This window comes from Mastacembelus armatus, chromosome 19 (genome assembly GCF_900324485.2).
Source record: "Mastacembelus armatus chromosome 19, fMasArm1.2, whole genome shotgun sequence".
NCBI classification, from domain to species: domain Eukaryota; kingdom Metazoa; phylum Chordata; class Actinopteri; order Synbranchiformes; family Mastacembelidae; genus Mastacembelus; species Mastacembelus armatus.
The window spans coordinates 12,690,460-12,934,252 of record NC_046651.1 but is presented as its reverse complement, the minus strand read 5'-3'; the positions used below and the strand labels follow the sequence as shown (position 1 = coordinate 12,934,252).

The 243,793-nt window shown below is 40.9% G+C and overlaps 5 protein-coding genes and 1 long non-coding RNA gene across 36 annotated transcripts; 3 read left to right on the top strand and 3 right to left on the bottom strand.

Annotated features, from left to right (window-relative positions):
* The first annotated feature begins 334 nt into the window (after positions 1 to 334).
* LOC113135974 (myosin light chain kinase, smooth muscle-like) lies at positions 335 to 9,450 on the top strand. 2 transcript variants are annotated; one of them, XM_026316377.1, is made up of 15 exons: positions 335 to 489; positions 648 to 1,112; positions 2,620 to 2,760; positions 3,342 to 3,472; positions 3,570 to 3,726; positions 3,840 to 4,145; positions 4,269 to 4,365; positions 4,519 to 4,722; positions 5,028 to 5,245; positions 5,925 to 6,048; positions 6,560 to 6,712; positions 7,066 to 7,195; positions 7,333 to 7,414; positions 7,587 to 7,727; positions 8,193 to 9,450. In XM_026316377.1, the coding sequence occupies exons 2-15, from the start codon at positions 944 to 946 to the stop codon at positions 8,396 to 8,398; spliced, it is 2,259 nt and encodes a 752-aa protein (XP_026172162.1). In that variant the 5' UTR covers positions 335 to 489; positions 648 to 943; the 3' UTR covers positions 8,399 to 9,450. The 2 variants fall into 2 exon arrangements, with proteins under 2 accessions (XP_026172162.1, XP_026172163.1); XM_026316378.1 differs by having other exon boundaries at positions 344 to 489; positions 653 to 1,112.
* On the bottom strand, positions 9,296 to 14,119 carry coasy (CoA synthase). 2 transcript variants are annotated; one of them, XM_026316380.1, is made up of 11 exons: positions 13,954 to 14,119; positions 13,518 to 13,591; positions 12,491 to 13,218; positions 12,141 to 12,355; positions 11,871 to 12,002; positions 11,215 to 11,404; positions 10,855 to 10,919; positions 10,660 to 10,744; positions 10,275 to 10,372; positions 9,800 to 9,946; positions 9,296 to 9,714 (listed from the first exon to the last, which is right to left on the bottom strand). In XM_026316380.1, exons 3-11 carry the CDS (start codon positions 13,173 to 13,175, stop codon positions 9,655 to 9,657), a joined length of 1,677 nt encoding a protein of 558 aa, XP_026172165.1. In that variant the 5' UTR covers positions 13,176 to 13,218; positions 13,518 to 13,591; positions 13,954 to 14,119; the 3' UTR covers positions 9,296 to 9,654. The 2 variants fall into 2 exon arrangements, with proteins under 2 accessions (XP_026172165.1, XP_026172164.1); XM_026316379.1 differs by lacking the exon at positions 13,518 to 13,591.
* Positions 14,120 to 14,556: 437 nt separating this feature from the next.
* Positions 14,557 to 19,766, bottom strand: zdhhc6 (zDHHC palmitoyltransferase 6). 2 transcript variants are annotated; one of them, XM_026316374.2, is made up of 11 exons: positions 19,526 to 19,766; positions 17,967 to 18,512; positions 17,730 to 17,821; positions 17,215 to 17,374; positions 16,907 to 17,065; positions 16,453 to 16,506; positions 16,113 to 16,280; positions 15,848 to 15,889; positions 15,475 to 15,620; positions 15,313 to 15,359; positions 14,557 to 15,210 (listed from the first exon to the last, which is right to left on the bottom strand). In XM_026316374.2, the coding sequence occupies exons 2-11, from the start codon at positions 18,231 to 18,233 to the stop codon at positions 15,116 to 15,118; spliced, it is 1,230 nt and encodes a 409-aa protein (XP_026172159.1). In that variant the 5' UTR covers positions 18,234 to 18,512; positions 19,526 to 19,766; the 3' UTR covers positions 14,557 to 15,115. The 2 variants fall into 2 exon arrangements, with proteins under 2 accessions (XP_026172159.1, XP_026172158.1); XM_026316373.2 differs by having other exon boundaries at positions 15,475 to 15,623; positions 19,526 to 19,764.
* Positions 19,767 to 19,801: 35 nt separating this feature from the next.
* Positions 19,802 to 124,963, top strand: vti1a (vesicle transport through interaction with t-SNAREs 1A). 2 transcript variants are annotated; one of them, XM_026316375.1, is made up of 8 exons: positions 19,802 to 19,987; positions 24,237 to 24,295; positions 25,283 to 25,393; positions 41,637 to 41,714; positions 52,041 to 52,125; positions 87,478 to 87,548; positions 90,518 to 90,579; positions 120,973 to 124,963. In XM_026316375.1, the coding sequence occupies exons 1-8, from the start codon at positions 19,894 to 19,896 to the stop codon at positions 121,064 to 121,066; spliced, it is 654 nt and encodes a 217-aa protein (XP_026172160.1). In that variant the 5' UTR covers positions 19,802 to 19,893; the 3' UTR covers positions 121,067 to 124,963. The 2 variants fall into 2 exon arrangements, with proteins under 2 accessions (XP_026172160.1, XP_026172161.1); XM_026316376.1 differs by having other exon boundaries at positions 90,518 to 90,590; positions 120,973 to 121,083.
* Positions 124,964 to 147,478: 22,515 nt separating this feature from the next.
* Positions 147,479 to 232,689, top strand: tcf7l2 (transcription factor 7 like 2). Of its 27 annotated transcripts, none has more exons than XM_026314943.2 (15): positions 147,482 to 148,027; positions 148,190 to 148,256; positions 148,434 to 148,558; positions 177,212 to 177,313; positions 184,065 to 184,124; positions 217,214 to 217,346; positions 220,003 to 220,105; positions 221,102 to 221,188; positions 225,011 to 225,136; positions 225,237 to 225,399; positions 225,593 to 225,700; positions 226,376 to 226,424; positions 227,198 to 227,248; positions 228,397 to 228,469; positions 231,608 to 232,689. In XM_026314943.2, the coding sequence occupies exons 1-15, from the start codon at positions 147,839 to 147,841 to the stop codon at positions 232,062 to 232,064; spliced, it is 1,893 nt and encodes a 630-aa protein (XP_026170728.1). In that variant the 5' UTR covers positions 147,482 to 147,838; the 3' UTR covers positions 232,065 to 232,689. The 27 variants fall into 27 exon arrangements, with proteins under 27 accessions (XP_026170745.1, XP_026170744.1, XP_026170742.1 ...); XM_026314942.2 differs by lacking the exon at positions 228,397 to 228,469 and adding an exon at positions 229,047 to 229,119 and having other exon boundaries at positions 226,361 to 226,424; XM_026314939.2 differs by lacking the exon at positions 228,397 to 228,469 and adding an exon at positions 229,047 to 229,119 and having other exon boundaries at positions 224,996 to 225,136; positions 226,361 to 226,424.
* Positions 218,129 to 224,048, bottom strand: LOC117152776 (uncharacterized). The gene is made up of 3 exons (XR_004463328.1): positions 223,291 to 224,048; positions 219,738 to 222,896; positions 218,129 to 219,273 (listed from the first exon to the last, which is right to left on the bottom strand). It is a non-coding gene; the product is annotated as an uncharacterized LOC117152776 (long non-coding RNA).
* Positions 232,690 to 243,793: the final 11,104 nt, after the last annotated feature.

The window sequence follows — 243,793 nt, the reverse complement described above, 5'->3', positions numbered from 1 at the left end:
CATAAATTACAGCAAAATGAAAATGATGTGAATGAGGCTAATGCAGACTTTTAGTTAAACTCCTTTCCATAATGAGAGAAAAGGAAAAAGCCTAAAAGCCAATCAACTGTAATGTATAAGAGGTAACCACTGGCAATCATTAATCAATAGGTGAATGAGATTATTCTTGGAGACACACTAAAACAGTAACTATAGCCATTCTTTTATCTGTAAGAAATAAAGCTGCCTCACTGACACTGTGACCAGAAATCCCAGTCTTTTGTTTTTTTTTTCATTGCAGGTTTCCCTGTAGAGTAAATGCTCACAGAAAGCCGTCCTACTGGCTCTTCTTGATTCCTGTGATCACTCTGGCAGTGTGGCTCAACCTACAGTTTGCTAAGTGTTTACAGGTAATAGGTGTTTACTGGCGGTAAAATGACGAAACGGAGCAATAGGAATAAATGATTTTGTTCTGAGAAGAGAAGCAACCTTTATGAAAAGTGCCGTCAGGTAAATGTGCTTTTTTAGCCTTTTCTGTTTGTTTCTTTTATCATTACCCACCTTATGCTCCCTGGTTCTCTTCAGTGTTTTCTCTCACCCACACATTTTCCACTCCTGCTTAGTATCACTTTTGTTTTCTAATACATGTGGTTTGTCTTTCTTCACAGCGCAGAGGGACAAAGGGGTGGAATATGTGAGTTTTTAAGTGGTCTTTAGACAAAACTGACCATTTCCTTTGTACCCTGGGGCTGAGAGTGGGTTGTGATTTCAGAGGCAGTCTGAAAGCAGAGGCTCCTCCTGTTAGTTTTTCAGGATGCATGAATAGAGACAGGGCAAGTATGCAATTCATCAGCCAAACACTATACATATGAACTAGTAAATCAAACCACAATCAAGAGAAGAAGAGGAGGCCTGACTGAGGTGTGACTGTCAGCCACTGCCTGATCAACATTTCTACTCAACGATGGACAAAGATGGTAAGAAGGCAAACACCTTCGTGTCCACTTTCCGGTTGGCCCTCAAGCCTCAACCCAAATCTTATGGCATGGAGAGGAAAGAAAAACAGAATGGATTGGATGCCACTAAGAGGATGACCGTGGGAAACACCAATCAGGAAGTCTTATCTTCAACAGGTAAACATTTGTTTTCTTAGAAACCAGCTGCAGTTTTAACTCTCACCCTGGAATCACTGTTTAATAGTGTAATATAACGTGAAAGCCTTCATAATATTTGTTACAAATATACCACATCTCATCTCTTAGCCCACTACAGACCCTGGATGTGCTTCATGTTTGAATTCAAATTTGTTTACCCCTCTGCATAACAGCATTGCAATGGTCTATCAGGGGAACTACGAATACTGGAAACAGTTATGTGCATGATGAGGTTAGCTCCCCTGAGGCTAAATCACAGCTTGTCAAAATAATACATAGGGTGCAGCTTTAAGAGTAACAAGCCTATTATGAGTTGTGTTGTTTTTGTAGCTGTTGTGATAGTGTGATGGTTAGTGGTGCCTGTAGCCAAATGAACTCTGAATTTATAGGGGAGACATGCAAACCCCCATGTCTGCCTCAAATGCACACACACACACACACACACACACACACACACAGACACACACACAGAAACCCACACACCCACTGATGGCATTCCACCATCCACTGGTGACCACCCCGCAGGACATTCTTACACCATAATACACATGTACAAGAATGCATGCAGTGGGGAAATCTTATAAACATCATTTTAAATTCCCAGGCACAAGGAGATGATGAACTCAAACTTAACACTGATCTTTCAGGAGACAAACAGATGAATATCATATATCAGTCTACAGTTTTCTCTTTTGTGTGTCTCTGGTGAAAATGAGTGTAAAAATTTGTTTGGCAAGCCATAATGACGCCGAAAGATTCGGTATAGGTTTTTGTTTTGGATGAGGTGGCTCATAGTAATTGGTCAGTGGTAGAAGACACAGTGGTGCATTCTCTTTGTAGCCTAGCGAACTACGTCTGAACATGCAATCCATTGTCTTCTAATCTGTGTTAAGATAGCAAACAGACTGAAGACCAGGCACTGGAGCCACCCTACTTCAAAGAACCACAAAGAGACTATACAGTCGGTGAAAGAAGGGGTGCAACTTTTCGAGGTGTTATCATAGGAAGCCAGCCTCTGAGCCTTTCCTGGCTATACAAAACATAATTTGAAAATGCCATTGTGGACAAGGAAATGATGCTAAAATATGTCAGGCACAGCTCTTACCTAACTTATCTTAAATCACAATGTCCGATTTTAGAAGATAATAATTTTAATAATTATCAGCTACAGTAAAAATATGCGTTACAGTAAAAATATGTGTTTCTCCATTCTTACATTAGAATAATACTTCCTTCAACAATGGTGTTGCCAGTGTGGCTGTGACTCAGTGTTCACCTGGAAATGCTGGGATGTTTACCTTCATAGTTGAAAATACTGCAGTCAAACAGTGCTGTGTTACATGTAACAGGTACAGCAGGAGTAAATTGTCCTGTTAATAATACCGTAAGTCCTCGTAAACATCAAGTATTGTATAACTTGTCCTTAGGTGAACCATGTTTAATTGACCTCTGTATCGTAAACTTGTTCACATGTGTCTTTGCAAAGGAACAATGACAAAGGAATTCCCCAGGCTACCCAACCATGAGCTGTGCAGTGAGGTCACATCAAAGGTTGCGCCACCTGAAAACGCTCAGTTGTCCTCAGGTGCTAAAGCCAAAAGTCAGCCCATTGAAAGAAAGAACAGAGGTACAGTAGATTACTAACTTTGGTTGCTCTTAATAAAAAACCTTTGAATTGTTCCACACCCACACACTCTCCATTCTTCTTTCTTTACTTCTTGCAATGACTTCTGTAATTCTGGTCTAGAAAAAATGAAAATTCACAGTAAATACGCCAACCATTGGGGAGCAGAAACAAACATGCTTAGTGGCAAGCAAATTGTAAATTGTAAAACTAACACTATGTGTTGCATGGTTAATAAAATGTATTGATTTTTCTTTGGAAGTTAACTTATTTTGTTTTTGTTGCACAGACATGTCTGGAAAAAGCTATTGAGTCTGTTCAAAAGTACAGTTCATTGATCAATTGATTGTCTATTGGTTGCCGATAACCACTGCAACCAAACGTGACTGCTCACATGTGATTGGTTACCCAACCCTCCCATCCTCACTGTAGCACACACCTACAGTATAAGTCTTCTTTAGTTTCAGTCACATACGTACATATATTAATCTTAAAAGTCTCCTCTAGCAAAGGTGAACAGAATCAAGTTAATGCTAAACTTTATATGAGAAACTTTTGAAAACAAAAGACCTCTTCTCCCCCAGGACCTGTTGTGGAGTTTCTACACCCACCTGAGCAGGTGGAGGTTCGAGTGGGAGAGCAGGCCCGGCTCCACTGTGAGTTCAGGAGCAGCTCTGTCCCTGTGGCCTGTTGCTGGATTTACAACAGAGACAAAGTAAGAACATTAGATTCCCAGTGGTTGTGCGTATGGATCCATAAGTTTATAGTCTATTTTTTTAAACCTCTTGTCTTTCACCCATCTTCCTCCTCAGGTGGTGGCGGCAGGGCAGAGGATTTCTATCAGGAGCAGTGAGACCCAGAGCACCGTTAAGATCTCTCAGGCCTGTCCACATGACACAGGCTCGTATACTATCGTAGTACGAAATCGAAAAGGCTCTGCCCACCATACCATCTCCCTAGGTGTCATAGGTGAGACTCAACAGCTGTGAAGTTTTGCATTTGCAGTAGTAAATGATAACGGTTGCTGTTTCACATTCACCATTAGTATATAAATAAAATTATTTTATTGAATTTCTCACCAGACAGGCCTGATCCTCCAGCATGCCAACCTGTCATTTCCAAGCTATCCACTCAGTCTCTGGTCCTGTCCTGGATGGGTCCCAGCTATGATGGAGGCACAGCTGTGTTAGGTTACACTGTGGAGCTGAGACAAGAGGGCAAGACTGGGAGCTGGACTGAAATATCAAGCTGCTGTAAGAACACATGCTACCATGTCCGCTCAGGCCTGGAGCCTCTGGGGCAGTACCGCTTCCGTGTCAGAGCTTACAATTCAGCAGGGATCAGCGAACCTAGCCGGGAGTCTGAGTGTGTCAAGATGGTGACCAGGGGTGAGTAATATCTTCTGTAAAATGTTTGAAATGAGGATTTGTCATTTCAGTTTTTAGATAAAACTTTGTGATACCTGTCATGGGAAATAAAACTATTTATCACTTTTTATGTTGTGTCTCAAGAGGAAAAGAAGGAAGTGTCCGAGTCATATGTCACAGTGACCGTTGACACCAAAAACAAGGTCAAGGACCACTACAATGTGCATGAGAAGCTGGGAGTGTAAGCATGGATTCTCTGTAATTAAAACAAACTTTCAACATACTTGCACTTTAAACCTGCCAGATGGATGAGACTGATAGTACAGTTCAGATTATGTAAATCACTGAAGTCATTTTAATGTCACCTTATTTGTTCTGGTTGAAAAATGTCCAGTGGAAGGTTTGGTAAGGTGTTCCGGTTGTCCCATAAAGAGACGGGTCAGGTGTGTGCGGGAAAGTTCTACCAAGCCCGGGCACTCAAGGATAAGTCAGCAGCCCGCAAGGAAATCGAACTGATGAACTGTCTTCACCACCCAAAACTGGTCCAGTGTCTGGCAGCCTACGACTCCAGCTCAGAGATAGTTATGGTCATGGAGTAGTAAGTAACAAGTGGTGTGGAAAAGCTATTTTACTGTAGTAAAATGTGAGACTTTAGTTAGTTAAGCTTTGTTTGACTGGGAAATCTCAGTGACATGATGGCATTTGGATAGTTGGGATTACAGTGTTTTACGACTACAGTTTAGAACAATTATTGGCAGATGTGCCTCTAACATCCAACGCTTCAAAAATTCTACATAGTTAATACTTTAAAAAATAATAATCACAACTAATAACTACTGCTAAACAAAAGTAGTTAAAGGTTACTTTTGACACATGGACTTGAACAGTGGTATGTTTTTAAAGCATTGCAGGTGGAGAGCTCTTTCAACGCATTGTGGATGAGAACTTTGAGCACACAGAGCTTACCAGTGCCCGCTACATGCAACAGATCCTGGAAGGGATGCAGTACGTCCACAAGCAGAACATCATACACCTGGACCTAAAGCCAGAGAACATTGTCTGTGTGGACACCACTGGTACACAGATCAAGATCATTGACTTTGGTTTGGCTACTAAACTGGGTGAGTTAGTAGGATTTGAGGAAACAGTCTCATAATGAACTCGGAGGAAACTCTTGTCCTTTTATGGTAAAAATGAAACAAGAATCACAAACTGAAAAGGACTATTTTGAGTGGGCAGCTCTCTGGAACACCACAGATTTCCTTTTTACTTTATTTTTTGCATTGCAGTTGTTCACTGGGGATGGTTAATAAATCACCCTGTATGTATTCTAATGAAGGACATATCCTGTGTATATTCTACTAAAAGAAACAATACAGGAAAAGACAAAGGTCTGTACAAGGGCCTATTCAAATACAAATGGGTTGGCAGTGGTCAGTGTTGTGCACCCAAACCTGTTGTAACGGCATGTTGCAACATTTCGTATGACGTTTGATTAATATAGATACATTTTGGGGTCTTTTTATTACATGCCCACAATGACAAAAAATAAGATTTCTAAAACTGAACTGATTTAAATTCTTGTATGGCCAGTACATGATAAAAACTTCTTAAATAGGCACTCAGGCCACTGAGATGCAAATTCAGGCAGAATTTTTGTGATGTTCCAGATGCTGCAGCGCCACACTGGGTGGTCTATTTAGTGATCACTAGAATCGTCTGTAAATAGTCTAATACAAACAAAGAAATACAAAACATTCAAGCTGATATTGCGATGATGTGTTTGTTTCTGTTCTTTAGAGAAAGGAAAACATGTGATGGTGATGCATGGTACGCCAGAGTTTGTGGCCCCCGAGGTGATCAACTATGAGCCTGTGGGTCTGGAGACTGACATGTGGAGCCTTGGAGTTATCTGCTTCATCTTGTAAGTTAGACTGTTGTGATAGAGGTTACACATAGAGCCCCATTAACATAGAACTCGAACTTCGTAAATAGTGATTTGTTCTTGTGTACAAGCCTATTTGTTTGTTCTTTATTTTTCCTTTATGATAAAATTTAAACCGTGGCAAAGTTAATTGAACATAGCTAAAAGTAACAGGAGTATATAATCAACTTGGAGTACTAAAATGATACAAAATCTAATGATAATTAATTTCTCATACGCTTCTCACTGCTCCATAAATGCAGAATTGGCCCCATCTGCTGGTGCTGTTGTAATATTACTATAATCCTCAGTACTAATTGTGCTAGTGTTCTTTTAATAGGAATTCTTCCAATAAAATCAAGTAGTAGCATGAAATTTAAATGTAATAATTTACCAAAAATAATATGTTTTCCATTTTTGTTGCTTTTTGAGTCAGTGGTGTTTGTCCATGAACATGAAACTCTTAGCCAAGATTTTTTGAGCTCATATGTATTACTGTTTTGTGTCCTAGGCTCAGTGGGGAATCTCCGTTCCAGGGTAACAGCGATGCTGAGACTTTTGCTCTTGTGACTGCTGCTCACTACGAATTTGATGAGGACAGTTTTGAGGACATCTCTGATCAAGCGAAAGACTTTATCAGCTCCCTGCTGAAGAAGGACAGAAGGTTGGTCTGGCTTTTTTTAATGATATATGGCCCACAGCAAATTAGCACCATGGCTACATGTGTGATTGGTGCAACAATTAGAAAAGCTTCAAACACTATATTAGAAGCAAATACAAAAGGAAGGAAATGATGAAAGTGCTTTGGATCTCTTGAGCTGATAAGGTCACATTATGTGCAACATATTTGTGCAACATGTTTCTTAGCAGAACATTTGAATGGTACCAAACCATTTGTTAGGGAGTTAGGGTCTGAATCATACTTCAGATTACCAATGGCTACAAGACTGTGAGTTCTGGAGACCACTGGCAGCATTTGACAGACTTTGTTTCTCCCTCTGTACACTTGCACTATAGATGTAGGTTGTCATGTACCGAGGCCCTCACCCACCCCTGGATGGCCTCTTTTACCCCTTTGACCCGCAGACCCACCAAGTCCCTCAAAAAGGATAAGATGAGGCACTTTCTGGCCAAGCGCAAGTGGAAGGTAAGAGTAAACTGACTACACTGCATTTTGCCGGTGTTCAGTTTTGTGACCTTCCAAATCCACTGACCTGTATATACCTAAAGCTTGGTTGTTGGTGTAGTTTGTCATAAAGTGCTATGTTTCCTTTAAAACTGTAGAAAACTGGCAAGGCTGTTTTGGCCCTGAAGCGGATGGCCATCCTCTCCAACAGGCCAGACTCTCCTGGCATCTCCTCAGAGGGTAAGACAGATACTTGGTTCACATGCACAATTCCTCCTACGCATGAGAGCTGCATACATATGGCAGATGACTCACAGATTCAGATTGTCACTTCAGGTTTTCCCCTTTGTGATCAGTAAAGCCTTGTTTCCATTTTATTCATCATCGTCATCCTCCTCCTCCTCTCATCCAGAACCAGGATGGAGCCAAGAGGCAGAGGCGGCCATCCAGTCGCTCGATAAACAGCTTCAGTGTGAACCTCGCTTCCAGCAGGTCCTGAGGGACATCACCCTTCCCAAAGGAGCAACTGCTCAGCTAAGCTGTCTTGTCAATGGTAGGGTGGCACTTTATTAAATAATGCCACACCACATTCTACAAGGGCCACGGGAAAAAAAATCATTGCTACCTGCACTGCTTTGATTGCATTAGAATAAGGTCGTAACTTTAGAGGTGCTGGGAGGCAGATTTGATTACTTTTGTACAAGCCAGGCTGTTTCCTTTGTGCTAGGCTGTAACTGCATATTTAGAGAACAAATGTTAGACTGGTACCAGTTTTATCATATAACCTTGGCAGACAACCAAATACATGGATCTAAAATGTGCATTAATTTCTTTATACTTCATATAAAATAATGTAAATGTCTTGGCTGCCAACAGATTTGAGTAATATTGAACACTGTTGTATTCAACCAAGTATTTTTAATACAAAATAATTCATACATTTAATTTTGACATATTTCTTAACATGGTTTCTTTTATGTTATTGATTTTTGCAGTAATCCTATTGTCTCAACTGTAGGTTACCCACGGCCGGAGGTTAAGTGGCTTCAGAATGAGAAACCAGTGTTGGAGTCGTGCAGACTGACCAAGGAGCAAAACGATGACGGGATCTGTTCTCTGGTTTTGGCTGATTTGGAACCTTGTGACTCTGGGATCTATGTGTGCAGGGCCAGCAATAAGCTGGGGGAAGCAATGTGCTCTGCCAAACTGAAAGTGAAGATGTAAAGGAATGTGACTGAGGAGAAAACCAAGTCATTTTCAAAGGGACTTTTAAGATGTAGACTGATTTTTATGATTTTATAAAACCTGAACTTCAGTATATAGATGGACAGGTATTCATTAAGGCTGATGACACATGATTTCAATAAAAAAAAAGGGTGTATTGTGGTGCCAAGGTTTTTGGTTTATATACCCAAACCTCTGTGTTTCTCACATCATCCCTTACCAGGGCACTTTCCTTTATTTAATGTGTAGGTAAGGTGTTTAACTATGTGTGCACAAAGTATTGTTTATGTGGCTGAGCTAAGCGCCATTACCACGACAAGTTACATGAAACTTGTATATATGCAATTTAAGTCTTAATGTTTTAATGCAATCAAATATTAAAGGCAGAGTTTTAGAGTTTTGGTCAAAAGTGAATATTTGTAATATTTATCAAAAGGCACAGATTTTGTTTTTCAAACTAAACTTTGACTGCTAGAAAGCCATAAACCTCTGGATTAAATTGTAAGTCTTTGGTTGGTGTTTGCTAAGGTTTCAACGGGTCGATGCTAAGTGGTTGGCCAGGTGTTTTATAATGGGAAACATAGCTTTCAAAGTCATTATTAGGTTGTTTGCTCTGTTATCGAGCATGATACAGCACCAGGGTGAGTGCAGCTGCTAGCAGCGTGTGCAGTTACTCCATTTGCAGTCTTTACAATATTTACTTTTTAAAATTTGTATCATTTGCCTGGTAATATAATCCTGTTGCTTTTAGCAACTCCAAAATCACTGTGCCATATTAGACAATTTAATGTGAATGAAAAATAAAGAACAGGCAGAAATTGTTGGTAGGTTTACATGCATACACAAATAATCATGGTTTCCATATTCCATTGTCATATTCCATGACAGCAGACCAAGAATTCTTAAGATAGTACTTTATTAATCCCAAATTGGAATTCCATCTTGTTGACCATGAATGGTTTTGTTTTGTGAGTGTTTTGTAAAGTTCTCATTTTTCTCATTCCTCCATCTTTCAACTAAGCATCTTCACAATAAAACTATTTAAAAACTTATGGAAAGTTAATCAGGCACTGGGTCTGGGTCAGTAAAGTGGGGGAGCATGTTGGGTTTGCTTCGGTCGAACAGTGGGAATCCTCACTTCTTTCTAAGGCAGCATTTCAATGTGTGGGTCAGCCATTTCTGCATACACATCACTGGACCTGATGTGCTGTAATCACAGGTCACACCTGATGTGATGTAGTGACCCACACATATTCCTACTGTCCTTCTTGGTTCTGTTGGATTCTTTTCTGAAGAAGACTCCAAGCTTTTAGTACCTTCAAAATAAAGAAAAAATTAGCACAAAAACTATTTCCTGTAATGCAAATTTACACTGTACTAATGGGGTAATGTGTGTCTGACCTGTTTCCGAGTGACCTCTGGTTCCCACAGTGTGCTGAGCAGAACGTTGGCGTGCTCTACTTGCTTGGCATTGGACCACTGGCTCTGCAGTCGGCGCAGTGCATCTCCTGCGTTCACACCATCTCGCTCCGTTATCCTTAACACCGCCTAAGAGAGCAGGGGAAACGGGGGGGGGGTGTTGCTGATGTCTTTAAACTTCTGTAAAGAATTTCTAAATTTTATACCTTGGCGCCCCCCTGTGGTAGTATCAGTACAAACTAAAATTTCTTTTAAAAAATATGACTCTTACCCATTACATTCCTCACCACATCCTTAAAACTGAAACTGTCAGGAGCTGTCAAACCACTGACTGAATGTCAATATATAAAAATGACTTTTTACATTTAATAATAGGACATGTAAGGCAGCTGTCGCCTTAACGCTGCTGCATTTTCCACACAAGCTGATGGGAGTTCTGCAGGTATAAACCTATTACCTCCTCCTCTGGGATGATGGTGACCCAGACCTCATGCACCATGTCTGTCCAGCCTGCCTCCAGAAGGACTGCTGCGTCCAGCACACAAACCTGTTTTCCTGTAAAAAGCAAAGAATTAAGTGAATAAATGAAAATCTCTTCCACTTTAAAGTGAGATTGGTTTCTTTACTAACTGTGTATATGTCACTAAGATCAACACATTAGAGTAACTAAAGAGAAGGGTTCGGAAAGGAAAAAAGGATAGTCTTAGACTTTTTGGATATACTGTAGCTGAACTGCATTTTTTTGTATAAACATGAAAATAATTTTACAGCTACACAATACATTAAATACCAATTTACACTTCTGCAGTACTGAGATTAATAAATGTCAGTCTCTACAGCACCTTCTTCTCTGGCTTGGCTGATTCCGTTCCTCACCAGATGTGCAATCTCAGGCCATACAATGTCTGTTAGAGTTTTTAACTGCTTCTGCATGAAAAACAGCATCAGTGATGAACTGTTGATACACAGCGGTGTTGTCTTACGTATTAATTGCACTGCTGTAATGCACTGAAATTTTTTCATACTACTGATATTACCTGATTTCCAAAAACCTTCCTTCCTAATGCACGTCTGTTGATGGTTTTGTCTTCGTTCAGAATATCTAAAAGTTACAGAAGCAAAGTCGTCACTGCACTGAGATTCATGTGAATTCATATGGTGTAACATTTACGACATGAACATCTATTTTCTGGGAGTGTGTTACAGAGAATGTTTTGTGGATTTACTTGTGTCTGAGACATCAGTGATCAGCAATAAACAGGGAATTTACCCATCTACTGAGTATCTGCTCTGGCAAAACTTGTTCATTTTTTCAATACTCTTATGTAGCAACAGTAGACCCAACATAAATAATGCTTACAACAACGACACATCCAGGAGGAAGAGGATTTCTTTACCTGACCCAAATTCTTCAAGCACTCTGTGATAGGCTGCTGTTCCTGGCTGATACACTTCATGGCCCAGCTTGTCACAGTCAATCCGGACTGCACCCAAAGCCTCCAGCTGCCTGGCGATGGAGCTTTTTCCACTCCCGCTGCCTCCTGTTAGACCAATCACATATGGAAGAGGAGGAAGGTGGGATCTGTCCTAGTGTGGAAGAGACAGGAAACAGAAGTTGGGCAGGATAGAAAAACATGCTGAAAACATTTTGAAAAGCCATCAGCTTTTTACTAGAATATAGCTCCTATATTATAAAAGTTAAATATTAACTTTTTTCAAAGACTGATTTATGTGTTTGACCCTTTACAAGTTCAGCTGCCCAAAACAATATGGCAATGAAATGCTGCAAGCAGTCTGCTAGTTTAATGGAAGTGTATAAAAATCAAATGTAATTTTGAGCACTATGACAAATCTTTTTATTTCTTTTTTATAAAAAAAAACTAATTGTTTTCAAATAATTATAGCTTAATTAAAGAACTCAAACATAAATAAATGTTTTCTTGTGATTTCCCCATTTTATTATAATTTTCTACTGCCACAACTATTATCTTTTATCCTGCGTTGAAATCACTTTTCAAAATGTCTTTTTTTTTCTTTATTAATCAGAACCAACTTTGGGTGGGGTGAGAAGTGTGCCAAGCAGACGAGAGCGTAAACTGGAGGAGCTGATCTTTTCTTCCTCTGTTTCTGTGTGGTGGGAATCTTTAAGTAGCTGGATCTCGTGAAGAACAAGAGCTGGGAGGCCCTGATTTAGGAGGCAGAAAACACAAACATCAAATAACCCAGGCATTATCTGGACCAGAAAGTACTTTCTCTGTTACAGAAACAAAACGTGCACTAGAACTAATTTCTGGTTCAATACGTTTTTAATTTCCAAACTTACATTTTCAATGCGCTTCTTATTAACAGCCTCGCCTCCTTTTCTGGTCTCCTCGCTAACCACAATGCACTGCAGCAGGGGGTCAACTATAGACACTCCAAAGGGGTCATCAAGAGGCACGATCTCCACCTGCAGTGAGGGCTTGATGTCTTGCAGAAACTCCTTTAGTCTATGAACCCGCAGAGAGTACGGCTCGATCAGCTCCTTTAGTGCTTTTTCTGAAGCCGGAAAAGAAATGGATGAGGAGGGTTGCCTAGTAATAATTGTTTTAACAGATCAGAAACATTTAAGAAATTAGCCTTGGAAACATAGTATGAATACTTAAATGGGAATTTTGAAAATAAACTACTCACTTTTTAGCATTGCTTGGTCACACACCCCGATAACGAACCTTCTATTGGCTAGCAGACACGAGATGTTGAGTAGTGTCTTGTGAGCCCCGTGGAGGCGGTCAAATGTCCCCCCTACCACCACATCACTGTGAGTCTCCAAAAGTTTTGCCTTTTGTTCAGGCTCCTTTCGCTTTTCCTCTTTCTCCTCCAGCCTTGGTAACCGTGGGTGGAGCAGCACTGAACGCAGTCTGGGGCTACAGACATAGCAATGGCCTGTGTACTTCTGCAGACACTGGGTAACCTCATGGGACTGACCTGAATCCTGCAGAGGAAAGTCTGTAAGCACCACATCTGGGGAGTGAGACAGAAGCTGTGGTGTGGGGAACGGGCAGTTTGGGACCATGGTCCCACTGCTGGCGGTTGACTGAGAGCGTACATTGGTCAGTAAAACACGAACATCCAGGTGCCCACATGCATCCGCTGCATTGCTATAAAGGGAGGTAATGAGCGTAGACAGGTCGACTACTGGAGGAATGAACACTGGCCGGGGCTGGCTCCCACTCCCCAGGTTCAGCCCGGGATGGAGGTGTACATATAGGGTGCGCTCTACAAGCTGAGCCGCTGAGCTGAGCACCGGAGCGATGCGGAAGGGGAGGGTGTGCAGGGGAGACGTCAGCACAAGGATGCCTGTGCTGAACATGGACATTTTACTGGTTGATATCACTGGGAAGTCACAGTTGTCACAGTATCTGTAGGGAAAAGAAAGATTTAAAAGAATAAAGTGATGTGGTTATGTTTTACATTTCTAGGCCAAGTCATTTCTTTGTGTTTTTAGCTGTTCACAGCTGTAACACTGGTTTCTCAGCATGTGTAACTGGTTAAACTGGACAGCCCTCCCAATACACTGTACAATACCCTCTCTCTACCTGTCCAACATGGAGTGTGTATGTCTATAATTTCATGTTGTTCCTGTTTGAAACTCATTCCTAACAAGAAAACACTGAGACTTTCCAACTTTCTAATGCTGTCACACTGTCTGTGTTTTTACCTGAAGTCTGTAATTTGTTCAGAGAAGGGTTAACTTCAGATATGCCCCTTAAACTGGAGTCACAAGATAAATTCCTAAAAAAAAAAAAAAGTTAATAATTATCATCGTCCCGCCCACTTCGAAAGCAGACCATCCTATTGGTCGCACTTTCAGACACTGACCAATCAAATAACACCCTGTGTAGCCATCTAGCTAGGACTGCCAAACGCTCAAAGGTTGAAATAAAAAAAAACATGTTTTTGCAAAATGATCCTGCAGGAACACAGTGAAAACCCACATGTGATGACGCTGATGATGATGTTACTTATGACCGTGCAGTAAAGGAGCTATCTGCATTTAGTTATAAACGACATTCGGTGCGGCCCATATGCAGAGCACTTGCACATCGTTCTGAACTGGCGTCGAAGCACCTTTTATTTATCTAGCGTGAGCTTACCTGTGTCGATTGATTCTAGGGTGATAGGAAGAACAGGCACAGCAGGAGACCCGTCCACATATCTACTACATAGATCGTCTACAATCTTCGACGAGAAACTGCCTTCTCCAGTCCACCACCAATATCCAAAATAGCTAAACACCCACTAGTGGAAGTCATGCTCAAACTGAACGTGTAACCACGTGACGTGTGACACGCACCGTGATTGGTTGATGAAACTAGTCAGACGTACCGGACCTGTACCTGAGAATTGATGATTTAACTATATACTAGTTAATGTACTTTGGTAAACTAAATTTAGCTTTTTAAAGGAACTTAATATTCTACTTTAAAGCCACAGTACATGTATATTTAGTTAAAGCTACTTTATAAATAATGCATTACTGTGATAATACCATCATAGTGATTACTATAAACCTGAGATTAAAGAAAATATCACATCCCATTAGTTTAGAATAAATAATCAGCAATGTGCTAGACGTGTCTGTGGCACTGACAATTAATCAAATGCTGAATACCTTTTTTACATTAAGCCCAAAGGCAAGCAACTATATATTGAAGCACATGAATTTAGAGCAATCATAAAATTGAGGCAAACAACTCTTGCAGAAGATGTTTTTTTTATTTTATTTTCAATTTACACTTTGAGGCCAACAATTGGTTTTTACAAAAATAATAAAAGAAATTAAGTGTTATCTTTATTTACGGTAGAAAGGTTGCATGATGACGCCCTGGGGTTAGCTGGGCAGAGGCATTGCATAATTAGCAAAAACGGACATCAACACAAGTAAAAACAATAGATTCAAGTAAAAAGTCATGTAGTCACAATGAAGTCACATAAAAGCCTGGTGGCAATTCTTTAAAATTAAGACTTTTGCTGGGTTTCACTTTTAGTCAGAGGAGTCAAACTGAACCCACTGACTCTTTAGTCCTTTTCTTATTATGTTATCAAATAAGACATGTCCAGTAAGACTTGGAGAGCTATGTTGCTTTTAAAAAGTCAAGCTTGGTATTGAAAGTTTTAATCAAAGTATGAAATTCTTTGATAGTGAGCCTGCAGCATCAGGCATGACATCTTCAGTGGATGAATGTGTATGAACATGGACAGGCATATTCTGTTCAGTTTAACTCCCCTGCTCCACATAAAGCCTGTTGAAATATATTAATTTACTTTCTTATCGCTGGTGCTATCACTGGCAGCTGTGTCATAATGGCACTTCTCCACACATCGCCTTGGAAACCACCCCCTTACACGCTCTGAAAATCAAAACAGAAAGTTACACATTTGTTGTAGTAAATTTGAAAAACAAATTCAAACCACAGGAAAAGCATCTGTAATCCTGTAATTTTCACTGATACCTCTCATTTGCTCCTCGCTCAGAACTTTGTCTCCATACATCCACCATCTAAAGAAAAACAAACTGATTAGATGAAAACATTACAGTTTTCACCCATTTTTCAATTATGCACATTAAATCCTTAATCAGAGGATTAGCATGGTTTTTGTGTCCAGGAATTTACTTGGTGCCACGGGTGGCCAGGATGGTGTCCCCTTTGCTGAGGGGGATCCTGGGTTCCTCAGTGCAGGGAGTTCTGAAAAAGGTTTGGAGACCCTTGCTGAGAGGGCAGCAAGCTCCGTTATAGTCCTCTATTGCTCGGTACTGCACCTGCTGGCAAAGGCATATAAGACACCTAGTTATTCTGCTGGTCTGATCACACACTAAACTCAAACAATAAGTGTTCATAAAGATGTGTTGCTCAAAAACCTCATCTGACAATTTGGATTGTACCATTATACCATTATCCATGAAGTCATACAGTCACCAACCTAAACCTTACTCTTAGTTGTCTGTTCTACATGTAAATCAACACCACAGATGTGGCAGGTACTTACACTTCTGACTCGTTTATCAGCTTTCTGCTTCAGTTGCTCAATCTGTTGAAAGAGGATTTAATGATGTAACTTTTATCTCACAGTTGAAATGTACGAAGAGTAGAACTAAACACTGGCTTACTCCATTTTCTACAGGTTAAACATTAATTTTATCAATGAACATAGAGAGACAAAGACATTTCACTGTGCATGCAGGAAAAGTAAAAGAAAAAAACAAAAACAGCAGTGCACAAATAACCCAAGTCAACAAACAAACTTAACCTACAGTTAAGGTGTGCTGGTGACACTTGAGATGGACTAGCCATTCAATGCCGTCACCCTTGGGTGTCCCTGACCATGTGAAAACTTGCTTGAAGTTCTGCCAACGGCTGCCTAGGTCATAGGGGAAAATGAACTCCTCCCCTGTTTGGTAATGCTGTATTCTGTCTTTGGCCTAGTGGAAAAAAAGTGGAATGGCAGTATTTATGTGTCAGTGGGACTACATGAGTGGACTGATGTCAAGTTAGTACACTGGAATGACAGATGATCCTGGATCTTACACTGTGATAGTTGGTCATAAAAGTTCAATTTTTTGTATTTATCAGAAACCACAGTGACATTCTAACCTTTTCCTCGATCCAGGACTCAATTGAGGTCTTATTCCGAAGGATGACTTTCATCTGAAAAGGAGGCATTGAGTCATTATGACAGGCAGCTCAACGTCAGCTGGCAGTTTAAGTACATCTAGCTAAAACTACTGCAGCCCAATACAAGAGTGCTGAAATAATTTTAACAATAAGTGTATATATTTACTGATAAACACCTTTATTACTGCAAAGATTTCTAGGGCAACTGTAAATTGAATTATTTTCCTAATGTGAGTTTGCCTGACTCCTGCTATGTTCTATGTCTTGCTCAATTTCATGTAACATCTATGCTGTTTAGGATTTCCTACAATTGCTCATGAGAAGAAGACTGGCTTTGCAAGGTTAATGCTAAAATTAATATATTAAATATCACATTCCTTAGTCAACACTTTGTGTAAATTGTAACCGCTGTGCAGAATTTATGAAAATTTACCTGGATGAAAAATAGCATGCCTACAGCAATAGTGGTGCCCAGTGCTAAACCTAAGGCAAAGAGTGTAGCAGCAAATGCCGGCACACTGAAAGGCATGAAGGGCTGGAACTGACGCACTGCACTCATGTCAATCTTCACAGTGCTCCAGCCAAATGATATCTGTAGTGACAAAAAAAACAAAGCAGCCTGATGTGTGGTAACATTGACAGTGAATGATGAAATAAATTAGGCACCTCTGCCTAGATAAAAGATGTGGTGATTTATGTGGCATCAATAGCATGCTGTAGTGGGCTAAAGAGACTACTGACCCTCTCATACAGCTGAGTGTACATGGTCATAATGAAGATGATGGCAGCATGTGAGCAGCCCAGTGGAGCCAGCAGCAGGAAGCTGGTGAAGTAGGCATGGTTCAGGTGACCACAGCAGTTGTTGATCCAGGGGCAGTGATGGTCCATCTTCATCACACACCTGAGGTAGGAAAAGCAGAGAAGATGAATGCTAGGGGGATTGACTGAATGTTTGGAAGGACATAAAGTGTCAAGTTCATCGCCAAGCTAAAGTGCATTTCTTACAAAAATGAACCCAGTTAAAGTAAAGGTGGATTTTTCACCTGTATAAGCATTACATAAGAAACAAGGTCCTTACAGCAGCCACACAGGAAGAAATAACATGCACTCAAGGCATGTGCACGTTACAGCTGCAGACACACAAGCATTTGTTGTAGTGGCTCTTTGTCCGTGCTTTTTTAAAATTCTCTATAGGTGACAAGTGAATATCACACGTGAGAGAAATCCTACTGAGAGCTGGTAATAAATGAAGCTACCTGTTACATTTGCGACAGTGGTGGGATCTGGGAGCCTTGTACCCCTGGCACACTCTGCAGTACTGTAGGTACTGGGCATCCTGTAGAGTCTCCTATTTCAGAAAAAAACAAGTAAAATGGAATTTTTCTATGATGGAATAATTTTACTCTGCATTTCATCTTTTACAGACATGGTCCAAAACTGTTTTTTTGACTAAACAAACAATAGTGAAGAAGGCAAGAGAGATTTATTCTTACTGGTTTCCAGCCAAGAGGTATGTACCCAGGTCCAACAAACATAGCATTGAAGTAGTTGTAGAGAATAAGGACAGTCCAGTTGATGAGCATGAGGAAGTTAATGCTACCTCCTGTGGTGTCTAGCGGCCAGTACCAGATAACAGAATCCAGAATTGCCATGGTGGAGCATATAGCAATGACAGACAGGGCTATGACTGGACCCCAGTGGCACAGTCTCCGAACCTCATGGAGGTTCTCAAATGTCACAAATGCTGACAGAAAATTCATTTTTTCACACCAAGTAAAGGAGTAGTATTTTGGCAGTTAAGTTCCTGAATTGTATTGAATAAGCTTAAATGAGTTACTTTTTTCCTCTGCTATCTTGTAAAGTCGGTGGTGCCGATGACGCACATTTTTTTTCTTGTCTTCTCAGTGCCCAGCAACCGGCCTGCTCTTGAGTCACTGGGGCTCTCTGTGTGCCATTGTAGCTTGTCCTGACAAAGAGCCACATCGTCTTCTGTTGATCTTTGGAGCACACTATCCTTGTGACAGTTTTAAATTCCCCATCTAAAGAAAAGTCAAGAGAGAGAGATAGAGAGAAAGACAGAGTCTGACAAACACCAGAACCGGTGCTGCTACATTTCAAGACATGTTTAACTCTAAAATATTTACAGTTCAAACAGTCAAGTAAAGCTCATTCTTATTGCTGTTAACTGTTTCAAATGTCACATTGCTGGAGTTATGATCGGTTTTTTATCCATCCATCCATCCGTTCATCCATTTTCTTCCACTTATCCGGGGCCAGGTTGTGAAGACAGCAGTCTAAGCAAAGACACCCAGACCTCCAAGGCTCCAAAATTAATTTATGCTTTCTCTTAGCGCATAACACCTGACATCAAATGACCATGTCTGTCTAAATACACACTGTTTCCAGTTTACTATGTAAATCCCCCTAAAACTAATCCAATTAAAATACGACAACCCTGTAACACATCACATCTGCGAGGATTATAATGACTTTTTGTTGGGACTGTTGTACAGAATCAATTCTGCTCACTGGAGTTTGTTTGTATTGCGCTGTACAGAACAATATTTCCAGTATTTAATCTACCCGGACTGATATAAACGAGGTGAAGGGTGATAAACATATGTTAACACACAGAGCTGCAGGACAGTGACTCCCTAAAGTCACAACATCGACTCAACAGCGACCAAGAGTTATTAGCTCATGTTACCAAGCTAGCTAACTGCCATCAAGATAAAAAAACAAAACACTGCAACATTAAATGCAAACACAAGCATCGTTCATCGTATTCATGAGATTCATAACTCAGACAGTTGACATGAAAAACAATATTAGTTAGGTGATTACACTGTTGTCTAAAAAATATTTGTTTAGCATTTGGGCTAACATTAGAGCTGCTAGCTAGCTTGTTCGCCAGCTTAATAAGACTACTGCTCTGTGGTCGAAAGAGTCACGGAAAATACTGGATCTTAAAGATATAAGGAAAGCTTGCTTGTGCACGTATATGTACAGTTTTGATGAATGGATTAAAAAGCTGTCACTTTAAATTACTAACCTGGCCACTTCATTAGTTTTTCCCCAATTTCTTCTGTGCACACAGAGGACACATCCCCGAGGAGTCTCAGAAATTATTACCCTCAATTACAAATGGCACTTTTTAAAACCAGTAACTTTGTACCGCAATAGAACTGCAAAGAAATATATTTTTGTCTTGTTCGGTAAACAATAAACGCTGAGGTTATTTTAAATCCACTAGTTGAACCATTTTCATTGTCGGGAAATATAAAAACACGGTCCAGCCCAGTTCCTTGCCGAGCATATTATACTGAGACTCACGGAAGTGACTCCATTCGAGCCTTGTTGATATTTTTCTAAGCTAACTGTAAACCACAACGCGACTTGTTTTTAAACTTAAACGTCGACATGTCTTCAGACTTCGAAACATATGAACAGGACTTTGGGACCATTACAGCCGAAATAACAAGCAAAATTGGCAGAATTCCCAAACTAAGTGGAGGTAAGACAGTTACTTATGTTTATTAGCAAACGGGAGCAGGTGTCGCTTCCAGTTCTTGTGTCATTTTCATCGGTGCATTTTTTGTTATGATTAGTTATCGTCTGGTAAAAATATCTATCACACTAAAGGGTGACACAGAGCTATGGTGGTCTTGCTGTATAAAAGAACAGCTTATCTGTCACTGCTTGGTTTATTCCCCTGGTGTTTCTTCACTAGGTTTAGCCGGTGTGAAAATGTGTAACTGTGCTTCTCGGGAGATTTAGTTTTTTAGTATATAAAATATGTGACGCTATTCTTCCTTACTAATCATAATATTTCTATTAACAAGAAAATAACATACGAAGTCCATACAGAAAGTGGTCCACAACTGTTGTCCCACACAACTGATCTATTTTGTTTTATTGGATTTGTTTGTAAATATTTGTATTGTTGTAGGCTCCATGTTAATCACACTCATGAAACCAGTTTAGTTTCTGTACTCACATGGGTAGGTCTGATATATCGCATCTCTGCATTGTCTGCTCAGTGTTAGAAAAAGCAAAGTAAATTCACAACGTTATCAAAATCCATGTATTCACATGTTGGTAAATATGAAAGATGTTTTGATGAAAACACACATTGTGAAGATGTCTCTGCTAGTCATAATTAGGCAGAGTGATCCACATACTGGTTCACTTCAGACCCACTAACACAGAGACTAGTTCACCCTAAAGACTGAACCCCAAAACAAAATATGAGAGATGTAGTATATGTTGTCCAGTGCAGTGCACTTTACTTCACATACCCTTAAGGACAGACATACTCTAGACCCTGTTTTGTGGATCAGAGGGGTCACAAGAGTCGACCATTAGATCCTAACGACCCTCACGTGTGCTCGCCGCTATTGTTTACCTAACGAGCCTATTTAGGCCAGGTTCATTCCATATATTGTTGTGACATATTTTTACTGTCAGACATTATATTCTCACATTCAAACACATAACTTGTTTACTTTGCTACTAGGCGTCACTGTACCGACATTTAGCTCTGCTGTTTGTTCCTGTCAGCATCAACACTGACTTTCAGTGCATGCGCTACTTTGTAAGTTTGAATTACCATATGCAACTGACATGTGTCCTAGTTGGATGTGGAGGTAAAATAGCTACTGAGATTGCATTCGTCTAATTATTTAAAAATAAAAATCATAGCCAGTTCTTAATTTTAACTGGCATTTTGATGTGCAAAAACACCATATTTTTTTTAATTAACAGCAGTACAAAATCAGGTATCTGGAAATACAGAGAATCATAAATATGTTTCAAATGAACCACCGTGAAGGAGTACTGCTGACAGTGTAAACTAGTAGTTTAACTGTTGATTGCTAAAATGCTTTCAGCCTTGCAACACACTTGCTCATTCATTTTTCAGAGGGCAGTGTCTCTCAAAAAACCTCACTAGACTGAATATTTCTGGGCTGGAACTGCCTCTTTGAACACTCATGGCAGCCCTTTCCACACAGTAATTTCTCATTGCTTCTTCTCACCATCTGTTGACTGTGTCAGATTAAGCTCATATGAATATGTACAAAGCCAGGAAACACATTTCAACTACAAGTGGTTCATCTATGTTTTCTGCCACAAACAGAATTGGTTAAAGTTGAATTTCATTTTCTGTCCTTCTCATTAAGAGTTTTCCACCCTTCCTAAGTCCTTCTGGCTTTTCTTCCCAAAGTGGTTGAATGTTGCCCATGGTCTGACTATTTCATACATTATATAATTCCAGACAAATGGCTTTTGTCATTGCTGTTGTATCTCTCTTATTTCAAATGTGGACAATTGCTTATAATGGCCAGGACATGTGGGAAAAATATTCTGTCAATCAATGAATTATATTTTGTACATTTTTTTTGTTATCATCCCCAAAAACTTAGGTTTTAGGGAACATTGTTATATGAATACAATGAAATATTGGAGCTAGTTCCATGAAGCATGAATGTCAGTGTTTTCACCTTTGGCTGCTCATGCTGACAGATGGCCTGTCAGTCTAAGTAAAAAAAAAAAAAAAAAAAAAAAAAACAAGCAAAAAAAAAAAAAAAACAAGCCTTACCTCTGCTTTATTTTCCCTGTGCTTATGTTAATAAAACCTCCTCCTTCCATCATTAAATTGTAGTCTTCTATGCATGTTCCACAACCCTCCAGCTTAAGCCTGACTTTGAGCAAGAGTGAATCGCCTCTGGTTGTTTAATGTGTAGGTTGAATACAGGTTTTAAAAATTAATTTGAGGGCTGGCAAAAGGTAATGTTGGCCCATTGTATCTGAGAAATAAAGATCTTGGTTTATCATTTTTATGCTACGCCACAGTCCCACCACTGATATCCTTGTTTGTCTTGGAGCTTGACATTTTGTTGACTTTGCATTTTAATTATTTAAAATTCAGTTAATTATTTATCAGCTTGAAGAACTGTTAGCTCATGATTCTTAATGTATTATGTTTAAAAGTATTTAGTTCATGATTATGATTACCTTTAAGGAAGCCATAGCATTTATTTAAAAGAGAAATATTTGAACATCTGACTGATAAGATTTTCTGAGAGATTCATTTTTGCCAGAAAGTTGAGTTTGGTCTGTTTCTGTACTGGGTACCTCTGTTAGAAAACTGACATGCTGATATTTACAGTGCCAAAACAGATTGAGTAATATTGGATATCTTTTCAAAGATATGCTTTCTCTAGTTTCTTTTTCTTTCTAAATTTAATTATGATAATGTTGTATATATGTTATTCTTTATCTTAGTTCACATCTATTGTTCATTTATGTAATCGGGGATTGTGATTTGATTGCAGGGTTTGTTTATAACTGTACAGCACTTTCGTCAACTGAGGTTGTTTTGATGTGTGATAGAAATAAACTTTGACTTGACTTGCTGAACAGTGTTACTCTTGGAAATTGCACTGTTTTGTAGTTTCATGCTTAAAACAGCATTTTGCTTGACTGAAACAAAAACGGGACTGCCCGAATGAATGAAACAAAGGTGTCAGAGGCTCCTGTCTATACTCTTTGTGCATAAAGCTTATTTCTATTGTAATATAATTTGCCTAGAAAGTCTGAGGGAACTTTAATCTCTCACTTATATCCATATCCATAATTAAATGCATGCACAAATAATGCTACATTTCTGTGAGTCTTGTCAGTAGGACAAATTTAGAAGACCACTATGTCCATTTTTACAAAAGACATTTGACATGTCACAGAAAAGCACAGGTATAAATAAAATAGTGATCATTGAATTCCACTTAGCTGGTTCTTAGTCTAATATTAAGTGCAGGCAGATTTTGATGTACACATTCAAACTGGAAAATGATCAAAAGTATACTGACATCATATAGTGTTCTGTTCATACTAACATATGCAGTCTCTTTTTGGAGTGTGCTGCTTGTCAACACTTCTTTCAAATTGCAATGAAATTGGTTGCAAGGAATTAAAGATCTTTAGAAAAGATCCTTTGGTTTCCTCTTGTCAGGTTTAATTATTGAGTGGATTTTATATATTAATAGATAAAGACTAGTTTGATAATGTAAATGATTACATTTGAGAGTGTGTAACAAGTAAATTCTTGAAATCAGTATCTAACATATGACTTTTAAGGCCCTGTTTTCAATTATATTTGACTCATGTAGTCAAAAAAGCTGAAAGTTCTCCTTAAATCTCAATTAAAATCAGATTTTTTTAGTAATTTAATGACAAATGATCACTGAACAAGTAAACTGCTCTGTACTCACATCTAATATATACAAAAATTAAGTGGTGATGTTGCTTCCTTAAATAACAATTGGGCTCCACTGCAGTTTACATGCTTCTCTGGAACTCTCGTAAGTCCTAATGAGTTTCAATGGGTAATGTGGAAGAGCAGCCATGGGGTGATGTGCGGAGCGGTGCGTTAGTCATTCTGAGTGGGACTCATACTTCTGGCAAGTAAGCAAAGCTGACACCTCCCTTCCCTTTGAGTTGGCACGAGGTGTCTCACTGCTCCTCAACAGAAACCAACAAAGGCCTCATAGACGCCAATAAGTAAGAGACTTCAAATGTTGGCTCGTCATGTGGAGAGAATGTGTAAATATATCTTCAAATGTGTCCTCGTGTGTTGTTTTCTCCCATTCTCTTTCTTTCTTTCTCCCCCTCTCTTCCCCCGTTGCGGGGGAGTTAGGTTGTTGTCATGAAGCTCTGTTCCTCTGTCGGCTGATCAATATGTTGCTGTTTTTTTCCCCTTTCAGAGGAGAAGACACAGCTGGTTCTAAATGTCGACAAACAGCTTGAAGAAGTCAGAGAGTTGGTATGTCTTTGATCAGTAATTTTCTCCTCTTCCCATTTCCTAAATAATGAATTTGTGGAAAGAGGGAGTTCACAGTTTTTACTGGCATCAGACAACAGCACTTGTATTATCCTGGTGGTGACATGACATGCAGACACGCACACACACACCGCACATGGCGGAAAAGAGGCACCCTCCTCACATGATTACTTTCCAGTAATCTGCTTTTAAGTGACACCCCTGTGACACATTTCATGCCATTATCCTGAGGTGGGAGTCTTCATGTTGCTGTTTAAAAATGAGCAAAATCACCTGACAGAGGCAAATTGTTGTCGCAGTTGTCTTGTTATGTCACAGTGATTAGTTTCCTCCAAAGCTGCCACACAGAGATCTGTCTAGCCATGCATCAAATGTACTTTTACTTCATACACTGTGACATTGTTGGGCCTGTGCATGTCTATGCAATGAAGGGGCCCTCATGTTTGATTGTGTGTTTGTTTACAGAACAGCCTTCCTCTGTCACAACTTTTATCACAGCTGAGTGACGTGAGCAGGAGGCATTTTCTTTTTACAATCAACACTGGAACATATTAAAGTTAATGCAGCTGAAGTTCCTGATTTCAAAAAGTTTAATGTTTTCAGAGTTGTCACATTTTTGTGTGTTTTTGTCAGAGAATAACTTTGTATGAGACTTAGAAATGCAAGAGTTACAGAAATGCACGGATCGTAAAAGTAATGTGATCATTAGAGAGTAGGGAGGCCTAGATTTATTTATTTTTTATTTTATTTATTTTTTTAAACCGTATGTTCAAGATGTCTATAAAAATGATTATAATTAAAAATACACTGTTGGCTTGTTAACATTAAAATTTTAATTTAGATCAGAATGAACTCCAAACCTGTAGTTTTATTCCCAATTATTTATTAGTTGTGAAATTGAGGCTGTTAGCAATTAAAAATATTTGGAATGTTTTTTTTTAAGTTAACTGGATTAACTGTGGATTTTAGCTGGAGCAGATGGACCTGGAGGTGCGGGAAATCCCCATCCAAAGTCGAGCTATGTACAACAGCAGACTGAAAAGCTACAAGCAAGAGATGGAGAAGCTCGAGAAAGACTTTGTAAGTACAAGTCTACAACATTAACATTTAGATAATCCTCTTATAATGTGTGACTTCCAAAATGTGCCTTGTATACATATACATTCACTGTGACAGGAAAAAAAGCAGGTGATTCCTTTAGAATTAGTTAATATTCTGCATTAAATTTGATTTGAACTAAAAAAAAAAAAGACAGAATTGTAATTCTTTTTAAACATACCCAATACAAATTCAAAGTGATGGTGGAAAAAGTGAACCCTTGGGTTTAATAGCTGGTTAAACCTCCTTTGACAGCATTAACTCAAATTAGTGCTTCATTTAGTTGCAATTCAGCAATTGCAACATTCAAGAGTAATTCTGGACTAGTCTTTTTTTACAAAGATGCTTCAGCTCTGCTACAGACTTGAATGTGTGGCGTGAGCGACTCTAAAGGGCATTCCACAGCATCTCTGTTGGGTAAGGTCTGTGTTCTGACTGTGCTGCTCTAAAAAGTAGATTTTCTCTGTGTAGTTGATTTACTTCGATGGTTAGGATCAATGTCTTGATTCATCACTCATCACCCAGCTTCTACCCAGATTTTTCAAAAACCTGGAATAAATGTTTCCCCTGAATATTACATGTTCGTATACAGCACCCGTTTTATACCATACAGACTGTGGCAGTGGTTTCCTCTGGTGTGGTGAGCCAAGCACACTATTCTCTATGCAAAAATACAATATGATTTGTGTATGGTAGACTGATGAATAGAGATGTTAACCAGGTCAAATGATTTCTTTAAGCCTTTTACATAATATCAATCTGGCCCTCTCATTTCACTTCAGTGTTTTGTGATATGCATTTGGAGTCATCATAGCTGGGTGCCCACTTTCTGGGAGAACAGCCACAGTGCTAAATCATCTGCATTTATAGTTAGTTTGGGGACTGTTGAATATCTAAACTCTTTGAGATTACTTTGTAACCCTGTCCAACTTTATGAAAATCAATAATTCTCTATTGTCCTCTAAAATCTTTTGTTTGCAAGACGTGGTCCACATCAATAGATGCTTCTGAATAACTCGTACCTTCACTTCCATTTTTTATTCATTTACTTACTGACTCTTGGTTTGCTAACTCCCTACCTCAGTTAGGCTTGTTGCTGTAATTCTCTGAGAAGTTCACCTACTTTTCCAACCTGCAGTGAATTTTTGAATGATATATTCATTATGGACAAGTTTAGTTAGGTGTGTGTTATTACTTAGAAGTATTGTGTGTGTTTATATTTCTAACTTACATGAGGATCCAACCATAATTTAACATAAGTTTAGACGTAAATGCAGTAAAATGGTTCAGTTGGTTTTTCTTGCTATTGTACTTACATGTTGTCACTTTTGCAAATCCTTTGTGGTCTTTATCTGTTGTTTGCACCAAATTCGCTCTCTCACACACACAAACAGTCTTACATTGAAGCTCAGCAATATATTCACCAGGGTTAATTCAGAGTTCGCTTTTAAACTTGCAAGGGATAGCTGTCGAGAACAGGTTGGGTGTTTTTCTGTTGTTGCTGCAGAATCTGGCCTTGTTTAGTAATTCATAAATCACTGTATGTCTTGACTTGATCTCTAGCCTCTATCAAAGCTTAATGAACAGCCCAGTCTTTTGGGTCACTTGCTTTTAGTCCACATTTTTGGCTACCAGTATTACTCAAGGTAGTTCACTTAGTCAATAATGTTATAGAAACAAGCAATTATCCAGGTCAAATGAACAGAGTGCCTGTATCTTTTTTTGTGATCATCCGATCATTTTTCATTACCCTTGTGTTGCAAAAGTTTATTTAATTCATTATTTGTATTCAGCTTTTTACTTTGGAAAATATATAGGTCTTTAATAATATTTTCATTATTTCTTGTTTGTTATTGTTTTCTGTTTCTCACAAGATGAAACTAAACCCGTAGTGTAAACTGACCTTGAGCTGGAGAGCAGACAAGTCCTTCCTCAAATCACATATGATGTGAAATAAATCCACAACCTCAGAATGGGTTGGAAAAGCAAAAGCTGAATTGGATATTTAAGAAATTTTAAATTACTTCACAAAAGGTGACCTGGGATTGGTGCAACATTTAACCTTGTTGTTAGCGTCATTCAGTTTGGTATTGTTACTTTTAGATTTTGGCCATATAATCAACAAAGCTTTGGGAAAAGTTGAAACTGAATTGAAGGTGTAGTTTTTCTGTCAAATTTATTTATTTTAATATAGCATTTATCAAATTAGTATTTATGGGTCATTTCTGTTTAATGGAAAATGATCTTGGAAATCACTGAATACAGAATACTCTAAAGATGGAAGAGTAAATGAAAGACAACAGAATTATTAATACATGGCCAAGTGGGGTATTTTCAATTAATTCTCAAAGAAAATATGGTAAATAATGCTGTAAATTATAGCATGCATCCTATCTGTATCTTAACATTATTTTAATTACTGCTGATACTGCTACATCTCATGTCCCTCAACCCACTGACAAGCAAAATAATCTGAATTAAAACTTTATACTTCACCTTAATCCTCATCTCTAATATTTTTCATTTCTCGCAATATGCTTTTTATATAGCATAACAATTTCTCTGAAATCTATAGCTTTTCTAAATGCAGAACAAACAAGGAAACATGCATAAACAACCCATTTGGATGGAGATATCATGTGCTAGTGATCTGTGAGCACACCACTGAGATGTACTAACTGAGATCACAGACCCGATCTCTGTGCCAAGACAGTTTGCTTTCCTCGCCATGGGCCTTTAATTGGCTGACGATTAATGTTTAACTTTTCTTCTCCCCACACTTACCGTGCTTAATCATCAAGCAGCTAACACCTGCTGTGGCTGATATTGGTGCTAATTTTCATTACTTGCATTTTTATGCCTGTCTTAGGGGCATATGTGGGAAAAAGTTAACATTCACTTTTTAAAACTAAACCTTGTATGCAGACGACATACACAGAACATGATCGGATCAAAATTTTTACTTTTACATCATTACATGCTTAATTTGTATGTAAAGCAGAAGGCAGCCGTCAGATAGTCCTAGTGCATAAACAATGAGATATTGCTTTGCTTCTGACTGCCCAATTTGACAAAAGTTTGATTCTCACACCTCTGTGGGTTGTGTGGTACATTTAAAACAGGATCACCCACCTCACACAGTAACATCTAGCATATCTGGTCTTCTCCTGTAAATCGGATGCAAGTGTTCAGAAGGCAAAAACTTCAGCCCCCTCAGATGTGCCTTAGATGTACCAAATGCTATAGCCAAGCTCAGCCGTTCACTTCCTGCAGGCCTAGGGATGACACTCAGCTCGAAAGGCATCTAGTGGAAAAAAGGCAATCGCCTTTCTTTTTAATGTAAAAAGCTCCAGCTTTGTTGTGCCTTCCGTGGATATCAAGGCCTTTCCACTCCCTCACTACCCAATCTCCCCATACCCCACCCCCTGCTGCCCTCCCACGGGTGTCTCCCCCCTTAACCTGCTCTCTCATCCTCCCGTTCACCTGTGGTTTGAAGTCTTCCTACCACTGGTGTGCCAGCTTGAGACCTCATTCTTGCTCCTTTCCAGGCAGGGTCTGAGTCGACCTTAGTAACCCAGCTATTTCATCCAGGTAGACAACTTATCAAACAGGCATCCCAAAGGTGTATATACGAGAGTTAGCTTTGTTGCCTTGGCTGACAGCTTCATTGTGATAATAGTGAGGACAGTGGGGGTCTCAAAGGTGCTGGGTTGCGACAAACAGGCATTGTGGCAGTCAAAGGGGATTCCAGCCTCACCAAAAAAGTGCATGTCAGTGTGTAGGGAAAAAAATTAAAAAAGGACAGTGAAAATCCTATTTGAGCAGAATGACACGGCTCTTAACAGTGACTTTGATCAGGCAAAGAAGAGGCCTAACGTAAGCTTAATTTAATGAAATCTATTGGCTAAACAGAACTGCTGTCTTCAAAGGGCAATGTTTGGTCCGTCCCAGTGGGGAACGTGGGCGTCCACACTGTGTCCTATAAAACACAATCCAGTTTTGAGGCTCTGACTCAAATAATGAATCCTACTAACAGTAAATATGTGTTGCCTCCGACGTATGCGTGATGAGATGCCAGCTGTAAGCTGTCATAAACATTAGACCCCAGATTTAGAGTTGATTTTTGTCAGTCCTGGAAAGTCATGGTTGGTGGCATCTTCTCTGTTGTTAGTACATATTTTGAAGATCAAAGCCCTTCCTGTCGGTGCCTTTTTAAAAGTGTTGCTATCTTGCTGGTTGAATATATTCAATAATAGGAATGAATGTATGATGGGCATCTTTTGTAGTTAGTGTCCTGAATACTTCTTGAATAGATTAATCCTAAAATCTGCATCATATTTTTCTATACCTGTTTTCAAGTCTGCAGTATTTGGAAGTGTCTATTAATTGGTAACATGATGATTGGGGGGGGGGTTCACTTTGAGGCATGACTGTGCTGCTGGCTTGCACTAGCTGGAAATGTTGTTGATCCCTTTTTGCAGTAGATGGCGGTATTGCTCTAAGAATTTTCCTCTTCTTAAGGTACATGACAAGGACAATATTGGGCACATTTGCCAATTACTTTGCCTTTCTGATGTGTGAGTGCACTTGCTATGATGAATCCTTACACTTATTGCTATGTCTGACCTCATCCTTTGTGCTGTGTAATATAGATTAAAAATAATGTTCTTGTGGTATAAGCCCATTTTATAAAAACTTTATGTATCTCCTTGAGTTTTCTCTGCCCTGTAATGTTCTGAAAGTTAAAGAAGCAAACAAAAAATGAAATAGAGCTTCCTTAGGAAAGTGGAATGTCTTTTCAAAATAATTTGCAAAGTTCATCTCATGCTGTAACACAGACCATGAAGTGTTGCTCCTAATATTTCACTTCCCTACATTGAGTTTAAGGAAGTGAATATACATTATTGTAAAAGCTCATCTGGTCTTTAGTTTTGAGTTCAAGGATCCTTGTTTCTTATAAAGGTTAATTGGTAGTCATTAAACAGTGAGCTCTGACAAGTTTGATTGTTAAATACTTCATATATTATTTTCCTGTTATTAAAAGTGAATGGATGTGAGTAAGGGTTAAGGCATTTTGTGGACGACATGAGACGTTTTTTTTTTTTTTTGTTACAGTGTAGCAGGAGTCATTTCCTCAATTCAATTCTAGTTGTGGCAGAATAGAAAGCTATTCATCATAATATGCTGTGAACTACTTCACCAAAGACCATGAAGATGTTACACGATATATGTGTTTCTTTTGAAATACCTGCCATTACCCATTCATTCTTGGTGAATATGTGCATAATGTAGCTTATTACATTATTATGTGAAAAATGTGGTTTGGTCAACTTTTGATTCACCTTAAAAACACCACTTAACATCAAAAGTGGACTATTCAGTAAGGACTGAAACTATAATTGAATGTCTTTTACTCATTTCTAACTTCATTAATTCCATTGTGGATATTACTATAATTAATCCTGCTTGTGTTTTGCTGATATTAAATCATAAGGCCAACTGCCACAGGAATACAACTATCTATCCTAATTGTCTATTGCAGTATTGTTTGGAGTTACAGTCACGGTCAAGTAGGATGTCTGGACTGCTTTTTCCTTTAATAAAAACCTTTTAGATGAAATGCCTCCTAGTGTCTGCCCAGGGAGATAATTAATGCATTTCCAAAGAGTCAACCAACCTTGAAATATTGAACAGTGTATTTGCCAGGTACTCCAAGGTGAAAGGAATGAGAAAGTTGTTGGGGCTGATTTCATTTTTTATTTCTTTTTTTCAACCTGGATATATCAGTTTCATAAGTGGTTATAAAGATAACCTGAAATGTAGTTTTCCATTGGGCGAACACAACACAACGAGTGTTGTATTGAATGTACTGGCCCATTGGACCTTTTGAGAAAAATTTGTGAATGTGGGAAACACAGTTTGTTTGAAATGTGGAAATACAGAAAACATCAGTTAATGATCAAATCAGATGTGTATCAAATACATATCTCAGGATAGGGCCAAGGATGTGACTCCAGTTTTTTTTTTTTTTTTGCTCTTATCAGAATAAATTGACCTGTTGTAGAAGAACTAGTGAATGACTCTTGACATTACCACACATGGTTCGTGTGTTTGAGTTGCCAGCACCAAAGTTTTCCATAAACTAGTTATTCTTCTATTTCCAAACCCCAGAGCCATTTGTTGCCTCTGCATCTGAGCGGTCAGTTCATCATTCATCGTCAACGAATTAACATTTTTTCTAGGGTTTCTGAATTGCCATATAAAATAGAGTATTGTTTTTATGTGAATGTTTTCTACTCTAGGTTAGAGTTCAGTGTTTAAAGCAGACTGATACCTTGGTATGTGTTTGGAGAGTACTCCCCATATACAACCAAAAAGAAGATGAGGTTGTTTTCAGTTATTTACTGCAACTTCATGTTGAATTTTTTAATTAGTGGTCACGGACAACTGAAGGTTGGAAGACTGTCCAACTTTAGCTGTTAGTGGTCATAAATTGATTATGTTTGGCACAATTACCAACCTTAAAAAAGAAATAAGAGTTTGCAAAGTCATATATCAGAATGTTGTGTATTGTCTTAAGCAGTTTTGACATCATAAATGTCATTTTTAAGCCAGATTGTGATAATTATGTTGAGATTTAAATTTTGATGGAAGATTTTAGGACCACTGTACTTCCTACTCTAGCCAGACTAGTAATAACTATAAATTAGCCTTGTTGTAATCCATCTTGAAGGGTTCTTATTGTTTGCCCCCGTCCTCATTTTTGGTGACTCCTGCAAGTAACAACATGACAGACCAACATTAGTTGGATGTTAGACACTTTAAATCGCCTTAGGTTGCCTTGGCTTACTTGTTCATATTAAACACTGTGGAATAAAGGCAAATTCACTCTTTTCATGGTTTGTTGCTTAACAACCCATCAATGACACCAAAGTCTAATCACTCATAACCAGTTCTAAAAGGCCTCCCTCAATTGACAGGGATTTCTGCTCCTATATTTCCTTTGTGCTGATTGCAGATTTAAGATGTAAACAAATACATCTTCTTTTTATGAATCATGGCTTTCATTTGGAAGTTGTTGTGCACAGTATGTCTTCCTCAAGCCTTTTGTGGATTTGTGGTGTTGGAGGCTTTTCCATGTCCTCTTTATGGACATGAAGATTGGATTCATTTGCGGATTAGTCTTTTGTCACTCATGTTGAAATCATTTTTATGGGTTTGATATAATGACAGCAATGGGTCAAATATGGGTTGAAGGACAGTGTCAGATGAAGGGCAAACGGTGTGTTGTCCAGAAGTGTCATGTTCATATTTGATAATCTGAAAAAATGCAAAAGCAACAAAACACCAGAATGTGCATGCCCTATAGCATGTTGGAGCCTTTTATTTTTTGTGATTAATATGAATACATATTTTAAGTAATATAACACACTGATTTCTAATTATATTGCACTGAAATGTAATATAATTGCACCACTCTTTTTACTCTCCTTTCTACCTCCCCTTCACTTTTCCTCCTGACTTGAAATGCAATAATTTTGTACTGATACGGCCAATTTTCTAACATGCAATCAAATGTACTAATTATTTTGATGCCAAATTGAAATTTTATTGATCATTGTGTTTGTCTTCCAAGTTGAATTGTCCCTTTTGGTAAATTATGGGTTACCAGTCCAACTACTTTTCCAGTAAACAAGTAAAAACAAGAGTAATTACAAAAGTTAATAGCACTGACCCCTGAGGACTTTTAGACTATGCTTTTGTTTTTTTTCTTTTTTTTTTTTTACACTGGTGTTAGTCTTATTTTAACCAAGCTAATATTAAAATTAGAACCATTTCATAAATATGGCAAATGTTAAGATGGCTATCTCTGACACAAAAATGGGAATAAATTTTGGGGTCATGTTCTTCATTGTCATCCTTATGATTTTTATGGTCACTAACATGATGAGTTCTTGTCAGTAGCTAACTCGCAGAAATCCCATAGCCTGTAATTTGTAAGCAGATCACCCACTGCTCCCTCCCCATCTCTTTATGTTAACACTTGTCTGTATGGATGGGGTATCTGCATTATGCCTGGAGCACAGGTTTTGTTTGGCAGTGTGCAAATTCGGCCGTTATCCTTCCACGCGATCGTTTCCTCTCTCGCTTATCTCTCCTGGCCCCTCCAAAGTCGCCGTACTTCCACACACACTGACAGCGATCAGTATAGCTTTCAGACACTTGTCTGGCTGAGTCTGCCATGAAGTGAAGGCCCTCCTAGGTCCCCTCGCTGTCCTCAGGGCTTGTGTGATTGAGTGACTGGAGTGAGTGGGGGCCAAAGATAATAAGGGGAAAAATATAAAGACATGGGGCGATGATATGATAACACCCCCCACCCCCCCCCCCATCCCTCTTTTTACTCCCCTTTCCACCTCCCCTTCACTTTTCCTTCTGTTCTTCTTTCTGTCCTACCCCCGATTTCTGTGCACCGAGCCTGTCCCACGCAGCAGTGTAAACCAGAAGTGACATGTGACACCCACTCCCCAGTGATGTGCTGACAAGCGGGTACTAGAATAGGTGACAATGTTTTCTTTTTTTGCCAGTCTGGCTTAAGTATGGTGAGGGGATTCATGAAGTATTTATGAAATATATTATGAATCATTGGGCCTGTGTTTTTTCCCTGTATTTTAGGCAGCAGGATTTGCTTTTTAATAAGTAAGCCTCAGTGAAGGCGAGGTTGAGGAAAGCGGTAAATAGAAGAACTCTTTACATTGCATCTTTACTGGTGTTTCTTCATAGTTAAGGCTCTGTGTTTATATGTTTTAACCCCTGCTCACAGTGCCTTTACACACACACACATACAGACACACAATTAAACTTAGTTTCTTCCTCTGATCCTAAGTGTTTCTAATGAGGGAGTGTGCCAGAAAGAAAGAGAAAGTGTTTTTGCTCTCAGCGACCAACAATTTTGCCTTTTTTCTCTGGTGTTTTTGAAGCCTGCAGTGGATTCTGGCTGTGGCCTTGATCAGAATTACATTGTGGAAGATGAATTAAGGGTTTTTTCAATTATCCCAGAGGTTGGCCACCATTAGAGCATCAGCGTACTCCTGCAGTGAGACTAAACTCTTTAGTTTTGTTCCCCTCGTCACCAAAGAACACGTTTGTTCTACATTGTCAAGCTTTTGTACATTTTTCTGTTTGTATATTTTTATTCAGAAATGATCTATTTCATATAGCACATTCTCTGCTTTAAGTGCTTGTAGTTGGTGGCCAAAAATCCCAGTAGCTAAAACAATTTATGCAGCATATTTAAAAAAACAATTGATTTATCAAATTGGTCATTAAAATTATCATTTTTTTAGGTTTGAAAAATAAACAGCAAATGATTCTGTTTGTTTTGGGGTTGGATACCAAGGTCTTTTATGTACACTTTTCTTTTTTTTTTTTAAATCTAATCAAGATGTGTAAGCTTTCAGTTCTGTACCTCTTTTCTGTTTTTCAACATTTTTGAGCTGCATTTGTAAATTCCAGTACAAAACTTACCAACTCCCAGGAAACTGGTAAGTGCACTGGGAAGTTCAGAAGGGCACATGTTGGATGGGCCTTGGAAGGGGGCCTTACTGGCCTCATCAGCATTTGAATGTGTTCTGGCTAGTGAAATAACAAAGTATACATAAATATATAGAGATAATGATCTGGCTAAGTCCCTATGTGTGCTGCTGTATTCTTATGCTAATGAGCAAGCTATTCAGCATCAACAATGGTCACATTTCAAGAAAAGGCAAAGCACTGAAGGAGATAGTCTTCTCTGTACATGTCCACTGACGGATGTGTACACGCACATGCTCAGCAGGCCCGATTCCTCTTCCTTTGTGTCTAGCTTTTTTTTTTTTTCATTACATTTTTCAATTTTAGATAACACTCCAAGAATAGACATCAAACAAAAATGAATCATAAATCGAGGTCAGGAGTTAGCCTCCCTCCAAAGCAGAGAAAGGGTTAAAAGTGAAAGTATTTTATTCTTTAAAAAAGATGGAAACACTGATAGGAGAGGAGCTCTTCTCAGCAGAGGGTTCAGTGAACTATATGTAGGTAGCCACAGGCTAATGGGCCGGTTGGTCTCTGGCTTGCCAGGTATCCTGCAATGCACATCTCCTAACACCCCCACCCCACCACCAACACCCTCTACACACACACTCTCCTCGTCATCCTCCATCACCCACCTCTTCCACCTTCACTCTGTGAAAATCCCTCCTCCACTTTCCTCTAATCTCACCTTTTTCTTTGGTGCTGACCCAGGGAAGCCCACTTTATTCCCCACTGCATGCCAGAAGCCAGCGTTGTGATCGGAGCCTGGGCCCCTGTGCTGGTTCCCCCTCTCCTCTCCTCTTCTCTCTCCTTGCCCTGGCTGCCTGCCTCCCCGACGGCTCTGCTCTATTGATTTAGTTCTCCAACCAATGCTGTCTGTCTCTGCTTTACACCACCAGCACCTAAGTCCCTCATCTTCATAACCCTCCCTCTTTTTCTGTTTTCTTTCTTTTCCTCTCTTGCTCTTCTTTTCATACTTTTTCTTTCTGTCCCCTCCTACACAACCAAGGGCTAGGGCAGAAAACCTGACAGAATAGATGGGGGTGCAGAAGAAGAAACTAGGCCTTTGATTTTTCATTAGAAGCACGTCCATATTTTAATATTGAGTTTAATCGGGCCCTTATGCCTTAAAGAAATAACCATTGAGAGATGATCCCTCGGCCTTCAAAAAGTATATGGCGCTTCTTCAATCAAAGCCCTCCTTGAATTCGCTCTTTTGTTTGGAGTTCAGTTGCAGTCCTTCCCCCTCCTCTCTTCTCTTGCTGTCTCTTGGCCTCTTGCTTCATGGGTACAGTCGTTAGGCTTTATTGACTGATCTCGCCTGTACTTAGTAATAGAAATGACTTTGACAGGGAAATACACCATTGGTATCACAGAGGTACATGCATGGCCCCGTTCAGAATAGTGTATAGTCCCACTGTCAAATGTCTGGAGATTTTCCCCCTGGAGATTAAATCCTGTTTAATTTTGGTCTGATATTAAAAAAATGATAGCCTTTGCATTTTTTAAAATTAAACTAATAAACTAAATGTTTTTCACAGATGCTTCTGATTATCTAATTTTTAAGTGACATAAGATCTTTTTGGAGCTGATACTCTGTAATCCTGAAAAAACCTTCCTCACACCATACCTGTTTAAATATGTCAGAGGCATATTACCTTTCATTCATCATTCATCTTTATTTGTGATTTCAACAGCCGCTTTGGTAAAACTCCTTCAGGTTTTTCATGGAAGTGGAACACAATGCCGTGTGCGGAGAAGCCACCAAAGCACCAACCTGTGAGCTAATGAGAGGCCCCATGCTGTTATCTAAGGCTTCTGCTTTTCTACCACTGGTGCTCTTCCATTAGGGGAGAGAACACACACCGGGCTTCTGTTCACATATGTTGTGTCTGTACATTCTGTGATGGAGGTTTCCCTGCGATGCAAAGGCTCATAGAAACCTCTGTCTTACATACAGGAGCCCTCTTGCACATGCATGCACTCACACAAACACACACAACAGGCAGAAGTGGAAGATTTGATGGCACCAAAGACCACAGTAAAACAAAGGAACAAATGACACCCTCCTGTGACAATAACAACTGTAGCTGCTTGCTTTTGTCTGATACTATATCAAATGCATTAAAATGCAAAACAGCACTTACTTAATTGAACAACCTCTTCCAATTTGTTTGTGTTAAAGGGGAGTAGAAGATGCTAGACAACAGTTTGTGTGTATGTTTTCCTTTGTGCTGGCTGTGTGTGTGTGTGTGTGTGTGTGTGTGTGTGTGTGTGCGTGTGTGTGCGTGTGTGTGTGTGTGTGTGCGCGTGTGTGTGTGTGCGCGCGCGCGTGTGTTAAACCCCTGCCAAGCAGAGATGCATTATTTAAGATGCTGTTGTGATACTTGTGCCTGCTTAAAGGTCTCAGCTTCCTTTTAACGCCATGCCGCATCAATCCACCTCTGCCCCCACTTGTGGGGGAAACCAGAGTGGGACCTGCTGGCAGTGGTCCACACATCACCTGGGAAAATATCACAGCAGGGAGAGGAAAGGATGTGATATAGATAACCTTTGAGTTTAGCACACATTCTTCTGAACAGAGACTTTTTATTATTCTACTTTGTCATCACTGACTTTAGACTTTTGTATTTTTCAGTTTTATAAGAAATTGAATGTCATATTTGTGAGCACTTTATTAGTTATTTCTAAACTGGTGGTTTTCATATATTTCCAAATTCATAAAGCGACTGTGATAGTTGGGAAAATAAAAGGTTGAATGCCAGTTTCAGTCAGTCACATAGAGCTAGATATAAGAGGCTAAGTCTAAATTTGGAAATGCCTAGTCGCTCTCCTACTGGTGAAAAAGCCTGTAATGGAACATAGAATTGTAAATTGAATATGGTTAATTACTCTTCATGGTATGCCACCAGCCGTGTGTGCAAGTCGAAAAGGAAAAGCTTGGGAAAGTGGAGGGAAAAGGCGTCTGCAGAGAAACTTCAGGGCCCCTCATTACACTCTGCCCCTGGGTATTTTTACGCCTTTTATTTCCCATCTAATGAACTGTTTACATTTTTCTGCTTTCCAGGCGCCACAATTATTTGTGCTTGTACTAGTGTCACTCATTGCATTGGGCAAAAAGCATTGAGGAGAGATGGAGGGCACTGAAATCTGTATATGACTCAGCCCTTTTGATTTTAATTATTGTAATTTTTAAAAAATAATGATCTTTTACATTGGTTAGTTTTTTTTATCATTATTGATACATTATTGGTAAATGGATGTTTTAAAGATTTACTTCATTTTTTTTTTTTGACTATGCAACTTAAATCATGTTTATTTGGACAATATATAACATTGCATGCCCATATACTAGAAAGAAAGTGCACCCAAGAAGAAAAGATCTGTGTATTCGTTATAATTAAATAAATATCATTTTCTGCTCACACGATTAACTGATTACCATATCTGATATGAATTGTTATGCATGCATATGTAATTACAGTTTGATGGGCAAAGACAAATCAGTTTTTGTTGTCTGCTATCAGTGTCAACAGAGGTAAAATGTGTGGTTTTGACAGGACACCGGCACCTCCACTGCCGCATTTGACGGGATGTGTGGAGTTTTAAAGGCAGGCCACTTTGCATAAAGTTAAGAAGTACCTTTGTACTTTTCTTGTGTGCTTCCGGGAATAGAAGCAAATTCTCACCCAAGATTAAAAAAGTGACGAAAGACAGACCTTTCAAAGGATTACAAAAAGCTTTTTTCTTTTCTGAGCAATAAGGTATCTTCTGAAAGCTCTCATTATTTTTTAGATTACAGTTCCTGATTAGTGGGTTTCTTCTTAAGAAACAAAGCTCAGTTTTCCCATGCTCTAACTGAAATGAGACACTTTCTCTGTGCATTGTTTTTATTAGATTTTGCTGTAGAAGAGCTTTATGCTTTCCTGACCTCAAGAGTGATCCTGTTGTCACTAACCCTTTTTTTTTTTTTTTTTTTTTTGTGCCTAACACCTTAACTTCTGATCAGAAGTTGTCACTGCATTAAGCATTCAATATTGCACAGCTGTTTATGGTTTTACATCAAATGGGAAGGCAGTAATCACTCAGGAATCAGTTGTTTTCCAGAGGGGGAATCCAAGAACAGGAGTGTATACTGTACAAGCTGCAACACTTTTCATTTCAATGACATTTTCTATTCTTTATACTTTCTTTGTTATCTACAATGTTCTCATTGCAGATGCGCTTCATACATTCATCTGTAACAACAGCTATTTAGAAATACCAAAAAACCATTCTCATGGTTTGAAGGCAACATAAGCCCTAACATTCAAATCAATGCTTCTCCTAGGCTTTCTCGTCTCAATTACTGGTGAAGTTGTCTTTCTCCCTAAGTTGCACTGCAGCTTTTTAAGATGTAACTCGACTTAAATGGAATATGTGGGTGTTTTCCTGGCAAAAATATCTGTGCGCGCCTTGTGTACGAGTATACATGCTGTCTTCAGTTTGTTGCTTATTGTCTTTCTGGCTTTACTCAAATCTGAAATTCCTTTTTTATATGCTGACAACAGGACAGTGACCACTTATTTCCCTTTTTACATAAGAACAGCTATAAAAATGTTCATAGTATAATTGAATTTAAAAATCAACATAAAATTTTGTTTAATTTTATAGTAGACTAAATTATCTTATGTGTAGACTATTTAAAAGTTATTATACATTCCCAGGTGACATTTCAGCAAAAGAGGTGTCTTTAGAAGAAAAAGAAATATTTATAACATTTTCTGTAGAGTGCCATATCTGTAGTTGCTTATTTATTTTAACTGTTAGGTGTTAATGAATCTAATTGAACTGGAATAATTGCACATATCTGCCAATTTACTTTGATTTTGTCCTTTTCTGTGATATAATTCAGTGTGCAACCGTTATCACACACTTAAAAGTAAATGCGCCTATAGTTTAATGGTACAATTGCAAAACCATTTTAAACAGCACATTTTGAGAAAGTGCTTCTGTGTGTGTGTGTGTGTGTTACACAGGAGCAGTTGTGGTGGGGGGTCCAATATTGTGTTTTATTTGAGCCTGTGCTGCCGATCCTCTCTCTTTCCCACAGTAGGCGTTCTGTGGTTAGCTTAGGTCCCTGTGGCTGAGTATTGTTTGGGTGCACTCTTTATCTAATGGGTTCTGTGGTCTGGGTCAATCAGGCCCTCCATCTAGTCAGTAATTACTCCAGAGAACTGTGGCCCTCACCATCACGATAATAACAGCCAAATCACATCAGCCATGACTTTCCACTCAGTGCTCCAGATTATGAGGCAAGACAAATAAAAAAAATCCTGTGGCTTGGTTGTGATTGGTTCCAAAGTTATTTCAATCAGGGTACATGATATCATCACTGTTGAGGTTAGAATTGGCTTTTTTTAAAGTTGGGTTTGTGCATTTCTCATGGAAGGTAGCATCAAAGTACTTCATGCAATAGCTTCTTCAAACTTTTGCTGATAATAGAAAGATTGTGAGAAAGGATACTGTATTTGAGGAAAAAAATGTCCCTACCAGGTAATTGGTGTTTTTTTTTTTATTTAGAGTTGAGGGCTAAGTAAATATAGAAAAATAGAAAGAATTTGTTTTGAGAAAAAGTGATATTTTCATTCCTGTGCTGGTGTTTGTCTTTGATTTTGCCCACCTCCTGCAGCCCACCTAGAAACCCTGTCAAGGCAGGGAAAGAACGCGAAGGAGGCTTAGTAAACATTTTCTGTGTCTGCTGCTGGTGTGTATTTAGTTTAGAGGGCATGCCAAGAGGCTGTTTTTCCATGGTTTGGGCGTCTGTAAACAAGCGTTACAACGGCAGCCCACTCTTCCACAATCGGAGGTGGCACACTCTGAAGTGTGTATGAAAACTGTGTGTTTGAATGTTTGTCTTTTTGGGTGGTTTTTTTTTTTTTTTTTTTTTTTTTTGGACATGGCATTCCCTCTTATTCTAGCCCATCTAGACAGAGAGAGAGAGAGAGAGAGAGAGAGAGAGAGAGACAGAGAGAGCTTGTGTGTGTGAGAGGCAACCCCAAATCCGATGGGCCGCCAATGGGTGATGAATTATTCCCTTACTGAGTCTCAGCATTGGTGTTATCACAGAGCCTGCCACTGCACTGGGATGACAGCAGTGACAGCCCCCAGAAAAGATTTAGCGCTGACAAGTGATACTTCCTCATAATACATCTCCCTGGCCCTCTCCCCTGTCCCCATGTTCCACAGTCTCTCCATGCACACAAGATGAGGTTTTTTTATCCCTCATCTTGTATTTGTTTAAGTGGGCAAGGTGGGGGGTGGAGGCTCTTTGCCACCCCTCCTGTGGCACAAGTGCAATAGGTACAGTAGATCACCTTGGAAGGAGGCGCGGGCATACCCAGACAACTCAGACATGCTTGTTGTCACTACAGGTGTTGTAGGGATACACACACAGTAACACCTTCTCACACATACAGACAACCTGCAAGTGTATGACTCAGTTTGTCATGGAGTTCCATTAGGGGGCTCTCGTGCTTAAGGAATGCCTGTTGTGTTTTTGTATCGACAACAGTACTAAGCCATATTTCCTCACTTGTTTTCTCTTTTTTGCTCTCCTCTGTTTCTCCCCTCTCTTCTTCTTTTTGTCCTTCTTTCTCATCCTTCTCCCCTGCAGAAAAGGTCACGTATTGCCTACAGTGATGAGGTGCGCAATGAGCTCCTGGGGGATGACGCCAGCTCCTCGGAGAACCAGGTGAGGTGCTAATCAGGAGCCCAACCAACACTTGTGTGGGTGGCTCACTGGCCCCCAGGGTGAGGAGGGGGCCCCTCACAGGGGCCATCGAGAGCCGAAACCACAGTATTGTCACCAAGTCATGCGGAAGGAACACTGTTTAATGCAAAGCTGGACTGCCAGTGAGTAGGCTCAAGGCATGGGACCAGTGTGTGGTCAAATCCAAATTGTGACTGACACCCACACACACAATCAGCACAATTTTCAATCCCAAAAACCTGACCTCCCCACTGCAACAATCCAACAGCTGTTCTCCAGCCAGGTGTGGACCCAGGCCTATAATAGATGCTCCGTGTCCAATCCCACACAGAGACAGGCTAAATCTTATTCTCTCATCTTTCTTTAAACTCCATAATGCAGATATTCAAAACTAACAAGGACACAACTCATCTCTCAAAACACTAAAATATTTTTTTAGGTTTTGGTGCAATATGAATTACCATTTAGTCCCTTAACATGAAATATTGTTGATTATTAACCTTTGGACAAATGTCTCAAATTCTGTTTGATATCTTAGACATTTATTGTTCATTTAGCGACGGTGAATGATTTCGTTTGAATATCTTTTCATCCTGTTGAATCTGAGGGCGATATAAACAATGGATAAAGGCCGCATAAAAAAATCTCCATTCATTGTCAGCGTAAGTCACATCAGTTCTGAATGTGGCAATGAAGCAGAAAAGCAATTATCCTGAATTGTGATCTTAATTGCCTAAAGTATGCCACATGTTCTTTAAACCTAAGTTGTTTTGAATAAATATAGTGCTGCATCAAAACAGTGATACATCAACGGATTCAGCAAACAGCGTTTTAACATTTAAGACGCACTTACCTATTGCTCACCTGCACAGCTGCCACTCATATGCAGAAACTTAACTATGACCAAACGTCTTTTGACTAATTATATATTGTCTTTGAATCAACTGTCAACTTGCAGGGGTTACTGTGTCTCAAGGCACGCACACAATAACTCACTCTCACATGCAAATAAATACTTTGCATTTTCAAACATGCGCACTCAAAAAAGAAAGATGAATACTCAGATGCATATTTGCACATTTACTCTCATGGTGCTTTATGGAAGTATATTTAGATGATTCACAGCTAAGCACAGCTAAATAAAATTGTCCGTGATTTTTTTTTTTTTTTTTTTTGAACATTTGCCTATTACCATTTCAATGATAACCCATGAACTGCACATCTTAGAAACATATGTATCTCGAGCCAAGATGTGTAATTGATATGCATATTCCTGGCAAATTAGCAAGACACAAAAGTGATTCTGTCATTTTATGCAAAAGTTAGGAGATATGCTGTCAGAAATGTCATTTTTGAGACACTGATGGGTTGTATCAAAAATTGTCAAGGAAAACTAAAAAAAGTTAAAGATTATATTTATGTCCTATTTCCCTTTCATTAAAAATTGATAGATATTTAAAAGTAATATTTGTAAATATATAATTTCCACATCTTAAAGTGGAATTAATATTGTGGAAAAATGTCATTTATATTGTACATTTTGGGAATTGCTGGTTTATTGTAATTATTTTATAAATTAAATATATATATATATTTTGTGTTGACAATAATCAAATTTATATAATTTTATATTATGCTAAATTACTACATAAAAAAGTTAGTCATAAATTGCATTATTGTCAAAATAAAACATTGTGCTGCTTTAATCCATGCATGCACAAATGTCAGTCAGAATTAAGGTAGTGATACATGGCTTCATTTTAATTCTCAATTAATATCAGTGGGATAATGCAAATATTTTTTTTGTATTGTAGACTCCTATTTTTTTTTATGTCAAAAGAGGTATAAAATATATTCATATTAACACTTATTTTCTTGAAGTAAAAAAAAGAAAGGTAAGCTATAATAACTGACATTTTCCTGTACCAGTCCTCATTTTATTTTTTTGTTTTATTTTTCTTCCCTAATTTCCTAATTATTTTTTCCTAAATTTACTGAAAGATTTCCAGGATTCAAATCTTAATGTGTTTAAGACACCATAAAATATTTGATCGTGAAAAACACAGTAATCATTAATAATAATAATAATGTATCATGAAATTTAAGCAATTATAATTGTATATCTGAAACACCCCAAACCATAGAAAGAGGTCATGGTGGGGGCAACAGCAAAGCAAATAGATGATATACATTTTGGCTTTTTCTCCCAGGAGTCGTATTTACCTCATTTTCATTTTAAAACTTGTGGAGATAATACTTGTCTTGGTCTTGCTGTGAGTGGAGTACTCGGAACTTCAGGGTTTTTTATCTAACGAGACGACGGTGATAGGAGAGGGGAAAAGATGGTGGGGGCAGGGGCAAGTCGGTCAATTTAATTCCTGACGATCTGAAAGAGGTCAGGATCATTTCATATAGCCCTGGCTGAGCAGATCATTACCAGTCACAAATCTGTTGGTTACATGGCAAGGATTTATAGCTAAGTAAATGGGGAACCGTCATAAGTTCTGAAAATGGCGTGTTGGCCCTGCGATAATGGCTAAAGGACGATTTAATAGAGTTCGGCATTTATTCGTTATCTGTATGCGGACAGAGACTGAATTGGCACTATCACTCGTTTTTTTTTTTAATAATGTGGTAGGCTACCATTGCACATTTTTTTCTTTCTGTTTCCCCTGCATGCAACACACGCACAAATCTTGGTATGCACACACACACACAAATGCCACACACAAAAAAGCAATTGCACACACATTTTTCACACACGAACATTATACGGAATAGTTTCGATTTCAGTCACAGCAGAAGGCTTGGCCACAAGAGATTGTGCTGGTTTGAGCCGGCATGGACCAGATTTTACAGGCTACAAAGGAAGCAGATTACCACTTGTATCGAATTCCGTATTGGATAAAAAAAAATCTTTTGTTTGAAAAAAAAAATTGCTGATTATCATAACAGCAAAATTGCAGCAGTGCAATTTTGAATACTGGCTGGCATCACAAAAACACAAGGAAAGGCGCTCATGCAGGAGTAATTATAACATTTACAATATTCTGTATTTACCGCTCTGTATCTCTTGTGCACTGCGAACATCATTGGCCATACTAAAGAATGTATGCCAAAGAAAAATAAAGTTAAATGGGAAGAAACATAAACAGCTCAACATAGCCCTTGTATAGTTTGAACAAATCCTCCATGAGGACTTGTAATCAGTCAGGCAGCACAAATGAGCTAGAACAAGTTTTGTTTGGTACCCATTGACTGATGGCAGAGCTGGGGTGAGGGATCGCAGGATCTGCTGGGTTTGTTCAAGCCCCAAATAACCACATCCACAGTGTAGTTTTAAACTTTGGCCTCTTTAATAATGCATTCTTGGTGGGGAGTTGTTGCTTAAGTCAGAAAAGACAGTTTCCACTCTAAAGTGCGCCTTGTTACTGCCGACATTTTCAAGGGTAAGAGCTCTTTAGAAAAACATGCAATTATATTTGTTTACCTCCTGCATCACAGATGTTGAAAATATTTTTTATTTGCAATACTATAGTCAACCATTGCAGATATATTTTATCATTCGTGGGAAAATGGTGCGCAAACTATTTTTGAGATGCTTCTAAAATTACAAGGACAGAAATGTGTGAAATATTTTTGTTTTTTTTGTCTTATATAGTGTACATTCATCTTGGGTTCATTATTATATTATTATGAGTGTGTTTTCTAGTGGTGTTATATAAATAGAGGACACAAATGTATGCAGGACAGTTTTGCTTGTTTGTTGTTGTTTAGGATTTTTATATGATATAGGTGCCAATGTTATATGTTAATTCTTGATAGATGCTGATGCTTAAAGTATTTTAACCTAAAGCTGTTTATTTACCCTAAGGCCACAGCTGTCTTTTTTAAATCTTAAAGTTAGCAATCAAACTTGTAATTCATGATCTGAAAACTCTTTTATTTGATTCACATTTATTCCAGCTCACAAAATTCAAAACACTTAGCAGAAGTAAAACTGGCCCTGAGTTTCCCTTTAGAATTGCTACCCTTTAATGTTGGCCAAGAAATGTGAATTAAAACGTTTGCACCTTTAGAGATTTGTCCTTTCCCTTTTCCAGTCAAATGTGTTGCATTCCCATGATAAACCTCAGTCTTCTCTCTCCTTCTCTACAGCCCTCACTAAGGAACAGGCTAGGGAAGCAACGTTTTAATTGTGATTAGGGATAATTAATGGCAAATCGGATTATTGCCCTCTGCCTCATGTCTGATTCATTATCAGAGATGCAAGATTTTCCAGGATTGGGAATAGGAATAGCATTTCTTATTTGCTTCACATTACATTTGCTATTCTCTTTCATCAAAAATGTATAACTATGCTAAGATTCATTTTTCATGATCTGTGGCTGTCCCAATAATAAGCTGCACTGTATGTATATACAATGGTAGCCTCACATGACTTTCCATACATAATCTAAACAGCATGCACCTTTACTGAGATGGATAAGCTCCATGAAATATTGATAACATATCGGCATTGATAAACAGTGGCACAAATGGAGTGGCTCAGCATTTCTCCAGCTCACTTCCAAAGGGCACATATTTCATTTTATCCTTTTCCAGAGAATTCTGCAAAATGACAGCTACAAAATATTTTTTCTCAACATTTTAAAAATGCTGTAACTCTGCAGACTGCATTTTATTACATTTACTTCTGTGATAATGTTACTTGATATTGCAAGTTGAGCAATCCATTCCCTCTCCTTGTTTAATGTGACAGCGCCATGACTTGATCTTTGTTTGTTCAAAAAAGTCAGCCTGAGCTGAGTGTTTAGCTTCGTTTAATGTGTTTGTCTTGTGATTTCCAAATGCTAAACAGGCAAACAGATAAATCGTCAAGGTTAATTCTGCACCCAGCCACATGACTGATCTTCTTCCTGCCATGTTTCTGCTTTTTTATCTCTCCTTCATTCTCTCCATCTTTCTCTCTTCTCCCTTTTGCTCTCATGATGCAGTTGATAAAGTTACGTGAAGAGGTAAGTGCTTCTCTGCTCTAACAATTTAAATTCTGCTTTCCCACTGAAATTTCCATTTACCCTGCTCTCTCCTGAAGAAAATTAAAATCAGCTCATTTGGACACGTTTTTTGCATGTCAGATTGAACGGCTTAAAGACCAAGCCAAAGATAATGAAGTCACCAAAGACCAGTTTCTCTAGTTTACCCTACCTTAAATATTAGAAAGTTCAGATAAGGTATTATTTCTGATACACATTTTTGAAGAGAAATGTTGGGGAATGAAAGAAGGCTTAGAGTATTGTAGCTTCAGTTATTGGGCCAATCATAGTTGAGAACCTGAACTGTGCATTGTCTGCTTGTAAGATTTGCTGCCTGTTTATTCTCTGGAATGGGAGAGTATTTTTTTTGCATTTCACAATAAATGGGATTAGGACTATCATTGCTAATATATATATATTTTTAGCTATACATGATTCAAGGCAGTGTGGTAGATGGTTTATTGTCATTCATCATTGCATTAACATCAGCATAATCATGGTGTAGACCTATCCTTTCAAGCAAAAATATCATCAGCTTGTCTCAATACAGTTATTTATACTGCCACTTTAAACATGAACATGCATTACCCAAAGTAGCATTTTACCACATAACATCAGCTACAAAGCACTCTACAGAAAAAAGTCCCAGTAAAGTTGCAGATTAGCTGGTTAGCATATCGGTGCTAGAAATGCCATCATTAGGCTTGTTAAGTATGACTAAGTAAGACCAACTTGCGATAATCATCATTTTATTATTCACATAATTTTTCACAAAAGTTTCCTGTGTCCAGCTTCAGTAACAGTTGGCATTGTTTTTCTTCACTTTGAAATGGTAAACAATAGACACTGATACTGGAGGTAAACCATGATTCCTTGAATATTTACTCATTCTAGCATCTGGAAATGTAATACAGATGCTCTAATTGACCTGCTCCACTCATAATTAAGTACATGTTGACTTTGTAAATTGAATTTCAGTTTAAAATATTTATGTAGTAAATATGTTCTTGGGTTGCCTTCACAACCAATGTGAATGTCAAATAACAGAGATACTATGTAAACAACAACTATGACTTTTACCCCTAACCCTAACCCCTCAAGCAATTTCCCTTGTGGATCACTAAAGTTTAGTCTAAGTCTTTCAGAATGCTGAACACATTATACATGTCATTTGAACAAATTAATCAAAAAATGTCTTCCCTATAATTGATAAAAATCTTATATTCTGTACATTTTATTAATGTCCTTTAAATGATGGCACAGATATCATTAAAGTATGTTGTTAAATGTGCCTTTCAGTGAGACTGTGTTCAGAGGGGTTCTGTAGAAGCTGAGTAATTCAATTCCTATCAAAGCCTCTCCATTCACACCTATACATAATTTAGAGCACCAGCCTGGCCCAGATGCCATGTTATCACACCTTTTTCTTTTATTTAGCTGTACTTTTGTTTTCCCTTTTTCTTCCCACCTTTTTGTGCATTTCCTCCTACCCTGAGGGTCAGAAGACATCTTGTGTTACCTCACCTGTCTACCCCTTTTTTGGAACGGCCCGATCTGTGTAATCGGGCTTGATTCTGCGCCCTCTTCGCCATTGCACTTCTCCATTGCAGTGTTTTACCCTTCTGCTCTCCCTGCATTTAAATCAAAGGCTGGCACAGCTTATACACACTTAAGCCTTGCTTTTAAAAAACTATACTTTTTTTCTTCAGCTGAAAAACATGTTTAAATATTTAGCACCCATATTCACAGCTGTTTGACACTTGTAATTCCTCGTCTTACAAGTCCCAAACAAACGGCACAGAAGATCACACAGTCAGTCTGAATCACAGCTGTCATCATTATTCACTTTGACTCTCCCCCACCCTTATTGAAATAATAAGGAAATCATCTGAACTTTGGAAAATGGTGATAGTAACCGCCTGTGTTTGATATTGAAAAAAGGCAGGAGAGCGAAAGAAGAGGAGAGAGATTTCGTTTGAGCTACAGCTGCATTGTTCTGGGGCTCCCTGTTAATAACTTACAACTGAAGAGTGTTTCTTGACGCAAAAAAGCACAACAAAAAAACACCATTTTTGTGGTTCCTAAGAAGATCTTTGTTCAAAATGTAGGTGTCAGATGAAAAGGCATACATGCATAGGCAGAAATGGTGGTGGTGATGGGGGGCTGCACCAGTGCACTCACAGATGCACAATATTTATTATATATTGCATCTAAAACCTTTGCTAGAAGGTTCCATGAGACCAGATCAGATCAGATACAATTAATGCCATCCTTAGTTTTTCATGTGTGTTTAAATGATAGATCTGTATTGCAAGCGTTTAACCTTGATTAGGTCCATATGTGTCTGTACCTTAGTCTGAAGGTTTCACAGTTGTTGTATAAGAAACGCAGGGATCAAGCCTTGATATGGGACATTGTAAGAGCTAGTATTCAGTTTGCATTGCCCTCAACAAAAATGCTGACAAAGATGTCTTGGATTTTGCTTGCTAAGTGTAGAGTTAAATTGCCCTGCGATACATTCACATTTCTGTGGTTGTCGTGTGACCGTTATTTACTGTATAATGGAAAAAAAAAAATGCTAGGTAAGTGTCACCTCGCTTTAGATTACATTTGTAGACGCCATCTCTGTATCAGCCTTGGCTGTGACTATGAAGGATGTATGTAGGATGTTTAGTTTTAATTGTGCCATGTTCCTCTTCATTATTTTCCATGGTATCATCCTGTGTTCATGGCTGGATTGTTTCATTATTAGGGCCATCACAGTGTGCCATTACTGGATTCTTAGAGGCTGAACTCTCACCCTTTCCTTCAGGTTCCTTCACCGTCAAACTCGGGGCACATTATTCTAATGATCACACACATATACACCACCACTGCCACCACTACTCCCCAGCACCCCCCTCCCTCCTCACACACCCACCCACAGTCGCCCACCCCTCCCCCTGGCCCTAAAAGAAGACAGAATGAGGGAGAGAAGAGAGAGAGAGAGAAATTCAGGAGGAGAAAGCTTTGAAGTGGCTTTCCATCGCAGTGAGTCTGCCGGCCGTCTCCCCGAGACGTGTCACCTTTGCCGAGAGGGAATAGGAAAATCACGTTTCGAATGGTAATGATAACATACTAATCACTTGAGCTCTTTGAAGAACCCAGGGAGTGCGCTACTCTGTCAGTATCCCTAGCTGCCTCATGCTCCCAGGCATACACAGGCACTGCAGCCACGGTCTAGGTGTATTAGCTTAAGCATTGCATGTCAATACGTCCCCTCCATCTCAGCTCATCCATAGGGGCTCATTATAGCCTGAATTTGGTATCCATTTTTTCCCACGTGCACACTTCCACCATCTCCGTTGTTGCTGCAACCACTTCCACACCTGTGTAGCTCCTCCCCAAAACCTTCTACCATACCCTTCACCAAAAACACACCACACCTTGGATCCTGTTCCACTCACCATCTCCTGATCGCTTTCCTTCTACCAGCAACCCATTTTAACGCCCATCCACCCGCCCATTCTCCTATCCCTCCATCCTCCCCCTGCCCTCCCTTTAACTATTAAAATGTATCTCTGCAATTTTAAATGACATCTGTCAGTGGCACAAAGAAAAAGGAAGCAAGGGAAAGGAAAGAGTTCAGAGGAAGATTTCTCCTCTCTGCTCTTTTCCCATCCCTCTTATTGTCAAACTTTGGAAAGTGTGTCGTTGACTTTTTTTTTTTTTTCCTCCATGTTTTTCATTTCTTCTGAGTGATTAGCTGGTACACATTTTGACAGCCCAACCAAAACTCGAGATTTCACTTCTCCCCCTGTCCCCTTCACTCATATGATGGGCATAAACCCTTTTCAGAGAGGCGGTTGTCATTCTCTGGGTTGTTTTTGACTGTCAAATATGTTACATCTTATCAGTTTCTTAACATAGCATATTAGAAAGGCCATCAAAACCAACAACATTGGAGTAAACATTTATCTCTTCGATGTTTATGCTGTTTATGATTCTCTCTTCTAAAGGCCGTATGGATTTAATGAAGACTAGGTCTGAGCTTTACTTTCTCATAAAATGTGTCACTACAGTGGACAATGTGGGGCTGTTTATGATGTTTTGAAGTTTATACATAGGATGGGTGGTTGAAACTTGGACTCTACAAACAGATTAACAACAGGCCGTTATTGAACGGATTGCACTGTACATCTACATATAGACTATAGATAGACTGCATATTGACTACCTTTATAAGGAAATGTACACCTAAGTGATGTTGATATGAGTACATAAAAGAAAACAACTCATTCAAAACACTCATGTTAAAAACGCAAGGTCAAAATGGTTGCCATGATTGGCATTCTTGTAGTTTAATGCAACCTCAACCAATGCAAGTGAGATCAGTCGTAGTTATGGTGAAAAAATAAAAGCCGGTATTCCCAGATAATTTCCTCAGGAGCAGCTTCCAGTACTCAGTGACAAACTGTAGCTGTTAGTTGAAATGATACTCAGGGTCCCCTGATGGTGGCACATAGAAAGAATTATGTTTAAACCCAAAATAAAGACATTTAAGACATTGTCAACCTCAACTAATCACTCACAACACATGTTCAAAACACCCTAAATGTAGCTCATTCTTGAGAAATCTTTGTACAGGTAAAATACATATTATACTGAAATTAGAATAATAGAGCATGCAGCATTATATTCAACAATACAAGTTGTCAGCTGTAGATATGTTTAATGTAGTATCATGTAGAAAATGTAGTGATGTAGCATCATGTATTAGATACTATAGAATAGTAGTAACAATAATAGTAAAAATCTAGAGTAGAAATTTTATAACTTATTTTATTTTATTATTATTTTTTATAGTCTGGATTTTGTCTGAAATTTGTCCTACAGTTTGAAGCCTTCACCCAAGCAGTGTTTTCTTTTACCTGGAAAGGTTCATTCAGTGCACCTCCTTGTTTTAACTTTTCCCTGTGTGCAGCAGAAGACTGTACTGTTACACAATAAGGAGTCAACAAACCTCAAAGTGTTTCTTGTTTTCATGTCCAAGATGAGCAGTCTCACCTCTTACACTGTCAACCTCAACATGCATATGCTTGATATTGCATCAGAATATAACAAATTGTCATCCATGAAGGTTATTGCCATCCTGGTTGTATTATGTTGTCACTGTGGATTGGTCTGTCTGTTTAAGTGACCTTGTTGATGTGCTTCTTTAAGTCCCAGCCCTTTCAATCATTTTTTTTGTTTGTTTCTCTGGCTTTATTTTTTTCCTCTCTATTTGTTACAGAGAGCACATCTGTTGGACAACACAGAGAAGCTGGAAAGGTCATCACGGAGACTGGAGGCCGGCTACCAGATAGCAGTAGAAACGGGTAAGTATTCTGTTTTGGATTGGGTTGGGAAGTAGAGAGGTGGTTTTGGGACAGGGGTTCAAGATAGTGGTGAGGATGAGTGAGCGACAGCAAATTGTCTTGCTCATGTGCAAGGTGGGTGGATATGTGTGCGTGTGTGAGTTTTTTTTTTTTTTTTTTTTTTTTTTTGGGGGGGGGGGGGCTGAAAAAAAAAACCCTCTTTCCTTGACGCATGATGACATTTTCGGGAGCACATCAAAGGTGAGAGGGAGAGAGAGAGAGAGATGTACAGGCGACAGATTGGGCGCTGCTACCCATTGCTCTACTCCTGCATAAAATTCATGCATTGCTGTGTGTGTGTGTGTGTGTGTGTGTGTGTGTGTGTGTGTGTGTGTGTGTGTGTGTGTGTGTGTGTGTGTGTGTGTGTGTGTGTGTGTGTTTTTACACAAGCAGACAGGGGGTCTGTGAAAATAAACAACATCAGCATTCCTCCTGAAGTTCTTAATTTAGGAATCCAGAAGAAAGAAAAGATAATATCACTTTCTAAATAAACCATACAAAAAACACACAAACTCCTTTTTTCCTCATTATCAAGGATGGTTTTTTATCTTAAAATAGGAAAAAAGCTCATTGGGATCTTAAATAGATTTAACCAGTTAACATATTTTTTTCTTCCTGTCTTCCTTCCTGACAGTCACCATATTATTGAGGCACATTGTATTCCTCAGAGATGTATCAAAAGCTCATTCTCTCTGTGGCTTCCGTTGTAGTTTTGAAAAAGTTTGTCAATTTACACTATAATCACGGGGTGGCTGGTGTGTGCAACATCGACAGATTTAATAATTCAAGTCAAGGCAGGTTTGCACGTGGACCACCAGCTTTTGATGTTCTCTGTAACTAGCATTCACAAATACTCTCTGCTTTCTCTGCTTAAAAATGTCGGTTCAAATGTCTTAGATGATCCTGCTATTATCTGAGTTTGACTATGTCAAATTCCACGACAGCCACCAGGTTTTAAATTTTACCCAGTTGTATCTGTCACTAGTGGCATGTTTTGATGTTTAGCCTTACAACTTGGTTGGTGTTAAAGAAGTGGGCCATGGCTCAACAGTGTTCAGTACCTCCTGGGCCCAGCGGCCACATGGCCCTTGACCCTGTGTCACCGGTGGCTGTCTCATCCACTGTGCGTATGGCTAGCTAAGAACAATGCTCGTTTATCCTGTCTTGGTCCCACACACTTGGCTTGGTCCACACCAGCTGTGGGGTCTATTTGTGGTTTGGTGGGGAAGCTACGCCCTGCATCTTTAATCCATGACCCCTTCCTTTACTCTGCTGTCGATACCAAGCCTTCGCTCAGTTGCACAACCTGAAATGGCAGTGGCTCTGGGTCAAACAGGGAATATATGTGGGGAAGGGAATATGTACTCCACCAGACTAATTACTACATATACTAAGCTCTCAACATTATGGGCACAAACATTAGGCAGCCATATTTATCTATTTGGGTTTTACAGTTTGACAGGCTATGCCGTCTTCGCCCGGCCATAGTTCTTAAACTATTGAGACACAGTATAGTGCTGGCGTTTGCTTTGGAATTGTTCACTTTTATACTTCAACAAAGAATTTATTGTAGTTCCTTCTTTTTCACACCAAAAAAATAGAAAATAATCAAATATAAACTTCAGGAGCTACAGAACAACTTATTCATGCACGTGTATGAAACAACATGTATGAAAAATAGCATTGGCAGTTGTTAAGGATATAAGCTTTAAGCTTTCAAACAGAGGTGTGGAATCCACAGACATAAAACAAGAATAATTACAGCATTTATTGTTTCTCCAATCGGACACACTCTAGTCATGCTGTAAATACTTTTCTTGCCACAAACCTTAATTCTCCTCGTACATCTAAGCTGTACTTTTTACGAAGAGCAGTTTGGCATCGTCATTTTGCAGTAATTCAAAGTTGCATTCTACATCTGCAATGACACAGTAGCCCTTAAGAACTGTTATTGACCAATGGGGGAAGTGGAACTAAAAAGACAGTTTATTTCAAAGACATAGATCCTGAACAAAGAAGTGGCGCAGAAAGCCGGCATTGCCCCCTTTTCTCTTCAGTGTCAACAAAATATCTCTTAATGACCAGGAACAAAAAAGCCAGGATGCTTCTAGGTCACGTTTAAGGGGAAAAAAGAGAACTCTTAGTTCTATGAAAAGATGAATCTTCACACAGTACAATTTTATCAGATTTTAGCTTTTTTTTTCTACCATTCTCCATGTCTCCAGTTTATTTAATGAAAACAAAGGCTTGCCAAAAGCAGTGAGAGCCCTCAGAGAGATACAGAGACAACTCTTTGGACATGCAGAGCTATTTTCCACAAGCACCCTTAAGGACTGGAGTCCTGTGTTTGTCTTATAAATAAAGTATAGAACTTCATTAGTGAAGAGCACTGACTTAAAAGCCATAGCAACAAGCAGACATGGGGGCTAGCCCAGTTAAAGAGGGCCCTAAATAAAGAGGGAGGGCATGCAGTTAGCCAATTTAAAGACATGTGAGTCAGGGGCCTTTCAAATGCCCAAATGTGGAGACTTGACTGATGTTAAATCAAAGACATGCCAGATTTTAGTCCTTCCCTACAAAGTTGAAAAGAGTTTGAATTATTTATGATCACTTGTTTAGAAGTAGATAACATGTCAGATAAGACGTCTAAGTTTCATTGATTAGGTATTCCACCTTTGTGATTATTTTTTGTCCAAGGGCAGAGTTGATTTTTGATTCTGCTGAATTTTCTACTAACGGTAATTAAAATTCGTTGTTTACTGCCCCCTGATGATTGGACGGCATTAGATAAAATTTGCTTTGTTGTGTCAACATAAAATAGTTTTTTTCTAATGGTAATTCCATCCATCCATCCATCCATCTACACACATACTTGGTTGCTAAAAATGCATTTCAGAGATAATAATTTAAAATTGGACAGTTGGATGGAATAACTGGCAAATGTGAAGTGAACTCACTTTGAGAATTCATCCATCTTTGTACTTGTTCAGTTGTCATAAAACTTAGCAATGCTAGCAAAATGAAACAAAAGACAAGACAGACAAAAGCATTGCTTCTCTGCTTTTTAAAGATCGCCAGCAAGAGGCTGAGGACACCTCTCGTGTGAATGTTTTTGGTGTTTAGGTGCTTGTAATCAATCCTGCAGAATGAAAACAGCTCATTAGGGATCGATTTCAGTCTCGTTTCTAAAAGCAGAAAGGGTCATGGCTTGGCCCCTTCGGGACCCAGGCTTGCCAAAAGTTCACACCATGCCAGGTAGAGAGCAGCACTGCAGGCCATCAACTTTATTAGGATAGAGATAAGCTGATTAGACTTTGTCAATCAAACTCAATCATGATCGAGGGAACTTTTCTTTCTGTCACTCCCCCTTTCTTTCTATTGCCACTCTCACAATCTCCCACTCTGTTTTGTGATAAATCATTGAAGCGACCAACAAAGTGGCAGCCATTGCTGGGCTAAGCTAAGCAGCCCTGCCGTTGTCACAAGGCAGGCGCGTGAGGACCCTGTGATGATGTGACGACTATATTAAAGAGTACATCAATTTGTTTTAGAGCAGTTTGATTTTGAACTGCATGGATATTACAAGAGATGGGAGAAATAGGGGGAGGGTGAACATGTCGGCGTCATCGAACATGATTCCAGTGGCAGAACAAGGGGTGCTGGGACAGCAAGAAATAAATAGATAAATGATAGAGTGAAGAGAAATAAATAAATATGTTTTTGTAAACATAAAAAAAATCTTCATGGCTCTCTTTTGAAGCAGAGTGTGGCTTTGAGTCTTGCTGTGAGTCCATGGGCGCTGGAGTGGCCCAGTAACACAGCGCACATTTGTCCCGACTCTCTATCGCTCCCCCTCCATCTTCGTCTTTTCTGTGTTTCTCTCTCACTTACTTTATTTCTCCCTCTTCCCTCTTAAGATCTGACGTGATGATTCTTTTGGTGCTGGGCCACCAAAGTGGTGCTCGCTTCTCAAATCCATAAGCAAACACTTAACAAATGACATAATCGGTTACACTTATGAGCCCAAGTGATATTTAAAGCAGATTCTATTATTAGATCATGACAGATTCTATTTCTGTTTTTGTTATTTGCACTTTTTGGTTAATTTGAAAAAATATAGTGTAATAGTTATGTAATCTTCTCCCTGCACATGAGAAAACAATATTGGCAATTTATTTTGGAATAGACATAATTTCAAAACATCATGAGAATAATAAATATAGTCCCCATTACTCATTTATTTCTTGTACTAAGTAATGTTTAATTTGTTAATTCTAATACTTACAAATTCATTGTAACATTAGTTTATATTATTAGATTTAGATTTTGAATTACCTGTTCATGCACCAATTTGATGCTTGATTTTTTTGTTTTACCCCAATCACTGTTACTTGACACTGATTTGTGGAAATATACACAGTTTATATTGAATGTAAACCTCTTGCTTATTATGCTAACATATTGCTGAATCTTGTCTTTCTTCTTTTTTTAGTTTATTCTCTCTGTTCTACAATGTAGTTTAAATATTTTAAGGACCTTTTTTTTCTTTTCTGCTTTTATAAGGACAGTTTGCTAAAGTGGATTTCCTCGAGGTATAGCATAATAAATCACTTTTTTTTGTAGACTAATAAAATTGGCATGTTGTATTGTATTCAAAAAGAATATGAAGTTATGTGATAATTGATTAATGAAGCCGGGAGCTAGGACTTAAATATTTCACAGTTTGAGTTTTCAGCTGAGGAGAAAGTATGTTTTTCTATAGCTATTTATAAGTGAAATAATTATTTAAAATGCTCAGAAAATTTAGCTTGGAACCATATTTCCTAAATGTATATGCTTTAACGCATAACATCTTGCTCTCAGAAAATCTAGCCGCGGGTGAGCTGTTTATCGGTAAACCCCTGGTGGATGAAAGGCGTAGCAATAATGATTTTTTTCTCTCCTAATCGGACCTTGTCAGCAAGGCGTCTTATCGTGGAGAGGAAAATGACACCGATCCTATCGAAGAGCCTGGAGTCCGAGTCGGCGGCGTGTGTCCCCCCCAATCATGGCCGGCCGTGGCCCAGCCATATCTAGCGCCGCCACAAACAGCGAGCGATGCTTTTTTCATGTGGACTTCAAAAACGTTGCGAGTCATTAAAATTGCACCCGCGTTCGACAGCGGGGATCAGCCGCTCTGGAGCGAAAATGGGATGTGGGAAGAGGAGACTCGCTAAATGTGTTAATTCCATCCTCACATGTTTACGGCTTAATTTTAATCTGTTTGAGGGAGGAGGAGGGGGTGGAGGGACGATTGGAAAGGGGGGCGGGAGGGGCAATGAGAAAGCTTCGCACTGCAATAAATCGCCATTATCTTTGACACCCTAGGACTCAGCTGTTCCAGGGATTTAGGGGTCCACTGGCAACAGTGTATATCGTAGGGCATGAAAACAGTGTTTACGCTTGAACTGCGGTAGCTAAGGTGCAATCACCAGTTTCAGGCTGCACAGACAAAAGGCCTTACGTGAACAATGGCCAGCTAGCATACGGACTCTCAATGGAAGAGCTGAACCAACAGACTTGAGTATGTGTTTGTGTGCGTCTGTTTCACTGTGTGCGCGTGGGCACATCTGTGTTTGTTCGTGTATTGGCAGATGTTGTTGCAAACCACATATCCAAATATTAGCTTGAGTTAAGTGGGACTATAAAGATGGCAATGAGTGACTTGTTTGTGCAGAAATAAATTAACCTTACACAAGAAATGAATGCCTATCAAAACTTCCCCACTGAATAACACCTCAGTTGATTCCACAAACTACCACAGCAACTACTACCCTTCTTGTGTTCCTCTATTAGATCTACATAAAGTGTTAGTTAGTGTTAATAAAATTGTATGAAAATAATATAATTAGACCTTGAGTCACTTATTAGCTTCAACAAGGCTCTCAACATAATGAGACTCTTGGAAGTAATGATCTAACGAGAGAGCACATTGGAGCTTTCCAACTTAGTAAAACATGAGCCAGTATTGTTAAGAGAAATCAGATTGATTTAAGTCTTTATCACACATTTAGGTGTTTAAGACATAGCTACAAACCTTTAATCCATAATGTTCCACACAAAACTGCAGCTCTACAAAATTTATTGCAATGAAAATGTCAGAGACCTGGTAACAATAAGTTAATAGTTATTTATATACTATTTTTTTGAAGTATTAAGAAAATGGCATTTTCACAGACCATAATGAACATTGATGGTGAATGTTTACCATGAGCAATGGTGAATATTTCTGTTTTTCCTCTGATTGTACTACACTACATACCAATGTAGTAACAATCGATTAATAAAATAACATTTCTGATTTAAACTTTAGATGATACAGTGTCATTTTGAATAACCTTGAATTGAGTCGTTTTGGCTCAGTTAGTAAATTGGTCTGGATTCTCAATCAAACCTCATCCACATAATTTATTGATTTAAACCTAATCCTTATCTCATGGTACGAAACACCACCAATTGCTAGATAGCGGAATGCCGCTATATCTTAAAAGACGCCATCGTCCCAACCTCCAATCAGATTTTTTTTTCTATTTTTAGGTTACAATAACTAAAAAGAGGCCCCCTGCCTTCTTGCATGCAGAAGAAAAAAGTGTAGCATTGACCTCTGGCTGACACAGAGAAAGCTGAGGGAGGGAGGGGAAGATGGAGAAAAAGAAAACAGCAGAAAGAGTGACAGAGAGGAGAGAGCTAAGACAACAACTGTGAAGAGCCGCATAGGGTTAAAGAAAAACTGTTTCAGAAGGAAATGGGAGACAAAAGCGAGGACTCGGAGCCCCCATGGGCGCTTTAAAGAGCCGCTACATCAGAGAAGCTGAAGTATTAAAAACGGAAAGGGAGAACCAAAAAAAAAAAAAAATTAAATAGAGAAAAAAGTAGCAGTGAGAAAGAAATGTGCCACCTTGTCACCCGAGGATGGATATCAGAAATATTAATTCATTGATGAGAATGATGCATTGGATGATAAGAGGATCAATGTCAGATAAAACATTAAAAGGAACAAAAAACGAGACGTTTATCTGAGTGAGTGGATTGAATACTATTTGGGAACAGATGTTAGGATGGCAAGGACTGTATTTACAATAGCCACATAAAATGTTTTAACAGATTTCACTTTTTTTCCAATTTAAGAAAAAACTAAAAAGCTTTTATTTGACCAGTAACTTCCCTTATGTAATCTCATTAACACTGTAGTAAAGTGACAACCTTTCTTAATTAAAAAGGCAAGAAGCAAGCTACTGCAAAGCCCTTGAGTAATGACAACTGAGTGAAACTACTATTAGCACTGTATCTTCACAGTTACTCCTCTGTCAAGCTGGCAGACTTAAACGGGCAATTTTTTGATGTAGGTTCAACAGATTTTTAAAGAAGAAAGTGGTTAACGGGGAAGCAGGCCCATCTTTGCTTTTCAACATCTTTTGCTTTTTTCATGTAAAATGACAAAATTTTTTGATGATCAAAATAAAATCTGCAGATTTTAACTATGTACCTGTGATGAGGCACGATACCTCAATTCCTTCTCTATGTTTTAAACAGACCATATGTCTAAAACTATTTATTGAATTTAGTTTAATTCAGTTACTTTTTTTTTTTTTTTTAATTTGTTTTCATTCAAATGCAAAACCAAATGATAAAACATTTATTTTGGAGAGGGTAGTATTCAGTATTATACTAACAACTGTAAAACCCCAAACTTTAAAAAGAGGATAATTTCTAATTCAGATATGACAGTCAACCTTTCTAGATTAGGAGTATTAACCTTTTACAAATCCTAATGGCACAAAAATCATCTCTCTTTTTCAGTCGTTAAATATTTTGGAAATAAACAACTTACCTCACATTCACAGTGCAGTTGAAATTGTGTGTCAGTTTTAGCAGTAGTAAGCAGACGTCTAAGGAAGAGTTACTAGTATTAGCTTGCTACCCAGCTGAGTGCAGATTTCATTTTAATGTAAGCAGTCTGCCATCACCCACTTTACTGTACAGCGACATAAAAGTTGGACTTTAGAAGATTTATTTTTAGGAATATGTCCTGTTGTACCAGTAAATTACAATACTCATTTCAAGCAAACATGAAAGTATTAAGTAATATTTTACCTAGATACTGTGTTCACCAAAATGTAGAACAAATTAGTTCTTTTTTTTTTTTTTTTTCAATGCACTATTGCCATCACCATATGTTTACAGTCAATATTTTTGCTCTAATTTTCTGGTTGTCAGTTTTCGCAGTACATATAAGTTTAAACTATGCCACCAAATCCACTGCAGTTTGAGATGCTTTATATGTATATTTCACAATTTAGTTTTTTATGCTTTTTCTCCCCCAAAAGTTTATAGTAATTATCACACATATTCATGTTTTAGAAAAGGTTAAGTGCAATAACTGTCTTTCTCATTGTCACAATATTCTTTTACCAGTATTTTGAGTGCAGACTGGAGAATAATTAATGATAATTAGATTAGATTGTGCTTGTTTGTAGATATGATTTTGCACCTAGGTCAAAGGGTTACGGGTTTTGAGTAATTTGGGTTATTTTAATGCTCATGATATTCGTAAACAAAGTAGATTATTTTCAAAGTAACTTTTCCAGCCGAGGACTGCATCTAAAACACAGCAACATCGGGCTGTTTTAGCTGAAGATGGTGGAGCTGGTGCTTTGTTATCACAGTCATTTAGTGGATGCACTGTGTGTCACCTCTCGTATAGTCACACAGATGTTTTTCAATAGCACAGATACAGACCCTGTAGTCTCACGTTTGCCAAATACCATGTGGCGCCTTTTGTGTTTCAATAAGCAAGGCTCATATGCTTATATTTAAATTACTTGGTCTAAGTCTAAGCAAGTAAAACTGCTCATGATCCCTACAACACTAAATGTTGCTTCTAGCCTTAAGAAAAATATTTGATCCTGAGTTAGGATTCCATACAGGTCTAAATGCAGCCATTAGCTCTTTAATAATCTGCATCTTCTGTAGACTTTCTCTGAGCCTCCTACCCTGCAAGCCACACAATTATACTGTACAAACACAGTGAAGCACATTAGCCATCTCCGTCTGTCTTTGCTCCTCTTTTCCTCAATGGTAGCCCCAAGGAGCACAACCCCCTCCCCTGTCAAAGGATCTTCCTCCTTGGCTGTCCTGTGCCCATCAGACAGGGTGCCTGCCCGTTTAAGACACCCAGGGAACATGAAACAGAGCCGGGCCGAGATGTCAGCTGGTTGCCCCATCTGCCAGTCAGTGGGATGGTAAAGCTTTTGTCCTGGGGGGTAACCTTAGGAGTGCTCTGTGTGCTGCTCAAGCATGTTTGTGTACGTGCACATGTGCGAGTTGGTTTGGGATAGGAGATTCTGCATCTCTGTTTGGAGCAAAGTTAGCCACAAACAACATGCTGACATTGTCCTTTTAATTTATGTGTGACTGGTGTGTACATACAGTATTGTCACATTTTCACACAAATGGCCAAAATTTAAATTTTGATTTGCTGTAGTCAGATCAGGGTAAAATAACTGCTGTGTTTACTGCAACATTTTTGAATGGCAAATATTTCAAGGGAATAAAATGTGTAGATCTCAGTGTATTGTCCTCAGCTGGATTGAAGTTAATTGCTCTCATTTCAGATCTGCTCGCTTCTTATGTAAACCACGGACGGCGGAGCTCTTGTCAGAATTTTAAATTGCCTGGAACTTGTCTCTATCCTTTCCCTGTTCCCCTGTTAAATAACATAACCTTGACAGTACAAACAGTTTGACTCCCATATAAATGAATCAAGGTATTGACTGGAGGCCGGATGGCTGCTTGAATCCAGACACAATTCCACTAGTGCATTCTATCGTTTGGTAGATAGGCTGCGCCCTTGAGCTGCTTTAGGAGGGTGGCGCCGCTTGTTCTCACTCTTTAAGAAGGTGCTGAAAGACAGCCTCTGTGCATGCACGAATGCACGCACATAATCCTTTGGACGGGTCTATATGAGCTCAAGAGTTCCTAAAAAGAGAATGCACGCAGACACCATGAACTTATTTATTTACCACTGACTTGTGCGTTTGTAGTTGTGCCTGTCAAGGATACCAGCACAAGTTAATATGTGTGCTTTTCTGTGTGTGTCTGCATGTGTGTATCTTCTAGTAATATGTGCACATTGCACGTGCTTTGCACCCCAGTTGTTTCAGGCTCAGATAAAATGGGATTTATAACAACAAAGTCAACCCTTTCCTGTGCTGTAATCATTTTTAGTCAACTTTGACGGTTGACTGCCATGTAGAAAGCTTCCCTTAAGTGGTCTACATAGTCCCCATGCTCACATCAGTCAGTCTCACTGCATGATGTATGTAGCAGTAGTCCTGAAGGGCTGATGTATGCACAGCCCTGCACCGGCAAGTCCTCCCTGAGCACATCTCTGATCTTGGGTTACTCAATCATCAATAAAGGCGCACTGCAGCGTACTGTACTGTCGCCCATCTTTTAAAGCTCAGTTGTGAAGGACTGGCTAAGATGGCCTAAGGGACACTTTCCTTGGTCTGGCCCATCTCAGGTTTGATGTGAATATGTGCGTAGTTATGACTACACATAGAACAGAGTTGACACATTGATGTAGATGTTTTTAATGTTTGGTGAAGGCCGCCTGATCATAGAGCCGTGCTTATTAGTATTATTTCTTAGATTTTTGCCGTATTTTGGTAAACATTTTTCAGGAATTTGATGTTTTTTTTTGGTCATTTTAAACTTTTAACTGCATAATCCTGGAATGAAAAATACACAGAAAAAGGAAATGAAACCCCTAATTTCATTAAGTAAAAATTTTAGTTTTAAGGTGTAGTATTACACATTTAAAGTAACTCTTTCAGCCGCTTTGTTGCCTCATATCAGAATGTATTTCAAATGGTTTTCTTCCTTAAAATAGGAAAACATAATAGGCTGATTAGAAAAATAAATATCCAAATGCGTCGAACGTGTCGATCAAATGTCCTTGCCAACTTTACCTCATTCAGTATTAGGCTTACCTGAAGAATGCACAGCCTAAATTTCAGACAGTATGGGTAGAGGGGGCAGACAAAGAATTAACTGTACAAAAACAGTGCCAGAGAATCAAAAAGAAATATACAATACATTCACTTTCCCTACAAAGCTACTCTGAATTCATTATATTATCCAGAATGGACATTCAAAACCATATGATATTGCAGGGGTAGAATTGCATGCCAATTTTCCTGTGTGCTTGAAGGGAGGAATGGTGCTATTTTAATGAGCTATTTAGACTAGTGGCTAGTTGCATTTGGGCTGTAACAACCAGCTGAATGAATAATTATTGCCTCTTAAAGGCTAGATGTATGGAATTCATGCAAATTCAGAGCAAACGGAAAGTGTGTGTGTGTCTGTGTGTGCTTAGGGGTGTTTTGAAATAATTGTATTCCAGATGTCCTCCTTTTTATGTGAACCACATACACACAAATATACACACACTAAAAGGACAGAACAGATGATGGTGATGATGATTAGGATCTTAAGCATATGGAGATACCATGTTGTTTTGTGTGTATGTGTCTACGACTGTGGCATATTTTGAACATCTCTGCTCCCTCAGTCTTCTGTGACAGGTTCACCCATCTCTCCTGGGGAGGCCTTCACTCCCAATTTAGACGCAAGCGTCGTCAAGTGACAGCAACAGCTCTGACACCCTACCTTTGCGATATGACTACAGTTAACTTAACAAGTCTCGATATGTGAGCTCCATCTTTGATGTAATTGATTTGAGTGGTTTGAGCATCTTTCTTGTTGAGAAGTTTTTTGGTAGATCTGTCAAGATGATCTTCACAGAGATGCAGGTCATTTCTGTCACATTTTTAAACTAAAAAAAGTTAACTCTTTTATCATTTTAGACATAATATGCACTACATTGTTTTTGCTTGAATGTCCGTCATAAAAAGTTCTTTTTTCGCCTCTGTACAGTATGTCAGCAGCGGTGTTCCTTCAGAAAACTCATAGGACACAATCACAGTCATCAGGATGGGCATGTGTGGCCACACTGTGTCAGGCCATTAAAATGATCCAAAATGGAAAGTGACCTTTTTAAAGGGAGTATTCATTATTTTAAATATCTGCGCTGGACTTTTGTGGGCTATACTTCAGTATAAATTATTTATTTATTTATTACCTTTAGTCTTTTTTTTTTTTGTCTGACTGAAAGAAATGCATTAGTGAAATGAATAGTTTAATTCAGTTAGTTTTTTTTCACCTTCACTTCTCTGATGGCTTTTTAATCTTTGGCTAAACAGATATTGTTTCCCAGTCAGTCATGCTTGTGAACCTTTTTAAAAGTACAAAGTTTGGTGAACTGCAAGTGTGTGAGTGTCTTCAAGTGTGTGTGTATGTGCGTGTGTGCATGTGTGGGGTGAAGTTGTGCTGAGTGACAAGGGCACACATCTTGAGCCACCTGGATTTATTTGGGCCAAACAAGAGGGGCCCATGTCTGTCTGGACCCCTCTTCTGTCTGCAGTGGGGCCTCAGAGCCATGAACAGAAGGTGCCTCCTCACAACTCACACCTGAGCTCCTCCCGGCCTGGGACCAACCTCCCTCTCTGTTGCTCTTTCCATCCACACAGCCTCTTCTCTCTCTCTCCCTCTCCCTCTCTTTCTTTCACTACCTTCTGCATCCTCTCCACTTCTCTCCCAGGCCATGGCCTGGCCTACTTTTACCTCTCACACTCAGGACCCTTTGATGTTGACTATGTTGGCCCTTTCCACAGATCATGTGTGTGTTTGGAAATGGCCCCTTTGCTCAGTCCTTAGTCTGTTTATGAATATACATTTCACAAACAGGATATGTAGTTAATGGTCTACAAAGAGAAACATTCTCTCTTATGTATTAGCTGTGCTTATCACAGTAAATGATGCTAAGGTTCTCAGTAAAAACCACTCTTCCGTTTACTTGATTCTCTTTTCTTTTACTGACACTGCTGAGTTTGTTTCCCTTTTTTGTTGCTCCCCCCCCCCCCCCCCACGTGTCTATCAACTCCATTCCTGGAAAAGCAGATTTATTCAGGGAGGAAATGTGTGTTTGCTTGTCTGTTAGCATCTTTTTCATTTAGTCTTGAAGTGACAGAGTGTGAAGTTGGGTAGGCGTGTGCATCTCACAAGTCAAAGGCACAAACACTAACAAGACACCAAGTTGGCTGCTTTATTTTTGAAGGTAAAATAAACTTAAAATCAACAGGATTTATATTATATGGTCAGCATGAGAGAATGTTGTCATATGATATGAATGTACTGTAGAAGATTTTACAGAATTCTAGACTAGCTATGGAGAACCATTTATTCCAATGGAAGAATCTGTATGCTTAGGGCATACTCTTCACCTGACCTTTGATCTAATATTACAAATAGATCCAGTAATAAATCCAAGTAGTTCATGGTAAAATTTATAGGTAAGTACTTGGCTGTACTGTAGCTGCAGCTGTAGACAATACAATCCTGGAATACAGTTAGCATTTCCCCAAGTTAGAAACCTGCCTTGCATAACCACAATGCTCGCTCAATATAGTTGCCACTGACATATTTACTGGCTTTTTATTTTTGGCCGCCAAGGCTGTGCAGCATCATCATCATAGTGTTGGGGGAAAGCACACTCTCAATGAACTCACCTAAAGTTTCTTATAATCAGTTTGCATTATGGCAGTCTATTTCGTGTTACCCCTGCTATGTATAGTTTTTGTGGGTCTGTGTGGAGTTAAAAAACCACCTCTAGGGGACTCAAGTGTTTGCTTCAGTCGTCATGGTTCAAATTCCTGTCCTAATAACTACACTGCGTGAAAAAAAAGTCTCGATTTCATGTTCTAATGGAGAATTTCAAGTAAACTACATCTTGGAGATTGTAAGTGGGTATATTTTGTACAAAGTTCCATATCTTTTAATAACAAAGGCCTATTATCAATCAAGCACAAATACCTCTTCCCGTTGGTTTGTCTCTAATTTGAGTATCCATCAGCTGTATTTATAACTCACTCTGGGCTTGTGAGTCCGAATTAGCCATAAAAATGCATTGTTAATTACTGTCAACCCTCTATCATGACCACATTGCTCTTTGGGAAAATGCCAGCTCTACACATATCTGATGACCCTACAATGGCTAGTGTACACTATACCAAAGTGCTAATATTTGTCTCTGTTGTCAGCTCCTCTGGAGAACAGCATAGACAATCTGCTACCTTGGTTTTAAAACTGGCTTGGTGTCATTAGTGCTCAACACTAATGCCTAATTGATCCATATTGGTCTTAATTCACAAAACGGGATGTGGCCTGTTGTTGTAAGTTGTGGCTTGGGAAACCTGGCAATTAATGGCTCAGATTTGGTGATATCAAAACATGGTTGCTCCCATACACTGTGGCATTGTGGTAATTGTGCCATCAATTTCCCTGGTCTCTTACAGTTGTAGCGGCTGAAACCTTGATCCAAATGTTAAAATTGATTTGAAAATATTGGTAAAGCCAGTTTTCTGTAAATTGAGTTATTGTCCAACTCCAGTTTTAATGTTATTAAGGTTGAGACTGAATATTGGTGGAGATGTTTAAGATCTAGAACACTTTTTGTTTTTTAAATCTTCACCCCATATGTTTTAAAACTAAATTGCATGTGTTTGTGTCTGTCTTTCTCTATCAGACTAATAGTGTGTTAGTTTATCCTTCAAGATGTCTGAAACTGTAATTAGTGGATTGCTTTGAGCCAGGACTGCCCAGGGCGATGGGCGGTACTGCGGGAGGGAGGCTAGAGAAGAAAAGGGCCGCCCATTTTATAGTCCTGATGGAGGTTATATTTTCTGTGACAACTGGACCAAAGTAATCAAAATGTGTTAATAATCCCTTCAAAGGACCTGGCGGCACATCAGTGAGAAGCCTCAGTGAACGCCAATCCCCTGCTAGACCCTGGTTCTGGCTGCCCCACCCTCATTGACCCTCCATCACTCTTTCTTTCTCCCTGTTCATCTCTGTCTTCATTTCTTTTGCTCTTGATCTTATCTGTCATGTTCAGCTGATGTTTTTATCCACTGTCTTGACAAACTTAAACCGAAGTTACATATGAAACTGTATCTCCCTGTTCCAAATCACACATATAGCCAAGTGTACTCTACTCACAAACCTCACATTATCTCTTATTCCAGTTGTTGTAGTAGAGCCCAGGCCCAGAAGGGGGCATATGTCTGAGTTTTATATCCAGTTTTGGCACCCCACTGCTTGTGTCTGACCCCCTGAGATGATTCCAGGTCAGACTATATAAGTTCCAATAAGTTCTATCCTTTGTTTGAGGATTAACACAAGGGTCAGAGTTTACAAAGATGGCCAGATGGGGTCTCTAGTGCTAAATATCCATATCTTCCGCCCCTAAAAGGAGGTTGAGTATCAGGATCAATGGACAAAATCAATGGATGTAGTGATGGAGGTAATGCTGGCAAAAGTTTGATTGCATGCATATTGATCAGAGTGAGGCTAAGAAGCTGTAAGGCTATTGATTTTATTGTGAATTTTCACTGTTTTAGCTCATTTAATTTTGCCTGCATGTTTGGAAACAGTATAGTTACATGTACACACATGCATACAACACATAGGCACACATACACAGCAGATTTAGTAATTATCTGGTAATAGTAACTGACCTCTCAGTTAGTAACTGACTAGTTTCCTCTGTGCCCAGCATTATTTTTGCACATTCAGACATTGACATTATTACCAGGTTCTTGTTGAAGTGAATGAAACCTATGACTTGATCATAATAGCATCTCTCAGAAATGCATGATTAACTTGACTGAATAAAATTCGTACTATAAACTCATATCCCTAAAGCACATGAGTGGGCTGGATATTAGCACCCCGAGACATACTGTAGCTGTTGGCCTTTAATATTTGGTCAACAGTTTGCGTCCTTAGTGTGATATAAACATTGACAAGAATCACTGTTTTCTTGGTTATTGTTACTAAATCTACCTCATTAACACTGAGTCAGTAAAACCTTGTCTTTACTTTTAACAAGACTAGAATACCATTATGTTTAACACAATCTGTGATATATAAGCACATTAGACATAATTGATATGAATGAGTGTTGGTTTTTACATTGATGTCAACTTTCTTTTAAATGAAGCTTTGCCCATTAGAGAAACTCTGCCTCATTTAGTAGTCTAGTCTCAGACTGCATGTCAGCATCAGTTTGAGACATTTAAAAATGCATGGGGTCCAGGTGAGGTGACCATGCCCCAGTGTGACTTGGGAGAAGTTTGTGTGGTGTCTCTGGAGAGGCAGTGTCCAGTGTAGGGTAGTAGATGCAGCTGCACTTAAATAATAGAGCCACAGCATCAAAGGCTGTAGACTACTGGTTAACATGGATTACATCATGAAACATTGTATTTTTTTGTCTGAGCTCTGTATTTCCATTTTAATTTACACCTTTGCATCATTTCTGGGTATGTATTTTGAATATGTGAATTTAGTGCGTCTCTGTTTACATGAATGTTCACAATAGGGCCCTCACTAGGTGGTGTGTGCCTCCCTGGGAAGGCTAACTTAGCTGCAAGCGCTAGAGGACTCATTGACTTTCTAATGATTAGTGGTCAGGCCCCCCAGCCCATGTTAGTACCAGGGGTTTGGCCTAGCCACTGCTGCTAGCCTCTGGCCACTGCTCCGCACCACTATCGACTCACCCCCAGCCCCCTCTCTCTTTGGCCTGCTGGCGATGTGTCAAAACCCATTAGCACAGAGATCTACAACTATAGAGAAGGATCATTTTAGGTTTATCTTTCTTGCTCTCCTCTTACTTCTCCACAGCCATCTCCTCTCTCTCCCCTTCTTATTTGTTCTCTCTCTGTCTCCTCATCCTCCTCCGCCCTGCTGAAATGAAGAGAGAAACACGGAGAAAAAGGAGTAACCTTTGACAGGAGTTGTTCCAGTTGTGGAATGTATGGCTGTGTATTGATCTGCATTGGCTGTAGGAACTATAGAGAAGAGAGTTAGCTTTTTGCTGCTGCTTTTAAGTCCCACACATTTTTTTCTGGGGAAAGACAAGGAAGTTTCAGATGCATGTTGACCTCCTTAGGTCCCTTAAGCTATGGAGGCTTGTTTAGAGAAAGGGGTAGGATCTTGTAACATGTATATGTATGAATAATAAGTTCAGAAGTTTATGATCCCATATGTAATCTTCTATCATGATAATTTCCGCTGTATGTGTCTCTGTTTAAAGTGTGTGTTTTTGTGTTCTCTGTATTGTGTATATTGATAGTTTACCTATTTTTTGCTCTTCCTGTTGTGTTTGACCTCTTGACTCACTTGGCTGTTTCTTTTAAGTTATCTACTGACATAGTTTATCCAGATCTTTATTTTTATAAAGCTAGTCTTTTGAATTAGAATGGATTCATGTACATGCATGTACACACCCACACACACACACACACACACACACACACACACACACACACACACACACACACACACACACACACACAGAGTACAGAACTCAGCAAGACGGCATCCTTCCAACCCAGCACTTCTTTATCTGATAAGCTCAATCTCCCAAGAGGAAAGTGCCTGTCAAAGACTTTGTCCAAACGAGATGTCTGTAAGAAAAAACAAAAAACAAATACTTCTCCATCACTGTTCATCAATTTATCTTGTTGTGAATTCATTATTTATTTATGGAACTTTGGGGCGCGTTATTTAAATAATGCGGGGGTATGACGAAGGGGGAGAGGTACGAAAACAAAAAAAAAATGACAACCACACCAAAACCACCCGAGGGCACATGCCAACACATCGCATCAGTGTCATCCTTCCTTGTTTTGCCCCTGTGGGCTCACTGCTCAGCAGGTAGCCACATACACAGAGACAGACACACACTTACGCATGCATTAACAACTACTATATAATATATTAAACCACACATAAATATACAAATTTGCTTCTTGCACCAAAGCACATCGAGTCAATAGTTTTCTGATAGACAAATATAGACTGTACCCAAATTTACTTCCTTACACGCATGCACAAACACGCACACACACAAAGATGCACCACGCCCTCAGGCCCTGGAGACGGCAGTAATGGCATCAGCGGTGTGACAGATGGATCCTGTCTCCTTGTGATCTCCACTTGTCAGACAAGCGTCACACAAAGCCCAAACACAAATCAAAAACACAGGTATGGGGCAGATGTCAGTTTGATAGGGCCTCATGGATGCATTCCCATCCATCACCACGTTAGACGCTCATCCTTCGACTTGGAATGAGGGTGTTAACGTGCACCTGTCAAGTGTGTTTGGGCTATTGATGTGTCTAGTTTGCAGACTAATGGGTTGAACAGTTTGGTTTGGTTTGGTTTATGTTGTTAGTGTTGTTACCTTGAACATTGTTATCATTGCAAAATGGACAAGGCATTACAAGTGGCATTTTATTGGCCCCAGTTCTGTGTAATTTGCGCCACTGTGTACTGTTGAAAAATGGTAGATGTTTAGATTTTTTTAAACCGAATCATAGTTGGTTGTTTTCAATGAATCAACACTCTTTAGAAGACTTGTTGGGCATAGTAGAGAAGTGTGGTTCACCTGTATAAACATCCATCACTTGCAAACACACATACACACACACACACACACACACACACACTGCACATAAACTCCTTATGCACCTGCTGTTCATACAACACCTGAATGTCACAGGCTAACCACAAAGCCAGCCAACATGTCCAGCTACACAGCAGCATGGCACCTTACTCCCCTCCTACTTCCCAGATAGGTACAGCCCAAACCAGACCACAACAAAAACAGAGCAGAGCCCGCCTTTTGTTTACTATTCTCTAAGGTGAATCACGGACCAGGGCTGGTAAGAGATTGTGACAGAGGTGATGTCTAAATTAATCATTCATGCTCTTTCACACGGGCTACAGTAACAGCCCTGAAATATTAATGACAGCTGCAGAATAAATTTGATTCCCTTTTCTCTCTGATTATAATCCACAGGCACGCTCACACGCACATGTTTATTTATGCCCTGGAGATGAGGTATGGGGTCACTATCAGGAGTTTGTCTGCATACACACACACACACACACACACACACACACACACACACACACACACACACACACACACACAGACCCTCTCACACTCCTTCCCTCTTGCTCTTGCCACTTGCACTTGTGTACTACCTCATTGTTTTGGAATATGTACATATTTTTCACATGTGGTGGGTGAGTGAGCTATACATTATACATTATATGCTTGTACCGTCTAGCTATGTTATACTGTATGAATACTGTGCACCTGGCAGCCGGGGTTTTAGTTTTGTTATTTTAATTAGATGAGGGGCTTTTTTCATACTTTTTTTTGGAGAGCACAACCTGAGTGGAGAAAAGAGGGTGCAGGTTGTGTTACGGTCTTCCCACCTTTTGGTGAAAATTCAACACTGTCTTCAGATAATCTGACTTGCAAACTGAGACACACCCCATTCAGGTCATGCCACTTTTAGTTTTAGTAACTCTGATATTTTTGGCCGTTGTCAGTTTCACAGTGGTAGAACAACTCTTAGCAAATGCTGTAAGCAGTGCGAGCTGTCTTATTTACTATGTATGAAATATCCTTAGAATGAAGTAAACTACAAGTTTCGTATTTAGTATAACCAAATGTCAGCAATCATAATAACCCTTTCTTTGGCTGTGGCCACTTGCCAGCTCTGTAGTAAGGTGAAAGTTATCTTCAGAGCCAGTCATCCCAAAAATCATTGCTCTAAGCCTAACACATGCTAATATAACCTGTGCTTGGTGCATACATAAGCGTCAGCTCTTTATATCACAACATATTACTGGATTACTCTGTGATTTGCTGTCACCTTTATATTCTTCTTTATTACAGACAGTAAAATATTTCTAATACATTGCCTGTTAGGTTAAAATGTGTAAGACACAGTTTGGTTGAGTATTGTTTGAGCTTTAAGCAATCTTTACGTTTTACTGGCTGGCCTAGCTGTATCACAATTTGTGTCTTTGTAGGCTTGCTTTTATTCCTGTTTGCTTCCTTTGCTTCTTGTCTGTACAATTAAACTATTGATGGGCATAATTATACATCATTCAGTTGTCATCTTGTCTCAAGAGACAAGCTCTGGAGGAAAACTAGCCTGTCAACTTCCCAAGTTTGCTCATTTAAATTCATCATGGTGAGCTAATGCTGTTGTCAGGACAGGCTTCTCACGCACTGTCCATATATCAAAGATTATTTTACTGCTATTTAGAGGTAGAAATAAAAGAAGCATTTTAGGTCAAGATCAGATTTGATGTGTTTGACACCAGTCCCTGTTGGTTAATTTTTCATTTCTCTCTTTTGTTAGAGCCACCAAAGGTATTCACACTGATTTCAATTGGTCTCTATCCCATTGCAGGTGCTTCTTTTTATGACACCATATGGACGTTGATTTGTCGCTTGTAAAACTGTCAGGTAATTTCAGGCTAGTCTGTTTTAATTAAGTTTTATTTGGCAGTGATGTGTGTATTATATTATGTCATGCTTTGAGGAGTTACACTCAGTTTGTTTTTATGCTTATATTTGGCTATGTATAAGTTGTGGTGTGTCATATAATCAGTTCTTCCTGTCTGTTTTGGTTGTGTTTAGGCTTGTCTGGCTTTACCACAGTGTGAACGCTACTCTGACATGACAGCAGCCACAAAGTCATGCTCTGTTAGAGATAGAAAATATCAGTCAAGAAATGTTTTCTGTCCTTTTTTTCTGTGCAAGCAGGCGTACACAAATTTTCTTATGTCTAAAGAAATATATGAGGGCATTCTGTACTTAAGTATTCATGCATTGATGTGTATATTTGTGTATTTGTCTGAGTGATCCTAATGACGCCTTTTTCCTCTACTCAGTCGGGCTGTCAGCACAGCTCTGGTGACTGTCAGAAACGCCCCCCCGCCCCTCAACAAATCTTGCTGTGAGAGGTCATTTTTCAGTGTCACGACAGACGATTCACATTGGCACCAGATAGATTCAGGACATGTTGGACTCATTATTCTCTGTTTGCATATGTTTGCTTGATGCAGAACTACAAGTCAACATGCACATCAGCCTTAAGCTAAAACCCTATTGTATTTGGTGCCTTGTTACCATTAGCCTAATTAAACCTAATTTTTCTGTGCACTTCAGGTACCTGACAAGTGAATTGTTTAACACCTCTCACATTTCACTCACATTTCATGTTACTTTTTAACTTGTAATATTTATTTTGCCCTGTCAGTTTTTATTTTATCTTAGTTTTCAGTGTTTCATGTTCAGTGTTTTTTAGGTCATCATATCTGTCCTCAGTGAAGCACTTTTACGTGTAATCTGTTTTTCATATCTAACAACTCTAACCCTAACAGTACTTCCTCACAGTTGTTAGCCTTCTTTACCCTTCCCCTAATCCCTCCCACTTGACAAGATAGTTGACTGTATGGGTAGACATTTGGCAATGGGGGGGGGGGTCAAGGTTAGTGCCCTAAGAGTGTGGTATTTTAATCTGGGCTATTTGTAATGACAGGCCTCCTATGAGCACAGAGGAGTGGCAGGCTGAGAGGCTCTGACAGGTTCTAATCGCTGTCAGGAAAAGTAGCTGAGGAATGTGCCAGCTACACCCTCTCCCCTTCCGTTCATCTCCATAGCTGTTGTTCTGTGTCGTCTCTCTGTGTTTCTGTGTTCCTTTTGGCCTGTATTTCTCAAAGGTGAGTGAAGAATCTTTGTCTCCCCCTATTTGCTATTCTCTTCCCCTCTTTCTTTATATTGGCTGGCAACCAGCAGCTACTACCTGCCACTTGTAATCCTCCTTCACCCCACCCCCTTGTCTCCTCCTTCCCCATCCATAAACTTGACCTCTTTTTTTTTTTTTTTTTTTTTTTTCTCTACTGCTTTCGACTGTAGTTTACATTCCTTGGACATAAAGCCTTGGCCTGTCCCAGTGTGTCCCATTTTTGTTGGCAAACAAGCTTGGTTTAGTTTTGCTACTGGAGCAAATCGACTAATATGAGATGAATACAGGGATATTATTGTGAAGCTATCACTTGTTAAGTAGCCAAACAGCTTAATATCTTAATAACTTGATTTTTTTTTTTTACACTCAAAGCTCACAACAATTCACAATAACCACAATCTTTCTCTCATAGTTTTCAAATAATTAAGCATCATGAAGCTATCATGATGTCATGTAAATTATAATTTATGTCATAAAAAAAGAAACAAATTAAGGAATTTTCACAACTTAAGAAATTTTTTTAATATCTTGTTTCACAAAAGCTATGGCACTAAGGACACTACCCTGTGGACTCAGGCTCTTTTGATCACCAGCATTGCACATTCCCTTGCATGCAAGTTCACATCAAAATAGCAGAAAACACATACAGCATTTTTACTGTGTTTTGCCTCCCTGCCCCCTGCCTCCCAAAACAATAGTCAACAGGACACGTTCATCAGAATCAGGTTTGAAAGAAAATATTTGATAATATTTATGTTCATGATGAAAACATTTCATTACAAATCTGTAGTTGTTTACGAAACACTGACTCAAATTTTTGTCTAACTATAGCACTTTGTTAGATTTTTAAACATTCCCATTGTTCTTTTCCCAACTTGTTTTTTTACCATATTGCTAATGGATAATCGTGCAGGCTGACAGACAATAAAAAAGAAATTTTTCATTACTTCTCTCAAGGACTGAACCATCAGCAAAAAAGTCAAAATATAAATATAAAAGTACTTCAAAGAAAGAAAAAAGAAAACAAGATGGCAAATAGAACTTTTCAGGTTCACCACAAACTTGCTGCTCTGCCTTTCGTCTCCTTTGGCACAGGACAAGGGTGGCTTTGCCCAGGTGCCGTCTGTGCCATTGGCGCTAAAGCGAGGAGAAGCTGGCACACTTTGGGCATGGCTGCGGCCCCTTCTTCCTCAAAGGCTTGCCTCATCTCCCTTCTTTCCCCTCATGGTCCCTGCTGCTCCATAGCCCAGGGAGCTCATTAGGCCAGACTTCCTCTTCATTTAATCCATTTTTCATAGCCTAAAAAATAGTCCCTGATCTTAAAAATCCTGGCTAATTTAAGCCTAGATGTTGTGGAAAAGAGTGAAAATATCATGAAAAAAGCAGGCCTGTGCATGCTTTTTTTTATATATCTGATGTCAAAATTAAATGTGTTTTGTTTTTGTTTTTTTTTTTTGTTATTTTTTAGCACTATGGCCAGAATAGGAAGATGTAGAACCAACACTACTGTGAGCAGTTCTTGAAGAGAGGTTTAGACCTAAATAGGCAGTATCCTGTTCCGTTCACTTCCATGCCTGTTGTCTGTAATTCTTGGGGGGAGACTGATGTGTTAACTTGGCCTAATGAAAACATTGGTAATAACATGCTCCCTCTCTGTGTTTCTTTAATTATGTATCTCCGACTGGATACCAGAAGGCCCCTGTAGGGTTCCAGCTCTACTTGTTGTGAAAGTGAAGTTTTGGTTGTAACTTGGATCCTGGTGGGGAGGATCTTTACAGAGAAGCTAGTGGATTTTCTCACTCGTTCTTTAATGCTGTTCTCTTCCTGAAACTCTAGTGTGCCTAAAACCAAGTATTAGTCTTTGTACTGTCTTTGCAGATACCACTATACATGAGATCATTTTTCACCTCTACTTCTGCTTTATGTCTTCACATTACATCCACATCAACACCATAGAAGTTAACATCCTCAAAAGTTGGTAAGGCTTTGTCCTTTATTTCTCTATGAGGACAAAGCTTTTTTTTTTTTCCTCTTCCAGGAAACCATCACAGCATTAATATACCTCCCAAGTATAAAGTGTTGATGAGTGCCTGTCTCTTCAGGCTGACACTTATTTCACCAAAGGTCTTAGAGCAAGTGGAGAGGAACAGTGACGGAAGAGAGAAAAAAAGAGCTGCTTGCATATCCAGCCAGCGGATGTAGTAGAATTGTTAAGCAGTCTCGGCTGCCCTCTCGTTAGCCTCCGAGATGCCTGGTGACAGAGGTGAGGCAGCAAAAGTTGCAGTAGGTTGAGAGGGTAGGGTCAGTGCCCCTAAGGGTACCATGCCGTGGCCGTGAGAGGCCATGACCCTGTGCCACTGTCTCCACTGCCTCCTCTGTCAGCACGCCCTATGCCCCAGGCCACTGCAAAGAGGGCACATGGGGGGCTGTCATGCGTCGGCCTCAATTACAATCAGGGGATGGAGCATGCAAAGGCTGTCCACTGTCACAGCTCATTCTGCAGGTGTAATGGCTGCACTACATCATATCCTCCCATGTGTCCCATGCAGATGATCTTCCATTGGAATGTTTGTTTCTTTTGCATTTTTTCTGTCACCGTCTAATTTCCCAATAAAAAAGTATTTCAAATTTGACAGCAATTTTATTTCCAAATGCTGTTCATTTTTAAAATACTAACTGTTCTCTTTTACATAGGTTTTCATTTGTTCGTTCTGTTCCACTTATGTTCCACTTAACATTGTAATTGCTGGCCTTTGACAACCCTCTGAAACGAAAGTTGTAAAAATTCACATTTGCTGTTTCTCAGGAAAATGAATCGTGTCTGTCCTTGAGATGTACCAAATGGGTCATGAAAATCAAAAACTCATGAACAACTTGAATATTTTTAAATTTAGTGTCTTTACTACCATGACCAGTTGTGAATCAGTGATGATCAGAAACATTAAAAACATTTTGCTACATAATACTGTACTAATATACTACCATGGTAATGTTGTTCTGTGTCTGCTCGATGTCCACTGGCTGACTGTTTAAAATCAGTTTTCTTTCTGCCCACTAGGGTTAAAAATACATTCATGAATGATTACGTTTTGCCTGTTGCCACTGATACTACTAGTATAAGACTTTTTGTAACTTTTTTTGCAGATATTAAAATAACAGATCACCAGAGGTGCAAATACAGTATGTATGTAGTGTTCATGGTGCCTTTTGGTTGCCTGGCTGTGGACCACATGCTGATTTGCCCAAAGGATTCACATACTTATATATGAGGAATCAACATATTTCTCAGTATAGGGTGTTGCTGTTGCTGTTGCTGTTGCTGTGTCTGTTAGTCATGACAGGGTTGCAACCATCATCCTACCCCTGAAGAGAAGCTGACACCTGGCTAAAGATTTTGTTGGCTCACCTCCTGGTGGCCAGCTTGTCCAAGCAACATTACGGAGATTATCTTTGCCAGATGGCATACATTATTCATGATGGGAAAATAAAAGGTACTGTGTCACAAGTTGTGTTATTACAGACTTCTTGACACTCTTTGTGTCTTTTGTTTTTTTATCTACATTAAAGCTGGCCCCATCAGCATACAATAAAACCTGCAGGGAGCAACACCTACTCTATTGTCACCTACATTGATAAACTTTTTTAAAAAATTGACTTATTTTGTTCATCAGATAATGACCATGTGTATTGCTAGGTTATAAATTCAAAGGGAAAGACTTTCATTAAAAGACAATCCAAGACATAAGACAGCGACAGGCAGGGGGAGGTTATAAAACAGGCCAGCTACTGAGTTGACAATTGAGCTATAATATCATGTCCTTTATGAATAATTAATTTGATGGTGCCGAGGCTCCTAAGAAGGTAGATTAAATTAGTTCTGCCATGTCTTAAAACTTAGATATGCTTCATTAGTGTGGACAATGATAATGGGCATGTTGAGTATTCACTTATGCCAGTTTTAGTTAATGGTAAAGAATAGGAGACATCTTGTGGAGTAGGGTAGTAACCAACCCTGTGCTTCTGCTTCTGTTGGAATGACGGTGACTGCCATTGGCTCGCACCTGGTTGTTACTTGCACAATGTGTTAGTGGTTATGTATATTAAATTACGTGTTCCTCAGCTACCGGTGTAGTGTAGCTGGGCACTTTTTGAATCTGTCCAGCTCCACATTTTTTTTTTTTTTTTTTTTTAAAACAATCATTTTCCTAAAAACATCTTCACTGGTAAAGTCTGAATTTCCATCACATTTCCAAGATGAGACGTTCAATGAGAGTGCCTAAAGGATCACATTCTTCAAAATTGTTACTTGGAAAAGACTTTCTTGTAAAGTAAGAACAAATAAACAATGTACACTGTACACAAGAGCTTTGACATGCCCTCAAATGTGATGCCATGTTGTGTGTATTCATAGTGGCAGCTGACAGTAATCTGTCTTTAACTCTCTCGGCCCAGTCATTGTTAAATGAGGCACATGATGTGTATCTCTTTTGTGAGTCCCATCTCTGCCGCATATTCCCCCATAATAGCAGTATTATTTTCCTTTTACCACAGCAGGGAAGTGCAATGGTATTACCCCAAAGTAAAACACAAACTTGTGTTTGTGCTGTCAGAGCAGCTACAATGACACAGTGTTCTGATAGCAGGCTTCACTGTTTCTTACTCAAACAAAATTGTCAGAGCACCTTAGATTTGCTAAAAGGGAATATGATATATAGTATGTGCATAAAAGGGCAACTGTGCCTGTTGTGAATTATCACAATTAACTGCATGCTACCAATTCAGAAGGTAGTGTTAAAGTAGTCGTAGTAGTAAACTGCTGCTATAATACAACAAGAGAGCATTTAATTTTCATTTATTCAACACAGCACAATGAGTATTTTATTTTCTTACCTCTCTCACAAAAAAGTTCAAGGAAAATTTAGATTTTTATAATTGTGGTCTTTAAAGATAAGGCCAGTAATATGTCAGTTTTTTATTTTTATGTCAACCAGTGTAGTGGTAGACATGCTTTTTTGTTGGTTGTAGTCTGAATGGGATTTGCAAAACATAGAAAGTCACTGGTCTTATCCTTTAATAGGTAGTCGTGAACATTATTCCTAGTAGATGTTTTTTTTGGTCCCCCCTGGGAACACTGAGAACTGGTTTAGAAGAGTGACTGAACTGTAATAGTACACGGTGATATTATGATTTGGCTGAAACATAATGTTCTCAGTTTTGGTGACGACTGAGGCTCTGAGAGGTTACCCTGGTGCAGCAACAGTCAGTCCCTAGACCCACAAGGACCTATTGGAATTCTTAGACCAAGGCTGAGGTCAGGGCTTTGCACAGCTCCTATCAGGCTGCCATGAAATGTAGGTATTTTGATGGTTTATGTGGAGTGCATTATTAGGTGTTAAGGTTTTTTTTGTACAGTTTTGTTTTGTTGTAGATTTTGTTTTGTTTCACATCATCAGTTAGGATTAATTGATGTACTGAGGCTTTCCAATCCAAAAAGAGATGAAGCAGATGTATCCAAGGAATTAGTTATAGTACTAATTGATGTCAGCAACTGAAATCAGCTTCATTCACAGAGACCAAACTGGCTTTGTTGGTACAACCTCTCATGCCACCCCTAGCCCAGTCCTTTCCTTTTTTTGCTGTGTTTTGGGAGCCCTTCCTCAGCTCATGCGTATTAATGAATTCAAAGTTTGAAGAAAATAATCTTTAAGTGTTTCCAACTGTCAGATCCTGTCAGTGCAACCACTTCTAATGGCCTGCGCCTTCCATTCAGGCTAATGTTTGATGTCTTGCTTTCATGCCCTCCTTTTTCTCCATTGCTAAATTGCCGCTGACAGTCCTGTGTCCCCACAGATTGTTTGTTTGTTTTCGATCATGCTTGTTTTACATATCATTGACGTAACGAGGATTCATTTAGTGAGCTGTAAATGGGGGAAGGGAAGGAGTGGTCGATTGCTTTCTTATATTCAAATAGGATGTGATCTTAAGTCAGCCAGCAATCTGTTCTAATGCTCAATGAACTAATGTACATGTATGATTTTTGAGAATGTTCAAAGTGATGCAAAACCTTTTCCTAAAGTGAGGTGGACTTCTCATGTCCAAACCACTTGACAGGGAACAGCTGGGCAGGAACAGTCGAGCTGCAGAAGGCGTCACATCCTCATCAGTTTGAACAAGAGTTGTGCTCAAGCATTGATCAAGACTGTCTAGACACACCTTTGTGTTTACCTCACTGTATCCACCATTTCTGATTTTAACTTTCAAACATTGAGGATGGGTGGGCGACTCCAACAAAGCACATTAAACAAGTTATTTCACTCGTTTAGCAACAAGAACCCATTATCAGTAGGTGTTGAAAAGTGCCAAATAGTCCTAGCAGTCTGAAGGCAAATAGAGGGAGGCTCCCAACAGGCCTTGTCAAAACATGCAAATGAGCCTGACGCCAAGTCCGATTTTGACAAACATAATTAAGGTGTTCCAGTTCTGGACATGTTAATAAAGAAGACTCCAGGCCTCCCTCAGGTCTTCACTAATCATAAAGCCTTAAAGCTTTGTGTGTGTGTGTGTGTGTGTGTGTGTGTGTGTGTGTGTGTGTGTGTGTGTGTGTGTGTGTGTGTGTGTGTGTGTGTGTGTGTGTGTGTGTGTGAGGGTGTGTGTGTGAGGGTGTGTGTGTGTGTGTATTTTCTCTCCCCATCTCCCATTTTATTGGATAATGAACTGTTGTAGAGTGTTAGATCTCCTTTCGCAGCCTTTCACTGAGTTTGAGGAGATAGGCAGGGAAGAGCTGCCTGAGGTGTGCTGTTGTACAGATAATTAAAAGGCAAGAAATTTGTGTTTCACTCTTTGATCTGCCTGTCAACTTTCTGATTAGAAACGTAAAAGCCTTTAATCAACAGTAATGTGATGATTAACGCTCCTAAACTGTTGAAGATGAACCAAAGCAACGTCAAGTTTTCTCCTTCTTCTTCTTCCCTCCTCCTCCTCCATACATCTCTCCGAGTCCATTCCCAACAAACTGGGAAACTTTTCTCCTCAGTAATTTCCACCAGGGGCTGTTAAATCAAATGTTGTGTTTGATTAGGACCAACTGAGATGTTGTCTTCTCCTACATACAGTACATCTCTCCCTAATTGTGGCATCGTTAGTACACCTCAAATTCACTGTCTTTGTCTTTGAAATTCAACAGAATGGGCTTCTATTTAAATTGTCCAGTGTATAGACTGCAATGCATTTTTATATAACTGTGACCTTCAGCTTATATATAGGCATAATGTTTTTTAAAATGCTCATATGCTGTGGTTCCATCATTCATAAATCTACTCAAGTCTTATTATTTAAGTAGTAGACTAAAGCATTTAAACTCCGATTAAACTGTGGCTGAATCAAGTTTGCTTTTCTACTGTTTGTTTTGTTTTTTTAATTCATGTACTATTTAGTTTTTTATATTTCTGTTGCAATGTGCCCAACACAATTGTGCGACACAAATGTCAGCATTATGAATAATGTATACACAAATTAGCTCATTCAGATACATGTTTTAATTCTACACTTCATACATTTTTTATGAATTTGACCAAGTTTAATCAACACATAAAAAATAATTTTCCCTGCACTGGAAATGGAATTAGTCCACCCTGTTTGAGTTTCACAATTGACCAGTCGGGATACAAGTACAATAGGTGTACAGGCTGACTAGCCGTCTGTAGAAATTCCTTATTTTTTAATTGAAGACCTCAGAAAGCAATGCTTCTGCCCACACAATGTTGCTTGTGGGGCAATCACAGCAAGCACCTAAGTCCATTAGTTTTCATTTGGATGGTTCAGTAAGACTGGTTGATTAAGTCCAGGCAATTTGCTTGTAGGAGCCCTCATTCTCCACTCAGCCCTCTGCCACCAGCAGGGTTGTCGTTCAGGTTAATTTAATGAGTTTTTTTTTTTTTTTTTTTTTTTTTTAAATAGCGATTTTCACACAATAGCTTTATGGCTGTCTAGATGCTTTGGGACTGCATGAGGACTTTGCTGTAGTCTATTATGATAACACTTCACATATGAATGCTCTTTGACATCTGACTCTATTAGTAATTACACTTACTGTACAGTAAGTGCTTTGCTTACATTGTTACTAACCTATGGAAAACAATCTTATATAAGAGCAACCATTTCAGAGTATCTGTGGTTCTGTCTGCAGGGACATGTAGGTATGGGTAATTTCATAAATGTAAAACAAGTTATTCCTTTCCCAGCCTCATCAATTCTCATTGAATGAGGATGAAGGGGACTTTGCAGTTGTAAAATGTAAATCGGGTGATCTGAGAATTTGACTTTGAGGCTGAGGTGAAGGGAAAAGAGGAGGGGGAGCTCAAATAGAGGGAAAACGCAGCTTTCAGTTCTCTCCGCCCTGGTTCAGCTTTAAACAAATGGTTCTATTACCAGCTGGTCTCCTACAGGCCTGGTCATTTATACCTATTAAACTTCCGTCTTATCACCCATAAGACGCACTTACGTCTCTCCATCCACCAATTGTCTGTAATCAGCCATTTAAAGCAGCAGCGGAAATTTCTTTTGCGCCTTGCTGCGGTCTGACAGACAGGCAAACGAGCTGGAAGGAGGAGGGACGGGGGAATATTTTCCATGGAATGATGAATAGGCCAAGTTGAGTGGCTGACTAACAGAGATCTGTCTTAATCAGAAGTGATTTGTCAGAACAGGAGCTCTGCGGGGTCAGGGCGCAGGCAATGAATAAAACAGAGCCTGGCGGAGTGAAGAAAGGCCCCAGAAATCCACCCTGACTGCCCACCACCACTCATACACATGCAAGGGTAAGGGTCGATGCATGGGCTAAGTCTGGATGAACTGGGATGGCTCATCCTCATTCTGCCCAGAACGTTACTTGGTTTGGGTCTTTCTAGAACAGGCTGCCTCTGAACAGGTACATTACCTATATGGTGTGCAAAGAAATTCCAATTTTGAAGACACTACACTCCTTTTCATGAAATATTAGGCATCATACTCATACTTTTTACATCCTTTATTGCCCATGCTGCAAAGTGATAGCTACTCATTAACATGCAATCGTTTGTTATCATCTGTCATAGCATCACTTAGCCCCCAGATGCTACATGCCCCCCTGTGACCCAGTAGTTGGCACCGCTTTATTTTGAGCTATAGCTCAGTGCAAAGGCAATAGCCTGATGGCCTGTGGGCTCAGCATTGCAAATACATCCCCATGTGAGCACAACTTTGATGGAGGTGATGAAAGTGTGTCACCAGGCAGTTGTAGACTTGAGAAGTCCTTAAAAAAATGCTTCTCTGGAAATGTACAAAGACAGGTAACTTTATTCACCTGGGAGGCACAGGCATATAAGCTGAATGATACACTGTGTGTATGTGTATGTATGTCTGTGTGTCTCTCTCTCTGTCTGTGTGTGTGTGTGTGTGTGTGTGTGTGTGTGATAAAGGCAGTTAGAGAAAGAGAATGTATGGTCTAACATTTATCAGGTTCCTCCTTACTTCCCCTCCAACTTCCCATGGGCTTCCATATCCCGTTTGTTGGAGTGTGTGGCATGTGTCCAGATATAAGTGTGTGTGGTAACCTTCAAAAAGTGGTCTCAACTGCTTAATGAAAAGGAGCTGTGCTGAGCCTCAGAGCACACCACTATCAGGTCTTGTACCCTTTCAGCTCTGGGGACAGAGCTGTGTTGCAAAAAATACAACATGGAAAGACACAGGGGCCCTCAGACAGTGTGTAACTGCTCTGAAACAGCTCCTGTAAAATAGATGATGCCTCCAATTAAATCTGTCCATGGACTGGAGAAAGTTGAAGGCTGTGGAGGTTTGTATGGTACTAGAACTGTTAGCTTTCTTATTATCCTGAGACACGCTGGGTGGACATGGGCAGTTTAATGATATTTGTATTTTATACAGAATTGTAGTTTACTACTTAGGCCTATTAAAAAAATGTGAAAATGGCCAGCACAAGTTCCTAAAGGCTAAGATGATAATGATGTCTTGTTATATTGTTTATGCTTTGCTATCAATATTCTAAAATCAAAAAATATTCAAACTGTTCTCAGATAAGACAGAGAAAAGCAACAAGGGAAACATTGTCATGTATACTTGAAAAAACTTGAACATGAATAATTGATTACCAGAACAGTTGCTGATTATTTTTCTGTTGATTGGGTAGTCATTGCAGCATTGTGTGTTCTGCAGTACAGATCATATTGCTACATAAACTACTAAACTTAATTGTCCACTAAATATAATTTAAACATATTAGTATTAACAAAATGGTATAGTGTTGAACTGAGATATAATAAATCAGGACGGGTACTAAATCATTAAAATGACTAATGCAGACATTATTTCTCCCTCAAGCTAATATGAGCCTTTAACTTTTCTATACTATTATTTTTTTCTTCAGTAACATTTGTGGAATGAGTTAAACTAAGGCTCTGTGCTGCTGCTCTGAGTGTAATGTAATGGTATAATAGGCTTGTTAAATGCACCTTTGGGGATGGGAATCTTTAACAAGTGAGTCAGAGCAAGGCCTCTGGGCTAGGGTTATTTAAATTGTTAATAGGTGTTTAAACAGGAGGGGAATATTTTACACACTAACGAGCAACAAGTCTACGTCTTCACCATTTTTTTTTTTTTTTTTCCTCTCCTGCATTGTTTTTATCAACTGGACATTTTTCATTACATTTTTGTTTTTGAAACATTGCCTCTTTTTAAAATCTCCTATATTTTTGCCCAGGTCATACATTCTGTATTTATTTTTTACAGACCACTGCAAAAGTCAGAATCTTACAAACCATCATGCAAGTTAAGGTCAAAAAAATTATAAATGAGCTCATATGGAATTACTAGAGACACCAGTTCACTCTATTTTTTTCATAGACATTTGTTGAAGCCTTGTATTTAACAAATACATGATGATGATGAAAAGCATGTCACAGTATGGGAGTAGTCCCTTACTCAAGGAGCCTTTTATTATTCTGAGAATTTCTATTTTTAAACTCAATATTTTGTGTCATTAGTTTTCCAACAAGTTCTGATCCCCATTATCTAATGAGGTTTTACACACACCACTGGACAGCAGGACTTAAATAAGATGAATGGAAATGTAGATACATGCCAGAGAATGAATGATGGAAGGGAAGATGCACGGTAAAGACAAACACTCTACATTCCCATGAGAAGTGTTGTGTACACCTAGGATGAATCCGTGAGGTGGGGGGAACCCCACGAAGGAATGATGAGAGAGTTTGAGAAAGATCTTTGTACCATGCAGCCAAAGAAAATAGTATCTTAAGATCTGATAGTGAAGCTTTTTACATCAATTAAATATTCATCTTCAAATGATTGTACATTACTGTCATAAAGGATAACCATAGAAAGTGTCACTGTTGAGCTGATGTTGTCCTCAGTGTCTTCCATTAACATATGCTGGAGTGGAGAAAGGTCTCTGATATGATCATGGCTGTGCATTGTAGCTCCCTTCTAGCAAGGCTGAAAAATTTATGTGACAAAAAAAAAGCCAGAGTTTAATCAAATGTATATTTTCCTAATTTTTCTTCAGCAACTGTCATCTCTTATCAAGGGCAACCAATTGCTTTTAAATAGTGTGTGTAGTCATACTATGTCCAAAACGTAAGGTGTCTTGTCCATTGAATGATAGCTTATTGCCAAGGGTATTCAGCTTTTTTTCCTCCTTCTTCTTCTTTGCTTATTTATTTGTTACCTAAATGCTCACAAAACAGTGTTTTACAAAACATACCATAATAGAATGATTGCTCAGTACCCAAATTAGGTTCTTTGGGTTCCTTTTTTACTACTGCCTCATCCATCTTTTTACTCTTTGCACACCTTTCCAATAATGTACTTGCCATCAAAAAACAGTGCCGCTGCAGTGCTTGTCACACTCATTTATTTAAAAAAAAAAAGCCTTGACCCTGACAGAGATGGATAGATGTGCTTATTTGTCTGTTTAACAGAAGATTTCCGTTACAACTCCTTTTCTGTTTATCCCTTGTTCCTCTCCAGTGGGGATGGGGGATGGCTTGTATTTTTATGGTTATTAATACCTGCACTCAGTCTTTTAATCTGCCCTATTTGTCACATGTGACTGTCTGACTGCACTGTTTAATCTGGGTATCCTTCAATCTGTCTCGTCCCAGATTAGAAATTAATGAAGGCAGGAAGAGATACATTGGAGTCAGTTACAGTGTAGGGGGGGTAAAAGAGATGGGATGAATGGGAGAAGAATGTTGTTCATTTGACAGTGTTTTCTCTTTTTTCTGTCTGCCTGATCTCCTTTCTCTGTCTCTGTCTCTCTATCTTTCTCTCCATTTCTCTTTCTCTCTTCTCTTGTTTAGCTGCCAGATGTAGCCCATTTTTACATTGCTCCCCCCAAACAGACGCTCAGCACGTGGGCCCTTTGGTGTGCGGCACCTGTGTAGTGTAATACAGTCAGCAACTGCGTTGTTTATTCCGGATTTGTTTGGTGCGCTTGAAAGCCTGTCTTTGATCCATGCAAAGATTCTTCACTTCTTTTTTTTTCTTTTTTTTTTTCCCTGATTCATCCTCTGCCTCCCTCATAAACGCTAATGCTGTAGCAGTAGGTTGATGGTAGTGGGGCGGGTTGAGCCTTATTTGGTTTATTTATTTGCTTTCTCTTCTCCAACCCAAGGGACAGGAAAGCGACAGTGACCACTGACAAGCTTGTCAGGTGCCTTGTCTGGGATGTTTCATAACGGTGCATTAATGTGTTTACATCTGCAACTGACAAGAGGCATTTAAAAAAGAATGGCTTAATGAATATTGCATTGGCTGAGTGGACCCTACTAGCAGGCTGGATGCTGGTGTATTGTTGTCTAGAACTTCATGTCTTTTTGCTTCAGCATTTTGAGATGGTTTAAAAACATGTTCCATAGGTACAGTATTCTACAATATGCCCACATGACGCTCCCTCTAGACAGTGCTGTCTCTGCACACTGTGTACAATATATTGTAGAATCACAGAGGGAGTCCATGCAAAGGTTATAGCAACAAAAAAAAAAAAGGAATTTATTAATGGTTAAGAATAAACAAAGCAAAGCAAAAGTAGGTGATGTGGGGCGGAAGTCCACTGTCTGGGAGTCCTAGGTGAACAACATCAGGCAACAAACCTCCCATGTCAGTCAATTTCCTACTGAGGTAGGTGAGGGGAGCCGATACAGACTGTGTTCAACATTTACTGTATGCTCTTTCCACCCAAAAGACTCTCTGAGTGAATCCAGGTGGAAAAACATCATGGATGGAGAGTAAAGTGGTAAACAGTTGAGACATGACGGGGGGTGGAGGGACAAGGGAGTACACATCATTAGAGGCTGTTCTCAGTGGGGCAGGTGTATAGACGTGACATAAATCTAATAGTGTATATGAGTGAGGTGATCTCTTCTTCTTAACTAATGTGATTCAAGATTGCTTCAATTGTTTTTCCTCTTAATATTGTAAATAATGGAAATATTATCTTACTCTGTGTCTCCTCTTTCAGAACAAGTGGGTCAGGAGATTCTTACTAACCTGCACAGTGACCGTGAGAAGATCCAGAGAGCAAGAGAAAGGGTGAGCACACACATGCCACCTGCACAAACCATCTGTCTATTCTAACAAGTGTTTGTGAAGGTGTCACAACTGGTTAGCACCATTGACAGCCCTCACCTCTTTCTGCATGGTATGCCAAGTAAACACGCCACGTCTACACAAAAACAGTGTCCAAGCTATGCTTACACAACTAAATTATGAGAATTGCATTTACAGGGTAATATAATGTTTTTAACACTGTACTGTGTTTAAGAAGATATTTTAGTCATCAGTATCACCTGACAATGTGAATTTTCTTGTTTTCCTTCTGAGGAAGCATACGTTGCTCAGCAGTATGCTTGTGGGTGCATATTATTCGTATCTGTAAACCTTTTTCCAGGGTTTACCCCCTTTTCTCACATAAATAGTGTAACGTTTGCCAGCTTCCATCCTTCCTCACCTACCCATCTTATGTCTCAGCATTCCTCTCCAGTTCCAGTTTCCCTCTCTCCCTCCCCCTTTGCCTCAGAGAGTCCCCCCAATCCTTATCACTGCATCTCTTTACATCCACCCAGCCAAACAGACAGGTAGACAGAGACAGAAAAGACCAAACACAGGAAGGGGGCCCAGCCGTGTCGGCCCCCTCAATGCAGAATGCTTAAAGATCACAACATGGCAGTGGGCCTTGCACAGGCGATTTCAAAGGAAATCAAACATCTCCTTTCAAAACGGTCCATTGTGTCTACTGAGACTATCTGCTTTCTCTTTCTTTTGCTTTTTCTCCCTCTCTCTCTTCTTCCCATGAGTCTTCTTTGCTGAACCCCCCCACCACCACACACACACACACACACACACACACACACACACACACACACACACACTTACACACATACACACAAGGGGCTTTACAGGCAGTTTGCAGGGCAAAAGTAAAGTTAACAGAAACCAAGATGTGAAGACATGGGATAGAAGGGCTGGTTAACAGCTCTTTTGCATTAAAAAGATGGACGTTGAAGGAGGTATGTTTTTAGCATAAATGCCAACACATGAACATACAAACGTGCACAAATGATTACACATAGAAACAGAAAAAAACTTATGCTCTGCTGGAGGTTTGGCCTTTTGTTTTGCCTTTATGATACAAAGAGTAGTCAGTGGAAAGTTTCAGTGCTGGGTCAAAGCAGTATATAAACTTTGTCCCTCTGAAGATTTGATTTAATTATTCTCCAGGGTAATCAATAATTCATGTGTATAAAATTGAGTGTATTGTAATTTCATCCAGTCACTTGTATCTTGGTGAAGTTTACATCTCTCTATATTACACAGTCATTATGATCATCTATAGCCGCAGTTCATGAACCGTAAATGTTCTGCTTTAAGCTGTACATTGAAAATAAACGTTAGGAGAAACACCTTCCTCTTGTTCTTTCCATATTGGTGATAACAGTTAATTTAAGGGACTCAACTGCAGTAAAATTTCAGTTACTTTCCATTTCAGGTTAAGGAGGAACGTGCAAGATTTGGTAACAGCCTGTGGAGAGAGGGAGAGAAATGTAAAGTAGGAATGATTCAGAGAGAGATGTATTTTGGGAGAAAGTGGAATATCTAGGGGGACAGATCTGGGGGTAGAGACAGACATCAGGCAGGACTTGTTGTCTTTGCCAGAGGGCCCATAACCCAGGTCCCCTACCTCCTACCCTGCACCACATGTATCCTTGGCTCTGGCAGCCTGTGTCACACCAGTCCTGGCTGCCAGGGGGTAGGGAGGAAAGATGGAAGATGTGGAAGAAAGTAGAAGTAAAGAAGGGATAGGAAGAGAGGGTGAATTGCAGGAAAGAGAGATAAGAGTGAAAGGTGTTGGGAAAAACAAGATGTTAAAGTAATTAAAAATAGAATACAATATAATATGCAGACAAAAACACGAGAGTGACTTTATTAGGAAGCACTTATTATTTCAGAGAGAGATGAAGATGAATGACTCCCTACTGACTCTAGAGAGAAACTCTGCAGTTACTCTTCCCCACACGCCCCCATCAACCTCTAGAAATGTGACTACAGGTAGACATTAGTGGCAGCTCACTCAGTGCAGTGTCAGCATCTTTTTTTTTTTTCGCAGTCACATTCACACCTTGTTGGCAACATCCCTGCCAATTCCCTTCCCTGTGAAAGTCTCTCCGCCTGATAAGAGAGTGGAATGAAAACATTCCTTTGACCCCTAAGGAAAAAAGGCAGAGAAAAAGAAAAGAGAGAAGATGGAATGAGAAAAGGGAAAATATCCAAGGCAATTAGCCCTGAATAGCCATGATCATTATTTCAAGTGTGCCTTCAAGGACTCACTGTGCCTGCTATGTATGTCAGATATAAAGGACCCCCCTCACTCTTTTTCCAATATCTGTTATATTTGCTTTGCAGCCAGATGAGCAAAAGGCCATTAGAATAACATGTCCTCCAATCTGGCATATTTAAAGAGGTTTTCTTTCTGTTATCAAAAGTAAATCATGCTGGCTCCATTGAATACATTTGTAGCTGTTATGGATAAAAATAGAGTTTAATCAAAGAATGTTTGAGTCATCTCTCTAGTGTGTAACCATCAATTCTGGGTGGAAACAAAGTGTAACGCTCTAGAGGTGTCTTTCTCAAATTACCCTTGAGCAAGGTACTTTGCCTTAAGGCCAGTAATATACAGCTGTGCAACTGTACTGTATAGTCTTGCACAAGCTACTGTAATAACTGCACCAGCCTCAATACTGTAACACTTTTTCAGATGTATATATGTGCCATTAAAAAGTCTGTGATATATTGTAAGATGCAGTGTGTCTTTCGCTGATCTTATGGTAATAATAAATGCAGTACGTTTTGTAGTCAGTATTAAGAGGAAGTGTACATATATGTAAATACTCTTTTGTAACCTCTGTAGTTTCTTTGTAGACTGTTTAATGACCTTAAGAGTTGTGAGATCAGAAGGGAAATTTAAACTTGTCTTACACTGGTTGTGTGTGTGTGTCCCCCAGCTGAGAGAAACAGACGCCAACCTGGGCAAGAGTTCTCGCGTCCTTACCGGCATGCTCAGAAGGTAAGAGGCAGGTAGGGACATTGTTTCTGTATGTACAGTGCTTTGACAATGCTGTGAGCTTGCTCCATGTCATCACCATCTAACAAAGTTTATATCTGAATTCACTTTGTCTGACTTTTCTACTCAATTTCTAATTTGTCACTGTTGCCCCTATTGCTTTGCATTGCAAATGAACACATATATAAATGGACAAATGAATGCAAATTTTTGCATATTAAGGGAAATATTATTGATAATGCAATATATTCCATCAGCCGTCGTCACAAGTTAAACTATGACCAGCTGAATTTTGTCCACTTCAGTGGAATTTTATTTGGATGAGATTTAAACTACTTGACAAATTACAACCATAGTTAGATGCAATATTCGGACTGACTCACTTAATTTTGAGTGTCATGCTTTTTAATGGTTCTGAATAGTTGTATGTTGCTTCAGTGTAGCACTTACTGTAGTGTGAACAAACCAAATAACCTTACAGAGAGAGTTAATGCCCATTGTGTTACATGCAGTGGTATTGGTGTTAAGTGCCTTGGTAGACTGATGGAAAGAGTAGCCCAGCATAGCATCTGCAGAAAATAGCCGGAACAGACAAGTGCGCACTGTACATGTCTCTTATTTTCTTTGCCTTTGTTTTTCACAAAATGCACTTACAGTCCATATTCAACTAGCAGTTCTTGTCTCTCTTGCTTGCTGGTTCACACACAAAGCAGTCCCCGACAGTCACACAAATACAAGCATTCACGCAAATATTTCAATAGTTGTTGCATTATCTTATGCACCCACTTTGTACACATGCACACAGTCACATCAACACGTGCGCACGCACACATACACACACGCGCGCGCACGCACACACACACACACACACACACACACACACACACACGCGCGTAATACCTTGTCACATCTCCATTTCATAAAGTGCCTGTGTGCCTACCCCTGAACCGTGACGCCACAGTTTTTCTTGCTCCTTCTTTCTTGTTTTTTTTTCTCTCCCTGTCGCCCACTGTGGATTTTGATTAAGAGTAATATGTAAATGACACAGACTAAATGTAAAATCCTGGGGCCAGGAAGGAAGTGCCAATTGAAATAGATGCTTCAGTGCCCGTAGACAATTTGGAGGGCGGCTCACAGGGCGGCCGGCAGTTACTAGAGAGGGAAGGCCTGAGAAGGGCTGTGACGCCGACTGTAACCAATATTTCTGCATATGTCTCCATTTTGTCAGGTTTGATTATGGGAAGAGGAGAACGATGGGGTGTGGGGGGGGTCAACTCGCATGGCATGTCACCCGAAGCTGTCGAGAAATCATTTATCATTCCCTCCATCTTCCCTCTCTTCTTCCCTCTACCCCCCTCTGGAGCTGAAGTAAATAACACACACTTATTTCAATATTATCATATTAATGTTAAAGTTCAGCTGTCACCTAATGGAAAGACTTAATCAGATGTAGCATTTTAAGAAGCAAGCTGCCACTCCCCCCCAATTCTCCAGCTCCCTGTCTTGACGTGCCTTACCTCCTCTGGTTAGCGCCCCGCTCAAATCAGGATTTATGAGGGCTTTCCAAAGTGGGGCCCGGCTGCGAGCCTCTTCCACTACTGCTCGCCTTTCTGCTTAATGGGACCAGGACAACATACACCCCCTGCCTTTCTTTAACAAAAAGTCATTTCTTCCTTTCTGCTTCTTCACTGTTTGAATAAAAGAAAGTATGTTTTGTTGTAAGGCTGTGGGCTGGAAACGTCAAATCTGAAGTCATTTATAACCAGAGATGGAGAACTGAGAGCAAAAAGTAAGTTCAGAATGGTTTAATGATATCCCACTCCCTCCCCATTTTAGGCAATTTTTCCTAATTTCCCCATTCATTTCATTATTTGACTCCCCTCATTTTTTGCTTTTTGAATAATTGTGTGCAATGTCAGAGCATTTCTTTACACTCTCAGGGGAATGGCTGCTTTGTCATTGTCTACTTGTAGAGCATTGTTTTAAGTCTACACTATGTAAAACACTTTTACAAGTTGGTGGGTGAAGTAAATTTTTACTGTTACATATTATTACATCTCACACAAACAACAAGTGGGCATAAATATTAACTCATGTCTGTATCAATAGTTCATTTTAATTGTTTTTTGGGATTCCTTTTGTTGGAAGGCAGCGGTTAGCTACATTTGAAAGCCAGTGTGTTGTTTCTGTTCAGTGCCAAGAGCTTCGGACTATTGTTTTATAAATGTTTGCAATTGAACTGTGCTCATGAGTTGATAAATCAAAAAATCAAAGCAGCAGCAATTTTTCAAGACTGACTTCACTGTGCAGATGAAGGGATAAATAGTGTTCTTTTTCATTCTTGGTGTAGTTTGTTTTAAACTCGCACCTTTTTTTTTTTTTTTTTTTTTTGAAGTGTCTTTATGTGATGGTGGTGTATCACCCCAGCTGAGAAACAATTAGACACTCATTAGACTAGCTGTTAAGGTTCAAGAAAGCCAATTAACTTAAAGACTCTGTGAATATCACTTATTGTAACAACATTCACAGACATGCACATTTCAAATAGCTGTTGCTTTGTTTGAAAATTCATCTTTACAAATTTCTGACTGTGAAACTCATCACTGCCAGTGAGGGTAATTAGTCTAAAAGGCGGTTTTTAGGTGCTGTTGATTGGCTGGGTCATGGATTGGTAACTAGTCTCACAAATGTAGCCTCTGTCTCATATCACTTCTCTTCATACTTCATGTTGTTGGTCTAGTGGTGGATATTTACAGCATCTACTCTTAGTTAATTTTCAATTAAATCATCTGAAATCCTTTGGTTTGTCATTATACCATAACAGGCACAACAATCCCTGTGAGGTAGAAAGGCAATCCTGATATTATATAAATGTCTGTGATTAGAAAATTATGTATTATTATTTTATACTGTTTAGCACCACCACCAGCCATTTGTACCACAAAGAAAAGATTTGACAACATCGCCTTGCAAGAGTTGTAGCAGCTTTGACTGGTTGCATTCCTTATTGTTTATTATCCGTATTGTTTGTTTTAGTTTTAATGTCTTAATATTATAGGATACTTTTAAGTTGTGGAATTGCTTGTCAGCTAATTCGTCTTCATTGTGTCACAATTTGATTGAGTTTGATAGGTGTGTGGGTTTGGTACAGGCAGCCTTGAGAAGGGTTACAGGTGTTGATCCCTGATTAGAGAAGCCACAGACCTTTTGGTAAGGGCTCTGTTATTTCCATGGTACATTGACACTATGGCTTCTCGTAAGTACAAAATGACCCTGTGATTGTAGCGTGAGCCTTCATGCTGCTATACTGAAGGTCTCCAGCGTCTCACCCACCACAGCCTGAACAGTTGGGAATGGGATGCAGCTCCAGACCCAGTTAGGACCACTGGGGCTCCTGGCATAGAAGGAGGGGGCACAGTGAAGGGCAATGAAGCAGGGAGGATGAAGGGGGGAGGATGTATATTTTGAAGCAGAGGGGTTGTCTGCTTTCGCTGGCAGCTGATCCCACATGCAGGTGGTCGACTCAGTCGCCAGGCAGATCAAAAAGTCAAGGCCCCGGGTGGACCTCCCTTTGAAATGGGAATGGGGCCTAGATATCAGACAGAAAACATAAGCAAGCTCCCAGCCACAGAACAGCTCCATATTCATGGCAGGGACTGGCAGTAGCGATGGGCAGCAGGATGGACAGAGCCTCAGCCTTCAGAAGAGGACTCATGCACACTCTGGAAACTGATTAAGAGATCAGCCCATGAGCCGGGGTGAGGATGATGCATTAGAGAAACTTCCTTTCTTGAGATGTGTTTTGACAAGCTGATTTAATGTGTGGCTAAGTTCATTTCTCAGATTTTTTACACAGTAGTTACTCATGTTAAGTTCAGGGCAGACATAGTACAGCTAAGAACAACCCTCTGAGTCTTGTTATACTGTTATCCTTTACTGACCTGGTAGTTAAACTTACTCATGTGACCAGTTGGCAAAGGAAAAGATATGCAGCTCACCTTTCCCTATAGGAAAATCAAATGGATGTTGCCTCCCTTATTCACAGAAAACTGGATCTTTTTTTTTTTTTTTTTTTGATTCATTAAACCATCATTAGCCAAAAGACCAAAGTGTATAGCCCCAGAAAAACACCTAAGATCTGTTAGTTTTACCTTACTGTATTATTGGTGTATATTCTCTATCCGTCTTTCTGGAATATTAACTACTGGGATATGTAGGTCACATAATAATATTCATGTCTACTAGTGAGCTGTGGTGGGATAAGAGTTTTGGGGCCATCTTGAAGTCTTATGAAGTTGAACAAAAAGATTAGATTTGTTAAATTGAAGCTGAAAGATGGGACAGATTGCAGTTTTGATGTTTTTCTTCCTCTCAATTTCCTGTTTTTTCATTTATTTATGTGTTGACCTGTTTTACCGCACAAAAGAGCCAGGGAAAAAGTTGATTACAGTCCATCCCCTGCAAAGTGCATTCATATTCCTGCACACTAATATATTTCCCATATTCAGTTTCATCAGAATATTGGCATAGAAACATACATGAGATTGTTTGACCTATTTTATGTTTTATTTTACTTTGTGTTACAGCTGAACTCATCACAGTGGCAATAGCCGAGCTTTGTGCTTTTTGTCCTGAGAGTGGCAGATCACTCCCAGTGGATCTCTCTCTCTGATCTCCTCTCCATGTCACTGCCACGACAGCTTCATGTACTACACTTAAACACATAACCTTTGCTTTGCAATTTGTTCAGCCTGGCATCATTACCACCCCACTCAACCCCCTACTCTCCACCCCATATTGCATCCCTCTGGATCAGTCCCATTCCTGGCCTTTTCTGCCCCTTCCAGGGGAACATTTTGTGCTCTTTATGTCTAGTCTGTTTTTATTCTGGCAAAGCAGGAAAGTGCCAAAGCATGAACTGTATCTGCCCCCACCACAACCTCAAACTAAACTTTTTACAAATCAAGGATGAGTGCAGTTGTTATGTGTATGTATATGCACATGTATTATGGTTATGGTGTTGATGGTGGTAGTTTTTACTCTTGGCAGACCAGCAACAGTACTGGAAGCCCTTACTCTGGGGCCCAGTTGGTTTTGCAAACATATGTTAAAGGCAAAATTACACCAGACATATTTCTGACCATTCAGTATCCCTACTAATCATGCAGTCACTCACTCAATGTCCTTGCTGTTTTCTGCATCCATGGACAAGGACATCCTACATCACATGCTTGTCCGTGATCAGATCAGAAAGATCAGAATGATGAGACTTTACACTGTGTTACATTAAGATTAAAAGTAAAAGCACCTTGATAGGTTTATCTTGATCAGTATTTTTGATATTCAGCTGCTGTTTTATCTTTATCAATTTATTTGACTTTTTTTTCTTTTGAATGTCAGATAAGTATCTTTGAAATCGTTACTGTTTGCCGTGTTTGGTGAGAGGAGATACTTTTTAATGTGTGTGCAGTATGTCTCTGGCTACTGGCTGCTGCTGGGACAATGACAGGGTGCGCCTTAGCCTCATTACTCACTGCTCCCAGGCCAAACAAGCACCACTGCCACCCCTCTTTCTCTCTCTCTCTCTCTCTCTCTCTTTCTCCCTCCTGCTTTATCTGTCTTTTTCTCTCTTCCTCCACCTCGCCCATTAGAGAGTGCTGATGGGACGTTTTTTGCAAAAAGGAATAGACACACACCAAGCCTCGGTTGTAGAGGAAGGGTTTGTTGACAAGGGCAAAGGCATGTTGTTGTTTTATATAAGGGATGCATTTGTGTGGTGAGGATTGACTCGCTTAACTGGCTGCCAAAGCCCCCCTTTTCTCCCTACATATCTCCTTCTCTCTATTATCTTGCCCACAGCAGCTTCTGTTTTTTGATAGGTCACAACATAGTTGAATTCAAGTTTTTCGAATGTGGTGGTGAAGAAATAAATCTTTTGAAACCAAAGTCATGTAAAAAATGCTAGACTTGGAGGAGACAACTAGCTTTATAGATATGTAAGTATGCAGTGAAGGCTTTCTAACTCATTTTAAAATAGTGTTACGATCAAAGCACAAGTTTTAAACACTATAGGCATATTATAAGTAAAACACCTACGTCAGCACAATTTATCACTGAACTGGGCGCAAATCCTGATCTTGGTCAGCTAAACAAACAAACAAACAAACAAAAAGAAACAAAAAAAGACACACCACCATCACTTCCCCAAATGCTCTAGGGTCAACCAAACACAACACTGAGGTGATGCTTCATTCGACCTTGTTCATACCATCCTAGTTGACAGAGATTCTTTTTTCCCCCTACTTTAACCCTGACAGACTGTCGTTCTGACGAGATGACTGGAGATCAGTGGCGCTCTCATCCCTTGAAGTGGCTCCAGGTGTCACTCCAAGGGTACCCGCCCTGTTTGATCTGCCGTCGAGCGCCTGTCGGGCCACGGCACCCTCTGATTTCCCCGTCAGAGGGGAAAGAGGCTCTCCTGTCCAAAAGTTCCACTGCTACTTTTGAGTGACAGGGAGGGAAAGGTATTGGTAGCCATAAAACCAAACCTTAGCAGTAATCATTTGAGATTGGTCTGTTTCCTGTTGTCATTATTCCCTCACTCCCGTTTTGCAGCTATAAGGAACCCTCTTATGCAACCCCTCATTTGAACATTGTATAGAGATGATCTTGATTTGATATGCCAAGCCCCAGCAGTCTAAACAACAGAAAAGATAGCAAAACAAACCTCAGATAAAACTACACCATTTTCACTGATCATGCTGTGGGCCTTGTCTTAAGAAGAACAAAAAATATCCTCTCACACATCTTCAGATGTAGTCCAAAGGAGGTCCCCTGTCTTCTGTGAGGAGCTGCACAAACAAAAAGGGCAGATGAAACAAAATGGAGAAATAAAGGTATATATATATTTTCAGCAAACATAGATGCCTGCATCCTTCCTCCCTTTCATTTTATCCATTACGTTTTTCCCCCGCCTACTGTGAGCTTCTGTAGAAATTACAGGTGAGATCTCAGTCTGTGGCAGGACCTGCCTTTCGTCTAGAGGGAGCAGGGGGAAGGGTGAGGGATTTGAGGGGGGAGAAAAGACAGAGAAAGAGAGGAAAGTAGAGATTCATGCTTTGCAGTACTGCTGTGTTGTTTGTGGAGCGCACTCTTCTCTTTGTGTGTCTGGCGATAACTTATTCAGCACAGGGCCATTCATCCAGGGGTTGAGTGCAGGCGTCCGTCAAGACGGAAAATAATGAGGCGACAGCAGCGCAGAGGATAGCTTTCTCACTCTGCCTAGGTCGCACCCTCATTCCTCCTCCTCCTCCCCCTTCCCCATCTCCTTTTCGTAGCCTCCCATTATCAGCCGATTTAAATAGATAATAGGGGGCCTTCTTCAGGACATTTTGAAGCAATTAGAACCTATCACATTTTTTCTTCTCTGACTGTTGTTCCCTCCCAACAAGCCAATGTGTATAGTTCTGAGTATACTACACAATAACTGCCTGGAATATATTGGAATGCCACTGCATTTCTGAATGCCAGGATTTATGTCAAGGTGAAAATGGGGCCATTTTATTTCCTACGTTTTTGCAATAGGCTACACCCATATGCACATTTCCATCTTGAGCCGTGCCAGGACATGGGATCCCTTTGCCGTCATAGGTTGCTCAGGTTACATTGCTTGCTAGGATAAAGTGGCTCCTGCCCAAATACTTGCACTGCAGACACATTCCATACATACAGAAGCATATAAAAGTAAAAACTACATTAAACCAGATCATTAGAGCTAGTGACCTAATAGGACAGCATGTCCAAATTGCTTAAGGGTCTTGCCTGCTGCACTTTATAGTTTTAACCCTATAAAAGGTTTCTGAAAACAGTAATAGTCTCAACAGAATAGGTCTGCTGTCTTGATTGTTTGGATCAGGATGGATGGTTAAGTAGAGTTTTTGCTGCTATTGTTGTTGCTTCTCAGATCTTGCTTTGGCAGAATGCAAGTGCTTGAAATATTTACAAATGCTGATTTTTGACTTATTTTTTTTCTTTCTTAATAGTTTTTTTTCTCTTTAGCCTATCAATCATTTACTGTGGCTCTGTACGTCTATAGCTCATCCTAACAGACCCCCAGGATGGTGCAATTAAACAAAGGCAGTACAATGTTGCAATGTTGTTGATGGCATAAAAGATCTCCTTTATTACAATTGGCAAAATAATAAAAAGAGGACCGCTTTTCTCAAGGAATAGAAAAGGTTGAAAGGCAAGGCATTTGTAGGCATCAGGATTCAAGAGGAACTCCTGTCAAAATACTTCAACTTCGGTATGGTCCCTTTTCTAAGCAAAAAGCTTCTAACCTTGAGTACTTTTATACTAAACACAAAAATAGAATTTTTGTTGTAGTTTTTTCTGTCCCAAAGGCTAGAAGGCAAAAGGACAGACACTCCTCACCGCACCCATCTCATACTTTGGTTTGGTGGTGCTTGCTGTGAAGGGCATTTCATGATGTGTAAACCTTAATGGCTTTGACAAGTACTGGAGAAAACAGAGCTTCAAAAAATATTTTATTTGCCAAATCCAGTCTAACAATGCAGTCAACTATTATACGAAAATTCAATCTCAGACTTTTTTGAATTCCTTCTATTGTCCTGAGAAAATTGGCGTAATGTTCTGCTGACAGAATAGAAGCATCTCAGATTTTTAAAAAATACAACAAAAGAGGAGATGACAAAGTGTGAAGTAAAACTTAGCATTTCTGCTCTTGAGTCATCTAGTTATTTCATTTCATTGAATAGTTTTATTAGTCTATATCAGTAACTTCTCTCACTTTGAACCATCTATATATATATATATATTTATATATATATATGTATATATATATAAGTCTTACCCATATATATAATCATATGGGTAAGACTTTGACTCATCAAATAATAAAGTTGTCCAGTAACATTTAAATCAAGCTGTTTTTGACATTTTTACCTAATTCAGTTTGGTTATTGGCTCTTTTTGGTGGTTTTTCATTGTATCTGCAACTACATTTATAGCAGTGTTACAATGATTTTTTGCAGGGTGGTTTACGTTTATTAGTTTGTTTGTTTTTTAAGTGTATCAACATCTATTAGACAGACCCTTTGGCTAAGCCTGTTTAGGCAGTATTAACATTTGGCTGACGTTAGTCAATACCTGTATGTGTTGAGATGTGTCTTTGCCATCACTGTTATTTGAAAAATCAAATGCTGCAACTGAATGTCAGAGATGTCTGAGATACTGAATGTGACAAAGGAGCAAAACAGACAACATATTCATAGATATTTGAATTAGCAACCTCTGGCAATGACTCTGGCATGACCACTGAGCTATGTTGTATGCTTTTGTCTGGAGATGGATGATTGAATTATGGAACTAAATCCACTGAAACACGATTTGTCTCGGTGTAGAGTGCTGACTGAGGTGAAACACAGGTTGTTTTGTTTTTTTTTACTCCGAGACTCTCCCTTAGATGCCCTATTCCCAGTGTTGCATTCCGTGAAAGCAATGGTTGGACGTTGAATCATAATGATCCTCCCTCTGACCGATTCATATTTAGTGATGTTAAAAGGCCTTTTTCATGATGAATGCCTCAAACCATCATATGTTGTAGCCAAAATCATAAGGATAAAGCAGAGTTTCGCCACAAAAGTCTGGAGGACCTTGCTGAGTGGAGAAACCCCAGTGAGGTCCAAGGCCCGTAGCAACCAATTTTAGCCCAAGGACCATAGGAAGTTTTCTAGATGTTGTATAATTAGACGGCATGCAGTTAATCCCAGGAGACTGTTTGGCAGGCTGTTTTTCCACTCTTGAGTTTTTTGTTGTATGTAAACATCTTGAACCTGTCATTAATTTCTTCACCATTAGTCTTATTGATTGAGAAAGTAGGGACAGTTAAAGTCACTATAATTTGTAAGTGATAAATGGCCACACATATTGATGCACTTGCATCATTCTGAAAAGGGATTTTCTAATAACATACTCTGGCTGAGAAATTTGCTAGAGTCAAGTGCAGTACACGTTCAAGCCTTTGGCCTGGCTTGGGTTTTGGGGAGTGAACCAGCCATGCACGGCTGGTAATGACAGGTTCCATGTTGCCCGTGGCTTGTGGCCCGCTGCACTGTTTGTTTGGAGAGTGGTGCTCGGCCGTGAAGTGCTGGCCCAGCTGGCAGCAGTTCCGTTGCCCCTTTGGCCCAATGACTGGGTCTTGTTTGGCCCACACCAGCCAGGCAGACTGGCATCCAGGAGGCTGTGGAAGAAGAGGTGGAGGCAGGGGAGTCTGACAGAGGAGCAGAGCTGTTGGCAGAGCACCTTGGTGCTAGGCCAGGCCTGCTGCCAGCTCAAAAGAAGACTTTCCTGCTCACACCACGATCTTCACGTCTCTGTGGCGACAGGGATCTTAGTTTGCACCTCAAGGGTCAACATCATCACTTTGTGATCTGTCTCAACCTGAACCACTTTGCTCATACAACAGCACAGAAACTTATCAAATGTATTATTTGCCAGAAGCACTTTTTTGTGAACAGGAACACAAACATTGATTTAAAACAACTTACCACTTTTTTTTTTTTAACCCATGTGACAATTGTTATTTACACATACATATACTTCACCTCCACAGTCTAATACTTCAGTTATCTTGCATTTGCCAAAGTTGCCATGCTCGGCTGGTAATGACAAGTATGAAAATAAAATATGCTGACTTATAAAGTCACACTCCTGTTATTTTTTTTTTTCTATGTAACTGGCAACAGAAAAAAATCCTGATCAGGCTTTAGAAAAGTTGTGTATACTTAGTTGATCTAAATAATACTAGCAGAAATTTACCAAGCGGTTTGTGATAAATATTTTAATTTAATAAGCACCTGAAAATAGGCATGAACTTTCACCTATTCCCTTTAAGTACCTGGATACCTTGAAGTAACTCTTTAAGTGTGCTTTTGACCGCATCCACAAAATTGCAAAGGATTGTGTACGACATTAAACTGATTTGAAAAAAAAAACAAACTCATAACTGCTCTACATGTATCTTAGCTCTTAGCTCAGTGGTCACAAAGATAGCCGCTACTTAAATATCCAAATCTATGTACACCATTACTTAAAGCCCTGAAAACCATTGCCTTTCAAAATTTAAAGCCACGTTGATTACGTTCTGAATGTTTGCTGGGACACATGAGTACATCCTGTCAGCTATCATGTAAACTTTAACCCCCACCCCATATTATGATGGCGCCAGGGCTAACATTGCTTCAGTGTTAAAGGGAAGTTGTGAGTACATTGATGTCTTGGCCTAACATCCTGGTGTCACTTTCCCACCCTGTTTGCAGAGTCCACCAATCCCCTCATTCGCCTCATCTGACCTGAATGCATGACTGAGTATCACACACATGTGAGGAGGCTGATATCCCAGCCAACAACAAATGTTTTCCTACAGTTACCATTGCAGTACTATTGTACACAGCGTCCGTCCTCTGACCTGGCTCACACCGAAGCTCTGTTGGTTAGATGTTTTGCCTGACTCTTCAGGCCAGGACTTCATTTTATTTAACAAGCTGTCGATGCACACCCATTCCATCTAAAAGTTTTCCTGTGGTATTGCATTTCAGAACAGACTTGACATAAACCATTTCTAAACACTGGTTTCATTTCACCAATCTTTAATTACATCGTTTGGTGAAGGCAGAGGTACAGAGCTGGAGCAAAGCACCATGTTAGCAAAGCATATAATAGTGAGGGATACCACAGCCAGAGGACAGTGGGTTCAGAAGAAGGAAAATATTGTACACAAACATATACTGTAAGAAAGGTTAAGGTGTTAAGGGTTCACAAATTTTTAGCCATAATTTGCTTATTACCTTGACGATGGTTGGGCTGACTTAACACTATAAATCTGTGTTAGTTGTGATGGAAATTGTGGTTTGTGAAGACTGGAAATTCATGGTCAGTTTCAAAGTATCTTAAGTTTCCGCTCATTCCCTTAACTGTGTATTATGTATTACATATTAGTATAATGAACTTAATTCCTCTACCATCACCTATGAATGAACCTCAACATGTTAAGTCTGTATTCCCTCTTCAGGTATTAATAATTATTCAGTATGAACTTAAGGATTCAAAACTTTTACAGTATTGTTGCCTTATTGTTCAACACGTTTCAGCTTCGCCTGTAGAAACCTGCCATGGTTAGTCAATTAGTTGTAGGTATACAAACCACTGGGTTGCATTCCAGTTGCACAGTGTTTCAGTGTATTATGGTGCCATGAAGAGTATCATTGTAGCCTAGAGCGATGAACAAGCCTTCCTCCAGCTCTATGACAAAGGCAGCTGTGAGGTTGTGCCAGAGGCCAGGACTATCAGAGCTATCAGTCCAGCAGAGAAAGAACATAACAACAAGCCCTGTCAAATAATGGTGTCAACAGTGGGATTGTTTGGCTTCATTTGTACAAGGAATGTCCCTGGTTTAATGGTGACGTGTTGCTGTCTATTGACTTATTGGGTCCAATTCTACCATGTTGTTGATTGTTTGCTGTTTGCTGTAGAATGGTATATTGTAGTGTATGCTGCACATTGATTTAAAAGATGTCAGAAAAGGTTGGATGTCAAGGATAGTTGGCCTAAAGACTTGTGGGAGGTGACATGATAATTTATGTTTCACTGAAACATGTGTTTCTTTCCTTTCCTCCCACTGAGACCTTAAATCATTCTGACTGTTTAAGTTTAGTGGTTGATATTTAAAAGTAGGCATAGTGCTGAAGGTCTGGTAGTTGGGCTCAGCTGATGTGCAATTTATTGTCACTGAACTGAATTTACAAATGGACTTTTCAATCTGTTTTTGGTGATCTGGTGATTTTTAATGGGGGGGGGGACAACAGTTATAAAAGTATTCATGTTTTAAATGTGACTTTTTTCCTACGGATGGCAATGCAAAGTTAATCAAGTAGAGTTTTCATCGTTTAGTGCAGCCACACTGCTGTAAAGGAGTGTTTCCAGATCTCCGGATGCTAGTTGCCTTCTGAACTGTCAGAATGTCCGTTATTATTGAGCACCCTCTGCCATGTCTTACCCTTTGAGTTTCAGCACTTCCTTTACCTGACTAGCTGGATAAAATGATTCCTGTTCTCCCCTCTTCTTCTAGTCAGAATATTGCTTCTCTCAAACCTCCACGCCGCATCCCTCTCCCTCTCTCCTAACGGTAAACGTTAAGATCCAGGAGTGGATCAATGGCTGTTATCCTTTGATGTGCCAGCACGCATTACGAGCGGTGAGTTCTAATTGGAGCAGAGAGCTGAGGATCAATGTTGGCTGTAATTGCCTGACACAGGGATGGGTGTGAGACTTTATTATCATTAATATTTAGACATGAAGTGGGAGGAACCAGCCGAGGCTAAATGTACAACAGCGGTGCAAGCCTTTGATCTTGGGAGATAAGCAGATCGATTGGAGAATGGTGGGGGGTGGTTGGAGGAAAAGAGGTCGCAGAAAAGTGTGGTGAGGTGGACGAATGTATTAGCTCGGATTTTATTGGATTTCTCGGGGAAGTTTCCATTTGGCTCAGGAAAGGTCATGCTAAACTTAGTCTTCACAATAGCTTAAATAACAGCCTAGCATCTGGTGACCAATTTCAAGTTTGGTTGCAAACAGGTGACAGTCACTACATTTCCAAAATAAGCACCATTATGCATTTATTTATTCAGTAGATTCTCAGGTTTTTGGTTTAGTTTAGGGATGGATTTAGATTTAGTTATCAGATGGAGGGTTAAGGGATATTTAGTTTTAGTTTCTTTGACAGGTAACAGAATATTACGATGGAGGAGGCCTTACAGAGCTCAGAGCTGCTTCGTTAGTGTCAGCAAACACAAGATGATGTAACCTAATCTTATGGGTCAGAGGTTAGATTGCTTGATGGAGCACTCCATGTCTATTAGTGTAACCAGAGCACTATCCTCTGTGTCCATGGAGCCTAAAACTGTGAGGCTGTGATGTATATGTTGAGCTGTGTCCTGACTCCCCCAAGACTGACACCTTATTCATTCATACTTAGCAGGATATAGATGGGTAACAGACTGCACACTAACAGGTGTGTTAGCTTGCATGACTGTGATGTGCTGCTTTATACTGGACAAAGTGACAAACTCCACAGAATAGAAGTGAGCAGGAAAAATGATCCTGAAAAGAGATTATGTGATGTGTGATGCCTGGAAACTTCACTTTGAAATCCCCATTTGTGGTCCCTCAATTAGTTTTTAAATCACCTTTATTCAAAAATAGACAAAGCTGGTGAAGACAAAATAGAGAATAGTAAGCTCCTCTGTTTATCCGGTGCATAATTAGAAATTCTCTGAAAACATGGCCCATTGAACCACTGTGTTTGAAAGAATGTGTTTTAATTACGTTTTGCATTTTACTGTTTGAAAATTGTTCGGCCACCTTGTTTGTGTATTTTATTCCCCATTATTATTTGTCAACTTTTGACATCGAGTCCTCTCCCTATATGATCATTACTCTATAATTATGCTATCATGTTTACACTTGACACTACATGCAGTAAATAATATAATGTTTTTTGGAGAGTAGCACTATTGAAAAGTATAGCAGGAAAAATTTCTCAGTTAGATTTGAAGTCATCCCAGTAAAACTACAACATATATAGTTGAGTAGGTGACTGTGAACAAATAGTACTGATGGTAGGTCTTTGTCTTGTAGCTTTCCATTCAACTTTACATTATACAGATAGTAGGACCATTATGGAAACACTTAGTGTTGTGCATCAAATATGATATTATGTCACATTTGCATCATAATACCAACTTTAGCAGTGTTGTCACATCCACATACATTTAATGTGTTTTGTTGCACTGTTATAAACCAAAGAAGGGGAGGCTTTTGTATTTATAACTCATAAATAATAAACATGAGAAAAATACAGGTATTTTGGCAGAAAAGCTATCATTGCTGTGTAGAACCTTGCTTGTGATCACTATTGAAATCCATTGTCATTTTCTCCATGAATAGCTGCAATAAGGCCAGCTAGTGTTTGTTGCTGTTTTACCTCAGTCTTTTCAATGTGCCCACATTTTCAAAGTTCTCGCGTAGTCTCTTGTAAAAGGCTCATGTTTCAACTGGTAATGTCAAAAGTTAGCTCAGTACGCTCAATACTTGGTGTGTTCTCTTGTGTGCCCAAATGTGTGCGTGCATGTATATTTCTGAAGTGTATTTGTGTGTGCATGCCCAAATTTGTGTATTTGTCTATATTTCTGCTGTGTGTGCATGTGCACATGCCTGAGTGCGTGTGGATGAGGGAGTGAGATAAGAAGGAGTTCAGAGGAGCTTTCTCACTCAGAGGCGTCCCCATCTGTTCGCCTGGGCCTAATTGTTCCTGGGTGCGAAGACATGGAAAAAAGGAAAGAAAGCAACTGTACTCTTCCCCTGTCCCAGAGTTATTTCTGTAGCATTAAAACAGCTCCACCAGCATGCTCCAGATTATTAGTGCCATGTAAATAATGGCACTTGGCTCGATTTCCTGCTAATGAATGTCATTTACTTTTCCAAACGAGGATTAATTACCGACCAAGGACCCCTCTTTCCTCCCACAGGGAGCATGTCGCAATTAACTGCCAAAAATGACTCCTAATGTATTCGTTTTTTTTAAATACGTATATTTTTACATATGTGCGCATATGCTCTTATGACATGATGACTAGGCTCACCATTATTGCTTAATTTGGTGGTAAGACATAGAGAGACCAAGAAGAAGAAAGGAGCAAGAGACCCCAGTCAGCTTAGTGTCCTCGCCTCAAATGAATATAAGGGTTTTTGTTGGATGTCGGTATTGGATATTGTTGTTGCGAAACCAGGGGAAAAGACAGAGTTGTCCTACTTTGGAGCCAGCCTCCCAGTTGCAAAATAAGGCCGGGAAAACAAACACAGGCCTCAAATTAGATTTCCCAAAACATAGCATTCCCTCTCATTTTACACACCACTGTGGCCTGCAGACGAGAATAGTATAACCCATGAAATCCGCTTCTGATTCAGAATGGCACAGTCACAACACAATCAAGTGTGCTCTGGATCTATCTGATGACCCTATGTACCTAACTTACCCACAGTACTTAAGGTATGTTGTGAAACTTTCCTCTCCTTTATTAGTGATTTACCATCACTGATAAATAGACCAGCTATTAAACCCCTATACTCCAGTCTTCAATGCTCATGTCCAAGCCGTCTCTTTTTCTCACTTCTTTACTCCCCTTCTTCCTCTGCCTCTCCTTTGCATGGGCTGCTTGAGCTATTGCACTTAACTCAAATGAAGGAAAAGATTGGGATAAGGGTTATTTCTGTCGACAGTGGTAACGTTTGAGCCGAGGACCCCCTCCTGGGAACCCAAGACTTTGATAATGCTGGAGAGCTGAAAGGGTTAACTACCAAAAAGCCCCAATTTCTGAAGAAGCATTACAAAGAGAGCCATGTTGTTTAAACCAACAAACCATTTTATTAGTAAATGTCAAGTGCCATTTGACCAAGTGATGAGGCAACGTTGGCTGATGACTTTAAAGTGACAACAAAATAATTATATTTCTTGTTTACGTCTGGAGGGTTTTTAAAAGATCTTTTTATATTGAAAAGAGTATTTTGTATTTGATTTGCCAGGTTTTCTTAGTCAAACTACATTTCCACCTGTTTTGTTTATGTCAGCATGTGGCCAGTCGAGGTCAGAGCAGCCATGCTGAAGGGGGGCTTAAGTGTCAGACATGCCCACAGAGACAGGGGTTATGATAATGGATAACTGTGAGAAAGCCTGGGAGGGGAGGGAGTCTAGGAGAGGTGGCAGTCGGACACATACTATACCATGGACTATAGTCATCCTCCCTCCTCCTTTTCCACACCCTCCATGTTTTATGGCTAGATTCCGTTACTGCTCCCTGGCTCACCTCGCAGTGTGAAATGAGCAAGCCTCAACTATCCTCCTCACCCCACCCCACAAGCTTGCAGACACACGTGAGCACTGCCGAGAATGGTGTTTCTGTTTGGGCCTAAACATGTGGAGGTTTATGATCTGTTCAGTGTGTCATTTGAATTGTGGTTGTAAAGTATGTCACGGTGCTTGAGGGCATGTTTGTGTGTGTACATGTAAGTTTTAAGAAAGATGGGCTTTTTATTTATGCATACTTAGTGTATTGGTGACATTATACTTACAGTAAATAATAAAGGGCCTCATGGAAATTTACAATCCTACATGATGTTAAATTGTTAAATTGTTACATTGACAATCCTACATAGCCCACCAATCATCGTCTACCATCTTTCTCTAATTTCCCTGTCCCTTTCCTTACTTTCTTTCTGTCTTTCTCTCAGGGGGAGGGTGAGGGGCATGCTCCAGGCTGAAGCAGGTTTAGCAGGTTCTGGGGAGTGCAAGAATAATTTTGGTTCTGCTCTGTTTCATCATTTCTCGCTGTCAGAAGTTTGTTTCTGAAGCAAGAGCCTAAACACTTGCTTCCTCGGATGATGTGTCACAAGTTGCACTTTGTTGAGCAGTAGTATTTGTCTGTGGCAGGTTTTACTTAGTGGAAAAGAACAGGGATTGCAGAGTGAGCAAGTTGTGATCTCTGTTTAGTGTAAACGAAAGCTTTGACAGAAATTGTATTCTTGTTGTTTGTTTCAGTGTTTGATTTGTTTTCCATTTTTGAGCTCAGACAGTCAGAACCAGATATACCCCTGGCATAACATTTCCTAGTATCTTTTATTTACTTACAGGATATTCACAACTGCATTCATTAAGTGTTATCAGGTGAGACAGGTGTTTGTACGTTGATATTAGTGTGGGTTAAGTGATATGATTTAACCTAGTCATCAGCCTATTGTTGATAACTGACCACCCCTGAATAGGCTTCTATGCCATGTACCCATGTAGTTCAAAGGAGGATGTCAAAACCTGAGGAAATGGATGTTATTGAGGTTTTGAAATTGCCTGTGTGCACAAGGAGTAAGCGAGTAAATAGATAAATAACCACTGGACCTTGCAGAATGATTCCCTCTGGCCCTGGGCCAAACAGGTAATTCCTCCAGCATAGTTTTGGAAGGGCCACAGCGAGCCAAGCCTGCCTCAACAGTCAGACTGTCTGCACATTTCTGCCGCTGATGGCATACCAAGGGCGCCATTTTCCTCTCTGAGACAGACAAGCCAGAGGATCTGATTGGCCTTCCGCCAAAGCACACTCACAAAGGCTCCATTGACAGCAGGTCAGTTGGTTAACCAAGCAGTAGGCAGAGGGAGAGAGGAATAAGCCAGAAAACAAACCTTTTCATCACCTCTTCATCCCTAAGCTGCGTTTTTAAAGGGTTCTTCACACTAAAAAAGATGCACTCTTGTTGGTCAAAAAGGTGAAAACACATTTTCAGTTATTTAGGAAAAATAAACTGCAATTTAGTGGTGCTGTAGGCCTGCAAGCAATGACCTGTTCATTATTCTTACTTGAGTGAAATAGTTAATAGTGGATACTCTATCAAAACCATTCTGTTAACAACTGTATGATGAAAGTAAATGTTTTTATTCTGTGGCAGTATTTTCTCGTAAATCTGGAGTAATTTCTGAAGTACTTATGTCAGAATTGGTAGATGCTACAACAGTTTTTTGGAACAAGTTGTGATTTACGGAGTAAATAGAAATGTTTTGGTGTAACTTACAGTCTAGTACCACAATACTGAGTCTGCATTTAGACTAAGATAAATATGTGCTCAACCATTAGCTCATACTTGTGATGGTGATGGAGCCTCACGTCTTACATTTTCATCATAAAGCTGTGCTTACAGGGTAGTGTTCAATAGCTGCTGATGTTCTCCTGTGTGCTCCTCTGCTCATTATCTCTCCAGTCCAGGCCTTGCTTCTCTGCTTTCTCCTACCGCCCATCTCCTCCCCTGTGTACCAGCCGCTTTGCATACGACTGATGTTTAAATGCTGCATTGTTAACTGACGTGGGGTAGCCCTTTGCTGACCCGGGAGGTATTTGCTCGTTTGATCATGGGGCAGCAGTTTTAATGTATTGAAGCAGTGCCGCTTCGTAAAGCCCCAAGTAGAAGTGAAGATGGAGGGTGAAGGCAGGATGAGGGATCTATTGGTTCCAGGCCTGACTGTACAGAAAGAAGGTGATTATTAGAATATCTGTCGGTCAGCAAGGCCAGAGGGGACACTGCTGACCCTGCATTTCCACTTATGCTGTGATGGTGGGTGGTGGTATTTCAGGGGGCTGTTGTGCGGGTTGTGGGCAGGACAGAGAACAGGGCTCCATTGAGCAGTTTCAGTATCTCCGTCGTAGTGTGTTTTTATAAGGGTTTGAATCCTTCCATAAAAGTATGAGCATTTGTTTTATGTGCCTTTTTCTGTGGTTTCTCTTTTTTGTATTGTTTATCTTCCTGCTGTTTGATTTGCATCCTCTAAAATGGCCCTCCTACTCCATTAGCCACAAGGGCTTTTTTATTCCCAGAAAAAGTTTTGTTCATTTTCTTCTCATAAAGTTTATATGTTGCACAAAAAGCTGTCAGTTTCATCCTACAGTTAGTTTTTGGTCATAATGGTAACTGAAAACCCAGTGTCAGTGAAAAAAGCTTTGCCTTTTCGTGTGTGACTTGGCACAAGAATCTCACTTCACCAGCTGACAACACCACAGAAAAACACAACTTTGTGTTTGCACCTTGGAATCGTGTATTAAGACTTAGCTTGCACTGAAGCTAATCAGGGTCTGGCCTCTGAAAAGAAAAGCCACATATGCCCTTGAAGCCTTTTCCTTACCCTTCTTTGCCCTTTTTCTTTTTATATCCTCGTCTTTAGTCTTTGGTTCTTTTCTTGTGAGAAGTCTCTAAGGGCAGTGGTGACCACTCCACAGTACTAGGGGGAAAATAGGAGGGAAACCCATGTTACTCAACTAGATCATTAATATTTGATGGACAACTCCACCATGAATTTCCCAAAAATATTCCATACTGGGTTTGTGGTGCAGAATATTAGGCTAGAGATGGAAATTAGGAGGACTCAATGCACAGCTCGGGGTCAGCATCAGGATCACTGTAACCAGGTGGATCAGCTTGACCACAAACAAACAAGGCCATTTGTGTCTATTTGTTTTTTGTGTCTATTTGTTTACCATCCTTGCAAACAGTCAGAAATCCTTAGATATGCATAGCACTGAGGATGTCATTATGTCATTAAACACATTTGACACTGTTTTCTAAAAAGTCTTAACTTTAAATTCTCTTCTGAATAATCATGTTAATATGCTTCAGATAAACCCCGTCCTTCTATATATATGTCAATACACTATGGATCCTCTTGAGTTCTCACAACTGGAATCTGCAAATATGGATTGCCTCTTGCATTTCCAAAAGTCCCAGAGCAGCCCAGATGCCCCCTGACTTTTGAACTATGGTGCACAGGAAAGCAGAGTTGAAGCAGCAATCTGCATCTCTCATGGTGCCTCACACCCACGCTGCTACTGAGAAAATGAGAGCGAGAATGCCACACGAGTTTACCTCCAGCAGTGGAAGGAAAAAGAAAATAAACTGAAGGAGAATTCTTAGTCGATTAACTCAGGCTGTCATCGTTGGCTCTTAAAGTTCTTCCTCTTCTCTCTCTGTTGCCCTCTATCTTGCCTCATTTTCTTGCCTCTTTCCTTAGTCTTCCTTTTTTCATTCTTTTCTTTTAGATTTTGAAGAAGGCTGACCCTGCATGACTGCAGGCCCTGATTAGCAGGTCTTCACAGCCCTGAGTCTATTGATCGAGCATCCAGAGCACTAAGCAAATGTAGCTGGAACAAGAAGTCAATCATCCTGTTACTGAAACAACCCCTGTCACAACCGTAGTCACCCCCAAAATAACCTTTTTTATTTTTTTTTATCTATAATTCATTTGTGTGCATTTCCTCTACTCTAGATGTCTAATTCTGGCGTGAATATTTTTTAACTAGCAATTTGTTTCATGTAAAAGACGAGTTCATTCCAAACAGTCATTTGTCTTCTCTTTTTCATCTGTCCCAGCTCAACCCTTTCCTTCTGTCTCTCTCTCAGGCTTCCTCAGCTTAGACACAAGGACTGAGGAAACTAGTCTGCAAATTTAATGGAGCAGCATGGATTATTTAGACTGACTAAAGCCTCCCTTGTAGTGTCAAATGGAGGGTTGTGGGATGACATTATAACCCTCCATTCTCGTTCTCTCACTCTCCTGCTCTCTCTCTCTTTGCTGTACTTACCTGTTGGATGAAAGATCTGTACGTGCTTGTCCAAACCAGGTGGACCTGATGGTTCACATAATCCTTAATTGTTCTGTGTTATTTCAGCTCACATTACCAGGCAGTGCAGTTTTCACACATTTGATTCAATACTCCCTTGATGCATATACACGCATGTAAAACGTGGTGTTACACAATCTATTACACACACACACACACAGTCTGACATGGCTGGCTTAGTCCTTTCATACCTGCAGGACAGGGAAAAGAGCAAAAGTGGCCTGGCAGTCAAGGGGTCAAGTTCAAGAAATGGCTTCCTCCCCTGACATGCAAACGTAACCTTTAAACTCTGGATATGAACAGAAGAATCAAGTTTTCACCTCTTCCTTTATGGTCAGACTTGCTGCTCTCCTGAATAAAAGGTCTCTGGCTGAAGAGAGGTCAGCCTTCCACTTCATTTTCCATTTCATTTGCTTTGGACGTCTTCTTCTGCCATATCCTTGATGAACATATTTACCTGTTAATGTGCTATAGTTCCTGGATTATACACCTAAAGACATTAGGGCACTTGTTACTGATATTAGGGCACTGTTCACCATGTGAATGTCCCCCGCCTTTGTGTTTTTCCTCATATATTACTTTATAAAGCATTCGGTAAAATGCATGTTCAACCCGGAGGTTTTAAATCAAAGGGAACAGAATTATGTTTCTGCATCATGTAAGGCCTTACTCTACAATCCATGACATTCTTTTACATTTTTTTAGGAGTACTTTCTTGTGTAATCATGTCAGTTTTCTTTTCCTGTGTAATGTTTTTTAAGCCAGTATTTGAATTTTCTTTTATGCAATGAATTTTTTTTGCAGGCGGAGATGCACACTTGGACATAGAAAGTATAGTAGTACATAAGAAAATGTTTTTTAAATCGCACGTATAGGAATGTTTGCAGGCAGAGTGTAGTCAGCCAGTGCAGGCTCCGTGTACCTTTGTGTAACAAAAAGGGTCAGTCTGTGTGGGTGTGTGTGTGTGTGTGTGTGTGTGTGTGTGTGTGTGTGTGTGTGTGTGTGTGTGTGTGTGTGTACTTATATGTTACATGTGCAGATGTGTTTGTGTGCATGGTGGTGGGCAATATCACATCATCTCTATCTGGAGACACATGATACGAAACGAAAACCACATGGGACTGCAAATATTTGGAGAGTGGATTTAAAATGGCAAACAAACACCATGCGGAGGAGCTTTCTTACAGTTGATCATAAAACTCAGACATAAACACTAATATCCTCATTGCTTCTTTGCTGTGGAATCTTAAACTTTACATCTTTTTCTGCTGAGTTATTTTTCTTTTTAGCCGAAGTTATTTTAAGACAACTTGCAAAATGAAACTGTCACGACTAGTACATTAATTTCACACACAGTAAGATATACATTTCATCAGTAAGCATGAAGTCATTAGGTCAAATTTCACACTAGTGTTGATGTTAGGTGCCAGACTGGAAATATATTACTTTCTGCTTCCCTCACAAGAACTTTAAAACACTTCCTGGTATCTTTCTGTAAAAGTAGGAATAATAGAAACACAAGTTTTGAAAAATGATGTTAAGAAAAGAATATTAAATCATTAGATTAGGAATCATCATACCATGCCAAAGAAATCTTTCTTCTTCCTGTCACTATGTTATACCAGTAACAAAGCTTGCAGATGCCATTAACCCTCGCCTCAGGTGTCCTGTGCTCCCTAAGCATCCCAGCTCTACTTTTCTTTTTTTCTTCCTCCTTCCCTTTCCTTTCTCCCTTGAAAGCACAGCCTGCACAAAAATGATTTATGCTTTTTAATGAGATTTCAATACTGAACAAACAATAAAAATTTATAGGTATCATAGTTCTGGAGGCCTACAGCTCTAATGGCTAATGTTACACTCCTTTTCACCAGGGCCAGTAATCAGATCTGCAGCTGGCTCCTGGCCCTCACAGAATGTATACAAGGGGGATTTTGTGTTTTGGGAAATGTTAGCAGAAAGAAAAAATGGTGAGGAATGTCAGTTATCCGGGTGTATTCTGTAATCCCTGCTCAAGATGAAGTTGAATAAAAAAAGGTGTTCATTTTATATTTCTTTCTCCCGAATTAGAATCCAAACACACTGGGAGTGTTTGGAAAACCATCCCAGGAAAAATAGGCAATGATTGTAACAGAGTTGCAAAGGGAACTTCATTCCATAATAGTGCAAGTTTCTTTTGCAGAAGTTTAATCCCTGATATATTAAATACTGTATTTATTCCATTCTGTCTGTACATGTTCAGCCTCCTTGCATTGTTAAACACAGTATCGCCATCTTTCCACTTTTGTTTTTTGACTTGGTACACTCACCCATTTTGCTGCCATACTGCAGGGACAACCAGTTAATAGTAAATTAAATATTCAAATAATCAAATTACTCTTCCACTGTGCGCTTCAATGCATTAAAACAGGCACTGATAACAGAAGTATAGTTCATTAATGTACACTGACTATTATAAATAGGTAACTGTTATACCTAGGTGACAAGCACATAGGGCAAGGCTGTTTTATTCCTCACAATCCTCCAGCAAGAATGAGAGAAGTAGAAAAGATATGTGAAAAATAAGCAGCGTAATAACTCAATGAACTGGCTGAATCTATGAGCAAGGGGACAAAGAGGGGACACGGAGGAGGATAGAGGGCAAGGGTTCAAGCAGGTAACCAGGGAGAGAAATGATCTGTGTATGTGTGGAGCACAGAAAGCCACCTTTACATCGCACCATGAGGAGACGCTGCACCAGCTACCTAAAATTGCTACCGGCAAAAAAAGTTTTTAAAAACTATATAGTTACAGTGTATTCTCTCTTTTCACTTCACCCACTCTTTTTTTTTTTTTTTTTTTTTTGTTTTCTTCTCCATCTACTTTTCTCTCTTGGTCCTTCTTTTTATCGCTCACATACTCTTGCATATACACCCTCTCCTCCCACACTGAAATTCCTCTTCCTTTCTACCTTCGTCTTTACATCCCATTTCTCTCCTCTTTCTTCTCTCAGTCTACCTCTGTCCTCCCTCCCTCCCTCCTCACAACACTTTTCCAGGAGAGAACTGGGTTTCAGTCTAGGCTGCTGCTGGTCAGGGTTGTTAGCCACTAAATAAAAAATGGATGAACTCGTAGAGCCCCAATGCTGTTCTCCTGCATCAAGTTGGAAAAAAGATAGGGAGTAAAGTGGAAGACAGAGAGAGAAAGAGAGAGAGAATCAGGCTGACATGAAATATCTTGCTCAGACCATATCCTCCAAATCAAAACCTGTCCATCTTTTATGTCAGTCTTTTCACTTGTGAAAAAAAAAATTGGTCAATACAGGTCAAAGAAAGGTCTGACTCTTTTGTGGATCGAAATTCTAAATAATAATGATAATAATAAATTAAGTACTGTACCTTCTTAGTGTACTAGATAGATGGAAAACATCATTCACTTTGGAAATTTGTTTTATATTTGTTAACGGTTTTCCTAATATTAGTTTATAAATTAAAAGATATAACGGATTTAGATCCATGTTTTTTTTAATTACAAGTTTATTTTCATACATGTGTATAATTTTATGCAAAAGTTTAACTCATCAAATTGTCAAATTTAGTTCATTATCCTAATGAGTTAATTTGTTCATTAATTATTTAATCATTAAAGTAATTTTGCCAGAAAAAAACACTTGATTGCTCCAGGTTGCCAAGTGTTAACATTTCAAATGATTCATTGATAAATTGAGGTAATAATCAGCTGATCAATAACAAAGCAAACCTTTTAACACATTAAATAAATATATCAGTAACCAAGAATGACAGTAATTCCCAGTTAGCTGTTGTGTGTATATCAGACAGCGTCTTCATGTAAAGTGGATAACAAAGAAGGGAAATCCATTGAGTCCAGTTGTGTTAGTAGACATTTTCCTCTACAGTATTTCTGTATGTAGTTACTAACACATTGTCTGTCATTATAGTGAGTGTTAAGTGGAAATGTTCTTAAATATTGTTTGTCTTTGGAGAATTACATGATGTTGGGGACTCTTTTAAACAGTGAACAGCTTGCAATTAAAGACCTCCTCCAGCTGTGTGTGCGTGTTTGCGTGCATTAAAAAAATAATCATCATTTATCTTGAACACCCCCTTGGGGGCAGTAAGTGGAACATACATGGTGGGATCGCATCTCTCCTGCAAACAGGTCAAGTCATTATCTCTGCAGTGCAACATGAGCCTGATCTGATTGTTCTGGATCGTTCTGCCTCATTCTTCCTCATTTCATTGACTTGACTGAGGCATTGCATGTTTCTCGCCTTTCTTCACTCAAACTCGATTGATCGCAGGCCCATCTCCACCTTTTGATTTGTCATGTGTGTGTTTATGTGGCAGGTGTCTGTGTGTGTGTGTGTGTGTGTGTGTGTGTGTGTGTGTGTGTGTGTGTGTGTGTGTGTGTGTGTGTGTGTGTGTGTGTGTGTGTGTGTGTGTGTGTGTGTGTGTGTGTGTGTGTGTGTGTGTGTGTGTGTGTGTGTGTGTGTGTGAGAGAGAGAGAGAGCTCAGACCAGTACTACTGTGAGCATGTGCACACACATGTGCTTCCGCAATAAAACATTTATTTGTATTAGTTTGTGATAACAAGTTGATGCATTAGTTAGGACTTACCCCCAGCAGTGTTCCACCTCCATGTCCATCACTCAAACCATTTGTGAGCACATTGATCCTTCCCTCCCTCCTCCCTCCTTCCCCTGTTTCCCCCTCCGCTCCTCTTCTCCCGTATATTCCCAGGATTTGGAGGGAGGAGAGCCAGAATGGCTCAGACAGCCATTGATTTTTATTTTATTGGCCTACTAGTGGAAAGAGGATGAATAAGGGAGGGCCTGAGAGATGCAACTGTGCAGCTAAGTTTGTTCTTAGTGGAGACAGTGTCTGTGTTTGCGTGTCTGTTTAGGTGGGTCGGGCTTATAAGCTTATATGTGTCTGACTGGGACTGTTTTTGTTTTGGGGTAGGTGTTATCTGTCTGTCTGAGAGCTGTGTATATACAGTATGTGTGTGTATGTCCAGCCACCTCTGACAGCCATCAAAAGCTGTATGTCTGTGTGTGTCTGTGTACACATGTGTTCCCAACTTCATGTGTTTTGTGTGGGAGCACACACACGTGTATTACTGAAGGGACAGTGGTGCTGATGGAGCTGGCACTAGAGGCCTGGACCCCAACACACACACACAGAGCTAAGGTGTATCCCGGTGCTCATTAGAGCTGGTAATAAGGCTGTGCTGCTGGAAAAGGAGGGAAAAAAACAGGGAAAGGAAGAGAGGGGAGGGAGGAGGAGGGTGGGAAGGGAGAGACCGAAAAAAAAATGGGAGATTTTAAATTTTAATAACACTGGTACGATTTTGTAAATCTTTCCTGACAGAAAAGTCCTCATTATTTTCATCTGTCTCCAAGGAGCCTCTCCTCCAGCTCTGCCTCCTCGGGTAAACGGACTCACTCACTCTCTCTCTCGCTCTCTCTCTCTCTTTCTTTCCTCTGTCCTCTCTCCCTCTGTTTCTCACCCCCCTGTTTTTTGTCTCCACTCTTTCTTTCTTGTTTTTCACTTTTCACTCTCAGCTGTTTTGTTGTCCTTTCCTTCCTTCTTTGTTTATGTTTTTGCTCTTATTTACAATCACGGTTTTGACCCCCCTTTTCTCTCTCTCTCTCTCTCTCTCTCTCTTCTCTCTCTCTCACTCTCTCTCTCTCTCTCCCTCTCTCTGTTGTATGTGTCTGTATTTATCTAGTAAGGTGTTAGCTGAGTGGCTGGCTGTGATGAAAGAACATCAGGAGCCAATAGAAGGGCTTGTCTTATATGCCATTATATGCGGTTATTGGCTGATGCTTTAGTAACAGTTACTGCTGGTCTGTGTGAGTTTTTCAGTGGGGGTCACACAGATAGAAAATACTTGGGGATCATAGTTTCATAGTAGGGAAAGGTAAGCCTTCTCAAACTCAGTGTGTGTAGGACAGTGTATATGTGGGTCAGCATGTACGTCTGCACCCTTGTACGTGCGCTCAGTGCATCACTCACACATCCTCAAACCCTTCCATCCACACACACCTCTCACTCCCCACCTCTATGTCAAGTGTCAAAGCTGGAGGATGGATCCGGTTTGATAAGTTCTGTTCTGTCTGGCCACGTGTCAGGACGGGATCAACCATACGGCAGAGGAAAACCATGTTCTTCACTCTCCTACCTTCCAATTCTGGGGATTTTTTTTTTTTTTTTATTTCATTTTTGGGTTTTGGTTGGGGGGCAGGTGTTCTGTCTGTGGGGTAAGTTTTATTTTAGCTTCTGCTATTGCCTGAAGAATTTAAACAGAAACTAAAATGGCTTTTTCTCTAGAAGCTCATTTAACTAGTAAGCTCATAGTAAAGAGGATTATGAAAATGATCTGTCCTCTGGAATTTTTTCATTTTTCTTTTTATAAACACAATTCGTTGAGTGACCAAAAGGGAGTTTTGTTTTCTGTTGTACACAAAGTATTGATTTGTATAACTTTGTGTGATTGTGATTCTAATAATAAAAACATTAGCCACCCGGGCTATAATGCGATGTAAGCAGTGGCCTTTCCAACCTTCTCTGGAAATGATGAAATTATGTGGTTGTGCTGTCAGTGGGTATGTCTGTGGCTCTTTACAGTATCACAGACACTATTTTTAAATGGATTGTAAATTGAAAAAGTGAATTATGACTGAACACCCCCCCCTCCACACACACACACACACACACACACACACACACACACGTCCCTCTTCACCAACTCCTCCCGCTCTGTCTGGCTACATCCGTATGTGCATTTGTCAACAGGTCCCCTGGTCAGAGGTGACTCTTGGTTCATAAACTTCACAAGGTCTTGTAGTTTTGCTTGAGTTATTGCAAGCATTAGAAAATAGTTGTGCAAGGCTTAGTGGCTTAGTCTTGACAGTGCATTGCTCACAGTGAATTAAATCACACAGCTGGTAAAGTGAAAGGTGTACTTAGAGTTTCAGCTGTGGCAAGATTAAATTTAACTTTTGATTTATTTTGCAGAATTCAATTGCTTCAGCAGTTTCAAGTTTTTACTGGGCAGTGCTAATATATCAGAGTTGCTACAAATAAGGTTAGCTATGTTACATTGAAGACATGTTTTGTTGGACTGATATACAGAGAATGGTTTAAGGTCAAAATAAGTGTTTTTATCCCCTGAGAAAAAGTTCTTAAATAGCAGCACTGTCATATTCCTGCTTTGAACATTTACGTTTGAAGTTACTCAGCGTCAAATCAGACAACTTTAATGAATGCAGTTTTTACAGAATTGGACCAGCCCTCCCACCCCCACCAGAGTAGCACCCTGGCTGCTGAACTAACTTCCTGCTCATTTTTCCACCCCCAGGCCTCCACCCCCAACTGGAATATTAACAAACAACACAAAGCAATCTGGATTTTCCCAACACACACAGAACAAGCACCTCCTCTGGGTATTTGGCTAGGATAAATAATCATTCTAAATAATGAATGTCAATTAATAGGGGGAAACGTGGCCTTGCTAAGCATGCTCTGATTAGTGTTTCATTGGGATCTCCTCCCCAGCTGGCTTCAGCCAGTCATTTCCCCAGGATCAGGCTGGCCTGTCATAGCGCGCCTAACACGGCTTCAGCACTTCCATACAAACATGAGGCTATGACATATGAAAAGTGATGTTTTTATTTTTATTACTTTTGCTGTTTTTTTTTTTTTGCTGTGTTGTAGGATGAAACTTCACCCTGTAGCAGCCGGATATAAAAATATACCATAACTCTTACATCTGCTGCACAAAACATGCTTTAGTGGATACAGTATGACACTGATAGGATCATGTTTGGATTTATTCAAGGATGAACTGGCCACCTACAAAGCAGCGCTACCTACCAACTGTAGCTGTTTTGAGCATTACAAAATGCCAGTGAAAAGACAAACTGCCTTTTTTGTCAGAAGAAGTTCATGGTGTTTTTTTACAAGTGATTGGTTTTAGTTTTGCGGAGCTATTGAAAGCTACGTACAGCAGTGGGTATAAATATGTAAGAAGTACAAAGATTTACTCCCGTGATGCATAACGTGTGTTTTTATTTGCTGTTGTCCTTCCTTCCATAACCATGGCCTTTAAACTAAGTGGATAGTTGAGGCTACTGCAGGGCCAAGCTAGTGGACTGGAGGAGGCTGTGAGCTTGATTGGTGTACTGGGCTCAGACTTGGGCTTTAGAGGGTAGCAGGGTGACTGAGCAACCAGCCATCCCCCCTCCCCGGTGATAAATGACCACAGCATGGGCTATTCATCTCCTGCTTAGAGAAGTGGACATTGCCCCCCTTCTCGGCCTCTCCTCCTCCCCCCCACATGTCAGCAAATGTGATAATTCTCTCATTTGTCAGGAGCAGCGGAGGGTTCGGGGGTTTGCTTGCGTTCATCTGTGTGCGTGCATGTGTGAGGACACAAACTAAGGAATTTTTGGGGACACACGAGACGAGTTGCTCCCAGTCCTGATGGTCTGTAACTTTTCAGCAGACGAGCACCCGTTCCCTCTCTCCAGCGCTCCCTCCTTCCTTCAGCTTTGTTTTTTTTTTTGTTGTTTTTTTTTTTTGTTGCTTCAAAGCCCCCTCTTGTCAAGTTTACTTAGGTCACAGTGGGAAAATTTAAATGTGCAAAAGAGTGAGTCGTTTTATAGCAAATTCCATCAGTAATTCACTGACTTTATTACCTCCAGGAAACTACTGAGCCACTCTTTCCACTTTATTGTGCAAATAAACTTTTAGAGCCCGTCTGCTGTGTGTGTTTATATATTTGTGTGTTTAGAGGTGTTTTGCTCCATTTTGAATTTTCATGTGTGCACGTCAGTATATGAAAGCTGTGTGAGCATGCTAGTCTGAAATATTTTGTTAAATATCTTAGACCGGAGCATTGCACAAAAGCACTGGAAATATTGTGTGCTGTCATGCTAGTGATTGTACTTGTAAATACCATGTATGCAGACCTCATGGTAGCTATTAAACTCGATAAGCCTCCAGTTGATGGCTGGTCATTTAGTTTCCCCATAAACATGTGACATGTTTTACTTTTCTCTGTAGACTTCTGTGAACCCATCCCGATCTCTCTCTGTCTCTGTCTGCAGGATCATCCAGAATCGTATCCTGGTCTTCATCCTCGGAGCTATCATCCTTCTCACCATCATCCTGGCCATCTATTTCAATCTGCGAGGCCACTGATCTCTGCTCCACACACAGATACGCACGCACACACTTTCCCCCACCGCCACCACCCCCCACCCTCCCCAACACAAATAAAAACACACACATGCGTGATTAATAGCGACAAAGCGTTGTTCTGCTGTAATTAGGACAAATGGTCCCCATGAATCACTGTTTCCAAGGCCTGACAGGGAGCTTTTTCCATCTCTTTCTCCTTTCCTGTTTGCTGATTCCTTCTCTTTTGCTTTCCTCCTCTACCTTTTTTTTCTCCACTTTGCACCTCCCTTTCTGTTTTTTCTTTTTTTTTTTTTTCCATTTTCTTTTCTCCTCTTCAGCACTGTCCTTTCCCTGTCAGGCTCTTTCTTACATCTCCAAGATAAAAATAGTTGGATGTTTTTATGATAGTTAATATTTTTCATGGTGTCATCCTCTACGTGGGCCCTCAGGCCCCCAGGTGAACAAGGTCTGGGGAGTTTTTGTTTTTTTTTTGTTTTTTGTTTTTTTGTTGTTTTTTTTTTGTTTTTTGGTAACTCAAAGCAGATTCAGATGTGTAGATTTTTTTTTTCCCAGTGATTGAGATGGATCAACTGTTATTCAGGATGTGTCAGTGCATGAGAGGCAGAGAGAAACAGTGGGCTAAGAGTGTTGTGCACATGTATATGTGCATGTGTACAAGTAACGGTCACAGATTGAGGGACCCACACTGTTTATTAACACCAACAGTAGATACAGATACTATAGTATGCATGAGTTTCTGTAACTAAATGATTCAACTGTTCTTTATGCAGCCCCTATGCACCACGGTGGATGGTGCCTTCAGATAAGATATGCTGTTCACACTCCTTCTTTAAAAAGCTCAGCAGAGCCTAAAATAGACAAGTGGCGCTGCCTTGAAAAAACAGATGCACCTAAAAAGGTTGAGGGCAGTTCAGTCAATCATGAAGGTTTTGTTCAGTTTCCTCTAATAAGAACCCATTTATTTTCAGGAATTGCTATATGAACATTTCAAGAGAGTTTGGAGATAAAATAAACCGAAATATATTCTTTTAATATGTTTTTAATATGAAGCAATCCAGCCCCAACCTTGCAATACAGACATTATAATCAACTTTGATATTCACATTTGGTACAATTTCCCTGCACATCCCAAATACAGATTTCCACAGCTCGTCCTCATATTCCCATGGACTTTCAAATATAACTATTCTTGTGGAAAATGATAGTTATACTATATGTACTAACAGTTAAATCTATGTCATGTATTGTGTTTTGCTTTCAATACAAGTGATTGTGTTAATATTTATTTATAAATATGAGTTTTGATTTAAGGTTTTTGTGCTAGAACTGTATATTTTATAAAATTTAAAGGTATTCAGCACATTAACAATCTTTTTTTTTTTTTTCTTGGTGGAAGATAGGGGGATGTTTAGACTAAATCAAGACAGCACACCAGGACCAACTGAAATGTGTGCATTTCTAGCTTTGTGTCTTAAAGGTTTTTATTTTTCTTCTGTCCTCATAAATGGATCTAACTTGTTTTAGAACTTGTACTTTCTGTTCTATATTTTTCTTGTCAAGTTCTGAAGACTGTGATGCGGCCCTTGTTTCTGTGTTTATCTGTATAGTGAGTGATGATGTGATACATTTGCAGGTGTTTGAAAAATGCGTGCGTGAGTTTAGTGCCGTTTCATTCTTCAGGGGAAAGCCATTCTTCAGGGGGTCTTGGAAAATCTAAATTTAAGAGCATATCTGGAGAATTTCTGAAGTTGAAATACTTGGAGGTAATGGCGTGCACACTCCCAACACACACATATACACACAGAGGACTGGAGTACTGGAGCGGGTGCGTGTCTCCGGTGTGTGGTGTGGCGGTTCCCGGCGAGGACATTTGCTATTCTGTTTCAGGGCCACAGTCTTCATTTTCCAAGATAAGGGGGTGCCAGGGTGGTGAGGGGTCCTATGCTCCCCCTCCTGCCCACCACCATTTCGCAGGCCCTCACCAGCCACAGCGCCTCCGTCTGCTTCAAAGCCTCAAATTAATGGCCAACAAAATAGTGTGCCTCTGACTGTCCCATGTGGGGCCGACCCACCAAGAGTTATCATTAAAGCCAAGGAATAATAAAAAAAGGAAGGTAGAAAAAAGAAGGGAGAAGGAAGGAAGTGAACAAGGAAACACGGAGGTGGAGGGGTGGGCTGGGCTGGGCAGTTTGACAAACCTCATCTGGTAATGACCCTCAGTGATTATTTTTTCACCCAGCGCACCCCATGTGTGTGTTTGTGTGTCTGCATTTGCAGCCTGCCTAAGTGCCGATGTGCTATTTCTCTTCCTCCCTTTCTATCTCTCTCTCCATTTCCATCCCTCTTGCTCCCCCTTCTCTCTACCTCTCCTGCCACCTTTTCTCCTCCTCCCTGTCCTCCCCTCCCTCCTTCCCTCCCAGCCTGTCAGATGAGTGGAGCAGTAGCTAGCGAGTGAGCGGTGGAAGGCAGCGTGGCGGCGGCTTCTATTTGAAGTTGTAATGGTGTCAAAAAGTCAGGGCTGACTGACAGACGTCAGTCCCACAGGGCCTCATTAAAAACAGACCCACTTGACAAGGAAATAATTGAGCGCCGGCGACAACTCGGGGGCCCCCTCTGCGTTTTTAGATGTTTTTATTTTCTTTTCATTATTAGTGCTGAGCTATTATGTTCATTAAGAAATGGCATTAAAACAAGTTTTTAAAAGCAGGGGGAGGGAGGGAGGAGCAGGGAAGGCAGGATGCATGGAGATGGGGAGATAACGATTTGTTTAGCGCCTGCGTCCTGTTTTATTATTTAAAGAGGAGCATTGTCATTTGATACCTTGGCAGACGTCGACTATCATTTACCTCTCCTCCCTTTTTTCCTCTCTTTTTCTTCTTTTTTCCCCCTTTTACATCCCTCACTCCCCCCAGCTTTTATCTTTCCCTCCTGTGTCCATCTCTCTCGTTCTCCACCTGCCCATCTCTTCCTGTCTTCCCTTTCTTTCTCTCCCTCTGAGCGACGGGTGTCGTAGGAATATGAACTAGATTATTCATCAATGCCCCCTCCACCCCCTGCACCACTTCCCCCATTAGCTGATTTGGTTTTCGACAAGCGTCTCACCGCAGAAGGCTGAGGATGAAAACTTGTCAAAAATAGGTTATATCTTATTCCAAGGGGCAACAATAGCAGCAGGTACAGACACCTTTTAATATTTAATTTCGACGGGTGTTAACCCTCCTTAAGTGACTGGAGCTGTGTCTTCCATACAGACACCAGGAGAGAAACACTGGGGGGAGGTGAGCAAGAGGAGAGAGCAATTAATTATTTGATGTCTGAAAAGTGAGTTTGAAGCTCTCCCTGCCCTCTCCTGTTTGCCACAGAAAGGACCGAGTCTTTGGGTGTCCCTGTTCATTTTCTACACCAACCACGTCCTCAGCATGGCTGTCCTGTGAGAACGGAAACATTTCCACTCGAATCACATTTAGATCCTTGTTCCACTGTTCCTCTCTTGATACAGTAATGATTATACGAGTGATCATATAGCAGTGTTTTTGGTTGCTGTTTTCATCAGTGGAAAGTGTCTTTTAGGCCACCATGATGTTGTGCATCTCACAAACTTTCCCTTATGCGCGGAAGAGAAGTAATTCACGTTCTCCTGGGCCTTTCTAGTCAAATAAAACAAGGTTCCTCAACAAGGAGCCTCAGTGAGACGCCACCTGATGTTTCTCAGCCATTTAAGATGACGAGGGACTGTGACAAGCATCATTTGAGCTTTGTCCCCTAGTTAAGGGCGGGCCTTAAACGTTTAAGCAGCTCCAGTGGTTGCATCGCGATGGGAGGGTGTACACTTCATCTCCAGGAGTGTCCATGAAGCTGCCAACCCCCCTCCCCACCCCCCACCACCACCACACAACAGTTAACCAAGAAAAACCCACAATGACACACAGTTTGACAACTACAGTGAATCTTCTACTGTTTGATTCAGCAGACACACAAAAGCGCACACGCACTGTTGCATGTATGGTGGCTGTCCCCAGATAAAAAGACGCGACACACACACACGCACACACAATGCTTGTGCTGTAGTGTATGGCTGTTAGAAGAGGAGCCATGTTCCCCGTTTGTACATGCCACCAGTCCAAGCAGAATGGCTTTCTTTCTCTCTCGGCCCTTTATCTGTCTTTTCTTTCGCCCCATCAGTGCTGTCGACCATTTTATTGGTGTTCATGCTCACAAAGAAATGACAATGCTGCCCATTATTTAAGGAAATTACAGTGCTGCAGCCCTATATACACAGATGTGTGTGTGTGTGTGTATCTGCATGCAAGATGTGGGCCCCTGTGGTTGAAATAGAGTGTTTGGTGTAAAAGGTTATGTAGATTCATCTGTATGACAATGTCCACCTGTAATGTCCAGCCAGATCTTTTTTTTTTCCCCAATCGACCAGGTTCTTCTGTTCATGATGTTCCCCTCAGTCCATCCAGTCAGACTCTGTCAGTGTTGGTGTTTAACATCTGTCATTAAAGCAACTCTGGAGCTCAGCAACCAAGACGCTGTGTCATAACTTGCATTGCCTTTCTCAACCGCCAAGTGCTGTCATGAGACACGTTTAAAAACACATTGGGGGAGCAACCTAGCTGACTCCACAGGAACAAACATGGTGGTAAAGCCCTGAGCCCTTCCTGTTTGATTTTAAAGTCACACCCAGCCTTGTGCAGAAGACATTCTAATGCTGTTTCACCAGGCAGACAATAGAAACACAAAGAGCTGGGTCAGACCAGGGCTGAGCCAGACTGAACCACTCAGCGCACCCCCTCTTCCATCTTACCTTCCATGCCTCTCCCTGTAGAATACTGCCAGAGCCTTTGAACTGAAATTAACACTTTACCACTACAAAGACATACAGTTGTAACCAGCAATGTCATTTGCATGATAATGGGGAGTTGAAGAAAATTAAGTTGTTTTCAGTGGCGGAGTTTTAAACTTTTTTATTTGCCAGTATTTTTCTAGCTCTTTCGATTAAATCCCTGCTCCCTGTGACGTACCATTTACAGGTTCATGTACCCAAACTCATTAAATGGTCTTTTTAACATTTTTTGGGCCACATTTAGAGTAGACTTCTTATTAGCTGACTGGAATAACAAAATAAGTGAGCGAGCAAATTTGGTGTAGTTCTCTGCGCTGTCTATTTTAGAAGTGGACAAATGACGGAAAGAGACAGATGAATGAGTGCAGTGGAGGCCAGATTACCTGCGAGGCACTCAGTGGCTTGGACGTTCAGAGGGTGGAGGATTTAGTCAGGCTCGCCCCTGTACAGTGATTTACTTTACATATGGTGTCTTAGCAGACATGATTCTAAATTTCCAACTGGGAGGCATCAGTGGAGGAATCACTGTCTTCAAAAGACGGCCTGCCAGTCACGCTCCTCCCGTAGCCAGAGATCTGAGGGTGCGGTGATAACCCGCGACATCTTTCTGGAAAAACGGAGAGTCGATCAGCTTTGATGGAGCACATCCGCCATGACAGGCTACTGAAGAGCTCGCTAATGAACTGAGGGGGGGAGGGGGGCATCGCTTAGCATGACAGCACACAGGACAGGAGTGGGGGATGGATGGATAGATGGACAGATGGATGGATGCATGGATGGAGAAGGTGTGCACTTGTTTGGTATGAAGCAACCTCATCTCAGACATGCAGGTGGATGGAAGGGTGGCTAGAAGAGAGGGAGGCAGAAGTGTGTCTTTGCATTGTCTGCAAAAAGGGCACCTCCTTCAATACCCCCAGCAGACTGCTACCTACTCCCCCCTCCATGCAACCTCCGCCTTAGATGGTTGGTGGCAATTAAATATTCATGAGAAGGCATCCAATCACGGAGCTCTCAGCCAGTTTTCTCCATGCAAGCCAGGAAGTGGAATAGGATTCCTATGAGGGGGGCCTGCTTAAGGGTCACATATAATGTCGATTGGATCTGGAATCCAAAGGTTAGAGAATCTGTCAGATGTCCTTTCACATCTCTTCACTTCTTGTTAAATAGTGACACACTGAAGGAATCCTGTTTCTAAAGCCGGTTTCTCAGACGACTTTAATTATTTTAGAAGTTGAAACAAGCCCGATGTACATGACTCATGTTCGCTCCCATAATTCACTATCATGAACCAAAGTTGTCCTGAAACACCTTGTGCACGTCCTTTTCTCGGCACATAGAGCTTTGCAAACAAAGCTGCATCTCATCGGCAGGCCAACTCTACACACACAAAACACACACCTCTCTATTGAGACATATGGATCTGGCAACAAAATGCGCAACTTTTTGTTCATCTCAAGGACTAGTGAGGGCCCCTGTGAACTGAGAGGCCATACTGATTTTCCCTCTTTTCATGCTGTGACTCTGGGATTACCCATTTTCTCATTCATTTTTAAAGACAACTCATGAGATTCTTCCTTCCCTTCTTTCTTTTTTTTTTCCTTTTTCCATCAACCCCCATCCGACACATACACATACAATCATATACACATGGTCCCCCACCCCTCTTCTACAGCCAAGTCCCTCCTTGACCCTGAAAATTGTAATTCAGCCATAGATCACAGCTGCTGAATATTAGGGCTTACAAAAGCAGTTAAATAAAATATGTTGAAATCGTCCAATCCCAGAGGCCACAGCAGCAATTCTAATCAGGTGAGAGAAAGGGGAAGGAGTCAGCATGGGGATTATGGGTAAAGAGAGTCTTTGGATCCATGGGGCAGTGAAGAGCTGACATAGAAGTGGGCTTGAACCCACATCATACCAATCCTAACGCCGTGTTAGGACTGAAGCATTTTGAGCTGTTTCATGATTGGAACTTTAAAAACAATAGATGTAGCGAATCCAGCAACTTGTTTTGTCAGGCGTCTTTTTTTATTCACCATTTTAAAAATATCACAGATGGTCAATTGATAGTCACAGAATGTATGATCCATAAATTTGCACAGCACACAAATTCTATAATGTTATCCATATTCACAAATTCTATAGTGTTATCCATAATTAGCTCCAGCTAAAGGTCTTTAAAGTCAGCAGCTTGTTGTAACCTGCAGTGTCAACCAAACTATTAGTAAAATGTCTCTGGGTATTAATGCGCTCATTTTATGCTAAACACTTTTGGCCTTTGGGCCTTTCTTTGACCAGTGTAGGAGAGGTGTCAGAACATATTAATTATTCTATTGGCATCCTTGCCAAACTGACTACATAAGGTTGACCCAACTGAGGATGTTACATGGGACATTGCTGCTTCACATTATTTGAGTTTCTGTTATTATTTTTTTTCCACAGAAAAAGCATAAACTGCTGCTAAACAAAAACATTTTTTTTCTTTTTTTGAAGGTAGACATGCACCAAAACAAATGTTCCTATAACATCATGCTCATGTGTCATGTGATCAGAAAATCATCAACTTGCCCTACATAGAAAGCATGTCATGAATGTTCTGAAAACTTTTCACGCCTTCTTTCTTCATTGTTCCCACCAGTGAGCTGCTCGGAGTCAGCCACATGTAAAACGGCCGGACAGTCCGGGGAGAGGTGATTGATCGCACTTCAATCCCTCAGCGGTTCTCTAGACAAGGAGACGCTCGATTACACTCAGGGATCAAAATGCTGAATTCTCACACACACACACACACACACACACCCCCCCCGCTCTCAGAGAGAAAGAGGGGAAAAATGTCCAGAGACCTTTGCCAGGCAGATTGTGCACACCACCCAGCAGTTTGGGTCTCAGGACTTTGTGCTTTCTCTTTGGCAAAAAAAAACTAAAACAAAAAAACAATGCAGCCCCCTTTATTCTATCATGTCTGAGCTGGTACAAAACAACAGCAAAACATGCTGGACATGTTCACTGTCACTAAAACAAATGTAAATGAGCATTTATCTTCCCCAAACCATAGTTTGGTGTGCTCACAGAGATAACGGCAGAATAGAAACACTTCCTCACATATCCAGGAGAGAGCTGACCGCTTCCAAATAAGTCCAGCATGGCAGGTAAAGGTAAACCACATTTTTTGTCAGAGTAATTGGTGGCGTGGAAGCTTGGCAGCAATCCGCTTTCTCCAGGTAAACCTACACAGACTGGATTTTTAATCCACGCCGCTTATGTTTAAAACAAAACATACTCAGCACATTCAGCTCTCCCGTACTTTCTGCTGCATTGTGTTAAACCACTGCTGTTTACAGTGACAAGGCAAATGAATAGCAAGATTGGAAGATTTTTCTTTATTTACATTTTCATGGTCATAATTTTCTTCAAATACATTACTGCATTCATCGCTCACCGTTATAGAAATAGGATAATATTAGGTTAAAGGGTACCCTTTTACTGTGCTGAATGTGGGTGCTTAGCCTTAAAAATAACAGTAACATTTGTCTTTTTGAAAAAATGAAAAAATCAACACGTGTGATTTTTTTTTTTTTTTTTTTTTTTACTTTGTTTTTGGAAACTACAGACAGTAGGTTAATAGTATGTGAAGCCCTTAGAAATTATGCCAGTGAACAGAAAAAATAAATCTTTTTCATGACTTGAATAAGGCAAGCTGCTTTTTCAGTCCACTGTTTGTGCCTATTGAAATCAAATGTAGTCCTACATGCCGAGCTGATGGCAGTGGTTGAAGGACGGGCCATTCAGAAAGGTAATGATCTTACAGTTGTACACATCTAGTGCCTTTGAATGGACGTTCAGAATCGTAGTGCCCATTCAAAGTGAAAATGGGAAAAATCGAGTGGTGGTCTTTCTCCGAAACCGGACAATGGGATGGAAGGGTAAGTAAATGCAGAAGATGTAACTAAGAACTTTTTATTGTGAGTATCTGTTGTTACATAAAGTACGTAGGTCAGCCGCCAGAGCAGTCTCCTCTATTGGTGTGTAGTGCTGTGGCCTTGGAAGAGCAATCACTTTTTCTCTGTGAAGATGAAATTTTGTCATTGAAGAGTTCATTTGACTGGACCCAGACGCCATTGTGGTGCTTTTCAGCCAGTTTGGATCTCACCGAGGTTATGATATATTTTTGTTGCAGGACACACCCCGGTATATAGTAATTCTGAACTAAAAAATAGATAGGTTGGATTTCTTAAAGATTTGCCATTTGCACCTTTGTTTATGCAGATTATTTACAGTTCTCTAGTACTCAGAAGGTCCCAGTTTTCCCAGACGTTGGAGTCTTTATTTCACTGGGTCTTTAAAATGGAATCAGTTGTCATCATTGTCTGTGATAACTAAGCTATTAAATCTATTAAACAACACTGTTGTTTTTGTGTGTGTGAGTCTAACCGATGCAGGTATCAAAGCAAATGCTGACTTCACTTGTTTTCTGTGGACTCAACAGGATTTTAAAAAACTGTAACTGTAAGCTGCAGTTTTGACAAAACGCGCAACGACATCAAGCCGACCTCTGTGTGCCCGGTACGAGGGGCCACTGGAATTCAGAAAAGGGAAAGCTTAGAAGCCATCAACATGGAAGCAGCATCTGATAATGCACCCTCCAGCAGGAAGGTGAGTTCAAGTTACTGGAATCTCATGGTTTCCTACATACAGTGCATTACTCAGCTGTTGAGTGTAGCACTGAATGGCTTTAAATTCCATGTGCTGCATATGTGACTCTGTTATCTCACGCTTAATGTACATGATTTCAAACCATCTGAAAATGTTCTAAAATCATCTGTTACAAGTAAATTCAAATTTACATCACTGAATATTAAGAAGCAACACAACAGGAAAATAAAAGGTGCTGTATGCACAGATATATTAGCTTGTTCAAGAGTGCATTAATAATAATCAATGTCAGTCATTACAGTTGTGTGAATAAGCAGAGACTAAAGAACAGAAGGGCCCAGGATTATTTCAGCTGTCAGGATGTCTCACTGGGTGTCTGTCAGAGGTTTAACTCCACGGACAAACAGTACAGACTGATGGATGATGGCTATTCACCAGAGAAGACACTGTCCAAGGAATGCCAGATGTGGACAAGCTGAACATGAACCTGGAGAACATGGTCCAAAATATTTCCTTCAAGAAACAAGAAATTAACATAGAGGGAGGAAATGATCTGAATGTAGAGGAGAACATTTTGGATTTAAATACTGAATATAGTCTGTCTTTAATTTTCCTTTTGAATGTGTCATTGAATGTGTTTTTGAATCTGACTATTGCTTTTGCAAGCTAGAAATAAAATGCATTAAACTTACCTAATTCTAATTTTTTTAAAAAAATGTTTTTAACAGCTTAGCTCCAGATGTATTGCAGATGGTCAATAGTTCTCTTCAGTCAGGGCAGTTTCCCCAGGCCTTAAAAACTGCTGTCATAAAACCTCTTCTTAAAAAGCCTAATCTAGATGCTTCAGCAGTAAGTAACTACAGGCCAATATCAAATCTTCCATTTTTGGGAAAAATAATTGAAAAAGTAGTTTCTCAACAAATTCACAGATTTATGGTGCAAAACAATCTTTTTAATGCACTTCAGTCTGGATTTCGCGCACACCACAGCACTGAGACTGCACTTATTAAAATTTTAAATGATTTACATTTAAATAATGATGAATCCAAAACCTCTGTTTTAGTACTACTGGATCTCAGTGCTGCATTTGACACAGTTGATCATGATGTGCTGCTTGATAGACTAGAAGCGTGGGTGGGAGTTACTGGCTCAGTGTTAAATTGGCTAAAATCTTACTTACAAGATAGAGACTATTTTGTCTCACTTGGTAACTATGAGTCTGAGCGAACAAAAATGAAATGTGGGGTTCCTCAGGGGTCTATTCTTGGTCCTCTCTTATTCAATATCTACATGCTGCCCCCTGCTCAGATTATGGAATGCTACAACATTGACTACTATACCTATGCAGATGACACCCAACTTTATATATCAGTATCATCTCATGATTATAGTCCTCTAATTTCATTATGTGAGTGTATTAATCAAGTCAAAGAATGGATGCGCCAGAATTTTCTCCAGCTCAATACAGACAAGACAGAAGTGATTGTTTTTGGCCCCAAAAATAAAAGGTTAAAGGTCATTGCTCACCTTGACTCCATGTCATTGAAAGCTACAAATCAAGCCAGAAACCTTGGTGTAATCATTGACTCAGACCTGAATTTTAACAACCACATAAAATCCATCACTAAATCTTCCTATTACCACCTGAAAAACATTGCTAGAATAAAAGGTTTTCTGTCTAAACAAGATGCAGAAAAACTTGTTTACGCATTTATCTTCAGTAGGTTAGATTATTGTAATGGCTTGTTTACAGGTCTTAGCAAAAAGTCAATCAGGCAGCTGCAGCTAATCCAGAATGCTGCCAGAGTCCTTACAAACACCAAGAAACTGGACCATATCACACCAGTTCTTAGATCACTACACTGGCTTCCCGTTGGTCAAAGGATAGATTTTAAAATCTTATTGCTAGTTTATAAAGCACTAAATGGTTGTGGACCAAAATATATCCAAGATATATTAGTTCCCTATGAGGTTTCCAGACCCCTCAGGTCATCTGGGACAGGTCTACTGTGTGTTCCCAGAACTAGAACCAAACAAAGTGAAGCAGCATTCAGTCACTATGCTCCTCACTTGTGGAACAAACTTCCTGAACACCTGAGGTCTGCTCAAACTGTCAGCTCATTCAAATCAGGACTGAAAACACTGTTGTTTACTGCTACCTTCGAATAATTGTTGATCTTTGTTTTCTTAATGTGCTTTTATGTCTTATTTTAATTTACTTTACTTGATTTAAATTTATTTTATGTTAAATGTGTTTATTTTTAAATGCTCTTTTCAATGCTTTTAATGTAATTATATGCCTTGTAAAACACTTTGAATTGCGTAGTGTATGAAAGGTGCTATACAAATAAATTTGCCTTTGCCTTTGTAGGTGAGCCATGATTCATTTTCATTCATCAAAACACAATGTTAGTAGGCCATGACATTATACCATGTTAGCAGCCAGCACTTACAACATAAAATATGTCATTAGATGGTAGAATGACACTGATGACACTGACAGTAGTCTGCTTAGCCATCCATTGCATGCTGGGATATGCACCCCCTTTGTCATTTGCCAGGTTATTTCAGCACCATGGACAGATTCATAACACCACCATACTGAAATCCACAAACTGATCAGAGAAGACGCAGATATAAAATCCACCATGAAACTACACCCACAACTACAAGAGCTCTGTTAACATGGGAAACCAAAGTGAAACAAAACCTCCTGGCCAGAGATGGAATAGTTTTACATGTGATGCACAATAGTGCTCAGCCAGACGTAGTGGTGGTGATGAAGCTGAGGCCCTGCTGGTTACACTACGTCTCCTTACAAAAAATAATCCCCCAGTGCAGCTTCAGCTTGAAGCTGATGTGCTATAGGGAGCCGAGGTCACAGGTTCATCCGTCAGAGAGGCTCCGTGCTGATGGATGGCACTCAGAGCAACGCGCGCCCAATCCGCTGCAGCCCTAACCGCCGAGAAAGGGCCTTTGCAGGCAGAGAAATAAATAAATAAACAGCAACATCAAAGGGATGTTCAAAAGAAAAACAAAGCCTGCACACGTTAGTTTGTAAACACACACACACACTCGCACAACTGTGCGTTGGCTCTCTCGTACACATCCGGCAAGAGCGAAAAGGGAGGTGGAGGGAAAAATACAAAGGACTGAACGCATACACATACTCTCCAATGACACTCAGCTTGAAGAAAATCTAGACAAAACAAGGCAGAGTGGCAAAAATTGGAGTGTTTGATGGTTCGATATTCAATCTGAACAGACTCAGAAACAAAGATTAGGCCAAACCTGTAGAGTTTCAGGTTTTTGGTACGAATGACAAACACCCAAAATGATCTTTATTCTCAGTTTACCAGTGTAAAGATCTATCAAACCCAAACTGCTACTCTGAAAACTCAAGGCCACATTTCTTATAGATTCTTTTCAAAATATAAGTGATATTCTGTGTTTTCCTTATTGTTAACAGACTAAACAGACTAGTTAACAAAAAACTAAACCAACAATAAAAGGATTCTAACAATTACTCTCTGTGTCTCCTGATAAGTGTGCCAGAGACACAGAAACACTATTAAAAACAGATCATGCATGCACACTGCTGCACTGGGTGGCGTGTTCCTTTGTTACAATCAAAATGGGCATTGGAGTTTATTTAGAGTCAATCCCACATACACCATCCTGCTGCCATAATTACTTGGTAGCACATCAAATCCACAGCTGGAAGTAACTTGACAGTTTTAGGCAAATATTTAGCCTTTTAAAAAATATATATTCCATAAAGTATACAGTCCACAGCCTTTATTAAAGATTAACATCAGAAAGTGTTGAGAATGGTCTAATGGTCTGTTTCTGTGGACTTTATCTTTATTTTTGTTTTACACCAGTCTTTATGTGATGTCATTCAGGATCAAACTACAAATCACGTCGCAGAATCAAACAAATGTCAGTGAACCTTTTGCTTGAGCATGTTAAAGAATTCACTAAAGCGTGTGACTGTTTTTTCGTTTCGCATGTTTTTGAACAGAAAGTTGTGTGTGAGGATGGTAAAGGAGGACCAGCGGGCCAAAACACAGACGGCATAACTCCCTGAAAAAGTTGAAGAACCTTGCATGAGGTAACTTTATGCAACCAACCAAAACCAAAACTGAGACCCACAGGATGCTAGCAGAGATGACCCTGTGTGTAATTGTGTTTGGGTTCAGCCTTCCGAAATGTGCCAAATTAGCTTTCTGTTGTTCCTAACTAAAATACTGTTGTGATTCCAATGAACACTTTCACCCTCATCTCTTTGCTTTTAAATAGAAAACATACCATCTATTACATTTCCTGCATTCATCTGGATTCACTGTGTTCTTCTTAGTCTCATTTATCTGATTCCTGGGAACTGGAGCTAAATGTTATTGTTTCCATGATCGTGGATATTGGCAACCAGGAGCCTCAGCAGGCTGTGAGTGCTTTGGTCGGTTAGGGAGCACTGCTTGCATGGCCTTGAGTTAGTCAGCATGGGCTCATCCCATGAAATATTGAGGAAGCTGCAAGGGCTGGGCCTGGGCTTCATGTCGGTCTGCGTGTGTGTGTGTGTCTGTGTGCGTATAAGGTGGAGACTGCCTGACGGTGGAAGCAGTGGATGTTGTGTCAGCTCCCCCCAAACCAAAACAAACTCCTTAGCCCCCCAGTGCACTTTTAAAATCAGAAAAATAGATTGCAATATACCTTGAATTGAAAATATACCTTTCTCTTGTTTTCATGCCCTGTTCCTCCTCACAATCTCCTCTCCCTCCTCTTTCTTACACACACTCAGACGCACATACATACACCAACTGGGCTCTCCTAGATTTAATCTCACCCTCATTCCCATACCCTTAATCTTTCTGTTTCTTTACATCTCCATTTCCCTATGCAAATCACTTCTTCTCATCTTTCTGACTGTTCTTCTTCACTTTCTGCTCTTTCTCTCTGTTTTCCAATCAGCAGGCAGAGCTGCTACTGTTTATATATATATATATATATGTGTGTGTGTGTGTGTGTCTAGTCAGTCAGTGAGCTGAGCTACAGTACAGACAGTTTAGTACAGTTGAAAGAGCACATCAGACTTCTGCCCTGCTCTCTCTGAGGGCTGATAATATGGGCCCTTCTTACCTGTTAGAAGCTAGTGAGCCGCTGCTCCTCCCTTTAAATGAACTTCAGAGGGGGAGTCAGATTGACAGGAACACAGAGAGAGCTGCCCCGTTTGACTGGCGGTCCTGTCAAGGTGAACCCAAGGTGCTCTCTCAGGCCTGTGCTGCTTTCCACAAGGCTGCCCTGCTGAGCTGATTGCCTCTTAATGGTACAGTAATGACCAAAACAAACTCACATACACACATGCACACAAGGCTCTCTATTGTCTCAGCCACGGGTACATTATCTCAAAAGATTTTCCAAACTTAAAGGTCTAAGCCAGTTAATTTAGCAAGTTAACATCAGTTGAGCCTTCCTATTAATCTTTGTTTCAAAGTATGTGAGGGAAATATAAGGCTGAGTGTAGTAAGTGTTTGAGAAACCATTAAGAGTGCGTGGTCTCGTTTTCCTTCCCTGACAGATTCTGCATAGTAATAAAGGCGAGGGGAAGCCTCTCTTCAAGCCTCAGCACCTTAATAGCCTGTATGATGACACTTTATCTATAGTTTGTGCATATAATCACCAAACTAAAGGGGGTGACCCCAGGGCATGGGATCACCCGATGACATTTGACATCTTTATAATTAACTGGGAAGGTCTAATCTCTGCCTTCAAATGACGCGTGGCCACATTCCATTTAATATGCTTATAAGCACTATGTATTATTCAAATATGCAGATGAGGCGCTGTTAGAAAACAGACTTTTGACACAGGTTTTCCTCTCCTGTCGTGGTGGGGTATGAGGCCACTAATGGACCTGCAGGGATCGAAGAGCAACAGCCCTTCTGAAATTTTCATTGCCTGAGAAAGACAAAGTTTTCTTCTGCATCTTCTTTGTCTTAAGTGACTATTTCAATTTAAGTTGCTCGGGAGAGACAGAACGGAAACCAACAGCTTCTAGTGCAAAGGCAGAAAATTAAAAAAGAAATCTTTCTGCTGTTTAAACCAATGCGCACGTTCACCAAGCCCTCATTATTCCATATGAAGCACTTGTAGGACAGGGATTGCTTGTGTGGATTTTTCTGAAGTTTTAATAGTTTTGGTGGGAGATGTTTGGAGTTATCAGCCATCTTTAGACTGAGTGAACCAGTGAAGCTTTTTATGGATGCAGGCTCTAAAAGGGCTGGAAGAAAGAGCCTCTTATGTTCACTTTTGGCTTGAGTTACTTTTGAGAGGCTGGTGGTCGCTGGGTCAGAGGCTTCAGTGAGCCGGTAACCACTACATGTAGCCCTCAGTCCTCACTGGACCCTTTCAGCAGCTGCAGCAGCTCCTTGCCACATTTACAACCTTATATCGTCTCTTTAGGGAAGGAATGAAGTCAGAGCTGTGTCTCTAAAATACTATAATTCTTTGCTTTAAATCCATATTCATGAGCCACTTAAATCCACATCACAGGAGGTTGTGTGATTTGTGACACTGAGTTTTTTTAACATTATATTAAATTATATTTTTCATATTGTATGCAAAGTGCAGCATTTGAAGGGAAGCATGTGTAGCCTTCATATGCTGTTTTGAAAACTAATCAGACCTCTCCTCTCTTCAGTAGACAATCAGTGTTGATCGTTCTCACTTCTCCACTGTTTGACAATTAGAAAGGTGAAAAAATAACATTATAGACCAAAAAATAAACAAATATTGCTGCATTTGCCCTCAGTTTGGTATTTGGCCTCTACAGGATTGATATTGAACGGCATCAAATCACCTTTTCTTAGTTCCTTAAAGGTTTTGAACATTTGTAAATGAGTGTTTGCATGTGTTGAAGGCATATTAGATTTTTCTCCCTGGTGTCCATGGGGGTTTATCCTTCCTATCCTCCTCTCTGCCTGGAGCCTGCCCTCAGCCCCTCCACACCTCCCACTGAGCTCATCCTGTCTCTGGCTTCATCTGCAGTTTTGTCTTTCCAGTGCTCCATAGCAGCTCCAGCCTCCTGTCTCATGTCGCTTTTAACTGAACCATTGTTTTTTGTTTTTTTTTTTGTAACTGAAATATTTTTTTTTTTTATATCAATGCTCTATTCAAGTCCTTATTTCTTATTTTTATGTAACTTACTTGTTTCTTCTTTATCTTACTTTGGTATATGGTTTTATTTTATGGAGAAAGGGTCTCTGTGTCTCTTTGCTGTTTTAATCAAATCTGTATATATGTACAGTTCAGACAGTTTTCATTGTTCTACTGTCAGTGTCACCTGTTGCTAGTACATCAAGAACTTGTCCCCTTTTGACTCTTGTGGGTGTTTTCCAGCTTCTCCCTTCCTACATCTATACGTTACCTGCCTAAACCTCAGGCAGAACAAACAGCATAATACTTAAAGGTTCCTTTTGTTTTTGGTATCCATTCTGTAACAGCTGCTATGATAACTGGCGACATGCTACATTGCAAACTTAGCCTTTCATTTATGCTTTTTTTTGTCCTCAAGTTAAAACAGACAAATCATTTCTTGCTTTATAATAAATCTTAAAGGGACAGGTTGCTATTTTGGGAAAAACATTTATTTTATTGGCAGGAGTTAAAGAAAACTGATACCATTCTCAAGTACACACAGTTATTAAGCTTAGCATAAAGACTGGAAACAGCCAGACTTTGCCTGAACAGACCGACTCACTGAGACAGACCATTCAATGAACCTGACCTGTTTTTGTGAGGCGACAGTGTCAACCAATGCACCACCATCCTGTTAAATTTGAACACAGATTAGTTTTCTCATGCCAAAGGTCTGCATACTTAGACATGAGCACCATCACTGGAAATTTGATTACAAAAATGCCAGACAGAAATGATATGCTGCACGTATATGTGTGGGCCGCACACAGCATCTTGTGCATCTGTTCACAGTGCACGTCCACTAACAATTCCTCTTTGCAGACACAGAAAGAGAAAAAAAAAAAAAGAGGAAGGCAACAGGTCTGTTGGCAGCATATTGCCATATGATTTATTACCTGTCTCACATCCACCTGTTGTTTTTCATAGGGCCTAATTAGAAGCCTACTGTCTGTGTCATAATGTAACGTCACTCACACAAACACAGGGGCAGTTGTGTAAAATTTGATTTGCCCAAAATAAATAAGGTAAGAAGATTTCCCATCAACATCCGTGTGAGGTGACAGTGCCCGACAGCTTCAGCTATTTTGGCATCTCGGGTCTGTAACACGCAATACATTTGGTGTTTTTAGGGGAGAGATGTTAAAGTTTTATCACTTCATTTAACAAGCAAGATATTTCCCTCTTCATGCCCTTTTCTCCCGCTGTCCTCCTACTTGCTCTCGCTCTCCAACCCGTTATCACTTCAGCACATCTCTCTTCCTCTCTCTCTCTCGTTCTCTCCATCTCTAGGCCCTGCAGATTGTCACTGTTATTTACCAAATATAGACTGACAAAGAAGAAGTGGGATTTTTTACTGATTGAAGATCAAAGTAGCAAAGTCTCCTCCTCGAAGCCCACCCCTTCTATTAGCCGCCCTTAAGAACAGAGGAAAACATCAATTTCTCGAACATCAATGGCGGCTTCATAATCAATTGAAAAAGACACTTGTATGGGGATGCAAATCTTATCTTTGTCTTATTAGAGCTTTTAGAAGATGCATGTCGGGATTTAATGTTATGAAATAAAAGGGGGTCGCTTTTTTAATCTAAAGATGCAGAGGCGTTAGTAATGGTCGAAATCAAAGCCCAGAGACTGTGGTAATTACTGGAGGAGTTTGCCTATCCTTATTAATATTGATCAAATATTACTGTGATCTGATCTCTAAGCTTATGATGAATTTGGAAGGTGGTTAACGAGCACAGGAACATGGCACTCATTTTCCTCGTGCAACAACCACAAGCAAATTGTCCGTTTTGTTGAACTCTGACCATAGCAGACAGAAATAACAGGGAAAATGTGATTGTTTTTGAGGTAAAATACATGTAATACTCTTTCAGCTTTCTCTTATGGCCTTTTTTCTCCATTCTGCCTTTTGCCTTGAGTCACAGCCAAGTGATGCACACTCATCCAGTTTGAGTGTTGGAAAAAGGGAATTCAAAGTTGCTTTTTCACTGACCTGATGATAACATACAGTTTTAAAATGTCCCTAAATAAGCTGATGTCCTCAAAAACACAACAGTTCATCCACCAAGAATACCACGGATGATCACAGAATGTTAAATGATCTTCATTTTGAAGTGTAAATAAGGGAGACCCAAAAGTGTTGCCGGTAAGGGTGAAATTTTTACATAATATATCTCAATTCTTAGAAGGCTTTTTCATACTAAGGGATACTTAAGTGGTGCCCAAACATGTAATTTCATGCCCTGGAATCTACTGTACATTGTGCATCACAGGGGAATGTGAAAGGTGGAAAATTCATTAGTGTTTATTTCATTGAAATTCATATATGAAAATCCTCAAGCTATGAACATATAAACAAAAGAGCAAGGGGGCTGTGGAGTCACCCATGTGGAAAGCATTGATTGCTGCTCGCTTGAAGCATTCAGGAATGTATTGGACACAAAACTTGGCCAATTGATTTTTCTGCATTAATTTCTCAATTAGGATCCTCGAAGAAGACCACAAGGGCTGCAGTCAACCCCAACCCCCCCTCCCATTTAGACTGAAGCATGAAGCTTTGGGGTCTTAATGTTATGTGTGTGTGTGTGTGTGCATTATGGGTCCATCCATTATCTGATCAACCTAACATAGAACTATGTGTATGATTATCAATGATTTGGGGATCAATTTTTTTGTTTGTTTTTGTTTTGTTTTTTTTTAGAAACATGAATACCTGAAAGGTGATCAATATTTGATCCAACTGTGCCCTTAAACTTCACATACTCACATCCCTCTATCATTAAAACCATCAAAACAAAAGACCAGCAAGCCTTTAAGAGCAGCTGTGAGTGTTCAGTGTGTCTCACTGACAACCATTAAATGTGTATCTTTGTGTATTTTGTGTCATTTCTTTTTATTGGCAGCTTTCTTACCTTTTCTCCAAAATGTTAACTGTTAAGTTGTTATATCTGAGGCCATGTCCATTTATTTGACAGACTGTTTTTTAAAATTATTTTCTCATAAATACAGTAGTTGCAGTGTTGTCAAGTAGTTGACAACAAACTTTTTATAGTGATGTTGAATGTGAGTGCTTTTCTAAATCGATGCTATTTGCAAGTGAGTTTAATTTTGACTTTTTACTCAAAGTTCTGTTGTGCATTTGAAGCTTTGAATCACGTTGTTCCTGCTTTAACTCTGCCTATTAGTCATGTAGTGGACTGTTTTTCCAGATATATTTACCTAAATAAGAGATCTTACTGTCCTTCTGCTGTTGTCTAATTTGGATTGAAACCACAGCTGGTTTATAGTTTCTTATACATATGTGTATTTCTGTTATATATATATGTATAATCACTCATTTCCTGTCCCTGCCTTCTTACTGTCAAATAGGTAAAGTAGTGAATAAAGAAATATTTAACATCAGTTTTATAAAGTGAAGACAACCTCGGTCTGTTTGGTAAATTAAAGAGTTTATAGACTTGTGGCTGAAGTTCACAGTCATGATGATGATGAAAAGATTTTAAGTTTAATTCTGCTGTTTTCCTGTTCTCTTCGTCAGGAGGTAATGGCATCAATATGTGACGCCAGCGAAATGAGCATTAGTATCAGCTATAACCTGATCACAACATAGCCACAGATGATGCTGAGCTTTCTTTTGACTCCTGCTCTGCAAAGAACGTAGGCTGATGTCTCATTAATGGGCTTGTCCTCCGTTCTGTTAATGAAAACTTGACCAAATGAGCACAGCGTTGCTCTGATTTGTGCTGAGAGGAAACTCATTTGACTCAAGGTCACGTCTCCATTGTGCTGCTTGTTAGTAACTGTGTTTGTAGAGTGTTAAAGATGCAACTGCTTTTCTACTAAAGCTTTTCCAAGAATTTAAAGCACTGAAAGAAATACAGATGCCATTTCATAAATCAGCAAATGAGCAATAGCAGCTCATGTTATGTTGCTTTCTAAAATTTTTCTCGATTTTTTTTTGTTTTGTTTTTTTTTTTCAAATGATGAGAATGTTAGCAGAACCAAAATTTCTCCTTGACTAAAGTGGCTTGAACAGCTTGGAAAATAGACATGAACTTATATTTTTTATATCAATGGATTTCAGGTAAATGGCAATGAAAATCTTAACTTCTGAGCAAAGTTTCAAATGAATGCACATAAATTAATCACAACACAGCCAAGACCTGCACAAAGAACTTTACACAAAACTCACATGCAGTCACACAGACAAACCCACCTCCAAATGCACATAATGACTCTTCATTCATGCCCCCAAAAGGTCAACTTGCCCCCACTGTGATTTTAATTATGGTCCCATTGTTTGGAACACGATGAAGACACAGTTGCTTCTGTTTCTGTTTCTCTCACAATAAGGCCTCCTGCTTCCTGTTTGTGGCAGGACCTCCTATGAGATGCTCTCAGTCCCTTAACCACCAATCAAGCAGAGTTTCTCCCCATTAACAGGCCAAAGATGTGGAGGATCCTGAATACAACACGGTCACAGAAAGGGAGTGTGCTCTTCGGACACAAAGCATGGGTCAACAGCGGGCCACTTCATCGACGTGTGTCCTGTGCATCCACTTCTGGCTTTTGTTTTGGGAGTGAAGGTTGGAAAATACAAAGGTCAGAGATTAAATTTGTGGTCTGACTTAAGCTTTAGTGGCTCACCAGGAGACAAACTGAATTGTTCATATTTGTTAGAAATGTGCAATCAATGATGGGAAACCCTGAGATAAGAGCTTATATTCATCTCTTCACAAATGGCCATAGTCTCATGAAGAACATCTGTGGGTTTATTTATCTATGACTCCTTTTCTGGTTTTATTGCATCGTCTGTTAGTGATTTTCTGTGCGATAAAATCACCACTGGACTTTGCATTGAGTCCACAGAAGATTCAGCGGACAAATGCAAGACACGCCATCTTCTCTCCCAATCAAGACATGAATCAACGTATAAAAATCTGCTTTGGATACCTGATGGCTGATACACTGATGGTAAAACCAGTGTGCAAATATGACACAAACCACCAACCTGCTGGTGTGTATACGAATGACCTTTAAGTAACATTTACCAGCCAGCAGTGTCTTGGCTCGCCTCTCCCTGCGAGATGCTGCCGTGACGGACAGGTGAACGGTGTGTGTGCCAGCCTGAAGGCCTGCTGCAGATGAGTACATAGCTTACCTTGTCTCTCAGGTGGATTCCATGTTTAAAGAGTTCAGGACCTGCCTCAGACCTTGATTAATGACTGTCGCGTCCATTTCAGAAAAACGCTTGGCTGTTTGTTTTGGAGGAAACCTCACGTAGCTGGCCTAATGTAGTTCCCACGATGCCGTGTGGATGAGACACTCAGCTCCTGCTTGAGTCCAATATCTACAGTGATATAAAAAGCAGTGTGTCTACATTAATCATGAGTGTCCTGGCTGTTCACAAGAAAACTCCTGATCTCACTACTGGGATTTTTCTGGGGGGAAAAAATGAGGCTCTTTATCCTGAGATTTGAGCTATTTTGATTATTGATTTATAAACTTTTAACCTAATGAAATGCTTGTAAGCTGTTTGTTATATTAGCTGAAATGTCTCAGGGGGGATATTATTGATTTTAGATGAGTGCAGAGTCACAGGCTGGTGTAACTCACTCTTCATTACACCATCATTCTCTTTGTCTGCTCTCTTCGTTGTGCTTGGTGTTGTGTGTTATAAAAACAGAAGGAAAATAAATCAATTCATAAAATAAATCTATGTGTTCAAAACGGTGCTTTTCGGTGTGAACGTGTGTGTTTGGTCCCTGAAATTGGTCCCTGAGACATTGTTGACTTTCACTAAGCAGATATTCTGTCTTTCTGTGCGTGCACAGACTTTTCTGATAACAGGTTTTGTACAGTATGTGAAAAAGATATTTCCGTCAGCCCTTTAAGCTTTGGCCAGCATAACACCCTGAGCATTTTGCCTTTTAAACTTATTTATTTAAAGACCTGTGAATGCAATTCCTGCATACAAGGCTTTTATTTTCACATTTTGTCCTATTGCGTCAGATGATTATAGTGCTGAGGGGCAAACGAGCAGAGAAGCTCCTCTTCTACATGAACAATGAGAGAAAAAAATGTATATATACATATCTACAGTATTTACTCAGTACATATGTAATGATTTCATTTACAGCAAAGTGATGCTTTTCCTTATCATTTGCTTGATGTATAGAATACAAATCACAAGCCAGCACAGTAATTACACTACAGAGAGAAATGTTCTGCATAGAGAACAGTGACGCGCAGACTTTAACAAGCACAGTAATAAGTACACCATTCAAGAAACAGAATTAACCATTGACACGCAAATGCAAGCCCAATCTAGATATTTGTTGTCTGATTTGCTTTTACTCTAATGAATAATAAACAGCATGAAACAATATTTTCATAATCAGATAAATCAGACATCTATTTGTCCATCCTGTCCATTCCAAAAACTGATGAGGACCATTAGTATACATGCAATTATGACTAACCTCAGTATTATCCTGACGATAGAATTTACATGAGATGTGCTGAATATAAATGCCAAAATGTTTAACAGCATCTCTCCCAACAATAGAGGAAATTTGCACTTGACTAAATGCAACTAAAGTTAAATGTTAAGTTTTCAGTCATTACAACAAGAACAAACTTCATTACTGGAATAGATCAAATCACAGTTACCATAAAACAAGCATGTTTTTAAAAAAGAAAAAAGAGAAAATGTCCAGCAGTAATATGTTAATCAGCAAAGGGAGAGCTTTTAGCTGCTATGGTTGGCAACATGGATGCATGATGGTTAATTAACTGTTTGCAAACATAGATGTGCAATGTGTGCTGCTGTTGAGATGAAACAATGATGGAGCTCATGTAGACATTAGGTGATTTCTCAAACTAGTTTGGTGCGAGAGTTTTCAAATCTGTTTCTTTGAGCAGTTTTGTAAAAGTTTTGTAACCAGGTATTGTGCTTCTTTTTTCACATTAACTATAGAATGGCAAATCAAAATGAAACAACATTCAGTGTAGGTCACACTTTCAAATACATATATATATATATTTTAAAAAGGAACAATTTAAAATATTGATGCATAAAATATTTCTACATCATTCTACCCATTTGTCAAATTAGCTTTGGATTAAGAAGAATTATACATTTATTAATATTAAACATTAAACCCTCTCACACTCAGTTCGCTTTGCATATTCAAACAGTATTTACTGACTATGAAACCACTGTTTACTTATTCAAACCATGTTCCTAAGATCCTTAATACAGGCTGAAATGTCTGTGTAAAAGTCTTTTTGGGGTATTACCCTTAACATTTACAAAATACCATGAATTATACAATCAAAATGAATTTGTATATATTTTACACATGTCGCACATATATATCTATATGTATTTCCAGGAAAAATAAATGTATTTGGCAGTCTGTCATAAACATTATATTTTGTATGTGAAGTATTCAGCAGCCACAAACGTGCTTATAGAGCACAGAGCTGAAGTCTTGTGATCAGACACTGGTGATGTCGCTGACTTCCTCCATGCTCTGAGACATGGAAGTGCATGGATGAGACGCTTCCCAGTTATAGTAAACCAGAAATGTACATGGAGCAGAGGTGAACGTACAAACGCCATAAGATAATAAATAACACCAACAGAAACCTGTGCGTGCTACTGCTCAATCATTCTGAGCAGCGGCGGCAGCGCAGCCTATCATCATCTTATTAAAGGTGTCTGTAGATTAGAATCACCAGGGCGGCATCAGAGGCAGGTGTCCCCATGGTAGGAATGATAACACGCTGCCAGCCCCCAGTAAACTCTCAGGTACCTGCTGAGGCAATCCGGGGAGAGGCCAGCTTGGAGCTCCTCTGCTTTGGTCTGGTCGCTGTGGGCTCAGGTTTGGAGGGCCCCGAGCGGCAGGGTGCCTCTTCTTCCACTGGCTGCCTAAACACAAACGCACTGGATGAGAACCAGAGACAGCGATCCTTTTCCCCTTCCTCCCTCCTCCCTAACACTGCTGCCTGGGCTGCAGCCAGCTAACACAAACACTGCTTTCACCTCATCCAGATAAAGCACGTCAGTGATCACTGAGTGGAATAGTCTGCTTTCATGGTGTTGCCTGGTCTAGGTGCCTTGGTAGGCAGATTCACAACACTATGCACATAATTCCCCATCACTGCTGTTTGACAACACCACTGAGAGCAGATACAGAGGAATTAGTGTCATAATGTTTGTTTTCATGCATCAAACTGCATGATGACGTGAAATAATATTTTTTTAATCAGCATTTCCGTGTCTTGTTTTGATCTTACAGTGATTTATCTTGCCTGAAAGGAGCCGACCATGTTGCAACAGAGTGTAAGTGTCACCTGGATGTATGTTTCAGCTCTGTGTCTCCGCTGTTACATTTTAAATTCATTGTTGATTTTGTGATTGCTCTATCAAATGTTGGCTATAATAGAAACTGCATTTCCAGAGCTGAAGAGATAAGGTTACTAAATCACTGGTGCTGAGCTCATCGCCGACGTATACACAGACAAACACACGCATGCACAATCCCCTTGTTCAGCTGGATCAGGCTGCAGGGGCTTTTCCCCAGTTGCTTTTAAATATACATCTCAGGTGGGCAATGGTAGATTATTTATTTATTTATTTATTTTGGTATTTTGTATTTATCCTTATTTAACTCAAAGGACATTGTTAAATATTTTCATTTTAGCATTTTTTCTTTCAGCTTTTCCATTTTTAAAATTCTCCTTAATTATTTGGGGCACAGTGATGTCTCACTGACTTTACTGGATAACTTGGATGTATGTAAAACTAACAAAAGGTAATGGAAACTAAATATAGTATTGTACACATATGTGCTTTTAGGAATAGCTATAATTTTGTGTGGCTCAATAATAAATAATATCATTTTTATTCTATTAACTGCAGTCACACATGGTCCACATTATCTCATATATGTGTCTTTGAAAGGCTGAATTTTTCTATGAGACACAAAACTGGAGCATCGGTTATTTGTGTCCAGCATGGCTGCTGAGGGAGAAGCGAAAAATAAAAACAGTCTGTGCTGCCAGTGAGGAATTCAGGTTAGTCCCAGAGGACATCACACCTGTCAGACAAGCAGCATGCAATCATACCCTCCATCCCAAAAAATAGATCTGAGGAAACATTATCTAATATAATGAAAAATAGATCTAAGGAACTGACAATGCAGCTAAAATCAGAAAAAATTAAAAAAAAAAAAAAGCTTGGAGTAATAGCTTTTATTCTGCTTTGATAGGCCTCTAGTATTTAGCAAGCTGAAAAAGAACAGATCCAAAGTGGGTTAGAGAGCCTGAATGTGAAGGACAGCTTCAGAAAAAATAAAAGGCTTTAATTGCAGATGTAATGTTAACTTTATTTGGCCCCAGTGTGACAGACAGGTCGGGAACAGTGGAGTCAAACTGGTTGCAAACAGCCTGAGGAAGTACCCTTCTTTTCATTTTTTATACAGGGAGCCCGCCCATATGTGCGTTTAATCCACATTTGCAAGCAGCTTCTATCTTCCTGCTATTTCACCATCACTGTCCTGCTCCCAAACTGCCTTTTTCCTCCTCACATGCTTTTCACTGCAGTCGTCCGCCGGCTTCCTCCAGCCTCCCTCTCTCTCTCCCCCCCCCCCCCCCCCCCCCCCCCTCCTCGCTTCTCCTTTTTTCCTCCTATTTATGAAAACGTCACTTCAAGTCCCTCCCTGTTTGAATCTCATTAGTTTCTTGTGTGTTTCTCCCTGTCAATAATCCTGAATCCAGACTCTCTCTATTTCCATCCCTCTCTATCTGTCAATCAGCGCCGCCTTTGAACTGAAAACCACTCCGACCAACTTCAACTCACTCAATCCGAGCGGCTCGGCTCCTTCTCCGGCTTCCTTTTTCTGCCAAGATTCCCTTCTTTTTTAGTTTTGTACCAACCGCCAGAGCTTTGGAAAACGCCAGTACAGACCCCAAACTTAAACTCGGACTTTCTAGATCACCGAGATCAAGGGTTTAAAACTTTGTGTTTTTGCCCCCCCAAGAAAGATTTTTGCTCGGGAAAAATGCCGCAGCTCAACGGCGGTGGAGGGGACGATCTGGGTGCAAACGATGAAATGATTTCCTTCAAAGACGAAGGGGAGCAGGAAGAGAAAATTTCGGAGAACTCCTCGGCAGAAAGGGATTTAGCAGATGTCAAATCTTCACTTGTAAACGAGTCGGAAACGAATCAAAATAGCTCGTCGGATTCAGAGGTAAGTTGCAGCTTAAAAACGGGGATCGATCGTCCCCGGCTCTGTTAAGTTAGCGGCCTACATTTCATTACATTGTTGCACTGATAGACTTGAAAACAAAGTTAACTATCAGCCACATGCGTTAACTTTAACGCAATCCCTGTTGTTTCATTGCATTTCAAGGCGGAAAGACGGCCTCCGCCTAGATCTGAAACTTTCAGAGACAAAACAAGAGAAAGTTTAGAGGAGGGTGAGTCTGGTTTATTGTTCCACTCTTGTTTTTTTTTTTTTGTGCACCATGACATTATATGTGCCTGACGGAGGAGAGCTCCTCCGCTTTATTCCTCAAATGCATTTTCCTGGAAAAAAAAGTTTTCAAGGCCACTTTATAAAAAGTTTTCTTCTTTTTTCCCCCCCGCCATGTTAGCTGCGAAAAGGCAAGATGGAGGGCTGTTCAAGAGCCCACCGTACCCGGGCTATCCATTTATAATGATCCCCGATCTCACAAGCCCCTACCTTCCCAATGGATCACTTTCTCCAACAGCACGCACAGTAAGTTCATTTATTTACAAGTGTTTGTGCTCACACACACACACATATGCTCCTCACACACACACACACGGACCCCGAGAAGACGCGGGGCAGCCGGGCTCGGAGTGTTGTCACCCACCGGTGCTGCCGATTAAACCGCAGAGCCAAGTTTTGCAACTCATGAAGTGTACAGTACAAAGGCATGTCCGCCTGCAGCTCCCAGCCCGTGTGTTCGTCCTGGGCTGCAGCTAGCATGCTAACTGTGCTAAACGCTATAGGGCTCCATGCAGTGAAATAAAAGGCTTTCATAGCAGCTCATGACATTGTTAGTGATGTGGATTTTCTACTTTAACAACTTTTAAATGAAATGCATGAGAAATCTAAAAGTCTTATTTTTGTTCTTGTTATCATTTTCATTGTGCAGGGTGTGTGCAGGGTGCATGTTTTTTACGCCACTGAATAATGCAGTTGGCTTGTGTTTGCACAGCCTCATCAAAAATGCCCTTTTTTCTAACACAAGCTGCATGAGCATTCAGACCTTTACACTGGCTCTCTGACATGCTGTAAGCAGTGTAAAGCAATGTAAAACTACACAAATAAAAAAAAAAAAAAAAAACATATGCAAATGAGCTTTTCAAAGTGATTTGCATGTGTCAGAACCTGTAAAGACACTGTGTGAAAGGTGCATGCATTGAAAAACATCAACATCAAATAATATTTTATTTTATTATAGATGTGTATTTTTTTTTAAAATGTGAATGAAATGAATTAACAACGCTGTGCTATGCTTTGCATGTCCAGCACCTTTACTTCTGAGGAATCCACTGACCCTTTAAAGAACCCCCCCCCCCAAAAAAAAAATCAACCTTATTTATAATAAATGTATGTTATTTATTTATACACAATCAGCCATGCTATAATTATGCACACTTACTCATTTGCTCAGCACCTCACTAGTCCCACTGGGCAATGGCAATCCTTAAGCGGCATAATTTTCTCAACCATGGGTGTTTTTTTTTTGTTTTTTTTTGCCCCCCTATTTTAAACGGTTGCAATTACGTCTGCGCTTTAGGACCTGTCATCTCATTTTACAAGGTTAAGGCAAAGACCAGGCATTAGGAAATAGAACTCCTCCACCCCAGTAAAACCTCAGCTCTGCTTAGCACAACTGATATTTGTTACCTGAATATTTTTTTTTTTTTTTTTTTTTGTGCGCTGTGCACACCTTGAAAATAAATGCGCATCTGACACATAACACCTTCTTTTGTGTTTGACACAATATCAGCTTTTGAGTTCACGATCACCCAGAAGTTCACATGAAATTATTTGTTCTGCAAACACTTTAACATGATCATTCAGAATTTCACATGGAATTAATTTTGCTGCTTACACAATTCTGTTTATATATATCTCTCTGTATATGTGTGTGTGTGTGTGTGTGTGTGTGTGTGAGAGAGAGAGAGAGTGTGTTTTATAGTAAAAAGATTTGATCATTCCCGGCATATGACAACATTTTGCCATTCTTTCCCTCTCAGTCAGCCTTGTTAACGCTGCTGGCTGGTATGTGGAATTAGTCACTCATTATTGTCAGTCCTGACACAAACACTCAGCAACACACATGATTTGAACTGAAGCACTTCCTTGTTTCAGTGGCAGAGGTTTGTAGTTGTCTTTGTGGCTGTCACAGTACTATGCCCTGTACTAGTCCGTGGAGCGCTCATGTTATTGTGCTTATGCAGCAGTTTGAAAAGCATTAAATTGTGTCGTATGGCTGGATGATGCTACGGGAAGACAGTGTTGACCTTTGTTCTCTTAATTCCACCCTGAAACACAATTTTCAGATAGATTTCAGAAACTGAAGGATCTTTTTTTTTTTATTTTTGAAAAGCATGTATGCTGACGTGTTACCTGTTCTTTAGCTGTTTCTTGATGCCACCTCCTTATATTCTACATAAAGTCATTACAGATATCTGAATGCTGCTGCTGATGGTTAAAGCTGCTTTATTAGTAATGAGACAGGCAATATTTATTGCAGTTTAAGTCAGAGATCTACCTTAACAGTGACTGTAGCTGAACATGGTTTCTGGCGGTGGTCTTCCTACTGTACCAGCCCGACTCCCACTGTCTGAAGCGCCCTGTGTGTCCAGCCATTAGAGCTTTGAAGTCAGCGGTCGCTGTAATATAAATGTATTAGACTTAAAGCTGGCATAAATAATTCACCTGGACATTGATTAGCTGTCTGGCTCCCTAACATGTCATGTGATGCACTGAATATGACTGCTAGTATTATTGGAAAGAGACTTTCTCTGTCTTGTCATGAAAGGCTTTGATTCTCGCTGCTTTTCCCTTCATTTTTCTGCTCCTTCTCCTCTTAATTTGAGCGATGCTGTAGAATTATTTTTAGGCTATGGTTTTCAGTTTCTAGGCCTCTATTTTTTTTTATTCTAAATGATTTCAACTGAGTTTTTTTTTTTTTTTTTTTTTAAATCCTGTGTGACAATATTCTGGTATTTCTCAGAGTAAAATTTTGATCAATTTATTTTTTTTTTCAGTCATTTGGCACTGATCCTCGTCTGTCTGGACATTTTAGTTTCTGTGACTTCTGTTTTTGCATGACTTGGAAGAAAGAAATTCCTGCATGTGGCGGTTAAAATAATTTGTCTGACCTCTGGGAGCCATAACCAGTAAGAATTTGTTTTTCCTACCACCTAAGTCCAAGGAGACTTACAATTTAGTATCATTTAGCAATTTGACATGACGCTGTGCCCGGGCTTTAAAAGTCTTCTTGTCCTCGTCTCCTCCTCTCCTCTCCCTCCTCCCTAAACCTCACACAAAGGCCTGCTGGATCACTGGGCGCAGGTTGAATTGGAGAAATGGCTTGGTTCACCCCAGTTTTCTGTCTCCTTTCACTTTCCCCCTGCTCCCTTTGCTCTCTCTACCTCCCTTCCTCTCTCCGTCTACCTTTTGTTTCCTGCCGATGCTAACACGGGGCTTGTGAAAAAAGGCGGTGGGTTAACTCCAGTGCTGTGGGCTAACATCACACCTCAACAGGTCTGGAGACGCAGAGGCTGAGGGAGGGAGAGCGGGATCTGGGCGGCCAGCTCTCCTGCATTGGGGCTGCAGGGCCGTAAATCCATTGGCTTTATTTACTGCCTCTCGGACTTATGAATGTTAAGATATTTGACGCCAGCCCTGGCCCCATAATTCTCCAGGCCTGGAGACCTTTGGCAAAGGTTTTGAGTTTCAATCTGTAATTACGAGTAGTTTAAAAAAGAACAAGAAAGTAGGGCTGTTGGCAAAAAGGTGATAAAAATGCAACACCAAGCATCCACCTCTGTGTACAGAGTGAAAAAAGATGCTCTCAGAACCTGTGGAGATTCTGCTACAAGATGGTGGAAAGGCTTTGTGTGGTTGAAACAATAGCTTTCTCCTCCTTTGCCCTCTTTGTTTCGGTTGTGTTGTGGTGCTCGGGTTGCTTATATTGCTGCACATTCACCTTCTTTAAAAAAAAAAAAAAAAAAAAAAAAAAAAATTCCACTTTTGTACACGCTGACTCCTTCCTTTATCATTTGCATTTTAGGAAGAAATAATGGTGGATTTTCTGGTCAGATTATTGTAATGAACATGCAGAAGTGAATGCAACACTACCCCCTTTGTGCTCACATGCACACTTTACTGTGGCCTTATCTGTTATAATTGACACAAACAGACAGTATCTTTCATAAATGTGGCAGCAGCATAAGCATAACAATGGTATATCATATGGATTATGTCTGTTCGGCTGCTGTAAATGGATTTTTGGCTGTGACAAGAGAAAAGATAGTTTAATACGGATTTAAGGGATAGGCCCACACCTTATCAAATTGGCTTTACATGTTAATAGGGCCTAATTGGTGTCCGCGGGGGGTTTCATGGCGCGATGCGGCTGCATTTTGTGCCTCTAGCCGCAAAATGCACTCTGAATTTAGTTGGAAGGTTGCGCTCCTTTTGTCTTGCAAATCACTTTTGTTTACAAAGTATGGCGGAAGCAGCTCCCGCTCTCTCTCCCTCTCCCTCCCACTACTCCTTTTTTTGCTCCCTCTCTTTCTCTCTGCTGGTTCTCTCATCCTAGGCTAGGAAAGGGGAAAGAAAAGGTTCTTATTTTTCTTCGACTCAATAAACCGTCATAAAAAGTACAATCTGCTTTGGATTTGAGGAGTTAAGTTAGAGGTAAGGGTTGGGGGGGGGGCGATAGTGGGGGGGGGCTGGGAAACAAAGTTTGGCACCATTAAACTAAAATTGGGGCCTGCTAAACATTAGTGGTGCACAGCACATTCTCGGAGCTTAATTAGTCCGAACTGTAATTGTTCATGGTCTGCCAATAGGAGTAATGCTCAGGAAAAGTGGAGTTGCACTAAAACAGCCCAGGGTTTTTAAAACAATAAATCACTTGCATATTTGTGCCGTGATTCAGATGGAGGCTCGACCTCTCCCATCTCGACATGTGGTAAATTGTAAAGTCAATGAATCGCAGATGTAGGGGTTGGGGTGGGGTGGGGTGGGGGGTTTGTGGAGAGGACTCAGAAAGAGAAGGGAGAGGGAGAGTACAGTAAGGTTTTGTTGGTGCCTGGTGAATGAATGGAAAAGATTTGGTGCAGTAAATATTTACGGAGTATATGTATATGTATCTCAGCTAATGGGCCTTAATTGTGCAGTGATGTTGATGAGCCGTGTGAGAGCTGATGCTCCCGTTCATCTGTCACTTTGCTTATAACAACAGAGATGCAAAAAAGAAAAGAGGAAAAAAAAAACGTGTCAGTTTGTGGGTGTGTTTCTAATCAGATTTTTAACTAGTGCAAAGGGAGTAGTGGTTCCCTGGTGGCAGTGTGAGCTGGGTTTGGATGAAGCTCATGTTCAGCTGCAGTCAAGTCTGTTTTGGAGCTGAACCTTTTTTTTTTTTTTCTTAATAAATCATTGACTTCATTGTTTGTAATGTAATAACCACTAATCTGATCCTAATTTTGACTTCATTGTAACATATGATGCCTGTAACCCATTAAGGCATTTTGTAATTTTTTTGGTAAATTATGAGAAAGAATAAAACCATTTTTTTTTTTTTTTTTACCTCCTCTATCTTTCCCCGTTTCTGTCGTTGAGCCATCACACTCTGCTTTTCTGTCTGAGCAGAGAAAAAAAGGCATTAGTTTAGCAGCTGTGCACTGGTGCCCCCCCCAACACCAGCCCCCAGTGTAACCCTCCTTCTTGCTTAGTGCCCCCCCCTCCCAACACACACACACACACACACACACACACTCCTTTCTCCCATGCATTTCTATAGGACACAAAGATAGTACTGTACATCTGGAATGCAACTTTTGTCATCTGTTAAATATAGGCTAGCTCTGCTCCTGGCCCACAGGGCTTGGGGCTCCCTGAAACATGGAAATTAAATTATTCTGTTTGTGTGTGCGCAGTTAAATTTGTATCCATATACAGGCCATGTGTCTTTATTTTTATTTACTGCTTTTTCTTGGTAGATGATATGTTTGCACTCCCTACAATTGTTGGCAAATTGACTTCAATTTCAAAAGCAGTCTACAAATATGCACAGTACCAGATAAATAATTTTGACTGTTTTCTCTTTTTGTTTCTCAATCTAACAAAAAAAAAAAAAAAAAAAAAAAAAATATATATATATATATATATATATATAATCTACATTAAGGACAGTACACATCTGATCCATTCATCCCTGTCAGGTGTCCCCTGGTATAAATATACATGGTGACAGTGCTAGATGGTAGAAAGCTTCCTCTCACTTTGCAGCCAACACAGTGAACTTATAGAGAGCTGTTTCAAATACTGAGTTGTTGAAAATGGTGATAAGATAATTTGAAGTGGTTGCTGGAGATTTGAGATTGTATTAGTAGTGTCCATGTGCTGCATCCAGTGTAAAAGATAAGGTTAAAATGACTATTGATTGCATCTTTTGGATATAAAGGTTATGATTAGGGTTAGGATCAGCTAGTTTGAAGAGATGATTCTCTAGAATCTGTAACTTTAGAAAGTCATAATTAGAAAACTCTTGACAATGACAATGTCTTCTAGCAAGGCAGTGAGTATTATAAATAGTTTTTCAAGTATTTTTATGCCGTGAAGTTGTAAATATGTGTCTAGCCATTTTTTTTAATGTACTGCTTTTTTTGATTGAAGAAAAGAAATTCACATAATGATATCTGAAGAATTGTTTGAGCTCAGGTATCACACCAGAAATACCACTTGTATTTGTTTTTTTATCTTCTTTTTTTCCTGCCTGAATGTGCATATTTCTGTAAGTTCATTCATAATGGGACCAGAGTGCTCCAGAAGCCAAATGAGTTCACCAGTAGTGGAGTGGGAGGGAAAGCACGGGGTGGGACTGGGCAGAGAAAAGCGGGAAATGTGTGTGTGTTAGGAGTTTGAGTGTGTGTGAGTGGAGGAGAAGGGAATGGAGGGGCGATGGTGGGGGGTATTTGGGGTCGAACGCACAAAAGCCATCTGAATGGAGCGCATAATTGCTGCTAATGCCAGGGCAATGAGAGCAGCGACAGTTCCTGGTTAGATGTCCAAACAACAGTGCCCCTAGGCTTCACATTCATCTTCCCTTTACCAAAAAAAAAAAAAAAAACAGCGGGATGTGAGTGGAGAGGAACATGGATTGGAGCAGGCAAGTTTCAGTTTCCAGCCACGGTCAACGAGCAGGCATGCATTCATGTGTGTGGTTTCTGCCTCTGGATCAACCCTGGCCCCCACCTCCTCCTACCCACTCCTATCCACTCTCCGCACTTCCCACCCTCATCGTCACCAGAAAAAAATTTGCCTTAAAAGCTCTGGGTGAGAGGTCCGCTGTGACGCTGGAGGAATTCTGGTGGTGCCGGCCTTCTGTTTGGATTGTGGCGTGTGTTTGGGAAGGGTCAAAGTGCACCAGCGCTAACATGCTTTTCGTTGAGAAAGGAGCTTCCCCTCTCACCCCTGTTTTTTTACAACAACTGATAGGGAGTGCTTGAGTCTCCAGTGTGCGTGCGTCCGTGCGTGCGTCCGTGCGTGTGTGTGTGTGCGTGTGTGTGTGTGTGTGTGTGTGCGCACATGTAGGGAGGAGGTGCCACACTGCCATCACAGCTCTTAATGATCATGTCGGGCTAGATAATGACTAGCCGTGCCAGTGTGCAGTGAACACCTGTGGTACACCAGCCTTTTATAGAAGTGGTAGAATGCGCTGGAACGTACCAAACAAGAAGAAACTCTTTCATGCTAATCTCTTTTGAAAAAAAAAAAAAAAACTTACTATTTATCTTTTCCCCTTTTTATTCTGGTATACAAATAAACACACAGTAGTGGCAGAAAATTCAAGCATCTCCCTAATCAGCAAATTTCATTTTCAACGTAAAGTGAAATTGTGCGAGCTGTAGTTACATGTATGTTAGTTTGGGCTCCTATTTTCTGCAATATTTTATTTCTTATTCAACATAATATTAAAATCTCTATGCAATATTATGTTTAGCTACTCACAGTGTATTTTGATGATGGTGCAGCAATCTTGTTTTGGTACCCAGTTTGTATCTTCAGTCTTAATGTATTCAAGGGAATTTCTGTATGCAGATAATCTGTTCAAAATGACTCATTTGGGAAGGAGGCTCTTTGTGTGTGCTAAACACATAATGGGGGAGTTTAAGGTGATAAAACTCCAGTCAATGTATTTTTAATCTACTAATTAAACTTTTAATTGTAGTAGGATAAGCTCCAAGGAGCGTGTGTGTGTGTGTGTGTGTGTGTGTGTTTGGGAAGCGCAGCAAGTCCACTAATGAGGTGATCGTCTGCTTGTTTGTCGTTAAAGGTGGTGGATTCATAACTGCCTGCAAAAGGTGAGGGAGGTTTTAGAGTGCAAGCAGAAATAAATTCATCTACTAATCTGTGGATTATGGTAGGATTTGGGGAAAAAAAAATGTTGGCGAGATTACTTAAAGACGCACAGGGCTAATAAAATGTAACCTCTCTACACTGACATGCAATGTGGAACAGTGTTATTTATTTATTTTTTTTCTAGTTGATGAAGCAATTCCAGTGGAAGCCAGATTAAGAGTAAATTCCCATGTTAGCTCTTTAACCAGCTGTTAGAAACCTATTTACACACAATAATAATACGCCTCTTGTAAAGAGACAGCTGTCAACTTGTGTACAGCACTAGATAACATTTCATATGAACAGCTTGTCAAATCCACACAAGCCTACGCCTTGCACGTAAGCATTGAATTGCCAACTATTGTGCAGGTAATGGTGTATGGAGTGCATTAAGTGTTTATTTTGCTGCAATAGTCTGCAGTCTAATTTCTATTTTATGCTTCCCTGCCCCTCATTCAGACTTTACATACTGTATTAAAACAAACTGCAGTTTATATTGCCTTTCAAATAATCTTTTGTCTTTTTTTTTTTTTCCCCCACCTAAATGGATTTCTCATTTCAAACTGTACTATAATATGCCTAGCACTGAAACTGTCCCTCAGTGTTACATATTTATTCCACTCCAGTGAGGGGCTGGTGTGTCAGCAGTGTTTGGGGTCAATCCCAAAAATGAACAAATTGACTTATGGCGCTGAGTGAATTGTCAGTTGCCTTCCTCCCCTCCTGGGTGAATGGAGTTAGGTTGTCTTATTTGGACAACTGTCTTGAGATGAGATGAGTGGCCTTCACCCTCCAGGCAGAGGGGATGCGATGATGGATGGATGGACAGACAGACAGAGGAACCAAATGAACTGGCAGACAAACGGGCGAGAGGGAAGATGCCATGTTAAGGTGGAAAACAATGCAATCTAGTGACCCTGAAATGACTTTTTGATTGAAATAATGACCTGCAGTTCACCATTGTTAGCAGCTCTGATGGTGTCCACTGCTGAGATTTGAACCCAGAGGGGAAGCAATGACTGTAGTTATTCTTTAATGAAGTCTACTTTGGTATGGTCTTAGGATGATTGTTCTACTTCATGGCTTTTGGAATTATGTGTCTTGATCTAAAATGGGTCTTATTCCTGCAGCTTCTCCTGTCCACTACATTTTCAAAACTGTTGTAATGAGAGATTGGTTTATTGGTTTTTGTATTTGGTTTGGATGCTACTTAAGTTTAGTAGCTCATCAAAGACCAAAAAGAAAAAAAGAAAAACCACTTCAGATCCACTAAGGTTGAGATGATGTCATGATGTATTTGTACAAAATAGATGTATACCATAAACATTCGTCAAGCTCTGAATTTATTCTGCGATGGCAATCTATTTTGTTTGGCTTACATTCCACGGGACGGTAAAGTTAATTTCAGTTATTAACTATGAATGTGACCTGTTTAGTCATAATGAATGTACAATTACAGGTTGGCCTGGCTGAGAAGGGTAGGCCTTTGTGTCATGTGATGCACGTTGCAGTGCCCTTTAGAACCAGGAAGCTTTTTTATCTCCTCTTTACTGCCTGCTCTATCTTTATTGGCCACCACACTTTGCATATTTCAAATATCAATAAAGATAAATGTCCTGCTTTGTCATTACAGGTGGAATCAAGTGGTTAGGATTTAAGGTTGGATCGTTCAGTAACATGATTATTTTAGCTCATCTGTCTTCCATGTTGGTGACACGGCGCTGTGGTGGTTAGCACTGTTGCCTCGCAGCAAGACGGTTCTGGGTTTGAATCACATGTGACCCAGGGGTCTTTCTGTCTGGAGATTGCATGTTGTACTAGTGTCTGTGTGGGTTTCTGTGGGTGCTCTTTCTTCCTCCTACAGTTGAAAGACATCTAGTTTGCACTTAGGCTAAATGATCACCCTAAATCACCCATAGGTGTGAATGTGAGTGTCTGTCTGTCTCTATGTGTCAGCCCTGTGATTGACTTGTGATCTGTCCAGGGTGTACCCTACCTCTCAACCAATGTCAACTGGGATTGGCCTCAGCTCCCCATGATCCTGAAGGATAAGTAGTAGGTAATGGATGAATGGATGTCTTCCATAGGAGGTTAATGTGGACTCAGCATTAAAGTAGCAGCTCAGGGATCAGGAGCATTTTTAGTAGCTGTGCATGTCTATAAAAGCCCTTTGTCTGTTGTGGATGACCCTTGCTGGTGTAAGGCCTGTATCTGTCTCTGCTCAGGCAGGCAGACCAGCCTGCAGTGAGGATGCAGCTGCTGGCCAGGGCCCAGGCACAGGAATGCTGTGTGTGCTGTTTAAACAGTGCCTTGTCTCAGTGCAGGCCTGGAGGAGCAGAGGAAAGGAAGTTGCTGCATGTTTACATAGCTGAATTGTCCTTTGGGCCCCCCCAGTGTCTAATGCACTTCTGTTCAAACATTCACAAGTGTGGAGATGACCCCCACCGATGCTGGTGTTCACAGCTCTGTCTTCACCCTGCCTCTGCTCTCTGTCTGAATGTGTGTGAACAGTGAAGGCTCATAGTCACTGTCTCTTCCCTACTGTGGGTGTTTGCTGTTTTAACCTGGAGTCTTGGATGATAGATAAAAAATAGTCTTACAAGGTTCAGTTTATCACACTGAGACATAAGGGCAGGGCAAAAGATATACAGACAGATGAAGCAATAGATGGCACCTCATTGCTCTAACTAAGGTCCTGTCCAACAAGGAGCCACACATTGACATATGACGGAGTCGTCAAGCTAATTGTTGTTTGAATTACCTGTTATGATCCAAAGACAAATCTCTCACACTCCTGCCACCAGAGCGGAAAATGTATCCAGGGATTGGCATGATCTTCGCGAGTGTGTAAACCTGGCTTCAACAAGATGGATAAATGCAATTATTGACCAGACCTGGTGAGGAGAAAATCCATTTAAAGCCCGTAAAGCTAAGCAGGGGCCGTGGTTAATTCATTTGGCCAATTTACGGGTGATGTACGAGTGTCAGGGCACATTAGTCAGGCAGGGTAGAGCTGAGTGTGTGTGTTGGCTCAGTGGACAGGGTGGATGTGGGTGTGTGTTTCTTTTGGAGGGGTTGCTAAATGTGAAGATTTTCTTTGGTCGGTGGTCTCCCTGAGACCTGGTTTCTTACTCCCCCCCCCCCCCCCCCCTTGCTGTCACAGTAGACAAAATAAATGGAGCCTGGACATGGAAATGACAAAAAGATGCACTGAGTGTGCTGAGTGGGAGGGAAGCGGGATTGCTTTGCAAATGAGGTGGGGAAACATGGCAGTGGATTGCTGGGCAGCAGAGTGAGTACCAGCATGCTTTGCCATACTGAGGGCTAGATCCGGTCTTGTTGGCATTCCCACATGCCATGGGCATGGGTTAAATTGCTGCTTTTTATTTAAGCAGCAGTTGTGGCAAACCTGACCAGTTATACTAATTAAATGCCATGAAAAATAAACCTGTAGCCTAATTGAAGGTTTTAGTGTCAGTCTACCAAGAAGCGTCTTTACAAACATTTTAATTTCTGTGTAATTAGACATGAGTGAAAGGTAATGCATACAAGAGAGGGGTTGGTGTTAATGTTGGTGTCTAGCCCGGACGGATTTTGATACTCTCTGTGAACAAAGGTGACGTTTCAAACTGAATTATAATTACAGTGTGGATGCCAGTGGTTAGCACTGTTGCCTCACAGCAAAAAGATCGTGGGTTCGCAACCCGGCCTTTCTGTGTGGAGTCTGCATGTTCTTCCCGTGCTTGCGTGGGTTTTCTCCAGGTACTCTGGTTTCCTCCCACAGTCCAAAAACATGCATGTCTGGTTGATTGGTGACTCTAAATTGCCCATAGCAGTGAGTGTGTGAGGTTGTTTGTCTTTGTGTGTCTATATGTGGCCCTGTGATGGACTGGTGACCTGTGTACCCCTGCCTTCCACCCGAAAGAGAGCTGGGATAGGCTCCAGCAGATCCCTGTGACCTTGGTTAAGGAATAAACGGGTATAGAATATGGATGGATGGATGGAGGGATGTATGCCAGTAGTTGACTTAGAATATGAAAGGCCCTTGGCACAGTGACTGGCTCACCTGAGAGCTCTTTCCTTTTGTCATGGACAGCATTTGCATCAGCTGCTGGGACATCTCACTTGTGTTATTTTTATTTTCTTATCATGATACTCTTCAGTTGCTTAATGCTTCAAGGTATATTGTTCTATTTTTCTTGTGTAACATGGACCCAATTGTGTTTATCAGCTCTTGCAAGGCGTTAACATTAGATGGCTTCGCTCTGCTTAGTCTGTTACACAGCCATTGTATCGCTGGAGCAGAACCACTGAACGGTTACACAAGCTGAGCGGTATGCAAAAACAGTGGTTAGAGCCTGGCCGGGGCGGGTGAGAGGCGTTGAGGGAAGCTTTGGTTTACAGCTCCAAGCCACAGCCTGAATCAGGGCAGGGTTTGCTGTCAGATGTGAGAGACTGAGACCTCTCTCACTATGATGCAGATGCTTTTTAAGTGGCTGGGATCATACTTAAGTGCCTCTTGGTTGAGTTGATTTGGATTGCCAGTGTGTGTGCACGCATTGTGGTCTCTCAGAGAAAGTGTGTGTGTTAGCATTTGTCACCTGACTGGCAGGCAGTCGGCCTCACAAATCCAGTCAGTGTGAATACCAATGCTTGTCAAAGACAGGTGCCAGCGCTGCAGCCCATGCCTGCCTGCAGCAGTTGGGGAAAGAGTGCAAGGCCCACGGTCAAGTATGGGCCATTGGGAGACAGCATCAGCTAGAATTTTGATCCTTTAGTGGATCAAATTGACACTCCTCACTGCAGGCCTTTGGCTTAAGGCTTAAACTGTGCCTGTGCATTCACCTTCTGCAGCCACTATGTATATTATACATGCTTCTGCACTCTTGTCTTTGCAGTTCTGTCGGGAGTGATGTTATTGGGCTGTAAAATAAACTTTTGACATATAAAGTTCCTTATTTTTCTTTTTAACAATGTTGCTTATGTTTTTAATAAGAAAGGAAACATGAACTTTATTTTTTTTTTTTTAAATCTTGAATTCAAATTTAACTAAAAAGCGACCCTGGTCAAAGGTATTCCAAGAATGTCAAGACCGTTGTGCAACCAGGAGCTAAGATTGCATTACACACACTGGAAAAACAAAACACCAAAGTGCAGACAACGGACAGTCAATGCATCCACAGGGTTTCACTGTGAGAGGCAGTTGATCTGCACATATGCTATGATTTCAGTGTTGCAGGCATGAGACCTGTCATGTGATAGTGAGCATTCACGTCTACTATGTGATGGCCTTCAGTCTGAGAAAGACTCCGCCATGTAACATCTGTTGCCTAGTAATCAAAAGGAAAAACAAAGTGTTTTTCGAAGATTTGATTCAGTTATAGTTTGATACTTTAGCCCTGGATGTCTGGTTATCAGATTCAGTTTCAACCAGATTATTTCATTTTTTATAGAGCCACAATGCAAAACTACTTCCTGCTAAAGTTTGAATGTTTTTAATGTGACTTTTTATGTGTATGTTATGATGTTAACCAGTGCAGCTTCTTTCCCAAGCAATGGTACAACTGGAAAGATGAACAGGAAGCCTCCCCCATCCTCTCTGGATAGTGGGGTTGTAGATGTGCCTGGGAGTCATTACTCCAAGTCCTCTGAGCTTTTGTAGGGGAACTTCCATGGAGCCTTTCTCCTCATTTTCAACACTTGCCTTAGGGATCACTTTGAGCATTGCTGTCTAAAAATCCTGTGCTGTAAATATGCAGATCTAGTCAACATCTACTCTTGAACTGACTTTTCTCTTCTTCCCAGATGCTTGCCAGCTCTCATGGGAGAACAACTGCTGGCTGCAGTCTATAGGCCAGTGGAATTCCTCATCGTGACTCAGAGAAAAAATGCGTGGAAGTTTTCTATATGCTCCCACAGATCATCTTACATCAGCAGACGTGCCTCCCAACACAACTGTTCCCTGTTAGTGGCGAGCTGCCAGTCTTATTATGGTCATCAGTGGGACAAATGTTTTTCACTAACACTGGTTTTATACTACATGGCTTAGTTGTAAAGTTCTTCAAGCTGGCGAACAAACCTGTTAATCTCCTTCCTTGTATATGTTGATAAATTTAGTAGTCAACATTATTATTTTACAGATTTAGGTTTCCATCGCATATGTTATGCTGGATGAAATATAGAGTTGTGGTTTAATATGACACCTATACTTACCCCACCCAAGAAGGCAAGCAGCTGGAGAAATTATAGTTATGCAGGCCAAAGTATTGTCTTCTTCAGTATACTCACCAATCAGGTTTTGATAATTGACCTAACATTAGTGGCTGTGACATTAATGAGGCCAGCCTGTGCAGCTATTTAGCTGTTATTTAGTTATGTGGTCATGTTAAATCATAAACAGGCTGAGAAAAGCCCTGCTAACAATCACTGATGAATGATCCGCTAAATTCGGGCCTGTGCTTGAAGAGAGCCTTGTTTCTTGGCCGGCGAGCTCAACCCTGGCCAGACACTGAGATGCTGTGGCCTGAGACGCTGGGAAAGTCAACCTCTAATTGTTCACAGAAGCCATTGGCAAGAAGAGCTGAGAAATGATGAGTGAGGCATTAACAGGGATGGATGCTGAGATGATACTGCTCCCACTTGCCATTTAGTTGTTCAAGAAAGAAGTCGAGTCCACTGGAATACTCCCTTATGACAAACTGGTTGTCCTAAAGAAAAAAAATCAATAAAATTTAACTTTTTTTTCCCCCCTTGGCTCACTTTTAAGGGACAGACACTTTTTTCATGTTTTAAATTGGCCTTGTCATGCGGTTTCCTCAGCTGGGCTGCTGGGAGCTGACTGTTTCCACATAGGCCAATGTTCTGTACCAGTTTTGGTTATGAGAAAAATAAGTCTGTTTTGTTTGGCACTGATTGCTGTGGTGTTAAACTTCCAATTTTTCCCGAAAGCTAACACCGTCATGCGCTTGTATTCTTCACGCCTTTTTGATCTTTGTCACAGTTGCTTGGTGCATCTGCCTCTGTGTCCCAACACCGCCTTGACCCTGCAACCCCCACAGCCTTTCCCACCCCCCACCTGTAGCGCAAATCCAGTTTTTGTGGTGTTTTTCTGTCTGCCATAATTTAGCAAATAACATCAGTAATCATTCAGTTGGGCATAAAGTAATTGAGAGGCGGCCTGTTTGCCATCTGTCTGGTGAGATTACTACTTTCTGTGTAATTAAACGTGTGACCTTGTGGCCATGGAGGGAGGTGCCAGTGAGCAGCCACCACCAGAGAGCCAGGCCGTCTTATTTGAAGTCAGGGGAGGCTGGCTGGGAGAGAGGGGGGGGTGCGTTGTTGTGCGGTTTTAACAGTTTAGCCCTGCTGCTAAAGATAGCTCAGGGTGATGCGAGTTAAGCTTAAGTGGCAGTCTCCTTTACATAGATGTGTCCTGTGTGTGTGTGTATATATTCTCACACACCAATGAGCCTGGGTCAAAGACTCAAACTGACAATGCAGGAGCCCCGCTGAAATCGGAGTGATCCCTGTGGGCTTACAGTGCACCCAGGAGAGGGTAGAGAAGCTCGGACCAAAGAGTGTGTCTGTGCGTGCGAGATGGCGGGGTCATGATGAGCTGAATAGAGGCTGCTGTTTTAACTCTGATTTTATGTGTGGTTTTGTTTGGACTCCTGAGGTTTGGTTTCCCTTGGACAGTGTCCAGAGACCACAAGGCCTGCTTCTCCTCAGCTCTCCTGTGAGGCTGATGTGAAGGGCCCTGCAAAGCTCTGTGATTGGATTTCAGTCCTGATCTGGTTGTACTGTGTAGTAAACAGGACATTAAAGACAGGGGAGATGGTGAGCTAATGAGTCTTTGTGTCAGGGTGTGCATGGGAGGGGGTGCTTGTGTGGTTTTCAGGCTTTATCCTCTACATCCTCCACTGTGGTGTTACACACCCAGTCAAGAAGAGGAACTAAAACCCCCGTAGTACCCTGATGACATACAGTACACACATATACTCTGAAAAAGACATTAGTATGGTTTACTCAGTGTGGGCTGGATGGTGTCTTGCAATACTTCCACCCAGAGCTTGGAAAAAAACCCTCTTGTTCCTCCAAACAAAAATAACCATTTTAATTACAATGGCTGTGCTATGGTGCAGCCACAACGCGGCTGGCAGGACCCAACTGAGGTGGCACTGGCCACTGGGGATGGGGACGAGGTCTGGGCTGGCCTCCAGGGAAATTACAGGGTGGTGTGGGGGGGGGCAGCAGAAGCCTGCTTCCACACCCTGTTGTCAGCTCAGAGAGCTACTGTTTGCAGCAAGCTAGCTCCTCTCTGTTTCATCTTTGCCCTCTGGAGATAATTGGAGATGTACTCCATGTAAACATGTTTCTTTGTTTAAAGCTTACTTTTATTGTTTCAGTCAGAAAGCCTTTGTGTCTGCCCAGCATTCAGAAAAAATAAGTTTTATTTCTTCTTTCTTTTTAAAGTGGACTGAAGTTTCATTTTTTGTTGATTCTTACATTCTTATCCTTCTGTTCTCTCCTCAGCCGTCTCTCGCCTCTCATTTCTCTTTTCCACCACCGTCTCTCCACCCAGCAATCCTTTCCCGTCTCTCCCTCTCCTCTCTCAGTATGTGCTCTGATTACCTCTCCAAACTGGCAATAAGTTGATTGCTTTACAGAGATGATGTAAGCCTCTGCCCTAGGGTACATCAGGTTGGATTTCTCCCGCTTTATCTTGTAAAGCCTAAATTAACAGCTGGTTTGGTTGGAGTTCTCCTGGATCTGACTAAAGGATTAGGCCTGGTTCTCATGCGAGTCAATCCGGTTTGATTTATTGCAGGTCTATCAAAAAAGATCAATGTGAGTCCTTTTGAAAGTAAATCCTTAATCGCTCTTTGCACTTGCGTGTCATCATTGTGAATTTTTTTTCCTTCCTTCTGTCTCTTGCTCTCTTCTTTCTCCATTTCTCACTCCCTAATTCTTATTCTTTGCTTATACCATTGCCTTGTCTGTTTTTTTTTTTTTTTTTAAATTTTCTTTCTCCTTCTACACTCCACCCAACCCAATCTGTGGTAGCGATCTGCTCCTGTCGATGGTGTCATGGTGAATTGCCGGATGGGTTTTTCTCTGTTCTCATTAGCCATTCACATGGCCAGGGCTGCCCATGCCCAGCTTTAGCATCCTCTGGTTGGGAACAACTGAAATGACACGCTGCTGCTGCTTTTGTTCTGTCTTTGCCAAAATGTCACCTAGATCACGCCCCATCTTTTTTCTTTCTCCACATTAGGCCTGTCTGTCGCCTCGCCGCAGGTCACGAGGGACTCGAAGAATTCACATTTTGTTCTCGTAGCTTTGACTTTCCAGCCGATGTTAGTGCATGCAAGCTCTGTCATTAAGGTTGAACTGATCACGTGGGTGAAAGTGAATATGTGAACCTCCACAAGGATGTTCATGTGATAAGGGTACAATTTTGGTTCTGCTATAAGCAGTGTTATAAAATAATGCTCATTTACATGTTGTGGTTCCTCAAACTCAACAGAGCATCAAATTTCACCTTCTGGTGCTTTTTAAATCCCAGTTCTCTACTCTGGTTTCAGGAGAATACGTTGTTTATGAAACTGATACATTGATGTGGCCGAATAATCTGAGGATTTTAGATCATCACAGATACATTGATGTATAACTCGCTCGAAATTTCACTACAGAAACATGTTTAAAATGCATGACTCAAAAAATCTAGTATGGGTCAGGCCTAAAGTGAGGTTTCCAGTGCTTCTTGCTCCTCTTCATTCCCTCTGGGTCTAAATACTTACTAACACATGAATCATGTAGTAAATTGATTCCAGTGACATTGTACTAACTTTCAGTTATCTGACATAGTGGAGTACTGAATGCTTATATACTTGCACATTCGAGTGCACATACTTCCCTGTCGACAAAACGATAATGACACTCAAACAACACCCTGCTGCATATTTTCTTCCAGACGTTCGTAAGTGACTGGGCAGCTGTTGAAAAGTGGGGGACGGGGTTCGTTGTGGTTCATATTCTTCCTCCTACTCCTGTTCTGTTTTTCTCTGCTCTATCTCTATCACTTTCTCTTATGTCTCCAACAGCAGGGCTCAGCACATTATCTCTAACACCCTCCTCCACTCCTTGTTTTTCCCTACTTTCTCCCTTCTCTGAAGAATTCAACCAGTAGCACCGACAGTAAGGCTAGATGGATCAACAGACCAAACCGCTTTAACGGTGCCAGTGACGTGTAGCCTACGTTTCGGTGGCATGGTGGCTTCTCTTAAGCTTCTCCTGCCCAACGTCTACATTCCTCTTGAGAATTGTCTGTCCTGAATTCTGTGGAGTCCCTGTTTTTTCCTCCAGTGTGTGAGTGTGCGTGGGGTGAAGGCAGGTGAATAGGGCGCAAGGGCGATCGATGTCAAATTTTGGGTCGTCGTCCTGGCAGGCTCGGCGAGCTGAGTGGCTGGCAGATCTTCGGTTGAAGGTGTGGGAGGCGCTTTAGAGGAAGAGAGGATCAGGGTGTGTTTGTGGGGTGGGGGGTGAGATCGACGGGATACGTGGGAAGGAAGAGCTTGCTGTCAGCCAGCTGGACCTCTTAATCCTACAGCCTTGGGGAACGGGTGTGTGTCTGTGTGTGTGTGTGTGTGTGTGTGTGTGTGTGTGTGTGTGTGTGTGTGTGTGTGTGTGTGTATGTATTGTGTTTGTCTCGTAGAGATTTGTCAATTTTAGTACACCTCTGCTTCACTCTTTGGCCCAGCTGAGCCCACAGTGTGTGTGTGTTTTGTGTTTGGGTGAATGTGTGTTGTGTGAGTGAGTGTTTGGGCTCCAGTGAGAGACAACCAGGATTTCATGTGCACTGTGTTTACTGTAGTCCTCGCTTTAGCAGCAAACTGTATATTTGTGTTGAGACGACACTGCCTCACCCCCTTGATGTTGGGGAGGCGCTGAGGTTTGGTGAGAGTTGGAAGTGTGTGTGTGTGTGTGTGTGTGTGTGTGTGTGTATGTGTATGGAAGGGGGGGGGGTTGCTGGCTGAGGGTACCTTCATGCCCAGCCCTCTCTGCATATCAAATGCCTGTTGTCTAAAACTCATGTGTGCCTTTCATAATGCTCTACGTCATACTGGCTGATTGTGTCATCCTTGTCATTCATTAGACAATTCATACTATCTAGCCACATTCCATGCAAGCTTCCTGTTTTTTTTTTTTGTTTTTTTTTTTTTCTGGATCCTCTCTCTTTCTGTCTCTCTCACTCTCTGCCCTGCTCCCTCTCTTTGGCGTAGACTTTTGCATATATCACAGGCTGGCAGGCTAAGAGCTTGGGACTTCCCCACGCCACACTCCAAGCCTTTGATCCTTTGCTTTGGAGGTAACATCAAAAGGAGAGGCATAGAAAGGCAGCTACTACTGTGAAGTTCAATGTTCAACTTGATGGCTTGGCTGAGGGCTTTTTTTCCTCTCTCCTCCTCTTCCCCCCTTCCCTCACCTCCTCCCGCTGCTCCCTCGATCCCTTTGCTGCATCCCTCAGCTGACAAAAACACACAGTTTGTAGCCGTAGTTTTTTTTTTTTTTTTTTTTTGCTTTGCCTCTGACCTCACCTCCATTGAACCGATCTGGCATAAAACAAGACCTCCTTCGTGTAAAAACTCAGATCTACAGATAGCGAACACAAGGATTTCACCGTTTCTTTTTGATAGAGCGGTAAAAGGTGCATTTCCAGCACCCGGCCCTTCGCTTTGCCTCGGTTTTTCCCACTCTCTGTGTGGATAACATGCAGCATCCTATATTGCAGCTGGTTGCATCAATGCCAAGCGAGGCCTGTTCCCGCAGCAGTGGTGGGCAGGTTAGCTGGAGGAAAAGGGCAAACACAGATTTGATTTCTGCACACCCTCTCAGTATGGATCCATTCTTACTTTCAGTGTCACTTCCTCTGAACGTGAGAAAGAAAGAAATGCTCTGAGGAGGAAAAATCTCTTCTCTCTGCTCTGTCAGCACGAGGCACGTCAAGCTTGCAACCTTTCATTCACTGTATAACAAATGATTTTCATATAATGAATGCTTGTTATGCAAGGAAGGGAGTATAAGGAAGTATCAGATGAAATGATGCATTCCAGGTCAAAGCCAGGCTTTTCTGCAGTGTAGTCAACTGTATTTAAATGACACAGACTTGATCAGGCGATCCAGAAAGCTGAGGTGCTCACTAAATGCTTTTTTGTCTTTTATGAGCTTCCCTGACTGACTGTGCCAATTAGCAAAGGCATGTGGCCTGCTTTTCTTCTTTTTCCTGCTCCAACTTTTCTAGATAGACACTCTCCCTCACACAGACACACACACAAATACACACTGCCGTGCACACACAAAGCACACTGGTGTATCATTAGCTTAGTGTGCGGGGAGGCGTGCGAGCCTGGGCTCTCTCCTGCCTTATCTCCATGTCAATCACAGCGTGTGTGTGTGAACATCAGTTGTAATGATCTCCATCCAGCCTGTCGGTGCGTGTTAGCGCCTGGCTTTCCTCGCCCCCGGAGCAAGCTGTTCCCTAGCTAATAGATGCAAAATTAAGCTGATCAATAGATGGCCTCAGCTCATTATTGACATGTTATCGCGGCGTGGGATTTTTGTCCAGGGGTTTTATACTGAGGTAGCTAGAAATGGAAGGCAGGAAGAGCAATAAAAAGTTTGCTGTCTTCTCCAAATGGCTCAGGCCACTTTATTTGAATCCTGCCATAATATTACATTAAGCTAATTTATACCTACTTACTCTCACGTATGAAATATTTGAGGAATAGCAGTTTTCTGTGTATATTGCTGGTCATATTGGAAAAGTAATTACCTGCTTCGTGGTAGGAAATGAGATGGAGATTTTATAAAATGGCATATTAAAGGTTCATCAATAATTGGCATGTGTGTGCTGCTGTTTGTGTTGCGGAGGAGGAGGTCGAGGGAGGCTCTTATGGACGGATCACCACGTGATTGAGCTAAGTGGTAATTAACCATGAGAGAGGTGTGTGTGTGTCTTTGTGAGGGTGCTTGCAGCTGTGTGTGTGAATGAAGGTGCATGTGCTACTGTGTGTCAGAGGAGGGTGGAGATGCAGAGGTTAAGGTGGAGGGGGCACATCACTGACAGGGTTGATTTGGAGATGGGTGATGGGGCCATGTGGTCAGGTTATGGAGGGACCCTGGCCTGAGCCACTCAGCCGCCTCCCATGACCCTCCTCAGGTCTTATTGTCATGGAAGCATCTCCCATTTTAATGAGCTCCAATAACCAAGCCCTTATTACTTATTTATTCATTAAGCCATCGTGCAAAGCTACAGTACCCTGCTGTGTGAGTGTGCATCTAATTGCTTGTGTTGGGATTTTTTCCTTCCTCCATACATGATAGTAAATACCATGCTTTGTAATGGTGATATGCTAGGTTAAAGACAACTGAACCTAAAATTGATAGATTCAAGCCAGATAATTTGCCTAGTTGGTTGGGTTACAAATCCATAACCTGATACCATATTTGAGATCTGAGTAGAAAGTCTTAAACCCTGGGCTTTAGGTATGCTGAGGGAAGAGGCCTTGTGTATATGGAGGCTGAAATGCTTCAAGGTGGATGAATAAGTGTAAAAGAGGCACAAAACAGACTGTTTGTCCCACTGAATGTTTGTAGGCCTGTTAGTGTGTGTGTGTGTGTGTGTGTGTGTGTGATGCTTTCTGATGAATATGCACAGTTGGAATTGTGTGATAGTGTGTGGTGTTTTTAGAATATCAGAAGCCTTTGGTGAGTCTGAGGCATGTTTCATAGCTTCCTCATATCCAGTGTACCATTTAACTAATTCATAGTGATCTGTTGCAGAACCACCCAATCAAGGTCAGCTCTCACAATACCACATATGGCAGAACATGGGCACCACAATCAGCTTACTTATCTCTCAGCAGAGCTCAGCTGCTGTTCACCTTTTTAATGCTCCCATCTACACCTCAAACTCACTGATTCCTGCAAACCAAGGTAAGCAGATAGTGAGTATATTAGTTGCCCAACCCCTTCTCCTCCCACCCTCCACACTGGTCTTGCATAAGGGGCTCACACACACCTAGGGCTCCATGTAAGTAGGTCGATGTGTACTCTGAGGGAAGTCCAGGAAATGATCTTTGCCCTGTCAATCCAGCAGCCTGCTTCAGCTGTTACTTATCTAGTACCTACCATTTGTAATGATGGTAATTTAATCGTACAGAATATGAGAAACACAATTACTCTGACTGCCTAATAAAGCAGATGTTTAAAGGCGTGTGTGAAACCCTACAAATCAATGTGCAAAACAAAAAACTTTTGACATGGAAACTCCATGTCAAAAGTGGCTGGATCAGCCGCTTAACATTTCAACACTTATCCAGGATCCTTGTGAGTTCTAAGAGCTGAGAAGTGGCAAAATGTCATCAAGACAAAACCAGTAAATCCAGTTACATTGACTTAGCACATCTCGATATCCTGTTACCTGGATGACTGAAAATATTATTGGAAGAAAAGAAGAGGGACTTGTTTATCATGTGTGATAGAGCAGCTTAATACAAACTAACTGTGGTGTGCTGGCATACCAAAAACACAAACTTCTATGCTGCCCTTATTTTTAAAATAATAAGGGTGTTAAGGGTAAACACAAAATGAAAACATGAAAAGTAACTAGACTAGGGATTATTGATGAGTGATCCCACTCTGTTAATCAGTAAAGTGAACTGTAATTACAGACCTAGTAGCGGTCTGCTTCCTAACATATGACCCACTCAGCTTGTGATTATTGAAGCAGGAAAAAGCACTCTAAAGTATAAGTTATTGTTGTGTCCAAGTAAAGGGAAAGAAAGAAAGAGGAGCAGCAAGTGCAGCTTCATGGAGCAGCAGAAATACCTGAAAGCAGAGGCACTCTGCAGCAGAGTCTGATGCTAAAGGTGCCAGAGCGCCTGTTCATTAGCGCGGCTGATGGAAGACTAGCCAGCTCCTGCTGGCCTTCACCCTCCCTGCCACTATTTATAGAGCAGCCAAGAGATACTCTTAATGACACGGGGAGAGGGACAGAGGGAAAGGTGGTGGTGGTGGGGGGGGGGGGGGGGCAAAAGTCAGAAATGGAATGCTGTTTACTTTCTGAGGCTTGCTGAGATGTTGGTGTGTTTTGGACTGCAGTCATATCACCCTCACACTTCCTTTGAGAACACTACCGTATGTGCATCCAGGTGTTTTCATCCAGTCAATGTAATCATGGTTAGGGAGTTGTAGTTCTGTTTAAACGTTTGACTAGTAGACAATTTAGTCTCCTTGTGATAGTCCAAGTATTGCGCAATCCGTTGAAACTTTCCGGTCAATCAGCTGGTGTTTGTACAGCACATTTGCCCACACCTGCAAAGTAAACAGTGTCACAGCGATGCCATACTTCTCTCAAGAATCAGTGCGAAACTGTATAAAAGGCAGGCGTTTAACTGACAACAAATGGGTCAGTTAATACTAATTATTATGGTATTTATTATGTATACCATACACCAAATGTATCTTTGATATATTTTGAAGAATAGTAATTTCACAAAATATTTTCTATAGCTCTGTTTTAAGGAGTGAGTAAAGTCAGAGTTGGGTGGAGAGAAAGGAGAGGTAATGCGCAAATTCCCCATGGAAAAAGGCGTATGAAAGTGTCGGGTTGAGTTTTTCTCTAGAAAGAGAGATAAAGGGAGTTTTAGGTGGAGGTGGAGATTGTTGGCAAAGGGAGTAGGGGTGGGAGGTGAGGAGTGGAGGTTTTGGATCAGGTCGACGGCCTCAGTGCTGTCAGGGCCAGTGGAACCCCCAAGCGGTTCTGGCTTTGGAGTAAATATGGGCCCAGCGGACCCCTTCCCGCCCCAGGGCACACAAACCCCAGGCCTTCCCGCATTCCACTTTTATTTTCCTGGTTGCAAAATGCCTCTGGCTATCAGAGCAGGTGGGGTTTCTTTTTTTTTTTTTTTCTTCTTCTTTAATATTTCCTCATAAAATGTGCATTTGTAGAACCAGAGCAGCCACGATGGGCCTTCTCGTGTCAGCTAACTTTCTTCCAGTTTTGTCAAGAAATTCTTGCGCTACTTCCATTTGCTTCACAGTAAACCCATTCATTTGCACTGTGCACAGGAACAGATGTATCAATGTATCATATAGCTGAGTTGGCCGGGGATTCTTTTTCTTTAACCAGCGGTCTGTGTTACATTAAGATTCTCCCTCCCTTAATTACAGAAAATTACTGTCCCCTCCTCAACAATTTACGTGTTTGTATAAGCACAGCACGTGTTTTCTTCTTCTCTTGCACCTGTGAGTGAGGACAAAGACTGCCAACAGTATCCACAACAGATCAAGACAATATGCCCAGCTTCGGTTTTTAAAGGGATGAAATTGTAGTCAAACTAGATGCGCTAATCTTTTAAGCTCTGTGCAGTTTGCTTCCAGAGCTTTGAATGGGCACCTCTTACTAGCCTTGATCATTTCAGATTTAAATAAAGCTCTTTATACTAGCAGTCTGATTGGTGTAATCTGCAAGCTGTCAATCCCATCTCTGTGCGCTGTCCCAGAGGAGCTGCCAGGCCTGTCAACCAGAGGATGTTCAAATGTGGATAAGCATTGTTGTTCAGGTGTGGAAATATAAGTAAGCATGCACAGTATGTTTGGGCGGGGGCTCACCATGAACGTACATGTGGTATCTGTACATACCGACCATAATGTGCATTTAGAGCTATGTCATTTCTGTGATTTGAGGCAGCCACAGATGGGCTGAAGATCTGCTGAACACTCTAGAGCAACACCCTGCATCCATATGCTGACTCTAAACCCAAGCTGCTTTCTGTCTGTCTTTGTGTTTGTGTCTCCCCTCCTTTCTCACATTGCTCACATGGCTGGAATGCTTGATGGAGCCCCAGTGGTCCTTATCATCTGTCCCATGGTCCCCTGCTGGAAAGTGGACCAGTGTTTGGGAAGCCACATTGGCACATAAGGAGCTCTGTTTGTTTGATTGGTCTGAAGCCCTCTGCTCTTAATCCAAAACAAAACGATCAAGCCATGTGGTGGCTGCTGCTCCAGCCGCCAGGCCGCATGTGATAAACACATCAGATGGGGGCTTGATGGAAAAGGAGCTGGTTGTTGACCAGAAACAGGCAGAACCTGCCTGCTCTTTCCATGTCTGTCATTCATACTAAAAAATTTAAGAGTAGACTCTACTCCTACTAACCCTCCCCTTCTTTGTCAATAGCACATATTGACGTTTGGTTAATGTTTGATAGAATGTGGAAAAAATGGTTTATTTTTGGAGGGATGAGAGTCAGCACTGGTATCAGAAAGGAGGGTTTCAGGCCAAATTGCATCTGTGCCAGACTGTTGAATTAGTAACAACAGTGGTGAAGCTGGTGTGTGAGTGCTCAGGATGCCCCTCCATTTGTCTGGAACCTGTTTCCCCTCTGCTATGAGCTGTGACACTGGGACCAGGGCCCCAGCTTGTTTTCATTGCCAAACATGCCAAACCTTGTTGCAGCAGGAGTCACTCACGTACGCGTGAGTGGTCCAGCGTGCGAGTAGAAAACACCCACTCTAACACAGTATAATCACAAAACAGACTCTTTAAATATAAGGATTTGGATTGTTGGTAAGACAGAGCAATGTCAGGCATATTTTGTCTTTTCTGACTGATTTTGTGCACTAATGTCTAAGTGAAAAAAACACAAAATAATCAATAATGAAAATATTTATTTGTCCTTGTAAAAAAAATAAATAAATAAATAAATAACCCACTCCCAACCTCTTTTTTGTGCTTGGGAAAGCAGTAGAGGACAGGAAAATGGGAACAGTGAGAGTGAGTTCATCCCTCTGTAAGGACTTAGAGGACTCCCTTGTCTTTCACTTCATCAGAGACAATTGAGTCATTCAGCTCCCATTGTAGGGCAGGCCAGGCGAGGGGGGGGGGGCAGCATAGGGAAAGAGAAAGGGGGGAGGTGGGGTGGGGAGGCTGAAAGGGAGAGGGGAGAAGGAGCAGCCTTCTGCTGCATAAGTTGGAGCTGGAGCACAACCACTGGGTGGCTCCGACAGGCTGGTGGTCTTTCGGGGGGGCTGGGTAGTGTTTGTCTATGTAGGTGGGGGGCAGGAATAGAGACAGAGGAGAAGAGAGAGTTATCCTGGAACTCCGGAGCAATTTGTCACATTGGAATGGCTCTTGAGTTACCCGGGGGGCCCCCTCATAGCAGGAGAGTTTTCAGGTCACAGAGGGGGGAACAGGGAGGGGCTTGAAGCAGCAGAAAGGGGTCAGAGGCCATGGCCTACTCAAGCCCAGGCGGTGCGTCCGTTAGCACGGCAGACAGACGGGTAGAGAGAGAAGGAGGCCAAGAAGGGGGTGGTCGGAAAGCACAGTGCTTGCCAGGGCTCCGTTTTCCTTGGCATGCTTGTAAAACCTGCAGGAGAGATTAGTGTGTGAGAACATTTGCAATAGCAGAGCTGAAGTAGAGCCACTTGTCAGGACATGCGCTCCGACAGCCTCCTTCACTCTGTAGTTTCTAAGTGTCTCTCTACCTCATTGCCACACACAGGTGTCACCTTCATGCTTCTTACCCACCTCCTCAGTGTCCTCTTGTTCGACCCCTCCGCCAGCTGCAGCTGTGTTTGAATATTTGCATGTGTGAGCATGTGTGCACACACACACACACACAATGGCAGGACTTTCCCATGACTGCATATACAATTCACCCTGCTTCTCTCCAGCACTGCCGTCTTGTAGCCACTGTGGCACCAATGGACACTGTCTTGAATTACCTCATAGTTGACAGCAGCCTGATCACTTGCTTCCTTCTCTTTCACTTATTACCCCCAACCGCCCCATGGCAGTTAATACTCAGCTTGGGGGTTCCATAAAAACCCACAAGACCTCAATTCTGGGGTTTTTTACAACTTTTCCTTTTTCCAAACAAGTGTAAACAAATCCAGTTTTTACAGTCAAAGCCATCTTGGGGTCATAAATGAGTGGTAGTGGTGGAGAAAGACCAGGCAGCAAACAATCTTTTCCTTGCAGGGGCTCTGGCTGAAGACATGGAGTCAATAACTCCCTCCACCGTCTACCACAGGCTGGCACCCCACAGTGAACTCCTCGCTAATTACTACTCATTTCGAGGCAATCTCAGGAAGGGTCACGACACACTTGCTCTGACAGATACGCGCACACATGCAAACACACACACACACACACACACACACACACACTGACTCTGAGACATGCATACAAGTTAGTGGTCATTCTTACAAGGTGGTAACACTAAAAAATTGCATCTAATGCACCTGCATCATCAAGCCTCAGCCAAGCTACCAGAGACTGGGCTCCAGACCAATAATTATGGCTTGATGATTATGAAGTGTAACAGGACTGACTGAACTTGTTAGATATTATGTCATTATTGCAAACGGCCGCTAATATAAATGCAGAGTTTACCCCAGTGCTCATTTTAATGATACTAACTTTGGTTTTTTAAAATTGGTTTGTTTTTGTCTTTGCAAATGTCATTACTTTCAATTCCAGGGAACTGTCATCCTCTGGGAAACCACTGAGGCTGATATTTAAATGTAGTGGAATCGTAGCATGTGGTTTTTTTCTAAGACCATTAGTTTCATTCTGTTTCCAGCTGATGCTGGTAATTTCACAGCAGTTTTCTTTCTTTACAGTTTTTAGCCCTTAGTAACATACCTATTCGCAAAGGCCCGAAGACCTGAAAAAGCCACTGTGACCTCTTTTCCTCAAACTAGGTGACCGTGACAATGATAAGCAAAGTTTGGACCACATTCTGTAGCAAGGTCAATGCTGGGCAGTCCACAACTGACTAATCTACAGAGAATTTTCTGTATGGCCACAGAAACATTTCCATCTGAATTTGTTCAAAGTATTTTTAATGACAGCAGATTTGGATCATGTATCCAGTTTTATTCAAATGTGAAGATGAGGAGGAGAGCTTTTCCTGCTCATTGTAAGGTAGAAGGTAGCTCATTTTATCAACATGGCACACGTCATCAAATTAAAAGAACTCCACCCAGTTTGTGATGTTTCTCATGACCCTTGCTGCTGCTTATCTGTGTTTCTGTGCTTGTGTGTGTGTGTGTGTGTGTGTATGTGTGTGTGTGTGTGTGAGGGCGAGAGGAAGTGAGAGAGTGAGCTTTCTGATAGAGGCCAAGTCAATCATTAACAGGAGCAGTCAGGAGGGTTAGCCTCAGAGGAGCGTGGTGAGACTCCACACTTCAACCTCTTTATGGGTTCCAATAAAGTCTAACAACAGTCACATTTATGACCTTAGGTCATCTTAAAGCTACAATCTGTGTACTGTACTTACCCTTTACCTTTGCCCTCCCACAGCGTTAAGTCACCTATCAGCCACTTCAGGAAAAAATAAAATATTTTTTCTTTTATAAAACCTGCTCATTGTGAAGGAGCCTGGTTACTAAAAAAAAGTTTTGTGCTTTCTGTTTCAGAAAAAAACAAAGTGGTTTAATTTGCACCACTACTGTGTGCACTCCTACTGGACTCTCAGATACATGGTTGAGGCCATCTTCACCCCATTACCATCTGCTTTTAGATCTTTATTTGCATTTCCATGTCTTTGAGTTTCCATACCTGTACACCCGTCAAGAGATGTTGTCTCCCTTTTTTGTCTTACTTTTAATTTGTTCTTTTGGTTTTTGCTTTCTGCATTGTTAACATGTTTTGTTTCTTTCTTTCCATTCTGTTTCCTTTCTGCCATTCAGTACCTACAGATGAAATGGCCCCTGCTAGATGTTCAACCAGGAGGTCTCCAAAGTAGACAAGCACTTAAAGATGCCAGGTCCCCGTCACCGGCACACATCGTTGTAAGTAACACTCCGCTCGGTACTCTACCTCTTTCACCACCTGTTCTTCCCTTATTTATGAAAGAAACACAAACAAATCCTGCTTTCCCTCTCATTCAGCCTGAAAACATCTTCAGTGTTAAAGTCCCCTTTTCCCCATGAATAGATTTTTTGACTGGATTTACCCTTAAATCCTAGTCACTAACACGCCCAGTGGGTTTTATGTGAACTTCTTCTTTTATATGTGCACATTTTGTCTGTTAGTGAGCAACCAGGAGGTGAATGGCACTGGGGGCTGCCACTGTGCCAGGTGCAGCGGTTGTTCTTTGGACAGCCGCACCACCTGTAATCCCAGGGAAAGTGATAACCCGAGCTCAGCCTTTCACCGAGCGGAATGATTAAACAGCTTTTTCATGAGAATAAGCTAATGCTGGCCTGCTAACGTACCGTCTTTGAGGAAAGTGTGGGCGTTCCTTCGACACTGATTATCCTGTCCATGGAGCTGGAGGAGCTCTCTGGCAGGAGAGTTGGCTGGACAACCATAGGGGGCATATGCAGTACATACACGTAACAGAGCATCCACCCCAGGCACGTCAATATCTAAGAGGCTAGCAGCTCTAAAATCTACAGTTGAATGTGAACTTAGAAGTTAGCCAAAGGCATGAAGTTTTCACGAGGTCAGTGGAGAGGTTGAACATAGAGAGGTGTACGTATGTGGTCACAGGGTTAGTGAGCCAAGAAAATCAATGAGAGTAGGGATTGAGCAGAATTAGTGAGGTGACCATGAATGCCCTGGGCCATTACTGGCACAGTTGTTACTTTTCTTTTGGAGGCGTGCATCTTCTGCGTATTGTTATGAAAAAGAACATTTTAAAAGTGCATAGCAGTTTCCAATGAGGAAACCGTCCAAGTTTGGATGCTCATGAATATAGTGTCTCCTGTGCTGGAGCTAATAACACACGACAGATCCTTTTCTTATGTAATCTGTGCAGCAGTTAGTTGTTTTCATGGCAGAAGATAGTGGTGATTTTTCTTTCACGGTGTCTCTCTGAGTCACATCTGACATTTCATCAGCTCAGTTACTTTTATGGTCTGTAATAAATACCATCTTGAACAGTTACTCAAAAGTTGGTGAGCCAAGGCCCCCTTGGTGTTTTGCCCGTTTAAGTTAAGCACATCTTAAAATAGCAGGAGGCGACAAGGCTGTTTATTTGAAAGAGAAACCTTGTCAAATGCTGCGTTTAAGACAAAGAGCTAGCGATGACAGTGTTCTTCTGAACAAAACAAACCCAGCTAATGCCCTCCTTATCTTCCCCTGCAATGCTGGTGTTATTTTTATACCGAAGAGTTCAGGGGCCTCTTACTCTGTTATTTTAGGCGACATTGAGAAAAAGAGTCCTGGCTCCTATGAAGTCATTAAACTGTTCGTTTGGCAGCAAAAGCTGCAGGTAAATAATTGAGGTTTCATCCTGCTATGAGTCATATGGCTGTAAATACTTCATCCACACATCCACCTAAACGCCTGGTTTACAGTTCTCTAATGCAGTGGTTGCACCTCCAACATTTTAGAATGGAGTAGGGATGTGAACAGTTAATTAGTGAATATATGTTTGAGTTAGACTGCCCAGTGATCTGCTTTTAAGCCTTTATTTTTTTACAATGTACACAGAAGCTTGTAATACCAACAGTCAAGTGTGCAATACTAACAAGCTTCGAACGAACAGGCTATACCAGCAACTCATCACAAAGCAGAAACTGGCTCTGGGGTGAAAACAGACATGAAACAACAAAGACAGACAACCAGTCAGTTGGAAAAAATATACTTGCACGTTGCCGACATGCAGGGCATTCACCAAAACACGTGGTAATTGGGTTGCATGAAAAAATAATACAAAATTAGTGATCAGTAATAGATGGAAAAATGACCACTGGCAATTTCAGTCAGATTAAACACTGAGCAACAAAATTGAATTGTGAAATTGTGAAAAGTATGAGGCAGATGAAGCTGAAGTGTAAGCTTAAAAGCTTAAAATAAAACTAGTTTGTGTGCAATGGTTTAATGTTAACAGAATATTGCCAATGCAGTGTTTTCACTTATAGTATTTATATTACCTTCATGGTGAGGTTACACAAAGAACATTATTTCCATTATTAGATTCTGTTTAGTTTTCAGCACAGATGGAACTCTGGCCAAGGAACAATGGATTTGATTTTGGTCATGATCAGGATTTGTGGTTTCTGACCTCAATAATGAAGCGATTTTTGCCCCAACTAAAAACAAATGAAGTTTAGAGACTGTTGGATTTGATTATAAATAACTCTGAAACTGAAACTTAACTAAACCTTTTGGTTTCTTTCTTTTTTTTTTTTTTGTGGGCTTTAGTTCTAAGCAGAAAACAGAAGCAAAGACGAACTGAGCAGTGGGAGCACTGCTGAATGCATATTGTGATTAGTACTGACATTGATCGATACGAGAGAATATATTGTAATATTTGTGGTCATATTGCCCAGCCCTGGTGTGATCTGTTTGATAGAGTACACAGACTGGTAAGATCAGAGGCATTGCAGCATCAGTGCATAGGCACACAACTCGCTGTTAGCACAAGTGATGAAATTGAATGTGAAATGCAGCTTGTATTGTTGGTGCTCCTTCCGTCCTTCTCCAGCAAGCACCTCTGACTGAGAAGGAAGTGTGATTGAATGTTTCCCTGGTTTGCATCATACTGGCTGTGGTACATATAGAAGGACAGATTAGTTTGGACAGCATCATGAATGCCAATGATAACCCCACACGGACTCCCGCTGGTGTCACTCAATCAGCCAAGCTTCTTTTTTTTTTTTTCTGGATGTAGGCTTGCATGTTCATGATCCCTTTATCGATAAATTGGGCTGTAAACAGTAGTTTCTTTTTGTTCATAAATGTGAGGAAACACTTGGGCACCTTGACCTCCCCCCTGCCTGGAGCACCAGCAGGCTGCATTAGCAGTGATAAGAAACTGTTGATTGGCCTGGTAGATAACAGCGATCTGAAGCCTCAGTGACCCTACGACAGTTGAAATAACAAATAGAAAGATAGTGAGAGATAGAAGGAAAATACAGATCACTGTAGGTAACGGCAGCTAGAAAGCTGTGGCAGAGGAGAAAGATGGAGGGAGAGATGGACAGGGACGGAGATGCAGACAGACGGTCTCATTTCTGGCTGGAAGGCTGAGCCGAGGTGGAATGCTGGAGGATCAGCCGAGAGAAGTGGAAGTGACCTCACGCAGGCTGGACTTTCTGAGGGCACGCTGTATGCCCCTGTTTACCATGCCCTCAAAGGGGGCCAAGCAGGACCCTTTTGAAGTGCCTGACCACCCCGCAGGCAGCCTCAAAACCTGCCGCCACTGAACTTTTATGCTATTGGCTGAAAGTTATTCAATATTTATCCACCTATTGATGTGTATTTTTTGAGGGAGAGACTCCAAGAAACATTTTTATGCTTCACATTGCTCCTGAGGGAAAGACCATAAACAGTCCTGGCTCTGTCAGATTCCCTTGTTTAATGATGTTTTAATTTGACATTGTGTAAAAGTCTTTGTAGCAGAAAGGAGTAACTTAAACCTGGTGGATGAATTTATGAAGTGGTAGTCTGTATGTGGTTGCTTTAAACCACTTTCATGTTTGTATTGTTTAGACAGTGATTATTGCATTCTCCCAATAACACACACGTCAACCATACCACATTGTTTTTTAAATGCATTCCTTCATATGTGTGTGTGTTCATAGACTCAACAAAGGTGCAGTGAAAGACTGGTAATGTCCTGACATAATTCAACTGAATGGTTATTAAATCATCTCCTCTCATAGTCATGTAATCAGAAAATGTTTAAATTTTACATAAAGAACAGTGAATCCAGAATGAAATCCAAAAACATTTTAAACACAAGTTCTTCTTAATGAAACATGCTTTTTTTATTTGTCATTCTGGGAACTGGGGCAAAAGCATGCACACACACACACACACACACACACACACACACACACACACACACACACACACACACACACACACACACACACAGCCTTAGAGTCTACAGCCTAGCTGCTGAACAATGTCTCCATTGTTTTGTGGGCTTTCAGTGGCAGCAGGGGATGGCTGGAGTGTTAACCATTTCCCAACTGTGCCTCACTTTGTTGTTATTGTGTGTGTGTGTGTGCGTGTGTGTGTTTGTGTGTATGTATGAGGAGGTGGGGTGAGGGGGATTGGGGGGGTGTCAGAGGTAGTGAAGCATAGGCATAGGGATGTTGGGAGGGAGGGCACTTGCTGCAAGTGTATGGTAATTAGTGTGGAGGAAGTGATGGAATTTGTCCATTTTTACGGCCTGCGAGACCTCCCACCTGAGCCTTTACAACTACTGAACATGCTTATTTTATTCCCATTCAGTCTTGCTTCTTTCTCTGAAGAATGTGTATTGGTAAAAGGCTGTGTGAAAAGAGCTTATGTGTTTTTAACACTGTACAAAACAAAAGACAACATCATCAGAATATTGGCTTTTAGTTGAGCATTCAGAAAAGACACACCACAGTGACTCTGTGGATCCCTACAATGAGGAAAAGGACTGGATGAGCATGCAACCGTTACTCCAGGTCAGAGTGAGAAAAGGCAGAGCCAGGATCACATTCACCCTCCTTGACCAGTTCTGTCTCCATTTTGTAGGAATAGGGATAAAAGGGGCTTCCTGTGGTCTGAATGGACCATGCACCTGGGCTAGCCAAACAATTGCTCAGGACTCTGGGAGGCCTGGCCCGCTCTGCTGTTAATGAGCGACCCCGTGGTCAGCAGGAACCACCCACACACTGTCCATAGGCTTTACATAGAAGGCCAACTCTAAGCAAACTTCTGTCGACCTTAAGCTGCTCTTTCCCTCTGCATTTTTAAGCCTTTTTCCAAATAACTCCTCCTTTTGTCCTCTTTCTATGCATGCATCCCTCCATCCACCCTTAACCTTTGCTGCAAAAGAAAGCATATATCTCACACCTTTATTGTTGTGAATCCAGAGTTGCAAAATGCGTTTTCCATTTCAGCTTGGCTTGTTCCTGTCATGTTCTTTTCATATAAAATGTTTCTTAGTTAAATTTCCAGAGTATGTTAAAAGTATTAATTTCCAGATATGTTTGATGATTTCCTCCATGTTATCCAGTTGTTTTTAGCACACGATCCAACCCTCAGATAGAGACCGTTGTGCCTGTCAGCTGTCTCTTGCTGTCTTCTCCAGACAAGACATTTGTTCAAGGGACCACGCTTACATCAGCTCAGGCCAAAATCTGAGGCTGTCGAGACGTGGCGTCAGGCCCGGGAACTGTGACAATGAAAATGAGAGCATCTCAGTCATTGTATCTGTCCAGCAGTCTGGACGGTCGCTTGTTTCCACAGACAATCTACTCAGTGTTGGCTTAGTCAGCAACAACATCACGACAATGACTAAAGAGTCTTATTGCTCCTTAGTGTATTTTCAACAGAGTACCTGAACGTTTTAAAGTAAATCCACCTGTTAAGGTGCCAGGAAGTCCCTTTAATAGTGACGCTAATGGTGAAGGCCAAGTGAATAAAATTCAACATGACAGATATTGCACATTTTTTTTATCAGGTGTGTTTATTGAATTTGCAAATGACATCATTAAGTGTCCTCTCCTTTACCACACTGATTGTAGGAAATGTGAATAGCAACTTTTTTTTCTATTTTCTGTGTGTGCGTGTGTGTGTGTGTGAGTGAATTGCTTTAAGCCTTTTACACTCTGTCATTGTTTTTCCTTGCTGTGATATTTAACTGTTACACAACCCTGTGAACTTAAGCTACCCCGGGGAATGTGTGACAATGTGGTGGACATGCACATTTAAAAGGAAAACACTGCAAGTGTGTGTGCGTGTGTGTGTGTTTTAGCAATAACCACAGTATTCACTGTCTAGCTGTTAGGAAAAGTTATCTAGCTGGCCTCAGGGTCAAGCACAAGTACAAATAGCACCCAATGATCTCGGGGCAGAGAAACCAACTGCACAGTAGCTGTGAGGTACTGGAGCCCTTTAGCAAACTAAAGGTCCTGTTGTTGTTTTCTCTGCATGTTCTAAGACTTCTTACTAATGTGTCCATTCGTCCTTAGGAAATCAATATCTCCCTTTTCTTATTTTCTTCCTCCTCTTTCCTTTCTTGTCCTCTGTCATCTTCTGAAATCTGTCAGAGATATGAGATCTAATTTCTTTTCTCTTAAGTAAATACATACAGCTCACAGTTTAAATTTTAGTGCACATAATTACTAAAAATATGCAAAATTACTGCATTGGGGACCTGTAGTCAGCACACCTTGTCTTTGTTTAAATCCTGCTTCATAATTGAACTCCTAAGTGAAAGTGAAATAAGCCAAAGTGAAATATTGTTTTAACAACCAGTCAACCAGTACCAACAGCCGTGTAACCTGCACACAACCAGTGTTCTCCTATTCTCTTTCTGTGTAAAAGTAGTAATAATGGGCCCTGACATGGACCCAGGAGAAAGCTGAGCCAGCAGACATGAGGTTGTGGTTTAAATAACTAACAAGCCAGGGGATGTATTATTTCCAGGTAGAAGATGGTGCTTTTGCATAAAACCTGGTTGGCTGGGATTATGTTCCGATGTGTGTGTATGTGTGTGTGTGTGTGTGTGTGTGTGTGTGTGTGTGTGTGTGTATGAGAGAGAGAATGAGAGATGGAGAGCTGATATAATTGTGTGACTTGGGAACGTCCATCTTTGCCTTTCAGGGGCCATTCTGCTGGGAATTCCCCGGACAGTCAGATCTGAGCCTTCACCAATTTCATTTGGTGAGAGACCTTTGAATTCCAAACATATCTTGTTGGATTTTGTTTTTGGTTGATTCCACACACAAATTAACAACTGATAATTGCTGATTCAAAAGAAAAAATAATGAATGAAAAACCTAAATCCTGGTGATGTTGATGAAAATGATCATGCTGTTGCTGTGTTTTATGCTAATTCAGTGCTGCTGCTTTGTGGCTGATTCGCTTTTTAATGTCTGAGATGCCAGGGTGCCAGGTGCTTGTTTAGGACTGATGTTTAGAATGAGACCTGCCTCATACGTTTGACCACAGTGTCTACTTCAGTTTTGACACTCAACAGAGACTGTCCGGCCTCACCAGGCAGCCCTGCTGTTTTCTTGTTCAGCTTTGCTTCTCTCCTTTCTGTGTTTGTCTTTGTTATTTGTCTTCACGCCTAACTGGCCCTTGGCTTCTTGATCATTCTGGTTTAATGACAACATCCTTTTCAGCTTTAGGAGCCACTGTCACAAAAATGTGAATGCACTTGGTTCGATCCACCAGCAGGAGAAGGCAATCTTTTTGTTTTGTTTGTATTTGTTTCTGCAGCTGTTGTGAAGAGAGTTCTCTTTATCAACAGCATCTGGGTCTGAACAGTGACGCAGTAAGAAACAGTAGATGATGCAGTAACACACACTGTTTATGTCCACTGGTCGAAGATTTGGATTAAATGTGACCTAAAACTGCATGTCCCTTTCTGAAGCTAAGTAGCAGTTACAGTCCAGATTCCTCTTGTCGTTGTCCTGTAAATAAAAAGCACCAGACACCAGCTCTAAATTTAAAGGAAATCGAGCCTGAAGGTAAAGTTATTCTTGATTTGACATCAGTAAGCCTGGTGTCGGTTTGCTTCAGTTAGGCTGTGTGAAGCTGGAAAGAGGCTGGAATTACAAAGCCCAGAGGAGAACTTATTAATATCCTCTGAGGAGACCGTGGCTCTGTGGATTGCCTACTTGAATTGTTTGACTAATCAATTGCTTGTTGATTTCTGCACATCCTGCATTAGCTTCTGTTGCCAGTCCTTCAAAAAAAAAAAAAAAAAAACAGCTAATAATGTGATTCTGAGGTCTGCTAGGATTTAGAAAAATTCCTCTCCTCGTGTCAGTTCTCCTCCCTCTCTTATACAAACGTCTTTGCTCAAACTTGTTTGACAAGGTCTGGCAGGATCACAGTTGGGTGTGCCTGTCTGTCTTTCTGCATGCATGTTAGTCTTACAAACACACCTTTGTCTACACCAGTGTGCATGTGGTATCCTTGCATCTATGGTGTGACTTGAGTTTTAAATGACAGGTAGTCAGAACTAGGTCGGCTCAAGTTAGAACTTTTTGCATGTTTGTGTACGACAACATTAACTGGTGTAACGCATGGCTTGGAGGCCTGTGTGTAGCAAATACTGAGGAAAGAGGATCAAAAACCTTAACTCAGCAGGCTTTGGAAAGATGTTGTAATCATGATTTGGTCATAGTTCAGTTGCACAGAGAATTAGGCTGAAGGTTCAGATGTGATATTGACAGTCAAATTTATGATGAACCACTCCTAACAGACTGTGGAGTGAACTCATTATTGACAGATTTCCCCACATAGCACAACCCCTGGCTCCAACCTCCACAGCGACAGCAGACTCAGTATCACCCTACGCTACTGTATTAACACTGGAGGCCATTTCACAGGGAAACTTGTTTTGACAGAACTCCAGGTGTCTCATTGTTAGGGCTGGCATGGTTCAACAGATTTACCAATTAGCACTAGGCTGAGGGCACGGGAAGGGTGGGAGTGGAGACGAGGGGAGGGAGGGAAGAAATGAGATCGGGGGGTTGGAGGAGGGAGGATGGATGAGGTGGATTTGGCCGCAGTGATGGAATGAGGTTTGGAGTGAGAGGGGCTGGTAGGGGAAGGTATGGAGGGTGGAGGTGGGGGGAGGGTGTTGCAGGCTGAAGTAAGGCGATCTGTGACCTCGTTTTATTCTTTTGTTTTTTTTTTAAAATATTTTTATTTATTTATTTTTTTTCCCCCCCAAGCAGCAGTATGGAAGGGGCTGAGGTCTGAGCTGAGCCACAAAGAGGAGGGGAACTACATGGAAAGAGAAGAAGGGGGCTGGAGGGGAGGGGAGCAGAAGAAAAGGGAAACAGTACTACAACTTTTTTTTTTTTTTTTTAAACTTCCTTTCCCTGAATTTTTTTGCATTGCTTTTTTTTAGCTACTCTCTGAACCATTATTAGGGGAATTTGTGGTGCTTTTCTTATAGATAAACTCCTCACACTTGATTCTGCTGTGTTGCTAACATATATCCGTCTGCAGGAGCATTAATTTGTCCCCGTTGCTGCAGGTCCCCCTTGGCCTGCTGTTCTCACTCAGAATTGTGGGATTAAACTCAAATGTTATTATTCTCACTTACCTGCTTTGTTATTCCTCAGAAATATCTGATCCTTTTTTTCCAGGAAGTTTGGAAGTGAACTTTTGGTAATAAGTTCAAGTGATTCAGAGGGTATCCCAGGGGTGGCCTGCAGAACTTGGAGTATTGTTTGGCTCCTGGGTGTTATGATACTGACATACATGAAAGCACTAAATTTGTAGCATGTTTTTTGTAAGTACACAAGCTTCACAAACTTATTGCCCTTTGTTTAGTCAACAGATATTATATATGAATAATGTACCATATTTTCCAGACTATAAGTTGCACCGGAATATTAATCGCCTTTAGCAAAAAAAAACAAAACAAAACGAAACAAAAAACAGTCGCTTCAGCATATAAATTGCATTTGTAATTGTAGTAATTATAGTCTAAATTAGCCTATGAAGAATTTAGGCTGGGCATAATAACTATAGAAGTGCATTATGAAATCCATTCATCTGTGTTAAGTAATGGTAAACAACTGTGCCAACGTCAGGGTGGAGATGAAGCAGCATGTCCTCCTCTGGCAAGTCTGCAGTATAGCTCTTTGGGTGGCATTTTCACTTGTGTTATACTAGGAGTTATATTTTAGTGTAAACATAAGCATCAGGGACTACTCGACAAAATTGCTGTAAATATACACATATAAGTCGCTTTGCTATATAAGTCACACTTGAAGCCAGAGGAGTAAAAAAAAACAATTCTGGAAAATATGGTATGTGTTGTTCCAATCCTTTTAGAAACTGAGAAAAGTTATACTTTTTAGAGAAATATGTTTTTTGTGTGTATTTGTGACCAAAAAAGAACTTTTTTTTTTCTATAAGTTGGAAGCTTTCAATTTACTACAGCAGCAACCAGACTGAAAGTGTGGACAGCAACAGTGGAGAAGTTGAACTGCATAAGTATGAGGTGTTTAAAAGTTTTTTTGTGTGTGTGTGTCTGTGTGTAAGAAGTGCATGGGATATCTTGAGTCCCGGCTTAATATCAGTCTTACATAAGTAACGTTCATGGATGCCATTCTGTAGAAGAACTGGCTTTCTGGGTTCACAGTACAGCATGTTTTTAATATATCTCACAAAAGCAAAAGTGGTGCGGACGCCTTTTCCTGCTAGACTCGTGCCAGGAGAACTCTTGCACATTGACATGCAGTAATAACAACTAAGAATATCCGCCACTTTTGTTTATAAATGGTTCAAAGACTTCCTGTTTTCCTGTTATCTCTTATCACTAAGCAGGACTAAATTCAATAACACTAGAAAGGTTTCGTATTCAGATATTTTGGCACTTGAAAGCTAAACTTTCATACCCATTATCAGTGATGATATTTATACCTTGTGGACTATATTAAGGCATCTGTATTTAGGATTCAATCATTAGTAGGAGCTGCATGTACCTCAGACATTTTAAAGATGCAGTCAGTAATCAAAGCACAAGGATGCACCAAACAGGTTATTATGTAGTCATTTTAAACTCGGGTCACTCTTTGGTCTCATTAATCTCTTTGGTTTTGTAATGACTTGGCATTGAGTGATCCCACAATCGCTATGGCGACTGTCTGTTGTACACATATTGTGATAGAGGGTGATGGAGACAGCTTTTTGGATATGGAAAGAAGATTGGGACTAGAGTGGGGAAAGATGGGGAGAATATGAAGCCCTGCCAAATTCCCCTAAGAACAATTTACAGTTATGGATGAATACACTGTCACAGTCAAATTTGTGCTCTGTGGATGTGTGTGTGCAGAAGATGGCGGAATGCTGAGTGATTCCAGAGAGCACTTAAGCTGCCTTGAATTCAGTTTCTGTTCCCACCCGCGTTCTAACAGGAGAGAGGGGCTTTTCTTTGGAGTTTGCAGGGGTAAACACTGGGCGTCTGCTTTCGGAGTCATTTAGTATCGTCCTCAGTCGTCTTCTTCACATATTCTGAACAGCGTTTTTTGGCTTGTCGGGGCAGCCTGAACGAGACTAACCCCCCAATTTATTTGATTTTTGTTCCTCTCGGAAGTTCCAATGAAGACCTATCTGAACTTTTCTTGGATTTGTTTGGCTCTGGTTTTGATGTGCGTGTTATTTTTTATTCCTCTGTCTTCCAAGTCTGTGTAGTCGACGGTGTCTGAGTGCCAGGCCCTGCTTTTGTCTCAGCCTGGGGAAGGAATTTGATATGAGACTTATTTTCCTACCCAGTCAGTTTCTTTGAGCATTTTCTCCCTGCTCATGTTTTTCTTTGTTTTGTTTTATTTTTGTCCAATAGTCCTGGAAATTTGGGATACTTCTTTGAGGCAGGTGGCGCTGCGATTTGACTGCTCTTGCATACCTTTGCAGGTGTGCATATGCTTTCTTATTTATTTATTCAGCCTTTGAAAAAAGTGTAATTGAACGCCCTTTTGAAACGTCACTGAAACGAGTCATGTAATAGCAGAAAGGAAGTGTGATGGGGTGAAAAAGGAGACCTGGATTTTATGAGATTTAGGCAGATCATCATACTAGTGGTTTTGGATGATGATGGCTCAATCTTGGTGTGTGTGAGCTGTTTTTTTTATGGGAGAGAAGTCTAAACTAATGTGTCAGACCTCTTTTTCTCATCAGCGAGATGTGCTGTAGACGAGAAGCATTGGCCAGACATCGTCTTCGAAAGATGCAGAGGATTGCATCCTGGGAAACGAATAAACAAGCCTGTCACTAAAGTTGGGAAGAATCCTTAGTGCAGCGTTACTGTCAAAAAGCAGCTTCCATTTCATACATTATTAACATTACCTAAACGCATTATTTGTGTATTTATTCATTCATTTGTCTTGTTAACATCTTTCTGGAGTAAGATAAACAGCACGGCCAGACTGGCTGTGTGACAGTTTGTGTGAGATTTGAATAAAAGCCCAGCCGTGTGATTGGAGTGAGACAGGAGCGGATTCTGTGGACACCAGACTTCCTCTCCAGGCTCATTAAGGGACAGTAAGGCGATGATGTCGAATCGGCGCGCGCTTTACCGGCCTGCCTTTTTCTTTGAACAGCATCGCCCTCTTATCTGCAACATGCTCTGTTCCTCCATAACAAGACGCTCCCACTCCCATGCATGCACACGCTCTGTCTGTCTCTGCTTCTCGTGCACACCCATTCTGCCTACACACACACTCTTCATATTTATTTAGTTTGTGTAGACAGAAAACTCTTAAGTATGTGGCTTGTCCACAGAATTTTGGCAGCTTTTGTTGTATTTTCTCCTACGCTATCGAAAAAACCTGGTACTCGTTTTTTTTTTTTTTTTCTTCTTTTTTTTTTGCACAGACATCACAAATGGATATTTTAATTGGAACTTTTGGCACTGTCTCCATCTTGTGTCGGAATGGCAGACAAGTGAGTGGCTGGCGAGGCCGAGGCTGGGCTGATTGGTGTGTAGCGAGGCGTGCCTAAATCAACTGGCAGCATGAATAGCTCACTTGAGTCTCAGTGGCATTCCCTGGAATCCATGGCAGTTTTTTTTTTCAAAACAAGATTCTTTCTTTGGAAAAAGTCTGGAATAACCAACAAGGGAGAGAGAATACCTCCTGCTTCCCTGAAGCATGACTTCCCTTTTGTTTTGTTGGTGCAATTTACTTGCCTTTATATCAACTCACTTTTTGGTGCTTTTGTAACATCAGACTGAAATGGCTAACCCATGTCGTTGCTGTACTCAATCTATAGATCCATTGACTTTACAAATTCAGATAAAAGGTTTTGAAATGTTGATGCACAATAATGAAATGTCATTGCAGTCTTGATGTTTTTATTTTTATATCCTTCTAATTCAAAGCAAGGGTTAATGAAAGATAGCAACAATAACATTTAGTGTTTCAGTACAAATAAATTAAACTGATCTGAATGAGTTGAAAACCCTGGTGAAATGCTCATCACAGTGAATATTATTCTTTTTTAATCGATTAATTGCCAGTGCCATATACTACTACAGCTATGACATTATTTCTGTGCCACTAATCTATAACAATTTGGTGAGATTACAGCAGTTTACTTACAGTTCCAAATTTTGTTAGAGGTTAAATCTACATATGGTTCAACGGGGTACTTCATTTCATTTCATTCATTCATGTGCTTTTTGAGAATTTGTAGAAAAATTCCACTTTCTGAAGGCAGGGAACGTGAATAGATCACCAACTTGACTTCTGCTCCAGGAAAGCTCAGATGGCTTCAGTGCAGGAACTAATGCAAACCACATGCTTGAGCTGTGCATCTGCATAAGTGCACACCTGTTTAAACTGCGGACAGTCTACCTCCACCAGTAAATCCAGGCACACTCACGCCAGAGGCAGAGTGGCTGCAGAGCTGGGTCAGGCTGGAGTCATTGTATTCCTCCTTGACATAATGTAGTCCTTGTGTTTGACTGAACCTCTGTGTGTGTGTGTGTGTGTGTGTGTGTGTGTGTGTGTGTGTGTGTGTGTGTGTGTGTGTGTGTGTGTGTGTGTGTGTGTGTGTGTGTGTGTGGGGAAAAAGGTTGTGTGTGTGTGTGTGTGTGTGGGGAAAAAGGTTGTGTGTGTGTGTGTGTGCAGGTGTATGCTTGTGAATGGAAATAAGTGTTTTTGTGCATGGTGTGGTAGTGGGTCTGTAGTAGTCAAACTACAGGGGATGAGTTCATGGTTAATTTATATATGAGACTTGTCATATACAACATATCCAACTTTTGTTTCTTGCTAAATTATAAATGAATAATAATGTTGATGTTAAGCTGACAAATTGATTTATAGGTCAAGAATATAAAAGCAAATCAACTACAGGACCAAGGCCAGAAAAGGTTGTAAAATGCTGCTGCAGGGCAGAAAGAAAGTAAACTGATAGAGACAGAAACAGAGTCGACCAATCAGAAAACAAGAAAAGCCACAAGACAGATTTATAGCCCTGGCATATAAAACAACTCCCTCTCTCTCTAATGGCATGTGACTTGTCATTGCTTTATTAGCTATTAGTGAACTGATATCTGCTCTAATACTGAACCCCCTACCTGTAAGGGTAAATGTCCTAGGTCCACAGGCAAGCACGTGGAGCATGAGAAGCATGAGTACATAATGTGGTGTCAGCCTGCCTCTCCCGCCATTTTAATTGTCATATCTCCTCTGCCTTGATTTGAGCAAAAAGGGAGACCTCTGCAAAACCTGGCACATCAAAGGCTACCTCCCCTAGTCTTACAAGTTGCCTGTCTCTTTAGAGGAGCCTAGGCTTCGGAGAGCCAGAAAAGGGGATTGGAGAGGCGGCGTGGATTCCCGGCTGGAATGAGTTTGATGGGCTAATTGTAGCCCCCAGTGGACAGAGGCACACATCACAAAGGGCCGGCAGAGTGAGGAGCAGAAGCTGTGGATGAGATGCAGTGGCTTTAAAAGGCTACTGCTAACTTTCTCTTCCATCTTCAGATCTTTGCACATGGCTCTCTGCTGCCTTTCTTTTCACTATCTTATCTTGAGCATATGGTTGCCTGGAATGTTCCTGACATGTCTCACTCTTTTCTCCACTGTTTCCTCATTTATTGTGCTGCATGTTTAAATGTTCTTTCCTCAGCTTTGTAAACCTGGCAACTCCCCCGAGTAGTCCTGCCCGTGTGTGTGTGTGTGTGTGTGTGCATGTGTGCATGCGTGTGTTTTTTTTTTCCCCCCACACCCCTGCAGTTTATTCTCTTTTTCTGAGCAGGAGCTGTAGACCTAGTCTACCTACTATGACATTCTACTATGAATTGACACTTTATAAGGCAAATGAGCAAACCTCAAGAAGAGCACATACGTCAGAGGCTGAACCATAACACAATGCACAACAAAGCAATGTAATGCACAGACAAACACATAGAATCATTGCGCCTTACTACCAACAACATTACCAAATGGCTCGACTGTAGTGGTGATCAAAAAGGCTCTCCGCAGCTTTGAACAGTTCTCTGTTTTCCCCCCATCTGCATCAAAAAGAAATCAATAGCTGAAACTTTTGAGTGCATGTATCAGTTTTTCCTCCCATTGCATCCCCCTTCCCTCTGCCAGTTTGGCAGTTGTACATTATGCCACAAGAGTAAAACAGTAAAAAGGAGATAGGCACAAGGAGATGACACCAGCAAGGAAGCAGCTCGTGTTGGGTAGGGCCCTGGCTGGGAGAAAAATCAATGGGAGGGAATACTTCCATACACGGAAATGGCACAATGGGAGGGAGAGGAGGGAGTAAAGATTTTTTTTTTTTTTTTTTTTTTTTAAACTCAAAAATGATGCATTTGTTTTACCCAGGGAGAGAAAAGATGAAGCAAGAGAGAGAGAAAAAAAAAAACACTCTTCTGAACATCTTTGAAAAAAAAAAAAAAAAAAGCTAGTTCTTTGGTGAGGTTGAGTTGTGTGGTTAAGGTTTGTTTTATCCAACTGTGCGGAAGCGTGTGTAGCTGTCTTTCAGGTCTCTTTTTAGTTGAGGCGCAGAAAGACTACTCATGGCATGTTCAAGGGCACTCAGTGGACACGGATGCCCTGCAGGAGGCGGATTTATGAATACAACATGAGTAAACAGACACCTACATATACTATTAAAATAGTAAGCCTAGTACTTGGCAGTAGACCATCCTGAGTAGTAATTTGAGTTGGTCCGTAGCAGTTCAACCTTACTCTTCCGAGGGTCATTGATAAAGACTCTAAATCAGCCCTAATTTACCAGATACTGATTTGCACATTGGCAGTAATGTATTCCTGTGTGCATTCCTCCAATACAAGCCTTTTAGTATTCACTTTAGTGATAAAGGATTTTTTTTTACACAGCAGCTGTGAACAAAGAATACAATAGCGCACAAACTCGAAACACAATTCCAAGCCTGAGCCTCCAATGGCATTCAGACTTCAGTGTGACTGAGCGAACCCATTCAGTGGGAGTATGCGGCGGTTGGAGAGATGGTATCAAGTTGCCTGCAGATGGAGGTCAGTGTGACTGGCACAGTTGGCACCTTGGCACAGCAGCAGTGTGCTGTAGCACTCAGCTCCGCAAAGGATGCGTTGACTGAAGGGGGGCCTGGTGAGCGAAGCGTTCTTCTCACTTCTCCTTTTTTTTATTGTCTGCGCTTCCTGTTTTGAAAGCCATTAAGGAGCAAATTTCCTCACAGCGAGAGGGAAGATGAAAAGGCCTGGTCTTTTGAAACATGTCCAAGCGCAAATGTGAAAAAGAGGGGGAATGATAGCTATCTGTAAACATCTCAGTTGAGGGGTCGACGGAAAAGGATTTGTGAGGGGGGAAAATGATACATTCATTTGCGTTCATTTTTTTTTTTTTTTGATTTGCTGATGAAAGAGATGCTGCAGTTTTTGTTCCAAGCCAGCTGTATTGCTCTATTCACAACCACACTAATACATCAGGGCAGGCTCGCATAACTGCACAGCCACCACCCCCTTACCCCCTTCCGAAAATGCTTTGTGACATCTGCATCCACACATGTCTCCATTCACTGTAGCCAGTGAGTATTTATAGACGAGTTGGTTTTGTCATCCATTGATCCCCTCAGAGTCTCTGATCACAAAGCTGTTCTTCAGCGTAGCATTTGTGTACTTTCAGCTCTGTGTACCTGAGAGCACCTGAGGTTACATGTTGAACCTGACCTGGTTTAAAAAAAAAAAAAAAAAAAAAAGACTTGATCCAGCCCTTGGCACTTTTTTGTTTTAAACTGCAACACTGGTAATACCAGTCAGTCATTTCATCTGTGACAGCTGTCATATCTGTTTAGTATCTGTTTAGTTGGCATAAAATATATTTACACCAGTTTCATCTCAGTGGTGCTTGTCTAGTTCCTCAAGAGTAGCAGGAGCTTGTTGCTGCAGACTCTCCTCCTCCCACTTCTCTTCCTCCTCCCTCCTCTACCCCTCACTGCCCCCGAGCCTGGCCAGTCTGTGCCTCTTAATAAAACCGACAGGCTCTAATTGGGCTTAATTGCACCCTTCGGGCGTCGTCAAAAGGAGTGTTGCTAAACAAACTGCAGGGTCTGCAAGCAGGCCAGCCAGTCTACAGCAGCACATTGGCCGCTGAGCTCATGCTTGCATGTATACGTACAAATCACCAAAGCTGTTGTATGCACAGCCTGTGCGAGTGTGTAACAGCGCATTAGGAATGTGCATGAGTAAGCATCAAGTTTAATTATGTGGGTGTATTTGGAGAGATGGAGAAACCATTCATTCCTCACAGTGAGCCAACTAAACAAGAGCTCACAAGTCTGAGAATCTTATGCATTCAAGCAGGCAGCATCACCTGACTGTGAACCGCTCTGCGCTGCTAAATCGACACAGACAGCAAAACACAGTCCGTCTGTGTCTTTCAAGAGGTGTCTACAAATCCAGGTGTCAGAAAATAGTAGTGCTCTACATCCCAGTAGCACCACCTCCTGGTTAACGATCAAGGGCGACCATGATACTGGCTCCCATTCGAACGTAGTCTAATTGAGAGCTGGGGCAGGCACTCGCCACATGGCCCTTTCCTGGGTCACTGAGCATAATCGATGGAGAGCTCCAGATGCAATTGAGTCATTGAAATGGCAAAGCCTAGCCTGTGTGTGTGTGTGTGTGTGTGTGTGTGAGAGAGATAGTGGTGACCCGTAAAGCTGTGACCCGCAAGGAAAAAAAGGGAGATAATCACATTGAGCACAGCACTGTGGTAAAATTCTTCTGGCCATTTGTTCGCCCCTCTACCCTTTGAGTTATTTACTCATTACAGCCTTTCACAGCCTGTTAGTTTTTGCAAAAAGTTTTGGAGTTCCAGCTTGTTTTTGAAGGCTTACAGCATAATATGAAAAAAAATGCCAAAACCACGATCATTTCTATTGTGCAGCGTGTGAGCATGTAATGCCAGGAAAGACACAGGGAACGAGGCATCCATTGTGTTTTTGTTCAGAGCTTAAAGGTCATGTAATGATGCAGTGGCTGAGCTGGAGGCCCCATAAAGGCTGGAAGGCCCTCATTTCGGTGGCCTGCTGCTGGTCAAGTGCCTGGCTAGCAGATCCTGTCTCACCCCTTCTTTCAGGAAAAGAGGCAGAGCACATAATTAAGATATACAGCCCAGGGTTAACTGAATATATAGACTGAAAATATAGAGGAGCAGACCAGTCGGCCTCAATCACAGCCTGTGGTTTAGTATTTGGCTGCAAACGGTGCCCAGACCTGTGCGAGTGTGTGCATCTGTGTGTGTGTCTGTCAGCAGTCTGAGCAGCATGCTATAAAAGGCTGGTGAGTCGAGCCATAGCCTCTCTGTGTGTCGGGGTCACAGTGAGCCAAACTGTTTGTGCGTGCATGTGAACACGTACACATACTTTACGTGGATATTCTATGTGTTTATTTATGTGTGTGTGTGTGTGTGTGTTTTTGTGTGTATTATAATGATGCAACCCCACTCTGACCCAAAGTTCTTTCCCCATCCTGTCTTTCCGTATTCATCCCTGTTGTAATATATAATCCTGCTGTCTAGGGCAATAGTGTGTATCAGAGAGGATACATCCTCCTGCTCCTTGACTTTACGAGCAGTGTACACACACGCATGCACACACACGCACGCACACATACAAAAACACACACATATACACACTCCCACAGTTTGCAGTTCACGCCTCAGTTATTTCAGTGCTTTGTCACTCTCTAATGATAACTATCCATCAATGGTAGGGGTGTTGCTCTTGGAAATGAAGATGGATTGAATTAGTGTTGAGTGCGCTGGCCGCTGCGTTGTGGTGGCAACCCGTAATTACACTGTCAGGACCATTGAACCCCCCTCGACGAGACGCTGAACTTAACACATTTGCACCAGTGTTGATTACAAGGTCTTTTAGTCTGGGCAGATTCACATCATGTAGTTCCTAATAGCAAGTGAAAGACCCAGTCATTTGTGGAGAATTAGTGTATGGTTGTGTGCATGCAGCGGTTCCCCTGTGTTGAGTTAACAGCAGCGATCGAGCATGTGCTGCAAATTTACTTTAGTGTGCACTACTTATTGTGAGAAAATAAAACAATATTAAAAGCTATAGGCTGTTTTGTTGTTCCATGTTCCAAGTGCACATTGGTGCAAGCATACCTTCATGTTTTAGCGTAGGGACTTTAGAAAAACAAGTGTTTTGCAACCGTGCCATCAGTCAAAACTGGATCCAAATCGCAGAGGGAGCTGTGTGTCCTGGACGTGTTAACCACTGTGTATAAAGGGATAAAAAGATTCATGTGGACACTTTCCTGAGCCGCAGTACTCTGCAGCTAATATGGAGAGAAGTCAGTTGAGAAAGCGGCCAGAGGAGGCAGTGCTCCACGCAAGCTGCAGTGTTTTGATTGTGTATTTGTCCTTTCCTTACCAATTTGAAGTGTAACCTCACAAAGTCTACAGTTTTTGCTCCAGATTAATCAATCATTTTAGCTTTTTGATCAGTAAATATTGAGATGTGATATATAAGAATCTAGTACCTCCTTAGTTGTTTACAATTTAGTTATATGTAATAATATAAGGAAGATGTTTGTGGAGATGCCAACCCAGTAACTTACACACAAGTTATTCTAAAGAAACTAATGACATAAAAGTATTTGGCTGGTAATGAGCTTTTTGGCATCTGTGGAACACACAAGGGCATTTTTGAAGAAACCCAAGCAGCAGATAGCATTTGCAGTGTGGGGTGGTGAACACACACACAAACATCCAACCTCTCACCCCTCAGCCACCCGTTCCCGTTTCTCCCCCTCTCTGCGGGAAGCGAAAATTGGACTGAAGTGTTTGTTATTAAATACGTCCGGGGAAACTCCAGGAAATAGACTTAATTTCGTTTTAGAGGCACATGACTCATGAGGATCTTAGCGAACCAATTAACCTCACCTCAGCTCATTAAAAACTCTCCTTTCATAGCCAGAAGCAGAGACTCATCCGCTAACATGGGACATGAAAGCACAAATTTGTCCATCCAAAACTCTTAAAAGTAATTTGAAAGGTAGATAGGAAGGGCCAAAAATCTAGTGACACAGCCAAACTGCAGTGAAGAGAAAAACAGAGGTGATTGTTAAGAGAAGAGAAACAAAAGAAACGATCAAACAGATGATCTCATACAACTCAGACTATATTATCATGTCTGAGAGGGCAACAGTGTGCAGCTCATATTAAAGTTACCCCTTAGTATTTAAGACAGTTTTTTGATAAGTCACCACAGCTGGAAATAGAGAAACATCTGCTTCATACAATAATGGTCAATTCACTTACCTAAATGCGCACCAGGAGAGTTATGTGCCATTGATTTAAGATAGCAGCTAATTCAATATACATTCAGCAGTTTTGTTGTAGTTTTTCTTCTCATATTACACATCTCCAAGTCACTGTAGTACCTAGTTGCTACAGTGACTGTTGTTTTTCTGTAAGATCAGTTTCTTTGCAAACACATAGCCAGCCTCAGAATTTGAACTGACTCTTTATCATTAAAGGAAGAGCTAAACACTTTCACTTCAGCTCCCAGAGTACCAGAAGGCAAGATGTACGTAGTGGTGTTTTCCTGCCTTTGTTGCATCTGTAGGCATAGCTACTATATACACTTTTCAGTGTTTCCTGGGGTTTTCTCTATTAATATCATTGAAAGTCCATTTGTGTCACCAACAAGAACATTAATATTAGTCATAACATAAGGATTACGCCGGAGTAATTGCATGTGCACTGGGCTCTGCCTTTTTTTCCTGCGCATGAACCATTATATTCAGGCTTTTGCGGAAACTGTCTAATGGGTTAATGGCATTGAGAGGAACCATTCAGCTCTTTGCGTCTGCGTTTGTACTGGCGAGTGCAAGTGTGTGTGCATGTCTTGGCTCACACTGTGCGTGCTCATCAAACCCCATGCAAACAAGCAATCTCTGTCATCTGCATCAAAATAATTACAGAGAGATAAACACACCATTTGACCATTTTCACAGTGATCTAATCTGAAGCCGGGCTGTGCGAGCGCATGGCGGAGATGATCAAATCCCTGCTTAATGGAACTGATCACTACTCTGTGTTCAACATTCAGCCGACAGCCGAATTACAGATGCATCTCTTAGTGTTTCTCTGCATTTAGCATGCCCGCTTTGTCCCTGCAGCCATGTCTATTTAGAACAGAAATTGGGGTAAAAATTACATTTAGTATTAATTTAGATTTTAACTGTGTGACCCATTTTTCTTGGCTGTATATACGATGTAGATCAGATGTGGGGAAGAAAGCGCGGGCCTTTTGTCTTGAGGTCAGGATGGCGGTGAAAGTGGAGTGTATTGGTTACAGCCAGATTGCTGCACGTGTTTCTATCTCCTTTTAGCTAGAAGGCAAACGGCATCCGAAATCTGATTAGCCTCCATTATAAAGAGTGATATTTTCATCCCGCCGATTCTCGGCACTGCGTCAGAGCATTTGGTCGCTTTATTGCCGGGAAAGGCCTGCTCTTTTGACAGATAGTAGATATTCCCAACATCACTTGTTTGGACGTTTCTGTCATTTGTGACATGGAATAAAAGACGAGCAAGAAAATAAAAAGCAACTAAATAATGTCAAAAGATCAGAAATCAATGGGCCGGAGGAATGTGATCCGCACGGCTTCGTGTGTGACCGCTCTCCCCCCTTTGCATTACGAGTGTCTTTCCACATCCACTAAAGTTGCTTTTGTTCACCCCCTCGGAGATGTAACTCAAGCATGAGGAAACCGGCTGACAATGTTTGGATATCCGCAAAAAATAGCCATTTACTTAAAGGTTACTGGCTGAGGTTTATTGAGTTACATGCTCATCAGTGATGGGAGGCAGAAGAGTTGAGCCATGAGAGAGCTCCGTTAATGTGTAGGTTTGTATTTCACATTTTGATGCAACCATGATGTGGAGGAGCAGGAAATGATCAATGACGCTGTGGAAGAAATGGTAGTTTAGATGGAAGTTGGATTTTAATGTGTTTTCTGATGTTTGAGTTTTATAATCTGAGTAAAAATCTAATCTATGTAACATATAAAACTATTTTAAAAGAAGTTAGAAAAATATTTCAAGGTAACATACTGCCAATTGCACAGTATTATTAACTTATTTTAATATGCTTAATTCTTTTTAGAATTCAGTCCTCTAATATAAAATATGGTGTTGATATAAATATACATTTTGTTTGTAATAACCAATATATAGAGCAAAACATTTTAATATTTAGTTATATACATTACAAAATTTTATATATATATATATATATATATATATATATATTTTTTTTTTTTTTTTTTTTTTTTTTGCATAGGCAAATATTTAGTTATCAGAAGGACCTTCTCACAGTTACAGTGCAATACAAACGTATAACATATTTTAAATGGGTCCCTGTGTCTTTAAATTAAAAGATATAAATGATAAATACGTGAAGACTGATTTTGAAAATTGATAAATGCAAACATTTTACCTGCAGATGGTTTCGTGTCTTTATTCTGGTAATAGCTCCCCTTGTTGGGTAAAAATAGATACTGCATTTACTATCGTCTGGAAATTTGGTTAAAACTTTAGGTCGTTGCCAGCGCACTTTACCACCTCCTTTTCTTCCTAAAGAAATGTCAGACTCCTTTATATACCCATAATTTTTATGGGTTATGCCAGAGGTTAGAGTATAGGGTTTCAACTTCTGTGGGAGTTGTGATCTATTCTAATGAGAAAAAGAAAATTCAGCACCACAGTGCTTTGTGTCACCCACTGAGGCTGAGAGATAGACACAGGATTAAAAAAAAAAAAGAAAGAGGGGGGAAAAACAATTTCTGGACATTTCTAGGAGATAAATTTAATTTCTTTGCTATTTGGAGGTCTTCTTTGAAAATGCAATTGTAATGAACACATTCAAAACTGGAGAATAGATTTACCCTCGGCTTCAAATAACTTGGCGTTATCGGACTCTGTCATTCGCTCCTTCCCATTTTCGAGCTGCTAATTGATGTTTTTGATGTCTGCGAGAAAATTGAAGAAAATGTCATGTGTGAACCGGCGCGGAAGTTAATAAGATTGACTTCGTTGACGGAATTCACAATGAGCGAAGGAGAGGCGTGTAATGGGGACTGCTGCGAATTCGCCCGTCCATCTGCTGGGGGATGAAATCGAAACCTAGCACGAACGGGCCCGTAGAGGTCGATATGGAGGGATGGAGCATTTGGGATGCCCCCTCTACCTAAAAAAAAACCAAAAAAAAAAAAAACCTTGTCCCCCCCATTTCTTCTTAGCGGTTGGGTTTTGTTTTGTTTTCCCACTGATTGGAGTGCATAAGCAGCTGTTTTTCCAGAGGGCTGCTAACCCGGCTTGGGCTCAGCTTTTTTGTGAAGTCTTCTCCCAGGGCTGCCTCCTTCCTTGCTCCAGACAATAGTCATTCTTAATGCTGTTTTGAGTCTGAAAAGCCACAGAGCTTTATAAAGGTTAGATTAAGATGTGGCTAAAAGATGCACCAATATCAGTTAGGGTCATTGCATATGCTTGGCCAATGTGTAACAGAGCCTGAACTTAAATCCCCTTAAATAAAAGGATAGACGCACCACTGGGGTCGCTCCATCTTGAGCCAGTTATCGAGCGCTGGCTGAAAGCCAAACGTAGCCGCTTTACTTCTCATATTCTCATATACTCATATTTCTTTTTGAATCAACTTAATCCAATGATTGAAGTTATCAGTTAAACTTTACAAATTTTTAATAAATGTCAGTTAATTCAACGTATTAATTTGTGGATTTACATTAGCGTTAGGTGGAACGGTTGCTGCGTTTTTAATTGGGTTATGGATTAGTTGAGTTGGGTTCAGTGCTTCTGATTATTTTTCCCTAAAGGGGAGTGAGCTAAACTCCTAATACGGCCAGTACCCCTAAGCACTCTTCTTTTTGAAGACACCAAACAAAAAAAAAAAAAAAAAAAAAGTGGCCTCTGCTAGCATTTGGCCCTCCGAGGATCGTGGATAAGGGACATTATTCTCAGAATAGGCAATTAATTCCACTGGCAACGATCGGTTAGAGCTTCTTCCCCCACCGCCGCTTCAGAAACCCTCCTCTCCACCCTCCACTCACCATTTGAAATGCTAACACAATGAAATATTTTTCTATTGGTCCATGTCCCTCGGCTAAGCCACCGCCGCGGGCGAAGAATTTCATCGACTGATGAGACCACAGGCATGCTCGATAAAAAGGTTAACTGTACGTGACACACACTCCAAGTAGCCCGCGCTACCTTGAACTCTCAAGTTCTGTAACTTTTATTTGACTTTTTATTGTTAGCGAGGCTGGGCTTGTTTGGCCGCGGTGGCTAAAATCGAAGCTTTTTTTTTTTTTTTGTCACCGTGTTACAGAAAAAAAACGAGGATAACGTGACCGTTTTTTAAAATAAAGCAATTTCCTTGTTTTTGATTGTGCTTTTCCTGCGATGGCATTTTGCAGACGAGTTTCCATTGTCTGCTGATTATTTGACAGCTTTTTTTTTTTTTTTTTTTTCATAAAAAGGAAATGGGCTATAATCAAACGCAGTGCCTCTCATATGATAACTCACAACAGTTTTATCCATGTAATGTACTGTTTCATACAGTACAATAGAGGAATTCATTTAAATCGTGAAAATATTTTGCATAGGCAGGTGAAATTGATTAAAAAGCAAACCAGGATTTGTATTTATACCGAGTTATTATTCTTAAACTGCTAAAACGTTTTACTTTCATTTGCATTTCCTGTATACAACGCACTATACTGTACATTTGTATCCATTGTGTTGGAGTTTACAATAGGCTGGCTCTGCTCTGTGAGAATAAAGAACAATCCAGGATGGCACGTTTCTCCCACATTCAGGAATAGGCAAGGTAGACTGCCAGAGAGTGGGAGGAGGATTCCAGGCTGTTTTCAAATTGTTAGTAAAAGATATATGGGCACAGAATAGGTATGGCTGCCTCAGTACCCCCAACCCCATCTTTCATGCACACAAACACACACACGTACACACATACACAGACGCAGAGTGTGCCGAGCGAGGACTGAGGCAGGTGGCTCCCCATGGCTGCAGCTTCATGACAACATGCCATTAGAAATAGCAGGCCTGTTGATCAATCCTGCCGACATGACAGCTTCGCCGCGAGGCCTGGCTCTTTGAGTGCCGACGCTGCGGCAGCTCCCTCTCCCGTTTCTCCCCACTAATTGGTGAAGGTTTCTCTTATATATGCTCGTGGCACACGGCTTTTTTTCTCCTCCACCTCCTCCTTCTCCTTTTCTTCTTTTTCTCCCTCTCCCTGTTTCTGCTTTTTTAACTTCAGCTTCTCCTTCCCCCATGCACCCTCCACCCCTGCCACCCATTTTTATCTCTATGCATATATACATCTGCATAATATAGATATACAGTATATGTCCTATATGAGAATGTATAATGTTTTTGTTTTTGTTTTTGTTTTTCATTTTACCGATGTCACAGTGGAAGCAATAACTTTGGGTGAGATATTGCAAGTCGGTTGAGTAAAGGGATGTGTGTGCCGCGGGCACTGTTCGTTCTGTATTTTTTGTGGGACTATTGGAGCTGGGATTTGACATTGACTCTAGGCAATGTGCATCAGCACCAGATACACAATGGGGATCATCCAGAAGAAAAAAAAATTAAATCTTTGTCAGGTGAAATGAAGGAGAAACTAGGCCTATGATACACAGTCGCATTTTTAATTGCATGGTTTGTTTTGACAATTTGTGTAATACTGCTAAAAATCCTCCATCCATAATTGACTGTTTCATTTACATTGAAACTTTTTTTTTTTTTTTTGCTTTATACAAGCAGCTGTGTGGCAGAATCACTATTTGTGTTTATTTGATTTATCACATAATCCCTTTCTTTTTCATCAAACAGAATTAAGTTGCAAAATGTCAAAACAATTGTCAGGAAATGGCTGTGTGTTGCTCGCTGACTTGTCACGGCACACGGGGCTGCGTTCTAATTCCACCAGCGTTTCGCCAGCGCATCACTCTTAAACACCACCCACTCTGAATCTCTCCCAGCTAAATAAATGAGGGGGGAGATAAGTACACATTAAATGTTTAACTGTCTCGCATTTGTCATCTGTTTTACCCCTCTTAATTAAACAGACGCAGCTTAGCCTCAGCTCTCCAAGTGAAGACACACAAGCACACACACACATACACCCTGCCTCTGAGCGCTGGAGCCTGAGTGCAAACACTGTCCTGCCGATGATTAATTTAGCTCTTAATATTTATTTTACCCAGTCGTGCTAAGTTAGCGGCTCAGTGGAGGGTGAACTAGAGATTTAGTGTCTCAGTCCTGCAGGCTGTTGTGTTGCAAAATGAGGAAGATTTTTTTTGTTTGTTTTTTGTTTTCTTGTTTTTTTTGTTTTTTGTTTTTTTTTTTTAACATTTGTCCCATTATGGTTTTCGTTGGTTGAGAGAAGACATACACTGTGGGCCGTGTTGTGTGTCTGCATCAGTATTTTATAGTTACATGATGCATGTTGAAAACATTAACTACTACCTCCACCCAGTGGCACAAAATGAAAAAAAGCAGGTGTGATTGGCAGTACCCAGTATTTAATGTAGTGGGAAGACTTGCCTTAAGCGAAGAGGGGGATGTATTCACCACACAATAATACCGCTATCTCCCACTCTGCATTGTCTCTCTCATCGCCGACCTTATTACATGCCGTGTTTGGCATGAAGAATCCCCTTCTTATCGACACTGAATTTTATTGCCAATACGATTAGATGGCCGTCTTGTTCTAGTAGTTGTTTTGACATCATATTGCATTTTCTCTGTGTAGATTGGTTTATTTTTTTCTTGGTGAATCAGAAAGGAGATCTGTCTACACCCCTGTGCTCTCAACTTGCTGACTGTTCTGTAAAATGTGGTGCAATTGAACATTGAATGGCACCAGCGCTTTTGCTGGTTCTGGGGGAATCAGCAGATGCGGAAAGGGAAAGGGAAAGAGAGAGCTGGAGCCCCGGCCCGGGGTGAGCAGGGGAAGAGAGGAGAGTAGAATTGGGGGTTCCTCTGAAGCCCCCTCTCCAGATCCAAGGAGCGGAGCGGGGATCAAAGTGGCTTGTTTTATGTGGCTGGTGTGAGACTTTGAAGTCCCAGAGTCACCTACAGCACTCACTTCATCAAGTTCACTAGTGTCTTAATAGCAGATCAATAAGTTTCAAAGTCGGAGAGTTAATTTAATACTAGCGCTGATGTGATCACGCTGGGCCACAGAGCTGCCTGCTCTGCTCCCTCTCGTCTCTCTTCCCTTCTCTCCTCCTCACCTAGATTGGACGTGTTTTAGACTCTCAACTTGAATTAAGCCGTGGTGGGATTCTGCGTTCGGTGCCTGTTTTCACAGACAGCTTGGTGTGAACACTTAATCAGTGTCTGTGCTTGAGTCACAACAATTAATAGATCATTTGTTGAAAAATGAATTTAATTTACAACACTATTTTGCAGAAATTTGCATTTTACGATTTTGATTTTGCATCAGTATTTTTAATATTTGTATTGTAAACATGATTTATTAATGTTAATTAGTCCTGTCAGAGCTTAAATTTTATTTCTTACACATTTTGGGCAACAAATTATTAGATTTTTATAGAATAATAATAATAATAAGAATTTATTATTAAATCCAGTTTACCTCCTAATTTAATTTAATAGACATATCCCAGGAAATACAAGTCTAAATTTTAATAGCAAATCGTGTATAATAATGCACATTTAGGTGAGGATTTAGCAGGAGTAAATAAATTGACAACTATTACAAATTATTATATATGGTTTTAAATTTGAACGGAGCACAGAAAAAATACGACAGCGATGCCGACGGCTTTTGGAGATCGGTAGAATCAGGGAAACGAAGCGCCTTCTTGTGTGCACTATTCATTTCAGAGAAAGGCAGCACCATCTGTACTTGGTGGCATGATACCAGTGAGTTTGTGAGGCCGAATCGGCACCTGGAGGACAAAAGGCCAATTTAGTATGTTCATCTAAGGGTTGCTAATGGTATTAGGGAGCCGGCAGGGTGGTCGGCAGGGGCCCGGCACTCCAAGGTGAGCCCCCAGCTTGACCCCCAGACTCACCAATTCACCGGGCTGCTGGCATTAGTGCCCCACATCTGCCATTTTTTTTTGTGTGACCCCCTCTCAATCAATTTCACTGCATTTTATAGTCAGAAGGGCACAAATATAAAATAAGTTTTCTTTTGGCCCAATTAAAATTTTTGCATTTGGCCGCTCCTCTGACTGAGATAATAGAACAGAGAAAACTAATCAGTCAGAAGGATGAATCCTGCTTCCAAAGCCTGGCTCTGTGTTGCTTGGAATTAACAATACGTGAGAAAAGTGTTTGCTCTTTAAAATTGTGTAAAAGATAATATAAGAGTGAGGAGTGAAGAAGACGGCATGTCAATTTTTAAAAACAGGTGCAGGTAGGAATGCTTTTTGTTAAGGTAAATGAGAGATTTATCATCATTAAGCCATTCTGAAAATGTTTCTGAATACAGAAATTGGAATGGCATCATTATTTAGAAGATGTTTAAATTGTGTGTTGTGACATATTTGGTGGAGGTTTGGGAAATGGTGCAGAGAGCTCCAGAGAGCCGTGTTTGACGGAGCCGTGGTGTCCTAGCGTGAAGCTGTTTCTGTGGGAAGCCGGTGGCAGAGCAGGGAGAGAGCTCCTGGATGAGGCTGAAATGCAGTGGGTGGTGCTGACAGAGGCTGCCTGTGTGGTCCTCAGCGGTCGGTGCTCCGTCGGGCTCCGCCGGGCTCTGCCGAGAGCACTGGAGGTCCAGGGTTTTAATGAATGTTTCATGTTAAATTTAGCTCCAGCATTGTTCACAGTGAAGCATTTGTACATCGCCTTTTTCCAACAACGGTGAAAAAGCAAATCCAGATCTTCTCGCAAAAAGAAAATCGAGGAGAATAAATCCGTTCTATTTCATCAAAAGAAAAAAATAGGATGTCCTTTTGGATCTAAATTTTGTCTGTCATCATTCAAATTATTTTAAATTTATGATTTAAGTCTCTAAATATGTTAAAATTATGAGTCTAAATATTTCTATATTCCTCTCCTTTTTTCTTGAGGATCCTGCTGTTCATGGACCATGAAATCTTGCTTCATTAAAAGTGTATTAATCTTGTCCCGTCTCATGGGAGGCACCTTTAGATGATGTTGTGTCTTTTTCTTTAAGTTGTTGGAGGAAAAAAAAAAAAAATCTTCCAGATTTGGTCCCTGTCAGTCAGAAATAATTGTGTGCTTAATCTTGTCCCTGATGGATGACTTGGAGTTCAGCAATGGGCCAGCTCCAATGACAAATACAATATTAATATTCATTAACTGCTTTGACAATGCTAATTTTGATGCAGTAGTAAAGGGCCTTCCAAAGTTAGCGGCCAAAGCATCAGAGCTGAGCAAGGTGGCAAGATAATTTGTGCTGCTTTACTGAGCTGAAGGCTTTTAAAGTCTTAAGCGGGGGAAAAAAAGGCTAGGTACCACAAACAAAATAAAAGAGAAAGGGAAAAAGTTCAGACGCATTGGAAACCAGGACTGTGGAAGTAATACGATCAAGAGACGGCTACAAAAATTTGACACTTCCAATGCTGCATCTTTGAGCAAATATTTTTTTTTATTTAAACAAAAACTTACAACAAAAAAGGAACCTAACATGGTAAGTCAGCACATTCTTGATTTTTTTTGTTTAATCTTTTTGATCTTTTCAATTATCGCCATTTGAAGATCAATAGTCATTTTTTTCTGCTGTGGTTAAAAGGCTCACAGCGGTGGTATAGTGGATGGTCGGATCACGGCTTTAAGAGTGGGCTTCCTCTCTTCAAGCCACCAGTTGGCCGGGTTGAATTTTCTATTGCCAGCTCTCCCGAAAACCATACAGGGCTTGTATCCATTTATTGGTATTTTTGGTATTGTTTTAACTGCTGTTGTTGGCTTGTTGTCTGGCAGGTTTGACTTTGGAGTTGGGGTTTTCTTTTCCACTCTCAGTTGTCTTAAGAGAGTTCAGGCAGGAGTGTTGGAGGTGCAAAAGCTGCACAACGATGACAGGCTCTTTTGGTGATAAATGTCTTTTTTTTTTTTTTTCTTTTGTTTGGCTGTTTTTTTTTTTTTTTTTTTTTTTTTTTTTTTTTTTATTATTATCCTGAGCTTCCTACATCAAAAATCGGGGCTACCGACGGGCAGGACCGAGGGGCAACGTGGCTGCAACACCACACACCCTTTTTGCCCTGGATCGGAATGCTTTCTCTATCCTTTTTTTTCCTGACACCTTTTCTGTCTGGCATTTGTGTTTTTGATTTTGTATTTAATTTAGTGTGACTAGCGGTGAATGGAGCGTGGCTAGTTTTGGGGATTAATGACATGACGAGGGACACCCTGCTGCTTGAGTTTAGCCAAGTTAGGGCAACTCCTATAGACGGCACTCCACTACCTTTATGTCTGCCAAGCTGCTGAATGAAAGCCTCTCTCTCCTTCTTTTTGTTGTTCTTTCAACTTATCAAAGAAAGAGAGATGGACACAAAAGAGCTTATTAGGGGGGATATGAAGATGGGCGAGGGGAAAGAAGGAGCCCCGGTCAGATGCGGAGAAGAGCAGCGCAGCCCGAGTGTGCGTTTGAATGCATGAGGGGGCTGAGAGTAAACAGCCAGCTCTGGCCGGCTGCTCGCACTCCTCTCCGCTCTGGGACCTGAAGGGCTGCCGTTCTAAGTCGCTCCAGCGTACCTTGGCTTTCGCCCGGTGCTTTTCCTCCGGCCGCTCTCTTATCGGCTTAACCCATCGGGCATTAGCGAGGGGCTGCCGTAGATGAGGTGCTGCCCCCCAGTGGATTAATGGCTGACATGGTGGTGGGAGTCTGCTTGGAGTCTGTGCACTGCCACGAGTGCCAGCATGCTTGTTTTAACCAGGAACCGAGCAGCATCCCAAATACAGCTCTTTTAAATGGTAAGACTTTTCAACATTTTAATTACAGCTGTGCTTTATTTTCTGCTGCTTGTTTGGCTTTTAAATATTATGGTTTGATTGAATTTATTCATGGATATTTTTCTGGGCTCCGTTTGGCAATTTATAACACTTATGTTGCTAAGTGACAGATTGACAATTTGGATAATGAAAGGCAGTGTTTGATTGCTTTGTCTTGACAGCCTGACAGAAGTGTATTATTCTAAGACATCAAACTAAATATGATTATTTGTTATTGTATGGTAAAACACAGGTATACATTGTGTAATCCATGCTGTTATTTATACTGCAGAAATGTGAAATTGTGCATGTTTTTTTTACTTTAAAATTGAGGTTATTTAGATTGTTTGCCACATCTGCTGCTCTATCCTGCTTGTCTTTTTGGTAACTTTAAGAAATCAGGGTTTGTATTCTTTACAGTTCATGTCTAAAGTATTTAAGTGTATTTCATTTTTTTAATCAAATATGATTTGGTAAACACCATAATTAAATCGTAATTATTATATGAAAGCTTAAAGAAGAGAACAAGGACTTTGAAGTCAGACTTGTGCGTTAATAGTATTTTCTGTGTACTTTTGTTATTCTGCATTGGTGAAAGTAATCTGGGAATATAATGAATTAGTAGAGGTCATAGGTTGTTCCGTTTCCTTGTTTTGTAAAACTTTTGTGTTCTTCCTTTTTTATTTTCTTGTCTCAGACATTTTTGGGTCTCGTGCGAACATCTTAGACAGTGGAGTGCAATAGAGTATTTTTTCTCCCCCCTCTGCTGTCTTGTGTTGTGGCGTTGATGCCATTGTGGCTGGGTGATTGGGAGCTGTCCATCACTTACTGCCGAAGTGGCAGTTTACTTAAGAAAGTGCACGTGGGACAAAAGGAGATGGCAGGAGTGTGGCAGGCCGGCTGAATAGAGGGAGGGCAGGCAATTAGCTACCGCCTTGTCGGGGCTCTTTTACTTGTCAAGCTGGAGCCCCAGCGCTATTGTCCAAGCTGTGTAAAGGACTTTCCCAGGGCTTTGTTTTGGCTTTAAGGGCCTCAGGACTGCCTGCTGCAGGCCAAGGGAAGAGCAGGGTCCTAACAGTGATGGAGAGTCTGAACGAGCCCAGGAGAAAAAGAAAAGAACAGTGAGTTAAGAGAAAAGGTCTGGGTTTTTAGTTGATTCTGTTGCCAACTTTTTAAATGCCTCCATACAACTTCATACATCTTTCTGTTTTATTGGTCTCTCCCTTATATATATATATATATATTTTTTTTTTTTTAAATTTCAACATTTCTAAGATAATCATTTAATAAATTCCTTATTCATTATTTTCGTCTTTAATAACCCTCATTAAGTTATATTAAATATATATTGTTACTTGGATGGAAATAATTTATTCTATAAATATTTAATTTGTTATGGTCATTAGTCAGGTTCAGGTTGTTAAGGGGTTATAAAGGGTAATTAAAAGATGACAGGTCTAGTTCATCAAAGAATTAAAGATGAAAATTCTCCTTATATTTGGAAATTTTCAATTATGCTAATTTGTAGTTTATAAAAAAATAACATTTCTTTATCTCAAGTGATTATTTAAAAATTGGCTTTCATATTTTTTTTTTCTTTTATTAGGAATTTATATAAAACTAAATGTGGGCAAAAAATAAGTTAAGATTCAATATTAAGATTATATGTCTCAAATTTTAGTTTTCCAAAATTACAAATTAAAAGTTGTTTGATGGAAATCCTCTGTAATGCACCAGGTCTGTCTGCACTGATGGTCTGTCTTTGTGCCTGTGGCAAAAAAAAAAAAAAAAAAAAAAAAGTCTTGTGAGTCCATGTGAAGCTTCATCATTTGACTTTAGTATTCAGAAGAATAATGGATGTGAAGGTGAAATAGTTGCAGGGAGAAAGGGCGGTAAGGAGGGGCTCGAGGCCTTGCTCACAATGGAGACAGAGTTGAGGGGGGACTTAGAGGAGAACTGTTCTCTGCTTTAAGGTATTGTTCAGAAAAAGTGTGAGGAAAGGAAAAAAAAAAACAAAAAGAAAAGGTATGTCGACGAAAGGTGCCACATCTGTGTCATGCTGAAGACTTTCTCTCCCTCTCCTCAGTTTCCCCCCCGGAAAGTGGGTATGAAGAGGGGACTGTCAGCATCACACAGATAAAGTGACTGTTGGCCACACTTTGCTGAGCCTGCCCTCCCTTTGTGGATGTTGTTGTGTCTTGTTCCTTTTTTTCCCCTTCTATCTCTCTCCCTCTGCTGCACTCTCCTCTTTGTCTCCATCGCTCTCCTTGCTCGCTTTACCTTGTAGCCAAAGCTTTTCAAGCTGCCAGTTCGTCTCTGGGCATCCTGGAGGCACAGCAGAGCCCACACACATACACACACATACTCTAAGAAACACATACACAGACCCAACATACAGGAGGGATTTGGGTAATAACTGATTTTTTTGTTTTGTTTTGTTTCTGTATGTGTTTGTGAGTATATTTTTTTTTTCTGGAGTATTGCTAGTGGGAAGACTGCAGCAGTGCTGAAAAGCTGCTCAGAGTCATTTTCCCTTTTCTCTGTCCACACTCTGACTCTCACCTCTTCTACTTTTTGTCGCTGGCGTCAAAACTTTCACTGAATAAGAAGAGGTGACTGCTGCCCCGTTAAGAGCAAGGGCTTCTGTAGTTAGAGTGAGGGGTTTGGGGGGGATTTTTTTTTTTTTTTAAAAAATGGAGGTGGGTGGGTGGGGAGGATTCTGGTGACTGTGTGACTGTGTGTGTGTGTGTGTTTGTGGGGGAAACTAGGCCTCAGACCCTGAACCTGCTCTAGACACTTCAACAGCTACACCCGCGCTCTTATATTAAAACCTGGGGGAACAATGGTCAACTGGCCGCAGCACCAAGTGAAAAGAGAGGGGGGACGATAAACATACACGCACACACACCACACATGCCCAGCAACACACTTGCACACAGTGGAGGAAGGAGCCAAGACAGGAACAGACAAAGAAGGAGGAGAAGTGGAGGAGAGAAGCGGCCAAGAGAAGCAAGAGGGCTTCTCCCCGGCGTAGAGAGGGAAGGAGGAGCTGGGGGGCCAGGTGGAACAAGGAGGAGAAGGAGGAGGAGGAGACGGGGGCGGGGGTGGGACTGACGGGGTCATGTACCCGCGGGATGGAGCTCCAGCCGGGCCGGAGGAGACGGGAGCCAAGGCAGGAGTCGTGGGCCCCGGGCTCTCTCTCCTCCAGCAGGTGGGCTGCTGGCACCTCAATCTGAGCAGCTGGGTGAGTAACGCAGCACTGCTCCCCTGCTTCTTCACTCTCTGCTTCTGCTTACCACTGACGGCTTTCAGCGTTATTCTGACAGGTTGTTGTTGTGGTGCAGGTTGGTAGTAGGCTGCTGAGGGCGAGGGAGGGAGGGGCGGCGTTATTTGGGCTGAGGGATTTGTGGTCATCTGGTTTAAAACATTTTGCCACATCAAAAAAAAAAAAAACTTGTGTATGTGCATGTAGCATTTTGTGTGTTGTTGTGTATACCCATGCTTACTTACTCGATTCTCCATAGACTTGTATTTGTCACACACTTCAAAATTTCATTCTCTAAAATTGGAGCCTAGATAATAGATATTATAAACAGAAATAATTTTAAAGTATATTTCTCTTGATAGGAATATTATTTACTTGACAAAACATTATTTGATCAAGCTCATGTCTTATCCATGATATGAAAAATAGGATTTCAATAATCGGACAGATTAACATATTCCTTTGTTAATGCTGCCATCCGATTCAAATTCTTAATTGCTGGGCTTTCAAATCAAATTCTGAGGAGCTGATTGCATTTCAAAAGCAGAATTCAGTCTGGCTCTTAACACTGTGGTACAGTATCACCTCTTAGAGAAGCTCCTTTAACTCAGGTAGGAGAGCTCAAGAGGCTGTTTACATTGAAAAGAAAAACCTTCAACACACGTGTGTCTAAGAGGCGATTTGTCTTCGCCAGAATAGAGCAGTTCTACCAAATAGCACTTCATATTTAAGCTATTTGTGTGCAGTTTTATTTATCTGTGACATATCAGAACATGTCCTTTCTGAGATTCTATTTGATGTGCCGACTATCAAAGATGGGAAGCAAAAATAAATGGTGACGAATGACTTGAGTGCTAGCGAGGAGAGCGGGAGGAAGGAGAGCAAAGGCTCTGGCCCACATAATATTTTTGTTCAGCGCTCTGATCAAGCAGTCGGCATGTCATTGCAGCAAAGTGAATAGATTAACTTTTAAATATACTGTGGTCTCGGGAGCCACTTGCCCTCAGAGACACATCTTCTCTGCAAGAGAAAACTGATCAACACCTCCGTATCCACTTTTTAAATTCTTTTTCTGCCCCCCCCTCCACAATTCCCAGGTTCTTAACATTGTGGAATTATTTTTCCCCTTAATGATTAACCAAGAAATGTTATTTCTGAAATGTAGCAGTTTTTTTTTTAATCAGCACAGGATGCTGGAGGATTCTGACCCTGATAAGCCTTTAATTTGTCGGAGCATTTCATATTCCATTGCTGTTAATCTCTCTAAGTATTCCTTTAGATTGTCTGCTTGAATCTGAAAATTGATTTGATTGAGTGCTACCAGAGCTTGTGTTCGTGTGTTCGTGTGTGTGTGTGCGCGCGTGCGTGTGTGTGTGTGTGTGTGTTGGCATGATATGGTGTTTGCTTAGAGATGAAGATCTTTAGCCTGGAGGGGGCACTCTATACCTCCCAAAGGAAAACAGTCATGTGTAACCGGATTTTAACAGGACAACACTGAGTGATGAAGGATTAGTCATTAGATTGGTGTCAGCACAGTCTGTACTTTTTGTTTTGTTTTATCAAACAGCAAACACTACTCATTCACACAGAAATAAGTACTCTCTGACACTTTTCCCCAGCTCCCCAGCATTGCAGTTGTGTGTGTGTGTGTGTGTGCGTGTGCGTGTGTGTGTGTGTGTGTGTGTGCGCTTTCTGTGGTGTCACTCCATGTGTCTTGGACGTGGGCCACTTGCACGTTCTGGGAGAGGCTCAGGGCGCTCTGGCAGCTTTTTCTGCTTGCTTTGGAATTTGGAGGCCTGAGAGGACCCCAATCCATCACGGCACTGTCATCCCCACATCTCTCTGCTCTCTTCCTGGCCTCCCTTCCCTGCCCCGGCCTCACTACAGCTCATTAGCGCCCCACAAGCTGTTGTGACAACTCATCATATCATGACACAAAGCAGAGAGACAGAGGCTCTAGTCCTCCCCCGCCCAGCCACCCTCCTGGGCTCGCAAGGTCGCCACCTTCACATTTAGGGCTCAAATTGGCCCTGCGAGGTGCCACCAGGCGGAAATGCAAGGCCAACAGCTTTTTCCTGTCCAGCCTCCACCTCTCTCCATCCCTTTGTGTCACACTGTCACCCCCTGCCTTCTCCTGTACCCCCCCGTGGTATTAAACTCATTCATTTGTTCACATCCAAATGGGGCTCTTTTCACGCTGTGGTGAAGTATTAGCCACCAGCCAGTGTAGGAAATATTCCTCGCTTGAGATATTGTTTCGATCGTACCAGCAGAGCAGCTTGTGAAATGACTTGAACACTTACAACACATTGTTAGAAGTTTTGAAACCAAAGAATAGCATTGTGTGTTAGCCATCAGTGGCAGGTAGATGTGCAGGTATTGTAGAGAAACACCATTGTGAATAGAACGTGATCACAATGACACAAAACAAATTCAGGCATAGAGGCTTTTTTTTTTTCTCCTTTTGAGCACATGAGCCTGGAAATAAAAGAATAGAACAGAGCCACTGAAATATCAATAACCTAACCAGAGGCTGTAACTGCTGCTGCTGTTTGTGTCTGCTGTACTTCAGTGTGCTGCCTGCACTTCACAGCATTGGCCTTCCTCAGTAGCAGGCACCGTATGTGTCCTGGATATGGAAGGAGTCAATGTGCTCATTGATGCTTATACAGGGGTGTGTCTTAAACTTTTCTTCAGGGTCTTTTTGAATGTGAAAATCTCTTTTTTGAGGCCTGGTCATCATAACAACAGAGCAGTGTGTGTGTTTGTCTGTTTGTTGTAATGACAGTTGTGGTGGGAAGGATGCAAGTCAGCGGGGGAGTAGGGGCAGGAAATGTTCTTTCTTTTCCCCTGGCTTTTACATAGCAAGGAGACTAAAGCCTCCCACGTCGCCTGCTTTTGTTTATCGGTGCTCTGTGGGCTCTGTGCGACTGAAGCGCCCAGCAGCCTGCCAGACGAGTCTTGGGCTCGTATTGTCCTGCAGTGGCCACAGGGCAGTTGGTGGGCCTCCTTTCTGCAGGGACCACCGGGTGATACTGTGACGTCAGCGGTGGAGAAGGTGGTTGCATGTGTGATGATCACGTGGCATGTAGAGTGAGCGTGTGAACCAACTGAAGTTCACATCAGCTGACTGATCGTATATGCATTGGAGGATCGACTACTGTGGGTGTGAGTTTTCAAATGGTGTCAGCTGACCGGAATTCAAAGGGAATGTAAAAAGTCAGAAAAGAAGATAATTCTTCAGTCTGTCCACTATTTATTACCGAAACTGGAGATTATGTTACGTCCCTTTTTTGTTTTCTCTCTGTAGTGGACTGAGCCAACTGTGGAGGCAGCAGTGAGTCCAACCTGTTGCTATTTACCTCAGTGTGGACAAAAAAAAAAAAAAAAAGAGCACACTCTCAGACCACAAATGACTATGATGTAAATCGACTGGCTTCTAAATTGACTGACTCTCTCCATCTCCCTCTCTCTCAGTCCCATACACACCCCTCTTTGACACCCTCTGTCTAAATGTGGACTCAGTGGATGGGCATTTTGAACCGTCTTCTCAATGGATGGGGCTTGTGGACAAAAGAACTCATTTAAATGGCCACTAAAGCCTTTCAGCTCCGAGAGATGAAGAATTGACAACATTCTTTCACATCATTACCCGAGGGTGGCGTGGGGAGCTGTGAAGGAGGCGGGTTAGGAGGTGAGAGACTGGGACAAGAGAAAGGGAGAGAGAGGGAGACCAAGGCCTTCTTCTAGCGATCAGATGCCGCTCATCTGCTGTGTTTAGCAGCTGTTATAATCCCCATCCCAACTTTTTCTCTACCCGTTTTTTCTTTTTCACTACTGTCTTCTAGATGTGCAGATCAGATCAGAAGCCCCTATGCAATGAGAAGTGTCTTGGTTTGTGTTTCTTTTTAACGAAGCCCATTCCACCTACCGCCCTCTCCACTCTCCGACACACAAACACGCATACACACCCCCAATCCCTCTCTCCTTCTCTCCTATCCCAAGCCTTTTCAGCTCAGGGCTGTGAATGAGTCCCAGGAGTCTCTCTGCCTCCCTGGAGTTCTGCTGGGGTTCATTAATCTTTCATTGGGACCATGGCAATAGGGAATGCCCCCCCGCCCTAGTTCCCACTCCCCCACCACCACCACCACCACCACTATAGAATAGAGGTCTAGATGGCCTGGCTTGTATGGCCCAGCTTTAACTGCCCAATGAAAATTTAGCACAGGGCTCTGATTTGACTGTTGGTGTGTTGGACTCTAACACAAACCCGATATTAACATCAGTCTCAAAGAGCCTGGGTAGATGATTAGTCTACAGCATTAAGTTCTGCTCACATTTGCCTTGCCCTGGGCCCACAGCTTTGCATTTGTATTGTCAGTGAGCATCGGGCAACAGGGCATCTTATGTGTGTATGCCCCCCTGCTGACATCTAGTCCCATTAATGTTTTTCAAAGTCTGTTGCCTCAGTGGAGCTTTTTTTTTTTTTCTTTCTTGCATGGGTTAAAGTCGCTAATGAGGGTGTGTGGCCTATGAGAGAGCAGACTGAACACACAAGCAGCTTGGTGTCTCATTCCTCTCCCCCTGAACATATCATCCATGTTATGATAAGCCTGATTAGTGCTGCTTCTTTGACTGCTGAGGGCAGGATAAGGATGTGGGGGTAAAGAAGCGAGAGCAGCCTCTGCCACCAGCCTAATCTACAGCAGAGCTATAATCTGGTTATCTTGTGGTTGGGGACTGTGTGTATTAGTGTCTGTCCCAGCCTGGCCTGATGAGAGGGGCTGAGCTCCGGTTAACGCAGGGGCCCACGGCAGCACACCCCTAAAGCTCCACTGTAATCTTTGGGTAATTGAAAAAAAGGGGCCTGCACCACTTAGGAACACAAAGAGAAGATTACATAGCTAAAACTAATTTGGCAAAAATGCAGAAATGGATTTTCAGCCCCACCTCCTCTCTCCTAACCCTTTTATTACTATACACCCCTACCCTCCATGAACTGGGCCCTGGGGGAATGGATGAGGGAAAGGGAGCGAGGAAGAGGGGAGACCAGGATGAGGCTTGAGAGCAGGGAGAAAGAGAGCACAGCACTGACTGGGCCTGCTAATGACTGTGGATTTACACGCGCTGCCTTGATTTCGTGGTTTACAGATGATCGATTACTTCGTTGCAACCGTGGTTAAACGTGCCTCATCACACATCAGGCCCAAATGTGAACTGGCAACCCCCCAAGCCTCCTAGATTGTGTTACTGAATTCCAGAGTGACACCACCGAAGTGTTTTTAATTACAAACCACACTATTTTCACTGTGGGTTGGTGGTTTGGCACCTTGAGAGTACCCAGAATTTGATAGCTCTTCTTTTGAGAGCTTTTCAGACCAAGCTGTAATTCTGTGGCAGACGCCTGCAATCTCTAACCCCTTACCCAAATATTAACACTCTGGCCTCCTTTTTTTCCTTCCCTCTTCTCTCTCTATTACCTTCTATCTCTCTCTTTCTTCTTTTCTTACAGTCTAATAAGGTTCCAGTGGTACAGCACCCTCACCATGTGCACCCTCTCACGCCTCTGATCACTTACAGCAATGAGCACTTCACACCGGGGAACCCCCCACCTCACCTACAGACAGACGTGGATCCCAAAACAGGTAAAGCACGAAGTATTTTGCCACTGCAAGCATCTACATTTGACTGGCATGTGATTACTATTTTTTATTTTTCAAATAGAATTTCACTTAACAACAAGGTGCATGTTTCAATGCCATGAGAAGACAGTGCTGTGTGTTTTAAAGGTGTCAGGGTGAAACACTGCACTAAGAATTCCAAAATAATATAGATAGAATAAGAAAAGCACAGGAACAGCTCTGCTTAGATAAGGCACTCCAGCTCTTTGAAACTGTTTGCACTGATGGGTGTGTAAATGTTTTATTATGCACTGCCACTGTGGTACACATACAGGACCTTTTGTTTGTCTGGATGGCGTCTATTGGCCTGTAGAAACATTATTGTGAAAGCAATTCGATTTCAAACATGAATGTCATATTTACACTTCAGGTGTTCTGTAGACTGCTGTTTAAACTAGGAACCTGTTTTATATTGATAGGCCCATATATTATGTGAAGAAGTTTTAAGAAATAGAAATGTCCTTTAATTGCTTCTTTAATGACCACAGAAAGATTACAGAACTCTTTATGAGATGGGGATTGGAAAGCAATTCAAATGCTCCTTGTTGACTGCTGCTCTCATCTGTTACTGACTGATTTAGCTATCATGGTCCTTAACGTGATTTGGCTTCAGTGGAAAGTTGCGTTGCGTTCAAGAACCTGAACAGTGGCTCATAAACGTCTCGTAAAACATGGAATTCGGCAAACAACCACGACTTCTCGTGACCGCAGCTCCACTTGCCAAGACTCAAGACAAGAAAGCCAGTGTAGCTGGAGGTCCTCGCATCTAAATACCAGAGTGCAGTAAACACGGAGAGACGGCCTCTTCGGAAAGATGTCTTCAGCTAAGCAGACAAAAAGCCTCAAAATGGAAGATGTGACTGGAGCACTTGGATGTCTACAGGTTTTTGATCAGCAGCTGTGGATGTCAGATCTCCAGTTAACGTCTTCACAGCTTGTTGGTCCTGCAGATTCAGAGAGTCTGAGTTTAGCATTCAGATTCTGCCCGCACATCTGTCTCCCACAACCATTCAACATACACTTTTGGACAATTTCACCCATTTTCCTAGCATCTTGACCCAGCACGTTTCGTTAAGTCATTCAGTCCGTCCTTTCAGGTTAATGCATTTTCAGTGCGGTGAATAATTTCATGCTTTTCAGTGGTCTCTGGTGGATTGAGTCAGTGTTTTAGGTAATAATGTTCCCTTATTATGAGGGTCTTTACAAAGGGGAAATAATGCGCCAGCTGCTGTTTAATGTAGTGCTTAATGGGGCTGTGTAATTGGGCTCAGTGTTTAATTAATTAATGAGCTGTATTAGGTCCTGAGAGCTGGGTGGCGATGGGATAATGTTCATGAGGCTTTCCTTTTTAATACAACTTGCCTTTGGTTTTCCAAGAAAAGTAAAGTTTTTCACAAACTGCTGCACAATATCCATCAGCAACAGAATCCTGGACAACCTGTATCAGCTGTGGACTCTGGGTGTAACCGCCAACACTGGCCAAGTCCAGATCTATCAAGATTGATCCGGCTCTACTTGAGCCATGTTGGCACTGACCAAAATAACTGCAACAACAGCTGCAACAAGAAAGCCAGCTGTGTCGAAGAAACACACATCAGCCAGAATGAAAGTCCCCTGGTTCCTCGTCTGCTGAGCGCACACACCTCCCTGCTGTGCTTTAACATATGTCTAGTCTTCCCAGTTCCAAGTTTGTCGTGAGAGAGAAAGTTATTTTTACACCCGGCTGTGTACAAGACCTTTTCAAGGCACTCGTTCAGGGCAGCTTGTCGATGCAGTTTCTTCGCCTGTCAGCTGCCACAGAAAATTTAGGCAGTGCCGCGGATGCAGTGATTGCTTGGCGTTGCCCTCAACAAGAGCTGTCCTTAAATTGGACGTCTTTGTCGCTGTTCATCTGTGGGCGATAAACAAAATCCGCTATTGAGGATCACTTGGATGAATAGAGACCAGGGAGCCAATACATAGACTGTGGTTAACCACATAAAAACCTGTGGCAAGACATATTGTAACACCAAGGCTATTAAAGTAGTCAACCATTCATCTCAATCAAAAGCAGACTTATTGACTTATTACTGAAAAAGGTCTTGTATTATAAACAGTGCTCATTGTCAGCTTATAATATGTAACTGCTGCATTCATGTATAATATCAGGTAAAATCTATATGCAGCCTGTATGCCAGTGTAAATTAACAAACTCTGTCGATCTGTGGCCCCATATCGGCATCGCTCTGATCACAGAAAAGGCTTTAATCATATCATTTTGTTTTGTTAACTTCTAAACCTCAGTCATTTTATATCATTAATCTTCTGAATTGGCAGACAAATGTGACAAGAATCGTGTTGGTGTTTTCTCTTCACCTCTCTCCCCTATGCCTCTTCCAACACATTGTGCCGCTGCCTCAAAGACCTTTGATCAGGAAGTGTGATTTAGCACTGTGTACATGTGAGCAACAAGCCCTCGTCGTCCTCCTCCTCTTCCTCCCATCTGCACACCTGTGATGTCTGCCCTATTCAGATGTGAAAATCTCAACAAAGTATGAATTCAGCACTGACAAAGATTTGGTTCTCTCTGTCATCTTGTCTGTCCACCTCCTCTCTGCGCCTGTCATCCTTTCTTCCACAGGAATTCCAAGGCCTCCACATCCTCCAGATATATCTCCTTATTACCCGCTGTCACCTGGCACTGTCGGCCAGATCCCCCATCCGCTAGGATGGTTAGTACCACAGTAAGCAAATCCTTTTTTTTTATCACTCTTTGTACTACATTCCTTGAGTTGTGTGACAAGGCTAGCAACAACAAGATATTGTAATGTTTTATAAGCATAATCTGCATAATTAAACCATATCATAGACAATAACAACAGATATTACATGTGTGGACACTGTTGCAGGAGGATGTTGATCTTCATGTAGACATAGTTATGGAAGCTGTCTCTGTCTCCTGTTCCTGAGGGTGGGTCCTCACTTTAAATTGAAGGCCTCTCTGAAACTTAAACTTGATCCCTTAACTTTCTGCCATGCCCATGGACAACAGCAGCCCATTGCTGCTTCCTCAGACCCTCTTCAACCTCAACTTGCTACTTTGTGGCAAATACTATTTTGCATGTCTCTGTATGGTCCAATTAGAGTAATGAACTGTGATTGCCAGTATTTTACCCACAATTCCACATGGGGGCTCTCCCCTGGTAACTCTTGTCAACACTTGTTAATATGACAAAAGGCTACAAATTAAGCTCTGTTAATTTAATGTTTTCTCACCGCGATCTAAATACCAAGAGAGGCCCCGAGCGCAGCCGTGGCGCCCTTTGATTTGCTGCACTTTATTTTGGTATAAATTTACATTCATTATTGTTTTTCTTTGGATGTGTAGACCTCAATTAGCGTGATGGCTCCATTAAAGAGACCCGCGCTTCGTCTTTAATTATCACAACAAAACACCTAGTTCCAGCTTGGGGAGGAACAGGGCCCCACTCTGTCGACACAGAGCGAAGGGTTATGAAATTTAATTAGCCATTGCTATCAAGATTTGTGGCATTCAAATTGTTCAGAGTTTTCCTCCCTTTGATCTGCACTCTGCAATCCCCTAGATTTTTGTCCTGATCAAATGAGAATAAAGAGGCCCACGGTGGGGAGAGGAGAGAGAGAGGGCTTTACCTTCTCCTTTTCCATCACCCCTGTTCCTTTACCTTCCTGCCTTTCTTCTTTTTCTTCCCCCTTCCCAGGCAAGGTCAACCTGTTTATCCAATCACAACAGGGGGTTTCAGACACCCCTACCCAACTGCGCTCACTGTCAACGCATCCATGTCAAGGTGAGTTGAGCCCTAGGAGCTAAACACACACACACACACACACACACAAATACCTTTTCTCACTTATTCATTCATTCAGTTGTGTGGGTTTGTGTTGGGCAATGCACAAGCAACACACGTGCACACTCTCGTGCAGAGAGAGTGAGCATCAACTTCTCCCTTAAGGAGTGCTCACACTCACCATCTCTGTGTTCAAAAGGCCAATTCTCCAGTGTGGGGCTCCAGCTAGCATGCTCAAATATTAATTATATTTATCATTTTCTAATGAGGCCCCTAAAGAACATTTACCCCCACTGCATGTCAGGCAGATCTGAAATGAGCTGGGGCATGTCCTTGCTGTGAGTTTGAGCAGCCAGCCAGACAGATAAACAAACAGAGTAACACTTTGAACGGGACTAGATGATTTAAGCTGGGGCCTGACACTTGGCTAGTGCTTTGGTCCAGCCCATTAGGGCCCAGCTCAAGTGCTACTGTGGACATTGGTACACCTAAGGGAGGGGGGTATGTGTATTTGTTGCCATCTTGTGTGTATATATATATATGTGTGTGTTTCTCATTTGGTGTCAAACTACTTATTGTTCCCTTGAGGGACACATGTCCTCTATATTGTGTGGGAAGCAAAAAGAATTAATTTTCAATTACTAACAGCCAGGGATTTCTGAGTGTGTATGTGCCGAAAAAGAAACAACACAAAAAGCAAACAGCCCCCCCCATTACACACCCTTGCAGCAGGGGACTTGTGGACGGGGCTGGGTTCCAGTCTAGGGATGAGGACAAGCTTGAGTTTAATTACAGCCTGATTGGAAAAGCAGCTCCTCAGGGCAGTGTGTTTAGACCTCTGTGATATTGATGGATCATGTAGATGCAGACAAGGTGGAGTCACAAGAGCAATGACATTTTTAAAGCATAGCCTTGACAATAAGGGCAAGGGTAAACTCACCCAATCAGTTCAGTGTGAATACCTTATATAAAATGTCACATTTAAATGTATTATGGAGAGCGGTGTCTGGATTAACATCCACCCCTCCCAGTCTATCCTGAGATAGTCTCAGGTGCAAAGGGTCAGACAGTAGGTCTGCCCAGACATTGGCATCTGGCAGCAGTACCCAGCCAACCTGGACTTTAAGTGACTGCTAATTTGGTCCCTTAATGACAGCCTCTACATTGTGATCATATTATTTCCAGTGCAGCTAATTGAATATACTGGCTAGGGTGTGGGGGGACTGGCTATGGGGAAGAGCTAATGCCCTGTGATGAGGCCCCTAATTGAATTAGGATAACTGAATAGATGGAGGGCTCTGGGAGCTCTCTAGAGAAAAATAAAATCCCCAACTCCCTCCCCATGCATGAAAAAAAAAAATCTGAGGGCAGAGAAAAAAAAATGTAATTGTTGACAAAATCTAGTAACAATTTGTCTAATTGAGTCAGCAAAATGGCAAGCTCTTTCATACATAGCCTTCAGCTAGTTGGTTTTGTTCAAAGAAAGGACCAAACTGTTGTCAGAGCTCAAACGATTTGTAGCGAGCAGGCTGACTGGATGAAGTCGGGGAGAAAAGACATCCTGGCCTTGTACTCTTGTCTGGGAGCTGGGTCTTTTCAGGAGAGCGCTGCTTCAGTATCAGTCCCCTGTGCTGTAGCTCGGACTAAATTAGGATGCAGAGAATGAATCTGGTAGCTGGTCCTGCGATGAGCACCCTACACCTAGGTCCTGTTAAAAAATACATTCTTTTAGGATGGGAGGAAGAAGAGTCTAGGAGAGCAGAGACTGTCAACGGAGCAAATGAAAGACATTATTTTGATAATGGGGTTGGAGACAGTGCAGGTCCCTCTATATAGTGTGTGTGTGTCTGAATGTATGTGTGACAGGTGGGAGGATGTGAAAGGCCCCTTTGCCCCTTATGCCGAAGCCTGCCCTTTGATATGTTCTCCCATCATCCTGCTCCCGCTCTTTTCCTGGGGAACAGGAGAAGCGCACCGGCCAGATCATTATACATTAAACAGGCATGAGGGCCACTGCTTCGCACTGGCAATTAAATGCCACTGGCTGACATTGGGCTTGCTGCACTAGTGACCCCCACCCCAGCATCACCAGCTATTCGTACCTTTCAGATTAAGACATAGAAGCCTCAGGGGCTGGGGAGGGTGGAGGTCTCTGCTGCGTTTCCTTCTCTGTGTTGGTTAAATTGGTCCAAAGCGCTGCTTGCTGCTGCTACTGCTGATGATGACGATGATGATGATGATGCCCCCGTGCTTCAAAGAGATGGTCGTCATGTTTAAACCATAACCTGGACCATGCAGTGGCAGTAGGAGGAGAGGGAGGGAGAGAGGGAGCGTGGAGGTGGTGAGGGGACAGGGAGGAAAAAAGAAGAAGAAAAAGAGGAGGAAAAAAATAGATCTTGGAACAGAGGAAATTTTAACAAGTGCACAGAGATAGAAGGAGGGAGGGTGAACAGGGAGGGAGGAAACAGAGTGAGTGAAGAAAATGCAGCAGCCCTAATGATGGGCGATATGCAGCCACTGCTGCCGAGCTCCCCATCAACGGATGACATGGCACAAACACCAGTGTGTCAGTGATAAAGGGAGAGGAGGGAAAAGGAAGAAAAAGAAGGAAAGAGTTTGAGGGGGGAGCGTACTGGCACTCCCCTGAGATGGCCTCCAACAGAAACTAGTTGTTCATGGTGAGTTTATCCTCATCATTATATTCTGGCTTGGAGCCATGCTGCAGCCAGACACAGCCAGATAATGAGCTGCTTTAAAAAAAAAAAAAAAAAAAGAATTATTCCTCCCTTTTTTCTTCTTCTTCTTCATCCTCCTCTCTTCTCTTAAATTTCTGTGTGGTCACGTGTAGTCCAGGCACCGCGCTGTAAACATACAAATGCAGATCGACACATACATGTTCAAAGAGTCTCATACAAATAATTAGTGTCATACATACGTTGGCACATACAGTACAGCGGCCTTATGGTTGTTCTGGCCAGCCAACCAGTTCCATAAATTAGTTGTTTCTGGCCTCGATATGTGGAGCTGTTGGAGTCAATGAAATGATGATAGGACTGTAGAGGGAGGGAGATAAAAATATCAATGCTGCTGACAGTGCTGAATTGGCAGAACAGAATGGCAGGTAGTAAATAGAGACCTAATACCTAAAGTGATAGATTAATCTAGCTTGAAATATTCTATGATGAGGGATAATAGTTCGGCTTTACCCCTCCAAGCCCCAGCCTTTTCGTATGTGTGTCAGTGCTTAAATGCAGTTTCCTCAGTTTTCACAATGAATGAAAGCTATTGTAGGTGATGATCATTTTGATCATTACTAATCTAAAAGGGCTCAAGTGTAGCCTATAGATTTTGGGGGTGGTTCAAAAATGGCAGTTGAGAGGTTAATTCTTTTTCTATCTTTGTGCAATTGCACCTGATTGCTGCCACACAATATAGATTTTTCAGTGTTTGTCTGATGGTTCACCATAATTTGTTATGTGAAGTGTATCATGTACATGCCCAGTCATGATTCTGAACTCAAACACAAAGTGACATTCGACAATAACGCTCATTTTGAGCAATAACAGTGATCAGTTGTGAGTAATAATACAGGAATCAGCCTGGGATGTTTTTATGTAGATGTTTGAATGTACATTTGGATCTTGTGGCTAAAGGCCAATTCCATTTCTGTAAAAGATGTTAAAAGTTCTTCATACTGTGACATGTCTTTGAGAGATGGGATTGGAATTTAGCCACGCTGTATAGTCTTGTGTTTAAATGTGCTCCATCTTCTCATTTCACCCGTGTCCATTCTGACGATTTACACAGTCTTCTGTCCTCTAGGTTCCCCCCACACATGGTGCCCCCTCACCACAGTTTGCACACCACGGGCATCCCACACCCAGCCATCGTCACACCCAACGTCAAGCAGGAATCCTCCCACAGTGACATCAGCTCCCTCAACAGCTCGTAAGTGCACTTTCTCTGGCCTACAGTTATTACATGACTTACAGCAGAACCAGTCAGAAACAGACTGTGCTCACCCTCCTTCCCCTCTGGTCCTCCACAGGAAACAGACAGACGCTAAAAAGGAAGAAGAGAAAAAGAAACAGGTCCACATAAAGAAGCCTCTGAATGCCTTCATGCTCTACATGAAGGAGATGCGAGCCAAGGTGGTGGCTGAGTGCACACTGAAGGAAAGCGCTGCCATCAACCAGATCCTGGGGCGGAGGGTATGTCAGCTCACTGTTAGTACATTAGCACTGTAATGGTCAAAGACACAGGTCGATTCAGCTGAGAGTTGTACTTAGGTTCCCCAGTGTAGTAGATTTACGCCCAGTTCACAACCTGTGGCTCTTTATTTTTTCTTTATTCATGATGAAAAACTTTCTCTGTCGTCTTTCTGTCTTGTTTCTCGTTGCACAGTGGCATGCCCTATCGAGGGAGGAGCAGGCCAAGTACTACGAGCTCGCCAGGAAAGAACGACAGCTCCACATGCAGCTGTACCCAGGCTGGTCAGCACGAGACAACTATGTAAGTTTTTAAGTTTTCAAGTTGTAACGGTCTGATCTTCTCCCCTTTCACTAGGTCACATGACAAGGACGTTTTTTTTTTTTTTTTTTGCTACCTAGGCTGAAGGATCGCTCCCTCCCTGAAATGTTCTTTTGATATGTATATTTGACACTGGACAAATTGCCTTGACCCAAGCCTGTTTCGTTCAGACAAGAAGGAATATATGTAACAAAGCTGGACCATGATGATGATTATATGGATCCTTGATGAATGTTCTGTGTCGCTTTGTTCTGAAACATACTGTAATTGCACAGATTCTTATCATTTCTGCCCAGTTTTGGGATCAATCTGACCAGTGGATTCTTCCACGATCAGTCTGAGAAAAGTCTTTCAAACCAAAACCCCATCAGGATGTTCACAGAGCAGAAAAATAAGGCAAAATATTAGAGGAAAAAGAAGAGAAGAGCAGAAAAAGACAAAACAGGGAGAGGAGAGTCTGGCCTGCAGTGGCTGTTACAAACCGGAGGGCAGAGAGAGAGGAAAAAAAAGCCAGTGAAAGAATGAATGAATAAATAAGTAAACACAAAGATGAGTCCTAGTCTCTGTTTCATGTTTGGGGCATTCTGCAATATAATAACTAAGGTTCCTGTCTGTCTGTTTTTTTTTCTTTCTATTTTTTTGGCGGCTAACCAACAGGGGAAAAGGAAGAAGAGAAAAAGGGAAAAGCAGCAAGCAGAGAGCAATGGTAAGTGAGCTGCAATTATCTCTTATATTAGAAGAGCCCCATCATGTGTCAGGCAGATGTGACATCTTGCAAGATAAAAGTCAAGCTAGTTTTTTTCCGTTATGTTTTTTTGTGTGTGTGTGTGTGTGTGTGTGTGTGTGTGTGTGTTATTGTGCCTGGCTTTTTTTTTTTTCTTTTTTGGTATAGTTATGCTACCCAATGCAATATTTAAATTGTAGAGTTGCTTGTAATGCCCCCAACCCCCCTTTCCCATTTTCCCTAGCTCTCCCTAGCTAATAACAACTGAATATGCATGACCCCCCACACTCCTTCTCACCTCCCCTCTTGACAACCCCCCTCCCACTGTGCCCCTTAGCGATCTGGTTTTGTGAAATGTGTGTTTTGAGAATGTAAAGTTGAAGCATTGTGAGAGCCATTAACTTTGCCAGTGTTGTGTGCGTGGCCCTGTTTTATAATGCCTGTGCCCTGCAGATATACTGCACTACCTTAGTGTGAGTGTATGTGTGAGTGTGTGTGTGTTTGCGAGTGTGTGACTGCATGTGTGTGCGTGCTTGTCGGGCTGCCCCTTGCTTGCTTTCATGCATGCTTTGATACCAACAAAAGAAAATCACTCACATTTTAAAATTAAGGAGGTTTGCTAATTTGATGATTGATCCATTCTTAGTCTTCTGATCGTATTGTGAGGAGCAATGCCGACTTTGTCATTATGTATTTTGCGCTCGTTTGGTGACGGATTTCTTCTTGAAGGCCTCTCTATCTGTTCTTTTTTTCAGAACACAGAGAATATTTTCCAAACCCTTGCCTTTCACTCCCTCCGATTACAGGTGCTAATGTCATTTTGAGTATTAACTTACTAACTTGTTTTATTTTTTTTTTTCTTTTTAAATTAATGCATATTTATCCATGAATGTGCAATATTAGGCAGGTTTAAGTTTAAATTCTATATTTTGAAAATGCTCTTTTTGCTTTCTTTGCTGCTTTCCTTTCTTAAAATGTTGCTGTTTATTTGACTTCAAGTTAGATTATATTCCATTTAATTTAGCTCCATTTACTCATGTAGCTTACTTGGCTTAGACCATCTTCCGTATTTTGATAAAATCACTAGGCAGTATGCTAGAGGAACTGATGATATTAAGTTAGGTAGTCATTGTGGAGTATAACCTGGAGGATGTCGTGTCAGGGTAAACCTCCTTAATCTATATGCTTCAGTAGCTGCGCTTGTGCCTTTCCTATAGGCCAGCATGAGTTTGGCCTACTCCCCCTTTAAATCCGTCTCTACTCAGATGAGGCCTGGACTCAAACACTCCACCACATATTCTGCTGTCACTCTGCTCTGCTTCTGGTAATGACACGATTACTGGGTAGAGTAGGCAAGTGACTGGCCGCTTTTCTGCAAGTGAACTGTTTGATGCCAGGTCTAAGGAGTAGATTCCCTTTTCGGGGTTCCAGTCTTTTTAATGCTTCCCCTGGCTAGGTCTAACTCATGACAGTGCTGTCTTAGCAATCTGCTGCTGCTGCTGCCTAGTTCTACCACCTTGCCCTCGTCTTATAGTGCACTGATAACATCTAGCAGTAAATTAATCCAAACTGCATTTGTTCCATTTATATCCTCTTGAACAAATAAGCGCTAACTTATTTTCCAGTTTTAACCCCAGTCAAAACTTATAAGTGATTGTTTCCATATTAATATCATAATCTGATAAATGCATGTATTTTGATCTTACTAATGTCTTTTAAATGCACTAATTGTGGACAGTCCTGTCCTTTAAGGCAAACTTTAAGGGGGGTTTGTGGGGATTTCTTGCACAATGAATCACTGCCAAGCTTCATAGATTCACTGTTATCTGTTTTTTTTCTCCTTATTTCTCTCCTTTTTTATTCCTCTTCCTTTTTTGTATTACTTTTTTTTTTTTGGGGTTTTGGTTCTATTTTTCTTCTCTCTGCTGGCTTCCCTTCCCTGTTACGGCATCAGACCTGAGCGCTCCTAAGAAGTGTCGAGCGCGCTTTGGGCTCGATCAACAGAATAACTGGTGTGGCCCGTGCAGGTGTGTATGGTGTGTGCTTGCACTGGCCAGGGCCAGGTGACGGCTGGGTAACTCTGCGCTGGGACTCCCTCCTCTGCTCTCGGCTGCTGCCTTCTTTTGCTTTTCTCTTCCTTCCCTCTGTCTGTCCTGCCAGGCTATCATGACCTCTCAGCTTCCTCCAGCCATGCCCTGCCGGTCTATCTCTAGGTTCCCACTATTTGATTTTTACCTCCTCTTTGGGAAGAAGGGTATTAACAGCATATGCTAGAGTGTTTGTGTGAATGGTGACTGTGTGTGTGTGTCGATAAAGAAACATTTCTGGGGTCGCAGGGGTTTCGTTGCAGGATATACAGTACAATAAGCCTTACTAACATTGATCAGAGATCCTGAACTGGCAGGTCAGGGCTTGGAGGATCTGGAGCCTGATGGTTTGGTCAATATGGAGGACATCCCAGTGTTGCCAGCCTAAACCTAAGCCCTGGCTACATGTTTTTGTCTGTGCAATGACGTGTCCATTTTCTTTTTTCTTTTTTTTTTTTTTTTTTTTTTTTTTTTTTTTGTCTCTGTGTGTGTTTGTGTCTACCTCTTTGGCTAACAGATGCAAATACCCCAAAGAAGTGTCGTGCCTTGTTCGGGCTTGACCAGCTGAGTTTATGGTGCAAACCATGCAGGTATAACTGCTGTAGTACAAATGGGAGGAAGACATCCACAATGAGCAGCTGCTGCTTCTTCATTATTTGCACAGATATCCCTCTAAAACATGTTTCCAGTGTGGTAACAGACGACAAACTCTTCTGCTCCTTCTCCTTAAAGTGGAGCTTCTTGCTATAAATTCCTTCATAGCAGTTTTTCTTCATTGAACTTGGTTCCAAGCCCAGTGGCAGAAAATGGATTTCTAAATAAGATTATTCAATATTTTATCCCAGCAAAGTATCTTGCTGAGAGATCAGTTTCCCAATGTAATTTGGAATAACATTTCTTAAATCTGAGTTATGGTTGAAATCCATTTTCTGTCCAGGCAGTGGATAATTCCCTCCCATCTTAACTGTCATGTCTGTTCTAATTGGCACTCTTTGATTAACAGTGTTATGCTTACAAATTTAGCCCTGCTTTCTCTGAGGGCCTGCTCAGTGACACTCTTTTCTGTGCCCTCTTCCTCCTCCTCCTTCTCCACCTCTTCTTCCTCCAAACTCCTCTTCAATAACCCTTACTTAGTCCCTACCTGTTGTCTTTCTGTTCTGACACAAGCAGTCTTTGAATTGGGAATATTTTCATGGTAGGTATTTGTTTCTGCTAAGTAATACCCTTCTCTTTGTCTGGCTTGCACCACACCCTGCCTCACTCTTTCCTGACACAATTCTTCAATGCCAATCATTGCAATACATTGTTTGTTACTGCCGCTATGTTTCAGCTTTATGGTTTAAGTCATATGTATGGGCAGGTTCACAGTCAAACCTCAGTCTAATGATTGAAATTTGCTTTTCAGAAATTTTCTCACATACTAAGTGTACAACGAGAATTTAACAGATATTTTCAAACTTTCTTTCAGATAATTAGGGCGTCACTGTCACCCACTTAGACAATTAGCGTTATTTCTTAAACAACAGCTGGCCATGAGACCAAGAGACCAAACAGTTAAGATAAGTCTGGTTTCACTTTAGGAGCCGAGAGGTTAAAAGTTCTCTCTGGGCTCCATTTCCTGAAAGATGCATCTGGTGTAATTTCCCCAGAGACAGAGAAATCAATAACATACACAGGCACATACTATGAATCGATATGTCTGTTAAAAAATGGATATTAGCTCATTTGTTGCAGTTTGACAGACAGTTATCGAGAGCAAGATGTGTATGTAGTAGCAAAACGATACCTTTTTACGCCTGGTCGATAGTCCGCACCATCCAGCACTACAGTATCAGTGTAGGATGCACTTAAAAGCTTTTTCCTCACTCTTTTCTAGACTTTTCTAGTGTTCTGCACTGTCTGCTCTTGTGTGCTTGTATAGAAATGCATGCCTGTCTTTCACCATAGCATGTGATCCAGGTTTCACAACTCCTTTTTTTTGTGATTTGCCAACGTTCTTCCTATTCATTCTCAATTATATGCTCTCTCTGTGCTTATGTAGAACTTCCCTAACTTCCCTTCAGAATTACTAGAAAAGATTATATTTGACCTAAATTAAACAGAAGGATCAGCCTTTCAGGTTCCACCTCAATCATCCTTTTCTAAACACCTTAGTCTACCTACTCCTTGTCCCTCTGAGTCTTAATACTCCATGGCCTTCAGGCATCACTGTGATAGAACAGAGAGCTGAGAGAGGGGTCACTGCCAGGGTCAAGGCAAAGATAAGATGGGCAGAGTTTCCCCCTTAACCAGATCTGAACATAGCCTTCACAGCAGAGCCACCATAGATAAATCCAGCAATCCCCTATTCTCCTCACTCACCACCCTCCACCCCCTCACCTCCAATGCTTGTTCGTTGGGTTCCACTGAGGGCATCGGGCCTGGCCTCAGGATTCAGCAGACAGAGGGAGGTGTCCTGACCCCAGGCAGGAATGCAAACATGATGCCTTGACCCTTCGTGCGCACACACTTGTGTCTGTGGGGCAGATTCAGGGTAGTGTGGATCTCGTTGACTTTTTCGCCTCGTATCCAAACTCTGTCCCCTCAGGAGAAGAGAGAGTACAGCCAGGTCCAGTAACCTTGTGTTGCTGGAGAGAACAGACTGATCCCCAGCTGTAGCTCTGCCTGTAAGACAGATAGAGTTTACATCCAGAGAGCAACCATTACTACATCTAATCCACTTCATTTTGTCCTCTCATCATAATCATTATCATCATCAGTGTGTGCTTTTCATCTCCCTACTGCTTCCTTTCCAAGTCCTTCACCTGTGACCTTCATGTCAGTCCTGTCTGATGGTTTATTACTTGGAAATTGTCATTTCTTTTCTTCTTAGCACAAAGTTTTTAAAGCTACTTAAATGCACCTGTAAAATGTGAACTTGTTAGATGTTAATAAAGTAGATTTAAGAACAGTTTCAAGTAATGACCCTCCTTAATTAAAGATCCCAATGGTGCATTCAAGTCAGCAGCAGTGCTAAGAGGTGACACGGTTTCAAGATGTGATACTAAAAGATGTTGTCTCTCTTGCCTTGTTCATCAGGAGAAAGAAAAAGTGCATTCGCTACATCCAAGGTGAAGGCAGCTGTGCCAGTCCTCCCTCTACGGACGGAAGCTTACTAGACTCCCCCCCATCCTCCCCCTCCTCAGTGGTTCCCTCACCCTCCTCAAAAGAGTCCAAACCTCAGACTGAACAAATGCAACCTCTCTCACTGACTATGAAACCGGCCCACCAGCCACTCCACCACCCGCACCTCTTGACTGGGCCTCCACCACCATCTTTGGTTCCGCTGGAAAACTCTGCTACGGCAAGCAAAACGCCCGGCGCCTCCTCCCACAACGGAGCCCTGGAGCACGGTGACGTCTCGTCCTCGCGACAGCCGGGCTCCTCTGTGGTGTCCTCAATGGCCCGGCCCTCGGCATCGCTGTGTCATTCCCACTCGCTCCTCCCCTCCACGGCCCCTCAGCCTCTCTCACTAGTGACCAAGTCTATAGAATAGTCTACCCTAACCTCCTCCTCCTCTTTTCTAGCTCTGCACACACACCTTTCTAGGCCCTCTCCGCTATATTTCACTTACCGTCTGTTTTTTTTCTCTTTATGTTTCTGTGCCATAAGGCTTTGAAATTTTAGTGTTTGTTTTATTAAAGTTCATTGGTCAATATTTGACCCATCAATATCAAAAAATCTAATTATTATAAAGAAATGATACAATGAGCTGTAGTATAGCTTTGTGAATCTGCCAAAATTTTTATGAATTTTGTTTGTCTTTTTTGTAGCGTTAAACAGTGCAAACAGAAAAATTATCTAGTTCAACTTCAAAATGTTTAAAAGACGGATATAAAAAGGTAGGCTAGATTATTCAGCGAGCCCTTTTCTTGAAAGAGTTGGTTCTCCTTCTTTATTTGTATTAAATACGAGCTTGTGAACCAATCATTAGACATCTGTTCAAACTCTAGGAGGGCATGAGGCTAGCGGTGACACCTCTTTGAGGAACAACTTTAATTGTGATGTTACTTGTTCTTGTTTAAATGTACAGAATAATGGGGAGGGGGGGATTACTGTGTTAAATATGCATTCTTCCACTGCGTTGTCTCTTTTCTTTGTTGTTTACCTTTGGGGTGGAGTCAGGCAAGTTGGGTGGGCTTGAAGGGAGGTGGGGGTGGGAGGGTTGTGGGTTATTAAATTCAAAATGTCACAACGCTAGGACCAGTAGTATTTATTGCTTTAGAGATTGCTTGTTGTATCTTGTATGTGTCTCTTTTTGACTTTTGTTTTCTTAATACATTGTACAAATATTTTTTCTTAAGGTAAGCGACTTATATATGAATGATCCATTTTTACAAGGAGGTTTTAAAAGGCAAATCTTTTGTTATTGATTTCTTTCCTCACTGAAAACCTGGATTCCACTCAGTGTAATATGTAGATCTCATGAACAGAAGTATGCACAACTTCATTTCAACGAATGCGTCTATAAGCCATTTTACAAAAAGAAGAAAAGAAAACTTGAAACAAGAGACAGTGGGTACCGTGTCTTCAGTAGTTGGAAAAGTGTCTAAAGCCCTTCTTTTTTATTGCACAGTCACATCTCTCAGACTGTAGATTCGTGTACAGATTTTCCGTGCCAAATTTTGTGATAATTTTCTCTGCCCCTCTAACCACGCTGTAGGGATCTTTTTTTTTGTTTTGTTTTTTTTGTTTTTTTTTTTTTTTTGGATTTGTTGTTTGTTTTTTTATTTTGATACCATTCTTTGCTGTGACGTTACATAGATTGCTATGTATGTAGTATAAATGTTGCTATAACAAATGTGTTTGGTAGCAAATTGTCAAATATTAAAATTTAAACTTAATAAAAAAGACGGACATCATACTGTATAAACCCACAAGGGCCAAATTATGTATATTAGGAGGTTCATAAAAAAACTATTAAATACAAAAAAATACACAAACTGCCACTTTTAAGTACACTACTACATATAGGTAGATAGAAAAAATAGGCATGTTGATGTTGCAAGAGGCTGTAAAAAAAAAAAAGCTACAAGAGAATCATCCACTCGGTGCCATTGTAGTTGACATGACGCGACTGTAATCTGTCGATTTCTTCTCTGGTTTATTAAGATGCTAATGATAAATAGTTTGAATGTTTCCTTAACGGCTGTGATGTTCCTGTTCTATTTTATGCTCTTATCTTTTTGTTTGTTTGTTTTTTCCTGTTCTTTTAAATGGTTTGAAAACCATGTTTTTTTTTTTGTAATGAATAAATGTTTATGCTGTACAGTCTCTGTAGCATGCAGTTCTGTATTAATAAAAGCAACTTAGTATGTGCACATCTGTGTCTTCTTTTTTCCTCTAAAACTCACTGGCAGCTGCACTGACTTAAACATATTAACTATCTCTATAGTTTAGAGTAATCATTTAATAGGCATTTAATTATACTGAAATATTTTAATATATAGTTCAAAATGAACTTTTAGACTTTTTTTTTAAAGATTTTTAGTTTGTTTTTTTAAGAATATCTGTCAGCATTGTGTGCAAAGTACAAATCATACAGTAACAATAAGTTTTGTAATTTGTGATGAAGTTCTGTCCTTTTTGGATTTAATCTAACAAATGTTTTTATCTTGTTTTGGACCTAATAAAGTTGTCTTAAATAGCACAAATCCATACGTATAGCCAGAGAGAGGCCTGTGGTTAGTATTTTGTACTTTTCAAACTAAACCATAAACCATAACCATATGTAGTAATAAAATACACAATGAGTAAATCTACCTTGAATCACTAAAGCCAGCCACCCAACACTTCTGTGTCATTGCCCCTATGTAAACATATGAATCTCTAGCACAGCTGGTGTATTCATACTTCAACTCACCTTCTGCCTTCCAACGGCTCAACCAACGGGTGGGCAGGATGTGCAGCTTCACGTGACACGTAGATTTGAGGAGATGTGCGCGTTGGTCCATCGGTGACCCTCAGCAACCTACGTATACAAAAACCTTGTTAATACATAGGCACACATCAACACTTACACATAATTACACAGAGGTAGCCTATAAATCAGCCACTAAAAACAGGCAAGTCAACTGTGTTTTAAGGATTTGTTGTGCTACATGCATATTACATATTACACAAGCCCATATCTAAAACATCTAATCAAGTATTTGAATCACAAAAAGTGCATTTTACTTCCAAGTATCCTGTAAATTTGCATATGTAGAAAAACAGGAGTAAAGAATACGGGCAGAGAAGACTACAGAACAATGCTAGAAATTTTATGGAAATGGAAAAGCTACAAACAAAGTTCTTGTTGCATTGATGTTCTCACCAGTTCATAAGAAGTATCCCCTTTGGCTAGCACTGTCTGACCACAGTTAGTTATACCAGTGTCTCATGCAAATGGAACTTGCACGCTAAAATTAAATTGCTTTGCTTCCATCTATGTGGAAGCCGGAGTTCAAGATGGTTCAGAGCAGAAGGAGCTCAGAGAGCTCAGAGCTAGTAAAGACACTACGATTTACTGAAGAACACAAACAAGACTGATTTTTACAAACAAAGGAGCTTGTACATTACAATATGCATCATAGCTGTCCATGCAAGGATTGAAAGTATTGACATCAGCATAAAGTGGCCTTCAACCCATTCAGCACTAATATAAAGGCTGTTGGTTGTTTTCTCATAATGATCATTTCATTTTGCATTGGGTTATACAGGTCTTTCTTGCCATTTCACCTGTGAAATATCATCAAAGCTTATTGGATCTTCCAGTGGTGTTATATCAGTAGTTATGTCAGGAATGCAGTGTACAAATTTTCTGTATTAGAAAAAGCACACATGCACTACATTGCAGCCAAATCAGGCCGTGTTGTTTGGGTTGGTCTCCACTTACGTGACGTTCTCAAAGGATCGCCAACAGCTTTGCAAGAAAACAGTCTACGTGTACGTGCTTCCAAGTGAGCATGTTTTATGAATTCACTCTGTTCACTGAGGAGAGCAGCACTGATTTTTTATTTATTTGGAGTTTGCTTAAATCTACACAGTAGCGCAGAAAACATCAACAAAAAACTAGTATTAAAAACAGGTGTAGCTGAAATACAGTGTGTTGTTGTACTTCAACATGGCTATAATGCACAAGCTGCCCTCCTATGAATACAAAGCAAAGAACTGAGGCCAGGGGAATGGGTTCAGTTGTGATCAAGCAAATGCAGGACTCTTTATTGCTTCCTATGAATGTACAGTATGCACACTTAATGCATTTGCGTACGCTATACCCTTGAACTATAAAGCATTAGACTATTGATGTATAACATGGACACATCTATGACGGTTCTATTTCATTTCATTTCAAGGAGGACAGGCTTTGTATACCTGAGCAAAGAAATTATGTTTTTTGATGTCAGCATGGCATGGAGGAGCAATGTTGAAGGCCATTGCTGCAGGCAAGCATACAAATCAGATAACACTGCAGAACATTAAATATGTCCCCTAGGTTACAACAAACAAAACACAGAAAGATATTGTTTCGGTTGTTATTAAGAAAGAGATGCATAGCCATGACCCTGATCACAGTGCTAGGACAAAACTGAAAAGGTTGAAGAAAGGGCTGCAGAATGGCATAAACATCTACAATCCCCTGAAGACGAAAATGCAGCTTCATATTAACACGTTCATATTATTATCCATAATGATATCCTCCTCTTTTCACCCCATTTAGGTTTAATGTGAAGTTTAATGAAAAAGGACAAATGCCACTGTACATGCTTTTCTAAGGTGCTCTTTAGTTTGGAGCCGCAGCTTTTTGTGAAAGGGGTTCTCATAACGCTCTTGAAGACTGAATTGTGTGGATGGTTCAAAAGGACATATTGAAACCAAATCCAATATACTGCAAACCTTCAGTTCAATCCTTTTGCACCTTGGTATGCTGCACCTTGAAGAGCGCGGCATGGCCGACAAAAATTTATAGGTTCAAAAAGCACTTCAGCTATTGTTTAGGAGCTGTGCTCTATTTTTGCTGTTCTTGACCCTGTCCCATGGACTAAAGCATCAGTCTAAGGATGATCGCCAGATTTTATTTTATTTTTTTTCAGGATTGCAGAAAAAAAATGCAAAGCTAAAAGATGCTATGGTCATGTCAATACAATACTTTGCACTCAAGAGTGCAAATGAAGAGGGTAAAATGACAAAGGCAACAAAGAGGTGATGGTTAAAAAAAAAAAAAGAATAAAACGGTACAGCAAGGTCTGAGTGTAAAACAGTGGAGCAGAGTGCAGGTAAAGGCCTTTAGGAAACCTTTTAGAAAGGTAAACATTTTACTTAAGGATTGTGGTGCTACATTATTTCAACAATAAGCAAACTACAGGACGACAGGAGCTGGGAAAGCTTTTGTTACTTCTTCTCATATGTCATTAGCCTTTAACTGTACTGATGTTTATAAAAGTTAATATATACCATGAAATACATGCAGACTTAATATCCTCTTTTCCAGAACTAATTTTTGAGAAAAGTATCCCACTCCTTTTTCACTAATAATCATCCTCTAACCTTGAAAAACAAAAAGATGCACATGAAAGCTGGGTATTTTGAGATATTTCTGTTCCTAAAAATATAAAAGTGTCTCTTTTATCTAAGAAATAAATAAGGGCTACCATACAAGGGGAAATTTACAACAACTTGGCACACAATGCTTCCCCTAAAGGACTATCCCACTGTCGGCCACAAGGCCATTTTTAATCAAAACAAATTTACTTTGTATCTATTAAGGCCAGACTGTGTCTATTGCAATAAAACAGGGTCAATGAAAATAGCAATCAAGTACATGGAGGAGAGGAATAAACACAGGGATGTTCCATCAAAGAAAAATCTCAGCAATTCAGACCAGAATATACAAAACCACCTTTTTCCAGCTCCAGCTGCTCTGAGAACCCTGCACCCCTGTGCTTGGAATGACACAACAGCACAGCATTTAAAGTATGAACCAAAGGTCACACGGAGGCAACAGCTGGACAACAACACAGAACTGGGAGGAGAAACAGATTTCCAAATCTCTTGTGTTCCTCATGTTGCGCTACAAGAGCCAATCGAAAATCAGCTGCTTTTTAGAGACTCCAAACCAACTGTATACAATATGCTTAGGACCAAACTACAGAAAAACAAAGCTTAAAAAAGCGTGTTTAGAAAATCTGAACTAGAGTGATGGGGACACATAGTGTCCCATAGATAGTGTATGTACAACATTAATATTGTTGCACTTTAAAAGTTAATTTACAGTCACATGATTGTGAAATGTGTTTATTGTTAAGATCTATATTTTATAAGGACACTGGTTTCTGTGATTGTACAGCAGAAATACCTTGAGACCAAGACAGACAGACAGAGGGCTGCAGAAAAGAAGTACAGCATATATATACAGGTGTTATGTGTATGTGCCGCTGTCTGAATGTAGGCCCGTGTGTCACCTTCTCAGCACAAGTGCCCTAGTCCCTAATGATGGCGGTGTGCAGCGAGCTAACTACCCTCACAGTGGAGCGAGCCCCCAGGCTAGTGCCACATCTCTCCATCAAGGCCTGCCTTCATCCTGCTTTACACTGGGTCCTTTCCAAAAGACACACACACACACACACACACACACACACACACACACACAGAGCCAATGACAAATAATTCATATTATGGCCTGCCTGAAAGTTTGCCACACTACCTCATTAAGCAGCCTATTGTAACTGCCTGACATTCTCTCAGCATAATAACATTCCTTGGTCGGGTTGTTTTTGAAGTGACATCTCACTAGAGGGAAACAGAAATAAATAAAGAAATAAAAAACACCCAGTTGTGCTATGTTGTTTTTCACCTTTGGAACTCTCAAGGTGATGCAACTTTAGCTGCCAGATATCAATAATGGATCCCTGTTGTTTCTTGATATGGTACAAGGTCCAGCAATGACATATCAAATGAAGACAGTAATGTGGTTACTTGTCATTCACATGTAAAGCGCTTTCTTCACATTTCACTAAATTACAGCTAACAGGGATCTAATGTGACAAGGACAGGAATGAAGTAGCACATAGAGAATATTACGCATCTTCACATTCATTTTAATCACTAAATTGTGAAGGCACGGTCTTAACAGGCTGTTGGTTTATAAGTGTGCAGGCAGAAAATGATCAAGGTTGAGGAGTTTTGTTGTCATAACCGCTGTGGCGTCAGGTATTGAATATCGGGACGTGCCAGGTGAGTAAGTAAGTACCTATATTCCATGTTAGTAAGGCACATAACAACACAATAACCTAAACCTTCACCTTTCAAGCGAGGTGACCAAAGGAACAGAGGCAGCTCAGAATAACTAAAAATTGCTTATTCTGAGGGAGGAAATTTCATTCTACACACAACTCAAACCAATGTGAATAAAAACAGCCTCTACAATGTGCACACACGTGTACACACACACACAACAGAAAAAAGATAGATTTATTTGGTGTAATGAAGACACTATGGCTCAATCCAAACCTACATATTGAGTTTGATCTCACACTTAGGGCTGCATTGATTTTTCCTCTTAGCCACACAGTCCAGTGCTCTGCTTCTGACATGCCAATGAAAATTAGGCTCTTTGATTTCATCTGCAAAATTTACAACGGGCAAAAAGAGGAGCAAGTTGGGTAGGAAAGGGGGGGAGCAGAAGTACATGGGGGGGGCATTCGGGGAATGAGGTGTATGGCTTGATGAGAGTGTGGAAAGGGGGTAAGTGAACATGCTCCTTTGATGCGCTCCATGTTTGCGCTCATGGCGGCAAATGGCAGAATGGCAACAGTGTGGGAGTTTTTCTTTTTTTTCTGCCTGGCAATCAGTCAGTTCAGAGGCGCTGAGCTCCTGGCGAGCCTACAAGGCATGTGGCTAGGTGCTCTCTGTCCTGGGGGCGAGAGGAGGAGAGCTCTGACTTAGCTCTGACTTTTCCGGGGCAACAGCGAGGTATGGGAGAGGAAGAAGAAACTTTCTCAGCAAAGTGAAAAGGGGGGAAAGGAGGGAATCATCCAAACACAGCAGACTTGAAGTTAAAGCACTGACGAGGACTTCAATCTTCACTTCAGTCTCGACACGTATGCCAAAACATGGATTTTGCATAAACACACAGCACTTCAGAGACAGCTGTTGAGATAAAGATGAAGTTATTCGAATAACAAAAGGGAAAATGAGAGGGAGATGGAAGGCGAACCCCTAAAACATGAAGAAAGATGGAAGACATCCCGTGCAAGTTGGATTCTGCGGCTGTCTTCCATCTCCCTCAGCAGATAGCAGGAATGATAGCGAAGCGTGTTCCAGCCTCCTATAATAAAGTCCAGATGCATCAAGTCAGCTCTGCTCCTCATCACCACAGCCTGTGACCTTGGGAAAACTACCTCAGCTGTGGGCCTTTACTCATATTTACAGGATACTCCAGAAACCACACTCCCTGCTTAGGGATTAGGAGTAGAAAATTCCAAAGAAACAAACATCTCCTCCAAATGCCAAACGGCTGCTTGACTGTCCATCTTGAATTAATGAAGCTGGCCTGTGTCCTCCTTTCCTTAACAGTCTTCTTGTCAACAGGCCCTTGTCAATACAGAAGATCAGTTCTACTGTAGCTCATTTGGCTACGTAAACAGTCCACTGTTATTTTTAAGAGGTTGACACAAAGAGGGCAAGGGAATGTGCCATTAACATGTAAAAGATAAAAATGTTGAATTTGCAAAATCCCATAACTAAATATTTCTATATAAACAGAACATCTGGCCAAGAAAGCAGCACAGAGACTTAAGAATGATGAGTAAATATGCAAAAAGTAAAAAAAAAAAAAAAAAAATCAGATTATATGAGCAAAATCAAAACTACAACTACAACTGAGAAAAAAGTATGAACACACTTGGTACAGACCTCAATGTAAATCATCACTGTAATCAATTAAAAGCAGCAACAGTGTCTCTCTCTCTCTAGACCACAAAGAAAAACTTGGTTAGTCCCTAAAATAAAACCTCAAATCCTGCTCCTATTTTCCTACAAGGCACTGAAGACAAGCCCTGCAGAAGAAGCAGTAATCAATTAGTATTTCTAAGCCCTTGTGAAATTCAACAGTCTCAATCACTTTGCCGGAGTATATATTTTACAAGTTAGTTTCATCCCAAAGCTGACAATGGCAGCTGATCGTGTTTTTGTACTGCATATTACTTCTCATTACCTCTTTTAGTGAAGGGAGATTAAAAAGCAGAAGACACTGATGTGGCTCAGAATAGCAGGTAAAAACATTTCATTGATTTTCAACTCCTCAGTCAAGTGCAATGCATCATAACTTCAGTGGCGCGTGCACACGCTATGAAAGAAAAGTGGTGTAAAAGTGGGACGGCGAGTCTCATCGAGTAGACACAATTACAGTGTTGAGGATATGCTGTGAGTATCGGGTATAAGACAAGAGAGCCATTTTAAAGGAGATTAGTGCTGACACCTCCCTGTGTCTCAGCATGCAGTGATCACACCGCGCCAGCTACTGTGTGTGGGAGGCCTTTTGTCACTTGTACCATTCAAAGTGGGAGAGGGAAAACAAGCGATGGGATGACACCCAGCCGCCTCCGATAGATCAAAACCAAACTAATAAGCTAGGATGCTCAAATTAACAATGAGGCCTCTTGTTTAACTCGGCTGCTTGACTTCCTCAGCCGAGGCACATCAACTACACAGACGCATTTAAATCCATATGAGGAAGAGACTTTGGAAATAATGACTGCAGTCAGTGTCATCGGAAAAAGAATTTCGAGGGAAAGGAGATAACAAAAGCTATTTTCTGTCACCATAGCTCTGTGTTAGCTCTGTGTCGATGTGCACGGCTTACAAGCACAACAGAAACTGTAACACGCAACAACTACAAGCAGTGTACTTTAGTTCAGCAAAGGTGTGGTCATATTAAGAGGCCACTCATCCACTTAGCTGACCTTGGAATAAAAAACACAAGGCCTTCCCTTTGCAACAATAATCCATCTACACTGTCCCCCTAAAGAGGCTTGTTGAAAATTAATTTAGGCTGGCCAACAGTCAATAATATGCTCCCCAGAGACAGACAGTCTAACCCCCACACTTCTCAGTGTATAAGAGCAAAATCCACATTCCACTCAATTGCCTCTCCATAGTGAAAAGAAAGCATTATTGACCAATTTCGGAGCTTAATGTACCTACATTTCACCCCACAGGCAATCCACTCTCACCTCCTCCACATGCTTTTAGCCTATTTTCATGTTGTCTTTTACTATTATATTATTTTTCAGTGACAGGAGACAGTGATGAGAACTGTGCTAGGAGAGTTATCGTAATATAGACTAACCTGATGATTTTAAAGTGAATGATTTCATTTCAAAACAGCAGTTTGGTTTGACTGAAAAGTACAATTTGGGAAATATCATTATCGTGTCCTTTAATGGACATTTGTCAAAGTCTAGACAAAATGTTGAAATGGTATTAATAAACCTATTTTTGGTTACTGATATGGCAGATACATGCATAAACATGCATAAAATAATCACACCATGCAAACAATACTTGATTTGGTTTATGATGAATTCCAATTCGCAAACACTGTAACACTGACAATACACTGATCACTGTAAAATGACAACACCACAATGACACAAGACAACAAAGTTGATTTAATTGCTGAAGTAATTACATTGAATTGCTGCACTGCCTACTGTACCTGTCGAAGCTCAACAAACTGCGATACTACTAATCTACATCTACATCTTTTCATTTCTTTCTCAAAAACTAAATAATGTGCATGACTTGTTGTAATTGTGTTAATGACAAATTAAACTTCCATAAATAAAACTTGAGAAAAGACAAGAGGAAAGAAAAACCTAGCACCTGAAGACCACTTGTTATACAGTAACTAGCAATGCCGAGGTCAGCTTTTCGTCTGGTCATTCACTGGAGACAGTGTTTGACGTTCATATTGCTTGCTGGAAAGTTCACCAGGCACATTTTAAAGCAGTCAGCTATTTTCAATGATCAGTGCTCATGTTCCGTGTTGCGGTGTCAGTGAAGCAATTCTGCAAAGGGAAAAAAAAACAACTTAGACTGTCCAGTGTGTGTAGTTATTCCTTCAGAAAGGAGACATTGTGATTCATCCCTAAGGGTGACCCTATAAAAAAATAAAATAAAACACATATCTGTGTTTAGTGACACACTGAGGCAACTGCAAGTAAAGTGTTGCACTTCTCTTGAACAAATGTGGGGCACTTACATCAAGACATTTTTTTCCAAACTATCCTCCTTCCCAGGGCTGAAAACAAACCACCAAACTCTTGTCTTGTTAAATATAAGAGCAGGTTCATCTATTAGGATCATAAAATAAATAAAGTGAGACTAAATGTTGATATAACTTAATCTTAATTTCCATTGCTTCTCATTAACACACAGTTGATCAATGACATTCATCATTGTGAAACTATAAATATCAAAAGCCTGAATGGGAGGGTACTTATACAGTACATAATAATCCGTTCTTATATATTACTATTAAAACTGAGCTGAAACAAACATGGGTAACAGATTTGTTTTTCACTGTCTTGACAAAATAAAACCCTTTCTCTTGCCTTTTTTGGTGCCAGCTACCTACAACCAATCCAGCAGCTTGGATCTATTGATAACAAAACTGTGCTTCTCCAACTCTTCCCTCCTCAGAGAGGGAAACTAACAGCCCCCTGAACGTTTGGTGCTGCTGAGATGTGTATAGAGGTGCACACATGAGCCATTTTGTCAGAGCAAGTGGTGAGTATTTGGTGGTGAGTGAAGACACTAGAGGAGAAGTGTCTGTACTGAGGTTGAGAAAGAGTGAGAGAAAAGAGAGAATGGGGCTCAACCCCCCCCCCCACATCAAAGCTTTTCCCTCCAGCGGTGTCTTGTGATATTTATTTATTGAGATGATTTTGCCAGAAACCCAGTGGCCTGGTTGTGCCCCCCTTACTCTTTGATATGTTGCTTAGTTCTTAGCTGGCTGTCCTCAGAGAAAGAGGGGTTGGGGGGTCAGCCAAAGAGACCCCCAGAGGTAAAAACATGGCTCACAGAGTACACCTAGAAACACCATACACCATATCACATAAACAGACACACACAAGCACACCAGATGATGCATGGGGAAATTGTGTGTGTGTGTGTGTGTGTGTGTGTATATGTGTTTGTTTGGGAAGGAGGGGGGGTCAGGAATTGATTATTATTAAAGGG

What these genes read in the sequence shown, in the direction of transcription:
- LOC113135974 (XM_026316377.1), top strand. Translation starts at nt 944, where the DNA reads ATGGACAAAGATGGTAAGAAGGCAAACACCTTCGTGTCCACTTTCCGG. An exon ending in GGAAGTCTTATCTTCAACAG is followed by an intron (nt 1,113 to 2,619) that starts GTAAACATTTGT and finishes GTCTTTGCAAAG; the next exon opens with GAACAATGACAAAGGAATTC. An exon ending in TGGTTTGGCTACTAAACTGG is followed by an intron (nt 5,246 to 5,924) that starts GTGAGTTAGTAG and finishes TCTGTTCTTTAG; the next exon opens with AGAAAGGAAAACATGTGATG.
- coasy (XM_026316380.1), bottom strand. Translation starts at nt 13,175, where the DNA reads ATGTCCATGTTCAGCACAGGCATCCTTGTGCTGACGTCTCCCCTGCAC. An exon ending in CACTTCTCACCCCACCCAAA is followed by an intron (nt 11,405 to 11,870) that starts GTTGGTTCTGAT and finishes CTTCCACACTAG; the next exon opens with GACAGATCCCACCTTCCTCC. An exon ending in CAGAGGTCACTCGGAAACAG is followed by an intron (nt 9,715 to 9,799) that starts GTCAGACACACA and finishes TTTATTTTGAAG; the next exon opens with GTACTAAAAGCTTGGAGTCT.
- zdhhc6 (XM_026316373.2), bottom strand. Translation starts at nt 18,233, where the DNA reads ATGAATTTTCTGTCAGCATTTGTGACATTTGAGAACCTCCATGAGGTT. An exon ending in AGTCCTGGATCGAGGAAAAG is followed by an intron (nt 16,281 to 16,452) that starts GTTAGAATGTCA and finishes TTTTTCCACTAG; the next exon opens with GCCAAAGACAGAATACAGCA. An exon ending in GAGCGAGGAGCAAATGAGAG is followed by an intron (nt 15,211 to 15,312) that starts GTATCAGTGAAA and finishes TTTGATTTTCAG; the next exon opens with AGCGTGTAAGGGGGTGGTTT.
- vti1a (XM_026316375.1), top strand. Translation starts at nt 19,894, where the DNA reads ATGTCTTCAGACTTCGAAACATATGAACAGGACTTTGGGACCATTACA. An exon ending in TCCAGAGAGCAAGAGAAAGG is followed by an intron (nt 87,549 to 90,517) that starts GTGAGCACACAC and finishes TGTGTCCCCCAG; the next exon opens with CTGAGAGAAACAGACGCCAA. An exon ending in CTTACCGGCATGCTCAGAAG is followed by an intron (nt 90,580 to 120,972) that starts GTAAGAGGCAGG and finishes CTCTGTCTGCAG; the next exon opens with GATCATCCAGAATCGTATCC.
- tcf7l2 (XM_026314939.2), top strand. Translation starts at nt 147,839, where the DNA reads ATGCCGCAGCTCAACGGCGGTGGAGGGGACGATCTGGGTGCAAACGAT. An exon ending in GTCAACGCATCCATGTCAAG is followed by an intron (nt 221,189 to 224,995) that starts GTGAGTTGAGCC and finishes CGATTTACACAG; the next exon opens with TCTTCTGTCCTCTAGGTTCC. An exon ending in ACCAGATCCTGGGGCGGAGG is followed by an intron (nt 225,400 to 225,592) that starts GTATGTCAGCTC and finishes CTCGTTGCACAG; the next exon opens with TGGCATGCCCTATCGAGGGA.